Genomic DNA, 243,429 nt, shown 5'->3' with positions numbered 1-243,429 from the left:
CTCGTTCTGTTGTGGAGACACCGCGTCAAGGATCTCAAAAGGAAACGTTTGTGTTTGTGTCTTTGCTATATCGTCTCCACCTTTTTGTCTCTCGAGTTCGTTGACTAGGCAAGCACATACAGTAGTGATTTATATTGTTCTGTAATATCTGATCTGTTTCGTCATGGAGTTGTTGAATTATTTGTTTACTTTCTAGGAGAGTTGTGAAAAATGGAATTTACAAATGGACAAAGCAATGTACAGATATTTTCCCAAATGTTTCCCCTAAAGAGCGGCTGAGCTCGACTGTGTGGAAATCTTAATAATGTGCATTATTCAACAGCCATAATTTAGAAGGGGGGCCTAGGAGCTTGGCACGTATGGATGTCTGTTTTCAAGACTGCGTATTCAATTACAACACTGCATCTTAAAAATCCAGTCCTCTGCTAAATATTAGATCCATTTCAAAGGAGAAAGTGATCCAAGCTTGTGTACGTATAGGGGAACATTTTGATAGTTTTGCCATTTGAAATAATGTTTTACAAATGTATTTTTTTTTTTTTTGATTTGTGTTGTATCTATTCAGAAGTCTAGTACAGCAGTAGCCATCAAATAAACCCCTCATCCTGCATCTTATGTATCGCCGGCTACTGCTGCAGCCGCATTCACTGCAGCTGATTCTCACGTTTTGTAGGGAAAACGTCCAACTTGCCAGAAGAATAGTTTGTACTCTGTGCCTCCTGGAAATGAAAGCCAATTTATATTTCTACAGCAGCAGTGCGGTGAGATGTGGGGCTTCTACGATGGCTATTCCTGTAGACATTCAGAGAAAGCACAGTTTTTATACTCGTGAATCTGTTACACGTCATTCTTGTGAGCCTTTTTTATTTTAAAAGTATGTTTTTTCTTATGATTTCCCATAACAGACAATCTGGATGGATGCTATTTTGTTTTCCATTTTGCCTTTGGGTAAACTGTCAATGTATCAAAAAAGGATATGCGTAAAGTAACGTGACATACTGTATTTATTCAACAGTTAATATGAATGTACTATTTCATTCATGAGCTATTTCCAGATTTTATAAAAGCAATGTACCTGAACAGCTTTATCAGCAGGTAAAACAATACTTTATCAAATATTTAAAAAAATATATATATGCCAGTGTGCACTTTAAACCGAACAAACTATGGCTACTCCACTTTATGTTGCTGTTATTCTAATAAATATTATTATTTCTCATTTTAGCTCAGGGTATGGAGGAGGACATCAATGAATGAAATAGGCCATATTTATTAACTGTGCAGTACCTGGATCAGATAGTGTAACATATGAATGCAGAAATAATTTAGGAATTGTTCTATTATCGTGCACATATACGACAATATACATGGATTTGGGGATATTTGTATTCACTATATCTAAGATCTTAAATGTTAATATATTTCAGAGTATGTGTATGCAAATATATGGGTACCATAAATAAAATAATTGTTTTTCCATTGGTTATTTTTGTGTTGCATTGATACATTTCACTTTAGTGGAAATAGATAAACAATAGGGAGCAAAACTGGAACAGTAGTTTTTCATTGGCTGTTTTTCAGCTCGGGTAACGCTACATCCTATAAATAAAGCCACAACTCCACGATTCATTTTTCAGCTTTTTAGCAATACTTATAAACATGAAACAGCTCCCTAAAGAGTCTCCGCGTCCTGTGGGTTACACAGCAGAGCATGATTACATCATCCACTAGATGTCACCAGTTATTTATTGCTTTTCTGACTCCCAATGACCTTTTGAGCAACTAAGCCTGTCAGGTTGAGTATATTTGTCAGTGAAACTTGATATTTTTCTCCAGGTTGACCTGCGGGAGTCAAAGAGCTCATTTGTTCAGAAGACGAGATCATTAAACAAACGTGGGAAGCTGTTTTCAACACAACGACCAGCTGCGAAGGCCAGCGGGAACCTCGTTACTGAGGCAATAAGTGGATGTTTGTGGATAAAAAGAAACTAAAGTAGACAAATGGCTCCCAAGTACATCCGATATTTGTATGTGTGTTTTTTTACATGATGACAATGTGACAAAACCAGCTGTGCTGCAGTCCCACACACACACACACACACACACACACACACACTCCCATGTCATGTGTCTTTCCAGCTGACTGAAGATGAGGTATGTGGTAATACAGGGGGTTGGTGGTGTGGAGGAGGAGGGAGGTTGTGTGTGGGAGAGAAGGTGGTGGTGGTGGGGGGGGGGAGGGGTTGTCATTGGGGAAAACCCGCTCTGGGTTGAGGCTTCTGTGGGCCTCCACCTGACACAGCACTCAGCAAGAGCGCAAAAAGTAGGAAATTCCCCTCATCTTGTCTGATCCAACAAAGGAAGTATTTGCTGGCTGTGGAGGAAATTCATAGCGACCATTGCCAAATAATAGACCAAGCCTGCTCCAGTGTGTGTGAGCTGCAGTCCTTTCTGGCTACTGTCTGCCAACTCGACTTTCTATTTGGTGTCTCAGCTATGAAATGAGTTCATCCATATAGTGACACAGACTTGTGACTTTTTTTTGTTCGTTTTTTTTTCATTTTAATTAAATACATGTGCACATAAAGCATATAAATATGATATTTAACACCTAATCCCATCAATTTAAATATAAATAAATACAAATAAATACATACAGTTTGTGATAATGGTTTTGTACATAGTCCTTGAACCTAAACGCTCCAGTAAAGAGCTGTGTCTGTATCTGATACAGCAAAGAAAGTCCGGCCTACTACAATCTCAGGTCAACATAAATAATGTACAAAAAGTGCCTAAAATATAAAAACAAATGTTGCAAACTGTTACAGTTTATAGGATTTAAAGAAATCTGCACCGCCTGTTTGGCTACAAGCTTCATCTCCATTGAGATTTAAATATTTCTACATCACCATGAGATGAATAATAATATTAAATAATGTAAAAAAAATATATACTTAATGTTAAAAAACGAAGCCAAAACATATGGCACTGTGCAGAGCTTTGTATCATGTTTGTTACTACCACAGCAAAGAGTCATTTCAAAGTGCAAAAATGCCAAAGAAAGTGTTGCCATCCTCGGTCTCCAGCTCTGAAAGCTGGTTGGTTTCTGTCCACAGTTTGTCTCCTTTGTTCAGCTGAAACACTGCGCCCAGATAAATGGCGTTGTACCAGCCCTGTCCGTCTCTGAAGCCATCCTCCTGGGCAGTGTTTTGACACGCCGACCTCACCGCGTTCATCAGAGAGGCTTTCCTGCCTAGGGAGTCTGAGTAGCGCCAGATCCTGTGGCTGAGAGGTCTGTGGCGTTTTCCCGCTCCCTCCTCGCCGCCATCGCTGCAGGAGACTCTGAACGACGCCTGGCTGTAGACGAAGTAGAGGCCAGTTTGTGGGATAACGATCTGGTTGTCCACCAGCCGGAAGCCGCCCTGAGCGAACGCCTGGCCTTGACCGCTTCTCCACTCGAGCTGGCCTTGCAAACTCTCACCGTCTTCTTCGCAGATACCTGGAAACAAAGCAAGAAGAAGCGCTGTTACAGCCTTGAAACACTTTGGTTCTTCTCTCCACAGGGTGTTTTAATAATCGACAGGTATGCTATTAGGAGAGCGGGATGAAAGATTGACTGAAGCTAATGAATAACTTGTGCAACAACTTCCTTAATAAGTGCTCCTATCTAGCAGACTGTTAAAAAGGAAGCTGCAAATATCACACAAGTGGAAGAAAGAGCCTCTTTATGAACGCCAAGATTATGAGCGCATTGTTTGCTGAGGACCAAATGCATTATGACTCACCTTCTAAATGGATGGCTGCCTTGGCTTTGCTGCTGATTTTCCTCAGTGTGGAGTGGGGATCTGAGGAGAGGAAGACAAATGTGAGCATGTCTCAAATAATCCACAAAGACTCAAGCACATCTCACAAAAAACAAAACCTGAAACCTATTTTTTCTTTACATGAGCACCCATGCATATAATCACCTGTTTTCTCAGCAGTGTCCTTCTTGATTAGCGCTTCCGTGTGGCCTGATTGCGTCTGTATAGAGAGAAAAAAACACATTGATTAGAGATATTAACTCGGAAATGTTCTTTTTTTGACAGAAAATACAAGGTTGTAAAAGATTAAATAAAGAAAGACAGTCCCTACCATTAATTCTGGCCTTCCACTCCAGTACCAAGCAAGCAGCAGGACGCCCCCCAGGCAAAGGGCCACAACGAGAAGGGCCAAGGACACCTTCCATATCTGCCCTGCGGAGGACTTCTTTTCCACCAAAACCACCATCCTCTCCTCAAGACCCATCTCCATGTCACCTGGTGCTGATGTGTAGGCCACCATACTGTGTACGACACTGACCTCACGAGTCTTCACTGAGTGCAGTTTAGAAAAAACACTGGACTGTGTCTGTGTCTTCAGGTGCTTCCAGTGCTCTGCGTTGACACTTCTCTCTTTGTGTTGCTATTGTGTTAAGAGTGAACTTCTGCCAGAGAGCTTGTAGTATTTATGCTGTGGCTGCTGCTTCTGCAGAGGGGAAACTCCAGTGATGTCACTCTGAAAGCGGAGACAGGAGGCAGCAGCAGCAGCAGCGCTGAGCGACCTGGGCCATGGAGAGAAAAGAGCCGCGGCCGGGAGGGAAAGTAAAGTCACAGAATCTTTGGTGGAGTTTTACCAGAGCGTGGAACCCAACGGGAGTTGGGGTTTCAGGAGGGAAAGTGGTTGGTCTCTACTTTTGGGTTTTTGAAAAAATGTCAAAAGTGTTGTAACACAACCACAGACACACACACACACACACACACACACAACACACAGACATTCATGCGCAAACAAAGACTGCACACACACTGGGACAGACACAAAGTCACAAACACATATTGAGCTCGTTACCGACTTGAGCCACCACAGAATGTAATCTCTGTCTGTAACTGCTGAGGTTTACACATGAATCCACAGCTGCACCCATAATTAGAGGTCAGACGAGATGTTTTGAAACGCCACAAAAATGTGTGGATTCTGTAAACAATTCACCTGTTCATCACCTATTTTAGTAACAGTTTACTTTAACCCCCCCCCCTATTTAGCAATCAAAAGCACATTATGAACATTTTAATAGACACTTTGTACAACTCCAGAGAGTTGTTGTAAGGACAGTTTTATGTTTATTAATGTACAGCATGTGTCAACTATGACTCGTCCTATGAAGACATGTCTTGTGTTATTAGATCCATTTGTGTTCATAGACCAGCCCCCACTTTTCGGTGCCCACGAGAAGTTTTAGTTGTTAATAAACAAACAAAAAGACGTATATCTGCTATATTTTAGTGTGTTAAATGCTAAATCCTTATGTTTGCAGCACGAGCAGAGGTTTAGTGGCCTGCGCCAAATACCTAGGCTGTAAACTCAATGTTAGGTATCTGCTTTACACAGATGATTTACAACGTATTACCATAAATCATGTAAACTGAGGTTAAGATCTAATCAGAAGAGATCTGACTGCATTAGAATATCCATGACAAGACAAAGTCCAGATTTACAATAAAAGACACTTAAAAACAAAAGATAAACATTTAAAGATAAGCTCAAATAGATGTATAGATGTATGTCACTTTTTCCTTCTGACATCGTCAGATAACAACACAAGTTTATTTTTGGAATCTACGTATCTCAGTCTCAAAAGAGAAAACTGTTTTGAAGCAAAACTTGGCAACGCTCGTCTTTCTGTTTCAGAACTGAAAGACGATGCAACTCAACAATCAACTTACACTTCTCCTTATTGGCTAAACTGTCTCTGCCTCTGTTTCCCCATTTCACTTTCTCATCAGACTTTTTATTCTCGAGACTGAACTTTAAAGTGTTTGGGCTTTTCTTCACAAATGAAATGTCAGTTCAGTTAGTTCTGTTTTTATCCACCGGTGTTTTTTTGTTTTTTTTAGCAACACACTTATCTCTTTCTCAATCATTCCATTGCATTTCAATGACTGTTTTGTTTGTTTGCTCAGGCCGAAGAGTGGCTTTGAGTGAATTGTGTGTTTGTGTATCTTGGAAACCTGTCAGCACTCGAATGCTTCGACGAATAAATATTAACGCTGTATTTGTATGTGTGTGTATGTGTTTCCTCGTGTGTGAAATCAGCGGTGACATCTCACCTCCGTGTCGGATTGTTTCATTCCAACATGCAAACACAAACCGCAAAATGTGATGACATCATCATCATATGCACACTCACTCACACACACTTACTCACGCACACACACACACACACACACGCACACACACACACACACACACACACACACACACACACACACACACACACACACACACACACATAAATAGATACATTGCTTCTTTGCAGTTCCTCCTGCTAATTCACCCACCACCTCTTGATTATTCATAAGAAGATTCCCCAAATGAAGTTCATGGTTATGATATCCGGTGACCTCTGACTGTACAGTAAGTTCATATACGAGTCCCAATTTTATTCTTTCAAAAATAAACATGATAGGGTTTACAGAGCCATGAAGACATTCGTTCTCTATATGTCCAAGTACAATGGGAATCAAAATTAAATGCAGTACAAACTGTAATTTAGTTGGAAGAATTCAATTAGCTTTTTCATCACCCCTCACATTATGAATAAAGAATTCAACAGCAGTGTTGAAGATTATGTGGACGCGTGAATGCTCATCCTTCAAGCATTTTCTGGTCATGTGAAAAGATTTACATATTTAAGGAGAGTCTATCTTTAACCCTTGTAGGTTATGAAATTCCTGGACGGGAGGATTTTGTATCTTGGATCTATATCAGTAGAAGTTCTGCTAAAAAGTGATCTGTATCTTTGTAAAATTCTACTGGTGCCTGCAAAAACCTCACAGTCTCAACATATTCAAGGATATATATGCAAGATTTTCCATGAAGAATAGAGGGAAGACCGCACCCAGGAAATGGGAGAAATGGATCATCATCATCATAAATCAAAAGGACATAATGGACACAAGTCAGCAGGACAAGAAAATTACACCGCACTTGGTTCCCATTCTTTGTTGATGCTTCTCTCTCTTGTAAAATATACTAAATTTGTTTTAAATAAAAACAAATTGACCATGACTGTCTGCCATTCATTCAGTGTCATTTCTATCATGCTGTACAATCTGTTGAACCTCTCCAACCGGACAAAAACACACACTTTCCCAGTCAGAGGTCATCTGTAATATGTAACTCACAAACTCCCACTGGATTCCTCCAAGAGACAATTAGCCCTTTTCATAGAGCCGGGGAATATAAAACTGGTAACTAAACCTGCCCAGTTTGAGCCCTCATATCTAGGTGCCCTTTTCCTTTCCCTGTGTGCCTGTATCATTATCAGTTCTTTCCTAATCGTATGGTGACATATTCCCACATGTAACTCTCCCTGCGATATCTGGAACACTTTGAAAAAAAACCTTTTGTTCTTTGCAGATTTTGCTCTTTGATTGCATCACGAAATTCCAGGATTGTGCGGTCATCACACAGTGGAGCTCAACCACAATTCAGACAAAGATTACATCAGAACGGGAAGGAAAGGAAAGGAAAGGATGGAGGAAAGAAGGGGGTGGGGTCAAGGAGGCAGGAAGTGGAGAAAGGAAGCTGTTGTAGGCGAACAAGATGCTGTGTTTATGCCACATAGTTTCATTTTCAGATTTGTTTGGTGACACAATCACAGGTGCCACATCAAGGAGGTATTGGTTTCCCTCTCATCATTCCTTCTTCAGTGTTGCCATGTGTGGGCTCAGAGAGAGCTGTTGATGTGTAAGGGAATAAACTGGGCCAAAATGAGGTTTCACCGCAGATGCAAGGTGGCTTCCGCTGCATCTAGACTGTATAGTCTGGTGGCCTACAAACCTCCGCCAGGCCACCAAGAAGTTACGCTTCACCCATTAGGTGTTTTACCTCGTCTGCATCTGTCGGGAGCTTTTAGAAAACCAATAGATAAGATTCTTATCTGAATCTGGGATTTTACAATATCTGTTTACCATAACCATAAAATGATCTGTTTTTAAACTCAGGGAGTTTACCTGGTCAAAAACATAAATAAATAAACTAAGTGATAAGAAATACATTTGTTGGGTTCAGTGGGAGAGATGGCCTTCGAGATAAGCACAGAATAACAGAGGAAGAAGAGATTAGAAAGTTGCTGTGTGTGTGATGTAATACAAAATATAGCTTAAATGTTATGTGTGTGTGAAGATAGTAGGCTGATGACTTTATGTAGTGTTTTATTATTTATACTTTTTCTATTATCATTTATTTATCATTATATCTATTTTAATCTGCTTTGTGGTATCAACATTTTATTGTTGATCGATATGATTTTGAAGTTTTGTCAATCGCTTGAAAAGCGCTTTGAAGTGCAGTTCATTTGTTTGAAAGGTGCTATATACATAAAGTTGAATGAATTGATTGATTGACTGTTTTCAGTCAATCAAGTAGTTGATTAAAAACTGATCTTCTATATCAGTTATGTTTCAGTGACAAAAGTCAACTAATTTATGTTTAAATGTACCCTAATTAAAATGCAAAAACACATTTGAAATTTGTCTCGGTGGAATTAATGCTTGTCACAGCATTTGTGATACATCAAACCAGACAAAGATCCATTGTATCTACACACACAAAGTTTTTCTGTATATTAATACATTATTGTGGGTGCTCTCACTTTTAGTTTAACCTCCACATAAAGTGGTTAAAATAATCTGATCAGTCTGGTTTGTTTATAACTCATCATTTGACCCTGTTGGCTTTGTTTTGTCTTTTCACCTATAGAGCCCAACTTTGGTGATCATAATATTCCCAAAACAAAGGTAAAAATAGATAAAATGCTGTTTTCAGCCACTTTAATATGGAGATGTCTTGCTCTTCTCTGTTTTATAGCATATTAAACGCAATAACTTTGGGGTTTATTTTGACTGACAAAACTATTTTTGGACTTTGAGAAACTGGGATGGACATTTTTGCACTGTTGTCTGACATTTTATAGACATTTTATCGTGAAAATGATAAATAATCATTAGTTGCAGCCCCAGTCAAGAGCCAAACAGAAATGGTTACATTTCGTCCATAAAGCGTAGATAGATTGACTTATTTTGGCCACTTGGGGTGGTGCACCGAGCTGTAAACACAGCTGTTACATATCATCCTTAATGAAGTTGATGCGGGGAACTTATTAGCAAACAGCTGCCTCTTTAACGTTAACATTACACATCCTACAGGCCCGGAGCAACATTAACTTTGCATTCATTTGGAGTCATGTTTCTGTCTGAAGCAGGTCAGTCCGACACTCACTCTCTTTTTAGCTCCAATTTGATCTCCGCCAAATCCTGAAGTAAATGTCTGACTGTTCAGCTGCTAAATGCTCCGCTGTGTTCACCCACTGGCCGCTATGCAGTTTGAGAACATGATAAAGCACAGATAGTCATTATTGTAAAGCGTGGGTAAGTTTATTTATAGCACCATCAGACACAAGGCAAGTCAAAGTGCTTTACGAGGGCATAGGAATACATTAAGCAAAAGATGTTAAGAACACATTAAAAAATGTGTTTAAAAGACAATAAAAACAAAAAGCCAGAACAAGCATAATGTAAAAAAACAAAACAAAAACCGAGCAAAGAAATACATACTGATTTAAAAACAAGTTATGTACATCATTTTTTGGAAAGGCACAGTAAACAATATATTTTTTAAGCACTGATTAAATTAGCAGAACTCAAGTATTCAGGAAGTTTCTGCTCCTGTGGCAGAAACTCCTGTGGCGGAAACTGCTGTAGAAACTAAAAAGCTGCTTCGCCTTGCTTGGTTTTGATGCTGGGAGCTTTGGATAACAGGATTTTAATAAACAGTGTCGACAATCATGGATTTCAACCACCAATGAAATCTGTCTTGGCTCTGTGAGACAGTTTAAGTTTGAATTTGTACAGATGCAGTCAGTGTGACTCAGACATGCAGCCCTGTTACAGGAGAGATACTATCTTTGACCTTTGAGGTACTTTCTTTTACGTTCACATCTGTTGTTGGTCTTTTAGCAGAAGTTGGAGGTGAAGTGCCTTGCTAAAGGGGATCCCAACAGTGTTTTTGGAGAGAAGCAGAAAGCATTGTCTTTTAGATTTACCCAGTTCTCTGGGATTCAAATGTTACATTCCAGTCCGAGGTCCACTTCTCTAATCTTGAGGGCATAGAGTCCTGAATTTCATAAACTTCATGTTTTTCAGTCGATTCTTCCTACGCTTGTTGCCTTGTTGATCTTTTTGGCCAGATGGTTTGTTGATGCTGTTTTTGCAAATGATGATGCAGCAGCCCAAATTAGTGTAATTTCATCCGCAATTATTCCTCCTTCCTCAGACTGGAAACTCTAAAATTACAGCTTGATTCTGAATGAAAAACCCTTCATTTGTAAACACTTTCCCCCAGTAGTCTGCTATCACATGATGAACAGATGGTTCAACAACACGCACATGAGTCTAAAGCTACGATTAAATTAGCCCAAAAATATACAGAAAAACCACACTGGAATACAGGATGCACATCCTGTCATCATGACTTAAAGTCTGATGATTGACGAATAGCGTCAATGATAAGATATAGGAAATTATCATAGATGTGTTCCCCTTTCTTTTGTAGTAATGCATGCAATACACATACTTTAAAAACAGCTAATATTATCTTATGGAGCTGGATATGAGGCAGGAAGTGCGAGGGACATATGAGGAAGTGACATTTTTACGTGTCTACACGCACACACGATCTGTGTCTTAACTTTTAATATTACCCGTGTACACTGATGAGATGACTTGATGCAGATATTTTAATCATCATGGTAATTTGCATAGCCATTTTCAACAAAAAACTTTAGTCTATTTCAGTTATTTGTGTATAACGTGACTTCATATTTGTTTTTGTTTCTTATGTGAATAAGAATGTTATCTGCTGTAACACTTTAATTTCCCTTTAGGGTTGATAAAATACTCTTTTCTATCAAAAATACTGTTCCAAATCAAACATACTGTAGATTAAAACTAATAAAAACAGGTACAGTAGCTGTACGTAACAAGTACATTTACTCAAGTTTGAGGTACTTATTTTTTGCATTTTTCGCATTTAAAACATGATGATGTCAGTTATATCAGCTGCAATAATAAAATGCTGCTTACACATTAATGTGTTAGTAATAATCCAAAAATATAATAAAGTACAATGACGAGGGCCACTCTGCCACCGAATGAGTACTTTTATCTTTGACCCTTTATTTGTTAATATTTCTGTTTTTCAGAGCATTAATAGAGCAACAAACATCTATCTGTCATGTAAAGATATAGTGGAGTAATGTCTACCTGAGCAGAGAATGAAGTTGCTCTGCACTGTGCTGATATCGCCGTCCCGACCAACGGCGTCCTTGCGGAAGTGTCGTGCGCACCCTCCGGTCCCCCCCCAGGTAAGCGCTGTTAGCTCTGTCAGCACTGTTAGCACCATTAGCTGCATGCTGCCGGCTGAGCCGCATTTATGCAATATTTGCACCTTCTAAAAAGTATATATTGTTTTGCTCTAAGATTTGCATATACAAGTTTAACAGAACATAATTATAATACATTTTAACACTACAACTTGCAAAAGAGACTTTGTGAAAATAAATAAAAGTGAACTCTCTGGCAGTAATTGTAGAAATGTCTGGAAGAATGAAAGAAGAGACTATTAGAGGTAATGTGATTATTTGATACAAACCAGAAATGCCCTGCAAATTGGGCATTATGGCTTACAAACCCTTAAAATGAATAAAAACCCTCTCCTGAGTGCTCAGGACAGCGGAGGAAATGTTTCAATATACAGTACACACCATCACATGCCATTGTTTTATGCTAATCTCCCCCACATTACCGCCAGAAATTCCTCAACTTGTTTTGTTCTCCACGTTGTTTATTGTTTGATTATGTTTTTTGGGCTGAACCAAATACATGTAGACAAGAACATTTCTGTTCCTGTAAAAAACTCAGAATGTCATCAGAGTCCATGGCTTAGAAGCTGATTTTAAATGACAAGCCTGACAAACAATCCCTACAGAACTACAAAGGCACAAGAGAACAAAGGAACAAGTGTTGTGGTGAATGTGTGAGGAAGTCCGCGACCTAAGATACCTGTTGGAGGTGATGTCATGCTGTCCACTTTCTATAAATCTGGCTCTTAAAGTGGCCCACATGTCCACAGGTCGTGTGAACACTGATAAGCTGAAGGGCAAGCGTGGGCCTCACACAAAGGGAATGTTTGCCACGTCACATAGTCAAGTTAATCCTATTTATAAAGTGTTGACAACAAAGTGGGTGAATCACACAGTAATTAAACTTCTGAGATATTAAGTCAGCTTGCCTTTCATGCTGCATGTGAGTTTATGGGTTCTTTGTGAGGATTTATGTAAGTTTCTTACCAGGACAGTGAAGGTATCTTTGAAAGTGAGAAGAGTTTGGACAGACATTAGGTTCAGTGTTCAGGAGAGAGTTAAGGCTAGAATTAAAGCTTCAGGAATGGCCTTTATCGTGGCTCTCGGGATTGCAGGTGAACTATCTCAACAATGACATGATTGATTGCCATACAATTTTATACATATATGCATACATTCATTGTTCCCAGAGGATGAATCCTAAGACTTTGGTGATCCCCTGACTCCTCCTGTAGCACCACTATGAGGTTGATCGGTCATTTTCAGTACAATTTCGCGACAACACTTGGATGTATCGCCATCAGATTTGTTCCAGACATTCATGTTCCCCGTAGGATGAAATAACAACTTTGGCGACCCTTTTTTAACTTTTCATATTATTCCATCTCCCAAAATTTTAATTGGTTCAACTATAGTTTAAGACCCCACACCTAATATTCCCATCATCCCCAGATTGTTCTTTGAATTAAGTGCTCACCAGCAAACGTTAGCATGCTAACACGCTAAGCTAAGATGATGAGCAGGGTAAATGTCATACTTGCTATACATCAGTATGGCTGTGTCCGAAATCACTCCCTCGTTCACTCATTCCCTCTTCGGTATAAAATATAAACACTTAATACTTTACTCAATACTTAGCTGTAAATTGAGATTACAGACACTTACATTACTTTATTTGCTCCTTTGTTGGATTATTTAGGGCAATATAGAGGTTAAATTGCACTACTGGGTTTAAGAAAAGAGCAGCTCGCATGGCTGTAGCCTCTTAGTCTTGATAAATCAGAGTCCTCCTGCATAAAGAGGTATAAACATTTGACCAACTTACTTTAATTGGGGTCAAATGGGTTCTGGGCTTATGAGCTTTTTAAAAGTCTTAATGTTGGCTGTATTGATTAATCCTGTTCAAATTAGCAAATAATTCTCAATCAAGCTGCTTAAAATCCATTAATAAACAGGGAATTGCTGTGTATTTCTGGGCAGAGACATATCAGCAGCTTAATTAGTATATAGTTGAAGGACTGCAGTGCTAAGGTCAGACAGACACACCATTAACGTTATGTGTGACTGGTTTATATGCACTCAGCATTGAGTCTAAGATACATTTGAGCTCTTATTGCATTAGAGGAACCGAGCTGCCGCCAAGGAGTCTGATCAGAGGGCGTTTCCAGTTCAAATATATCTGTGGATGTGCTGTAAGGGAAACACTGTGACTGATGTTGCACCAAATATGTGGCTTCCTGTTCTGCACCTGTTGCTCCTGCCTGCTCAATGCAACTCCTAATTAAAGTTGTAAAGCGTCACGTACTGTGCAGTATGTGTGTACACTGTTAGCACTAGGACAATGAGAGGAGTACTACGCTTTGTGTTGGCAGTGTTTGTCAACAATACTCTTGAGATTTCTCAGCCATCCATTGGTATGTCTTTGTGGTTTTTGTTGAATTTTATTTATTTATTATTGATCGATGATTAGAATGTGTTATCAGGCTGTGTAATGTTATATGTGGAAATAATGGTGAGTGGGTGACTCCCTCTTATTTAGGGGAAGGTGGCACCACCGTGTGGTCAGCTGGCAGCTGAAAATACAAAGTCAGTAAATTGGGTTCCAAAAAAAAAAGAGTTTTTTATTACTTTTTAATTTGCCTTCCCTCCTGGAAATCAAACCACAGCAATATAATATTATATTTCATAAATTACACAAGACCATAGCAGTAAAAAACAAACAGACAGTCACAGTTTATGTTAATTTGCAATGCAGTTAGCTTAACATTTTTATAAGACCACCAAACACCACACAAATTTAAGAATCAGAACCAGGTGACTTACTTAAATATAGAGATTTTGCTAAGGTTGGAATGATACAGTCATTTGTTTTGCCAAGATATTTTTGTCCAAAGGTCAATATGTGAAGATGTGACCTTTTTATTCAAAGGTCAGTAAACGTTGTTTCTCACCCTGCCGAACATTAGCATTTTAGTGTTCCATGATACCCTACAAAAACTTCTATTCAATAATAGTTGATAGTTGATGACTGACTCCCTGTGATTTTGAGTGAATATTTGGCACAACATATTGGAAGAAAATACAGGAGATGAACAGCCTTTCTTGAAACAAATTAGTATAGTCCTACTAATAATACCATACCAGTCCAACCCCTGTATAGTAACAAATCCTGGAGTCCTGCCACACTAATGAAGCTCATAGGCACCCCAGAATGTTGACCAGCAGTGTTTTTTAAACTCACCGTTGATATCTAAGCTGACACTGTCTCCCTCTGTGAGGCTGACAATATTGGCCACCCACACAGAACCCTCTGTTGTGTTCGGGAAGGTCCCCTCAACCAGTACCTTAAGATTTCTACCAAATTTTGGATTTATTTTCAAAATCACAGATTTGGTCTGACTTTTCTTATGGTGTTTGTTGAAGGTGACCTGGGCGTAGAGGAAGTAGTGGCTGCTCCTGGTGCAGTGGATGGAGTTGTTGCGCAGGACAAGGGAGCAGGATTGACATCCGGGGGGAGAGTTTTGCCAATAGGAATTCCCCACAACTGTAAGAGATTTGGCAAACGTTTCTTTAATCCCTCTGCTATACAAACATTTCACCTCGCTCATGAAACTTTAGGCGGTGACATATGAGAGCTCTTTGGCTCTGATTGTAGTTCTATCATCTACCGAGGCCCTTTGAAAAATTCACACTCAACTTGAATAAAGACATCAGCTTAACAAAGTTGATCTTTAAATGAATGGCTAATTTTGGCCGATTAAGCACCCTTTGACAAACTGAATGATGTCTGTTGCTTTGGGCTGTAATTATACCTTAATTTGGTGCAGCCCACATTACAGCTCAGCGTTGGGTTTGTTGAGGTTTCAGGAACCCACTTCACAGAGGAAAAAAGCAGTGTGGTGGGAGGAACACAATGCATGAGATAGGAAACACAACAGAGCTGTGTTTCTATCTCAGTCTGTGTCTGCATGCAGATGCATTGTGTATGAATGTATCTAGTTTACGTCTATTAGATATAATAGTTGTTCAACTGGAGAGTGATAAATACACCGTACACTTTAATTTTCAAGTGGAAATGTAGAAAAGGTTGTAGCACAACTTTTTAATGTGCAAACACTTGGTTCACTGAAGATATGTGACATCACCTGAACCCCATTTTAAAGCAAAGAGAAAAGCCAGGACAAATACATCAATCTTTCATGTTAAATAACAAAAACTGTTGTAACTTTGGCAGAAAAACATTTGTTCATGTAGGATCCCATCGCTCGTAGCAAGAAGCTGATTAAGAAAATGTTTTCAGGGACCCTATTTAGACCCAAAAACCCATCTGTTTCTGTGTCTAAAATGGGACTGTGGGACTGCAGTTGAAATTAAACCAAGGTGGCTAAACTGGCACATTTACAGAAATGTCTAGAAATGTTCATTATCCCTGTAACTTTAAACTGTATAAATAAATCTGAATATCTCACTTAAAATTATAAGAATTCAAATTGGGAGTTATTTTGTTGTTATTTACTCTCTGAAACAGCCATTTCCTCTCAACCTGCTGTGTCATCATCTGCTTCATTTAAATACTTCCTACGTTTCTCAGAATGACTTTCAGCAGCTCCCATAGAGCATGTCTGAACTTGTTGCACCCGGCATCTGTAGGCGTCAAAAGTGGAAGCAGTTTTTTTCTCATGCAGTCGAGGCACAATGACAGCAAGAGAGATCAGTAAAAAGTAAGAGTCAGGGCTTGTACTCGAAACACATCTTGCATTTTGGTCAGTTGAGACTTCTTTGGGCAAGAAAGTGGCATCTCTGTCTCTTTTTTTATGATGTAGTTTTCTCTGTGTGAGGGTAAAATGACAGCTTCGAGAAAGAAGTTCTTGCTGTTTGAAGTTTTAGGCACTGACAACAGAACCTGACACAGACTGTTGATTTTAGAAAGCTGAAAATGTTTCTGTGGGCATTGGAAATATCTTATCTTGACATCTCAATGTTTATGCTTGACCAGTTCTTCAGGGTAAAAAACAACAACACTGAGAAATGCAAGATGGAGCGCTGACATTTGAACATACACCGTAACCAAAGACATTTTTAGATTTGCTCGGAAGCTCATAAAAAATACAATCGAGGACAAGAGTATAGAAGTAACTTTGACACACGCCATCTACAGCTATCTAAAAACGCATACCACACAAGAAGAAGCAATGATAATGAATCTGAATATTAACCAGAAGAGGAAGTGTACTTACTCCTGGTTAGCTGGATGTATGAGCGAGAGGATCCTGAAAAACCACATAGTTTTAGAGTTATTTGACAATGTTCACAGTATATTTTACATTCTCTCATTGATATCTTTCAGTTTGTTGTAATTTCTTCCTAAATGAACAGTGTGTAGCATTTCAGGGACTATCGTCAGAAATCAAATATAATATATTATTAAGGATGTTTTCTTAAGTGTATAATCACCTAAAAATAAGAATCGTTTCGATTGGTTGCAACCTCACCGATGCCACCTGAGATATTGGTAATGAAATCATAATAACTTACCTATTGACTTCGAGGGAGCCACAATACTGTTGACTGTAAAAGAAAAGATTTGAGTTGAAATCCAGTTTGATTCATGCAAATGTGGCGTTTTCTTATTGTTTTTATTAAAACACTCATAAACATCTTAATTTTGCAATAATATGAGGTTATTTTAAAAGGCATTGTTTGAAGTGAACAGTGACATTTGACATCTACTCAACGTACATGTTGGATCTGTTGGAATGACATTAATTGGCTTCAGTGTTGAGACTTCTTCCTAGAAAAGATGCAAAACAACCATCATCTTCTGCACCATCGCCATGATCACCTTCAACATCCTTGTTAGCTTGCTGTCTCACTGGCAACCGGCAATAGAGAACTACAAGTTACATTTTGTGTGAGGGAAAACCATGCGTCTCCAAAATATCATCTTTTCCATAAACTTGGTGGGAAATGTGCCTTTTTTTGTTATCTTTAAATTTTTCTGACAAAAATAAAAATGACGGAAGCCAGTGTCCTACTTTGTGGCAAATACAACTTAGTGTCAAAGAGGTGTTTATTCAAAGTCTTTAGTACTTTTGATGGTTGTAGTTTATGATGATGTCTGTAATGAATTGCGTTATATTGCACAGGTGTTCTATTATTGTATCCACCCCTACTGGGATTCTGGCCTTAACTTGTAGAAACAAATCTTATTGAAACAGAGACAGAGATCAGACAGGAAGTGCTTTGTAACGGCATAAAACACGCTTCTTTTTTGATAAAATAACAACAATATTAATCACACATTACTCATGGTTTTTCAGTGGAATTGTACAACTGAGACATGACTTCACATGTGATGGCATTCATTTACAAAAATACATTCTGCTCATGTATCAGGTACATGAGAAAAACTATGCAGTCTAACAGAGTAGTCTAACCTGCTCTGACTTCATCAGTATTGACTGTCGGGTAACTGCTGACGCCTAAAACAGTCACCTGAGCTGTGAATATCAATCTAAACTAAACTTTCTCTTCTCCTGTGACAGATGTACTGACCTCAGTGGATCTCGGTTTGATTGAAATGAGAAGTGCAGCCATAACCACCATGGCCACAGTGAGCATACCACACCACACCTGCAGCAGCAGGTACTTGTGAGAGGACCTCGATTCACCCTCCATTCTGTCAAATACACACAAACACACATCATTTATTTTTGTTATATTTGAGGAGATTGTAGTGATCTTAATTCCTTCCCTGGAGGCTTAGCGCCATACCAACGTCTGTCCTATTTTTCTTTACATCTTGGCTCTTATTTTGTAGTTTTGACTAATAGTGAAGAAATTTTACTCACCAACTGGTGCAGCTAACAGAGTACATAGGTGGAAAGTAACACTACATTTACTCAAGTACTGTTTTTGAGTACATACATTTTGAAGTACTTTGTACTAAAAACGTACAAATCTTTGTAGGAGATTAAAGAAGAGAAGTTTGCTTTTCTTCTTCTCCCTTTAATTGTCTGATGACCCTTTAGGTTTATCTTGTGACACTTTGGAGGGGCCCGCCCTCTAGGTTGAGACCCACTGGACTAAACAAGCTAAATGTATAAAGTTGTTAAAATTAGCTCCACCATGACCAGCTACAACAGTAAACTGATCAGTATTAACAATCTAATAATGTCAAAGGCCATTTTACTCTGGAGCAAGTACTTTTATTTTGACACTTTGAGTATATTTTGCTGACGAAACTTTGAAGTGCGATATTATATTACTTGAGAATAAAGGTCTGATTATATCTTACATCATTGCTTTTATGCAAAGGCAACAACCACAAGTGGTCAAACAGTTAGAAAGTGGACAGTAAAACTGATGAAACCCTCACTGCTTGTGTAGCTCTTCCAGAGAAGCTTTAGCAATCTTTAACAATAAAGGTCAAAACTCATAAAATACGACACAGGTTGTAAAAAAGAAGATGCATTGTACTTCAACCACTAAGTTTTAAATCAGCTTTTTCTGTAAGACTTTGACCTGACAAGTATAACCAGACTACACACAGCAAAAATGCCACATGTGTCAGATTAACTGCACCCATTGCATTATGGGTAAATGTGTCCTCAGCTCATAGCCACCATGCTGCATGCTTCTCTTGGATTTAACCTCTGGAGAGTATTTCTCTTGATTGTTTTTCTTGGCCCTGCACAGAGTAGCCTGTCAGTGTATAGTTCGTTGTTTGTTTGTTTTATTTGTAATGACAGCGACTGTAACTCATCAGAGGCTGCTGAAATACCAGTGACACAGAATTTGTATCATGTGGGCGTCAAACTCCAAACCTTTAAACAAGAATGTTACAATGGTCTCCGGGTGATTTCCAGTTGCATACTTTACATACTCCAAGCACGTTGCTCCGCTTTACATTCCCCTCCACTATGATCATTTCAGGTACAGCATGTTTGACAGTGAAAAGACCAGTTGCGAGTTAATCTCTCATTGTATGTTAACATTGCGTTATGTTAACTGACAAATGTACTAAAATTATTATTTTTGCATCTTTCTGATGAATACTAAGAGAAAATCTAAACTGGAAAAACATATATCTTCTGTGGTGGAAACAAAAAACTATTGAACCAATCAATGCTCATTTGAAAGGAGTATTTTACATCATAGTGGACAGCAGCATCTTTCATGTAACTGTGGTTACTGAAAACATCAAGTGTGTGATTCTACATCACATCCTCTGTTGTACTGAGTGTCCTATAAAGGTTAACCACTATTAGGTTAATTACTCAGTCAATGAATACAAACAATATTCAAACAAGGCTTGTTAAATTAGTTTTTCTCTCAATATGAATGCTGCATTTGACATCTGACCACTGTGGGAATGGAGAGCATTTGATGCTCAAAATTTCAAATTGTACCAAAACATCTAATTATTTCCCTTGTTATTATGACCCTGCGGAAAATACTGCGGAAATACTAAAACTATGGCTGACCTGGATCGATATATTGGAAAAAAAAAAAAAAACATCCTTGAACACATGTCTTCTCCTGTACACACATGTATAGTTTTTAACAACAGCAATGATCTTACCTGCAGAGCACTGAAAACCATAATCATAAAGACATAAAGACTATTGTACTTACAAACAATATTTTGACACACATTTAAGAGAGGAACTAAATTCACTCACTAAATCTTGACTCACCTAGTGTGTGTTGCACTGTCAGTCTCCAAATTCATCTGCTGCTCCTGTTTGAGAGACATGTCGTGTTGACAGGGTTTTCCCTTTTCAATGGGCAATGCAGTGAACATGAAGAGTTTGGTTAGACAGAGGAGGAGGAGAGAGGCAATGATATGTAGGGGGGGGGGGGGGGGTTTAACAACTGGTGTGAAACTTTTATTGGGTTAATTAAACCAAAGTTTAGTTTCAGATAGTACAACTTTGATGTGGAAACAAATGGACGGCTTCAATTCCCCTTATATGAGAATAAAAAAAAGTAAATGTAAGTAAAATTTCTTTTAAAAATGATAAAGAAGTTTAGGTATGTGGAATAAGATGTGAAGCTATCCAGTGTTTTAGTGACACATAAAGAAATAAGTCTGTGGTCTCGGCCCCCACTGACACATTAATGTTTGTTGTGGGTGTTCTGTGTTTACCCACGTTTATAGGTCACTGACAAGAGTTTCACACCCAAACAACTATGACGGGGACTTTTTCTTCTCAACATGCATTTGATCGAAATTGAGCCGATGTAATGAGGAAATACAGTTGAGTGCTGCACGCCATGACATCCCTTTTGACACGCTGCTGTATGCTGCTTCATTCTGCTTCTCTTCAGAGTCTATTTTCTCAATGAAAGACTCAATAACAATATCAGCTAAACACATGTGTAGTAGATTTAAATAGTGTAAAGGACAAATTGCACAAAGTTGGAGGTTTGATCTTAGTTTGTATAAAGAAAAGTGCACATCAATGGCATGGGTATTTGTGAAAGTCTCTTCTAATCTATGAGGCAATAATATTTGCAGGATTTACCACATATTTTATGAAAGAAGTATGAACATTTGTTGTAGATTTAAAGATCAAGGGGGTAAAAAAGCTGAAACCAGAAGTGAGAGTTGCATTTAGGTTTTGAAAACATTGTGAGGTAGAGAGTGAGAGGGTCAATTTCCATTTCACATTACTGTTTTTGGTTTCATGCTTCATGGGACATCCCCAACTAACCAGTCTATGTTCTTCGGGATTATGTAAATGTCACCAACTTTCTCCCTCCTCATCTCTGTGAAGAACACACACACACACACACACACACAAATGCGCACCTACACACTCAACATGACAGACAGGTGGACTGGATGTGGGCTGTTAGGTTCTGTCCCCACTCAAACCAACAAAGGGAAGAAACTTGTTGTCTCCAGTACATCTCAACTTTAATTGTGAGTTAAATTGTCCGATGGAAAGACAAGTATGAGTTCTGCTTTTCTCGTGTCTCCACATAATTCCCCATCAGCTACGAGAGGTCAGTGTGTAAGAATGGAGGTTGAACTAAGCTCTGATTCTATAAGGATTTGACACAAATTGAAAGTCAATGTGGTTAGAAATAAAGAACTGTTTCCCCCAAGACTCGGCATATAAAAACCCAAGTTCTTCTTTAGTTTTAGGTCATTAGTCATCACGTCAAACTAACCCTAACCCTAACATTATGTCACTTTGCTTAGTGCCACATAACTCACAGTTCTGATTATGTGTCCTCATACATCAAGACATTACAGTGTTTATTTTGTGCAATAACCGCCCCTGAATACCAGGTGTAGTTTTGACCAATCGAATGCCTCGTTGTGGGCGTCTTCGCTTTACTTCTTAGAGTGTCCCTGAGGGGCGGTTACTCTTTAACTTCATGGCTTCATCCACTTCCGCCCTCCAAGGCTTTATTATATGTACTTCTCTTGCTTTCTTTACAACTTTTGGAATACAAAGTCAGTTCATATTTATACCAGCGCAACACCCGTACTTTTTCTTTTAGTGTGATAGCTACACCAGTCTCCTGTCTGTCCAATCTCAAAAATATGTGTTACTAAGGGACTGAGGTTTGTTTACTTATTAATACATGCAGGACGATATGGTATGGCTATGCAGTTGCAGCCTTGATTCAAGTTATGTGAACAGGAATTTCTGTTCAGAGAACAGCATCATGGGAATTCCCTGGGTTTTTGCTGGGCGATTGTGGGTGGATCCTCCCCCACAAAGGTGATTTTCTTTTCTCAACCCAAGCTATATTGCCTGTGGTTTTAAGGACCACAAGTGGCAAGAATAATGAGTGGATGAGCAAACAATCAAAAACAACATCATGGCTTGCTTCCCTTGTCAGCATGGCTTTTCATCATATTTTTGGAACCACTTTAATTATGATGTAATTTGATGTTTGAAGACTATTGTGAAAGGTGAATAAAATAACATGTTTGTATTTTTGCTTTATTTGTTTCAATGTTACACATTGACTACATGCAATCATTGTATCGTCATCGAGGATTTCCATGGTTCCTGCAACATCCTGTAAACATGTGTAGAATCAAGAGACAAGGACAGACCAAGTAAAATATGAAAAACCATGCAAATGGAAGTAAACTGATATTCATGCCTACCTCAATGTTAATATTTAGGTGCAAAACTCTGTAAAGGGAGATACAATTGTTAGATTCAAGAAACACTGAGATTCAAAAGCATCATCTTTTATTTTCTTTGTTTATCTTAACGACAAACCTTTCTCTTGAGGTGGTCTGACACTTGCCGACACGCCATGACAAGCCAGGTTTTTCCGTAATGCTTTCACCAGCTCAGAGTCGACGACACTCTGCCGGCCTACAGTCAAAGGCCAAGACGTTTTCATGTGTTGATGCAGTAGACAATTTGATTTACAACAATCGCAAGTCATAATTGTTTGTTTAAATTAACCTTTCTGGAGGTAGTAGTTATTTAAAGAAATAGTTCATCCAAAGATGAAAAAGGTGGTTTACCATACAGCAGGTATCTGCTGAGGGAGTCCTCCGAGTCTGTCTCATTTAAAGGTGGTTCTACTTCCTGGAAAATGATGCACTCGGGGCAGTTGGCCCACTTGCCGCTCCAGAGCAGGGTCCTCCGCTTCGGTCTTCCTGCATCAAAACAACAAGACATGAGTATTGCAGCAACATGGGGATCAGAGTGAGTGACACAGGTCAACATTCTGCAGTAGACTCCCAAAAGGTTACAAGGTTATCTTAGTTGATCAGTTGATCAATATACTGCGGTGCTCTTGGTCAAGGCTGGATTACCAATGTGGAGCAGACAGTTCCAGGCTTACTGGCTGTTCAGTATATTTAGGAGAATGCACCATAAATGCAAAGCATCAACTGACATTAAGAATTAAAAAGGTGAATCTTGTTTTATTTCCCTGATATTGAGGCTCTGTCTTCAATGAATAAATACACTACACTTTGCTTTCTGGCAGCGAGTTAAATGAGACGATCGTTTATTTGTTAAATTAGGCTGCAGCCAGTGGCCAGTTCACTTTGTTGAGGACAAAGAATGGAAATGGGAAACAACCTTTTGTTGTAATTTGTGTCGCTGAAAGAGGTACTTTCTCTCTTTGTCCTCCTGGTACACACTTGTTGAATTTCCTTTTTTTGTACTGGAAGTGCTGTAGAGATCACAATAACGATAAAAACGGTACATTTTGGAAATAATCTTTGGTTAAGTTGTAGCTTTGTTTTCAGTCAGTGGGACACTACTTGTTTTACATGAGACAATGTGAGCATAGAAGAATTAAACATGACACGTTTTGGAACTCTATTGATGTGAAGTTTTTATGAATTGAATTCATTCAGGTGCCTGAAAATCCGAATAATCCACCCAAAACTAATTTCAGTAAGCTTTACAGATGTTCTAACATAAACCCTCTGGGGTTTTCCCACCCTGCTAAGAATAGAATTTGGGAATATTACTGAATCCCTGTAATGTTTTGGGGTGAAGTTGTTATATTTATTTTAACAATGTCTCAAAATTCCAATCTATTAATCTCTTCTGTGTGCATATGTGAGTTGAGCATGCAGGTGGTTTTGTGAATGCAGGTGGTTTTGTTGTCACCTTCCAGTTCCACATCATCCCTCTCAGGACGTATATTGTAGGTCCAGGTCTGTTTCATGCAGTTATCTCCTCTAAAAAGAGTGTTTGGAAAATAAATACACATTTAGCATGAAGCAGTTTTATATTTCATCATATTATGACACAATAAGATAAACATGGCATCAAGACTATCATTTTTAAAACATTTATTCACACCGTTTACACATTCTCAACATCACTTCCTTCTTTTTTTTTCCACTTCCCACATTTACACTTTACTGTTTCGATTCATTACCAACTGCTATGTAATTCATTTAAAACCTGCATATCGGATCAGTTATTGCCACGATGAATGTCATGTCAAAACCACAATGTTTTTATTAATATTAGGATGTTTGCGTGAGTGGTCCTTTAACCTCATTACATTACACATGATGTGTGTTAAGAAACATCTTCTTGTTTAGACTTTGTCTGTGGGTGTGTGGGTGTGTGTGCGTGCATATTTGCTGCCTCACATGCGCATATGTCCAGTCAGCAGCAGTGTGTCATTGACCGGCTCCTCAATGGTGAACCACATGTTGTCCAGTTCTTTGAACTTCTGAATGTCAGCCTCTCTGCGACTGACTGCTGCTTTAAAGTACCATTTCCCCAGATACTAAAAGAGACGGAGACACAACGGGGTGGTATGACAGTGTGAGGCTGCAGCAACGGTACAGGAACGAAACCTATTTTAAGATATAAGCCCACAACTTGAGAGATAGACCACTTATGGAAAGAACGGAGGAGGTGGAAAGCGTGCCGGTGTGGCCACGTTTTGTTTTTATCTCGATAAATCTCTCCGTATCTGCGGTTACTGAGAAATGCCAGTGCATTACTTGTTCACAAGGCACACTTAACTATTAAGACTACCATTAAAATGAGCTTAAATGCATCACAAATGTGTCATAGAAAGTTATAGAAATGATCAAATGTTTTTCACTCTGTAATAATAAATGATGGTAAACGGGTACCTTTTGCCTTTTGCAAACAGAAAATCTAAACATTTAGTTTCTCACCTGCTGGTGGTCGACAGTGTTGGCAGACAACAGCTCAGGAACTAAACAAGGAGCAAAGACCTGATACAACAAACAATATAAATAGAGAAAATATGACAACGCTTTATCCAACATAACTGAAACCTCAGAGCAAATACTTGAATACAGTGAACCTGATGAGAATGTCTGTTGGTCCTGTGCACATGAATTTGGTTGTTCCAACATGTGACTTTAAAGCACGGGGGTGTAGGGAAATTATTAACATGTACTGCTGCAATACCCCTGATCTCTCAGTGAGGCGAGTAATGGGTTAAATATGGGGTGGCTTTAGGATTAACACAATTATAGTCAAAAGAATCGTTCTTTTACACAGTAAGCTTTACTCATGATCCAAAATCTGCTCAAAGGAGAAACTCACGTAAAAGCCCTCTTCATGAGGCCTTCTGAGTCATCATCATATGTAGGAGGTGGTGGTTTCATTTAAATCCTTTCAGCAAAGCAACAGTTAATTATAGAACAGTTCTTACTATTGGCAAGTAAACTAGTATGCTGCAACCTTAAGTACACTTTTCGAAATACTTAACCAAACAGTGCATTGCTTATTTGTTTGAGTTCGCTCTGTCCTGGCAGAAGAAGTCCCACGCACGATTATAGGACATAGGACAACCTGAAACCTGCAGAAATTAGTATATTTTTGCTTAAAAAATATTTAAATAATTATCAAAATATTTGATTCATTTTGTTTTAATTGACTAACCATTTCAGCTCTAACACGTTATCATGAGGGTGAACTTATAGTCTGAGATCAGGTTATAAATGTATTCGACACATACTTCCACAAGGTGGTGTCACACGACAAGCTTGTCTGCCCACATTAAACCTGTATACAGTTCTCCAGAAAACACATTACAGAGAGTGTTCATATGATGCAATGTAAAATCATAATTAGATACATTTTTCTGTTGCAATCTTTTCCTCCATGTATAAGTCTACTTCTAGGTCCTGCAGACTAAAATGTACATTTACTACTAAAATGAGTTGAGCAGAAAATCCCTTTTCCCTCCTGACATTCACTACAATATGCTGTGCAGAGAATTACTACCTTTGTGAATGAAGCTTGTATTTTTGAGGCTGTTCACTTTATTTGACCCCTGTTGTTGAATACCACTTTGAATTGAATGGCAGTTGAACAGCTAGGAATTGTGGATGTGCTGAATGTACGGCCACAGAAACAATCTTTCCTCTTACATATTAGGTTAAAGGACTTGTTGTACCCTGTTTTTGAATATGGGATTTGTTTGCTTTCCCGTGGATTCTACAAAATGATTTGTCACACGTGAGCTTTGGAAGTAGCACCAAAAACAACATCAAATCTTAAGTGTTTTTATTGTTTAATTACAATGTTGTTGACTGACAATGTATCTCTATCAATAAGTGGCACATAGACTTAGTATTTAAACCAGAGTGATTATTGGATAAAGTTAAACACAGTTTTTCTGTCTTTCAGGTGAAGAAAGTAACTCCAACAAATAAAAACAGATAATATGAACTCAAGTCAGCTGTTCAGATAGGGACTTATAAACTCAGGCCAAGCACAGGGATTGCTTAACTTTCACTTTAAACATTTCTTAAGATGTATTTTCAAGAATTACTGTGAGAAAAACTTCAAAAACCAAAAGGAAAATCTCATTAAATGCAGTTTAATGTTTTGAATTAAAGTAGAATGTGAACTTATCCAAATGCTACAACAGTATGATTCATCCATTGATTATTAAATCTAATATTTATCTCCATAAATTCTTTTATTCACTTCCTCGGCGTGTGTATAATCATCAGTGATACAGGGTTGATCTGGGCATGTGCAGTGGCTTCTTGTTGGCTCTGGTCCACCTACGACTCCCCCTTCAGCACTGACACCAGGTCTCCACTCTCCTTCAGCTCCTTGAGAATGTCCAAACCTCCGATCAGATCTCCTTTCACATAGAGCTGGGGGTAGGTTGGCCAGTTAGAATAGGTCTTGAGCCCCTGACGCACCTCTTCATCCTGCAGAATATCAAATGTGTCATAGTCGACCCCGGTGCTGTTCAAAACCTCCAGTGTCTGCCTGCTGAAGCCACATTTTGCAGCCTCCTTGTTGCCTTTCATGAACACCATGACTGGGCTCTGGTTGATGATGGTCTTCAGCCGGTGCTCCAAGGTGACGGCCTTCGGGCAGGTGTTCTCCAGCTCCCCGGACTCAGCCAGCTCCTTCACTATGTCCAGTCCTCCCACCAGCTCCCCGTTCGCATACAGCTGAGGGTAGGTGGGCCAGTTGGAGTAGGTCTTCAGCTCCCGTCTGACCTCCTCGTCGGACAGGATGTCGAAACTGCTGAACTGGACGCTGTGCTCTTTCAGCAGGGCTACTATCTGCCGGCTGAAGCCGCAGCGGGGCTCCTGCGAGGACCCCTTCATAAAGAGCATACATGGCGCCGCGTTGATCAGCTTCTTCAGCCGCTGGTTGATGTCTGTGGCGCTACTCTCCGCGGCTCCAACCGGACTCCCGGCGACTGCCAAGCGCTGCACCTTCTTGGTAAGCTCCGGAGCATGAGCTCCATCCATGCGGTCCACCTTCTCCCCTGCCTTGAAGAAAAGGAAAGTGGGGACCGAGTTGATTTCATACTTCTCCGACAGCTCTGGCACCGCCTCCGCCTCCAGCTTGACAAACGTGGTGTGCGCGTGTTCCTTGGCCAACTCGGCCATCACGTCGTTCATTTGGCCACACTGAGGAGCCCATGCTGCCTGGAAATGCACCACAGTCAGGCATTTCCCAGCTTTGGCTAAGAAATCTTCAAACTGCTGATTTGTTGTCGCCTCCACTAGATTCGCCATTTTTCTTTTGCTCTGTGCGGTGCATCCGGTGTTGAGCCTACGTCACATCCGTTCAGCCCTATAGCTTCTCGCAAGTACTCGAGCTTGCACTAGGAAGTCATTTGCATGTTATTTGATGAAAAGAAACAGCTTCATACACTGGATAAGTTGAAAAGATAGTGTGACTTTCAAGGTAACCGCTGAACAACACACACGCATACAAACGAACGTGTGAAAAGGAATAGCTTATCGTCTCTGACATATGCGTAATGTAACGTTTAGTGTATGTAGCATTAGCTTAGCCGTAGTTAGCCGGTCAAAGTTAGCTTTGTTGCAAACGTTTCGAATTTAGGCTAAGCTAAATCCTGCTAGCAAGCCGATGCTAACTAACGATAGCTGGCTAACGGTTTCCGTAATTACTCTTAGTGGTTGAATTAGTGCTAATACCCGTGCGTCGACTGGCCTAGCAGGATACAGCTAACTTAACTTATCTAACGTCAATCCTCAGAGCTGATAGTTAGCTACTGTAACATTATGATGCTAATGTTACCTAGCAAGTGAGCTTAGCTAACGTTAGCTGCTCAGCCTCTACTTATATCTTGTGAATTACCTCTGATTTAGATTAATTAGCTAAATTTACACATGACGGGGAACAAGATGTACGTGATCAGCCACTGCTATAGGTTAATGTTATTTGTTATCATTAACTATAGTACGGAAGCGACATTTTAAATATTCAGTCTATTGTGTGTGTGTGTGTGTGTATTTGATTGTATGTTATTTGTGATTCCGACATTTTTATGGGTGCAAGGGGATTAAGGCAACAATTGTTTTTATTGTTGATTAATCTCTCAATTACTTCCTCTATTAATCGAGAAACTTAGTTAAGGCCATAAAAATGTTTTGAGCCCACGGTGTTGTCTTCAAACTGTTTGTTTTGTCAAAGTGTAGTCGAAAGACCCCCAAATCATTTAATTTACAATGATATAAATAATGTAAGAGAGGCAAATCCTCACGGTTAAGTAGCTGGCTAAACAATAATGTTGATGAATATTTTTCTGTTGCTCAACTAATCAAGTAATGGATTAATTCTGAGCACTAGTGGTGCAGGTGTGCAGCAGTACTGAGTTCAAGACACATTAATTGATTGGAATAATGCTGAAACATCTTGTCAATTGAATGGTCCATCCGTCAACTGAAAATAAATTGTCTAAAATGTTGGTAAACAGGTAGTGTTATCACGTTTAATTAATCTATGAATCAAAAATACATCCAAAACATTTCCTAGTCTCAATTTTTCGTATCTGCTGCTTCTCTTTGCTACATACTTTGTAATGGGAATATTTAGGGGTTTGGAACTGATTAGTCGGGTAAAGAAATAAATGAAAGACTAATTGAGAATGGAAATTACTGTCGGTTGTACCGTTGCATCAGACTATTATACAAATTTTTTAGTTTAGCCTATATAATCGATCGATATTGGCTAACTACCGATATATCGTATCAGTGTATATGGCAGCTGATAGTACCAAGAAGTCTACCAGTAAATATATGCCAAAGATATGTTTGAGGTCATTTAGAAACATTGCCTCCCATACGTAGTCTGTCCCCAAGTTACAAGTTTATTTTGCAGATATAAAATGTTCTGCTTAGTCTTGTTCACAATTCAAGGGATCCTAATCAAATATTGATATTGGCCTTGAGAATTTAGTATCAGTCGGGCTTACTGGAACCTCTTATTTTTTGATACAGGAACACCATGGAGGAACAAACTGCAGACATAGAGGTGACAGTGAAAACACTAGACTCCCAAAGTAGAACCTACACAGTTGGTGCTCAGGTAACTCATTCAGTTTCTTCTATAAACTCTAGAGTAAATTCTCATTTTCATTCAGCCTTTGTGGTAGTCTGACTCATGTCTGTTACATCTTATTTGTAGTTGACGGTGAAAGAATTCAAGGAGCACATTGCCCCTTCAGTGGGTATCCCTGTGGACAAACAGAGGCTGATCTATCAGGGCAGAGTCTTACAGGATGAAAGGACTCTGGCAGACTACAGTAAGTAATCACTGGGTTAATTAAAGCAATGCGGAACTCGATTTTTATCTTGTTTCAAGAAATGTTTTTGAGCTCCTTCCAGTTTTGTTTTGTTGAGTATAATACTTGTGCAAGTTCTGTTTTTCTTATTTATATATTATGTGCACATTGATTCTTAACATTTGGGCCACACACATTGAGTGAGTAAGTAGGAATTTACTTTAAGGATTGCTTATATTGTAGGAATTCTTTGTTCATTTTGTGTTGTTTTTTACTGTTGCGGTGAACCACTATTGTGGGAGAAGTTAATGGCTGTGATTGCTCTCAAGTACCAGCTTGAGCTCCAAGAATTAATTTCAAACTAATTAGTGCTTTGAACTCACTTGTGTCCATTAGTATTTATATAGTATTTCTGGCAAAAGTAATTGCTCATCTTCAGGTGTTCAGCAATGTATAATACAGCTAGAATTTCTTTTGTTCCTCAAAACCAAAGTGTGATGTCAACACACCATCATATGTGTACGTATGTAACCGTAGTTCTCTGTTGTTGTTGTCCCAGATGTGGATGGCAAGGTGATACATCTTGTGGAGCGGGCGCCCCCTCCGCCCTCCCAGCCTGGCTCAGGATCAGGAGGCACTTCAGCTGATAGTGGACCCTCCTCGTCCTCCCAGGGAACATCACAAGTGCCTCCACATGATCGCAACGCTAACAGCTACGTAATGCTTGGCACCTTCAACCTCCCTGTCAACATCATGGACCCCCAGCAGATACAAGTAAACAGTTGAAACAGCGCACATAATCGGACTGTTACATTGTAATTCATTCCTATTCATGTGGTTCAGAGTAATCGCTTTGACCGGCTCATCTTCTGATTGCAAAGAGCTAAACAGCTAAAGTTGAGGTTGTGTTGTCTTGCATGGTGCGTTCAAGCTCTACACAGTAAAAAATAAAAAAATAAAAAAAATTTGGTGAAAGGTAAATTATGTTATCATGATGTTTTAAATAAATGCAGTTGTTTGAAGGAGATGTTTTCACGGCAATATAAAATAGATATTAGAAAGTGAATTATGATCTGTCAAACTTCCTAACACCAGCTCTCAGGACCTTATAATACATCATTAAATCTACTAATGCAAAGAATTTTTTAAATCAAAGCAAGTACTTAAATAAAAAGACAATAATATAGAAGTGCATTAGAAGTGCATTGCTAAATAGATTGACTATTCTTTAGCTTTTATTCTAATCAAAATGGTGTATTTTCACAATTTATTGTTCAAATACCAGCATAGTACAAAATGGCTAACTCGGCGATCTCACAATAGTTTCTGACATAACTGAGCAGGCGGTCCAGTGTGATGAACAGCAACTTAAAAAGCTGACCTACTTATTCCTTTCCTGAACACAAATCATAACATATGTGGAAGAAGAATGTCCTCTGGTTTGTTTTTGAATAAAACAAATAATATTTATTGTTTCATCTCATGACCGGAGGAAGGTTTGTCTTGCGTGCAGGCGCATTACTTCTCTGCTGTTATTCTTCTTGTTTAGATGTCAGTGCAGCAGATGGTGTCTGGCATGGGAGAGAATGCCAGGAATGCCAGAGTCACAACCAGCACTGGGGTAAGATGCCTGCTGATTGCACACAATCCCAGTTAATCTTGCCCTGTGTTTTGTTGATTTACCCCCTTTTCTATTTCAGAGCAATGGGTCTGTGAATGTGCACATTGATATGGACCAACCAGTGCAGAGCGAGCCGAGGCTGAGGCTGGTTCTGGCGGAGAACCTGCTGAGGGACATCAATGATGTCATCCACAGGATGGAGGTGAGAGCTCACCGTCAGGGTATTTGCTGGCTCCGAATGGGTCTTTAAGGGGTGACTAAGCACAAAAACACATTTAAATATCTTCAGAAAAGAACAGAGAGAGAATGAGCTTCCATGTCCTGACAACTCACGTCAAATGGATCATGCGTTTTTATTTGTTTATATACTTTGACCGTAGAAAGATGTCTGTATTGTCGCTCCTCCCCAATGCAGGTAGTGATTCCGCTCCGTAGCTGTTTTTGGATGGTGTGTAGCAGTAATCCAGAGTGTTTATTCCCATCGTTGCGTCGACAGTATGTTGATTGAAGTCAGACATAAGCGACTTGCGTGCAGTGTGCTTTGAGCAAGACACACGGCGGGCCTGACTGACTGACTGACTGTACTGACAAACCACAGCTGGCTGGTTATCTCACTAACACAGCAAACGGATGTGATAAGCATGAGTGACATGACGCTTGTCAGGGAGCGTTTATAGTTTCAACCATTAGTGAGCTGTCTGTTACATTTCTTAAACTCATTCGGAGAGGATTAGAATTCTCAGCTGATGAATCTCCTGTGGCACTGGCCACCTTTTTAAGGGGTTACCAAAAATTCACATAATACATTCGTCTGCTGTCTTGTGTCTTCTTTTCAGGGTCGGCCAAGTGACTCATCTGCTCCAACAGAGACCGCCGCTGCTGCTGCTGCTGCTGCTCCCCCCCCTCCTCCCTCATCTTCATCCACCACCTCCACTCCCTCTCCCTCTGCCCAGCCCATGGACACCTCCCCACCTCCAACAACTCCCCCTCCTCCAACCACCTCTTCAGCACAATCTGAGGGACCAACACCCCAACCTGGACCCAAGTGAGACACCCTCTCTTTCTCAGTGACTCAGATTCTTACTTATGCCACATACTTTAGATTTTTTTTATTTCAAACCTTTAAGTCAGGCAAGTTTGAAAAGAACATGACTGTATTTAGCATAGAATCAATGTAGTTAATTCCTCAACTTTGCAAACATAAAGGAGATTATAGGGGCCATGGCACGAGTCATTTCTTCTGATTGAAACTAACTTGTAATTTGATCCATGTATTGTGATGTCAGTTGTATGTCTTTCTCTGTAATATTCTATATTTTTGTCCGTATATATAGTGATGCTGTATGTCTGTGTTGACCAGTTTGGTAAACAGTTGTTGTTTGATTTTAATCAGCTCTGCCCTCCTTTCGTCCCCTAGTCACCCCAGCCCTGCTGAGTTGGCGGAGATGTTGTCTGAGCTGCGGAGGGTGGAGGAGAGACTGCAGCCCTTCATTCAGAGAGCTCACACCATCCTGGAGACGGCCACCACTGCAGAATACAACAATAATACAGTAGGATTCAAACAGCCTAATGATCCTTAGCATATTTCTGAAATATATGCTTTTTATAAGTGGCCTGCATATCCATATTTAAAAATGTATTGTTAGAGTTGCTCGTAGGTGAATTTTGTTATCGTTGGACAGAAACATGAGTGATATCAATCTTTTCATCTGACTTCCAGCAAGAAAGCGATTAATCGTATAAACCAAAATGTTGAACTTTTTCTTTAATTCTCAAAATCTGGTGTATTTAACATAGATTATATAGTCGTCATTTAAGATGTTGCGCAACATGGTTTCTTGTCTGTCTCAGGAGAGAGAGGAGGACCAGCGCACTCTCATCCTGACGTGGGAGTGTCTCCGTCTTCTTGGTAACGCCCTCGTGGCCCTCAGTGACCTGCGATTGAACCTCATGAGCCCTGTGCCCCGCCACCTGCATGTGGTCCGGCCTTTTTCCCACTATGCCACCCCAGTGACCCTGCCCGGAGCTGTGCACCACCACATCCCAGTGCAAGTACGTGAAGGCGAGCGTATTTTAGTTATTAATGTGAACTTTTTTTGTAATCCGACTGACTGTGCTTGCATCTTCACCGACAGATGAACCTAGGTGCCACAGTGACTGTTGCGGCTAACGGCACTGAGGGTCATGCCCCGCCCACACAACCGGCCAGCCAATCGGAGCAGGCAGGTCAGGGACAGACCCCCCCCACACAGACTTCCCCGTCCAATCAGCAGGCTGGACCGGGACAAGGTGGCCCACGTGTCATCAGGATCAGCCACCAGGCAGTCCCGGTGGTTATGATGCAGATGAACACGGACGGTGTGTTGTCTCCTACCCGCCACTGATTGAATGTTCCACTACCTCACAGCTCTTTGTGTGTCATATTGCTGGGCGGCAGTGCATAGGAGTTAAATAATCGCTCGTACTGCACTACTGCATCCTCCGTGCACTGCGGCCACAATCCCAGTGATCTGAAGAATGAAACTTTAAACTTATTTGATTCACTGGCTCACATTTCATAAGTTCCCTTTGTGGAATGATGGCTCTGTTATATCGTCTGTAATAGAGAGTAACACTGGCAGTAAATTAAGTATTGTATTAAGGAGTTCAAACTATTTGTGTGTTTTGTATGTATGTACAGGCTCAGGTGCTAACCCTGCCGCAGCTGGACAGCAAATGCCTGGACAACCAGGTACATTTGGCATAATACGTTTTAAACAACACAGTGTAGTCGTGTAAAACATGGAATACTGTATATTGGTCGTATCGCAAATGAAGCCTTCTTAATATAATTTTCTGCTTTTCTTCTGCAAGTCATGTTGTTCTAATTTATTGGTCTCTGTCTCCCCCTTAAGGTGCCCTCCCCCCTGACTTTATGCGGAATCTCATGCAACAGATAAGCCAATACGCTGCTGCCGTAGCTACCAGTGCTGCCACCGCTACCGCCACTGGCCACCCGGCCGCACCCCAGCCCACCCCTCCTGGCTACAACTCCACAGCCAACTCCTCAACTACCACCACGGGTCCCAACACACCCACCACCACACCTACTGCTCCCCCACCGCCTCCCCATACTGGCCCCCAGCCCCAGGCCAGGGTTGTGTTCACCCGACCACCCTTTGCACCCAACATGCCCCCTCCAGCCTTCGGCACTCGGGGAACCACCATCAATGTGAGAGCTGCCATGCCGGGCCAGCAGCCAGGACAGGTGGGGATAATGACATCTGATTTGGTTCCTTTTTTTTAGGCTGATTGTCAACATTTGAGACTAATTGAAATATCTTTCTGCACAGCCCTTCAACCCTGCTGCTCTGAACCAGATGATTAGTGGACTGGTTGGACAGCTTTTGCTGCCAGGACAAATACGTAAGTTAATAATATAGGAATTTAAATTTGGACTTTATTATCATATGTCTATAATTATAAAAGCTTAAAGTATAGAAAGATTAGTCAAGAATTGCTGCCCATCAGTAATACTTCAATCTGTTTGTTTTTTCACAGCTGGTCAAACAGTCACATCCTCCTCCTCCACATCCACATCCTCCTCTTCCTCCTCTCAAACATCCTCCGCCTCCTCCTCCTTTTCTTTCTCCAACTCGGGTCCAACTCCTCCGCCTACTGCAAACACTACTGATCCACCGAGCCAATCTGAGACCAACACCAGTGAGCCCCAGTCCCAGGAAATGCCCCCAGACCTCAACCAGCTCCTGGGTTCTCTCCTGGGGGTAGCCGGCGGTGCCACTGGGGGCCCTATAGGGGCCCCTTCAATTACTGTCACCACATCTGGTGTCCCAGCCTTCATCCAGGGAGTGAGTGAATTCATGCAGCAGGTCAGTGTTTGAATATTTGACTCTAGTGCACTTAATAGTCATTGCATGTGAATTGTACCTTCATTTGCATATCATTTCTCTGACACCTGTTCAGAGATCATGTGAAAGGAGTGCATCAGATTAAGTTTTTTGATGCACTGTATTTGCACTAGTAAATAAACCTTTCAAAAGATACCCGGCCCTAGTCATCACCATGTCTCCTAATGGCCCACTAGAGGGCAGATAGGCTGACAGTGAGTGAGTTACCAGTGTAATGCATGGAGCACTTTTTTTTTAAATCACTGCATTTAAAGTAAAGTAACGTTAACAAATCCTTACTCCATGTTTCCATTTCATTTCTAGGCCCAACCCATCTTCTCTCCACCCCCACCTCCCTCTGGTACCACTCCTGCGGCAGGGCCCAACCCCAACGCCACGCCCAACGCCCCCGCAGGAGCCGAAGCCCTCAACCCGGAGCTGTTCACAGGCATCGTCCGTGGCGTCCTGAGCACCATGATGGGCTCTCTGGGTCAGGCCCAGAACGACACAGAGAGCATTGCCCAGTTCATGCAGAGGCTGTCCCAGGCAACCAACATCTTCATCAGTCCTGAGGATCCTACCGGTAACAAACAAACAGACGAATAAAATATGTTGTCAATACAGCAGCCGAGGCTAACACATTATGATGTAATTCAGTCCAGGAGCATATCAGAAACTGATTGGTCTGAATATTTCGTGATTTGTGATTCCCAGGGTTTTTTGGAGAGCTGCTGATGTTGGTGTGCCAGACGTTCACCATGTCAGACCTGGTGATGCTGCTTCATGGCCAGCACCAGCCCCTCGGCCGCATCCAGCCTCAACTGTCCCAGTTCTTCACCCAGAACTACCTCAACGGCAGAGAGCCCACCGATGAGAACATTACTGTCAGTAACACTCACCAGTTGGAGGAGAAATGTTTTTCCTTTAAATTACTGTTGATTTCAGATCTATTAGTACTCAAGTGTAGTTAAAAGTAGATAGAGCTAATTTACTTTATTATTGGTCCCACGTTTGACGATTTGTCTTTTTTATTCTTTAGTGTAACTGATGGATTTTTGTCTTCTTCTCCCTCTATGTTCGTCTCTGTTTCCATCCCCCAGGCTGCTGCTGAGAGTCTTGTGAATGAACTGGAGGAGTACATCAGTGAGAGCTTTGTAAGTCCTTGATGTCAATTAAACAGTATATGATTAAATGTAGGCCTGCTCATAGTAAACTCACATCTTGTCAGTTGAATCAGTTCACTTTTAGACGGTGTGGAAATCTGATGTATTCACAGATAATGAACAAAGCCATTAAAACAATGGTCTTATGTGTGCTGATACAGGAGTTTAGTGTGGGGTGGTTAGTTTAACTGACACTAAGTGAGCGGGGGGGGGGGATTAATAGCTTTCTCATATTTCAATCTGAAGGTGAGGTTTATTAAAGAAAAGACTTCATTACTAGAAAGTGCACATGACAAATACCAGACACCCCTAATTCAATGAAATAACAGTAATTCATTATAAAAACATATTTCAGCACTACAGGTGACATTTTAAAACAGTTTAGTTTAAGTATTTAGTTTTTACATCACTGTTGAAACGTCATGCCCCCTGTGTAGTATGCTGTTGTATTGACGACACCTTCATTCAACTCCCACAGAGAGAGTCTTCAGTCACACTGTTGGAGGGCGTTGACGTCACTCAGACCAACATGTCCTTCTTCAGACAGCAGCTGATGCAGATTGCCACGCATATTCTACGTTGCACGGGTAAACTTAAGGACGTTTAAATCAGTTGGTCTTGGTGATGATTTATGTGGATATTTTGGTTCCAGTTTAGCCTCCATGTGTGTTTTAAGTGGAGGTTGCAGCACTAGAACTAATCATATTTGGATTTTTAATCAGGAATATTGCTGTTAAGTAGTAACTTAATGTTTATTGTCAATGTCTCTGTAGGACTTGTAGTATTGTGTATTTTTCTAATTAGTTAATAGCAATATTTTTCTCATCCAGATGACTCATTTGGGCCTCGGCTGTTACAGATGTGCAATCAGGCATTGTTTGAGTGTCTTGCCCTCAACCTGCACTGCCTGAGAGGAGACCAGAGAGCCCTCACCGCCGTCATCAACCACCGCATAGTCAGTATACACTCTCTCACTAATTGTCTGTTCAGTAGGCTCCAGATGAAACTGGCTTTGGCATGTTAGTCAAAGGATATCATGTTTAGTGCTTGAATGCAGAAAACAATGTTTACTTGGAACAGACCTGATGATGGCGCCCTTGAGTGCTTGTGGCAGGAAATGGAAACTAAAAACTAAAAGCCAAACAAAGTCACGACATTATTGACCAGGTGAAGGCCAACAGTTTATTTCTCTCAGTAGGAATAACATGGCATCGTAGATTTTGAAACCGAGTGACTCAAAATCAACACGCCTCAAGTACAGAATGGCAACATCATAAGCCAAACAGACTGCATCAGATAGCTACTGTGTCCATGACATGTTTTTGTGACGTTAGAATGGTCACATAAGGAATAAGCAGACAAAACAAAAGCTACTTAAAAATTGAACAATCCAAAGACAAAATAAAAGCTTTATTTTCTCTTGTCGTTCCAGCGGAGGATGTCCAGCGACATCAGCCCCAGCCTGGTCAACTGGATGACCAGCATGATGACAATGAGGCTGCAGGTGATTCTGGAGCACATCCCCATCTCACAGGAGCAGATCCAGAACTACATAGTTCACACACAGGTAACAAACCAGCCGCATGCCGTCTTTTAAACATTTATTTGATGTTTTAGCTCCGTATCTATGACTTCCTACCATAATACTGATGGACACATGTTGGCAGTTGGAGGAAATCATAACTGCAAGCCTCCTCTACATCATGTAGCCCCTTCAGGCCTGAGGCTGTCAGTTACACTTGAGAACTTAAAATGTGTTTACCACAAATTTCATTTCTGGAACTGTAGATTTCAGTGTTATTTTAAGTATTTTATGTCTGAAAGCTGTGTCTTCAGAACAGAATACAAGAGTCCATCTTATCTGATGGCTGTTACATATCCTGTTACTTAGGACAGCACGTCTGAAACGGCTAATAAATATTAAATGACATTCTTTCACAGACAGAGCAGTCTTCTGCTACTGGCACACAAGAGCCCGAACGAGCACAAAGTGCAACGGTAAGCATGGCCCGTCTTTAATGTCCTTTTCAGATGAACTCGGTTGAAGGTGGTCAGGCATTGCTCCGCCTTTTAGTTCCGTCATTTCGTTGTTCTCCACCTCCAAAGGTCGGGGACACCCTCTCACCAGCGGCAGCCACCACAGCAGAGGAGGCCATGTCGGTGTCACGCGACACGAGGGCATCGTCACGGGAAGCACGGGTGTTGCCTGGAGACCTCGGGGCCTCGGGAGGAGCTGCTCCATTAGGGGGCGACATGGCAGCAGCCGGAGCTGAGGGAGGCAGTGAGGAGTCTGCTCGAGAGTCAGAGACCTGGGCGGCTGCTGTTCCACCTGTAAGAGCCCACACTGTTTGTAAACCGTTTTAACATTTATCTTTTATTTGTTTTCATGACTAAACTATTTGTAGCACCGCCCTGCTTCACATTTACAGTGTTTACTCATAACTCTGGGTAATCCGATGAACAAACGTTTCCTTGTTCTGTGGAATATAATAATATAAAGACGCACTGGATCTTGTTCAGCCTGATTTTTAGGATCTTCTCACTAGTACTTAAAGGATAGATAAACAATGTTGCACACTGAACGTTGAGAACCCACACTTCCATGTTCCAAGGTGTTTGTTAGTACAGTATTCCCTCTGAGCGGCAATGGAGGAACAGTAACAAAGAGGGTTTTGACTTGAAAACATTCCCCATCTTCACTGTTAACTATGTGTTGTAGGAATGGGTGCCCATCATCAGGTGTGATATGATGACCCAGAGGAAGATGAAGGCTCAGCCCCCGCTGTCTGATGCTTATCTGCACGGCATGCCAGCTAAGCGCAGGAAGGTAATCGGATCAGTCGTAACTTCACTTATTACTTATGGATGTCACTTGTCGTTACCTTCTTCAAGGTGTCCGTCTGTGTGTGTGTGTGTGTTCAGACAGGACTGGGTGGTGGAAGCCTCCTCTCCCTCTCTGATGCCGTGAGTCAAGCAGCCAGGACAGCGGGAGTGAAGCCCATCACTTCTGCTGAGCGATTACAAGACGATCTGGAGACCCAGGAGCTGAAGGAAGCTTATGCAGAACAGGTAACGAAGTCATTAGAACAAACCAGGGACACATCATTTGGGGTAGTGATGACCGCTGTCTGGTCCTCTTGTTTTCATAGTGTTGGCCATGATATGTACATTTTCTTACTATCTTAATCACAGAGATGCATGGTTACACTGCTAGATGTATCTAAAGAACACAAGAGGTTATAAATAAGTCTAAATTTAGCAAATTGTTTGAAAATGACAACAATTTGTTGAATAATAATATTGTCAATCAATAGAAAAATAATCTGTAACTATTTTTGCAATCAATTAATTATTGGCATACAATCCACAGAATAATTGATAATTATAATGTTCTTAATAAATGCAGCCTAAGATAATTGTATTTTGTTAAAAGTATACTGACATCATTGTTACTTGTTTTCGTCCATATTCATTCAACTCATCCGCGTGCTAAAGTACATCTTTAGCTGGAATCTCTTTACTGTCAGGTCGAAGCTGTCGCGTTTGTCCCCTGAAGGTCTAGGACTTATGGGAAATGGTGTTTGTTAAAGAAAGCTAAAAACAAATAGTAAATAAAGAATGATTTTCGATTGTTTTCAGAAGATACCATCCTTCTCTGAACGTGTTAGGCGAGCCACACTAAGTCCCCTTCTGGCATTCTGCTTGTACGACACCATGATAATCATATCTTCTTCTTCTTCTTCTTCTTCTTCTTCTTCTTCTTTTATACCTCAGGTCAAAGCGGACATCAAGAAGCGAGTGAGGGAAGACCCGGATTTCACCTCTCAGCAGTCCCCCAACGCACACAGAGCCTTTTCATCAGACTCATAATCAAGTTCAACTGATATGAAACCTGCAAGATTCTCGCTGTTTTTAATCCTTTTTTTTTTTTATTTCTTTGATCTTCATCCAACTACTCCTCGTCGCAGCCTCACACCCCAAAACTGTCTGTATGGCTTTTTAAGCAGTTAGGAGCTCTCTTGACTAATTGCCTCATGCTAATGTGACTACTTCTCCCAGTGCCTATTTATTTCTCTGTTTATTTTGGTCCAACATTTGGCTGAGAGAATTTCCCTGATAAAAAGGTATCAGATCTAAGTGAGACTACATCCGGTCACTTTACTTCTGTTTGAATACTTGTATGTCTATTCTGCCCTCATATCCTCGTGTTGCTTTGTTAATATGGAGCCTAAATTCTCATTATTTAGTGGACTTTAGACTTCCTGTCAATACTCTCCAGTGCAAGAGTATACTTTCATGTGACGAACAAGCGGTTTGTTAAATGAATATATAGTAAGCTTAATAAAAAATAAAAAAACTTGATACAGTATAAACGTATTGTGAGTATTGTCTGCTTTGGGAAAGGTGAAAGAAGACTTAGCTTAGCACAGATATCAGGATTGGTGATTGTGTGATGGTAAGTAACAATAAATTGCAGTACAAAAATGCAGTGGTGTAAAAAGTAAAAAATCCCTGTATGGTCATAAACACCATCTTGCACAGAAAGAAAAGACTTGAAATGTCTGCAGCCCAAAGGATGAAACCAAGTTTGAACTTTGTCGGGGTTGCCAAGTTCTTTCTCAAGCTGCCAACGTCAGACAGCTTGATCTGAGAACGAGACTTGCGTCACAGATCGACTAGACATATTAGAAACTCAAGGGCCTTGTTGAAGTTTACAGCCAAGATTATATGCAGTAATGTCTTCAGACTAAAACCTGAGATATTTCTGTCCGTGCCCCCATTTCAGCAAAGACCCCCTTCAGGCAATATGAGGTGACAATGTGACAAAAGCTCCACAGATAATAACCTCCGAGTGCTGGACATGCTTCAGGCACTATGCCAAACACAGCTTTAGAAGAAAAGCAGATTCATGGCCTTTCAAATGTGGCTTTGAAGCTTTCAGCTGAGGGGTACAGTTTGGAGTGTTCTGACAAGAGATTGCTATATTTTTCTTCACGAGCAAATGTGGCAAAGAAACATGGGTTTGATGCAACACACACTACTTTGATCACTCTGTGAAGGAGATATAAGACACGGTATCATGTCTTATGTTGAGATGTAAGTGACTGAGGGCCTTCCTAGTTGAGAAAACACCCGGTCAACTTCTACATTTTACATGTCAACTTCCAACAGTTAACTTCAATCTTTTCAACCATCTGGGCTAATTTCATTTCAACAGTAATTGCTACATAAAATCACAATTGAACTGCTGTAAAGGTCAGCAGGGGCAAATTAAACTACTTGGTGTTAAACCATATGATTTTGATATCTCTATAATTTACAAACACACATTTAAACAACATAACTCACCATGTGCTTCCTCTCTGCTTCTCCCCAAATTACCTGTGACCCAGGAAGAAGTATCAAGCTTGTTTAGCAAAGAATTATGGTTATTGTAGTATTTTACAAATACTGTAGCTCAATTTTAATTTTTAAACTCATCACACAAAATGCTCCCAAGTTTGGTCTCAAAATGTGCATGTTAAAATAAAGTGGTACTTTTCAAATAACGCTTTTTAAAGATTTTTTCGGTTCCTGTAAATCCCATTGTTTTCTCATTAAAACAGAGTATGCAGTCTTCACTTCCTTACTATTATACAAATCTATTTATCTACGAGGAGAAAAGTGCAGCCTATGCAGAAGACCGTATTTGAAGTGGTGTAGAGTAAGAATAACTTTTAAAATCTTTCCATGTTACTACATGATGACATCCCAGAAAACTTTACATTCTTTAATTTAGCTCAAAGCTTGTTTTTTCTTCAAGACACCAAAGCTTAGATATTTGAATCACTTGTAAATATCCAGTAAGCTACAATACCCTAACTTTGGAAAGCATACAGCATTAAACCACATTTTACACATTTGTAACAGACCCTTTACATACTACAACAAACTGCATTCATTTAAGCTTTGTCCACTACTACCTTACAACTTAAATGTTTGGCAGTGGTGGTGAAGCAAATCACAACTATGTTGCAATACTGCTCCCCAGAGTGATAAGAAAAAAAAAGTATAAACACGTTACAAGGATTCGGTGATCTGTACATTTTGTAATAAGTCTGAACATGTGTGTCAACAAAACAATCTACACGTTTGTCTTTCAACTTATAAACTGAAACATTTAAATACATATAACCGTCTAAATAAGGTCATGTGATTGGTTCCACCCTGCCAATGTATGCTTGTAAATAATTACCTGTTCACAAAATGAATAGATCTAAATATTGAGTGCAGTTAATTACATGCAGTTCACACAGTGACATATTTTACAATGGCATTGTAGCAGTGAAGTTCACAGTCACCTTGCTGAACTGGTTGGACCAACTGAGGAGTCTGTTGAGGCGATCAAATGAATCTAAACCGCGAGTGCAGTTCCTGGTCAGGATCCTGTTTGGGGTGAGGAATGTGAACAAGTCATGTGTCACCAAGTCATCGACTCCTGAGTGAAAGCAACGCTCTCCATTAGCATTAAATCTGACAAGCAAAGCATGAAATACAACATTCTTCTTACATGTGCTAAAACTCAGCATGTTTATTTTTGGATGGAAAATGAGAGTATTGATATAAGAGAATATTTTGTATGAATGCATAAGATGTGTTTTTTAACAGGAAACAAAGAGCAATAAATACACATAAAACAAAAACCTGGTTTCATGACAGAATGTCTATCAAGCTGCAACAGGATTGACTTTAATACAATCAATTGAATATAATCTTTTCCTGCTGTTAAGGACACCCAACACCTAAATCCACTGCAAAACACAACGTGTGGTCACCCATGCATAGTCTGGGAGTGGTGAGCACTCATGGTGCTCACCTAGTTTATTTGCATAACGTGTGTGTGTGTGTGTGTGTGTGTGTGTGCATAGCAAGCATAGACATCTGCTGTTAACATCCATCACTTTGAGACAGATTAGAATTAAAGAGGCAATGCTTACATGCACCAAGTTTCACTTAAAGGAATAGTTTTATTATTATTTGCTTTGCCAAAATTCAAAAGTCATCTAACTCAAAGAACAAGCTTATTTCCCTAATCCTTGAACCACTCCTGAAAAGAAAGACAATTCATATTCACAGCAAAAAAAGTATATTTTAAATTAAAGTAATCAAGGAGCAAATATTAAAGCAAACATATATTCATAAGCAATAAAAAACAAAACATTTCCTCAGTTCAATACACTCAGGGGTTTTGTAGTTACAGCCTTACTTGGTCTGGTATAACCAGAGGCTAATGTTAGCAGTGAGCAATCTTTAGACAGATTCTGTGTAGCCGTCTTTAAGAGTGATTTTTCCCTTTTTGTATTACTGTTACACTTTATCTTACCACCATTATCATATAATATAATTGAATACAGCAAAAAGCTGTATTAAAGCGTACAAATGTCCCGATAAGAGTGATTTACTAAGTTAAGAGATTATTCAGTAGTACATTTTGGGCCTTTTGTGAGTTGTGAGTGGTTATAGAAAGGCTCCGGGATTTGATCGAGGATCTTTGAGATTTCTGTATCTGTGGGCGAGCCAAACTCCAAGGATCTGAAATAAAAGAAAGAGGAGCGTAAAGAAGTGTGCGAAATACAGGAGGAACGAGACCCCCTATTGACACTTGAGACCGCCTGACAAACAAAATGATATTCAAAAGATCTATTTGTCACTTAAAATGTATTTTAAAAGATCACTATGTCCAACTTTATTCTTAACAACCTGGAAAGCAGCAGGGTTTTTTCTGCTTCAACATCAGGTCTATTCTTTTTTAAGGTAACGTACACATTGTCCCTATTTTATGTAGCTGTGACTGAACTGTGAAAGACCTGCTGTGCATAAAGTGAATGTTGTAGACTACAGGGACACACAAGGGTGTGCGCATGTTTGTCAGGTTAGAGAGAGAGATGTGAGTTTGCGGTGACGATTCTATTGTAGGACAGTTGTTGCGTGGTTGTGAGAGTGGCCTTATTGTTAGTGATATTAGCCTTGGTGACGCGCCTGCAAAGCATGTATAGCCTAGTTGGCTTGCATCCATGAAATCTTGTAGGCTATATTGCGTATTGAGTCCAAGTCTTCAGTAACACTGGAGCACTCGGTAGCGGGGAAACCCTTGATTGCCAACGGGTATTTCGCACTCTGGCGTGTCAAGTTTTCTGAATCTTAGGCCGACAATAAACGTCAACACGCCGCAAATGTATCTTAATGTCTACATCAGCACCCACTTCACATTTTACTGACCTCTGTAAAGCTGAAGAAGAGTCCGATACCACCCACAAACCGCAGCACCTCTCCCGCAATCTGCTGGATGGTGTTGGAGCACGTCTCACAGGCTGATGGAGTGACAGGGTTATAGCAACTCTAGAAGAAGCGAGGGTTGCAAATTAAATAACTGCCAGAGATGACATCATGAAAAAAAAGAAAAGAATATAAAAATGAAAAGAATATTCCAGTCTGATTTACTTACAGCAGCACATGAGACATTGATGGGAACAGAAGAGAAGCCGCAACAGTTGAGGGTCTTTTCTACGTCCCTTTGAGTGGCCGCCGACTTGTTCCATCCAACCTCCAGCAGATGGTTCTGTGAATGAATATCACACAGCCTGGTTGTCTTTATGTTTAATTTTCTATTTCAAAAGCATGAGAAAAATCAAGAGCAATGAACAAGAATAAACATTATTTGTGCAATTATAGAATTTTGTGAAATCTACACTGTTAGGATCATTAAACCCATGTGAGAGTATTTCACTTTTACTGAAACGAATGTACACAAAATAAACATACCTGTTGGCCTTTATTCAGGGCCAGACAAGCACAGGACACAGAAAACTGCATGACAAACACTGTGAACAGGATTATCATGTACTGGAGCAAGTTTAGGAAGCCGACATTGGATTTAAAAGTCTGAAATCTCGGCGTTTTGCTGCTTCACTAACCATTTAAAAAGGACAATTAAAACACACGCTGATGAGAGGAATAAAAGCCTCCAGGAGCTGTGGGTTATTTACTTTTCATTCTGCTTTGACAGAAGGTGTGAGGTGAATGACTCGCTGTACTTCTACAAACAAACCAAAGGATACGAAGAAGAGGAGGACCTGGTGGTGCTTCATTGCGCCGCACAGTCCCACAATGGCAACCAGGAACAGGAAGATGCCCACGCTGATGACCCCTGCCACCACCCTGATGCTGGAGACCAGGTCGAACCATTTCCCCCAGGCTGCCACTCCGATCAGCAGCAGACTCACCAACTGAAGAGGAAGTAAACAATGTAACCATGGAGATAAGAAGGAAGTACAATCAATGTCACCAGGATGTCTCCTCATAAACAAGGGACTATCAGCCGCAGTCCAGACTACGACAACATTTTCCTTTTCCGAAAACAGGTCGATGCACAAGTGTTCCCAAGCATTGTGTCCCCACCACTTCTGAAACCAAACCAGTAAGTATGGCCTTGAATAAACTAAAAAAAGTCAGTGTTGAAATTAGTTGGAAATCTTGGGCTACAAATAATTATTATTTAAATGATCAACATTCATCTAAAGATTGTTTTCTTGATAAATTGTTTTGTCTAAAATGTCAGAAAATTGTGAAAAATGCCTTTTAGAATTTCACACAGACGAAAAGTTTACGTCTTCAAATGTGGTGTTTTATCCGACTACCAGTTCAAAACCCAAAGAAGTCAGTTACTATCATATCAAAATCCTCATATTAGAAAAGCTGGAACCCACAAATATTCAGCATTCTTTAACCTAAAGTAATTTTGCATTCATCAAAATACTTGCAGATGAATTTTCTGTCAATCCACTTATTCGATCAATAGACTAACGTTGCAGCTCCAAGTAAATCTATATTATTGGTGTTTGAATAATTAGTGGCCGAGGACTTTTATAGAATAAACGTCGTTTTTCTCTGCACTTTCAAATCAAAAGGCAACTGGATTTACTGCTAAAATAGATACCTTAGATATGCATCTGTTAGATATGTATATGTTTACTTTATTTACTTTTACAACTTTACTAAAGAATAAGAGACACAGTTCTGTATGTAGATAGCAGCTCCAGAGTTATTACACAAGTAAGGTATACAATTAAAAACAGGCTACATTAGCAGCATTGACAAAAAACAACAAAGAGTAAAGCAGTGTTTTGGGTTTTTTGATTACAGAGGTTGTTCAGAGTTACATACAGGTGTTTCGCTTCAGTTGAAAGAGGTAAAACAATGAAGTATTATAGAAGTTTATTTATGATTACGTTTTTATATTCTCTGAGGAAATCCACCAATAATAGGCAGCAGTGTTGGTAACTCACTGGGTCTAATCGTTCACCACCACCACCTGTCCGTTTCCACAACGAGGAGACTGGTCACAAAACAACCGAAACATTTGAATCTCTTCTCGTCTTAAACTAAATATTAGCACGAGTCAGGACAGAAGCGGAGACAGCTGTTGCCGTTTTAAACCAGTTATTTCGGTTTCGGTTATTTCACATCGGTACATTCATACTTACAACATAAAGTACATTAAGAGCGCTGAGTGCGTTCTTGGTGCAAATAAATCCGCCGCATACCATCGCTGCTCGCCGCTACAGTCCTTAAAAACAAATCGATTTCTACTTCTCCAGGCTTTTCAACGAGACTGCGTCAGTCTCGAGGCTCTCTGGTTCCTTCAGGCTTCTTGCCTGCAGGTGAAAACGTTTCCTGAACAAATCCTGCACGCTGATTGGTCAGTTGCCTATATTACACATACGTCATTATAGTTTTTTTCCACAGTCAAGTACTAATTAACCCAGATCATTGAGTCCCTGATGGGTAAAAGGTTACCAATGACCACATCTTCATTTTGATCCTGCATTTTATTCACTCATACATTTTCATGAATATATGTATGATTGTATATTTAATTGTTTCACAACAAAACTGAATAAAAATAGTTCACAATAGTGTTAAAGATGTATTGCAGGTCTGTTGTGTTTGACTGCGTTAGATTTAGCAAGGTGTACCTTATTGACTGCCAACTGAGTGTGAACTGAGTGTAAGACTACATCTGTCTGTAAATGGAGTTTTAGATCGCCATCTGCTGGTGTTTACTTATAGGTTAAAAAGGTCAAATCTGTCTCTTGAGCTATGGAAGTCTCTCACTCAATTCAATTCAATTCAATTCATTTTTGTATAGTCCAAAATCACAAATTACAAATTTGCCTCAGAGGGCTTTACAATCTGTACACATACGACATCCTCTGTCCCGGAACCGTCACATCGGAACAGAGAAAACCCTTAACGGGGAGGAAAGAGTAAGAGACCTGTGGGAGAGCAACAGAGGAGGCATCCCTCTCCCAGGATGGACAGAAGTGCAATAGATGTCATGTGCACAGAATGAACAACATAACAGAATTACAACACATTCAATGCATATGACAGAGCCACGGCGGGAGGCAAGACCAGGGTCCAGGTATCACCAGGATCCACGGAAACCTGCGAGGCGAGAAAACACAAAGACTCCGGTGAACACTCCATCATTTCTTCCAGTGGGATCTTTTGCTCATCTTTGCTTTTGACTTGTGATTGATCTAAGGTATTGCTGGCCTGGTTTGGTAAATTCAGACCTTCAGAATAAACTTCATCTGCTTTTAAATTCAAATCTATTTTAATCACATAAATGTACCAGATGATGTTTGAAGAACTGAGTCTTGGGAAAATCACGAGTCAGCAGAGGGCAGAAGAGCAAGTGATTTGCATGAATATATATAGTAGGCTGTGTTTTCTGTCTGTAAGAAGCTCAAGATGAAGTAAGAAGAGTAGTGTACTTCACAGATAAAGCAAAAAGGGGAGACAAGGTATCGTTTGAGACTTATCAGTACAACTAATGTGCTAACTAATGTCTACTTTGATAAAGAAAATAAGAGAGGCAGTCAAAATAGCAAGCCATCTGGTGTAGTAAAAGATTTCACTGCCAACTCTGTTGAAATTAAAAATCAGACCGGTGATGGCCTGGCCTCTGCTGAAATATGTGCCTGTCTAAAAATATCAAATCCCAAAAAGCACCACTTTGTCAGTCTTACAACATTCCACAAAAGAAGAAGTGCAGGTCGTGATCACTCACAGTTGTTACTACATGTCTGAAACCAAACCAAAGTTCACTCACAACAGCCTGCATTCAAACCTCTGCGGCGGTTTGAGTTTTATGCTGCTGTCTTTGAGATAAAGTGAATACTGTCTCTGATAAACCTGATAAGATAATGGAGGAAGAACTGAATTACGTGACGGTGAAGTTCAAGACCGATGGTATATCTAAACATGGTGAGTCATGTTTTTTGTTGTACTTTAATGATGTACTATAGTTCTGTCTGCTGAGCTGAGCCCAGAGCTGTCTAACTGCAGCTGTTGACAGTAGTGGAAAGTGCATCTACTCCAGTACTTACAAGTACAGATTTGAGGTACTTGCTTTCTGCTGCTACTTCAAACTTACATTTGATTGGATTTGTTTGATGTATACATTTGTAAAGTAACATTTTTACATTGCAGAAATAATATGTTCCACTGAACACACTGAAGTGCTGTTTACACAGTAGCCCGATGCATCAGCAATGTATTTTATTGACAATACTTGTACTTGCCAAACATTTTGAATGCAGAGCTCCTATTTATTTTTATATTGTGGTATTGCTACTTTTACCTAACCACCACTCCGCATGTATCAGGCAGCTCCCAGACATACTTTGTAATAAATGTCTTTGCTTGTGTAAAAGCAATTCCTCTAAATGTCTTTAATTCCCATCTTAAATTTCCACTTAAGTTTCTTTAGATTTAGAGAAATCTTTTTCTCACTTCAACACATATATCTGATCCATGAGACATCTGTCGTTTGCGACTGCAGCATTTCAGCATTGCCACATTTTAAGATCTAAACGTAACTTAACTTAAAGGTGCTAACACTACACTCCCGAAACAGACAGGGAAGTGACTTTTGAAAGTCTCTAATCTCAGAACTTAAAGTTCTCATTTCCTTTAATAAACTCTTTTGTTTTTTTGCAGAGAAACCAAGCGACCTAGAAGTAATCTATGAAGAGGTGAAGACCTACGGGGAGCAGGCATGGGATACAAATCCTGCCATACCAGGTTATTTAGAGTTTACCATGATTAAAAAACATGAAATATGATTGATGATGATGACTATTTGCTACAAATTAGTCAAATAAATTGATTTTTTTTTTTCTCTCGGTAGAAAATACAAAGAGAGCTCCACTGTGCATACTGCTTCATCTGGTGGCAGCAGCTTTGGGGATTATTTGTGTCCTCTTGGTGTCGGTCGTCATCACACTCAGTATCTACTGTAAGTCCGTCTACCTCTTGTCCAGGACTTTCAAGGCAGTTTGATATTAAAAGTAAGCGCAACAGTAACGGTTTCTTCCCCAACTGCAGTCAGCACAGTCATGTCAGAGCAGCACAGAGAAAACATCAACTTAACGGCACAGAATCTGCAGCTGTGGACAGAAAAGACCAACTTAGAGAGACAGACAGAAGAGCTGACCAGAGAGAGAAATGGGCTCAACTGGACCGTCGGAGTCATCCTGGAATATGAGAACTTCCCAGTGAATACACACTGCCCACAGAAAGGTGAAAACAGGGTGTACTTTTTGTCAGTAGTGGAAGTACATTTACTCAAGTACTGTTTACTTTATACAAAGTCAAAGTATTTATACTTCACTTGAGCCTTTATGAGGCGAATATTGTAACTTTACAATATCACTCACTCTCACAGGACAGCGACGCTACAAACATATGATGCATTGCTGTAGATCAAACTGCCCAACAGTATAGGAGTTAGAATTAGCACACATTCAAACATCCACAGCAGTAAAATGCAACACACACATTAGAGGGCCAGTGTGTGGCCTTCAGGGGATCTATTAGCAGAAATGGAATATAACATTCATATGTTTTTATTAGTGTATAATCAACTGAAAATAAGTTTATGTTACCGAGGCCACCTGCAGAATGTATATATATACAATATATATAAAAATGTTATCTGTAATAGAAAACGATTATGATTTAGTTGTCTCGTTCTTGTTGAACAGTGTGTAAACCTTGCCTGGATGGCTGGGTGCTGTTCCAGTCAAACTGTTACATGTTTTCAACATCTGAATATTACTCCCAATGGAGGACTTGGGAGGGAAGCCGTGATAACTGCACACAAATGAAGGCAGATCTGGTGGTGATTGAAAGCCAAGAGAAACAGGCAAGACTGATTTAATTTGATCTATTTTTCTATTTTCATAGAGATAGAAATGAATCATGTCCAAAACGGTCAACACATGAAACAAAGATATTATATATTTATAAATATATATAGTTAGTTAATCCTTTCATTATAATTGTCTAAATAGAATGTTTTGCATTGCACCATAAAGTTGACCACAAAAAAATCACCTAAGCTTCACAGCCACTCAAATTATCCATTTTTAGGTTTATTATTACTATTTCTCACATATGTCTTTTCATGTGTGTATTTCCATCTTTGTGAAGCACAATGTATTGCATCTTTTTGTACGAAATCTACCATCTAGCTATCTAATCTACCTAATATTATATATTGTAAATATGTTTTATTAATCTATTATAATGAGGACAAATAGATAAATCTTTCTCAATCATCACCTGCATTACAAATGTAGGAATTCATCAATAACTACACGAAATACTACCATGATGAAAGCCATGGCTATTGGACCGGCTTGAGCAAAAGGGACGCGTGGACGTGGGTAGATGGAAGCAACTTCACTGTGAAGTAAGTGCAAAAAAACACACTCACTGTCCCTCAAAAGATGCCACATCCGCCATTTTAACCTCAGTGAATTGTGACCACAGTAATTCAGACACATTACTTTATCATTATTCTAAACAAACCAGACCATCGGCAAGAGGATTGGCAGTATCCCCCCCCCCCCCCCCCCCCCGTATGCTGCGTTTTACACTTTGTGCTGCTGGGTTGTAGAGAAATCTGACGGACAGGCCAAATGAAGCAGGAATCGTCCAGTTTCCTAAAGTGGCAGATGGTGAAATTTGTAAAAAGCAGATGGAGAAATCCCGATCAACATCTCCCTCAGTAATGCAAAAGACAAAAACTTGGCCAAAAGAAGCAAAAAGGGAGGAAGCAACAAATTTAAGGAGACAACCGTTAATCATACAGTAGACTTTAGCATTAAAGGAATAGCTTGGGGAACATTTTGGGTAAATATGCTTATCTGCTTTCGATACCACTCTCGTGTAGGAACATATTATCAATCTTCTCATCTAACTCTCTGCAAGAAGCAACTAGGAATATTTCCCAAAACGTTGAGAAACACAGATTGATATCGTGTGTTTTTTTTTCTTCACCAGGTACTGGAAAACACAACAAGAGTACATTTACAGAGAACATTGTGGTCTAATTCAGAAACGAGCAGATCCTCTGGCCAACTGGCGCAAAGCGAGCTGTACCATGAGGAACCGCTGGATCTGTGAAACCAGAGCCTTGATCAAACCAGATTAGGAGTCAGCTGCATTATCAATATGGGTTATAAAACATTAAAGAAATATATCTATCGACTCGGGATGTTAAAACTGATGTATGGCCTGTTTTTTGTTGTAGTTGTTTTTAGTAAAGACGTAAGCATATTGTTGTATCTATTTCTACAAATGTTGCAGAGTACAAACTCACCTTTGAGATATATATGGCAGCTTGAATATATGTATATATTAAAGAGATAAGAAAGCAAACCGAATAAAGACTATCAATCATCTATCTACTTTCTGCTTTTTGAATTTTATATTCTGTTCACATTCCTTGGACATATAAGGCACAACTGTACAGTCCAATGCAATGCAATTAAATGGCTCTGCCATAAATTAAATAAATATATATATATATATATATATATATTATGATGTTACACTGTCATAGAAGTTTTGATTCAATGTTATTCGATAGCATTGTGGGCATAGTTAGTGGTGGTGTTGTACTGGACTGCATTATATTGAGAGGTGTTCCTAATATTCTGCTCTCCTCATATATGTTAATAGTGAGTACAAAGTTGATGTATCAACTGGTTTACATTATATTGTAATATAATGTAAACCAGTACAACATTAACTATGACCTCAATGATTAACATATAATTCACACATTTCCGTCAATGTCGCATTGAACTGCAACATATTGTACATGTAATAAAGTCATCATTGAGTATAAATTACAAACATTAAGAATTAAATACTCTGATTTAATATATAGAAAAGACCTCTGTATCTTTTTTTACCGCACCATACAACCTCCATTAAAACGATTAAACTATTGCAGTGAGTGACATGTTCTCTCATTACTTGGAACATGCTCATTATAGTTTATTTTGAGGCACTTCCACATGTTGCTGCCATAAATACTTTAAAGCAGTGATTCTCAACTGGTGGGTCGCGACCCAAAAGTGGGTCGCGGACCCGTTTTCAGTGCCCTTTGCCTGACAAAAAAAAAAGAAATGTGATTTTATTTTGAAGGGCATTTTTTATGCAGCGGAATTATTCCAGCATTTACGGTACTTGTTCAGCGGTGCATAAAATTGGGGCTGAGTGCTACAGACAGGAGGGGAAAGTCAGAACATATGTTGATATGTGGACGAATATATTGCAGGTTTTAGCCTTTCATGGGATTTGTTGACAATAAAATAATACACCATCCCCAGCATGGTGACAGATACTGATTCAGTACCAAACTTACCAGTGATAATGATGAAGGCAATACACCAATGCTGTCCCTTCACCAGACATAGTGTGTTACAGTTAGACTGATCATCAGTTCAGCATTAGATCTAATGCATAAATGTGTCAACTTCTTCTTTTGCAAAAGTTTGAACATTTGGTCGTTACAGAAGCAGATGTACTTTTTACATCTTGTGTAATCAATAACCGCAAAGTCACATTGGACCTTTTAGTAACACTGTTTGAGGTAGTCCGGGAAAAATGTGTCATAATGCAAACTCGGAAGCTGCAATTTTTGTTCTCTATCAGGTAGTGCTGGGAAATTTTGTTCAGTCACACACCGACACACACACATTCTCTGCACTGAAGCAAGTACGGCGATCTACGACTTTTAAGGATGGAGACAGACATCACCTATTCTACGCTGGTGTTTAATAATAGTGCTGCAGCTCCAAAGGGTAAGTGACTCCTGCTTTATTAAATTGTGCATTTCATAGACTATTTAACATCTTTATCAGGGTTCTGTGTGGAAGAGTCACATACGGTGACCCTTGTAGTAACAAAAATAAGGTCACTTCATTGGTTTGCAAGATTTATCTTGCATGCAATATAGTACATAACACTTTAACAACACTGTTTCAACAGCACAGTTTCCAGTATTATTAATATTTGCTGTTGCTCAAATCAAATACTCCATACAAAGACAGTATTAGCACAAACCACATGTAATCCGTTACTACCCAAACCAGATTATGTCACTTATGTTTCAACGGGAAGTACTTTACATCAGTCACACTTAGACATTTCATTGTGACATTGTGAAGGTTTGTCCCTATTATTAAGTCGCTTGTCTCTTCTCATTTCCTTTTGTTGTTGTTTCTGTCGTTCAGAGAAAAAAGAGGACCCGCCAATTGTTTCTGAAGTGAAACCTAAAGAGGCTGCTACCGAACCGGGTAAGTTAAAAAAATCTGTTGACTGTCCTTTTTAGTTTAGTCAATAAAATAACGCTAAATCTGCTCTTTTTGACCTGCTTTGACATCTAACTTGAATGTTGGGTGGTTTAGGTTCATATCATTTTGCCAAATTTACTCCTAAATGCTCCTAAAAAACATCAATAACTATTATTTAAATGTCCTGTATGAGTATAGAAGTGATGATAGTAGTATAGTTTAGAATGTACATGGATCTAAACGTATAAATCACAGTTGTATAGTGTGTTACAATACAAAATGACAATACATATTCCATAATAATAACAATAATGAGTGGCTTGATTATAACTACAATTGTGATTTGAATATGAGTTTTCTCACTTACAAGCAGATGGCAAAGCAGCTGCATGCTCTCACTTTGGTGTGTTGGCGGCGTGTTTGGGGATACTTTGTGTCCTCCTGGTGGCGAGCATCAGTGTCATCATCCACTGTGAGTTAATAATAAGGCTTTGTTGATGACACCAAATGCATCTACTGATTGATTGACTGACTGACTGATGTGCTGTCTCCTTCCCATTCTAGTCAGTTGTGTGATGAAAGAACAGAGAGCAAACCTCAGCAACCTCACAGCAGAAAATGAGCTGCTGATCGAGGAGAGGAGCATCTTAAGCAGAGTCACAGACAATCTCAACTGGACGCTGGGAATCATCAGGGAATTTAACACCTTTCCAGTGAATGAATACTGCCCAGACAAAAGTAAGTGCGTCTTGCTATGTTGACCATGTCTAGTTCTTAAGCCACATTAGCTGACTGGGAATAGGTAGGGATGATTAAGGGCAGTATCCCTGCACGTATGTTCATACGCTATGCAATGAAAGCTGAGGACAGCAGTTGGCTTTCAAAGTTTCTACTCAGAGTAATTGTGAAACTGTGAAAACAATAGGGTAAAATACAAAAACTCCAAAAGATATGCCATGAACAAGAAGCCAGAGGCATTGTAAAAAATAATTTAGTACAGTAACAAGAAAAGTGAATTGACAACAGAGTAGATTCACTGTCAAAAGAGCCAAATATTGCCCCTCATACAAAGAACAAGTGTCACCAGCGAAAGATAAACATTAAGTCACAGGAACTACAACCGTGTAAACGTACACAGCAAGTAAACAGAGTAAAATACATAAGTTAGCCCCACAGTACATTAACACTTAGTTACTTAGAATGCTGTACTTAATCTAACCAAAAGCTCAAAAAACACCTATTGACTTCAAGATGAGGGTACCAGGAGTGCAAAAATGCTAACTCCTTTCCGGTTATAGGACTCATTCCTGCAGCACTCTGTGAGATATAGCTAAAGAAAGATAGCTGATCTGAAAAAAAAAAAGTTAAACCTTCAGGCAAAAAAAAAAAAAAAGGGTTTAGAGTAAAAATACACACATGACGCATAACCTATTGGTTGAGATTGAGATATTTCTCTGGATAAATGACAACTTTACCTGCTGAAAAGTCAGGAGATCACCAAAATCAGTAGGGTTAATTCTCTGGACACCATTGACATCTGAACCAAACAGCATGGCAATCCACCAAACAGATATTTCACTCTGGACCAAAGTGGTAGACAGACCTATGGACAGACAGACATTACTAGAACCATGCCGTTAACATGGCAAAAAAACTTTTGGAGGTTGTTTCTCTCTCCCTTTTCCTTCCAGCTGTTGTTGGTGTTTTATTGGTGTTTTAATATAACATGCACAGCTTGTAATTGTTATAGTGGATGCATAAAAATCTGTTCTGTCATTGGGACCTAATACTTTTTTATTAAACTTAATTTGTGTTATTCCATTGTGTTTTTTTAAATAAAAGATTCTAGTATTGCTCTATTTCTCTGCTTTTTTTCATGAATGCAGAGTGTCAGCCGTGCCAGAGAGAGTGGATTTTGTTCCAGGAAAAGTGCTACCTGTTTTACAATAAAAATCCTCCTTGGAAGACATGGAAACAAAGCCAAGAGTATTGCCAAAAGGCAGCTGCAGATCTCGTTGTTGTTGATAATCTGCATGAACAGGTGAGCTCTAACAACATAAAGCCATAGTAACTCAAGAGTTTTTAACTGTTTCAATTCAGATTTAGACATTAAATGGCAATTCAGAGTACCCAGGAAAAAGAAAATTCACATTACAACCATAAAGCAATGGAGGAAAAAAAAATCTATATAAACAGTCAGTAATTTAAATGTTCAGAATCTATGCCTGGAAGTGTGAAGAATGTGCATGTTTTTCATGATCTGTCACGGTATGATTTACAGGAATTCATCAGTAATCACACCAACTACTACTACGACATCATTCATGGATATTGGCTCGTATTATATGAAACCAAAGACAACAACTGGGTCTGGGTTGATGGACGTAATGACACTCTAGTGTAAGAAAGTCTTTTTAATTTCATCATTCATTATACATTTGAATTTAGTCATCTCTGGTGAGCTTCCACCAGGTCTCACCTGTCAACAACCTTATGATCAACCCAGTTACGGCTGTTTGTAGAAACTTGCAATATATGAAAGTGCCCTTAAGCAAGGCAGTACATTTCATGCAACTTATGCAACTAAGAACCTGCTGAAAAAAGAGGAAGTGTGTTCATTTCTTGAATTACTTTTTTCTGTGTGAATTTAGTAGCTTGTCATGTGTTTGGAGTGTGATTTTAAAATCAGGAAAAAATGTATGGGCAGCTTTTTGACCAGAACCAGAAGAACTTATTTTGGTGATTGATTTACTTCAGTCTTTATATTTACTGATTCTTTCAATTTCAAGCTTTAAGCCAACATGGACGACAAGTCCTCAAAATGCTCAGAAATATTTATTTATTGTTATTATTTATTTGTTCATGGGCAGCAGAGGTAGAATATCAATACAGGTATTGATATTCATGTTGTGTCTTTGAAGGTACTGGTTAAAGGAAGACTTTGCTACCACTGGTCAATGTGGACTGATGATCCCCGAGAAGAATCTTACAGCCAGCTGGGATCCAGCATCCTGTGAAATGCAAAACAAATTAATCTGTGAGAGTGACGTCCTGATCTGGCCTTATTAGTGAGCGCTATGTTTGTTTTCAGCTTGTTTTCTATGAAGTAGTCTTGCTCTTCACGTTGCATGGAAAACTGTATCATCACCAATATAAAACAATAATATACTAATAATGTTCCTCAAATAGCCTGAGGATGTTTTTGTATGCAGTGCTTTTTTCTACCTGTGCTACTGTTTGATTAAAATGTATTTTATTAGAACAAATGACTAGTTTGACTGAAGGTGTGAACCGTCTCAACCTAAGAAATTATGAAAAACAGATGATATGTTTGACAGTATTACCTCTCACAAGAGCAGCCTAAACCTGCATAATGCTATCAGTGCAATCTTCTTTGAATTATTGCAACTATATCAGTAACCTTTATTGGGAAGATACTGTGCATTATATCCAGATATCAATGTTATTCAATGTAGTATCTTTGACCTAAAAGAACATCAGTCAATGGAACATGTTTCCTACGATGATCCAAAACTCAAAATCCTTTAAGCAAGTGTACTTGTGCAACGTCTACACCAAACATTACATTTGCAAACTGATGCAACAAAAGTTTTGTTCCTGCGGCCGGCTTGCTGCATGTTGTGTACTCAAAGCTTATGACGTTACATAAAAACGTGTCAAAATATGCTGTGCAAAGAACGTGTATTTTATATTGTTGTATATTGTGTATTAGTTTGTCCCTTCTGTTCTACCAGTCGAATTCACAAACTGTCTTCTCATGTTTTTTAATCCCAGGTGTCGCTCTTCTTTTTTTGTTTGTATTGCAATTATTTTTCATTATTACTATTTTATCTTTACTGCCATTACTCTACCTTTCCATATTCGTATTGTTTTGGCTTTTTGTATTCATATATTTTTTTTAATAAATTGTGTTTTTAAATACAACAAAATATTTAAATATATAAAAGAAGATTCTTTTTTTCATGAAGATGGTAGTATCATATGAAATTTCATCAGGCATCAGTGGTGGAAGAAGTACTCAGATATTTTACTTAATGTTACTGTGATGAACTTTTTTACTGGTTATGAAACTGAAGCCTCTATATGAACTATACAAGTCAAAGAGACCATCAGCGAGAGGATTGTCTTTTTCTATTTCGTTCATCTCAATGTCATCGGTGCCACCGGGTCGGATTCTGCGCAAAATTACACAAACTTGCAGGTTCACAAGAAACTACTTCAGCTCAGACTCCAGCAGCAACCAACCCGCTTCTCTGTCCTGCATTCAAAATATTATTGAAGTAAAAGTACAAAATACTATAAATATATATTAAAGTTCCAAAAGTAATATACACATAACTATACACTATAGTAACGACACACATAATTTGATTATATTTTGTATTACTAATCTGTATCTGAAAAGTAACATTAAATAAATGCAGGAGTACAAAACTAATTATTCTTACTCTCACAGTACTAGTAAATGTACTTCATTACTTTCCTACACCGTCCTGCAGCTACAATTCTGCCATTACATGCAACCTGAGTCAGCAGTATAAGTCAGTCTGTTGGTGGCTCTTTGCAGTAAACTCCTCTGGAATATGTACTGAAATTATGTAATTTTACACGCACCAACATTGCATGCACTTCATACGTCAGTCAAGTCAAAACTGTTGTAAGCTATTGAGACAAACTGTTGGCACACGTTTTGTCTTTCCCGTCGCAAACTTAATTTCTCCATTTCTATATCTTATGTAATCCGGTGTACGTTAGAAAGGTCAAAACTGTGAAAAAAGGAAAATTAGAAATAAAAAGCTCAGAAAAGGATCGGAGGGAATCATTTATATATTGAATGTGGAGCTACAACACAGTGATCTGGCATTTTCTGGGTATCAGAATATAAAAAAAGAAATCACATAATTGTAGTTTGATGTATCGCAATATTTAATTAGCATATAAAGCTCAGATGTAATACCAGTAGTTTCATTTGTGTCGTCACAGTTAAACAAGATGCAGAAAACTACTCAATTCCTTACATTTCATATTCTTTTTCTACTAAAATGCACATTTGACATTTAGTGGTCAACACAGGCGACTTGCTATCTATTGGCTCGTGCTAGAATATAATTTGACGTGTCGTTACCTAAAAACGTCAACACAGCACTGACTCATGAAGTCAATGACTTGTCGCTTAAATCTAAAAAGAATCTGATTGATTCAGATGAACACATTTCATGTTGTATTTGATCAATGATCTTAAAAGGTCTGCATCACCAGCTAAACTGCAAAAAGTAACTAAACTGACCTCATTTCTTCAGTCAATTCAGCGGCAGGTTAGAGTCAATTTAACAGCTTGGATATAATTGATTAAGAAATGTATTGACTAGCATACAAGTGAGGTCGGTTAACAGGCACAATGTCTGGAGGCCACAACCTTGTTACTGGTCTGAATTACTAATTAAAGATATTCTAACAATTCATTTACAGAACTGTCCAATCAAAAGAGCACAGCTTCCATAAAGTCTGTTTGGCACAGAACTCAGAGTGATTCAAGAGAATGCTAACTGTCCAACCAGCCAAGACCAATCTGTTTATTAAACAAATATTACTCTTTGGACTTCTTATTTTTCTTCTTCTTTGGAGGAAGTGTCTCCTCGTTTGAATCGTTATCTACATATGATTTGTCCCTTTTACACTTTTTCCTTTTCTGCTTTACTTCCTTTGTAACTTCTGCTTCCTCCAACAGAACTGCAGCTCTTTTCTTTTGGGGTTTTGGTGCGCAGTCCTGGACCGGCTCCGATTGGCTGGCTTCTGTGTCGTTACCCTCCTCTTCCTCAGCAGGTTCACTGTGGGTTTTGGAGGATTTCCTCTTCTTCTTCTTCTTCTTCTCCACCTCTGTGTGCAGCTCAACAGTCTCCTCCTGGCTCCTGCTCTCTGCTGCAGGTGAAGGCGTTCTTTCTTCTTCTTCGTTCTGCTCGGCATTATTATTTTTCTTTTTGTGTTTCCTCTTTGTTTTATGAGTATGGTCTGTTTCACTGTTTCCTACACAGATTACATCATCGTCAGTGGAATCTCCATCAGTTATTACCTCAATGACCTCGCTGGCTTTCTTTTTCTTCTTCTTTCTGGGTTCAACATCCGTTTCAGGACTTACAGACACTTCATCATCATCATCATCATCATCTTCTAGCTCAATAACGCTCCCAGTGGATCGAATCTTTTTCACCTTTTTCCTCTGAGAGTCCTTCACCGTCTCTTCCGGTCTCTCAGCTCTCTGGTCAGCTGACTGTGAGGTCGGAGGAGTCGGTGCAACACAAACCGGTGGAGCACTTGCCGGTTGGCTCTTCTTGCTGTACTTCGCCATGAACTCAGCCTCCTGCTTCTCTAGCCTGGCTAACTTGGCACTCATGGTCAAGCCATGCCTGGCTCCTCTAGAAAACAAAAAGAGAAATGCATCAGAAAATAGATCCATTTTCATTTTTAACTTTACTTATTCAGTATGACAAAATACTTCAAGATCAACTTACTTGTGAGCCGTGCGTCCTCCACAAGCCTTCATCAGATCAGCATCCGAGAGCCTGTTGTGTATTAATGAATAAATTAAACACTTTTAAAAGCAGAGTTAAAATGTGCGTCTGAAGTATCGTAATTAAAAGCTGATTGATCATAAAGAAATGGAAAAAGCTACGCAACTTTTGAGAAAAGAACAATTACAAATCTGAACCATTTCTGCATCAGATGAAGGTCTCACTTTGTGGTGCTGGAGAGATCCAGCTTCTGGTCGTCCTCCTCGTCCGAGCTACTGCTGTCGTCTGAGCCGGAAGGCTTTGGATCTGGCTGCTCCTGACCAGACAGCAGTGTGGCTGACTGAGAGAGAGAAGCATGGAAGTAAAAACAGTGACAGTCATTGTCAGGTCAGTCAAGTAACATTTGAAAGCACCATAAGTAGTAGTTTATTTAAAACTACCAAAGGATAAAAAAATGATGTTTTACTTTTCAGAACAAAACCAACAATAAATTCATCCCACTAAATATCACCTATGTAGCTATTCCTCTGTGCCATTTACCTCCATTAATTGTTTAGCCCATAAATGAGAAACAAATAAATTACCTTGACAAAGCATCCGTAAAGTTTGGCTTTAGCCAGAGCGGCTTTCCGTGGCTTTTTATTGGAGATCATTCCATCCTCTTCATCTTCCTCCACCGTCTTCTTCAACTGAATACCGTTCTGGATCACACAGGAAAATGTTTTTAGTTGAAAGTGACTAAAAAGTGACTTTAAAGGGTAACTTACATTGCTACCTAAATGCAGCTACATTCACCAGTGGAGGAGGTGAATCAGTGAGTGTTGAGTGTTCCCACTCATGAATCAGCTGGGAACCTTTTCAAACGCTTGACTAATACATGAACCGAATAAGTGATACTCAGCCCATTATCACAAAAACAGGTAACACAACTCCCTTAAATTAACATTATTACAAATAGCAAGACAGCATCACTCATTACTTTTAGAATAAAGATGTCCCCTGATCATATTGCGTTGAGTCCAGGTGACTGAGCGCGTTTGACTGTGTGTTGTATCAGAAGGTCGAGGACTCACCTGATCAGACTCCACCTGCAGACTGGCAGAGGCCTTATTGAAGACATGATCCCACCAGTGGAAGGTGAACTGATCCCCTTCCTTATGACCGACCTGGAAGAGAAGAGCAACATGTGAGTTTACACAAAAACACCAGTGATGGACGTGATGAGAGCGAACGCTGCATAAAACCAGTTATCACTCACCCCTCCTTTGTCACATTTCACTTTGACCTGGATAGCCTCTGCTATGCCGTTCTCCCGTCGCCCCAAGCCTTTACCTGAGGAGAGTGGACTGGATAAGAAATATGCGCCTGTATCTGACACAGTGCAGTGGCTGAACAGTTGCACTAAAGACATGAGAGTATCTCACCATGTTCCCAGCCGTGACGCAGGAGTTGCTGCTCTGCAAACTTCAAGGCGCGACTTTTCTCTGGTACAACCTCTGCCATCTGATTAAAAAGGACAGTTTGTAGAATATTAGGCAAACTTGAATTATTTACTTTTAATTGTAACACAAAACATCTTTAAATGCGTGGTACCCAAAACAGTTATTCTATTAGTATGGTACACGCTGACATCTGACTGTGTACAGACGGTTGTTTCAAACATTGCATTTTGAATTTTTCTGATAAACTGAATATGCTGCATAGCTATTAAACTACCCAACATTATAAGAGTTAAAATCAGCACAACCGTAAACATCTACCACAATAAAATACAACATACACTTTAATACAGCAGCAAAAATAATCCCGAAACATTATATGTGATAGTAAAACACTGACAGGATCATTTTACTGCACAATAGCAACTTTTGTACGTTTAACAGATACTATTTTATACTTTTACATTTGACTTATTAATAAACACTCTGCTCTGTGTAAACACTTTCGTCACATTAACATGAATTCAAAGGTTCATTTTAAATATTGTACTGCTATGTTAAGCGCACTTGCATCCGGGAAATAAGCATTTCTGGTGGATAAATCACGTTTTAAGTTGTCTCAGGTTTTTCCTCTCCGACAGGAGGGAGGACGACAACATACCTCTGAACGTCTTGATTCAGTAACACTGCATCACTACAACTGAAACAGGAAAAACACATGCATTGAAACGCGGCAGCAGTCGCTAGCCATGAGGTTTCAGCAGAAAGCTGACATGACACCGGAAACACGTCACTACGGCCCCGGCTTCTTTTTCTTCTTCTCGGCGTCATTTTACAGCAGGGGACGCATTCAGCAGGAGGACCCGGCAGCACACGTTCATCTCTATAGAATAAAAGCCCAAATATGTTTGTAGACATGTATTAAAATTATTAAAATACCGTTTGAAGCCGAAATAATATCTCCACCTTGTACTGTAATAATACCCGCGGTGGAAACAGTATTAAAAACCCTGCATTTAAAAATATTGACATTGAAATATAGCTAAAAGTAAAGAGCGTAAAATGCAGATTGGCCCATTTCATATGTATATAATATATAAGTATATATGTGTGTATATATATATATATATATACATATATATATCACTGGATAATATTTATTAATGGATTTATATATGAGGCTGTGATGTGAAGCTCATTTCAGCTGCTTTATATAGTGCTTTGTGGTTTAATCTAACAACAATTTATCATGATTCATAGTGAATTCATATTTTTCTAATAATAATCTGATTTACAAGTAACTAAAACCGTCAAATAAATGTTGTGGATGTAGTTTTAAGGTTGGAAACATCTGTATCATATATTCTTCAATGGCTTGTTCCAGATGTTCATTTAGCTAAATTATTTCCATCAAATCCATCCCATCAAATGGAAATCTTCTCCGTTGCATTGTACCTCATTTTATACACATTTCCCCAAAATTCACCCTGACATATCTGGTGCCTTTGAAAACATTTGGATCTCAAGAATTTAAAATAATGTTATGCAGGTTTGAAAAATGTTTTGTCTGTATGCGTGCAATTTGAACGTCTGTCCCAGCGGTGGATCAGAGAATATCGTGGTAGCCGTAAAACATCAGGATGGCAGTAGATGGCAGTGTTTCACACCAAAATAATAAAACATATAGTTTTCAAGTTTTAATCTGAAAACTATCCCAAGTGCCAACATGCAATGCTAATTACATTTACATTTTGAATTCCTATAACACATTAAATAAGCCATATGTAATATAATGTGGGGTGTTACTGGTTATGTCTGCATGCAGAAGCAAAACTGATATAATGACTGCTCTTCTCTTTGATCACAGCATATCTGATGGATGCATTATTCAACAAATAGCTTGCAGGATTCATCATCTCCCTTTTATGAGATTCATGGTCAAAGGCCAGCTCAATACCTCAGATGTTATCATACCGGACTGAAAACAGGTTCAGGCTCTCTGCTTCCCAAACAACGAGAGAAATAAGATAATCTAATGATACAGTGAATAATATAACAGCCACAGGGGACATTTTTTTTCTCTTACTTTTACTTCTTTTAGTACATTTTCCTGATTATACTTACATCCTGAAATACATCAATTAAATAACATTTTCAATGTAGAACTTTTACTTATAACAGAGTATTTTACAGTGTAATCCTTACTTAAAGCTACTACAAGAAATTTCATTTTATGTTGATTTTGGTGGTCCATGTGGACGAATGTAGTAGAAAGTTACATCCAGGATTGATCACTGACGTCTTTAAATACCTTTTCTGACCTCACAAAGACAACTAAAAGCAAATCTGAAATGAAGACATCCCCTCTCCGTGTCCCCAGCATGTGGCTGCTGCACAGCCCCTATTAGACCAACAGGAAATAATTTAATTCCCCCTTGTTCTTGGTTTCCGTGCCGTGAGGATGTTTGTCCCAGCAGGCCTCCATCCATGAGTTGTTTATCTGTGTCAGCACCCAGCAGGGGACGGACACCGGTCCTGAACAGGCTGGTTATCATGGCTGGCCTACTGTTTGGGAGGAAGCCCTCCAACTGCTGTCTGCAAAGGCTGAGCGACAGTTATCTGAGAGGAGGTTATTACACAGCTGTCCATACATCATGTGTGTGAGAGGAAGAGCGTGTGACAGACAGAAAGAGTGTGTGGACCCTCCACATACTCTATTTTATGGTATATGGTTTCCAATTAAAGTGCATCTTCATGCTACAGCATGCACATATATTTTATGCAACAGTTTGGAGAAGACCCTCTCCTGTTTCAACATGAAAATGCACCCATACTTAAATCCAGATTTGTTTGATTCTTTGTGCTAAGCTAAGCTAACCAGCTGCTAGCTGTAGCTTCATATTTAAAGACATATAAGGTATCGATTTTCTAAACCATCAGGGGAGAATAAATATCAAGTTCTAATAAACAAATATCCTGTAATCAATCAATCAATCAACCAATTAAGTCTGTCTGTCTGTCTATTTATAGACATCAAGGTCTGCAGGTCGGTTAAAGACAAAAACAACTCTATCTCCTCCCTTGACCTCCCTGAATCTCCTCTCTACCCCATCCCTCTTCTCTCTCCCCTCCTCCTCCTCCTCCGCCTCTTCCTCCTCCTCCTCAGTCCCCTCGCTGTCACAGTTTTTCCAGTTTCTTTGGCTCTACTTCAAGACCCTCCCCCGTTGGATGCGACTGCTCTCTTTCTCTCTCTTTCTTCTAAATGTTTACACCGCTGGACGATTTTTCTAAGTCTATGAGATCCTAGAAAGAAACGCATTTTTTTTTTTTTCATCTCAATTGCGTCCATGGAAGTTGGTTTCTAATTGCGATATTATATATTATAAACCGGGAGTTCTTGGCTGGCAAGGTGAGTAAAATACTGTCAATGACTTCAAACAAAACGGGATTGTCACCGAGGATTTTGACGTTTTGTTTTGAGAGCCAAAGCTTTTTATGACAACTATGATGATAAGCTACTGGTTAATAGACTCGACAGATTTTAAACACGTTTTAAACCGTGTTTGCTTTCGCCTCTACTGTTTGTGAATGTGCTGTTGTGGAAAATATTGCAACATCTATCAGAAATTTGAAGTGTAGCAATCTTCTGTGAGTTTATAGTTACTTTTATAATTGCTGTAGTCATTTACGATGGTATTTATTTGCTGAAATGCGTAAACTTTAGCACATTTGAACAACTGGTATTGATTTCCATCTGGCTCTGGCTCTGTGGGAAGACTACATTTATTACTTTAAAAAAAAAATGAAGATTGCATCTTCTAGATTTTGGATATTTGTGAACAATAATGTAATAAGTAAATAAAATATACTCCATTTGCAGTAAGAGTCACACATTTAAAATGTTGCTTAGAGCAGGTGGAGAGTGACTATAATAATACATTTATTCAAGTACTGTAAATACAACTTTACTTCAGGTACTAGTATAAAGTATAACGTTCTTTATACTTCTACTGTCCTACAGTTTAGAGGAAAATACTTTAACATATGATGAACTTATGAAATGTCAATTATGTACTTTTATTACATGATATTTCCAATCCACCTTTACTAGTAGGCTACTGTGTTTTTATATCGCAGTGCAGCACTGCTTAAAGGAAAGTATTATCAGCAAAATGTACTTCCAACTATTACTCTAACAGTAAAAGTACTCTTTAAGCAGAATGGTCCCTTTGATGCTGTTATGTTACAGTATAATATTGTTTTAATATGTTGATAGCAAATGTTAATACTTTATATTCGTTACAATGTATCATATATTAGAAGGCGAATGTATGTTTTGCATATAAAATCTTAATTTGCAAGGTAAACAGTAACTACAGCTGTTAAATAAATATTATGGAGTAGAAGTATGAAGTGGCATTGAATGAAGATACTCAAGTAAAGTACAACTACATCAAAATGAGGTAAAGTCCTTGAGTAAATACTTACTTTCCTCCACTGGTTGTGAAAGTTGTCACATTTCTTTACCATTTCAGGCAGATGTCTCAAAACAGTTTGATGTTTTGTTGCTTTATTAATCGCCGTGTGAAAAGACACGTTTATCAATAAAACCATCTGTCTGTTCATCAAGTTATATTATAAGTCAGCACACACATCAATTAAAAAATTAAATTAAACCGCTCGCTCAAGTGAACTCCATTGTGTCACCACTTCAAACACTTGGAGTTTTTTGGCATCTCTGGCCCTTTTTTGAAAACTATCGAGAGAGTGTGACTCAGAAAAGCTGAGATCCTCTGGCGTGTCGTCTCTATCGATTCCTTACAGAGGAAGTTACTGGGAGTAGGTCTGTTGTTTCCTCAGTGCCCACCTCCTCCTCCTCCTCCTCCTCCTCCTCCTCCTCTGTTGTGTTTGATTTTCATTAAGTGGTTAATCCGAGTTCTGGATTCACCTCTCGGTCTGTGTTTCGGGTCCCGGAGGAGCTGTGACTCACGGCAATGAAACGTGGCGACGAGGTGGCAGCAGCCCAAACAACTGTGTGACATCCTGTGTGTGATGGCGTGACTCAACTTCCATGTCCTGTCAGTGGAGTTAATCAGGTGAAGCAGATGGTTTTCTTTGTCTCTGCAGATGTGAGTGCATGTGATTATACTGACACTGAAAACAATATGGACTCTGCTGTGTAACGGTCCACTTATAAAAGGGAATACGATTAACTAAAGATGACATTATTTTCTATAGAGCCAATGCAGGAAGCAGTGAAAGATCTGCAGTTATTGATTGGAAGCACTACATTTAACTATATGCATAACACCAGCTTGTTCATATTCCCTTGTTGACAAATTGACCTACGCTTTTACAGCCATGATCCTCTGCAAGTCTATAGTCATAAAATTATGAACTGTTGCACATCCAAGCACATGTTTTGGAAACAAGCTCACTGCGTTTCCTCAGCAGAGCTGTGAAATCACCTCGTAAATTTAGCATTTCTGCACTTAAACACTTATCTGTGGCTTATGAATGAATGCTTTTTGATTAAGGAGACCGTGGCACCATTTAAGGCATAAAAACATCTGTGAAGGAAGGCGAGATATGATTAACTATCAGAGTAAATCTCAGCCACCTGGTTTGGACTCCTGAACTCACATCTGCTCTGGCAACCAAATAGCATCTGACAGCAGACTGAACTTTCCTCTGTCATTCTCCAAGTATTCCTAAAAGTACCGTGCCATTTTTAAATGTGCCATTATTCACATACTTTGGTTTCATTGAATTATGCATTTGAGAAGTAACACAACTGTCCCTCCCTGAAACCATCTTTGTTTTTCTTCAGTGTCTTCATATGAGATCCTCATTAGTGGAAAAATAGCATCTCCCCCTTGAAAATGTGTCTGCCCTCCTCCAGACTGTTTCAGCTATCAGTGGTATAATGGTGACCCACTTCTTTTCTTTCGTCTGGTCGCAGCACAAACCCGTCTCTAGTCTGACAGCTGGAGATCTGGCTCACTTACCGTGTGTTTGTCCAGGAGAGGACTCGGGCTCAGGCGAGCTATCGGATATGTTTTGGTTGGAGATGACACTGGCCAGAGATACAAAGAGATAGAAATAGAAAAAAAGTAGAACTGAGGCAAGAGACATTAGTGTTAATTTGATCCACCAGTGCCTGGACATTTGTTAAATGTATTGTAACACCATACATATTACCCACAGGCCCTGCATGTTGTCTTTTGAAGGCCACACTTTTTCTTGACAAGTTTATGCACGATGGCCACACACCATTTGTGTGTTATTTATGGAGATCACAGTGTTGGGTTATGCTTTGAAGCATAGACTCTGTGCTAATAAATTACTTGTGCAATTTTAAACGGTAATCTGCTAATTTCAATCCACCACTGTTGTCCTGACTGAAATATCTCAACACATCTATTTATTGGATGGCCATGATTGTTCCCAGAGGATGAATCCTTAATGACGTTCATGAATCCAGACTGCTCCTCTACGCCATCATGATGTTGACGTGAGGATTTCAGTGAAGGGTGAAGGAAATTTGGTAAAAACATCCATGTCAGGATGAATTGAAATCATTTTGTTGATCACTTAAAGGAGCAGAGAGTAGGATTTAGTGGTGAGGTTGCAGATTGTATCCAACTGAATACCCCTCCGCTCACCCCTCCCTGTTCAAACGTGTCAGAGAACTACGTTGGCCTTCAGGGATTGTAAAAACGCAAAAGCCGTCTCTCGAGCCAGTGTTTGGTTTGGCCGTTCTGGGCTACTGTAGAAACATGTAGTGCAACATGTTAAGAAGGACCCACTATGTATGTAGATATGGACGGCTCATTGTAAGCTAAGGAAAAGACAATGATTCTTAGTTTCAGCTGGTAATATATACGAATGAAAACAATTATGGATATCTATTTCAGTTTCTTCAGGTTTTAGTACTCAAGATCAGTCTTGGACTCCAGCTCGGTCTCAAGACCACTTTTCTCTGTCTTGTCTCCAACAAAGAGGATTTTATTTCAAGACCAGTCAAGACCACAAATGTGGTCAATAAAATGTCACTAAAATGTCTCAGAATAGATGTATTTGTTAACATTGCTCATACAAAACAATGGGCAAATCCCACACATAAAATTCACATCAGCAATGCCTTTTGATTTTTGTATCAAGACATATCTCATGGTACACCTATACATAGCAGTATAAAAGAGCTGAATGAAGACAAATCTTTATTTGTTTTCATGGGAATGTGGATCTTTCAGATCGATTTGAGGAGTGTAAAGGATTGGCATGTTCCACATTTTATAGTAACTGCGTCATGCAGTGAGAGCTCTGGTCTGGTCTTTGTCTTTACTCTGTCACGCCCTGCCTTGATCTCGGTCTTGACTTGCCCCTCAAAGTCTTCGTCTTGTCTCGGTATCGATACAGTTTGGTCTTGGTCATGACTTAAGTCTTAGGACTTAGGTTTAGGTGGTCTTGACTACAACACTGGTGCGGGGTCTGTGGTGATGTTGGCAAACCCAGCCTGTCTCGTTAACCATGCGTGGTTGGTGTGATCTTTTTGCTGCTTCATCACCATTCATAACTATACAATCAATATATTTATGATTAAATTGTTTACAATGGCACAAAATTGTTAATCCAGCCTCTTAGTTTTGCTATCAAAGTGCACCAGAGTGATTAATTCATCTTTAAATTGTTGCATAACAATTTCAAGGTGAATATTTCTGTATTTTGTTATATATCACAGAAAACAAAATTGCAATGTCACTTATTTTCCAGTATTGTGCAGCACTATTGTTCTGGTATCTGAGTTCTCTGATATAAGCAGCGAACAAACCAAGCGATGTCAACAAAAGGTTTTAGAGCAAAACTAATACTGTTCACTAACCTGTTGCAAACCATTTCCTCTATTTTAAGCTACAACCAGCTCGATAAAGCTGCATGATGAGGTTATGGCAGTCTGTTGTGTATGATATGGGTCTTTAGTAGGATTGGAGGTAGCTGGGAGCTGCAGAGGCGACCAGAAGTTGTCTTGTGGCAGGGACCACTCACTGTCTGAGAGCATCTTTCTTCGTGTTTCTTTAGTTTTTTTTGGCTTTTGGTGCTAAATAGTGTTTCTGCATTCTCGTGTGGGTGGTACTGGGTGGCGCTCTTTTTCCTTATGCTGCGGGTTGATTTCTTTCTCTGGTCCACTGACTTTTATCTATGTGTAAAATGTTACAAGTAACTGGAAATTCTGTTGATTCATCCCACACATTTTATACACCAGCTTACCTTATGACAGTTAGTAACATGAAAAGACCTTTGTCTACTCACCAAGCTTTTTATTTTTGATGCTAAAATAGTTGTGATGAAAAAAAACAAAGAGCACAGGGAATTCAAAAGAAGGTGACATTGGGTTGAATATTCCTACCACAGGCTTATATAAGCCTTTCAACCCCATGTGCTCTGCAGCCGTGCAAGTAATTTGCAGCAGATTCGACTGCAGCCCTCCGGCCCGGGGGAACATGTACAGTTTCATTGGGCTCTGGCTCAAATAACCAATCATAAAAAGCAGAGGTCGGGGGGTTTGGGGCTGGAACAGAAGGAGGAGCCAACAGCGGCTTGATGAAGTGACCACAGACTACTTGTACTGTGGTGAGGGTCTTTCCTGAAGTTGCTTATGTTGGTGGTTGGTGGGTGGTGTTTTGGGGTGGTGGGTGGAGCAGCAGTGGAGACATTGTTCATTAAGATTTCAGGGGTTTTCATTGGTGTCGTCTCGCTGTGAAGTCTATGCAGGATATCTGGAACCAAGTGAAACCTGAGATGTAGAATTAGAGAAAATGCAGCACCAAATATGAGGTTCAGAGGGCTTCTCGCTTTTTTGTTTTCATATGTGATGAAAATGGGGTTATGTTTGTTTGTATTTGTTTTTAATACTTTGCCAAGCAAAAGTGGTTGTGCAAATGGAGCGCTGAATGTGTATTTAATCAGTTATGAGATGAAATATCATGAGTTTACCATACAAGATGTGAGTTTTGCATGTGGAAAACAAATGGCCTTTGTGTCATGCTTGGCACCAGGCGGACATGAACTGCTAGAACACTTGATGTTTTTCTTGAGCTCATACCCAAATCCACTCCACCAGCTGCGTTAAGCTATGACTCTCACAGTCGTCCATCTTGCACTTTATGAGAGGACTTATTTTCTTCTTCTTTTTTTTTCATTCCATTTTCCAGGCCACTTCTGAAAGACAAACCTAGGATCAGGAAAGGCAGGATGACAGATTTTCATTATTTGTCAGCGTCCTCATTTGGAAAGAAAAAAAAATGGACACAGAAGGCAAAAAGAGGTTTGCTGTTGGAAAAAAGTGTGAGCCAGGACAGGTCCGATGGCATGAAGAACTTTTCCTTTTACACGCCTGATTTTATTCCCAACTCTCTTCTGTGTACATGTCAGAGGAAGAGAATGTTGAGATGCAGACCTGGATGTCCATGCAAGATGTTTCCTACCCGGCTTCCTATTGTTTGTCACAGTTTTCATTCCCCTGGTGCCGCCTGGTGCAAAGATGATTGAAGACAGAAGACAGAGCTCGGACCTGAGGGACCGGGTCTGACTTTATCGAAAAACTGTAAGAAACTCAGCTGAAGAATAATTAGTTGGAGACAGACGATAATGAACCAGCGAGTTGTAGTCAATTAAAGAGTAATGAGGAAAGCATGTTAGCTTCAAAGACATTGTCAATAAAGTGCTGACAAGATACTCCGTAGTAACTTGCTTGTTAACAACTAAATTGCTTATTTGCTCATTAACTGGTAAATACTTTGAACTAATCTGCAGCACCGTTTGAAAAGCTGGGAGAATCCTCACTGCAAAAAAAACAAACAAAAAAAAACAAACATCCATGACTCTCAGACGACCTGCTGTGTTAACTGTTTCCCGTTTGCCTTTTGGGCATCCAGAAAAAGAAAAGTGTTAACAATTTCCCCTCCACTTGGTGTCCTTGAGTTGGAACATCATACCCAAACAAGATGACAGGCTCCTGGACATTCTCCCTCCTTCCACCCTCAGTGTTTGCCCTCCCACAGCGTTGCCCAGGATGTCCTGTGTGGTGCCTTGTATCTGGCTCTTGTCTCCTCTTTGCCCCCTGTCTTCCTGTTGCGTTGGACAGACATGCATGTGTCATTCCAAAAAGCCCCAAGAGGCTAACGTGTTGCACAATGCAGATGCCAGGGCTTTTAACTTAAGCACATTTCACAACGCCTAGTCTCATCTTTCTTTAGCCACGAGGCTTTCCAACAAAGTGAATTAATGGGACCCCCTGTGGGGTTTGAAACAGTCTAGTGACACTGCTGGGAAAAGCACGGAGGATAAGACTAAGTAAAGGAACATCTCTGAGGGTTCACCCTTAGGGTAGCACACGTGGCTGAAGTTTTTCAGTGAAGAAAATATGGCTTTAACTTCCAGATGTTTGCAGGATGAGGCCAATCTGGAGAGAGGGAGGGAGAAGGAGCTTTTTGGGTTACAAAAAAGCCCTAAAATGATCACTTAATAAGTTGCAGGTTTCCACCTTGTCCTCCAGAAAGGCAGCACACCATGTGCGTGAGCTTGGCCTGTAAATCAATGGGGTTTAACTTTTAGGAATTTACTGGCCCAGACTGGACTTCCTGCAAATAGAGATAGAGAAGGAAAGCCAATAGAGATAATAACTGATGACTGTTCTGGTGAACTCTACCTGCCTTGATGCTACTCTGCAGCTGCTGCCTGTGTTAATGTTTCGCCAAGCGTTTCCTGGTTATCTAGGTGCTTCAGTTACTAGATGCTTGACCACATGGGAGTAATTGAAAATGCACATTTGTCTCCCAGTGTGCAGCTCCCACTCTCCTTGCATAATGGCTATACAACCCTACAGGCAGAAACACTTCTTTGGTAAAGCACCCATTCATTGTCCATGTAGAAGAAAGGGTACCGTAAATTAACCCTTGACACAAGTGGCAGAAGAAAGTCATCAACAACAACAACAACAGCACTGCAGCAGCTGCAAGAGGAAAAAACAATTCTGCCATCCAGTCACATTAGAAGTGTTGTCTTAATAGAAACCAGATGTGGCGTGGTTAAAGTCTGTTACTGTAAATTGCTCTCTCTCTCTTTCATACAACCGTGACTCAAAAACGTACATTAAAACTGTTGCATGGGAATGTTATACACAACATGAAATATGTCCCTCTAAAACATTGTGTTTGCATAAAGGATGATGCTTACTGTGATGTTATTCAGACGCCGCAGACATTCAGACGGATCAACATAATCTTGTCAGTCACCATAGACCCCAGAGGAAGCCCATATTTTACAAAACATATATCAACAAAACACAGAGATGTTTTTATACAGTAGGCCTCGATCAATACAGAACAGAAAATTCTTCCTAAGCGCAGCATCAATTATTTAAAATAAGTTTATAATTGAGTTTTGTGGACACATTCAGCTTCTGTGCTTGTGGAGGGTTTTTGCCAAAGCAGATGGGGTTCGATTTCACACCTCTCCAACAGAGTTTGGGCAGCAGCTCCCCCACCACGAGGGTCAAAACCACAAGAGTAAGCAATCTGCACGGTCTCCAGCCAAAAACAAAGGTGGTAATGGAAAGAAAAGAGAGCAGTGTGCCTGTGTGTGTGTGTGTGTGTGTGTGTGTGTGTGTGTGTGTGTGTGTGTGTGTGTGTGTGTGTGTGTGTGTGTGTGTGTGTGTGTTGAGGTACATGGAACAGGCAAGGTCTGTGTGTGTTGAGGTACATGGAGCAGGCAAGGTCTGTGTGCACATCTGTGTTTATGTCGATGTTCGATACAGAGTTTTGTGATGACTTGGCAGTTTTGTCTGCCTGCAGTGGGTCAGCGTTTCCCTTTAGTGGCTGCAGTCTGGTCGCCTGTTTCCCCTCGTAAGAAACTACAAGTCAAACAAGCGATCGGAGAAGTGCACTCCGGTTATGGACCAGCATATGAGGGACGGGCTGTAAAGTTTGGCAAAGCTGTGGAATAGATTACGTTTCTTTCTGTTTTTGCATCCGTCACCACCTTGAAGTACATCCAGATGTGCACAATGCATTAATGAAACCATAGAGCCATTAAGAAACAGTAATTGAGTCTTTGAATCAATGACAATACATAATATGACATAATAATCGTATGACTAAATGATTCTCTCATTCTCAGATTTGAAGGATGAGTCTGGTGGTGTCTTTTTTTCAACAAAACAAAACAATGTGTTAGTGCGTTCAATACCGTCTGACTTCCCTTCTCTGTCTGTGTCCCCAAACCCATTGTTTCCTACCGAAGACATAAATCTTTAAAAACAACTCAATAAAAAAAAAAGCCCTGTATGTTTAAAAAACACCTGTGCACTTCAGTGTTGTCACTGAAATAGAGACAAATGTGCAATTTTGGGGACTATTTTCAGCCGCTGATCAGTAGACATTTGATACGCTCGTGAGCATTTACTGCAGCAGGACGGTGTATGTGGGATTGACTCTCAATAAACTACAGATCCCGTGTTCATCATCACTAAGAAACATGTCATCCAGTGCAACAGCGAAGCTCAATGATGTGTTATAAGACTGCAGTTTTACACCCGATTAAATAGTTGCTTGCTTAATATAATTACTGACTTCTTTCTCTTCACAAAGAGTTATTTTGCTCGGAGAGAGTAATGTGATTGTTGCAGGAATTCAGTGGAGATTGTTTCTGTTTTCTTAAGCTCCTCTGAAGATTTCAAAGGCTCTTGACCTCGAGCTGCTCTGTATATGTTAAAGGAACTGTGTGTCCTAATAAATACGGATGAAGAAGTGTTGGCCTTTGCATAGATTTATCATGGGAACATTAAACACAGTGACAGAATCTCCTCATGATAGATATTTTTTAAAGCAATGTTTCCCACAACTTCTTGACCCCAGAAAGGAGGACAGAAATAACTTGTTTTTGAGGCGATATTAAGCAAAGAGAAAGACGTTACTATTGAATAAATCTGCTGGTCATGGTGGGAAAATGAGCATGAGGATGATGCTGTGATGTATAAAAATGGATAAGGACCTAAACCTCACAGGGGTCAATGGGGTAATTAAAAGGACAAATACAGGCTCAGGAACATGTCGCTGTGCAGCTACAGCTCAGAGTTCCTATGTGTGTTTCATACAAACTGTTAAATAAATCTGTATAGATAACATCTCTAACAAGAGCAAACAATTAGTTAATGGTTTTAATTGCAAAGATTCAAAATACATTCACAATGTCCAGATTAGCAAATCATAACACATAACATACAAGATCAAATATAAGTTTAGAATATTGTTTTGTAAATCTTCACCCAAAACAACCGCTTTTTGACAAATGAAGTGAATGAAGTTTTCAGGTTTTGGACTGTTTGTCGGTGTCACTGTGGGCTCTTGGATATTGCCATTTTTCACTGTTAAATTATGTTTCACAGGCCAAACAATTAACTGATTAATCAAGAGAATTAACGTCAGATTAATTGATGGTGAAAATAATCGTCAGTTGCAGCGCTGATTGTTTTTCCAAATTGTTATCCAAATCACTTGCTTTTTGACAAATTAACTAATTCCTATGAGACTGAGGTGAGTTTAATGGGAGTAGATCTGCAATGACTACTCAGTTGTCGATTAGTCGTCTGACAGAAAATTGATCTGCAATTATTTTAATAATCAACTAATCATTTAAGTCATTTTTAAAGCAAAACATTTGGACTGACAAAAAAGAATATTTGATGACGTCAACCAGGTTGTAGTGATTTTCACTGTTTTCTAAAGTTGTATTGGCCGAATGATTAAATGATCAATGAAGAAAGTAATTAGATGAATTGCCAATTAATTGATAATGGCAATAATCACCATAAAAGTGACCCTTTTTCAACTGCCATATGAAAACGCAGACCAATGGCATAACTATTAACCCCTTTTTGAGATTAGGAAGTAATAAAACCATGACTATTTAGTCAAGAGTCATGGCCTTGTTGTAAAGTTATAGAATGATAATTCAAGAGAATAACTTGACTCAAACAAACATCCATAGCCGGAGAACAGAGAGCTTCCTGAATGGCAGCAGAGAACGAGCTCGACAGTGAAGCACAGGAAGAGATGAGGAGGAAGTGTGCGTCTGAATCAACAACTCGTCTGTGATGCATGCAGAAACAATGGCACAAAGGACATTCCCACTAATCAATCAAGCGTCGCAGTCATTAGAAATATCCTGCTTATAGTCGTTATGGCAGAGATCTCTTCAAATAGTTAGAACATGATTCAGCAAAGTTTGACATTCTTGTCCTGTTCATTACAACTTGACTCGCTCTTTTAGCAAATGTTAGTGGAGTCAATGTCCGTAAGTCGACCCACCACTGTGGCGCGGACTGAAATATCTGAAATTTTGTACAGGTTGCTCAGAGGATGGATGTCAATGACTTTGATGATCCAGGAAACATTTCCGAGTGATTCAGTGAAATATCTCAACATCTGCGAGGTGGATTGGCACATTATCCTCAAACATTCTTGGTTCCCAGACGATGCAGCCTACTGATTTTGGTGATCCACTGACTTTTCCTCTGGTGCCACCATGAGGTTTGCATTTGAGGTTTTGACTGAAATGTCTCAACATATGTTATATGGGTGGCCATTGATGTCACCTTGGTGATTCCTCTCATCTGAACATTTTAATTTGTCCAAATCTTTGATTTATGACAAAATACATCCAAACTATAACTTGTGGTTAAGTGCTTATAGGTTGTTCTAATGAAGTTATATGTTTCTTTTAAGGGGCAACAATCTGTGTACCTAAATATATAACAACTAAAATGGCTTTTATATTATATTGAAACATGTTTTTGTCATTAGAGGTACAAGGAGGAATCTGCTACACTTCAACACGAAGCTTAAAATTCTTGTTGTAGGTCTAAATCGGTCTCCGTTTTAGATTCTGGTTTTCATGGTTTGTCGCACCATCCCAAATTCCTTGGTGTCAAAACCTAATTTGCTCACAAGTTTGAACTTTATATCACTATGTGATAAGCCGCACTGTGGACGCAGATGGTTCATGTGACAAAACAACCGACATGAGGCGATTGTGAATTTTGAACCCCTACTTATGTTTCTTTCCAGCTGCAGCCTTCTAATGTTGTGGACTGAGAGGTTTCTCGCACGTGTTCTTACTGTGAGAGGTTACAATGCAAAGCTATGTTTTCTGGTCACGGCTTGTGGAATAAAGCTATGTTTTTCACAAGGACTCTGTGTGTCTCTACACCAGTATGATCCACAGAGCATTACAGCACATATAATTACAGCTCTGTATGGTCAGGTCCCTCTGAAACCTCAGCCAGGGCTTCCATTTTGGGTTTTCCACCATTTCACTCACTGAAGTTTGGATAAAACACTTGTTGTAAAGAGCCCAGACATGATCTCAATCCAAGGTGTGCAAGTCATTGTTTTTGTTTATTTTGCTCCATAGGAGGTGAGCTGGTGTATTCGTTACAGCGTCTCAGTGTTTAAGCTTGTTTTTGTGGACCCTCTCTCTCTGACCATTGAAGCCACAGCCATCCTGCCTGTGGTTTTGGTCTGGAGTGTGGAGGACCAGGCAGCAGTTTGCACTGTGGGTCTGTGTGGGAGAGTGCACGAGCCTCAAACGTGTCAGAGTAATGCAACAGGGAGAGCAAAGAGCTCCAACTGGCAAGAGGCCCAGCTCAAAAAACAAAACAAAAAAAGGATTTCAGTGTAAACCACGTCAGATCACACACATCTGCACAAAGTAAACATTTGAAGAAAGAAGAAAACAAGGATTATTCATTTGATTTTTCATCAACGTCCCCAAAGACTGCAGTTACAACAGATTTGATTTTATTCCCTGTGCAGTGATACGGTTGAATCATGTTAAATATTTGGTCATAGGGTTCAATGCACAACATTGTTCTTGAGTATTATAAGCAGGGTTGGCAATCTTCAGAAACTAGACTAAAAGACTTTAAAAAATGATCCAACTGAAAAAGCCAGCCGAGTGTTTGCCAACCCTTTTCAAATGAAAGCAGCACTAGCTGACAGCCCGTCCCTTTAGGCCTCCATCCAAAGCCACTCCTCCAAAATTATCATTATGGACGTAAACGAAAAACATGGCTATTGTTAGTACTCACTGCTGTCAAAATAGCAGCATGTGGAGACTCTGGTGACCAGCATTGCATGGGAAGAATACGCGCAGGCAGACAGGCAGGTCAGCATATTACAGTCCTACAACAGCCACATATACAAGATTTACTTTTTTTTTTTTTTTTTCTCAGAGTGTTCGTTTCATTTAAAGGATCTTAGAATTTAATTGATAATTGAAAATTGTACAAAATACATAAACGTATAGCTTTAAAACTATAAAATGTGGTTTGTTTGAAAACATAAACGTATTCATAGTATTTTATTTTGAATTTACTCATATTAAAATACATTTCTTAATAATTCTAAGTCTGTTCATTTACATGGATTGTTGCACCGCCTAACATTTTGGTAGACTGAGATTTAACAGAATATGTATTATTTGAATATATTGAAAATGTATTAACTAAACAAAAACTAAACTAAAAAGGTTTTATAGAATAAAGTGATGCATTTCATGAATTGGTATTTTCAGAGGAAATAATGTAGTTGGACACAAAACTATGCATGTCAACCCCCTGTCTACAAAATGACGTGACTGAACACTCCCAGTTTTTAAACTTTCAAACACGGTAACGTACAAAACAGAACAAAAAACGCTATAAAACTACTGCAGTAGGTTTAGTAGAAAAACATCATGGTTTGGCTTAAAATGACAATGTAATTGAAACTAAACTAAAATGAAACACAAGTACTTGGTTTGGTTTAGGCAACAAAACTACGACTTGGTTATTTTTAGACAATAATAGTCTCCGAGCAGTCTCGTTGTGTTTTGTGGCTCATACTTTTTAAAGCCTTATTTTGAGAAAATGAAATGCATGTTTAAGACCCCGCGGGTGCCCCGAGACTGGAGCCAATACAAAATCAACTCTGTCCTCCGCTCGGCTCATGTTGATGTCCTCATGCGCTCCAAAACAACAGCATTACCATGGTGACCTTATCACTCCGACCACTGATATCCACGGGCTCTGTTCTCCATCACCGTGGGGACAGATGCTGTCACATGAGCTCCAGTACCTTCTGACCTCACTCACAAAGGCACTCTCCAACATCAACACACACTCACAAGCTCTAGCTCATCGAAGTACTACTATAGCTATTTACCACGACAGGAAAAGGTGTGGACATCGCACATTGCATCCTCTCAGTTCCCATCATTTTAAATCGGCTTCTGCTTTCATGTTCACGTAGTCAGAGTTAATTTTTAAGCTCCATTTCTTATCTCCTGCGTCGAGGTCTTTAATTTGCCGGGTTTTACAGTATAGGCCTACATTTTATATAGTTATTGCATTACTTAAGTTTTGTTGTCATTGGCCGCTGCAAGGCGATATGAAGGGGAAACAAAGTGAATGTTAAAGACAGCTAAATGACCTCAGACCTGCTGCCTGATGAATCTGTCATTGGTTCCCCCTGGAACTTTAACTAGAATGAATGTAACGTGGGGACCAGGAAGGGACACACACACACACACACACACACACACACACACACACACACACACACACACACACACACACACACACTGCATCCTGTTTTTCTCAGTTAAATAAAAGATCCCAGACCCCAATGACTGAGATTGCCAAAGTAAAGCTGGCCTGTCGTTGACTTAGAGTTGACTTGAGATGATTTTGTTAGTTTTTCCATTGCAGCTCCCCTAATTAACAGAGCTTTAAAATGACTTGAACCCAAGGACAGATTGGCAGGCAGCACAAGGCATCTGTCGTTGTATTTAAGAGCCTGATGGTACAAAGTCTTTTGTTGCAGAGGATCCAGATCATTTATTCCCATGTTATTACTGGAAACTCAAGCAAAGCCGTGGGGCAGATCGGCTGACATCATTATAAGATACAGTCGCAGAATAAGGGGTCAAATTAAGACAATTAAAGAGCTTGAAAACGGAGACACAAAAAACAGACTTTGCAAAGGTGTGCAGTAAGTTCAAAAGGTCAAAAATTCTCACTTATTTTGAGTCAGTCTTGCAGATAGCAAACACAGCAGAGCTCACTCAGCGAAATTCAGACTTCCAAGATCTGTGCAAGGCCTCCCCCTCCTCTCTACTTAGATCATCCTTTTGTCACGCAACTCCCCCGAGAACCGTCAGCTGCATTTGAGCTGCCAAGAGTTTTCCACTGAAAAGCTTTTTTCCAGTGTGGGGGTTCAGCTCTTGTGGCAGAATACCACCTTTTACCGTATATGATGTCTTTACTGTAAACAGAGGGAAACGTGTTGACGTAGGCGTTGTGGATTTACTCTGGACTGAAGCTTCATAATGTGGTCAAATTGATGAACACCGTGAAATATGTTGGTGTGTGTTTTTATGTTAACTTGTATGCGTGTTCTCACGTTACATTTTTGGGTGTGGCATGCAATTGTTTCTCACAGTCTCTGGTGTGTTGTTAAGGGTCTCTGCTCCCCCCCGCCCCCCAAAACCAGCCACCCACCCAACATGAGGCATAGCAGCAACTGGGGAGCGTGTGCCAGCCTCACTGTGGTCGACCAGCCGAACCCGTCCTGCGCGCCAAGATGAGAACCCAGATGCAAAGGATTATGGGTTTTATATTCAGTTTACAGTAACTCTGGTTTAACGTGAGGGTGGGATGGGGAGGAGGGGGAGACGGGGAGAGGGGACTGCGGTCGGTGTGTCACATGGAGGACTCTGGCTAATATATTTCAGTTTCTGCCCTCGAGCAGTTTTATAGATTTGTTTTTCTAAGAGCTAAACTGTAAAATTGCGACGCAAACCTTCGGCTCTTCTCCCCTGTGGAGGGTATTTTTTCGATACCCGTGATCACAATCAGAGGGTGATCATTTAAACCTCCTTAAGGCTGCGATACACACAGCAACTTTACAGGCCAACTTTTAAGTGCAATTGTGCGCAGAAACGCTTTAATCATGTGCAGTGTGACCATCTTGTTGCCAGGAAACATTTGAATTGATTTTTGTCCTTTGGTCTTTCCTTCTTCGTCTGTTGCAAACACTTTTGCAGGCCGCATTGGTTTCCCATCTAGTTTTCATGTCAAGGAGTCCTTAAAGGACCTGCAGTCAGCTACGACTGCGTCTCAGGGAGTTCAATTAGATACAGAGCTCACTTTGGGTGGGCAAAGGCACTTGGGAGTAAAGTCTGAGACAAGAGCAATGATTCTTCGTTGCTGCTGTCTCATTGTTTTAATGGTATTATAATGGAGTTTAACCACTCCTTATCTCTCCCTTTGGGAACCACAGGTCGATTAAATCACTCCTTCAGCCGCATGTTGATGGGTTGGGCACGCTACTTTTATTTTGAAAGTGTCTTCCACAGCGGTGACGGATTACCTCATTAAAACTGTAATCAGTAATCCAAGGCATTAGACACATTTAAAATGTATTTAGATTACTTTCATTTACCTAGAAATGTGTCACTTTTAATTTTGCACTACCATGACAAAAGTTTAGGAAATTTATATCATGTTTAAAATACATTTTTATAAAGAACACCTGTCTTCATTTAAGTGCCCTTCCAAGTTTCTTGATTTTTATTTCTGTAAGTATTCCCAGAAGTAATCCTTGTTTAATGTTTTTCAGAACATATATAATTGAATGCATCTTATTTTACATTACAAAACAATATCCACTTCTGTTTTCTATTATAATTCTCTCAATGGAAAACACACTTTCTCCTCCAACCTCGAATGCATCATTGTCAAGTTAGCCTGTTTTATCAGCGACCTTATTATGAACTGTTTCACATCAAACTGTTGTAAGGATTTGGTGCTGATATTAGAATGACTTATTATAGCACAAGACGTAAATTATCTGCATTTTGATTCACACTTCTAAGCCGCGCAAGAATGCACCTGCAGGATCGTGTGTCATAACCTACAGTATTTCACTCTATGCTGCCTTTCTTTTGTAGCCTTGTTGACTTTGGTTGTAGTTTTAAAATAGCACACATAATAAAGACATTAGAGGCAAAGATTTTATGCCATTGATTCTGGAAGAACATGCTGGAGTCTGCAATGCCAAGGAAAGCTCTGAAAGCTTTGAAAAGAAGAGATAAAAAGAGTCTGGAAGATGGGAGACATGCTCTGTAGTTTCTGTGTTGGACATCAGAGCACCTCGACATGAAAATGAACTCGTATTTGGCAGTGCTGTTTCTATCTCTCTGTCGCTGTCTCTCTTAACACCCCAGCCAATATGTCATTACGTCTATTTATTTTCTTTCATCCATGGCATACCCTTCCAGGGGGTGACTAATATTTTCTACCGCAATTAGCACATAGAGACAGAAATCTGAGCTTAGAAAGAAGGGAAACAGGGAAGCAGTTTGATCAGTGCCTTGTGCTTTGCTGAGACGTCCACCAAAATAAAAAGGCTTTTTTTTAGTGTAACCTGTTATTAGTTGTAATACTACTCAAGAAGATCAAATCTAAATAAAGAGGACGATTACAATGTTCGGTAAATGTGCAGTTTGTTTTGGGTTGGTCCACCACTCTTATGACATGACACAGATTGCCATGCTATTTTGGACAGATATTCGTGGTCCCCAGTGGATGAATCCTTTTGACTTTAGTTATCCACTGACTGTTCCTCTAGCACCACCAGCAGGTCAAAATATTCAGTAATCCAGTGAAATATCTCAACATCTACGCTGGATTTGTACAATTATCGGTGCAGCTATTCATGATTCCCAGTGGATGAATCCTAATGACTCTAGTAATCCCCGGACTTTTCCTCTAATGCCACCATGAGGTTGAAATTTTTGGTTTATAGTGAGATTTCACAACAACTATTGGATGGATTGCCATTGCAATTTGGTACATTCAAGTTCCCCTCAGGATGAATCGTAATAAGTTTGGTCTCTTGATTTTTTATCAGTGTTAATCTGTCAAATACTTTACCCCAATACTCTTTGCAGCTCATACGATTGATAAACAACTTAAGTTAAATGTTTTCAAATTGTCTAAATCGTCAATCATGGCTCATGCAAGAAGAGGCTGCAAGTGGTTTCATTTGGTAATTTTATGTGTTTCTAGATTTACAGCTATCATAGATTGCTGTTGAAATACCCCAAGTGACTGCTGGTTAAACTGTTGTTATAAAAGGCATGGTTTGACATTTTGGGAAATGGGCCTAGGCTTATAGTCTGATGAGAAGATATATATTCATCAATATTCTCATATGTGTCATATTTCAATATGAAACTGGAACCAGCAGCCAGTTAGCTTAGCTTAGCATGAGGCAACCAGAAACCTCGTGGTGACAAGACTTCTGTATATCACTGTAAAAGTCCAAGAAATAGTCCTGCATATAACGCCTTATAAAACCACTTGTTGGTCCGCAGTTTTTGACATTAAACAAACAAGATATAACTTTTAATTTGTGAACTTTATAGATACCGGTCGGCAGATTTCTATCCATAGACAGAACCAGCCTAGCTGTTTCTCCCTGTTTCCAGTCTTTAAGCTAAGCCAAGCTTAGCGCCCTCTGGCTCCAGCTACATAAATAATGGACAGACATAAGAGTGGTATCAAACCTTTCATCTCTTTCCCAAAATGTCAAGCTATTCCTTTAACAAGTTGTTTTTACTTCATGCTATTGAAAGTGATATTAGAGAGGGAAGATTTAAGCAGAATATGGTAACAACATGGGTACGAGTGTCTACTGAGATTAATATAAAACCACTGCATCTGCTTTCATTTGGGCTTTGTTTTCACTGAAGCCCTCTGTGTGGTACTGTTAAGAGCATTGTGGGGCCCCTTGAACATCTCACAGCATTCCTCAGTTGGTACAATGCATGTACGCGTGGGCCGCTGCTTTGGGCCTTGACAGAATGAGTCAGTCAAGAGCAGTGAATTAGCAAAATGCTCTCAGACACTAAAAATAGTTTCTCTCTGAACTCGTTTCAGCGTATGGGACTCATTTGATGTGCGTGTGCGTAATGTCTCCAGAACGTGACAACACATGATCAGTCCTTGAAAACTCTACAAACTGTGTAGTGGGTGTTTGGAGTGTGCACGCGAGTGGACTTTATGTGTTTGGTGTAAGTGTACATGCACGTACGCCTGTGTGTGTGGTGTTTCATACTGGTTTATAGAGCCACATGAAAGTTTCATTGCCACTGGATGAGATTGTCTGTTTTTTTCCCAGTACAAACAACATCAAAACATGTTGGAGTAACCTCCACTATTGTGGTATTTCAGTGTTCTTGTTCCAGACTTCACCTCTTTGACCAGTGGATGTGAAATGTTGACGTGTGCATACAATGCTGTCAGTTAGCTGATAGCTAAATGCATCGAAACTGAATGGAAAAACAGTTGCGATACATCATACTACTTGTGCTTTTCTGCTGCCGAGCCAAGCTTGTCAAAGTCCAAAGGTTCAGAGCTGCAGTTTGGAGAAAGCTCAAAGGAAATAATGATAGCTTAGGGCTGGATGTAATGGAGTAGAAGGCTATTATGTGAAAAGGAGGAAAGGGGGAGAATCAAACAGTCCACAGTTGTGGTGGAGTTTTGTGTAAAACTCAATTTTTAGAGTACCTGCACTCCTTCACTCCACCTAAAGGAAGAGTAGCGTCCTTCAAGAGTCCGGTTTCCAGCTGATGATACTACCACATGGAGCACCAGACTTCTGCCTTCCCCTCCCCACTGTAGGTAACCCAAACATGTGATGCAAACAACATCTGAGCTCGACTTCAAAACAACTCCGTCTGCACTCATTTAGCTCGGTTTCTCAGCATTTAAGAATTCCCATGCGGTTTGAAGCCTCTATACTAATGAAGCACAATTAAAATGAAAAGAAGGTAATGAAAAATATTTACCCGCAGTCCAATGAAGTGGCTGGTGAAGTTGACGAGTCCTCTTAATAAAAGCCATATGCTTGTTCTCGTAAAATTCTGTTTTTGTGGCACAAATTTTTGAGGCGTTAGCGTTGATGCCAGTGAGTGAATTAACTCCTGGTAGTGGGTAGGAGAGTAGTAACAGGCAGTTTATCAGAAGCACAAGATGTCTGCACTCACACTGATTTATGCTGCAACCCTCACCATGCCACATCTCCAGCAGTGATAACCAGCCACTGGACAGAGTTAACATAGAAGTTAATCAAGCTTCCGATTGATTACAGTGGTGTTTATGGTGGACTGCTTTTTCTAAAACATCAAATAATCCATATTCTGATGGAATTTGTTTTCTGCAAAGTATCATAAAGAACTCATTTTGTAAACATACACGAAATGGCCCTGATGGGAACTGAACCGCTGACCTTGGCACCATTAGAGGCATGCATTATTCACCAAGCCACATGAAAATCTTCTCCTCATCTTTGGGAAATTGACCGAGCAGAGTGACTGAAAATGCAAATAAGTGCATGAAAAGTGAGAGAAATATGTTTCTCCACCACAAAGTGATGACATGAAGGAAATAGGGCTTAAAAAGCAGTTTGACAGTGAAATGATGGAGTGGAAGCTAGTGCCAGAAACTAGGGTCAAATCTCTAAATCATACATAGTTTTCTTATAGATTTACGTTTGTGTTGATCTAACTTAACCTTGACAAAAAAATCGTACCCCCTTTCTTACCAAAGTCAGACACTTAAACAGTCGGGTGGAAAAGGTCATGCAAGTCACAGAAATTCACAGAGGAGACACAATCCACATGGGAGAATCCGTTCTCATTTTTAAGAAAGCCAAAAGAAAGTCTTTTTTTGTTGTTGTGTGTGCATCAGCATTTTTCCTTTTTTGCTGAATTGCTGAAAATGCAAATATGTGCTTTTCATGTGAAAGAAAGTGTGTTTTGTAGTAGTTTTGGTCCAGCCTGAAATATATCTAACTATTGGATGGATTGCCATGAAATTTTGGACAGACATTCAAGGTCCCCAGCAGATGAACCTTAATGACTTTGGTGACCCACAGACTGTTCCCTGAGAGCCACAATCAGGTCAACACTTTATTTTGTTCTATATACTTGGTATGACAACATTTCTGCAAGACTAATGACATTCCCATCAGCTGTACTTTGCCAAGTTGATTAGAAAATGTTAGCTTGCTAATATGCTAAACTAAAATGGCAAACATGGTGGACATTACCTAAACATCAGCATGTTAGCATTGTAATTGTGAGCATGTTAGCATGCAGATATTAGTTTATTGATTTAGTTTTAAGTTTACCTTATTTGACGGAAATCTTCCACTACTTCTTAGGGTAACATTTTGGTAAAATTTTAGTTGCCTTAACTGTCATCGGTGATAGTGGCTTAAAACTCTCAAAAATGTGACATTTCATGAAACTTTGTTGAGGATGGACTAAGTTTTACCAGTAAGAGAGACATTTGTTGTTCCTCCCTCTGAGATCTAAGATGTTTCTTCATGAAGAACATAATCTTGATTGGTGTTTACAATGTCACTGTCCCATCAGAAATCTCCTAAAGGCCATGAGTAGATGACATGAGAAGCTCTGGAACAGTAATTCTGTCAGGCGTGACTTGTTGAGAAAACAGAGGGGAACAACAGGCCTGACTGATCCCATGTCAACATGACGTTCCTTTCTCTAGAAATGCCGTTGCATTCCCACGACGCTTTTACCAGAGGGCTCACACCACTGGCCTTGTTGAACTTCTGTTCGTTTCCATGGGACATTTGTGAGGGGGGGAAAAAGGGGAAAACCTTGCCTCCCTTTTGCTCCCTGAGAGCCCAACAGGGTCCCCGTGCCGAGGCGCTCTCTTGGGCCGATGCACTGATCGGATCCAGATGTTGCTGGAGTGTGGAGGGGACAGCCGAGGAGTGTGGAGGCCTCACTGCAGCACTGATTGATAGGGGTCAGGATGAAGTAGGGAGTCACATTTCTTGACTCCGAACCCCTTCTCTCTGCTTTTCTTTCTTACTTCTGCTCTCACTCTACCCCGTCTGCTGTCAGCTTGTCTCCTGATGCCTGTGTTTTATGAACCCTGTTGAGACGGTGTGGAGCTCGGCGGGAGCAGACAGCGTTACGCTTTAAATCTGGCTCTTTGCCTCACCTCTGCTGAGCGTTTAACGAACTCTTTAACAGTCAGTGGCTTAACCGCAATTTATAGATACAGAGAACCAGCTTTCAATGAATCTTTCTATCTGCCACGCTGTGAAATGTTGATTATAGTAAATGGAAAACAAAAACAATGATTGTAAATCTCTAGTTGAGAGAAGGAATGGAACTCCCCCCCCCCACCACATCTGTGTGTGAAAGATTTTCCATTGTACTTTCTCCTCACAGAGAGCCACAAAGTTATTGCTTTGTTTCATGGCTGCTCAGATTTGTCACTCAGTGAAGAAACTTCAAAAACACATTCACTTTTTTTGGGATTTTAGGTTTTAAAATTGGACAATAAGGCAAGTAAATGAGTTGGACTGCTAATAATTTCCAATACAGTAAAGAAATCCAATTAAACAACCTCAGAAAACCTCTTCAATCACCTCTTCAACATGGCCTTCACAAATTGCTTTGCATCGTACAAATGTTTTGTTTATTGTGTCCGTCATCTATTTTGTCAGCAAATAATAAAGTGAATATGTTTTGGCCCGGTGCTGTCCTCGCTGAAATGTTTGGGTTTTTGCATCCCTCAGTAAATGTCTGTACTTTTTTCCCCTCAGGACCATGCTGACTGTGCAGAGCTCCGCCGCCCTGCTGCTTTTGAGCCTCCTGATTGGTCTAAGCTACTCTCTGAACCCAAGAGACCCCAATGTGTGCAGCCTGTGGGAGAGGTGAGGCCTGCTTCACTGTCACAAGCAAATACATGTTGCTGTTATATCATGGGTTGGTCAAGACATTCATTCATCACATCAATTACAAAGTAAACTTTTAAGGGAAAAAAAGCAGCCTCACTGTTTTATACTTGATCTGTAGAGGCAGGAACTAACTTTCCCCGCTTTTATTGCTTTTGCACGGAAAATGGTTTACAGAATAAAAATTGATGGTTGGTTACCTGACAATCAAATTAAACACCATTACGGCTAGTGGTCATTGTTATTTTCTATCCAGAGATGTGTAGCTATTTACATGGATCCATAGCTTTCAAAAACACTTTCTACAATTCACCTAAATCCAAGATAAGTACTTTTTCAAGCACTGATTGGCTTTTTTTCTTCTTCTTCATCTGAGCTAATTCTGTTACACTTTATGAATCCACAGAATTCCCAGTGAGTGGATTAAGGAAGCACAATTCATATAACTTTTGATTTGGCTGTAATGTATTTCTTACAAGACTCTACAGCCACCGGGATCCCCACAGTCATTAGGACTCATCTAGGGCACCAACAAACGGGTTCTTTCATGATTGATGAATCCGCTGATTATTTTCTCAACCAAACGATTAATTGCTTTATGCATGAAATGTCAGAAAACAGTTTAAATGTCTGTAATCATTTCCCACAAGTCGGGGTGATGTATTCAGATTGCTTGTTTTATTTGAACATCAGTCCAAAACCAGAATATATTCAGTTTTGTATAATATAAAAAAGAAAAATCCTCAAATCCTCACATTTTAGTTTAACTAATAGAGCAGGATATGTTTTGTTTGGACTGTGAATGATTGACAGTGCTTGTGATGTTCTGCTTTTCAGCTTCACCACCTCAGTGAAAGAGTCCTACTCTCATCCGTACGACCACGTGACGGAGGAGCCCTGCTCCGACCCTCGGACCTCCTACAGATGCATGCGCCACAGGTAGCAGCAGCGCGATGACTCTTTTCCTGTTGCGGCTGACTTCCTGTTCCTCTCAGCGGAGGGTCAAAGCGTCCTGTTTGACTGCGTTATTGTTTCAGGATCACCTACAAGACGGCCTACAGGCAGGCGGTGAAGACAGACTACCGCAAGAGATACCAGTGCTGTCCAGGCTACTACGAGAGCAGAGACAAATGTGTCCGTAAGTATTTATGGAAACCTTTTTATTGATCAATTCTTCTTTATTTTTTAAATCACTGAGACAAACAGTCGGAAAGCTGAAACAGTCTTTGAGAAGAACATAAGTTTTGGGCAAAATTCAGTTCAGAGAGGTTTTAATACACCATCACCGCAATACATGACAAAGTAAATTGATCCACAGGCCCTCGCCTTCTTTCATGCCCACCTTGTAGAGGAGTTAAAAAGTCAGGTACACAATCTCAATATTTAGATATACTTTATTTATTTCAGTTGCTTTTTAATGGTGTCATTTATAATTTCCGCTTTCCAAGGACTGGATCACTGTTGAGTGTTCAGCTTAAGATTTCTCCTTTATTACATTAGAAAAAGTTTCGAGCCCAATTTTTCTCTCCGTTTGTCAGTCACAGAGTACCAAAGACACTCAGGTGTGTGTCATTGAATATATAGTCTTGTCCCATAGGACCGTACCCAGTATTTCTTTTAAAACATAGGTACTGAGTCCAAGTGAACTCCTCCAAATCCCATCCCTCAGAGCAGTTCAGTGTTATTTAAATGTTTCATATTTACTAACATGAACAGCTTAATCATTTACATTAAGTTACAAATCCCCCTTCATTAAGATAAACGTTGAATACTTACTTTATTGAATTAACAGGGACAGGGCACATTAATGTACATTTGTGTAAATGTAGCAGAAGCTATTTTAAGATAAAATTTCAAAGTTATTGAGATCACTTCTAAGCATCAAAAGCAATCTTAATTTTATCTCTTTTTGTTGACCTTAAAGTTGTCAAATCTAAATATATAGTAAAATAATACTGGAATCAGCTTGGTAAATGTCCACAAAGTGTTTATTTATAGATTGTACACGTCTCTGTAGTTTGCTAAAAAGCCCCAAATCCCAGAGAAAATACTGAGGACATGACCTCAGTGTCCTCAGTGGTAGCTACGCCCCTGGTCCCACCCATGGGTGGGCAACATCAGTACTACATTGCAAGCAAATATTGTGTATAAACAGAATTATGAATAGTTCTCAAAATCAACTCTTAAGAATATATCCAGTCAAAAAACGTCTATGTAATGGAATGTTCTGTCCGATTCCTCGGACAGTTTGGGCTCGATACATTTTTGTAATGTAATAGATTAAGAGTGTTAAACTGATTATGTTCCTTTCATAGTTTCCTGAAAGTACAGCTATTGGTGCACATGTGAAGGAGACCATGTAGTAATCCAGCACAATTCCAAAACGTCTTCTTTTTTTTTCTTTTCCATGCAAGATGCAGAGTCAATATGAGCAGCACATGACACTGGAATTACCACAATTATGGGTTCTGTTCTTCTCATGCTGATACTGGCTGTTCTAACTGGAACTTTAAACTTAACTGCGTGTTGCTGACACTATGAAAACCATCTTCATAATTTGCATATTAGTTCAAGGATTTCACGTCATTTCAGCAACTATTATATCATCAACGAGGCATCTGTTCCTGATGAGTTCAGAGGGGTGGTACTGCTGCCTGCACAGCTCAGCACAGAACAACAGAAACTGAATCATATGAAATACTGATATGAGCAGTGTGCAAACTCACTCCGCTTAACTTTAACACTACGGACAGTTCTAATGAATACAGTAAAGTTGTCCAAAACACGAGACACTACAAAACTATTTGACTTTTTGTTGTATTTTATGTGTTTTGATGAGAATAATTACTTAGATTTGCTTTAGTTTTATTTTACATGTTCTGTGTCTTTCTTCAAACACCTTGGGACCATGATAGAAACAAATACACCAACATGTCATCCTTTAGATTCCGCATGTTTTGTAGATCCAGAAATAAATCAGAAGGAAATCAAATTGGTTTGAATGTGAAAAACATTCCTACATATGGAGTCAGTTAGCATGGAATCACTCGGAGAAACTGAGCTTTTTATGTGATTAATCATAAGCCTATCAGCTCACCCCTAATCTTAACTTTATTAACTACTTTACTGTAAAGTTCATCGTCAATTTAAGGTCATCGTGTTTCACAATAAATGTTTGGGTGCGCTAGTTAAAATAAACGACAGTTGTCGTCTGAAAATACCAAATGATGCAGCTGTCAACAGCTTGCTGACGCAGCGTTATTGCCGACAGTCAGCGGTGACATATATAAATAAAGCGAAACCATACATGGCCCGCAAGGCTTGAGAAAATTCTACCTCAGCTTTACAAACCTTTGCACACATCACTGGATGATCTCGTCAGTGCATGATGGTAATGACAAGGTTTCTGTGCTTTGTGCTTCAAAAACCGACATTTTGGAGATGAATGTTTTCATTCGGCAGAGATAATATGTATTTTTGGTTGCTTATTGTTGCGCCATCTTTCACAGCAGTGTTGCATGTGTGTGTGTGTGTGTGTGTGTGTGTGTGTGTGTGTGTGTGTGTGTGTGTGTGTGTGTGTGTGTGTGTGTATAGAGTTTTTTGTAGCCAAACACAAAAGCCTTTGATTTTACTGACTGACTTCAGAAAAGCAGACTGGAGCCGACTGATTGCCGTTTTAAGCTCTATAATTGAAATATCTCAGCCTTCAACGTGTCGTGTAGGACTCCTCCCACACCCACTTTATATACACTGTTTCTTTATTTCCTAAATACATATAATTAGATATAATTGCACTTACCTCCTTCATTGGATGGTGTGTACGCCTTTTCTTAGATCCCTGAAATCTCCAGCCTCCAGTTTTCAAACACCTTGAACTAGAGAGGAGAAAATAATCAGTTCAATTATTGTTTATTTAAAAGAAAAACACCATGTGCTTTACACAGCATTTGGTTAGAAAACGTCTAGTGTAACCAAAACTGAAGAGATCTCTGGCTGAATTATTAGTCTGCAGTCATGAATGCATGTCTGAATCAACTTAATTACTAGCAGAACCATTGATGATGCCGGCAGGGACCAACAACTCAAAGACTGACTTTCTAAGAGGAGCCTTCTTGACAGTATGAATGGCACTGGTGCTTTCAATTGTACGGTCGAGCCCAGCTGTCGGGCTGACGGCTCACACACTGTTTATGATGGGTGGAACACATTTAGGAGGGAAAGAATGCAATTCAGTTGAATAGATTTTTAATTGAATAAAAAAAGCACACCCTTGAAATAGTGCCCTTCTGAAATAGATTGAACACGTGCTCTTTAGTAATATTAATAATCATTTCCGTAGCACCCTTTCTTTAAACAGTGTTTCACACACAAACAGGACGCACATAATTAGATACTTGAGCATTTTACAAAAAGGAAATATAGTAACATCAAAGTTATTGGAAGAATATATTTAAAGAAGAATTGGCAGATAGCAAGTTGATCAAGTGAGTTCTCAGTGTTCAAAGTGATTTTCTTACTGGTCTGATAGACATCTGTGATAACACCAGTAGTTATATATGCCCTGTATGAGTGATTCCCAACAAGACTATACTTCTACAGGTACCAGTGTGTGCGTGGAAAGATGGAAGAGTAACTCAGCTTCTTCAGTGTATTTAGTGTTCAGATGTAAGCTGGAACTGAACACTACATGCTGCAATTGAGATTGTGTGAAAACTAGTATAGTAGAACAAAGAGAAGCCTCTGAATCTAGCTAAGGATGTAGTTGGAATTAGTTTAGCGCATATCAAAGTTATAAAGAACAATGGGAGAACACCGACTGGTTTAGACCTTCATTGGGTCTTCCTCAGTATCTAAATGGCAGCCAAGAGAAAAGCTGGTCGATATGGTTGAAACGCTAAGGAAAGATGCTTCAATGCTTCCCGTCTTATGTCCCTTAGCATAGGGAACACTGGACCATCCTAAGGAGATAATGCCGTCCCACAGTTCCTTGCGGCAACGACATTTAAAGCGACGCACCAGTCGGCCGCTAATAAAAATCTGCCGTTGAATTGTACACTACGGATACATTTAAAACATCCTCTTAGGAGGTGTGATTCTGTTTCAGCATTGAGTTTGTCGCTGTTGCTTTAAAAAATATCCATAGCCTAGTGTAAGAACAGTGAGATTCTCTTAACACTGCGGTTGTCCTTTTCCTAAATCCTCATGAATTCTCCTTCACATCATGACGTTTTCCATAGAGGTCAAGGAAAAGTAGTTAGGAAAAGACATAAGGATGTCATTTAAAAAAGATTCAACCGTAGCCAAAGTCTAAACGCATACAATTCCAGGATCACATTGTCTTGTGTGAAAAACAATCATTGCAACGATTTCCACTTTGATGTAATCATGAGTGCTAAATCACACCAGTTCCATTCGAATGACCAGAGTTAGTGAAGTGGTTCTTGAGCTCATCTTATTGGGCTCATCACACAAAGAATACAGTTGGGAACCATTGGCTGATCTGATCCGCACCACATGCTGTATGTCTCCACAAAGCCAGCTCTGTTATAAAGTGTGTTTCCCATCAACAGCTCACTGCACCAAGGAGTGCGTCCACGGTCGATGTGCCGCTCCAGACCGGTGCCAGTGTGAGGGAGGCTGGCGAGGAGACGACTGCTCCAGCGGTATGAATCAGTCTTTTCCCCTTCGCTCAGACATTTCCTCACTCTCTCGATTGCTTTTTTTTTTTCTCCCAGCGCTTTCTCTTTTCCCTCACTCTCTTCAGGTGTGCACACACACACACACACACACACACACACACACACACACACACACAACAGGAAAAGACAACTGGCCATTAGTCAAGTGGCTGATCATCACATACACCACTCCATCACACACACAGAAGGCCTTTCCAATGGAAACGGCAAGGGAGCATTACTGCATCAACAGCAATGAGTCATGAATGTCCCCCTCAGTCCAGAAACCACTTTACTAGACCAGAAGGAGCTGCATGTCCACCTCTCACTCAATTACCATTCAAAATTAATAATAATAATAACTCCAACAAACGTAACAAAATAGCATTGCGAGATAAATACTACGTGATGTACTGAAAGTAGCCACAGTCCATTAAAGAAAGAGTTAAGAGAGAGACAATAAACCTGCTTCTTCTAGTTGTTATGTCTTCTTTCACGAAACTAAAGTCAGCAGAAATGATTATATAATAGTTATTCAAGGCACCAACTCAGAACAGCGAGTCGAACCCAGTTTGTCTGAAATCTCCTTGAATGTGATCGTCCAAACAACGTGGCGTGTGAAACCAGAGCCACGCTTCGCGGGGCTGCTGTCCCCCCTCACTGAAATCAAGTTTTCCACCTTCAGCCCATTTCAACGCAGTCAGCTGGGTCAGTGGTACACAGCCCCCCCTCTTATTCCTCTACAGAAAGAGGGAATTAGCTTTAACGGGTAGTGGTTGATGCCTTGACAGGGGGATGATGGGAAGGGGAAATGGAAAAAGTTACCCCTCTCTCTCTTGCAAGGACCAGGTCTCTCTGTCTCTCCTTACACTCTTCCTCCTCCTCCTCCAACTCACTTAAATTGTCTTTCACTCTGCTCTTTTCTCTTCTTCCACTCCTCCTCTTTCCAGCCTTGGCTCCACAGTATCGTCCTATAATGGAGTATTTTTGGCAGAAGGAGCCCTGATACTTCCTGGATGCCTGTGTGTTGAGCTATCCAAGTATGGGAAAGAGGAGAGAGGGGACTGAGGTTTTCATGCCGACCACTTTTAGGACTCTTTGCCCATGAATATGGAGAAAAGAGGGGAGTTCTATACATGGCAGAATGTGAAAAAAAGCATTCAAAGAAGTATTCAGTTCCTTTACTTAAGTAAAAGTACCACACTATACTCCACAAGTAAATGTACTGCCTTCAAAACCTCACTGAACAGGAATGGTATAAAAAAAAAGTCAAATGTAGAAGTAAAAAGTACAATGATTCTATTTAAGATGTAGTGGATTAAAAGAGTACATTGACTTTGTACTCAAGTACAGTACTTGTTTACTCGGTTGCATTCCACCTCCGACAAAAAGCGAGGAAGAGTGGGAGAGAATGAAAAACGGGAACATTTTGGTAATCGCAATGGTTGAGGTAAGAGAAAAGCAGGAATTGCGGCTCAGTGGGAGCTACAAAATGTCATGTCAAAATATTTAATGCTTTAAGTAGGCATCGTTTCAGGGCAGATTTTGATCGAGGGACGCAGAGTGCTGCAATCAAAAAACGAGCAGCGAGGGTTGTTTAAGAGATCCAGGAGATGATGTGGACTTTGTACGCACGCAAAACCCAAACCACTGCTTGGACAATTCTCAGGGGAAAGGCAAGAATTTTCCCACCATACCAATGTGCATTCCTAATAAAAGACAGTGAAGAGTTGCCAGTTCTGAAGTGTGTGTCAGTCAGTGGGTTTACATGCACGCAGTATTACAGATACTGGTATGCATCACTGTAGAGGTCATGTTAATGATGGTCTGTATCGATTACATGTTCATAACTCCATCACAGAAATGAAGTTAAGCTTTTAAGTCTCCTGAGAGGACAAGTTCAGAGAGTCTGTGTGGTCGTAACGCTGTTTTGTTGCATCACTGTGATAAATAATCAAACTCTTACATGGAAAGTTGGCCATGAATTCCCCTTCGGTGTGAAATGTCAACCTTCTGGCAATTTTGGATTGATCTGTGCTTGTTGTTACTGCGATCAAATCACAGTAAGACACACTTAAGCCGAGTTAAGTGCATTTGATGAAGGTAAACTAACTCAGCATCGCTTTGCTCATGTTTACGTGACGATAAGCAAACACACTGGCTGGTTGCTCAAAAACAGCAGGTCTAATCTGACACATTTCAGCCAGTCACTCATCTTGCTGTCTGGATGCATCGGCCCCCTGAGTTCTTGAGCCGACTGAGCTGCAGACCCTTCAGTAAATCTCCCCTGCTGTCCTAGAGAATGTCTGTGTAAACATAATCGCTGCTCCAGCTGAGTTTCTCATTAGTCAACGTGACACAGAGCCCCTCTCCAATGCCCACACAGAGCACGTGAAGGTACGATTCATTTAAACAAAACAAAAAGCAAGGGTCCTGCTCCGCGTCCAGTGCAATAAACACTACAGTCCATGGCAGCGCGCTTTGCTCCAGGCCAAATTTGGCTCTACTCTACCCTCTGTGTAATTATTGTCAAAGCAGTCCTTGTGCTTTTCAAAAGCTGAGGTAGGGCATGAGTGCTGCAGGGGCAACGGTAGGGGGGGGGGGGGGGGGTCTTGTTTTTAGCTCAAGTTCACCGACGGCCATCCATGCGTTACGTCAGTGCTATTGGATATCACATTTTCTCGATGATGTGCAACACAGTCGTAAGGCACCGATGACAAATTTGAAGAATGCACCCTTGACCAATAAGGCGACCCAGTGGACTGAGATCTCTTCATCATGAATTGAAACCCAAACCTTGTGTGAATCTCTGCACTGCACTCTAACCCCCGCCGGAGCTGATCCTCAAGCGTCTGTAAAATTAACCTCGTCGAAACTCGTCCATCTTGTGAGCTCCATGCAAATCTCCCTGCCAAGTCGAAATTATTTGTTGGTAATATAACACCGCAGGACCAAAAGAGGGAGATTTGGATGTGGAAGCACGAGGGACATCGACAGTAATGTCTGGAAGAGTCAGTACTTTATCTCCTTCCCGAGCTCTTCCGCTCTCGTTTTTCATCTGTGTTGTTGAATTTAAATCAGATTTATTTCTGTGTATTTGTTTTTCATGACATCATATGTTACTGTAAGTGTACACCACAGTGTATGGGAGGAAAACAGCATGAGGAGAAACAAACCTGACACTAAATGATCGCACATGCATCAAGTTACAATAATCAGCAGTAATCATATTTTGCGTCGGTGTTTTTATTTCATTTCCAGCATTGCAGAGCAGGTTTGACTCAGTGTTTAGGGAAGAAGGCGAATTACTGGAAGCTGACTGGTTTGAATCCTTGGAAAATGTGCGCAATGAAAGTGAGAATGTGTGTCGCTGTTTAACTACCCGAGTAGTGTTGGTACTGGAAAACAAAAAAATACTTTTCTTGGACAAGAAAAGTCTTACAAAGTGAGGTGCCCAATAAAAACACTACATTTCCCCCCCAGGTAGTATTAATGACAATCTAGTTTAATCTAGAATCCAGTAAACGGTAGCATTAAATATATCAAATTTAGAAAGTGAGATTAAATTAAAAAAAGCTAATCCAATAAACCAAACATCTACAGTCACAATTCATATTTTAAAAACTATTTTGCCTGAATAAACCAGAATACGGTTGCGTTTCAGTATCTTGGCATACTTCTTAATCAATAAACAACTGTTTGTCCCGTTGCCTTTCAGCCTGTGATGACAAACAATGGGGGCCAGGCTGCAGTCAGCAGTGCAAGTGTGAGAACGGAGCTCTCTGCGACCCCGTCAAGGGGACGTGTCAGTGTCCTCCGGGGTTCATAGGACGCCACTGCGAGGAGTCCTGTCCAGCGGGCAAGTTCGGGAAGGGCTGTCAGGAGAGGTGCAAGTGTGGCACCGGAGGATCCTGTGATAAAGCAACCGGAGAGTGTTTATGTCGGGACGGATTCACAGGGACTTTGTAAGTGCACAGAAATAAAAATCAATATTAAACGGGAGCCTTGCATACTAGGAGGTTCATTACTTTTATCCGATTCCTAAATAAATATAGTATTTTTGGAATGGTTCCCCTTTTTCACAGTTGCTGCTAGAGGAAATCAAGGGATCAACAAAGACAATGACTGTCTTTATCAAATTGAATGGCAATCCATCCAAAAGTTGTTGAGATATTCAAGTCTGAACCAAACCCACACTGCCATCCTTTGCTTATGCAGCTAACGTAGCTGAAATTGACACAATGTCAATTTTAGTATAAGCCATTTTTATAGTATGTATAGTTAATTATGTAATTTAGGAGACACTTGATACCTCACTTCATTACACATCACAGTATTACACATTATCTTAATTTTCTCAGGAGGTCTGTCCGTCACAGATCCGAGTTATTTGTTTCCACAACTTTATTATCCATGAAGTTAATGAGTCATCTGTTACGCCTCGTTTTTAGTTGCCCCCGAGGATGAGTAAGCAATGAAAACTCTTCCCCATTAAATATTAGTGGAAACTCTTTTACTGCCAACGTGAACAACACACCACTTCCAGCTGAATAAGAAAGGGGGCTTGGCAACACTGACCATTGGATAAAGCTCCTTGATGAATTGTGTATTTGAAGTACGTCCATATTATTTCACCTCAAGGGTGTATTAGAAAATATAATATCCCAACACTGAATTGGACAAGAGGTAGTTTTAGCCAAGAAATCTTATTGGTTGAAGACACGTTCCAACCGTGCTGATGGTTCCCACTAAGCTGTTGAAATGCCAAGCCTTCCAGTAATCAGAGAGCTACTGTTAGTCTTTATTGACCTCACCTTTTTTTGTTTTACTTTTACTGCTTTCCTTCAGAGTAGTTTAGTAGAATATAATAGGGCTGTATGAACTACTAAAAGCTGTCTCCAAAAGTCATTATGTTTGTATACAACTGCTAGAGAGTTACTTTTCAAATTTTAAAGGTAAAATGAAGTCATACATTCAGATGAATAAAAGTACAAAAATATCAGCATACAAATATACTTGAAGTATGAAAAGTAAAAGCAATCATTTTGCAGAATTACCCATTTTGTATATTATAAATATTGACACATTAATGTGTGCTTCACTTTAATGTTGCAGCTAGTAAAGTTGGGACAAATATTTTATTTCCCACGGGGATCATTAAAGTCTGATCTTCTATAATACATCATGATTTATTGATTATAATTTGCATTATCGCTCTAGTTCTGCAAAGTACCCAGTGACTAACATTATCAAACAGAAAAAGTAATAAAAATAACAAGATTTGCCTTTTAATTGTGGTGGAGTAGAAGTATAAAGTAGCAGAAAAAAGAAATACTGAAGTAGAAGAAGCTCAAAATCTTACTTAATTGAGTAAATGGACTTAGTTCAGGTAAGATAAGTTTCGTCTATATAGAACATTTCAGATAGAATGGCAACTGAAAGTGCTTTACATGAGCATAAACATACAAAACAAAATAAACACCTCTAGGCTGGTGCTTGAATAACCAGTTTCATAGAAATGCTGCAAACATTTATTTTCTTCACTTTTACTGTAGAACAAAACCTTTACTTAAGTCCTCAGGAATGCCCCAGGAGGACACGTAGCGTTTTTCACTAAAGTGGTCCATTAAGCCGTTATTAAGCATCGACACCATCCTCTCTCCTCTCCTCTCCCCCCCCCCCCCCCCCCCCCCCAGCTGTGAGAAGTCGTGTCCCAGGAAATGCCAGGCACGGTGCCCCTGCCAGAATGGAGGCATCTGTAAAGGCAAAGGGATCTGCGATTGCCCGCCTGGATGGACGGTATGTTTTCAAGTTAAAGCGTTGCACCGACACTGACCTTCATGTTATCTGTGGAGGTTGCCAGATTTTGAATTAGCCTGACTTTCAAGCTTTCTCCAAACTTTGGACAAGTCTCTGACTTGTTGTCCAAAGACAGAGACAACCGGTCATCTCTGGAGACATGCAGATGCAAGGTTTTCCCCTAATGTAAAATGTGGAAGACATGCACGAGGGGAGAATAGGTTGTGATCTCATCAGGGAGCAAACTAACCACTTATTTTCTGAGTAACTGCGAAAGTTGCCATGTTGATGTCTCGTTCCAGTTCTTGCAGTGATGCATCTGCGTTCACTTGGCATTTCTTTCTGCCTCAATGTTTTTTTTCCTCGTTACTCTGCAGGGTGCAGTTTGCACGGTGCGATGTTCAGAGGGAAGGTTTGGACAAAACTGTGCTGATGAGTGTGTCTGCCACAACCGGGGCAAATGTGACCCCGAAACTGGACAGTGCCAGTGTGCTAAAGGTTTCACCGGTACTAGGTGTGTATATGTGTGTGTGTATGTTTGACTGTTCTTGTGCCTGTAGCCTTCCTAAAAGTCCATTCATGCCAAGGGACAGCTCCTTTCTCCACTCTAAGAGAAGAACCCAAACATATAACTGTTTTCTCTCTGGAGAAATCTTTACTCGGTATTTTGTTGTCCTCATACATTTGATGTCCTTTGGTATTAAAGCACCACAGCCCAGCTGGGTTGGATAATATCAGCATTCTGTGTGCAGTAAATTGATTCCATGATTTCTAGTCACTGAACTGAAATTTAAACTATTCAACATTTTTTCATTCATGTGCAAATCTCGTCCAGCTCTTCCGTGTGCCTATCCAACCTTCTGTGTTGCTGCCCTCAGGTGTAACGAGGAGTGTGCTGCAGGCACGTATGGTCAGGACTGTAAAGGTGTGTGTGATTGCGCTAACGGCGCACGCTGCTACAACATCGACGGAGGCTGCCTATGCGAGCCGGGCTTCAGCGGCCCACACTGCAGGGACAGAATGTGTGCACTGGGCAAATACGGCATGCACTGTGAACGCAAGTGTCTCTGCCAGGACAAGCAGACGCTCAGGTGAGTTGATGGCTTCAGGAAAAACTGGTTTAAGCAACGCAAACATTTCCCTGTGGCAGAAATTATCCAATTATGGTTGAGCAAAATCTCAGTGAGCAGAGCCTAAGACACACCATTTTAGGTGAGTTAGCCAGCTACTGGTGGCCCCACATGCTAACTTAGCTCATCCACTCCTCAGACGCCAGTCCTTGTTGGTTAACACAGTGAATGGGTTCACATGAAAGTGGGAAGGGTTTACTCAAGGTATTTTACAAAATCAAGACTTATCTCTTATACATACTTCCAATAAAGCAAACATCTTACCTTTGCAAGGCTTGACATAAGTATGGTTTCAAGTCCTCAACACCTCTTGCTGGTAGGTCTGACGAGCTCGACGCTGCCACCTGTGTTCGTAAAACAACCGCGAGTTTGTGTGCACAACCTTCAAAAATACTCCGGCAGCGTCCAGCAACATCTTAATCCTTTCCGACTTCCTCTGTATTTCAACCGCACAATTTATGACCACAGCAATTAGTGCTAAAAACCCCCCTTCTTGTCCAATGCTCTTTCAGGCAACTCCTTTTCAAAAGTCAAACGCACCACAGGTGTCCACGCGATTCGACCTCTTCTGAGGACTGTGTGGGCGTGTGCAGTCTGTGCTCGATGCACATCTCTCTCACTCTCCTGTTGCACCTGTGGTGGAGGTGGGGCAACTAATCGCCTAATCAACCACAATAATTAAAAACACCTGTGTGGGTGAGCACATTTGCTAATTAGTCTAGCTGAACTGGTCCTCAAGTTCATTGGCGCCACCAGCTGAGATGTTTTTCAACCAATGGGATTGTTTCCGATTTCAGAGCGGCTCTGCTTGTCAAAAATGACCGTATCAATTAAAAAAAATATGGACAGAAGTGAATACCCACATCCTAATGATAAAAATGCAATTTAGGAGTGTAGCTCCTCATTGTTTTCTTTTGCAGAGTCAGCACTTTCTCACTGTTCCTGTGTAGTTCTGTAGCGATTTTCATCACATTTACCTCTATTTTCATTGTCCAGCTGCCACCCGATGAAAGGAGAGTGCACATGCCAGCCAGGGTGGGCCGGACTGTTCTGCAACGAGACCTGCGCTCACGGTTTCTACGGTCACGGTTGTCTGACGCCGTGTCTGTGTGTGAACGGAGGGGTGTGCGACAGCGCCACGGGACGATGCCGGTGTGCCCCCGGGTATACGGTGAGTGGTGGAGTTTAGCATTATTTAGTTTGGATTCAATGAAGAAATTTATAAATGAAGATAATGAATAATTTGACATTTTCTGTGCTCAGATCTGATTACCTATTTTATTGTATATTTGTCTCACCTGTTATATGTTGTCTAGGTTTATCATCAAAGTTAATATTTTTAATTATTGCAGGGGGTTCACTGTGAGCATCTTTGTAAAAGTGGCACCTACGGCAAGAACTGCTCCCTGGAGTGCTCCTGTGAAAACTTCGTCGACTGCTCGCCTATTGATGGGACTTGCTTCTGCAAAGAGGGTAAGAAAAATATTCACACAGACGTGATCCCTGTGAAAGAGGAAATGTTTGACTGCCTGACAGGTCAACGCTTGATTTATTGACAGACTGGAGCAAAATTGGTGAAATAATATTCTATCAAACATGGCTGACGGTCCTTTGGTGTGTCTGCAGGCTGGCATGGGCAGGACTGTTCCACCCCCTGCTCTGAGGGAACCTGGGGCCCAGGATGCAACGCCACCTGCCACTGCGCCAACGGGGCAAAATGTAACCCTGCAGATGGATCCTGCGCCTGCACAGCCGGCTGGCAGGGGGCGCGCTGTGACCAGTCGTGCCCGGTAAATGTCTGAATATGAGGCTTTATAGCTTTGCCTATTTGTTTATGAAGTGGTACGGAGGAGAGGATCAGATAATCTCAACTAGACCAAAACATATATATATTTTAAGAAACCTAGAAATTGTACTATTCACATCACTCTGCAGTAGATTATTTCACCAGTTTTTTAAAAATGAAATGGGGGTAAACTCTAACCTCCAGCCAGAGCTAACAGCCACCACTGACAATTATTCGTTTTATTTAATACAATTTAAATTACTTTGATGTTAACTACAGAAAGAATTTTGATAAAAAAATTAATAAACTGCAAATAAAAAGGTAAGATAAGATGGAACTTTGTCAATACCGGAAGACATTTTTGTGCCGAAGATGCTCGTTATATGTAGAAAAATATACATACTTTATATAAAATATACATGCATTCTACAATTAAATAATATAGAATAAAATTAATTGACATAGCATAGTGTGCACCGTTTTAATGAAAAGATCACTTGTTAAACTTATTATCCGTTCATCTCCCAAAGCAACAGAAAATGCCCTGGACTAAAGCCACAGCGTTGCATGAAAACACATGTCACTTTGTAAAATAACGCTAACTGTGGAAGATAAGAAAAATGTGCTGTACGTTTATTGTATGTCGAGCTGAGTGGCCAAATGTACTGCTATCTTTGATAAGCCTATTACACAAATCATAAGGGTGATAATCATACAGAACATGTCGGGTTCTGATTGGACAGTCTTCAGAAATGCTGTCCAGCTTTTCATCCCTTACCTCACCCTCTGTATGTTTTAATCTGTGATTTGGACGTGTGCCCCTCGTGTCTCCGCCATGCCAACCCACCAGGCTGTCTATACAACCAAACATTGCCAGTGTAGTATTTTGTCTGACTCTCACTGAGCTGGCCCAATGTTGAAGAGATTCCCCTGACAATTCTGTGCCCGTTGGCATTTGCTCACATGTGCAGATGGAGACGTTTGGGCCAGGCTGCCTGAAGAGGTGTGATTGTGTTCATGCCGACGGCTGCCAGGCTGCCACCGGGGAGTGCCACTGTCTGCCAGGATGGTGGGGTAAGTGATGACGTCCTCCTGGTGTCGCTGCCAGCTCGGCTTTGGTACCAACAGAACTGACGGAGCCACAGGTTTTAAACCACTTGGTCTCTCTTTGATCCGGATTGTACTGTTCTCTGACTTAAAGGACCACCGTTGACTTCAAATCACCTAAAATTCACATCGTGACAAACGTTTTTTACACTGCACCAGAGGTTTTCTACTTTCTCTGCTGCTATTATTTTTCATTTTTAAAACTGTATAAGATGGGCAATAGATGACAGAGTTTATATTTATGCGTTTTAATTTTAACGCTATTATCACATTCAGTGTTGGAGGGAGTATTCAGATCTTTTACTTAAACAGTAAGTGGAAATACTGCAATATAAAAACACAAATAAAAGTCCATCCAAAATTGTGTGCAGAAGTACAATCAGCAAAAAGTACTTTATTAAAAGTACTCATCCATTAATAAATGACCCCCGAGTGTTGTTTTATTATATATTGAGTAATGTTCCTGATGTATTATGTATAAGTATCATTGTGCTGATGTAGTTTGACATTCTGGATCGAATTTTGACTATTTTAAATACTGCTGGATATTTATTGTAACAATACATCATATTTACAAAAATGTTCTGTACAGTACTTGCAGTTAATATTCTTAGTTACTTCCAACCACTGATCACATTGTAATACAGCTCAGCAAGGATTGTGGATGCTAAAACACTAAAGATGTGATAGTCTGCTCCCAAACAATTAGAGCAAGAAACTACAATTAACATTATCCCTTTCACTCCTTCTCTATTTGCTTATCATTTGACGTTATACATGAATATAGTAGTCTTAGATGTTGGTGGTTCATTAAACACAGCAACAAGGAAATCCTTTAAAACAGTCTTTGCTAGCAACTGCCTTGTGATTATAAATAAACTCAGATCAAAGGGACAACTTGCTCAGTTCTAGATTATTTATCTGAACAAGGTTTCAAGTCTCTGCAAGCTGATTTTCACACGGTTCTAAAATGATTTGAAACGAATGTCTTTGTTCATGGAAGGAAGTCAAATGCGCTACACATCAGTCAGTATAGTATATACTCATTGTGTAGTAAATGGACTAAAACGTGCACGGATTATTGCATCAATACTTTAAACTCTGAGAGGAACCATTCTTCACGTTGACTATTTTTCCATTTGATAGTTGAATACATTGTACTTGTTATATTTGCTTACTTCTACTGAAGTACATTTATGAACGCATGACTTTTACTTGGATGGAGTATATCTCCATTGTGGTATTGCCAATTTTCATCCACCCTCCCATTTCTTCCCTCCAGGTTCTCGCTGTAGCGAGCCATGTTCAGAGGGCCTGTGGGGGCGCCGCTGTAACCAGACCTGTTTCAAGCATTGCCCCAACAGCGACACGTGCTTGAGGGAAAACGGAGCGTGTGTGTGTCGCCCAGGCTACTGGGGAGTCGCCTGTCAGAACAGTGAGTGTTGTCGTCAGCCAGCTGACAAACAGCAGAAAACAGATCAGATCAAAACCAGAAGGGTACCGGACTGACATCTGCTCACCCTTTATCCGCTTGTCTCCCAGAATGCAGAGCTGGTATGTATGGGGACCAGTGCAGTATGTCATGCCCATCCTGTGACCAGTCGTACCGCTGCCACCATGTGACAGGAGAGTGTGATTGCCTCCCTGGACACACTGGACCCAACTGTGATCAAGGTTGGCATTAACATCATAAATCACACACCAATCATCATAGATGTTGCAGAAACGCTCTACGTTCAATCTCGATTCAATCCGCTACGGATAATTCTTCACATGCCATCGTGTGTGTCTTACAGTTTGTCCAGCTGGCTACTACGGCAAACAGTGCTCTCAAGTGTGTGTTAACTGTGCCAACAACTCCACATGCGACCACCGGGACGGTCACTGTGAATGTTTGCCTGGCTGGACCGCTACTGACTGCTCCATACGTGAGTGCAACGTCATACAGAAACTAGAGAAGTGCATTTTCTGGAGGAAACGTCTTAAAGACTAACATGAAAAGTGACTTCTGATGGGGGATATGTTGATATGTTTGAAATAGCTTGCAAAGACATTCGGTTTATTATCCGATATGAAAAAGAAAAACAGCAAACCCTCGCATTGGACAAGGTGACATCAGAGAGTGTAATTTAGCTTGAGAAATGGCTCAAACAATTTATCGATTATTAATTAAGATTGTTGTTGATTAATGTCCTGTTGATTGACTAATAAATACATCAGCTACATCAGTGTAAGTTGTAATGGATGTGATTCGTACCTTGTGTTTTCCAGCCTGTAGTCCGGGACGTTTTGGTCCATTCTGCACTCAGACCTGCTCCTGTCCGACCAACCTCATCTGTGACCGATATACTGGAGACTGTGTGTGTGAAAGTGAAGGAGAAGACTGTAAACAAGGTATAGATCCAAACATGTTTTCAATTTTTTCTCGAGAAGTAGTGGATAAAAGTTGTCACTGGCTTGATATTCCATTTGTAAATTGAGTGGCTTCTATGGCTGTCATTTTAACTGTCAATTTAATACTGATGGTAAATGAGAAATAGACTTGCACTTGTATAGCGCCTTTCTATGGGGCACGAGAGAACCAGAACACCAGAACCAGGACTGCACAGGGCAGACTGTCAGACGCTGCTGCAGTAAAATGAAAGGTTCTCTTGAGGGACTTTGTGCTTGGAAACACTACCACTTTCGTCCACAGGGACCGCCAAAATCAACACAAAATGAAAATCCCTTATAGTAGCTTTAACGAACTGTACTTTATTTCTCTTTCCACCTCCTGTTTGACAGACTCGTTTGTGAAGTCAGGGAGCGTGATGGTCCCCCTTCCTCCTGGTGAGAGGGAGTCGTGGGGAGCCATCGGAGGCATCGTCGTGCTCGTCATCTTGGTGGTCCTGCTGCTGGCTCTGCTGCTGCTCTACCGCCGCCGGCAGAAGGACAAACAGAACAACACGCCGACCGTGTCCTTCTCCACCAGCCGCACAGTCAACTCTGAATACGCCGTTCCAGGTATGTCAATATTCATATGCTGTATATGGTGGTGGATCAAGTACTACTCAGAAGTTTTACTTACCAATACAACAATGTTAAAATACATAATTAAGTAAGATATTTAGCTCTTTTTAAATTAAATAGTCATTATATTTTGATGTTTATATAGCTGCTCTCGGTCAGAATGTGGTTTTAATAGTGTGTATGTGTTTTTGTAATTATTGTTCCACAGAGATGCATTTTATTGCCCTTGAGGTAATTTAATTGCAGCAGACGTGATTACATGTGTTTGTTTTGGCCTACAGATGTTCCTCACAGTTACCACCACTACTACTCCAACCCCAGCTACCACACACTGAGCCAGAACAGGCCTCCGCTGCCACACCTCCCCAACAACCACGACCGCACCATCAAGGTGAATGCCACCTCTGTTACACCACCTCGGTGATCTCATACTTCAGGCGGTTTTTCCGGCACTGATATGTAATTTATCCAGTGGACAACAGCTGGCCGTGTTTTCAGGGTAATGAAATCATGAACTGTAAAGTGTTGACCCAGTAAGTCACAGCTCTTTAGTTCATTATATATAGCTATTTTGTTTTTTGCCTTTCTGATTGGTGTACTATTCTGTCTGTCTTACAGAACACCAATAACCAGCTGTTCTGCAGTGTGAAAAACATGGAGAGGGAGAGGCGGGGCCTGTTCGGGGTTGAGAGCAACGCCACTCTACCTGCAGACTGGAAGCACCACGAGCCTCGCAAAGACGCAGGTCCGTCTGGGTGACTCTCTCCGCTGTGTGATTCACATTCAGGACCAGCATTTAGAGGAGACCCTTGTGCAGATAGACCTACAGCAATAAAAATGAAATGAGTGGATTAACATTTAAAAATAAGGATTTGGTTTCCGGACAGCCACATCAAAAATAATCTGTAAAACCTGCAACTTGCTGCTAATGTCACCTTCTGCTAGAAATAATTTATTATTTCATAAGTTTTATCACACTGAATTTGTTTGTATTTAACAAAGAAGTAATCACTCTTAAAGGCATTGACCACCAGCAGTAATTATCAGCTATCAATGTGACAATACCTGTGTTGATAAAGGCTTTTAAAACCCCAGATGTAACAAAACCACAGGAGTGTCCGTTCAGGGAAGAGACGTGCAGTGACAGCTGAGGAGAAAAGTTCTCTTTTTATACACCAAAGTTTATCGTCCATTTCCTTTTGGACAGAAAATCATTCTTGTCAACAATGCACATTTAATGTGAGACTATAAAAACAATAAGGCCTTCATAAAAAGTGGTAGTTGCATTGCCAGCATGCTCTCACCTGGTATTGATTTTGCAGGTTTCCAAAGGGGATTATCTGCCTTTCATTAGTTTTCCATAAATAAGATCAAGATGCCAGAATTGTCTTTTATTGCTTACAGGAGCTTTTGGAATTGATCGGAGCTACAGCTACAGTGCCAGCCTCGGAAAATATTACAACAAAGGTAGTTTATTACCCTATTTTCACCCTTTTTGCTCTTCTATTACCTACTACAGAGAATTAGCAAAACATACATCTGCAGGACGATGCTACATAAAACAGTATGTGCAATTATGAAAAGATTACACGAATACATATTTGTCTTTATTTGTAAAGTGTACAGATTATAGACTGACCTTGGTCCGGCTGCTGTGCCACATGTTCCTGACTGTCACATGTCTTTGCTTCCTGTGTGGTGGCAGAGCTGAAGGACGCGGTGGCGGTGAGCAGCAGCTCTCTGAACAGCGAGAATCCTTACGCCACCATCAAAGACCTGCCGGGTTTGCCCTTCTGCCCCACAGAGAGCAGCTACATGGAGATGAAGTGCACCGTGCCCAGAGAGCGAGCGTACACCGAGATCAGCCCGCCACCCTTCAACACGGCCACCGTACGCCGAGGTGAGCGACACTTTAGACCTCCTTCAGATATGTACCGATGAGTTCCACCTCTCCACAATAACAGCTGGTTGACTTTCATGTTTTTAGTGTTCTTGAATAGTGTGATGATGTTCCTACATCATTAGTATCACAGGGGGAAAAGATCAGGTTGTTAGGAAGAGTCAGTCGCATATCAGTATATTCCTGTGAGCCAATCACATGTAGGACCTCAATAAGGACTCAACTTATTCAAGTATAAAGAGGAAGAATTTAAAGGAGATGACAGGAAGTGGAATGAGACAAAAGTCAACATATCTTACTGATTTTCTAAAATAAGATACATTCAAAATTATAACTAAATTGATAGCACTACTAATTGATAGTAAGGCTACAACTAACAATTGTTTTTTGAATTATCCACTGATTATTTTTCTCGATTAGTCAGTCGGTTGTCCATAACAATTTGAATCCTGTCTGACCAAGAGTCCAAAACGAACAAAAAGATAATTAATAAATCACATCTTTTTTAAAACAGCAAATCCTTGCAATATTGAAGCTGTCATAAGTGAATGTTTGGCATTTTGCTTGAAAAGTAGTTGCTGACTGTCTTTCTGTTGATGGACTTATCAATCAATAGACTTATTGTTTCAGCTCTGAACCCTGTCGGGTCAATCAGGGCAATCCTTCTGAACAGCGTAACACTCATTCAAAAATGCGTCATCCTTCTATCCTCAAGCAATAATCAAAACCCAGAGCGGAGACTTAAAATAATGTGAAAAACTCATTAAGTTTCTTCGATCAGTCAAACGTTGGAGGAGGATTTGTGCTCTGACAGATGGGGAGGATGGGCTTCCTGAAGGCAGCAGGCTGATAAATGAGCAACTGTTTACAGGGAAGAGGAAGAGCGGGAGAGAGGATGTTATTCCGTTAGTCCAGACACCAGTAATACATCAACATGAGGCCAGACTTTATGGTGGGAAACATGTGAGAAACAAATCCTTAGATTCATGGAAATATTGGCTTGATACGAGTCTTTCTCTGCAGTAGAATGTCTCCATTTTGGATCCTGGTGGCCAATTTGGGGGAGAAGTGGGAGAAAATAGCTCTCCCTCCCCTCCGTCAATAACTGTTATTTACACTCACTCAAGCAGAAGATTGAGGTTAATGATAGAAAAACATATATATTAAGACAGCTTTTCCTGTGTAATTTGTTAAAGGGTAAAACACGTTTCTAATAAACTCTAAACTTTAAAACGTGGTTCTTGAGATCATCATTCGTTCAGTGAACACAGTACAACCTGATTCAACTGCACGTAATGCTGAATCATTTGGTGACACTATTAAGCATTTAGCATTATATAAAAAAATGAATGGTTCATTATACACTATAATGTAGCTGTAAGCAGATATTAGGATGTTTTTAAGTGTTTAATTATGTAAATATGTTCACATTTTATATTACAACTGTGTTTTACCATATTGTCATTTGTTTATCTGACAATTTATTGGTATATATGGATGAACAGATTTATATTTAATTACATTCATGATATCATTTGTGTGTTCAGCAGACAAGTATTACTTGTTTTTATAAGAGGAAGGATGATATTAGTTTTAAGATGCAGAACAAAGGTTAAAACATACTCTGTATAGGTTCATTTTGTCCACACTTTGCACCACTTTTTACTAGATGATACAATTATATTGTAAACTATATTCGACCTTTTGTTAGAAAGCTTTAGTCAGGACTGATTTAGACCACTGAGTAAATCTCAAAACCAACCAGTCCAGTCTGGGTCAATATCGGATTAGAAGCAATAGATTTTTCAGCATGTCACCCTGCAACATTGAACAAACCAGTCTCAGTACTATTAGTATTACTAAAGTACACAGGTGTTGTCTATTGTGATCATTTCAGACAATTAAAGTCAACATTTTCTCTCAGACTAAAACCAAAATATCAAAGAGATGATCAGCAGCAGCAGACATGGTATTTAAAACAATAAATGTAGTGGATTAAGAGGTTATAAAGAGCGCCTCATATAGTGTTTGTTTATCTCAGTGTGTTCTTCATCTTCCTCCCCCTCACAGAGCGTCAGAGTTCCCTCGGTCATGCTCCATACGACGACCCCCAGAGCCACTACGACCTCCCCGTGAACAGCCACATCCCGGGACACTACGACCTGCCGCCCGTCCGCCGCCCCCCCTCCCCCAGGAGAACACCCCAGTGACAGTCACAGCAGCGGAGCAAGTCTCCCCCCTCCTCACTTTGGGGATGATTTCAGGCCTGTGCAAACTTTTTGGCTTTTTGACAATCAGAGCTGCAGACCACCCACAGACCAGCGCCGAGGCGTCTGTCCCACTGAGGAACTATTGTTTACTGTGGATGCCCCCACCCCCACCCCACTTTCAACTCAACACTGCCCCTATGTGGGCTAAAGTGGTACTTGCTTCACCGTGACAGACTTGTCATCCAGACTGGGGAGCCAGCGGGCTGCGGTGAGGAAGGCAGGACTGTGGCGACGCCAGCGGGGCTTCAGCTGCATTCACATCCCGTGGGAAAAAAAACACGCCAGAAGACTTCACGCTTAAAAAGCAGCAACTGGGGAGAAACTCTGCTAAACATGCTGTGATTGAAGTTCTACATTTAGCCTGCAACTTATCAGCTGGTGTGCATGTTAAAAAGGCCCATTTTGTCTTTTTTGTTTTTTTATGTAGATATTTTTAACTTTCTAAATCCTTTTTTTTTTTTACTTTTTAAAACTCAACAAAGGAAAGAGAGACAAAGGTAATGGGACCTTTTTAGAGATGTCCTCCAACACATGCGAGTTTGTTTTGTACAGCAAAAATCCTGCCAGTCTGTTTGAAGACACCATAAAAAGAAAAATGTTTTTTGTTATTTCTGATATTCAGGCTTTACTAATCTGGAGAAACCAGGTTGTTTCACCAAAGTGCGAGAAATGAAAAGTATATTTTATGATTCATATCACTTCATGTCTCCTCCAACAATGATGTCCCCCGTTTGTTTGAACAAATGTGGCTCACTTATTGCTGTCATATGAAAACTTTGTAAATATAGAAATGAATATATTATCTTCACAGTAATGTTAAAGAACAGCCTTATTTCAGAGATGTTTAAGGGGTTTGTGACCAAAGATCGCACCAATAGATATATAATTATGTTGTGAATATTAAACCATCACTTGTGAGATTATAAACCAAATGAAAGCAGCGTTATGAATGTCACAGCAACTTATGTCTGTTTGGTATTTAAAGGGCCGGTTCACCCAAAATACAAAAACAGTCACTTAAGTACTCTGACCGTAATCATTTTAAATTGTTTGTCAACCAAAGTCTTGTGTTGCTTCTAAATAATTTTAGAAAAGCTATAATGCATTTTGTTTTTTTATCAAATGAAGTCAATTAAATAACAGAAACCGTGTACCAGAAAGAATGTACATCGTGCTTTAAATGCGAGAGCTTATAGCGCTTCAGCTTTCTTTTATGTATGAACATGTATTTTTGAATGTAACCATGGGAACATGTGTATAATGTAAATAAAAATGGCTGCACTTTTCATCCGTGGTTTTGAATGACAATGAGAAAATAACTACAACAGTCAGTCACTGGAAAAAAAAAAGAATTTTACTCAGCATTATTTTAGAAAAGCATAAAAAAAAACACATTCATTACATCGACTTAATGGCCTTTTCATAATGTTAACAGCATCAATGTGATAGACACACAATCCTACATCAAGCAAATTACAACTTTGGCATCAAAGGCTCACTACAAGTAATCCCTCTCAGTAACAGTTTTAATCCTCAAGTCCTTCAAAAGATTCCTGAGGCCTCAATCAAGACTTTAAGAGGGAGGGTTCACGGCTTCACAAAGGCCTTTCAATCGCGTCTGTGATTTCAATCTGTCGGTTCTTCTTTAACTTGAACTAGCTTTGCATATAAATGTTAAAGAGCCGTCCGTTTCTTAAGAAAACACTAAAACTAGTCGTTTTGTACAGGAAGAAGTTTCTTTCTGCTTTATAATGTGTCAGACAGGCCTCTGAAAAACGCTGACCACACCCTTTAAATGATCCGTTTCGAGTATTGACGATTCAGTTATTAGTTGCATATATTTCACAATTACATACAGTAATCATGTCTCATATTTACACTCATATGAGAAATACTAAATCTTTTTCAATTATAAATCTTTATCTTTGGAGCTGGTCATTTCTTTAACGAACAATTGTTAGACTTTTTAAGGCACTTTGGGGATCATAGAGTCAAAATCAGACCTCTACTGAAGGCAAAAATAAAAGAATCTAATGTGGCACAAATACCATCATATAAGTACAATACAAAAAACAAACAAAGAACATGAAAAGCTATCAAGTATTTTCTGTAAATGCTTTGCTATGCTTTTCACTAGAGTATAAATGACTTAAGCTGCCAGACTACAGTACAAATATACCTGCTGTGCATACTTGGCGAGGCCCTCAATAAAAGCAGTGCATGAAGCCAAAGTTACAAAAATATAGAAACCCCACAATCCCACTCTGATCCCAAAGCATGCCTGGAGATTTGCAAAGTCAGTGAGCTTAAGAGGAAAGGGAAAAAAAGCCCTTATGACCAGTTTCCAGGAGCAACACAAATCGGACAGCTGACAGTCACAAGACTGAGCTACGAGCTACGAGCCAGAAGAACAGTGATTGTTGTTTTCTGTCTCTAAAGGCACAGTCGTTTGGTTTTTAGTCTGTGAAAAAGCTTGTTAAAATATTTCCAAAAACTGTTGCCCTCTGTAAACAGCAGCAGCTCTCTGTTGAAATAATGTTCATTTGGTTGAATAAGCAGTAAAATCCTACAAATATATATTCTTTATGTATGGAACCAGTAGAGATTGAAAACACACCACCTATTTCTGATAGTTCTCCAGGTAGAGCACACATCCTACCTGTTCCTATCATCATGACAACACTTTGGAGTCACTCAATAAGCAACACGTTTAAATGTCACACTGAGATAAGCATTTATATATTTTATAGCATTCGACTTATCCAGTAAACTATAATTAGTTCCATACACGTTCATAACCAAATACATCTCTCTGGAGCCGAGCTGTGAATTACAGAAAAAAATATATCCATCTATATATTCTGTGTGTGCGCCATAGCAGCCCAAACATATGATCTAAATCCACATAAAAAAAAATGTACGACGACATGTTTGTCTGAGGCTAAAGGTGGAAAGAAACAATCTGCTTAACACCCTGAGCTTCAAGAACTTTGGTTCTCTTTTACAACATAGTTTATCAAAACAAAAACTAACTTTTATGCATTTTCCCTGCAGCTTATAGCTAAATATTATTCCAAAAAACAACGATAATTAGATTGTAAACATCAACAGCATCTTAAATAAAGATTTGATCAATTTGATGGATGATAAACATGATGAACAAACACCACAGGATTCAGTTCCCGGTCTGTATGGCTGTGGAGACGTATCCCTGACAGGGTTCACTAGCTGTGCGTGTTGAGCGTCGACAGCGTGGCCATTAAATGTGAAACCTCGGCTCGGATCGAAGCACAAGTCAATGGAGCTGTGTGTGTGTGTGTGTGTGTGTGTGTGTGTGTGTGAGAGAGAGAGTGCAAGAAGAGCAGGACAAGCATTAGCACAGCACACATGCAATAACATTACTTGAATCTAAAACTGAAAAAAAGCTGAATATGAAAATCCCGTACCCTTTACCCAAAAAACCTCGAAGCAATTCTAACCTGCAGATTAATCTGAATACAAAAAATAACATCATATAAAAAAAAATAAAGACAAACAACCCAAGAGAGGAACATTATTATTCTCCTTTGTAGGCTGCAGGAGGTGTAGGTTCAGGTGAGGCGAGGTCTGGTTTACATGACGGAGCAGTTCTCCGGCTTGGCACGGCCCTGAAGGAGGAAGTGACACATTGCAGCGTTAAATGTGGAGGAAACAGGAAAAAGGAGGAATATTAACAAATAAACTAGGTTAAAGATGAAAAGATTTCTTTTGGAGCAGCTGTTCTATTTAATTTGTAATGGTATAACTTTTACTCAATACAATGGACTGAGCAGTGGTTGTTTCAGAAAAACAGATTTAATTTCAAAACAGTCAAGAGATCTTCTATACGTCCCTTTGCACGGTTTGTTTGTCCTTCTAGTATTTAGAAATCAAGTCAACGCAGAGGATGAAGGACGGAAAATGAAAACATCAGATGGTGACTTCAAAGCCAATCAAAGCAAATGGGGAGGCGCCAAAGTTTACTGCAAGAATGATGGATATCATCCAAGAGTGCAAACAGAATGTCTGTGAGAGAGCCCTTAGACACTTTACGGTTTGACAGCAGGACAGCCTGAAAACCCTCACGGACTTTGCAAGAACGCGTCCAAAGTCTGTGAGTCCATGAGTGTGGAGATTGGGATTGGGCCTATATCTCTGTGGACTCTGATAGCAACGCAGTCACAAAACTTGTCAGGTGTGTAGTGGAGATCAAAATACAAACTTCAAAGATGGGTGTGGTCTGAGCAAGGGCGTAGGAAGTAAGGAGGTAGGAAGCGGTCATTTAAAAACATACTTTACTCTTAAAATAAAGAACAGTGCTGTTGTGCTCCATGCCGTATAATTACCGTTCATGTTGTAACACATAACTGCACAGTACCTGTCTGGGCTCGTTGGTCCCCATGAAAAAGGATTGTCCCACGATGCCCTCAGGTAGACCCCCACCACCACCACCTGAGCGGTCCGACGTCTGCCCGCAGGAGTCGCAGATCACCGTGCGGCTCCGGAGGTTGTACTCGTTGTCTCCGCCACTCGTGCTGTGAGCTCCCTGAGGGGGGGGGGGGGGGGGTTGACACACAACAGGGTACTTGACACCGCTGCTTACCTGGGAAATGCTACAGGAGTTGCCTTAAGAGAAGCGGTGCTTACCATGTCATCGTCTTCGTCATCATGGAACAGCGTGCGCGTCACTTTCCTCATGGCCATTTCCTGGTGGTTCATAAAGGGACACAATGATTCAGTAATTGCGGTTAAATAGGAACAGAAATAAGAGGCAAACTAAACCAAATAGAGGTGAAGCCAGACCTCTCCGTTGGCGCTGATGAGGGAGGTCTGCAGGAGGTCGCCGGTTCCCCAAGAGCTCTGGTTCTTCCACACCAGGTCAGAGGGAGGGTTGTGGGTTCCACCGCCGGAAGAAGCCCAGATCTGCAAAGGAGTTAGCAAACTTTTAATCATTTTAAAACTCCTCATGACATACTGTGAAGTCAAGGCATTTAAATAAACACAAATTCTACCGTTGCTCCACAGCACTTCTAGTGGTCAAAAAAATAACAGTACCTTTATGTGGAGGGAGATAACAGTCAAATTAACAATGAGAAGATCAAGAAATGGACAAATCTAGAAGAGTCGGTGCAACTTACAGTGACAGTTCCTCCGGCCTTCAGAGTGAACTTGTGGGGAAACTTGTAGAGGATGGGAGTGGTGTTTCCTACTTGTCTCTTCACCTGCCAGTTACCCAGAGACTGGTCCTGCATGACAGAAATGGGAAAAGAGAGAGATGGAGGAAGGGAGAAAACATTTAAAAACAAAAGCTACATTTAGTCTGGCTTGTAAATGTTTTTAAAGACTAAAAATGACAGCTATCCTTCTTAGAATATATACTCCAGCATTAAAAGTAATACCAGAAGGTTACTTTTAACCATACAAAGGATATTATATTATTATGAAAACCAGACAGTCGATATTACATCTTTTACAACCTGTGGAATCCCCTTAAACCAGGTTAAAGGGTTGAAAAGCCACCTGACAGATGGACTCACTAACCTCATCAGCTTTGTTGCTGAGACGGATGAACTTGCCCTCTAGGTCGACCTCGTCCACTGTGATGCGGCCGCTGGCTGAGGCTTGCTGACTAATGCGAGTCTTGGTCACAGTGCCCCCCACCATGCTGGAGGTCTCGCTGTCGTTGTCATTGAGGCGGCGCTTCTTGGTGGCGCTGGCTGTGCCGGAGGAGTTGCGGCTGCTGGAGGCGGTGCCGGTGGCGGTGGCAGAGGCGGTGCCTGTGGCAGTGCCTGTGGCAGTGCCGGTGCTGACGTGGAGCAGGCGGCTGGTGTGGCCGTGACCTGAGCCTGAGGAGTGGATGACGCGGCTGGTGTGGCCGTGGCTGTGGCCTGATCCGGAGGTCCTGGTCACTGGAACCTTGGCGGTATGTGGAGGGCTGGGTGACAGACTCAGCCTGAGGAAAGAGAGAAGAAGAGATTCAGATGGTGGATTTAGACCAAAGCGGACACATGTAACAGAGTCTCACGGTCGGTAAAGTGCCTTTTGATATCTCTTCCTGCTCTGGCACTTGAACCCATACAGTAGCTACTGTAAGGCCATTCTTAGTTACTGTTGTCTGCCTGTGATTGCTTTCACTGAGCCTGTTCACGGTCAGTTTACTGGGATATTAAGTGTCTGTTACTTTTATTGTGTCTGTATTTTTGTGCACTTATCTTGTTAAACAAATAGGTTTAATACATAAAAACGAAGCGGGACAAACTTGAGAAATGCTGCTCAGGTGGGGCTGCAGTAGAGAAAAATATGATTATTTATATTTTTTAATTGTTTACTAAGCTGATCTGTGCCTGATTGGCAAAGTCAGTATTGAACAGTGACTTTACAGTTTGTTTTCTGACTTGTTAGTGTTCATCTGTTCCTGTAACAACCTGTAGACCTCCTGTTGCCTCACCTCTCCTCCTCTCCCTCCAGCAGCTTCCTGTAGGCATTGATCTCCATGTCCAGGGCCAGTTTGATGTCCAGCAGCTCCTGGTACTCGTCCAGCTGCTGCAGCAGCCGAGCTCGGATATCGGCCATCTCCCGCTCTTTATCCTCCAGCCGCCGCCGCATCAGGTCCCGCTCCCTGGACATAGCCTCCTCCAGCTCCCGCACCTTGGACTCGCTCGCTGCCAGCTGGTTAAAGAGAACACGCGTACAAAGGTTAGTCAATTAAGACCAGTTCAGCAGTCTGTACACAACTTGTTACAGTATAAACACTGCAAGTATGCTTAATCAATGATGCTCAGCCAAGCAGCGTGACCAGTAACACCAGCAGACTGATAACAAACCACTGACATACTGCGAGTGTGTGTGTGTGTGTGTACCTGTTTCTGCAGCAGGCTGAGCTGGCTTGACATGCCCTCCATTCGCATACGGCTCTGCTGCAGCTCTTCATGTGCGGCTCCCACCAAGTGGCTGTTCCTGTCAGCTGAATGACGAGCGTTCTCCAGCTGACAGACAGAGAGAAGACGCAGTCTTTCAGCCACGGCTCAAACAAATGTAATCCTCACGTATAAATCTACATTTAACCAATCCTACGCATTTAGGGGCAGGGGGCTGCTATGAAGCGCCTGAGGGGGGGACAACTTGGGGTTCAGTGTCTTGCTCAAGGATACTTGCGATCAAACCGCTAACCTTGTGATTAAAGGAAGACGTGCTCTACAGCTTGAGCCACAGCAGCCCCACTTCCTGCACTGAACCACCAGGCAAAGTCTGAGCCGTTTGGTTTACTGTATTTCAGGACACTGTCATCATTTAAGGAATGAAATATTTTTCTCATTTGTAGAAAAAAAACACTACAAAGAAATACCTCTTTAGCCTCTTGCAATACATTCTGTTGAGTTAGCTAATATAGAAACAGTAATTCCTAAAATAGATTTTCTAAAGGGGTCTAGTAAAACAAAGTAAAGTTTAGCTATGGTTTTATTTACAAGTAAATTCCAATGACAAACAACTTATGTTGTGTTTATACACCGATTATGGCTGTTAAATGAATCCCGTCCTGTATGAAGATAAGAGGCAAGAGGCAAAGGGAATAAGGATTTTACACACCGAGTGTAAAAAGGGTTTAATCAATAAGCATTCCCTGAGCTGTGGATGTTGGACTATTCGTAGCTCATTAAAGCCATTTAAAAATGCAAAACATCCACACACAAAGCTGAACTACGACTTAAGACAGCTGCATAACAGCTTCTACTTCGACTCTAGGTGGCGACAGAGCTGCGTCTGCTGCAGAGCATCCGGACGTACCTTAGAGTTGTAGGTCTTCTCCACCTCCTCCTTGTAGAGGCGGACCTGCTCCTCCTGTTGGACTCTCATGTCGACCAAGGCGGCGGCCAGCTTGCTCTCAAAGTCCAGCCGCTGCCCGCCGTCCACCTCCAAGCGACACTCATAGCGGCGCCTGGACTCACGCTGCTCCTACAGACAGACAGGTTGGCGGTGGACATCAGTCTCAAGAGCACTTACTTTTAGTTTCTCGTGACTAATCAATCAGACTAGGAGTTGTCTTGATTAGAAGCTGATCTGACTTTCTCAACTCTTTATTAGACTGGAAAAAAAAGAGTAATTTGCATTGACATTTTGGTTTATTTTCAGGCACTATAAACAAATTAAAAGACCTGCAGAAACCCGTTATGGTCAATGAACTTAATTGCATCGATTAGTCGCTTTGGCGTATTTACTTGTTTACAAGTACAGAGCTCCAGCTGAGAAATCTATCTCCATGGTGACCTTTAAGAAACTCCTAATCATTATGTTTAAATTAGTAAAAGACAACTCTGTTGCCAGTTTTGGTCAGAACATGACGACGACCAGAGCATTGTGGAAAGTGACTTACTTGTGGCAAGAATATAAATCTAAGCATCTAAACACAATTTGTATATTTTTTGTTTTAGAATAAAATAAAGGAGAGGTGAAAGAAGAGACATATCTGAAGGGGAAATGCAAAACTAACAGGCAGGATGTTGGAAGCGAATCAATATCCTGTGGAAGAGATGAAAAGTAGCACAGATGACTTAAGACAGCCGACTAAAAATAGAAGGGTTCAGGTGAAGAGTGGGAACCTCGTTGTAGATGTTCTTCTGGAACTCCAGCTCCTCCTTCATGGTCTGCAGGCGGTTCTCGGCGTCCACTCTCCTCAGCATCTCATCCTGCAGCTGCCTCTTGGCATCGGCTAAGCTTCCTTCCAACTGGGAGGGAGGAGGAAAGCGAAAGGTTCTTTAGTGGAGGCACGCAAGTGAAAAAGAAAAAAAAGAAGTCAAACCCAGCTCAAGGTGCAAGCTGGGTGGACATTGTTTACGTTCCCGAGTGTGGCCAGTAGGTGGAGCAGGGCCACAACTGTATCTCCATCAGTCCTTAAGTAAACTCCATTGATAAAACAAACAGCAGAGAAAGCAACCTTGTCTGCCTCGCCACCTCATTCATAATCAACTGCCTGGATGGTTTACATAAAGTTACTACTTCAGCAGCTTCATTTCAGATGTCGGTCACTGCAGCTTAGCACTCAACTACTGACTGCTTTTTTGGCAGCAAACAAGGATTCAAATTATTATTATTTTGTAACCTCTATTACAATCAATGCAGGAGAAAACAGGTTTTCTGCTTACAGTTCAGAGTGATGTGTAATGGGGAAGACGTCCTCAACAAGCTGAAATCATCCTGATATTATGCTGGCTGTGCCACAGCAGTATAAATAAACATGCGTTTATGTCATTTTTCAAAGCTTTTTGAATAGGTTTGTATTCGCTCTGAGCCATGAAACGTGCATGTCTTGCCAACAACAACCACGTAAGACTCCAGTTCCAATAAAGACGTTTTTACCTTGGCCAGCTGGGCCTTGAGGTCCTTCAACTCAGCCTCCAGGGTCCGCTTCTCCCCCATGGCAGTGGAGAGGGAAGCATCTTTAGAGTTCAGCAGGGCCTCCAGGTCCCTCAGCCTGGCCAGAGCCGCCTCCAGGTCAGACTCCTTCTTACCGTTCCTGTAAAGACACGAGACAGACAAGGTGTGCACGTCAGTCTGTTGTCCCTTCAATACTGTACATCATGGCGTCTTCAGAGATATGCAACTCTTCTCATGTTGCTATAAAAACTCACACACAAGCCTTCCGTTATAGCTGATAAATGCTGCTAAGAGGCATTAAAACCTAAGATTACCCACCTCTCACTCTATGGTGTTTTTAAATGTCATTCTAATCATTTCTTTGCTTTAATGTTAATCGCTTTGAACTGCTTCGGTGTTTGAGAGATGCTGTACAAATAAATCTGGCTGATTCCACATGTGATTAATGCACTAAAAGTAGTTTTCTGTGAAAGGTTTACCTGATATAGTTTATTCTTATCCCCCAGTAAATAGTATCCTGTTAAAAATTGTAAATTGTAAATTGTAAACCGAGTAAATTGTTGGTAACCGAGTCATGACATTAGGTGTCTGGTCTGCTGAGCTAATATTAATACTGATGAGAGCATGTTCCTTTATTTCTACTTAAAGGGAAACTTGATAGGCACTGGACAACTGGGCTGCAGCGACACAAACCACCATTGTACGGCGCAGAGAGCGCAGCAGTTGTCCCCTGCATCACATCAACGTGCTGTTGTTAGCCTTCTGTGCTAAATAGGAGCCCATTAAAGTCTCTCTCGAGGGAACCAGCGTTGAATCAAGAGAATTCACGTTTGTTGCGCATGTGCGTGCGAGCACCGCCTCTCCTCTAACATTTAGACCAATTTAGAGTTCTGGGTTGGAAAGAAAAAAAAAACTTGGAAACAGCCATGGAAAAACAAAACATATACGCAGGAAGAGAGAGCAGAGGGGAGGGAGCGAGGTTGTTAGCAGTATAGGCGGTTCATGCAGAGTCAAGAAGGAAATGAGCTCCCTGTTATTCTATTTGGCCCTGTAGGCTAGTCTTCATTGTCACTAATAATGGCCATCTGCTGGGGGAAATGGCTTCCAGGCTGCTCACACAGACCTCAGAGTCCTCCAGTGTCTGGCAGCCGAGTGTTAGGACAGCCAGGGACGAGCAACACGCACACTTTACAAACACTCACAAAGTTACTCCACATCAGAATAATGAATTACGACGGAGATCGAGTCCCTTCACAAGCCTCAGAAGTGAAAAGGTAGTTTATGGGTTTATGATACTGAAATTAATCTCTATTACTGCATTCAATAAACAATGAGAAGAAGTGCTTTAGAGGAGCTTAAAAATGCAGTTGTGCTTCCTGAAAAGAGGAAGATAAAGTGGCAGGAAAGCAGAACTAGACTGTGGTTGAATAAGTCTTTCATGTCCAACAAAAAAAAGAGAGAACATATCCGTGATGCTTTACAGATGTATGAATGGGTAATTACATAAAAGCCTCTCAGACTGCTCATTGTTCAGATTCAAAAAAGAAGAAGCACAGTGGGTTGAGTGGGTCCGAATCAAATGTACACGTCTACACACACACACACACACACACACAGTACAGTATGTGATATCTACACATTCTCTAAATGTTACACTGGATTACAAACAGTCAGTTGCCAGTTTATTAGATACAACAATACTTTCATGAAGGTTATAATGTTTGCTTTGTTTTTAAACTGTTTTAAGAGGTGTTGGTGATGTTGGAAGCTGTAGTCTGTGGTGCTGTTGACTTGAGTTACACTGAGAAGTGTTTCTTTAAGTGTAAGTATTGAGTTTACCCTCATTGTATTATACTGAAGTTGTTTTGCTAGCTGTACCTAATAAACTAGCAACTTAAGTCTATATATTCTACAGAAACTCAATGATCTTTTCCAGAGCCCTTGACCAAGTTTAAATTAACAGATGTTCATACATTACTTTTTCTCCGCAAGAATACACCAATTCATATTAATAAATGTCTTCTCTAGTAGTTAAAATACAGTCCTCTACCATTTAACAGCTGGTTGTACAAGTTCTTTTGTTGAAACAGACATTTTGTAGAATGCAGTTCATGGTGCTGTTGAGTTGTACTCTTATTTTGTCTACCAGATTCATATCCATGATGGTAGGCTAAATAACACGTTTATTTACTGAACATACAAACTGAAGTAAATCACAGAGCTAGGGAGGTTTTTTTTCTAGTCAACATACTCGTAAAGAGACTCAAGAATGAGACTCCTTTACGACCCAGGTGTACGAGTACTGTCACAACACACAGTATAGCACCTACAGTCGACATGTCAAAACGCCTACCAGACAGGCAGATTAGCAACCGGGGTAAAAGAAACATGGTTACTGCTGTAAAGATGTTTATATGAATGTATTGTCTCATCTGTAAAATACTTTAACAGCCTCCTGTCGGGCCGAGGCTTCTTTAACTCTCTAGGTGTGAGGAAAACTCATTTTCCAAGGCTGCTGCTGTTGTGGAACATTTTTAACTCACAACAATGCTGCTCATTAAATTATCATGGACTGTAATAACAAACCCAAATCAACCAAAACAGCTCTGAGACAAAGAGTCACATTTTGTTTTTACTGAAATGGGCTGTAAAGTGGAAATGCGTTAGTGATGTGTACACACACACACGTTTGTTTACAACTCGAGGTAAACATTACTTGAGACTATGTAGACGAAACATTTTACTAGTGACTGCCGTGTGTGTGGCGGTGGCTGCTGTGCTGCTCATTAGTGCTAATGGGCCCAGTGGATCAGCTCCAGCAGGGAATCAATGCACAGAAGTGGGTTTGGTGTATTGAAAGGCTGCTGGACTGTTTGTATTCTCTTCATCCACAAACATGACGGCAATACAGAGAGGCTTCCAGAAACTTGGCATGAATGGTAACCAGAACATCCGGTTCTGAAAAGTGAAACTAATGTGGAAGGGCCTTAAACTTGTATTCCGTCTACTGGCCACCAGGGGGCGACTCCTCTGGTTGCAAAAAGAAGTCGGATTGTATAGAAGTCTGAGAAAATTACCTTAGTTCTTACTTGATTTATCACCTCAGTGAACATTGTAAACATGAGTTTATGGTCTGAATCACTAGTTTAAAGTCTTCAATACAGCATGATGTTTATTTAGTAAATTATGGCCCATTTAGAGTCAAATAGACGATAAAGGAGGAGATGCTTTAGGGTGGGGCTACCTTATGATTGACAGCTCGCTGCCACGGCGTTGTGCGGTCTGGGAGTTCATGTTTTCGTCTTAGAACTTGAACCCTTTCACGGTGCGCTTTCACTTCATGAAATTGTAACATTTTTGTCGCGCAACAATGTCTCATTCAGCATCCAGTTGCTAACGTTTGCTAATTAGCCCTAAACACAAAGTACAGCAGCGGCAGATGGGAATGCCATTACTTTTGCAGATATTTGGTCATGAACTTAAGTATTAAACAAATTAAAATTGACCTGATGATGGCGCTAAATGAAAACCTTCCTGATGGACATGAATATCTGAACCAAGTTTCATGGCAATCCCTCCAATAGTTTAGAAACATTTCACTCTGGACCTCTTGTGGTGCTCGAGGAAAAGTCACATGATCACCCGAGTCATGAGACTTCTTCCTCAGACTGACCAACATATATTGCCATCCAGCCGCGCTGCTAGCACACTAACAAATGTCAAAGAAAATCCCTTTATGTACAGCAGGAGGTCCAGTAAAATGAGAGGACACTGTGGTTCTGTTGTGTACAGAGGCTAATATATTGTGACCTCTGACCTTTATGTGGAAAATGGATGAAAGATAATTCTCTGGGTACCCGTGTACTTATTAGTATTACTGTTATTAGAGCTTGGGAGCAACTCTTTATACTGCGTCTCTTTATACTGTGTCTCATATGTTCATATTTGGGTAGTGTACTTTTGGTCCGATTCCCAAATCACATTTAAAGTGAGTTCTTTTGTCAGGACGAGTGGTGTGAGGTTCTGCAAAAAAATAGAAACGATCAGCTGGCCAGCCTGTAAACACTGCAGCTATCGAGCCCAAATTTGGTCACAGAGATGGAAGAGGCCAGCATGAGTCAACATATGGACACACAGAACAGTTCAACTCTGTAAATTAATATCACAGGAAGGCCGGCATTTTATTTTTCTCAAAAAGAGTAACCGCAGTTTGGAATCAACTGACCACCAAAGCACAACATAAATGTTCTGACCAAACAAAAAGGGACATTAAGGGATTGTAAAATCTCTGGATTTAATACAGATTAAGGGTGAATATGGGTTATGACAACGCCCACAGGCTTCAGTTTAAAGTATGCAACACAGAGTGTTATGATGGTCTACACTGTATTAAACATGTCTTTGCTTCTTACACCTCCAGGATGCTGCTCCTGCATGTCGGCTTAAAATCCGAATGCAATGGAAGGATGTTGGAAAGCCTCGTCAGTGTGTGTGTTTGTATTTATCTTAAGTGTATATGTGGGCGTATTTGTGCATGTTTGAGTCGGTTCTGTACTGTGTGGGAGTGTTGGCTGCAAAAACAGTGTGTACCACCTTGTGCGTTAAGTGCATCTGTGTACTGTATGTATGCGTGTCCATACAGTACATGTACGTTCCTGTGCACATGTTATTCTCATATACGATTTACATAATCCAGTGCAGGGTGTGTGCGAGAGGCATTTGTTTTGGACTACCTGTTTATATAATCCAGTATGAAGTGTGTAATTAGAGCATACATATCCTCTGACTTCATGTTTATATTGTGTTCCATCAAAGCCTCACAGCCTGCGCTTAGAACACATGTGAGGAGTGTCTGCAGTTATTTCCTTTAATAAAAAAAAAAAAAAAAAAAAAAAAAAAAGAATCACACTTAATATTTACAAAACAATTCACAGTCAGCATGAGACTAACAAGTGTGGTACTGAGAATGGCTGCGAGCTAACAGATGAGCAAACAAATGCAGATTACATTTGGGAAACTAGGAAAATAAAGCCCAAAAAAAAATAAAAATACCAGCCTGTTTCATCAAGATAAGGGAAATGTGTTGCAAGTAAAACAAGGCGGGCGGCAGAGTCGTTTCTAAGCTTGGACACTGAGAAAGACCTTTGAGCCGAAAGGGCACCGCTGTGCGATTTACATTCTGCTCTGAAAGTAGGAATTCAAAACAGAAAAGTGTCATTTTGGCAAGCTTTATTTTCTATTTTTTAAGCGTAGACCACTTGTCTTCTTTCCTCCCACACACGTCTGCACTCGTGAAAACAAATGTATACATTACTGAAAAATAATTACGGTTTCACACATCAGTCCACCCTTTTTACGCAACAACATTAGAGCCTTGAAAGGCATTTTGTTACAGAGCAAATAGATTAAATGACACATTTTGAGGCACAAAGACAAAATGGGAGCCATTGGACGGAGACAGTGTGAGATGGGGGGGGAGAGGAGAGGCTGGTGGGGGGGGGGGGGGGGGGGGGTGAAATGGAAATGCGAGAAAGAAAGAAGCAAAAAGAAAAAGAGGGGGAATAATGGAGACGAGAAATTTGAGGAGGAGGAATGTGTTGGCTCGGCTCCCGGCCTCGAGGATGACTCACAGCTATCTTTGTCCACCCCGGTAAGGAGGAACGAACCCCGCCTCGTGGAGTGAAAGAGAGAAAGAAGCCCACTACACCCCCCCCCCCCCCTCTCCTGTTTTGCTATGCCGTTGCCGCGGTAACCAAGGCCTCGTCGTCAGGCCTGCTAGTGTGCCGTTTGTAGAGTGCTGTGGACGCTAAAGAAGACAAAAAAGGTGTCGACTTCTGTGCGAATTTTCTAAATATCTCCAGACTGAGAAAAACCGAACCCATAATTTGTACAAGATAGCCGAGTTACTGCAGCCACACGGCCCCCAAAAAAGGACTTTGAGACCTTAGCAAGACCGATGCCAAGTAGTTAAACCAGCACACAAACAAAACCTCAATTTGAAATGATATATTTAGCAATTTTAAAGCCATTCAGAATTTTAAATTAAGAAAGAAAGAACAAAACATATCTTCGTGTACAATTCCAAGTATTTAGCAAGAGCAATATTTTAATGGTCTCTAGATTTGTAAAATTACTGCAGCAGAAGTTAAATGTGTGCGCTGAATATTTTTCAGGGCCACTTCAACACACCTCTAAGCTTTGCACTTATCGGAGCAGCCTCCCCCGTTTCTCCAACTTTGCAAACCAAATCCATGTCCTAGGGTACTGAGGGTCACCGTAGTCCACTAGTGTGTCCTGAATGTGGCTGCACAGGACTACGTTTGAATCACCTTCCTCACCTCTAGTATGATCCACCCATACGCACTTCTTTGCAGGCTTTGAGGTAACCGTCTGAGAGATTTCTGCTGCCACCACAATATAATTAAGGTGAATGGCAAATTAGTTTCATTTGTAATTTAATTTAACATCTCTTTCCGGTAATAACGTCCTCATTCATGTGGATAATTCACAGACCTCAGCGTCAACATTTATCAGAGTAACAAGTAAAATAGCATACTTTGTGGTGTAAAAAGAAGCGACGGTCCTGTTGTTTTTAACATTTTCATTGTTTTAAGCACCACAAATGAAATTCAGTTCACCTACATTTTACTGGGGCGGTGGCAGAAATCACAGATATGAATAATTAAAACCATAGGCATATAAAACAAGTTTTATCTGTAGGGCTAGTGAAGAGAGTTTTTTTTTTAATTTTCCTATCTTTTAAGGAAAGTTGACTCACATATTCCCGTTGATGGCAGTTGCATGGGAAAAGCAAAGTAGCTGCCAGGGATTGAGATACCTGCATGCACACACCGACACCTGGGAGCTGCCCAGCTTTGTGCTGTTTACCAGAGAGCAGCTCCCCTGCAGCAGTCAGGGGTTCAGCGCTTTGCACATGGGCACATCTGCTGAAGCTGTGGGTGAACAGGGGGGGGGGGGGGGCATCTCATTCACTTCACCCGTGATGTTTCTCTCTGCGAGAGGCTGCTATAGTTACAAACAATTCATCACCTCGCTCATTTCCTGCAGTACTATTCAAACAATTCCTCTGACATGCAGTGCAAGTGTCCGTTGATCCATACTGCATGTTCCCATGTAAACACACACACACGGGTGGAGTTTCCTGATGACTCACAGCTCAAAACACTGAGGAGAGGAAAAAAGATTGTCGAAAAATGTTCCCTTGTCCAATTATAGCCCCTCTTTCCTTTTTCCAGCCTCACTACGTTTATTTTAGCCATTCACAAAGCAGCTTTAAGTGGAGAGCGCTGGAGGGACGAGGTGACTAAGAGGAAGGTTGTTGAATAAAAGGGGTTTTAGGAAACAAACACGGGGGCCCAGAAACAGAAACCAGTAGTTGTAATACTGTGTTAATGAGCCATTACAATTAAATACCTTCTTTGAAGAAGGCTGCAACTAATTATCATTTTGATGTTGCAATAATTTCTTTTTTATTCATCAGATAATTGTTTGTATAACTGTGTCGATATCACATTTTCCAGAGCCCAAAGTGCAGAACCCTCAGGTATCGAATCTCTTAAGTGGCCCAAATTCATGGTCGGGGGAGGGGTTTGTCTTCTGACTCGGGACATTAATCAGGACCCACAGATACATAATCTGAAGGCACAAGGCCTCACAACTCACTGAACTCATTTTTAAAATCCTGGTTTATTTTTTAATAGGAGACCCGGATCTGGACTCATCAAAAGAGTTCAAGAACCGCAACTATTTTAATGTCATGTTTTAGACAATTATTGTCTGCAGACCACCTCTAAGATGCACTGCTGTACTTCCATGTGTCGTACAGCAGGTAACAGTTTGAGCCACACGCTAAAGATAAACAGATGGGAGGGGCACCGCTACCTCAAGTCAACTGGGCTTTTCCAAGTGTGTTGTTCAACTCCCCCCCCCAAAAAAAATATGCAGTAAAATAAACATTACAGGCTGGCACATGACCGTTTCCTGTGTTTCTTCAGGGACGAGGAACACGATAACAGGGATTGTGCGTTTATCTGCGTGTGATAAATCACCAGAAACCGACAACAGCGCAGCCTTTGCCAGGGGCCACCCGGACTCATCCACATGTGGCGGATGGGAACAGAGTTGCCAGTGTCTTAAGTCTTAAAGCAGAGCAAATGCCGACCGCGTCGGATTTTGGGGGAGCCGACTTCTGACAAGACAACCACAGAGCGAGGGGACAGCCAGAGAGGCGATGTTCTCTCATGTCAAACTCGTGGTTTTGTTTGGGCCGTCTCCAAAGCAACGTTTGGAAAGTGAAAAAGAACCATACGTTATCTCTGTGTGCCATTCACGCCTGCGACAATTTGCATTTGTTAATACAGTTCCTCAAACAGTCAGTCAACAAGGGATGAAAGAGAGAGGTGTCCCTCCTTTTAGAGAGAAAAAAAGCGCGTGTCCTCAGACACCAAAAGACATGTGAACCAGCCTTTGTTCCTCCCCGCATGATTAGTTGATGATTCATCTGACAGTGAGTCAGGCGCCAGCCTTTGAGCTGGTTTATTAGCTGCTTTCTGCTGGTACTGAACCAGATTAGATGCTATGATAAAGAGCAGTGCAAGGACTCGGAGGTTGCCACCCTTTCTCTTTCACTATCAGTGTCGTAAAAAAGAGCAAGCGTTGCTGAGCCTGTAGGCAACATTGCATCCTTTAGGTAACTGGTTGAGCTGCATTGCCTCAACATTGTTGATTTAAGTATACCGAGAGACATCTCCCCGGTGTACCCCCCCCCCCCCCCTCACTTGTGCTCCACGTAGTAAACAGATTGTTATAGCCTCCCCTCCAATGAGGCAGCTGCACTGAGTTACAATGAAAACTCCATGAGCAGAAAGAGTGCTGATAATGTTAGCTTTAAGCTAAACAAAAACCCATGTGGAGTTTATGGGACTGTGACGAACTTTGGCTTTCTTCGAGCACATGAGAAAAAAGAAAAAAGGATTTGATGCCTGGAGTATGACCAAGTTGTGGTTGTGGCCATCGGGTGCTCTCACGCGAATAGCATCGAATACAGACGTACAAGAAATGCGGGGAAGCTCTCTGGTGAGAACTCCACAGAAAAAAAAACGAGTTCTAAGAGCACACATCGAGTGTAAAAGGTGGAGTTTGCGTGAGGATAATTCATGTAGTGTCAGGTGAGCTGTAAAACGCAGACTTTCCTGTGATTGTCTCAACTCTGGCACTGTGTCCTGTTCTCTGTGGCAAACCCCACCCTTCTGGCAACAAGTGACAAGAGTGTGTGCGTGTGAAAACACCAACTGCTTTTAAAAATTCCTTACTCCAGTTGTGTGTAACAAACACATTTACACAACAGTAAAATTGCTGAGCGGTGCAACACTCACTACTCAATACTGGTGATAAAGATTGCAAATTAAACTAATCAGCACCTCCTGTTATTTTACTAAAGTACAGCAAACTGTAAGTGAGGAACAAGATGGAGACGTTGGCTCCTAACAGAGTCGTAATAAACAAAGAGTACAACAGTTAATGCAGAACATCTGAGACGTTTCAAAGTTGAAAGAGCTCCCTCACAAACTCAGTGCCCTGTTTAGATTATACAGCAGAACTGCTCCAAACATCCCATTCAACTTGCATTCCTGTCAGAGTAAATGAGCTTTTTGCAGATCTGGAATCAGAACATTTTGTTAAATAACCAACGAGATGGTAACGAGGGGAGGATTGAGGTTACAGTCCAACCTTGCCCAATCCCCAATGGGCTGTTTTTTGGGCAGAAATAGCGAGCGAGCATGAGAAACAAAAGACAAAGTAAGAAAGAGAGAGAGAGTGTGAGAGAGAGAGATACTGGAGTCCCACCATGTTAAAGTGATTTACTCTGTCCATGTGCGAGTGAGTCATCGAGGGCTTGGCTGGTTCTGAAGGCTCTATGGAAACTAATTATATAAACCACACACACACACACAGAGAGACAGAGAGACAGAGAGAGAGAGAGAGAGAGAGAGAGAGAGAGAGAGAGAGAGAGAGAGACCTGCCAAAACCTCTGCTTGGTACCAGGTTCTGGTCAGCTGAAGTCCAAGAGCGACTCTCTCATTACTCGTACACCAATAATCCCAGCAGAGAGACGGCTCCATACAACCGCCATTCAGCGCGTTTGCAGCCCTGCCACATCTCTTTCCCATTACAAAGTATTCCGCTAGCAGCCGAGAGAAAAGCAGCAGTTCTCTCAGCAGGATGTATAGCCCCTCCTGACATTATCCGTAGGATAAAGAAACATTTACAAAACACAGAAACTCTATAGACCATCAAACAAACGGTGTGTCCTTAAGCTACAATACCTCGGCATAACAAAATCGGCTTTAAGGGGGAAAAGGTCAGTAAATAAGAAGAATTCTAAAAAATAAAATAATATGTAACGGGTAATTAATTATAGGTAACTTTTTAAGCAAAAATCTAATTCTGTCTTGATCTTCTTAAATGAGAGGATTTGCTTAATTTTTTGGTTTTATATCATTAATTGAGTCTATTTGGGTTTTGGACGGTTTGTCTGACAGTGCAAGTAATGTGAAGACAACCTTGGAACCATTTTCAAACGGGTTAAGAACAAAAAAGTACATAAACAATAATCACTCTTTGTAGCCATAATCTGTTGATGACATGAATGTTGTACTCCTTTACTGTACATGTACAGTTCCTGTGTAATGTCATAAAACACTGTAGAGAAACTTGTGTTGGGTTGGAAAAACACTCCCCCAGAAATGATTAATGCATCTCTTAAGGATAATTCAGGTCTAAATTATGTATCGCTCTCACATGCAAAGCACTCTTTTGTACTTTTGAACAAGTTGTTTGACACGAAAGAGTGTCTTCAATGGTGTGACGCTTACAAAGAGGGATCCAATTCACATCGCTGCAGGATGACACCCGAACTCTCGGGCTCCTCTCTGCCCTCGTGTGACTCAATGTGACGGACAGATTGTCTGCCGTCACACAATACAAGCTGAGATCATCGTAGAGGGAACCCCCCCCCCCCCCCCTTCCCTTCCCCCCAGAGGCAGCCAGAAGAACAGAGGAGACGTGCCGTCAAACTGCATGAGGAAAGATGTACAGCAGCGAGATGAAATGTGCCGCTGGTGGTCCGCAGCCCGTTTGGGAGCAGGACTCGTGATGCTGAGCCTTACTTTTAATCCATGAGACGCTAAATGTTCCGGAGTTTGTTTGGTTCAAACCTAAGAGGGTGTCAGCGACAGTGAGACCGATGCATTCGAGGAAGAAGTAGTACATTTTGAGTTTTGATTGACGTCGCTCTGGGCGTAGTTAATAACATTAATGAAGGCCGTTCCAGGCTCCTGGTGTTGTGCGTGCTGCCCCACTTGCATGACTTACCGGGACACTTACTGGGAATTAATACATGGTTAATTTAATTAGTTCTACCTGTGCTTCTGCTGATGGGACGAGTCAAAATGTCTGCAGTGAAAAAGGTCCATTGTTTATTAAAGCTGAAGGACAAAAGACGTTTTCTAACGGCAGCTGGCTTTGTGTTATGGTGACGCAGTCAATTATGAATAAAGTGGTCAGACGATGAGCTTCCACATTTAAAGAGAAATACCTGTCAAGGTGCGTGTTTGACATTTAAACAATGATTTACCAGGATTACAAAGAACCTAGCGAGCCTAATTTTTCATCCCACTAAGTACTCTGACCTAATAACAGCTCGTTACGGTCATTCATTTTTTACCAAGTCTGCATAATTAGTCTTTTAGATGTCGGAGGAAGGTGCAAACAGTATAATGTGCCATAGTTTCAACTGAAGCTCTAACATATTCACGTTTTATCTGCTGCACTATAGAATACTTGTATCATCGTTTATTGCAGAGCTTTCGGCGGAAAATTAATCGGCAACAATCCATCTTTTAAGTCTCATTTCTTTAGGAAGAAAATGTCAAGATGTGCTGCTCTCTTGTCTTGGCGATAGTAAATAGAATCTCTTTTGGTTTTGGACTGTTGGCCGGACAAAAACAAGCAATTTGAAGACATCATCTTGAGGTTTAGAAATTTGTGATTAACATTTTTCACTCTTAGACCAAGCAAATAATTAAAAAGAATATCCTACAGATGAAACAATGATGACAGTTAGCCCTAGTTTCTTGTTCCTGGAACGTATCGTCATTTTTTTCAAATGTAACTACCAATAAATAGAGCATTTAGTGAATATATATACATTTTTATTTTTTTTTTTTAAAGAATAAAGTAATTGGGCTTATATCACTTGTATTACGTTTCCTAAGTTTAAAATATTTTTTGTCCGTTTCTTGCATCAAACTGGTTTCTTATTTGGTATAATGACGGAGACGGATTTGGTCTGAGGTACTTTCCCAATCACAAGAAAACTAAAAACAGTATAAAGCTGTAACTGTTGCCACGAGACCTTTGAAGGAAAGCTTCACTTAGGAAAACAAACAAACAGTCAAGGCATTAGATATGCTGAACAGCACCATTTTAGGAAGAGACTTTGAAGGCAAACATTTTATCTCAACAAACTCGACATGAGCAGCTTGAGTGAGTCCTCCTGTTATCCACAACGTGGCCCCATAATAGCGCGGATGTATAATGCGTCGCCTTAGAGACACATTTGAAGTTCCCCTCGAGTTAAATAGATCGGCTTTACTCACTGAAACTCAAACTATGGCTAATGTTAGACCACTTCTTATGACATCCACCTCTGCCACCGCGCCGTCACGCTTTTACTTCCTTTCTTTCCTCACCAGGAGGAAGGTTGTCTGGATATTAAAAAGCTTGTTTATCACATTGTGCTCGTTGCTTAGTGAGTGTGAGGTCTGTTTCCTTTATATCAGAAATGCCAAGGCCTACCGTGTAGCTCAGAGAGGACAATAAAAATACATATCAAGTCTCCAGATAGAAACAAGGTGAAAGGTCAGAATACAACTACATTAGAAATGGGTCATGGGATGATAATAAAAGAGAATTGTGGGATGGTTATAAGCAACGATAAACACACGAGTCATATTCAATAGAAAGGAAATGGGAATAGTGCTGTAAGATAAGAGCACTTCCTGCTGATAGTTGGCTTCAACATCTCAGAACCAAGTTTCAGTTATTGTTGCGCCTGGACACGTTCTACCACGTCATGTCTACCCCAGCACTTTTTACCAATTTAAAAAAGAAAAAGCATTATTCCAACGGTCTGGCAGCAAAAGAAATGTCTGCGAGCTCCGTCTACCTGCTGCCACACCCTGAACCACACTGTGCCGACAGATGGGGCCGGCGCAGCCGCCCTAAATCCCTGCTCTTATGTATTCAAAGCAGCTCTGATCCAGGAAAGGGTTCGGCTGTTTACTTTTCAACCTTTACAGTCAAATCTCGTCCTATCAGGCAGACTTTGACGAAAAAAAAGGAGCTGTTCAAGGGTTAGGAAAGAGGGGCGTGTGCAGCAGGAATAAAGACACATGCAAGGCACAAATAATACTACATCAACATCGGTTACAAGTAACAAACTAATTAAATAATTAATCTCTTGACACAAATATATTTAGTTTAATATCATAGATCATAAGGAAAACCAGCAAATGTTTATTTGTGAATTTATCACATTTTCGATTAAGAAAATAGTTTAAATTGATTATCGGAAAAGAAGCAGATACGTTTGCTGTTGAATTGTTTCAGGAAATACACATGTGCATATTGTAAACACTCCCTACTCTAGTCTGCCTGGGTGGAGCGTTAAAGAAGGATGTAGAGAACAAGTCCTGCCAGTGACACCGATGAGCCGGTTCCCCCCCCCCCCCCCCCCCCCCAGCACACACACGGGGCTAATGTTTCACAGCCAACGGTGCAGCTGAACATTAGACCGGGCACGAGACACCAGCACACGCACTATTCCAGTCTTAAAGGAGAGACGACTGAACGAGGTCTTGAGTTCTGTAGCTCGGGGGCAAATGTTTAGTGTACCCGGCTCACAGCACCACACTCCACCCACACCTGCCAAGTTATGTACATCTCTTTTACTGTTCTCAATTATTTACCAGTCAAATAGTGCTGCAGGGAGAATGGGTGGTATTGTGGCCCAGCAGCATGTGTTCCCAGTAGTAGTTGTGCATACAAAGACTCGCGTGAAGAGACGCAGTGTCACGCCTTTGGGCTAAACAGGTGTGTCCAGTCAACTGAAGTGCCGTGACGGCCCCACCTGTTGCTGTGTGTTCTGTCTAACACGAGGGGGATAACCAAGGGCACCCAACAAAAAGTCAACACATTGTGAGGCGTATAGACGTCCGCTTCCGCCTGCTGCTGTCGCCACCGTCGGCTCAGCGAGCCCGTCAAAGCGGCCCGTCACCGCGGGTATTAATAAAACCTGACTTCCCGTTACAGGGAGTCAGCAGTCAGCCCATTCCAGAGGCCATGAAAAACCCTCTGAGTCACCACCCCGTCACACGGCCCAGCCAAGAATCTCAGAGCTCCATGGCAACCCAACACCACACACAGACTGGAGTTTGCAGATAAAGCCGGCCCGGGCTGGATCCAGGGATTCTTTTCCACCACACATGCGTCAAGAGATCCGCTTCCTTTAGAAAACAATAATGCTGGGGGAGCCGTTGGTGCTTCTCTTGCCAAGTAGCAAGAAGCACAACACAAAGGCAGGGGGGGTATTGTGGAAGGGAATAGAAAATTCAATAATACTGTTCTCTCATCACATTGAGAGAGCACATACACACACACACACACCTATGCAGGAGCGCACAACAAAGTCAACATCGTCATCTCCACCTACAGTATGTGCAAATTTACAAAGATTGATGAGGTTGGGACAACACACATGTGCCACGTTAAAATAAGGCACATTCCCTGCTGAATGTTTTAATTCATATTCATCTTACCACACGCAGAGCTGAGCCATACCTTCTGACATTATTATTGAATGTGAGCGGTGAAGCACATGGAGCAAACCATGTGCTTCACCGCTCACATTCAATAATAATGTCAACTCTGTAAAGGTAACACAATAGTGCTTAATGGGGGAAAATGACTCCCTGCTGAAAATATGCCTTGTTGCAATGTAGTTTGTTTATTGGTCTTTGAGCCGGGTCGTAACATTATTATAAAAGGCATTTGCTGCATCTCTGTATTCTGTCACTCTCACAAAATGCAGACCGTAAAGGAGCACATGCTGTCTGGCATGTGAGTAAATGTACTGGGTGGAGTACAAATACTTTCCATTTGGTATATTTTCCCCTCCGACCCGAGGTGCACTTTGCCATGACGTTGACACATTCCTCGACAGCCACCACTGGCTGAGGCCTACTGCAGCGGCCTGATCGGCTGAAAGGGAAACACCGACAACCAACTCTGCCAACCCGCTGCTAACACCACACTTCAGGTGAGATACAGTATGTGACTCAAAAGAGAAAGAACAGAAGTTAATCATCTACTACCCTCCACACTAACCTTCAGTGCAGAGTTAGCTTAAAGGCTGCAGGTCACTTTCATATGACTCTTTCCTTGTGCACACAGCATGTTAAAAAGGGACAGTTCACCCCGAAATCAAAAGTACATATTTTTCCTATTAACTGTAGTGCTATTTATGAATCTAGATTGTTTGGGTGCGAGTTTATATCGGCTGTAGAAATGTCTTGTTGGGAGCACTTTCATAGGAACTATTTTCTTAAGACCATAGTTGACATTAAACTTATTTTTTTTGGTGCTTGGAGCACCAAAAGCCGAGTGCCATATAGTTCCATTATATTCGAGAGAAGGAAAACATCTCTACGGCTGATATCTCCAAAACTAGCAATAAAAAAATATGTATTTTTAATTTTGGGGTGAACTTTAACAGAACTTTAAGTGCAACAGATCTGAATTCTAAACTGTGCTTTGTTATCACATGGAGCTTCATGCAGCAGAGTTGTGTCAAACACTGTGATGAAAGACATTTTGTCATCAGGACAGCGATCCTGATGACAAAATGTCTGTGTGTTTAGGGTGTAGCCTGCCTGGCTGGAGGTTTGTCATTTGGAACAACCCCGGGGCTAAATGCGACACGACTGCTTGCCAACTGACGAGTCATACAAACGTAACCACCAGGAATGCAGTCTACAGTTTGGTACGGCTAAACAGTCTGTGCACGGCTGATAGACAATTAAGGTGTTGCACCACCTCAGTCCTTCTAAATAACAGGTGTGAACAAGAGGCAATACATCAGAAAGGAGAAAATTACAACATTCCGATCGACACGTTCAGCTTGAACTTTGAATGCAGCGCTGTCTTAACCACTATGAGGAAATATTTTGGGGGGCCTCAAACTCTGAGGTGAAACAGAGCATGTTAACACAGACGCAAGAGCAAACCTGCACCGGCTGACGTGCCACAAATACAGGGACATGATACATAAATCATGTCACATAGAATGTATTCTCATCCGGCCTTTGTGGCTTAACTCTGTTCTCCAAATGAACAAATTACCTTTTTCGTCTGTGAGACGAAGTAAACATTACTGGCCTACAATGTGAAAAGCCAATGAATCTCATGCATCAGAGCCACAGGAACGTTCCAGAGTCACTGTGGGATCGGTTGCCACAAAGGTAGGGAATTCCCCCAAACAGGAACCAAAAAAACAGCAAATAGATGTTTTCAATCTTGCGACACAACTTGAAAGATCTCTGGATGGCTTCAGGTGGTTCTGCTGAGTTTGAACTTTGATTTATTCTAAAACATTTAACGGTGCATTAAGAGAAACGACGTGTTCAGAGGGATGCACAAAATAGTGCATGTAGTGTGTACCTTTTGCCTATAATATACGATCATATAAACAACTACGATAACTTGTAACATGTGTTGTAACAAAGCCACTCCCTCTCAAGCTCCACCCCCCTCACGAGCTCCTCCTACCTGGCTTTGAGCTCCTTGTAGTCCTCCTTCAGCTTGCTCAGCTCCAGCTGCATGCGCGCTCGCTCCTTGGCCACCTGGTCCAGCGTCTTGCGGGCGTCGGCCAGCTCGGCCTCATAGGCGGCCTTCATGCCCGACACATCGCGGGTGGACTCCGACTCCGACTCGGTGATGCGCATGCGGAGCCCGGCGTTCTCCGACTCCAGGGAGCGCACCTTGTCGATGTAGACAGCCAGCCGGTCATTGAGGTTGCACAGGTCCTCCTTCTCCTGCAGCCTGGTGATGCGGGCCGGGGAGGTGGTGGCACTGCGGCCGGTGCGTTTCTGGCTCGGGGTTTCCATGGTAATAATGGCTCAGCAAGAGGTGCAGAAGGGGGGTGAGTCACTGGCTGTGGGGGGAGGAGGGCGAGATAAGAAGAGTTAATGAAAACTACAGTATCTGAGCTTCCTTCTCTGCAAACGCAGTGCACCAAATCATGGGTAGAATCACACGTTAAACTTTAATGGAGTTTATTCTGAAGAAATGTTCCACTCTTACGCAACCCTTGTCTGGGCAGCCCGCCTGCGGTGCTGGGTCTGCTCACAGATCCGCATGATAATATATTCCAGGATCCTTTTTCCACAGCCAGTGAGCACGTCTGTAAAACTTCATTAAATACCTACCCCTCTACAGCAGTTGAGTTGGTGTTAAAAGCAGTGGGCAGAGGCAGAGCGCCCTCACAGGAATGTGATCTGGTTTCCTTGGTTCTTGTTTTTCAGGAGTTCAGATTACAAACCCCCTCTTGTTTTATAAAAGACGGTGCTACAGTTTGCTCCTGATAACGTCCCTTATTCACACTGGTATTTTCTCCACATAGTGGAACACGCCTCTAAGTCATTTCCTCCAGCTCCCGTAAATTGTTGCAGGAGCATTTAAGCCACTTTATGCAATTCACTCCTGAGCAAATATATTTCCCACGAACATCAACCCGTACCTTCGGCTCACACGCGAGGCAATTAAAACATTAAAACACTAATTACTCCTAAAATATGCAGCCGTAGCAAGGGACACCAAAATAAATGAAAACATTTCCCTCCTTCTCTGCTCTCCACGGACATTTTGGAAAAATGGAGAGAAACCACAAAAAAACAACTTCTAATTGCTTCCACAGAAGGCATGTTCTGCAGTGATCCTCTCGCCCACAACGATGGCAATACCAAAGTGTTGACTCATAACATCAACAAATGCTGCAAGATGCCCCGATAAGGACATGAGTCCGCTATAGATGTGTGCTAACAAAAGAATGAATAAAAGAGAGCAGTGGTATATCTGAAAATGAAAATGAACCTCTTTGAAATCTTCAATGGACTCTGTAAATCCTAAAAATCACTGCATTAAAAAAAAAAACGTACAATAGCGCTACAGTTTCTCCAGCATCAGAGAGCTTTATACAGCGATTATGGACGAGGCCTTCAACAACTTTCATAGATGTATCAGTATTGTTATCAACTGCACCTGTGGCTATACAGGTGTGACTTCAACACGGCATCTTATTTCTCAGCAGCCAACCGCTCACAACCCAAACGGCGGGGAAGCCGACTCCAATTTAATTCAGCAGTGGGTGGACCCTCCACCGCCCATTACCAAAAGTGCACACAAGGACGTGCCCGCCCATGTGGGTGGGTTGCCGCACACATCACATGCGTGCAGATGAAGCGTGCACACGCCCACAGGAGCAAACCCATACACTCACAAGTGCTCTCTGGCCTAATTCTGAATAAATGAAGCATCCACTTAGGCTCCCAAAATGCGGCGAGTGTTAACAGGTGCTGTCTGATGTTCCACTCTCCTATAACAGCAGGCAGGAAAATGAGCTGCAACTTTTAAAGTTACTCCACACCGCTCCCTGACTAACTCAAACCAACTCTGAGCCGACTGAAGTTAAACAAGCACTATATTATGAGCACATTAGTCGCACGATCAGTTGAACAAACAGAAAGTCTCACAGGGAGACAGAAATCTGAGCACACTCTCTGAACCTTACCTCGGCTGTGTGGGAACCTCTCGACTTCAGCCTGCTGAGGGGACTAAAAGTGAGAGTACAGGACCTTTCTAGAAGTTTGTCTGCTGGTTTGAGTGTGTGAGCTGCTGTGTGTGTGTGTGTGTGTGTGTGTGTGTGTGTGAGCTGCCATACCCCAGAGGAGCGTAGAGAAGAGGATCCGTTGAATAATGCAGTCCTGCTCTCCGCTAGTGGGTGTGTGTGCCTTTGGCTCGTGCCCTGAACTGCTCTCTTAGCTGTCGCTCACCACACATGTACCTACTGCTGGAGAGGGAGAGAGGGGGCGGGAGCGCATGAGAGGGGAGGGTGGGGCTGTGAGGAGGAGTCAGCCCAGACAGTCTGTGTACACTACACACACACACACACACACACACACACACACACACACACACAGCTGCTATAGCTTTATCTCTCCCTATCTTTTCCTTTCTCATTTCACTCAGACAGAGCCCCCGCAGACAGACTGACCTCAGCGACTGGTGCAAGTGGTCTGTCAATAAAACGCAGTGACGCGGACGACACTGAACAGCTCCCGGGTGGGTGAAAGAGTGTGAATGTGCAGATCCCACCCTGCTCCTCCCTGCTGCTATGAAGAATGCATTCTTTGCCCACATTTCTGGTTTGGAAAAAAACAACAACAAAAAAAAACAGCTGTGACACCCGACTCTGAAGTCAGATGAAGAGGAAAAGAGACGACCTCGGCACACACAAACAACATCGCAAGGCCATCAAACAAATCCAGAGTACATGGAAATCTTTAATCTCCTCACAGCGGCGTTGTGTTGTCATCCATGGCAGGAAACTAACCCGTCGACAAGCTCGTCCACTGAATCCAAAGAGGATAAAGTCCACAAATCTTTGGTATCATAAACCCAGCGGGTCATAGGATAGTTGCCACACATCATCTTGAAAGTCCAAAAGGTCTGACACTCCAAAACCAACTTGATTCTGGTCTTATATTTATTTCCTCTGGGTGGAGTTAATGGAGTCACAGATCCAATCAATGCAGGGGGAAAAGACGTTTTCTGCGTGCGTGTGTGTGTGTATGCATCTCCTCACCATGGAAATGGAGGTTAGTCTATTCGCTTGTGTGTCCGTGTGTGTGTGTGTGTGTGTCCGTGTGGTTAAACAAGGGGCAAGACAGCATCTCTGTTTTTGGGCATGGGGCCGGCCCAGTGGCAAAGGGAGTATCCTGGCTTCACCGTGGCCTTCCAGTGGAAAGGAACTGTCAGCCTCTGAAGCTGCCTCTCTGAGTCACACATCCCTATACAAACAGCTTACTTGTTCACCTCCTCTCTCTCTCTCTCTCTCTCTCTCTCCCTCCCTCACTCACTTTCTTTTGTCTCTCCATGTTGAAGTTTTTGTGTTTCCATGGAAGCCACACTAAGACATGAATGCCTGACTGGCAGCACAAACAACTCTCTTCAACAACCTTTTCCACTACTCTCCAAACATGTTGGCCTTTTCTTGTGCTGTGTGCGCACCAACAATAATCAAATCGTATCACAAACACTATCACGTTGCAATAGGGATGTTCAGGTAAGAAGCATGTTAGATCCCTGAAGCAGAACGAGGTAATAATTGACTCTCAGATTACAGAGCAAATGTGACGGTTGATCAATAATTAACTCATAGTTTAAAAACTCTGCTCATTGGCATTTGAATACACAATGTATGCCCTTGTTACGCCTAAACACTTCGGGGGTTTGCAAATTTTAACCGCTTCTTCTTTACAAAGGGACTAACCGAGCAAAACATTTTAAGTGATAAAAACATTTGGTTTACCATAAAAGGGAATAATAAGAGGGAAACCTTTCTAGGGCAGCAACGTATGATCAATTTCACTAACTTTTTTTTTGTCCAAAAATTGTAAAAACAACAACGCTGGTGTAGCCAGTGTTTTTCACGTTATTGGGCAGAAATTCCATAATAACCTTTCAGTGTATTGTAATTAAATTGTCTCAGAGAAAACTAGACCTCTGCACCTCCTCTTGGCTCGGTTGTTAGACTTCAGAAGATCTAGCCTGCGACGAGAGACTCGCACGTCATTTCAGAGAGAGGACGTTCCGATTGGCTGTTCTACAAATACAAATGTTCGAGCACGTCCCTTCGGGGAAAGTCTGCAGAAAAAGTTGCTATTCCAACATTGGCAACATCTGCCGACACTACAAAGCAACCCCCAAAAAAAGAAGACAGACTTATCAAAAAGAGAGCGACAGTAAAATAAATAAAATGTGTCTGTGAAGTGTCTCAGAGATGGAGAGAAGATGATGCTAATAGTTTAGCTTTCTGCTAACGGTAGCAAAAGGCTCACGGCAGCGACTAATTCAAGTTCATGAAACCACAGTACGTCATCTCAAAGGGCTTTACAGGCCCACAAGTTTGTAAAGTAAACGGCTAATTCTCATAGAATTGCCGCTAAATAACAACATCAGGATCACAATCACCATCGGGACGATGTTTGAAATGGATGATGTGTACTTGTACAGTACTGTATAAAGCGCGTGCATATTCACGTGTGGTGAGAGGTGCTTAAGTCAGAGAGGAGGGCTGCAGGAGGTGGGCTTTATTTTCAATTATGCTGTGTTTTTTTTCTCAAAAAACTGCCTACCTAAGCTTTAAAGTTACTGTTTGGAATTCTTTACTGGTTATGAAACAGTTTCAAGTTAACACTGATGCCTCGATATGCTCTACATAAATAAGTGAGATCACCAGCGAGAAGATTGGCTCTTTGTATATAGTTATTCTTAAATAACTGAAAATCACCAGCCCGCCGTGGACAGACCCAGATCCGGCTTCTCTGCAGCCTTTGACCTGCAGGAAGAAGCTCTGGTGGGAGGAAGAGAGCTCAGAGCTCAGCACACAGCAGAAGCATCTTCTCCTACGGCCAGGAGCAGAGCTTCGCCTCGCTGCTCCGCTGGGAGCCAACACCGACACCACGCTGCTGGAGGCCCGGGCAGTAGCCTACTGCAGGGCCCGCTGGAGACGGGGGAACCAGAAGCAGTACTAAGCGTAGCAGACTGTCAGATGCCTGCTTCAGTAAAGCTACGAATTTTACTAAAAGAGACTCCAGTGCTCGGAAACTCCACTACTTTCATCCACAGGGGCCAACAAAATCAACAGAAAATAAAAGTTCCGTGTAGTAACTTTAAGAAGTTCAAAGTTCGCTTTATTGTCAATTCCACAATGTACTGGACATACAGGGGAGTTGAAAAGCTGGTACCAACGAACGTTTGACTCAGTTTTCAAGCAAAATGCCAAATGAGGAATCAATTATAATAAATAGTTACTAATCAATTCAGCTCTCAATTGTTCCCAAAATTTGCAGTGACGCACTTCCAACTGTTGGCTCTCTGCTTTTAGATTTTTTTGGGATGCTGCTTTAACTATAAAATGTGACAAATTAACAATAAACTGCTACCGATGCTCTCCGCCTGTCTGACAGTCTGAGTGCCAGATGCACTCATCAAGTGGGAAGACAGGAGCAGGCATGACAGACTGTGATGCAACTCACGATTCAGGACAGGTACTGAACAGCATGTCAGCAGCCTCTTCCTGACGCGTTTCATCCCTCGCCTCTCTCTCCCTCGCCTCTCTCTCCCTCCCTCCCTGTCCTCACAGCATTCCAAGCGGGTAGCAATAAAAACAAGGCAGGGCCATTGTGCAACCTAGATGTTTGATTTCTCCATTATGAGCCACTGACTCGCTGCTCACGTGGGAGAAAAAGAGTAATGGCAAAGATATTTGGAGTGGTTCTAACCTGAGGAACACTTCCTCTTTGTCATCCTTTATAGCCATTTCTCCTTTTCCTGCACAGACAAGCGTATACAGCTCATGTCTGGATTACTTTTCAGATATCGTTGCGAAACCAAGATGACTTATTTGTGCAAAGCAACAGTTCACACAGAGACATTAATCTTTCTTTTGACAAACCAGCGCAGTCAGTTTCTCAGAAACACGTCGACTGTCCTCGAGTGCTCTTTGAACCTCAGCAGCTATAATTGTAAAGCAGTCTCTCACTTTGTTATCTCTGCTGCTCAAGAGTCCATTGTTCACACAAAGTGCATTATTCATTAATAAAAGACTCAGATAAGGCATCATATCTCTGTCCAACGCACAAGAGCCTGTTCTTCACAATTCTGCTCGTTCTTTGTTTTTCATAGTAAAGCTAAATATTTGTTTAATATTCCATTTCTGCATGTATAACGTCAAACCATTGTTGCTTTGCTTACCATGCAAATTATTCTCCACGTGATCATGGCAGCCTTCACTCGTATGTAAATTCATTTTTATATTTGTCATAATGTTTGACTAAATATTGCTGAGACAGGCAACACGATGTGTTGTTGTTGATGAGGGTCTCTTCTTTCTTGAGCGCGTCTAAGCAGATATAAACCATGACGGAGGATCAGAAACTCTTCTCATTACTTCCATCAGCAACATGAGGAAGTGACTGTCCCAGGAGGAGATTAAGGAAACTGTTAACAGAGCATGAGTCCTCATCCAGGCCAAATAATCCTCAACCACCGTGGCTTCAGCATTCACATGTGTGTGCGATGTTACAGTGGTGAACAATAAAATTAAAAAACACAGAGTGTGGATGCGCTCAGTGGCAGAAAGAGTCATATTTACTTCAGCACTGTAGTACAACTCTGAAGTTCTTGTACTTTACATACATATTTGAGTTTACTGCACTCATGCTGTATTCATTTGACAATTACTTTTCAGATTAAAATATATAAAGTGCATATAAATCATTCAACTGTCCAATTTTAATCTCACACTGCGCCTCTCTGGCGCCCCCTGCCGTGTGTTTGGTCACCTCGAGTCATCCACAGATGCTAAGCGCCATCCACCGGCGGACCCACTGAATGGAAACGTATGCCTCCAAGTGGGTAATATCTCTCACTTAGTTCACGAGTTAGTTCAGCACCATGTCAGCTCGTCCCCTTTAAAAAACGGAATAAATAAAAAGCCCCCAAACACACAACGTAAAGCCATCTTCGAGGTATTTACACTGCGGCATATTGTTGACTCGACATTCTTACCGTCGCTCCTTGGAAAAGCTTTTTTCCTGCAGTCGTTTAAAACACGTCTCCCTCCTTTCCACGGTCACCGTTGACCTTTCAAAATGTCCACAGTCGAGTTAATCATGATGTTATCCACTGGGCCGGGTTTTTCTTTGGGACAAATCGGGTGATGGCGAACTCCTTTGAGGCGAGCAGGCAGACGACAGCCACCTGCAAATCCACACGCTTGATTAGTCTGACAATCTATGCTAATTACGATGCAGCCTGCACGCGCGCCACCTCGCGGCCACAATTAACATTTAGGTCCGCGTTGTGTTGAGATTATACCGAGAGTATGGTTAACTGGTGCTGGTGAATGCAAGTTTGTGAACCAAATAATAAATTATTTTTAAAAAAAGATACATATATACACACACATTTGTGTATGTATACATATATATATATATATATATATATATATATATATATGGATACGTACATGGCTCTTGTACTATCAAAGCGTTATTGGTCGTGTAACTGTTCCTGCATTTCCACACTATAGTTGCAAAGAGATGCACTCCAAAAGTGGGGTTGTGTGTATATGTATTAAACAAACGATTCCGATACCTGTTATCACAACATGATCGCTTTACATGGGCCCCACTTTGGCAATGATTGATCTCCTGACCTGAATTGATAATTTAATTAAACCGCCTGCCAGGAAGCGCCATACAACTATTCCTCAAGGCAGCTATACCAGCGTGACTGCCACTAGCAAGCTGTACAGATGGCCCAGTTGAAGGGTGCAGTCAGTTTAATTCCCTGTGACCCCAAAATCAAACTCAAACACAAACAAACAAAAACAAAAATGCAAATTAAAAACAACTCAAGTGTGCTGCTGGAGATATTTTACAGAGCTTTATCATTATGTTACAGCTGAACATGAATTTTACATGACCTATGTTACTGAGCTGTACATTTTGTTTTTACATTCACAATGATCATAAATGATGGAACAGCACAGTGGGTCACATGGAGGCATCAGAGAATGTGCTGTGATTGTGGCCCACTCTGGTACTAGAGGTGCACCTTCAGGACAGCATTAGCTCGTCATCATTATATCCCATCTAACAAAGATGTTCATATGTTGATGCCATGGTACAAAACTGCACCATTCAAAACATACAAACACACAAAACGTAGATTAAGAACAACAGTCGCATTTGTAACTTTCCAACAGTAAACATGTTTCTGACATTTTAGGAATAATAACAGTGTGGTCCAAAACACCGACCTCCAAGAAGTACTCAGACCCTGAAATAAAATCGACACCACGCTTTAAAAATGCTTCAATACAAACAAAAAGCGCCACATTAAAATATAAATTTTACTATCAACAAAATGTACCTAAAGTATCCAGAGTGAGAGCATCTCATTGTGCTAAATTGACCCTTTGAGATCATAAATATAAAATGTTTGATTATCATTATCAGTACTTTGATGTTGTAGCTGGTCAAGATGCTAATTGTATTTATTTAGTGCGCTTGATTTGATTCAATTTACTTTAGTTACATTCATTCAAAGGGGTTATCAGTGGCACGGTGAATGCTGGAGGCAAAAAAACTGTCTGACCATTTTTATATTTTCCGGCCTTTTATCTTTTCATATTGGCAAAAGATTACTAAGGAAATAATGAAGACTTTTGGAATATACATTGATTGCTCTATTGTCACATTCAGTCATGGCTCAAGATGAATATCTCTTTAAAATACTACAAGAAAGCCATCGCACGGAAATGGATTCAGCCAAACTCCCCGACAAAGGACTAATGGAGTGCAATTGTAAAGGAAATAATCTGTATGGAGAAATTGACCTTTGCCTTCAGACTACGATGTGTTCAATAAGTAAAACACTGGAAAAAAAGTACAACATATGTATACTCATAAGCCGTAACCCTTTACACGTCACACTGAAAGACCCTTTTCTTACAAAATTGTCACCACAAAGCATTAAAAACAACACAAGCGAGACTTTTTTTGTTTTACTTCATACAGAGTTGGACAAGATTTTTACATTTTTTCATGTTAATCTGCAAAGCGACTGTTAAATATAGCCTTCAGATAGATGGGCACAAAAAAAAGCACAAAACGTCCCTCTGAAATGTAATGGAGGTGAAGTACTGAGCAGTGATGAAGTACTCAAATCCTTCACTTACAGTAAGTGAAAGTAGCACAATGTAAAACATCGGCTATTCAACATATTACTAAAGTAAATACAACATAAAGCTAAATGTACTTCTGTACTGTCTCAGAAGTACTGAAAGGGCATAATGGCCCTTCCAGCGTGTGCTATTACAGATGTATGTAAGTGGAGATCATTTTAACAAATTTACATATTGTTGGGTAGCAACATGTGTCATATTCTATAAACTAATGAATCATTTTGTGTGTAAAATCTAAATGTACGAGGTAAATGCTGTGGAGTAGAGGTAAAAAGAAGCATTAAATGAAAAATACTCAAGTAAAGTACAAATATCTCAGAATTGTACTGCACACCACTTGAGTAATGTTTTTAGTTACTTTCCTCCACTGCTATTAATGTAAATACTCAAGTAAATCATGTTTGTCTAAAACTGCACAAGAGTACACGTGTAAATTACTTTCCATCACTGATGATACATGTCTGACAATGACATTAATGGCTTTAAAGTGCATCTACTTTGCATTTTGTCTCCTATCCGATGTAAAAAAACAACAACTAAATCTTAAAGCTGCGTCGTGTGCAATCAGGGTGTGAGAGTTTATCTCTAAGAAGCCACCATAATTCATCAACAGCATTAATGTGCAGATTTTTTTTTAAAAGAGAAAAAAGTAGACTTTCACTGCGTCCAATTAAAGCCAGATCTAAATCAAGTGACACGTTGTCTGCAGGATTAGAATGAGGACCAAGCGGGACTCTTCAAAGCTTTGTGTGTCGTGTGTGAGATCACCGCCGTGCGGGAAGCGAGTGGTGAGGTGAGCCTTAGTCATCACTAGGCGTGTCACTGGCTGCACAGCATCAATGTGATTAGAGAGGGGGGGGGGTGTGAGAGAGATGACCTAATACTCTGTAAAAAGCTATGAAGTCATACTACCTGACTCATATTCCCAGCCGACACCAGCTCTCCCAATCACAACATCCCAGTGCATTTATGTGTTTGTTGTTAGCGGGTGAGAGTGTGTGTGTGTGTGTGTGTGTGTGTGTGTGTGTGTGTGTGTGTGTGTGTGTCACACACTGATGTGCACTGAGTTTATGGAAAAAGTACAGACGTTATTGTTGAACCAAAGGATTTGCTGCCACAATGAATTAATAACAAAACTATTATTTTCATAATTTATTATTCATTTATCAAGTACATGTCAAACACTCTCTGGTTCCAGCTTTTCACATGTGAAGATTTGTTGTTTTTTTCTGTTTCATATCATTTTAAATTGAATATCTTCTGGTCATAACAAGCGCTTTCCACGTGTCACCTTGGTCTCTGGGAAACTGTGATTAGCATTTAGCACTATTTTTCCACCATTTAAAAGACGAAACGATTAATTGACTTGTAAAAAAAAACAAGAACATTAATCAATAATGAAAATAATCAGAGGAGTGTAATCATTGTAGCCTTAAAAAAACAGCCAAGGTTGTGAATACCACATCACTTTGAGCTGTCTTTGGTTTGAAAGGTGAAGCTTGGTGTGGAGATTTTTGCTGACTTACTCCAAAGATGGAAGATGGAGTTTTATGCGTTATTCTATATTCTATCTATTCTTTGCTTGTTTTTTGTTTTATTCTATCATCATGATGTGCAGTCTGTCTGTACTTGTGTTGCTGCTGCACTGGCCTGTTCTCTCAACAGCGGGGAAAAAGCTTAGAGCAAATAAAAACAAACACAAATAAGCAAACAAATGAAAAAAATAGAGGGGAAAAACAAACAAACACAACGTGGCCTCCGGATTTACAGTTTCATCTGGTCAGCTGATCGACTTCAGGGCTCTCGTCAGTTTACCAGCACAAAGATGTGGTATCATTTGCATGAGGTCTTACATCATCGCTGAGAGCCCGCTCACTATGGCATCAGCACGTGGTGCTCAGCCAACACGTCCCTTTGTGCTCGCAGAAGCCTCATTCAAGTGACAGCGGGGGCACCAGAAAAGTCTTGAAAGGGACATCTGGCCGTGGAAGTCAAAGGGACGTCCTTTAGGGATTCTTAGACATGTCTTCACAGCCTATTAGGCGTGTACTCTGTGGGAGACAGACACCGTCCATATAGGTGAAAGCCATATTTGCATGGGCTCATGGACAAAGAGGCTGGTAGGCTCTATGTGTCTCTGCGGCACAGTAAACCACATCTCCTCAAAGATGCCAGTCAGCCTTTCATCAGGGGAGGGGGGGGGACAGCACTACTGTGACGACCAGATGGTCAAGATCATTGAGACCTTTTTTTTTTTTTCATGTGCAAGTAACATGACCTCAGCACTCTGGGTTTCACAAGTACCACGCAGCTAACACACACACACACACACACACACACACACACACACACAGACAAATGACAATCGTAGCCCACAGCTAAAGGAACTGAGGTCTGAATGAAAACCAGACCTGCTGCGGTTCATTCAGAGCCCGGAGACGGTTTAGTTCAGGGTCACAGAGGTTATGTGGTACAGCAGCATCACCAGTCAGACCTCCAACAGGCCACACCAAAACTCACACATGCAGGCAGAGAGGGCTGTGTCGGAGAGGAGGAGGGGGGGAACACTATCCCAGATCCATGCTTTTTATTGATCGGGGCTCTGGACTCCCAGCAGACCCCTTTTAATGGAAATCCAGACGACCTCTTGGACGCACTGGCCTCATCGGTGCGACCACACTGCTGGTCCCCCATCACCACCCTCTCGCCCAATCCTCTGGCCTCTCCACTGGGTGGGGTTTGGGGATTGGGGCCAGACCTCCTGAGCCCACCCTCTGGTCCTTCATGCATCACGCAATCCTGTTCTCCTCCTGCTGCTGCTGTTTTTTTTCTTTCATCCCTGTTATTGGGTGGAGTGGGGATGTTTTAATCCTGGACTCATACCAGGAGTCTCCCTGTGAGTTCTCATCTGCAACGCACCCTCAGGGAACCAACCCCGTCCTGATTGGCACCCAGAGCGCGCGGCTAGACTGTTATTATGCATGTGAATACACCTGCTCTATCTGGACCATTTCAATGCAACATTTATGTTGTTTTTTTTACTTTCAGAACTGGTGTTTGAAATGATATTGTTGCACAATTCTATGTGTTATTAAAAGGCAGACGGCGTCCTCACTAGAAATGCTAAAATATTCATCTCTGTAAGAGACGCACGCCACAATCAGTCGGTCATATGAGGCCAAAAAGGAAGAGAGTGTGTGATTTTGTTATATTTCAGTGGTAACCGAGTTACAGTGTGGGAAAACACCACACGTGATGGGGAATAATTAATTGAATGTAATGGATGGGGTTAAAACGCACAAGTTATCCACGGGGTGAATTCAACACCTCCCTTTGGGGACACAAAGCAAGCACAACAAGATAATTCCTCCAACATCAATTTAGATATCAGAGAACATCAAGTGTTCACATGTAAAGAAATCTCTTTTCTGGAGGGGTGGAGAAATAAACAACAACAACAAAACCAACGGGGGAGCAGTGGAGCATTTAATGTTCTCTCAAACATCCCCAGAGTTCTCCTTGTCGTTCAGGTAACAGATACTCCCTGTACATCCCACCATGCATATGCACAGATGGTAATGACAGGCTAAGCTTCAGTCAGACTGACACTTTGAGGAAGCTGAAAACATGGACATCGGTTGTTGTTCAGCACTGTGAGCCAAACCACAGCCCATACCAGCTCCAGTGTTTCCTCAAAGCTTTTATATTTATGGTGTTGACCAAAGTGTACGGCTAATAATAATTTACTACTCAAGTCAGAAAATAATTATATCATAAGAGGAATCTCCCCACTTTATTTTCTGCTCATATCATTGTAAATAGATGTAGCCATAATTTCCACATTTTAATAACAATAAATGGAAGTTGCAGGTACTTTTGAAACAAACAAAAAAACAATCTTCAAAAAGGGAAAATGTCTGACTAAACGTATGAACTGCATTGATAAATATTTTTTTTCCCCCTCAATGTTGTTATTATTATCATCCATTCTGCAGTTTAAGTCTTTGTGTAGTACTACAACCATGCCGTCAGGCGTGGTTTCTGTCGAGGACATCTTGGGGAGTCTATACGCGAAACGAACGGCGCGGTTCTTTGTTCACCGGGGCTGCTGCTGCTGTTTTTTTTTTTTCTTCTTGTTTTTTTTTTAACGGGAAATGTGCGAGGGCTTTTCTGATGTTTCCCCCGCTGCATAGGGTCTGCAACGCCTGTCTGACAACTCCCTTTCTCCTCCTCGTATACAGCCCCCACCGCCCCAGACACCCTCTTTCGCTCCTACATATAACATCCTCATGCGCAACGGCGCCGGAGACAAAAACGCGGTGACCTGCCGCAAAGCACGGCTACATAGAGGTGGGCGGACCCCCCCACCCCCACACACCCAAAAATAATGTCACAAACTCCTTTACCCCAAAAAAATCATTCATGTCAGATGGTCCACGTCCCGTCCCCCCCTAACATAAAAACGCACGAGCCCACTTGTTTTTGATAAAGTTGACATCATCTTTTTAGCAGCACCACCAGATGACCATGTGCGCACTCGTACTTGCACCTTTTTGGTAACGCAACTGTTTACATCCCGGATGGCTGTTCTTACATAAGTCGCCCAAACTGCGGTTTTTTTTGTGTGGTTTTTTTTGTTTTGTTTTTTTTGTTCAGGCTGCACCGCAGCTCGTGTCGCTGGGAACGAGTCTGCGGTAACAGTGCGGCGGCGGCGGGGAGGTAAACGGTGAGGTATTTCTCCCTTTCTATAGGTGGCGACGGGGAGGCAGCTCGATTTGAGATGCAACGGGCTCGGGAACCTGAGACGGAATGGTACAACGGGAGGGCGGCTCGTTTTGTCTCGGCGAGGAGCGGGAGCTGTGTAAACCAGACTGGGTGGAGCAACGCACCGCCCGCCCCATCCATCGCGCAGACGGCCTTGTGTCCCGTCCGCCTGGAGCTCGGAGAGAGACTACTGTACTGAAAAGTCTGGCGGATAGAGAGAGAGAGAGAGAGGGGGCCGGTCTATGGGAGGGACTAGCGCAGAGGGGGGAATCGGAAGGAGGAGGGGGCGAGGAGGAGGAGGCGGCACGGTTTGCTGTTTCTCCAGTCTCTTTCCCCTGTCTTTGTCTCACACACTCTTTTGTTAGCCATGCCTAGCCTGCTGGTTTTAGCAGGGATCATGGAGAAAAACGGGGGCTATGCCGGGGATCTGGCCGGCTCCGGCTTCGGAGGCGACGGTCTCCTCGTGCCGCCCGACGAGGAGGAAGACGACTCCCGTGCCCTCAGGGTCGCGCTGGGCCAGTTGTCTCTGCTGGGGCTCGGGGGGGAAGGCGAGGACGGCGGCGGCGGAGCCCCGACAACGGGAGTGCAGGACCGGAGCAACAATAACAACAACCACCACAACCACACGAACAACGTTGGCGGCGGCGGGGACGCGGCGATCCTGCAAGGGAAGAGCAAGTTGTGCGCCCTGTACGAGAGCTCCTCAAGTGAGACGAAGGGACGAGGCTGCAACATAACAGAATGCGTCCCAGTGCCCAGCTCTGAACATGTGGCCGAAATAGTGGGGAGACAAGGTAAACCGCTGGCTTGCATATTACCCCCCCCCCCCTCCAAACTTGTGCTTTTATCCCACTAACAGTGCTGCAGTGGTTTCCCGTGTGCTTTGTTTGTGTGTGTTTGTTCTCTAACTGTTACCTGGTGTTATTTGACAAAGAAAAGGGAGTGGTGTGTGTGTGTGTGCTCGCGTGTTTTTTTTTTTTTTTAGTACTCCCCCGAGACATCAGCCTCCCACTTTTTTTTTTTTTTTTCCTCCTGCTAGCAAGTTCTCGTGGTCTCATCATTGCACTCCGCACATAGAGACGAGTCGCTTTGTGTTTATTTATTTATTTGTGTGTTTTTTGGAGTGTTTTTTGTGCCCCGTCCCTCCTCTCCTGGGCGAATTATTCTACATCCACGCCATCAATGTCAGCGCACAGACACACACACACACACACACACACAGAGTGTGGAGAGCACTTGCTTCCTTTGTCGTCTGAGACGCGCCAGACTGTTCAAAAAAAGGCAACGTGCGGCTGGAGAGAGAGGGCGAGGGAGAGAGGAATGTCTTTCACTTTGAATCGACGGCTTAGAAAATACACCAAATATACACATTTAAAGTCTCAACGGCGGGGAGATGTTTAGCCTCTCTCTCCAAATGTATTCCGCTCGTTGTTTTTGTGTTGCGCACTGCCCCGGTGACACAATTGGACAATAGCAGCGTGGTCCGCTTGTGTGTTTTTTTGTTGTTTGTTATCAAATGAGGCGAGTTGGGAAGTTCAATTCCAGACACGTTACGGATTCTACCCGTTTTTCTTCCAGTTGGAGGTTGTTTTTTATTATTATTATGGAACAAAGACCCGAAGTTGAATGACAGCAGCTGTCAAACAAAGGTGTGAAAGTCGGGAGGGGGGGGGGGGGGGGGGGGGGGTAAGGGGAGGGGCGCGTTAAGGCAGTGTTGTTGCTCGGATGGCCTTAAAGGGGGTGACTCAGCGAGAAGTTGCACCAGGAGGGGGGGGGGAGTCCTTTTTAAAACAAACAAACACAAATAATAACAACAAAAAATAAATTGTCCTGTTGTTTGTGCTTGTTTGCAGTGACGTTGGTCGGTGATTTTTCACTGTATTTGTCCATATTTATGTGTAGAACCCGAGCTGAACCTATAAGTTGGCTTTTTTTGCAGCCAGGAGGAGATTCTCCTTGTTCAGCGTGGCGGTGGTGTTTGTGTGGCTGCACCCGTTGTTAGTTGTTGTGATGAACACAAGGGGCGAGAGGGGGCAGGACAAAAAAACAAGGACGCAAGGGTAGTATAGCATCTAAAAGCTGAATGGGAGTCACGCCTTGGAGCTGAACACAAGGGGCTCCTCATGAGCCCCACTTCACTGCACACTCTCAATACCACATGGTCGCCTGTCAGGAGAGGGAGAAATAGGGGGGTGGGACCGGGAGAAGTACAAAGACTGCAGGGTGGGTGAGGTACCATCAGCAAATCCTGATTTATCTCGCAGCGAAAACAAGCAGGTCTCGAATAATGTCACAGGGGGTTCAGATGGCTTCTCTCCCTCCCCCCCTTTTTTAACCATTACCTGCTCTTTCTTGCTGTGGGGATGTGGATTTAGTTTGCGCGGCTAAGTGCCCCCTTGTCTCCCATTGCGGCTCCCGTTCTTTACTCTGAAGTGTAAGTTTTGAATTTGAATGGGGTAGCCGAAGAAGAGCCGGAGGGTGGATCCGGTGAGCGGCGGGTGCAGATAGAGGGCCCTTCTGCCTCGACCGAGAGGAGGTGCTGATTTTGGGGGAGATTTGAGACGAGGTGCTTTTGATTCGGGGCCCTCTTCGTTGTTTGGCGCCACGCACACGCCCACCTTCTCCTGGTTGAATCTGGCAAACGGAGCATCCTGCTCCACGGAGAGGAAGGGTTGGATGTGATCGGAGTCACAGGCGTCGATTCCCCGGAGGTGTCCTCGTGCCATCTTATCCTTAGATCGAGGGTGGCTTTGTTTTCAATCACTCCTGCACCCCGGTTCAATAGCTGCAAAATAAATTTATCTCCAGTGACCTTAATATCTGGTAGCGATTAATTAATCCTCTCCTATTTTGTTTGCAGACAATTCTTTAATTGAGGCATTCATTTGGACTAATTAAAAGGTGCAACGTAGTTTGAGAGAAGGAATCTGGCATTGGCTCTTTGATCCCTCGTGGTAGGAACATGCCTAATACGAGGGAATGGCCACCAAGGGGATTTTTAGATTTTGGATATGAGCAATACTGAACCCTGAGAGCATAAATATCCTTCTGTCCGTACCTCTGGTCCCCGAGGAGTAACTGTTCCTGAACAAAGTGGGCCTTTTTAGTAGCATTAGAGCAACATTCGTCTTCAACGTAGGGTGTCTTTGAGCCTTTTGGTACTCGCTGCTGTGATTTTCAGATGGGTAATGTGATGATGTGCCGTGTGATCTGAGGCACCTGGAGTCTGGCAAGGCGAGGTCAGATTCATCCACGGCACAGACGCCTGCCCTCGTTTGTCCAAAGAAAGGCTCCGGCCTCTTTAAGACACGAGTACGGGCTCCGTTTAAGTCGTCAATAAACGTGGACGTCCTAATGAGGGAGCTGCCTGAATTTCTGAATGAAAACTGACCCGAGTAATGCCCGATGCATTCTTCACGGAGTGTAATACAAACGGAGCCTCGCCGTGTTCCCTCTTGACCTCAAAACGTACCCGACAATCCTCCTAAAGTATTTACTGTATGCACCGTTCTGTCCCATTACGATGTCGAGTAATTTGTCATGAAAATAACATTAACCTGCACTCTCTCACATTGAGGCTCTGCCTTAAAAGCACTTAATAGAGTAAACTATTGCACTCTGATCAGAAACAGGGCAGATGTACAGCAGTAAATGTCCCAAAAACGCAAGCACATGTGGGCTGACTGTAGTGGCTCGTGAGTTCAAGGTGAGGTGAAGCAGTGATTGCGTCTGCTGTGGCTCGTACAGCTCATGTCGATGCTGGTTGAAACGTCTGCAACATCCATGTATCGGTTAGCAAGGAGTGTGTCTGATTTAGAACTAATACATAAGTGCATGGAATAGGTAGAAATGCTGGAAACCTCATAAATCACGGCAATTACTCGGTGTATCCTTTGCCAGTAAAAAAACCTGCAACACATTAAGTTAAACTGGTCTTAATTGGTGAATAAATCAGAGTTTTGGGGATTTCTGTCAGCTCGGGTTGATGGGGAAAGTGTGTTCTCACCGTTCGACTTGATTGGTGAGTCACAAAATGCAACTGATGTATCATGTTTACCTATTTTAAAATGTATGTTGTTGACTCTGCAGGTTGCAAGATCAAAGCCCTGCGGGCCAAGACCAACACCTACATCAAAACCCCCGTGAGAGGAGAGGAGCCCGTGTTCCTGATCACTGGCCGGAAGGAGGATGTTGCGCTGGCCCGCCGTGAAATCATCTCCGCCGCAGAGCACTTCTCCATGCTCCGGGCATCCCGCAACAAGCTGGGGGTGTCCTTTAGCGGCTCCCCGCCCACACCGCTGCCGGGTCAGACCACCATTCAGGTGAGAGTGCCATACCGCGTCGTGGGGCTGGTAGTGGGGCCCAAAGGCTCCACCATCAAGCGCATCCAGCAGCAGACCTGCACTTACATCGTCACGCCCAGCCGAGACCGCGACCCCGTCTTCGAGATCACGGGGTCGCCGAGCAACGCCGAGAGGGCCCGCGAGGAGATCGAAGCACACATCGCCTTCCGAACGGGAGGCCTGCACGACCACAACAACGAGAACGACTGTCTGGGGCCGAACGGCGGAAGCAGCCCGGCGGGCAGCAGCGGCGGTCTGGAGAGCCGGCTACAGCAGGTGTGGGGTCTGCAGGGGGGCCAGCGCAAGCCTCTCACCAGCAGCTACCGCCAGAACTTCTCAGATGCCATGGTGGGAGGGGGAGGGGGAGGCGAGGGAGGGGGAATCTACAGCAAGAGCAACTTCTCCAGCTCCGGAGAGAAGCCGTGCTCTTATTTCGGATCGGAGGGCACCCAGAGCTGGGGCGACCCAGACTACCCCAAACAGGTGGCCTTCTACGCCCAGCAGCGGTCCAAGAGCTTCGGAGGCCTCCCGCTCCCCCTGACCAGACTCTCCCCCGGCTTACCCGAGTCCTGCGGAGGCAACAACAACTCGTCAGTCACCAGCATTGTGTCCGTATCCGGCTCGCCTCACGCCCAGGCCCGCCGCGCCCACAGTGAGCCCATCTCGGCCGGCGAGGGTTTCCCGGGCCGCCTGCCAGTGCCGGACTCGCCACCGATCACTGTGCGGGACTGCATGACCTGCTTTGAAAGCAAAGTGACGGCTGCCTTGGTGCCCTGTGGCCATAACCTCTTCTGCATGGAGTGTGCCATCCGAATCTGTGAGCTCAACCACCCGGAGTGCCCAGTGTGCCACACCCAGGTCACACAGGCCATCCGAATATTCTCTTAAGGAACCACATCAGTTTTTATCATTAGTTTTGTCAGTGTTTGTTCAATAATTATTTACTGTTATTATGATTATTATTATAATACACACTTTTGTTTTCCAGAAAATTTACAAACAATCAAGCAGATATTTTAGAAGGCACTGCTTGCTTTACTAAAAAGTATAAGAAATATTTTTAAGTTTTTCTTTTATATATATATATGCATATATATTTTATAAAAGTTTTGTTTATAAGAGAAGTATAGTACCTTGCATTTTCAGTTTTTTGACTGCTGCTGTTTTTCATTCATGAATCACAGCGTAGGCAGAGGTAGACAGTAATGTGAACATTTTATTATTCAAATTTTTTATTTTACCATGAAGTGGGTTTATATGGAAGGAAGAAGATGATTGTTGAGATACCCAATCTGCACCTGACTGACCCGGAGAGTCAATGTTGTTATTAGAAGGAGAGAAGAAGAAAAAAACCGTAGACTTGTCATTGCACCTTACAATCATCTTGGTCTAAAATAGGATTTTCACAATCATACCTTAAAATTTCGGGAGCTGAGGTGAATTCCGCCTCTTCTCAGTTTTACTGTGATTGTGATTTAATTGGTCCAAAACCGATATTGATTTCAGCAAAATGAAAATGTGAATATATTGGTTTGAGTCAAAGCCATGTTACCGTTAAACAAAAGACAGCCCCCTTATTTCATCCTTGCACCTGGGAGGATTGACGCTAAAAAAAGGAATAGGACATTACATCATTTATTTATGGTAATTGGTCACATTTTTATTGGTGTCATCATTCACAGAGATGGGTGAAAGTTGCATGAAGTATCAGTGAATTTTTTTTTTCTTTCCAGTAGCCATTGATTACACTTCGGTCACTGCAGTTTGTTGAAAAGACTCGGTAACGCTCGCTCCTCGTGGCACTTGAAAAGCGTGTGGTTCCTCGGTTGGCTTAAAGCACTGATTTAATTTGTGAGGCCGAAAGCCTTGGAATTCGTCCAGTTGGCTAGTTCTCGATATCTGTCTCCCCCCGATGGACTTGTTTCAAAGCCACCTAAACCGCGCTTTATTGTCTTGTGTGGCCATTTGGCCGCAGTCGCTGAACGATATAGGACGGTCAACAAGCGTCTCGCCGAGGTGTGCGCTGTAAATAAAGAGGAGAATTGGTACGCGGACAGAAGCCGAGTAAAACTGTGCACCGTTTCCTGAATCAGCAGCAGACTCCGATTCAAAATAGTTGACGCTGTAAAAACACAGAGTCCCAAATCAGTAATCCTTCCTCCAACGGCATTGTGCGTGAGCTCCGAGGGGGCCAGCTGTCTCCCCCTGTAATTAGCAAAGCTGTACGAGAGCAGGTGTTTCGTGGCACACTGTAGCTGTGACCCCAAGTCGGAGGTCTCGCCTAGCCCCCTTTTCATTCTCTCTTTTCTTTGGGGAGTGGCTTTTATGTCTTGCCCCTGCTTACAGTTTGATCGTTTGCTTTTTCCGAAGGCCTCTCCGAGCGGGAGCGTATTGTCTGGGCCCGGTAGCGGCGTGGGCTGCGGAGTGCTCGGACACGGCCTGGATCCACTCATTGATAATTAGGCAAATGGGTTGGTCCAGGTGCGGACCGCGTGGGGGGACTCTGGAGCTTGTGTGAGGGGGTAAGACAGGGTCCCGCAGCGAAGCCCCCCTTTTTGTCGACCCGCCCCAACCGTTACAAACTCGGTGGGGGCTGGATGGTCTGGATGCAGCTGGGCGAATGGGACCCCCTCCTTCCACTCCCTCTTGCCCCTTCCCCCCCCCTTTTTCCTCTCCTTTGCTGCGGCTCCGAGCTATCCCTACTGGGGAGAGGGGGCCTCTTTTGTCCTAAAACACACACACACACACACACACTTTGAAAGACACTAGCTGAATTTGGCAGCGCCTGTGCAATGAGTGAATTAGGAGAGAAATAAATTATCTTCAGTTATCAGGGGATTCCCCAGTTACCTGCTTTCAACGTTAAATTGGCTGTGTACCCTTTTCCAAATTATATAACTGTACGCGCTCACCTACAAAGGAAAAGAGATGATCTTGATCGTGATCTTGTCACACCGGGTGCAGCATTAACTCCCCCCCCCCCCCCCCCCCCTCCCCCCTCCCCCTCCACTCCCCCAATAGCACCGCACTGAAATTTCGACGCGGGGGGTTCTGTTTGTGTGACTGCGCCGGTGCAGATCGTGTCAGCCCCGCTACTGTATGGGACATCCTGCAGCTGCCCCCTTCACTATGGACACCCGGGCTTCAGCCAACGGCAGGCCCCCCCCCCCCCCTTAGCTTTGAGCTTCCAGAATGAAATCAAACAATTGTAATTGACAGGAAAGCAGAGGAAACGCCCCATTTAACCAGCACTCATGCTGAATCAAATTACACACCCTCTGCGTCTGCCTTAGCCCCAGCCTGGGGATTTGTGAGGGCTAGAGGAGAGCGGGTGGGGGTAGGGATTAAAGCTGTTGAATGATAGGAGTGGAGAAGGGGGGGGGGCATTTTAGCTGAAGAAAGAGAGAAGTATGTTCCCCCCCCAAAAAAAGAAACCGTGCAGATCTTGCAATTGTATTGATCATTGAAGTCGTGCAGAGCTGCTGGCTGTTGTCACATGTGGGCCAGCGGTGACGACAGGGAGCCTCTCAATGATACTCGGCTTCTGTCTCCAAAATAACATACAACATTTACAGCTCGTGTCTTCCGGGACTCAAAAAGCCCCTCCTTTTTTAAATTTTTACAAAAAAAAAAAAAAGAACAACAAACAAAACGTATAAAGCAGACCACTCGCATTACGTGTGGACTGCGGGGAAAAAGCACCCTGAGATCTATCAGATGTAGGAATAAAGAATAGTTAGCATTTAACGGACGGAGGAGTTGCACAGTGGTTTGGCCTCAGCTTTCAATGTCAAATTCAAGGCAGTGTGACTGCTGCTCTTAGTATTTTTGTTATTTTGTTTTCCGCCTTAATATTTTGTATTCGAATATTGCCATTGCTTTGGCATACAAGGTAGCAACTTTCGCCTTTGATAGCACCGCCCCCCCCCCCCCCCCAAAACAACTTTTAGAAATACTTATTTTTGGAGAAAAGAATGTGAATCAAACTGCGTGGGTGGGGTTTAGAGGGATTCAGGAAATTAGGCTCTTAAAACACCTTATGCCAGAACATTTGATGAATACCAAACCGACCACTGATGGTGAGATACTTTTCATAGAATTTGAAAGACATGCACATAAGGATTCCCTATCATTTTCTTTTGTGTTATGGTGATTCTTGTTATTCTTAATACTAAAGTAGTGCTAGTGGTGATTTGGGGGGGGGGGGGGGGGGGGGGGGACCTCTCGTCCATTTAGTCAATGCTGAGGACTTGCTTGAGTTTTGCACTGGTTTAATGAAGAGAGGGCTTATTGGAGAGTCTCCCTGTTTAGACGCTGTATACGTTAATGAGTATTGTACTTTATGGGAGAGCACTCTGAACATCTATGTAAATACAGTATGTGTATCGGTTACGAACATCCGGACATGGGCCCGCTTGAAGTGAGGTTTTGGTTATTTTTACACGCCGAGGGTGTCATCGTCAATGTTTTCGCATATGGAATTCAAAATGTCTCTGAGTTTTAGGGAGAGTAAATCTTTTATATATATGCGTCCCATCATCCTTTTTGACTATAATAGTATATTAGATAGATCCATACATTGAAGAAATATTATTTAAACTGATTAACTTAGTATTCCATCCAAATATATAGATAAGAAATTAACCAGACATTACTATAAACTGTAATAGTGAATATCCTTTATGAAGCCGCTGATGTATAGATCCAATCTCGAATAAAAAAAAAAAAAACTGGAATGAATAGTATGTGTAATAACCCCAAATGAATAAATCTGTTTCTATGTATATTAGGATAAAAAGCAATAATAGGACTATACTGGGACAATAAACAGAGTCGGTTTAAATAACATTCTATTCAGCAATTGACCTTGATGATTAGGATAATACCGTTGCGTTTCTGTCTCGTATTAAAATTCATTATGGATTCATGCTAGTGTAAAAAAAAAAGCAGAGATATAATGACTTAGTAACAGTTTCAGGATAAATAATTGTTCTTGTTGTGTTCATCAGGGTCTTAAGTCGTTTAATTATTCTTTTCTTTACATTGAATATCAATCAGATCACAGGGTGGGTCGAGACAAACTGAAATGATGAAACTGCAGATTGCTTGTGACTTGAGAGGAACTCTCGCACAGCCTCCGTCAGAAAGAGTAAAGGAACCACTAAGACCAGAGCTCGAGCACCGAGGTCTCTAGGGAGCAGGAGGAGCCGGTGACTTGGCTTATGACGGACTGATGTCTTGAAGGCTTTGGTCCAGAGATACACACACACACACACACACACACAGCGGTGAGAGGAAGAGGGCGGGGCAACACGGGAGCCTCGTGTTGTCCATTTAGAAGAGCGTTGATTCGTTACCCTCAGTGTTCTTTGTCCCGCTACACGCAGGCACACGTGTTACTTACAGCATATCTTTACCAACTAATACGTTTCTCATTTCGTGGCTCTATTTTATACTTGTTTTGCACCTACTTTTTTACCTGTATTGTTTTTAAAAGACAAAAAAGGTCAGACATAGCCAAAGAACAAAACACAAGGAGAGGACTTATCACTTGAGTTAACTTATTTTAGCATAACAAAAAGATCAACTTGGTTTACCCAAAAGTCTTCGAGGCCACCGATCGATATCTGTGAGATGAAGGCATATCATGTTTCAGTGTTGTAAGATTAGTTTAATACCACAGAGGCGCCGGTAACAGACTTACTTCTCCCCAAAGAGATCGGCTTAAAGCACATCCTGGCACTTACACGGCCCTTTTGAGTCGTGTTTTTTTTTTTCTTTTTTCATTGTCATGGGGTTAGGTTGATGGGAGAAAAACTTCATCTTTCTAAAAGAAACTTCTGGAGAAGTTCAGATAAAAAGGGACTGCCCACGTGAATTAAAAAACAAACTAGACTGAGAAGTAATTGTGCTGACAATGACAAGCCAGTGAACATTCCGGCTGGATTCCTCATTTCTAAGACGGTACCGGGTCGGATGTAAACAAGGTGACAGTGTGACGGTGAACTGAGCAACACTGGGTTTAGGTCTGAAGGAGCCGTTGACTGTATGCTTACGTTTAACTGCATGTTAGTGAAATATAGTACAGTAGGTAAGATTTATCAGAAAAAAACAGTTAAGATCGCTTAAAGAACTCATCCGCCTGATACCTGAAGTTTATAAAAAAAAAAGCTTTAAGACCTTAAAGTGAACATCGGTTTAAAAAAATCATATATTTACCGTGTAGTTTAACTAAGTGATACATAAAGTTTAATTATGATTCTTAAGAATATGCTACGGTGTAAGTTTCATTTGTCCAACTCACCCAGAATGAAACGTTTGAGTTGAGCGCAGCAGCGACGGGGCGACTCACAGTGACATTGGATTCATTAAGTTCTTGTTAGTATTATTTACAATATTGTATTAAGCTTACTATTATAGTAATGGTAGAAACTGTTGATGTTTTTCTTCTCTTGATATGAAAAAGGTCTTTATGCATTTATGTAGAATCCCTTTTAAGGAGTGATAGGAAATCCTTATTTTCAATGGATGCACTTAAAGCAATTGTACCAACCTGTCGAAATCCACATCGAGAAAGAAATGCATTTGAATGTAAAGAAAAAACACAAAAACACAAAAACGACCACTCGACTTAATGCACTCCTTATGCTTATTGTTTGTCAATTTACAAGTGAGCTTTAAGTTTTTGTTTGGAAAGAATTATGCGACAGGTTTTCAACGTAGACTATATTTGAGTTCTTCCACATACATTTATAGAAAGTAACTTAAAATGAATAAAAACAAAAACAAAAAAACATATTACAGTTTCTCAGATCTATTTTGCTAACATGGGTTATTATTTCATAGAAAGCAGAGGAAACAAAACTAAAGTCAGTATCTGGATGTTATTTATGAAAAGCAAAAAAAATAAAAAATGAAGCAAGATATTTATGAGTAACCTCGAGACATTTTGTTTTTTAATTAAAAATGACAAGAAGTTAATATATTTCTAAACACAGGGAGGTCAGTTTCTACTAATAAGTCAAATGAGAACAGAAGTTTAGAAGTTTTATTTATGAAAGTTATGGACGCTCGACTCCTCCGTTTGCTACATGGAGTGAACGGAGAGAGAGAGAGTTCCCCATGGCTGAAATTTTAACTTCAGGCGTGCACTCCTTCAACATCAGTGCATTCACAATGGAATAATTACAGAAAATAATATAATATTTTTTAGAATTTGGAGATATTTTAGTCACAGAGCATCAATTTTGTGCCTCGATTATATATTTTTCCAGCATCAGCATTCTTTGTGCAGTGCTGTAACCCCTTCCTCCCCCTCTCCCCTCAACTAACCCCATGTTACTGACTGAAACGCATAACTCATTTCCTCTGTAATCTAAACTCGCTTTCTACTTATCAAAACCTATAAAAACATGTTACGACTGCTTGGAATGAATGAGGCAGCCGCGGCCCCTCTCTCGCCAGCCAGGGGCGGGGGGGGCCCCCGCACACAACTTGTACACACTTTTCATTCATACATTTTCTACATCTACTACTCTGACAGTTTGTGATCAATAGCGACGGAGCCTTCATGAGAGACTTTCCCCTAATGTGCTAATTGGGTGAAGTGTGCAAAACGGAGTGGAGGCATCTAGGAGGGGACAACAGCGCGCCGTGTAGTAGATCTATGTAACTAGATGCACTCGTATACACAAAACAGGTTCATTACCGTACTAGCTTGCATGTGTGTTGTATGGTCACTTAGACGGGAGAAGCGGTGCAGGGCCGGTGTTGCTCCTGGGCCGTTTCTCCTCTGTAGATTTTCATAGTTGGGAGTCTCTTTGGAAAGTTGACATGAGTTTGGAGCCAGACCAAGAGTCCACTTCAGTCCCCACATCAAAGTTGGATTTTGTATTCCAAGTTCCCGGTTTATTGATGAAAGACTGCTCGCACCTCATATGGGTTTTACTTGATGTTTCTCGGGTTTGTTGAGTTGATCAAGGTCAGAAAAAAAAAAAAAACTTAACGGCACTCCCAACGGCACATTTTCTGCTGCGTGTAAAGGACGGAGACTGAAGTGGCGCTCGCTGGTGAAACTCGCAACTTTTATTTCCAAAGGGGTCAATACAGTCTGACGGTTTGTCTTTGGTAGCGTTTCCAGATGTTGCAGCACAGTGTAGAGGTGTTTCATACCGGTCTAATAGCGGTCGTAGTGCATTAGTTTTTGGGCCGGCACCAGCCGGCATTAGTTTCTGGTTTCTCTGTGAACAGTGAAAGAGGGATGCCAGTGTGGCCCTCGGTGGCTGACCCGTCAACTTTGATGGATGGAAATAAAAAATTTAAAAAAAGAAATCTTTGAACTCTGTTACAGTATGCCGTGCCATTACAAGGCGTGCGATATTGCAGGTTTATTTGTTATAGCACATGTTTTTTTTTTGTGAATTACATTTTTTGGGGACATTTTTATTATTATTATTGTATCTGCGCCATGTTAGTTCTGGTTCTTTGTTATTTTTCCAAGATTCAAGATGTATTGTAAATGTTTTTAATAAAACAAAAATGAAATGATCTCCAATTGAAACGGTTGCATTTTTTCCTCCAAAGGGGAGCTTTTATGGCTTAATTGACTTCATATTTTAATCCCAATGATCAGAGGAACAATAATTTTACAGCAAAGATTCAGTTATTAAATAATAGTGGACATTAAGAATTATATAATACATTCATTGTGCCCTCCACCAGATTCATTAATGAAAAGAACAGCTACTTGCAGCCTTTATTGTTTCACAACATCTTAAGAGAGACATGAGAAGAGGCAGGCTATAACAAAGGAGATTTATTTATACATATGCAGTCCAAATATACATATATTAGAATAAATGTTTAAAAGCCTTAACCTACACCACCCAGTTTAAGACCTGTGAAGTCAACAGAAGTTAGTGTTTGTGTGGAAACGCGTAACCAGGATAAACATCTGTGCGTAACCTTTGGATTTAATTAAGCCCCTCCTAACACTACCATCCCTTTCCTCCATCTATTAAACTATTAGATCCTAACAAACCCAAATCCTGGCTCCCGAATACAACCCCCCGCCCCCCCCCCCCCTCCACAGGAAATACAGACAAGTGAGAGTGAGGGCAGACCTCGGGGAGATCCCCGAAGGCAGAGTCCTGTTCCAGTTACATACAGTGTGGAGAGAGACAGAGAGCAGTAGGTAGCAGGCAGTGGAGGATTTCACTTACAGTAAAACAAGCCATCTCGGGTACATCAGAGACCACAGTAGCAGGGCAGGGCTGAGTGCCCTCACTAACTCATCCCCTGAAACATTATCCATCCATCTATTCCAGCAAGCAGGCAGCAGAAGCTGCTGCAGCAGCAACACAGGGTTGCCAATGCATTTAAACCAATTCCCCTGATCTCTCCCACTGCACCCAAAGGTTCAGGGGTAGGGGTGAGACGGGTACCAGGAGAGCCACTGTGAGGCGGGTTAACCCGCTCACTAGTGATGCAAGCTTTGCACAGCGTTAACTCTCAACGAGACGGGATCGCCGCAAGAGCGTGACTCATCTGTAGCGTACAGAGTGCACAGCGCAGGAAAGCCTTCCAAACAAAGATCAAAAGCATTTAAAAAGGAAACTACATGTCACTGGTAGAGAGGGATGTTGTTCCACTGAGTGGAACACAACTTCAATCAACCAACTTTAACCAAATTCCAGCATTTGCATTTCGGCAAAAGAAAAGACTTGAAACCCTTGTTCCTGCATTAGTTGAGATATGATTGTGGGCATCAAAAAGCAAAGCGATCAGTGTGGAAAATCAAAACCAAATAGTGTTAAATTGCAAAATGGTTTGGCCAGAGACGACCTTAATCGAGTGTTCAATAAATATTGTAAGGGACGTTATGTTTTCTAAATATTATACATTTAAGCAAAATGGGAATGACTGCGGCGATAAAAGGGAGGACAGTTTTGAAAGACAGAAGTCGTGATGAGATACAAAAGGGACCTCATAATGCGTTACATTTGTCAGATTGTGAATCAGTTGTGATCAAAGGCTGAATGCACTGGATACGCTGCATCTCACCCGTTTTCCTTCCATCGATACTAACCCCACCCTCACCCCCGTCTAAACTTCTCCTCTACCCCTCCTTTACTGGTCCCCCTCTTCAGAATGTATTAAGTCGTCTTCAGAAGACAATAAGCAAATCAGCCCCAGCACAACTGTCCTCATGTGAAATGGTAATCTCTACCTGTCTCTCCATTCTCCCTGTCCACCTGTCTGTCTCTGTTTGTCTATCTGGTTGTTTCTCCGATTGCCTGGAGGTGAAGGAGGTGGTCAGCGCTGAGGCCTCAGTTGCTCTGGCAGCAGACACCCTTACTGGCTGAGTTTTGGGTGGGCTCCACCGTGATGGGCACTACGTTGGAAGCCGGCGAGAAGTCTGAGTCACTTCGCCCTGACATCTGCCTCTGTGACACGATGTTGTAGATGGCTGTGATGGAGAGAAGGGTGAAAGGGAATGAGTTATGTGTAGATGCCTAGAAATCCAGCCAACAGTGGGACATATTGTGATAAGGACAAACAGCATGGCGGAACTGAACAACAACTGTTCTATCCAGACTCCTGGCAGCAGTGAAGGATTCTTTCCTTCCTAAACTGGCATCGTTATGTCATGTGGCAGTACCGCGTCTCATTTCCGGCACTCCCCAATGCTGCAATATGCAATACAGTTTAAATTAAAAATGTTAATACAAATATTATACATCGAGGGACTTGCTTCTGTGACCCTGCTTTCTTGTGCTGGGAAGAAAACACAATAAAGTCACATATTTAGCAGACAGGAGCTGTTCAAACACACAGGTGACCTTACAAAAAGGGGAAATTCTCCACCTTTTATGTGGACGTCTAATTAGTGTTGGTGGTCAATACAGTCGATTGATGCGATAAATTCCTCAGTGTGCGCTGTATCGACTGAGAAAGCTGCAAAATCTGTTCTTCTTCTTCTTCTTCCTGCGTCCGGCATTTGATGTGGCCGTGATGTCTATATGCCTGAGAGAGGACAGCAGGACTAGTGCAGACCCCCCTCTGACTTACTGCGACAGTAACACTGGGTATCGGTACTTGATACCTTTAGGTGTGGACTGAAAGGACCCAGAACCAGGTGGTATCGAAACAACCATTTGTCTGGTTTTGCAAGCAGCCAATCACCACAAGCGGCCACTACCTACCGCTGCAACCGTACAGGCTCGAGCGCGCTGTCTTTGACGTAGTTGGAAGTTCAGCGTGCCGAGATGCCACCAAAACGTTTGAAAGTCTGGCTTTACTACACGCCTGTTGAAAATAAATGTGTAGTCGTTTCATTTTACGCAACAGAGAGCTTCGATTCACATGATGGGCATCGAATGAAGTAGGAAATAAAGTGATACCCATACTAGTAGAGTACTTCATACCATAACTTTAAGAGTACTGGTAATGTACTTGTGTAAACGATACACAGCCCCACTGTTACATACCGCAGCTTTAACTCTAAACTACAGCCAGATGTGGACCATAACAGTCCTGAAATAAAGACTGCTGATTTAGAAACAGAACTCCAGGCTGGCTGTGACATGACCCGTCAGGTGGAGAAACCATGACTCATTACTACAGATCCTACACAGCACGAGCTGCCACGCCCACACAATCCACGAGGACTCTCTGACCTACGATCTGTCTGCTGCTGATATCTCCACACACGCGACATCTTCTAAAGTTCAGCTCCAACTGGCCCGCTAATGTACGGCTAACTTCCTCTCTTCTCCTCCCTTAACGAGCTAATTAGCTACGTTAGCTGAATGGAGGCTTGTCGGTTTGATGTTTTTATGAATTAGAAATTGCTGATAAAGCCGCGGTGTGGGCAGAACGTCTCAAACGGCTCAAGCTGAGGCGTCTGGGAACTGAACAAGAAGGATATGAACAGTAAGTGGCGCAGACTGACTGGAGCAGTTGAAGTGGAAGCACCACTCGCTGTTGGACTGCTCCTTTATGCTCTCCAGGGGTGGACTCAGTCACATCAACTGCTGGTTTCTCCTCCATTGTACCAAATCTTTAAAATCTAATGCACTTGTTAGTGCGTCTACATTCCTCTAAGGGGACTCTGTTCATAGACATTTGCTTGGTTAAACATATCTGTGAGCGTGAACCAGTATCAGAATGCCTTTCTTGAACAGAAGCATCTGGTACAGTGGGTCAGTGTGGATGTGTGACCACAAACGGAGACCATTAGCGGTTCGTCAGTGATTGTCAAACATCACAGCAGCTCTCACTAGTGCCGGTTGGCTGAGTGCTCTTTCATTGAGCCAAACCATCATATTTCTTCCGTAGAACATAGTCGGGTGGTGTTCTTACCACAGACTGCCCACCAGTGATGGGCATGGAAAACTGATGAGATGGATTTTGCTGCCATCTAGTGGCAGAGGATGAGTGTGGTTATGTAAACCATCACTGGAAATGTAACACTTTCAGCCAAATCAATATACAGTGTGTGTGTGTATGTATATATATATATATATATATATATATATATATATATAGCTTCAGGATCAAATGCACATTCATTCCATCTAATTTGATTTAAACATGAATGAAGAAATGAACACAAATGTGAAACCCACCTGTAAGAATAGTCTGGAAAGCCAGCTCCACATTAGACGAGTCCAACGCTGACGTCTCCAGGAAGGACAAGCCGTGCTTCTCTGTAACACACACACGCACAAAATGTGCTTTATGTTTAACTTTCATAACTCCTCTGAGCTGAGGTGTGTTGTACTGGCATTACCACTGCACTGATCCAGGGATTGATTTCTTCTACATAATGCACTCACTCCAGGGTTCCCCCTAGAAGCGGAGTCATTTCAGCTGCTTCCTGTTTGATCGCTCACAGTGAACTGCTTTGTACTTATAGAGAGATCTAATGGGTTGTGTGACAGCTCACTGGTCTGCTGTTTATTTACAACGTGATCAAATACAATGACGTTACTCACAAAGACAGAATAAAGAATATAATGCAAATGCTTTGTAAGCAAAGTCTGTTGGGATACAACTGCTATTAAAAAAGGTTATGCTGCTGTATTACATAGTGTACATATCGACTAAGGCACGATCAATCGCATTCAAATAAGGAATTAATGGTTTACTCTATTATTGTAACTATTTTCCTCATGTGTCCTAATGAGCCAGGACCTTGAAACCTAAGCAGCTTGATGGAATTCAGCCATCATTCATTTTATCATTCATATCATTATCGTTTCTTAACGTGAAAAATGTCAAAACGTCTTCCATTAAAAAGGTCTATAATAAACAGTGAAGGACAGATTCCTATCAAAAAGTAATAAACTATGTTTTTTTTATGCTTACTTGATCTGATCAACAACCAGAAAACTAAAATATACGTCATGGAACTAAGAAACATGTCTCATTTCTTGGCTATCTGTACATTGTGATATCCAAGTATAAAGGAGAACAGTTATCACCATCCTACATGGAGGGATCATGTCCTCACAGTGGCGTGGGTGAGACATCAGACTGGTCCACTGTCGCTGTTCACTTCACTCGTGGCCTTACGACACACTTTGCATGGACGTGTCCACCACCGCGGTCTTTATGTAAACTAGGCTTCATAAATTACGTTTGTGGAACAGAAAAACAAATCAGTAAATTCAGAACGCACCGAGAGGCACCGACAGTATTTAACCAGCAACGAAAATTATTCTTTTCACTCCAATACGAATCAACAGGGCGTCCTACCGAGAGTGATTTAACAGTCAAAAGAGGTACAACGCCGACTCGGACCCGAGCCAATAAACTCAAGGTCAGGAGAAAACACGTGGTCCAACTAATCTAAAATAACAGTGTGCGAGAGTCAAAAGGGTGACACAATTGTACCGCAAGGCTGACCGTAACAAACAGACCTGCTCTGAAACACAGCCTTGAGATTCTCAGAGGGGCGAGATAAACGGAAGTTGAATTAATCTAAATCTAAAGTACTTTTGACCTCGAGCTGTGCTTGCTTTTATATACTCGCAGTCAAGGACATTCGGGGTAAAATGCCGTACGTTGTGCAAACATTTCTAACATAGGTGTTCCCAGTGGTAATGAGCGCACAACACGTATGTTATAAACACTTAAGAGTAATTAAAGCAGCTAGGGTTCAGCTCAGTCCATCTAGGCTCATTATCATAACTTTAACCTGGTGATTATCTGTCTGTGCTCACACACACACACACACACACACACACACACACAATGCCATCACAGGGACAATACCTGCCAAGGCCTTGGCCTCGTCCGTTGGCACCGCCCTGAGGTGGCGTAGATCACTTTTGTTGCCCACTAGCATGATGACTATGTTGCTGTCTGCGTGGTCCTGCAGCTCCTTCAGCCAGCGCTCAGCATTTTCGTAAGTCAAGTGCTTGGCGATGTCGTAAACCAAGAGGGCTCCGACTGCTCCGCGGTAGTACCTGGACAACACAAGAGGAGGCGGACATGAAATAAATGAAGAGCAGAAAACTCGTTCTTGCCGCAGCCTGTTGATTTCAGGATTCTTGGCGGGTGTGTCACATGGGCTCGGCCAGCTTTGAAGCTGAGAAACACCAGAAATAAAACACCAAAAAAACACACTGCAGACAAAGCTCATAAGACAAGTGAACATTGGCTGACATTACTTATTTTTAATTGAAGACTGGCTCTAAAATCTGCTTCCTCAATGCCTGTGGGGGGGGGGGGGGGGGGGGGGCTTTATACAGCACATGGCAATGCCTCAGGGTTGGTTACGCCATTGAGGCAGACTACTAAAAAAGACAAATGTTGGGACGGGAACTTGATCGAGAGACGAGGAAGAAGCTGTGATTAACGAAACGCTTCCTGCCCTGAGGCAAAAGGCTGCATTTTGTAGTATTAATCACTTCAGAGATCCTTCTAACTATTTTAGGAATGATGATTCTAAACTGAATTCGTGGAGGTAAGATGACTCTTGGTTGGACGTTTACAACCCTTAACCTACAACCCCAGACGTTCATAATGCAGTGAAACGTCATGAGACTGTGAAAAAATTAAAAAAATGTCCCAATGCACATGCATGAGGAAGCAGAAGAGGCCCTTATAGGTTCCTGTGCTTAGTATCTATATCAACATGCTTATTTGAGCCGCTGCATGTGGAGCTGTGTGTCTGCATGTACGCTGGACATAATTAAAAGACCCATTATTTTCTTCAAGAGAGCATGTACTTGCGTGAAGTGGTTTATTATCACTGCCTATGTGTGGAAGTGACCATAACAGCGTAATGGAGCTTGAGCAAAAGGCTTCAATGATTACTGTACTCACGCAGAAGTGATGGCTCGGTATCGCTCCTGACCAGCTGTGTCCCAGATCTGAGCCTTGACGGTCTTGCCCTCTACCTGGATGCTGCGTGTGGCGAACTCCACCCCGATGGTGCTCTTGCTCTCCAGGTTGAACTCATTTCGGGTGAAGCGGGACAGCAGGTTACTTTTCCCGACACCCGAATCTCCAATCAGCACCACTGCAGGGGAAAGAAAAGGGGGATTTGGAACAACCATCATCAGTTATAAGGTTTATTGTAGACTCTAGAAGAAGTTACACAGAACAAGATGGGTTGACTTTTTTCTAAATCAAATTTGACTATCAGTATTATTAGTTGCGCTGCTCCATCAATGACGCATGTGTGTGGCTCCCAGCCGAAGTGGAGCAGAAACTCCGGGCACGCCCACTGAGCATACAAAATACTGGAACCATCTGATCTTTTCAGGAAACACCCGCAGACTGAGAGCAGGTGAAACCAGTGATTCACTGCAGTTTCACCTGCCAAATGTACTTCAGCCATAACAGCATTTGACTGTAAATACATTTAATGTTTTTAAATCATCAAGAGAACTGAGACAGATCATACCACATGGTAACTTAAATAGATTTGTTCTCCTTCTGTTTTAAAGACTTATAATCTAAAATAAATCTAAAATGTTCAGACATCAACGCCTTAAACTGAGCACTCGCTATGGAGCCGAAACTCTGCTGAAGTTTGTGCAAATGCCAAGCACTTCCTCCAAATTACTTTAGCTTTGGGGCCACCATTCACACTTCCCAAACAAAGCACACAAATCTATTAAATCTAACATAAGCTACACTTGTAAAAAAAAAGGCCTCGCCTTGGGTTACAAACATCAGCAGGGTTTTTACTGACATGGCGTGAGAGCGGTAAATGACTATATTTACAATGTGGAGCTATTCCTTTAATGCTTAGTGTGTAATCACGACAATAAAAACAGGAGCTTAGATGCTGTGTTTCCTCCACTGGACGCCCTCTTAAAAAGTACTTAAAAAGGCGTTATTAGGGCGAGTGTTTATCAGAAAACTACTTCCACAATTGTCAGGTGAGTCAGTGTGTCAAAAGGGACCAACCACACCAGCGCACCACCGGCACACCACCCTGCTATTATGAAATAGGAACTTGTTATGGAATGTTGAAACTGCATTAACAAACCGACCGTGCCTACACTTGTGTTTAAGCAATACTGCTCATTCTAAAGGGAAACTGTGTATCAAAATGTGTCTGTGGTACTACAGTATGGTGTAACAGGCACAAGTAGAAACCCGTTCTGACTTATTTAGACTTTGAAATAATACAAATATGGGGCACCTGTGAGGACCTCACATACCAGCAGTGTGGCTCTCCTACATGCCTGATAAAAAGGGTAACATTGTCATTCTCCATATCGCCAAAGACAAAAGATCTTGGGTGGAGGACAAAAACCATCATGCAATCATGTCAAAGTGCTCTGCCACGAGACGACTAATATCATGGCTGCATTACACGCCCATTCACTATTGTTGGGTTTGCATTCTTCAGGTAAAAAGACATATGACACCTCTCTATTACATTACACAACACTGCACCCAGGGATCTGGTCCAGCCTGTGACTGTCCGGAGGTATGGCAGAAAAATAAAGAATGGAACTAAGTAATACTGAGAATCTGAGTCAGTGTCTCGGTCTGTTCAGTCAGATTCATTGATATCTCCTGAATCCCTTTGAATGGAATAACAGATAACCATCACATCCTCTCCATTGATGTGGAATTAAATCCGTGCATAATGCTGGCAATTGTCAAGAGACCCTTTTAGATTTAAAACATTTAAAATATACATATTGTATATCCACTAAAATAAGCAGATGGCCTTAACATAATATAATCAGTTGGGCAGTGAAATGTGCCTTTAAATCCAAAAAGATGCTTTGTGAGAAAAAAACTGAATTGAAGCAGTTTGTATGAATCGTTTTTACAACAAATACCCAATATTAAGGCTCATAGACATCACTGAAATGAACATGAGACAGGTATGCTTCAGCAGGATGACTACCTGCACTGATGTCTCTCCATCAGTCGGGTTTATGTGACTCACTGACGCCTCACCCAACTTGACTCGGGCTTTCTAACAGCAAGGCACAAAAGGAGGTTGTAGGAACAAAAGGAGAGTCATGACAATAAGGTTGAGCTCTTTCCTGGTTCGAGCAGACGACGGAGAAGGCCGCCGATACCTTATCAGTGTCCTTGCACCGGCCGCTGCACATGATTCAGACAAATTTGCCATTTGGTCACCAAGACTCATGTCACTTTATCCGAGAGAGAGTGAGTGAGTAAGTACGTAAATCTCATCTTCTCTATGCTCAGGGACACTGTGGCCACACACACACACGCCACACACACACTTCATGCAGGTATTTCCAGTTTGACAACACATGCTTGTTTGGTGTTCTATAATTGAACAGACCATGAGCACTTCATTTCCGCTTCGCTTGTGACAAGATTCAACTATGAACTACTTTTTTTTGTACCAGGTAGCCATTAAAGGAACAATCACTCTCCGCCCCCAGTATACATTATTAGTATATATTGATGTCTATGAATGAGGCTTATGATGTTTGCTGGACCATATATTGAGAAATGTTAACTATTAAAGTTAAGGTGGTGGAACAATTGGATGTTAGTGACAAAAGAAGAGATGTTTTTTTGCCAAAGTAGATTCAAACTGCAGGTACACCAGAGTCCTCAGGTACAAAACTAAAGAACCCAAACTCCATGTATTCTCCAGGTATGGATGGAGGTTGTTTGGATTTGTTGACCTGCCACATATTATGACCCCCCCCCCCCTATTGATCAACATCGCATCCCCCAAAAACATGATTGCATCATCGGCCTGCAAGATGACGACTCTACTGCAGATGCTGCTTTAAACATAAAGAGTACTTATAAACTGCCTTTATGAGCTGTAGCGCCTATGTCGAAAGAATACGTCTTCAGTAATAGTTGCTGCGAACAGCAGGTGCCTTTGTCTTCAATGTCGCGCGACACCTTGTCGTTAGGCACGCGGCTCAACACCTTTAACAAGTCGGCATCAAATGACTCGCAGGTGAACGGCTTGGTGTCGAAGTTGAGCTAACTAGCTTAGAACACAAACAGCTACTCACCTTTAAAAAGATAGTCATACTCGTCTTCTCGGTTGGTCATAGCTTCTCTTCTTCGGCGTCTCTCTACGTATTTAACTCGAAGTCGGAACACAAAACTTAATGGTGTATTTCAACTACTACTTCGTGTGCGTACGTTAACGTTAGTTAGCCTCACGCGGAAGACGGTAAAGTCTCACTCAAACGACTAGTAACGCTAAAAAATAATAATGTCAAATGTCAAAAGAATGTGACACTGCTGCTCGTTATCAAGCATAAAAACATCCAACGGCAACTGGTAGCTGAAAAAGTTTCGCCTCGTCTGTCTCGCCCTCTGTCACTTGCCATTACCGAGGCTGCGACGTAACGTCAGTTTCTTTTGTCCCGCCCCTGGCTCGCCTCCTACTGGTCAACAGCTGATGGACATCTGTCACTGAGGTCGACTGTGATTGGTCCGCTCCGCCGTCGGTTATTAGTTGTGCCGCTGCGATGACGTATGCGGCCCCCAAGCCTCAAAACAGGTAACGTCGAGCCACAGGTTAATTAATGAGCAAAGCAAAGCCCAGCTGGTAAAACAAGTGGTATGACAAATATCTCACTGCAGCGCGTGTCGCAGCAGCCTAGTACAGTACACAAATACAGTGGTACAACACAGCAAGCAATGGAGCTGATCAGAGAGACAAAAGAAGACACACTGAGTATATAAAGCCTATTGTTCTGTTTGGGGGTCCATGGAGACACTGGGCCCAGTTTAATAACTCAAAAATACATTTAACAGAGTTTCATTAGCTTTGATACTTTATTACTTTTCCTTAAATCTATGAGACTTGCTTATAAACATGATTTTGAACTGACTCATGTTGTTGTATGCTGTGTAAAATTGGTCTATGCATTAGTTCTCTCAAGTAAAACATGGTCAAATACACTGTACCCCGGTAAGTGCTCTATATCTGTTGATTTGTTTTTCACAGCACCAGTCAGCCCAAATCCATACATAAACCCAACAAATATTGAACAGTACGCAATAATGCAGAGCTGCAATGATCCGATGAATCGATGCATCACTGAAAAATGAGTCTGCAACTATTTTGATATTCAAATAATCGTTTTAGTTATGTTTTTAAATAACAGCAAAATGCCATTTCTACATAGTTCCAGAGGTTCCTGAGGATGTGATGGTTCTCTTTGACATACATGAGTAAACTTATTGGGTTTTGGACTTTTGGTCAGACAAAACAAAATATTTTTAAACGTTTTCACATTATTCTGACCTATTATTAATAAAACGGTTTATTGACTAAATAATCCTCGGCCTATAGCCATAATGAAAATGATTGTGAGTTGCAGCCCTAAAAGCATGAAGTATTCCTTTATTTGGTGGAATAACAGTGTGCCATTCACTTATTTAGTGAGCACAATACCAGGGTCCTGGCCCATCTAAATGGAATAGGGCCATAGTTAATGTTATCAATTACACCTGTAAGCCTGCAATGACATGTCAAAATGGCTGCTGTGAAAAGGGCCTATACATTGAGGTCTATGGATGCCAAACAGTGAGGAAGTAAAGACAATGTCAACGCAAAACAGGTTTATCAAATTCCCCTTTCTTCTTCTCTTTCTATGCAAACAGTAACTTTACACTGACGTTCCAAAGACAACATTGTGTGCCAACATAAAATAAAGGTTTTACCATTTCAAGTTGAAATAGTGTTTATTTATTTGACAAGTAAGACTTTATTGAGACAATGGAATTCATGACATTTAAAGCTATAAATGCAGACGTCAGTCATTCAAGGTATCCGGATGGATACTAAAAGTGACATTAAATACACTGGAATTTGGATTTGGTGCTTCCCAAACATTAAAATCAGGTTGACCATGTATAAGATATTACTGTTTTCTCACTACCAACAGCACAAAACACAAGCTTAAAAGAAACTATTGGGCACTAATATAAGAATCTAAGATGATCCTGAAATGTGGGATATAAATGCATATTAAACTAATGTACTGTATCTATTATCAAGATAAACAATTATATGCATACATTGACTATGGAGTAAAAAGGGAATAATAATTCATAGTCACAGTAATTGTATATATTATTGGACAATTGAACTCTTGGCAGAAAGGGAAAGTCCCTGAAACAGCTTGCATTCAGTGTGTAAACTCATCAATAAAATGAAATGTCACACAGGTTTTACACACTGTTTATTTATTGTGCTCAGAGAGGAACTTTTTTTTAATCATATCAGACACGGATAACACTGACCGACTGACACCTTGTGTTTGATAAAAGGCCACATTATATTTGTCAAAGTCTTGTTTTCGCCGTCTCTCTTATCAGGCAAATCCACCAATTCCCCATAAAACTGACGGCTGGTTTGCTTTCGCTGTTATCAAATTTGCAGCAGGAAGGAAAAAACATTTCTACCATATCTCCCAGGCCTAATAAAGAGGTCTGTGCACTCATTCACTATGTGCATCATCATTCTGATAGGGTTTCGCCAGCTTTAATTGGGCCAGTTAATCATCGCAGCACAGTCAGAAGAAAAATGAATTTAACGCTTGAAAGGGTTGCTCACCCCTGACCTATTCTGTCGAACGGAGACGCTGTATGTCTAAAAGATATTTTTTTGTTTCCACATCTTTGCGTCTTCAGCGTTTTTAGACCTCATTATGGAGTTCCTGCAAGGTTAAGAACCTCTGCTGCAGCCAAGCGTTTGATGTGAAACAGTTTGAGAGGATTGGATCAGAAACACAAACACAAACTAATAATGTTTACCAGAGAGTTGAGCTTACCTCAGAAAACTATTTGTCAGTTTAGTGTGTTGCTGTGATTGAAAACTAACATTTCATTTGAACTGAATCGCTGCTGAGGTGGTAAATCTGACTAATCTGGTATTCCTACTTTAATTCTAAAGGTCTTTATCAGAGCAGACGTTTGACTAGTCGTAGTAGGAAAAGCACAGGATGTTAAGAACATTAACGATGGCTGTTGAAGTTTTCCATTAACTCACGACAGTGTGAGAGTGAGCTAGCAGGCTCAATACCAGCACCCTGAGGCTGAAGCGAAATCACTAATTGTCTTATTTACACCTGAGCTTTTCTTACTGTGACGTGTCAAAATGTTCTCTGAAAATAAAATACCTATATCTTTTGTTAGAAGACACAAATAGCACACAGTAGGTCTCCATAAATCCTTTATTTTTCAACAGAATTGCAATCAATCTGATCCCCGATCATCAGCTGTAGCACACGCACAGCAGTGACAGCAAGACTCGCAGTGCCACCAACCAACAAACTATAAAACAGTCACGTGTCATTTACATTTACACACGCCATGATGCATCTGCGGTGCTCCAATTCTGTGCATGGATTATAAATATATCATCTTACAGGTCTCACGGTTAAGTGTTTAACTTTTGACCTATAGTCAGCAGTGACTCTCAGAAGAATGATGTTGGACTCCTGCACATTCATTCACATATATTAATCATCTTTTGAATATGCCATCATGCAGCTTGTACATCAAAGTGACATCACTTAAGCCAAAACCGTTTATATGGGCACCCGTGGTTGCCGTGTCGCGTGCCTCTCGTCAAGCTCGACACAAGGTTGTGGGTGAAGTTCACCTGACGCCCACCCTGAGGCCCCGGGGCTCCTGGAGGACCCTGTGATCAGACGTTCCTGCAGCAGGGTTTCCCCTGCTCTTCGTTTTCTGCGCTGGAGCTGCTCAAGGACACAGCACTGATGGAGCCCCGAACCACTTCCTTACTGTTCGCCTTCCTGTGAATCTCTGCGGCAGAAAATGAATATATATAATGTACATTCGCATTAGGCCAGAATAACAAGAAGGGGAGTAGAACAAGTACTATAAAACAAGCCAGACTTAGAAAAGGACAGCAATACTTGTAAAAAAAATAAACCATTGAAGTTGTTCATGTCCATGAGCTTAGGAGCTGGAGGTCTGGCTAGCTGAGGTTAAATTCAGGGTCATAGGGTGGAGCCTTATCAAAGCATGGTTATGGGAAAATGTGTGTACCCAGTCCACATCATTATTATTTCTCAGGAGGGGAGAGACAGGAAGGGAAAGACATTCAGGCCAGCAAATAGGAAGAAACCCAGGAAATGAGCGGGGGATGCTGTCAGGCAGCGAACCGCGTCACCCTCACAGTTCGGAAACAAAGAAAACAACCTTTCTACATTGGTAAAGAATATTACGCTTTTTCCGGGTAACGGCTTTTAACAAAGGAGAAGTTAAACACATTACAATGAATTACCTGCTAGGACGTTGTTGAATGCTGCCTCCACGTTAGTTGACTCCAAAGCAGACGTCTCCAGGAACAAAAGACCATTCTTTTCTAGATAATACAAATAAGCTATGTTAGTGAATGTGTTTTATTGAATTCGCATAATGTAGTTGTTTTCTCGCTGGTGTCACTTTAAAGCTGCACTCCCCAAATCACGAAATGTCACCGTTGATCTTCTCAGATATAATCCTCAAAGAAATTGGTGATATGGGTAGCAGTCCTCTGCCCTTTAACAACATGATGTATCTTTATTCACATTGACAGGTTTGGTGAGCAGACTAATTTACATTCTCTACAATCATCATAAATTCAGGTTTCCATTAACTAATTACAAACAATGAACATACAAATCCTATGCAGAGATTCTCAGCACGGTGGTAACACTTCTTGACGTTGTACCTGCGTAGTCTTTTGCCTCTTCGGTGGGCACAGACCTCTCTGATTCCAGGTCGGTCTTGTTGCCCACCAGCATGACCACGATGTGGGGGTCAGCGTGGTCGTACAGCTCCTTCAGCCAGCGCTCCACACTCTCATAGGTGAGGTGCTTCGTGATGTCATAGACCAGCAGGGCTCCGACTGCACCTCTGTAATACCTGTTTGGAGGAGATTGACTTTACTCCTTATGTGACATTTAGGTGTCTCTTTTTTTCTGCAATGCTACCTTCAGGGACAGTGTGGCACTGCCTGTATAGTTAAATTAAGGGGATATAATATAACAAAAGTAAAAATAATTGAATAAAGCTAAACATTAATAATCTACACACACACACGGACACACACACACATACACAAAAGCCTGTAATAACTGATTGTTTGGCTTCTTGGAGGTAGCTGTAAACACAACATTTATATATGATCACATTTTAAGTTGATATGGCACACTTGTTAACAACCAGATACACATTCAGAAGTTAAGGAGCAACATAATCATTCATTCGGTTTCATGCTTTTGGCCAACTGATGAATTTAAGTCCAACATTTACCACTTTTTAGCTCTGTTTTTGTTCTCCTCCATCTCCTGAGGGAAGTATCTGTCTCTTTAGATGCTAAATGCTCCACTATGTTCACAGCTGAGTTGCTAACTGTGTCTGCCTGCGGTTTGGTGCTGAGCAGGTCATTTACAGGGGGTTTATAGCTGCTGTAGAAACGAAAAATACGCTATAAGAGCAGTGAACCAAGACAGTGAAGTTGCCATTTAGAGATGCCATAAAGCTCCGCAGAGCTGAGGGAAGTAATTCTCCCAGGCTCATCACTGAGAGTGACCCCTTTCCCAAAACACACATTTACACCATTGTTATTATAAGAATATCGATGATGGTCGCTTTAAGCATTGTCTTATATCTTCATTGAGAATAAGCAGTTGCTCTGGCTGTCAACTGAAAAAAAAGGCAATGTCTAACGATTGCTCTGAATTCATGAACCAATCAATACTTCCTTCACAATTATATCTCTGCTCCACTCTTCCAGCAATATAATTAATTCCGCTTTAATAGGTTTTAGATGCTTGTTACAGCACAAATGGGAAATTCCATGGGAGTGAGAATTTGCATACTGGAATAAGTCGGCAAGTAATTACTCCAAAATCCAAGCTGACAGAATAGAGCTAATCCAGTGGTGTAGCATATCCTCTGATTTTTCCATGTCTTAAAAATAAAATTGACATGGTTCTATTGTTTTAAAACCAATTTCCACACTGTTAATCCTTCTAGTTTAATTAAAAAGAAGAATGAATCAGGAGCGCCCTCAGTTATAACAGAGACCCGCTGAGTGTTCAAACAAAGGTCTCTGCTCTAACCAGTTTGGATTTTAGTGTGCCAGTTGGGAACTGACGAGACCAGAATGTGCTGGTTGTTATTCAGGTAATGTGAGAGGAAACGGGAGGATCAGTGCCTGTCCTTGCGTGTGTTTTGGCTGATAACGACACCACATTGTTGTTGTCGACATACAGGTTGCTCAACTACGGTGGAGCAAGAAAGCAAGCATAAGATGTTGATCTAAATATAATTGTCTTTTATTTCAGAGTACCTGCTTAAAAAGTGAGCATGTTTAAAAATAAGTGCAATTTTTGTTTTTGTCTGAACCTGTTTTTCCATCATCATGGAATACCAAGAGAATTTGAGGTATTTTCTGACCATGAAATATTACAACCACAATACATGCTGCAATTTGAACTAGAAAGGTGCACTCAGTAGAGTGCAGGTGTCCGCCAGGTGTGTCTGCACCAACCTGGCCATCCAAAAACCTTACGCAGTTTGCTGCAGCAGAATGTGAGGTTAGCCATGGACAGACACACAGGTGCACACTCACTCACTGAGCCATGCACGCACACGACCGATTGCCTCATTTTAAGGGGCTCCTTAGATGACCATGTGCCCCAAGTGGACTGAAGGGGACACGTTCACAACATCTCTCTTTGGATTTGTGTAAGTAATCAGCAAGTAATGGGGACAGTTTAACAAAAAGTGAACGGACTAAAAATGTAATATTTCATCATAAAATAACTGCAGGAATGCCTTGAAAATCGGTGTGTGTGAATGAGTACACGTGAATATGCTAATGGCTGTATGAAAGCTGTGATGGGTCTTGACACTCACGCAGAAGTGATGGCCCGGTATCGCTCCAGTCCGGCCGTGTCCCAGATCTGGGCCTTGATGGTGTAGCCGCTGAGCTGCGTTGTCCGTGTGCTGAACTCCACCCCGATGGTTGTGCGGCTGTCATGGTTGAACTCGTTTTTGGTGAAGCGGGACAGCAGATTGCTCTTTCCTACACCAGATTCTCCAATTAGAACCACTGCAGAGGACACAAAGAAAACACAAATGTCTTGATTATAGTTCTGTGTTTGGGTTTGGTCATTGCAAAACTAAACTGACTAACATTTCTTGGATAAAGGAGACAAGCCTCATGTTCACAGAGCCTAATATGAGTCAATCCTGTGCGTCCACTTCATCCTTTACAGATTTTGGTCAAGGCGTGTCTTTCTTGGTTAAATCCTCAATCTTAGCTGTCTCACACTGGGGCTAATTACACCATTGGGGATATGATGTCCTAATTTAAAAATAGCACCACACCTTCATGGTAAATGAGTCTAATGTTGTAACTCAAGCATGCAGAGCAAATAGTGAAGAGAGAAACCATGTTGAGTAAAATACTGGTGAAACACTGATGTTGGCCTGTAACATACTACACCAGATTATTGATCGGTCAGGAGATCACCGAGGATCTTCTGAGGCTGTAGCCTGTCCCAGCATGCACTGGTGGGATGCCAAATCTTTAATCGATTTATCTATTTTTTTATTTAGACTGCAAGGAGTGAAGGTGCCAAGTAAAGGAAGCAAAGCACGGGCAGGATTGAAACTAGTTGAGGCAGAGATGTGGTTGCAGAAGTAGAAGACTTTGCAATCGACAATTCTCTCTTACATTTGTCTGTAATGTTCCAAAAATTGGCTTCCAGCATTATTTTCATTAATCATTGAGGCCTTGCAGCACAACGATCAGTCACGCCTCACTTGAGGTTTGAGTTGTTGATGTTTAAGAAACCTATTTTAGCAAAACAGAAGGACAAATATAATGGAATGTTCCATGTTTGTTAACTTTTCTAGAGCACAGATCCTAAATCAGGTGGAACAAGTCAAGCGGCCACTGCCTTTCTTCTTGGTCAGTTTACTGGGTAAACAGGTCGAGAAATAACACAGACACCCCCTGTTTTTTACATTTGAGTGACTAATGTTTGGCTTTCAGTTGTTAGTGGCTGACTCAGAACAAAAGAAAGGCTTGGCTTAATTGGCGCAGATAGGAAGATATGACCACACTGTGAAAACACAGAGGCACTGGGATCTCTGCACAAGTGAATCAGACACAGTCACAGCTCACTGCTGAGGCGTGTGAGCACTGAGAAAATAATCCAAGTTCTTGTGACATCTCCACAAGATATTAATAATGGAGTTAGGGTGTGATGATGGGAGTTAAAACAATAGTTGGGCGTTTTCGGGAAATATGCTTATTTGCTTTCTTACCAAGAGTTAAATGACAAGATTCATGTTTGCAAGTTAAATATGTAGCTTAGCTTAGCATAAAGACTGGACGCGGTGGGAAACAGGTAGCCGAAGGTTAAAAAAGATTCACCTACCAGCAACAGTCATTAATCAATACGTCATATCTCGTTTGTTAAATCCGTACAAAAACTGAAATGAATGAATGAAAAGGTTTTGGTTTAACTGGAAGTTTTGTGCGACAAGTTTTAAGAGACGGAGGTAGGTGACTTTAAAAAAATATATTTGGACAGAGCCAGGCTAGCTGTTTACTGTCTTAACGCTACTAAAACCACAAATTTTTGCTTTCACATTTTGTATGGATTATAATTACGAGATATTAAGTGTTAATGAGTGAGCTTGATATCAACTTTTTACATTTTGTATAAAGGTAAAAATGTTTAGTTCATATATGAAAAATAAAGAAATCTGAATGGTGCTATTTTTACAATGAGCAATTTTATTTTTTCTTAAGGAATATTATGCTTTGAATACTTTTTTGAATGCAGGGCTTTTACTTATAATGTAGTATTTTTTGAATGTGGTATTTTTACTTCAGTAAAGGACCTAAATACTTGTTCTACCACTGGTGACTAAAAAAGAATATCTCCTAAAGAGCCATCACATGATCTTCTTCAGCAGTTGGAGTTTGTCATAGGAAAGATTTTCATCTACCATCTTTCATTTCCACATGCAACTGCTGATGAAGATCATGTGATGGGATCTAAAATGCCAGAACAGTTACTAAATGAACCTTGTAGTCAGACTGTTTTCTTAATGTTTTTATTTTCCATGGTCGAGAATGAACTTTGAAGCCAGCATGGACGAGAGGTTCTTAAAATGCTCCAAAAAAGAATGCAAATTTGAACAGGAGTTCGCAAATCATTTCTTCACTATTCACCAGTTGCAGAACAACAGATAGAAAATGCTTTTCTCCTGAACACGCGCAGACTCCCATACACACAGTTCTTCACTTACAGGCTCACAGTATGGTTAACCTAAAGCCACGGCAAAGAATGTTTGACAAGTTGTTCTACTTTTGCTTGTTTTGGGTAACTGTTCACTCTGCAGCCAGACCACTGTACTGCTTTTTCTCCCAGTGGGTGAGGTGAGAATGCCCGTCCTCCCCCTCTTCTCCTCCACTACTCAGTAACTTCTTATGCAAACAATTCCCAACCCTGGTTCCTATGGAGATAAAGGACAAGAGGCCTTCGAGCCTGGTCTGTTGATTCTGAGGAAGAACTTTAAGTGATGCAGCGAGGATTAAACTTTCCTTTTTGGAAATCTAAGTACTGTATTCAGTACTGCCCTGAAATCCTGATGGAAACTTTAAATAATTTAGGAGTATATATTGGACAGCAAAGTTTAATTCTTATACACTAAATATTAATTCATGTTTAACGGTCGACATTAAAACAAATATGAGTTTTTTAAATGCGCGTTAAGGTACACGAGCATATGCATATTCATTTGTAAGTTAACTTTAAATATCTGGTCACTTTATATGTGCAGTAGTAAAGAGGTTTTTTGGCAAAATGAAAAATCCTTTGCTAATAAACTCACAACTGCAGCATTCCCATCTTATATGACTCTGACACTGAACCTTTATACTTTTACTTCTAGTTTTACATCTGTTTACATCAATAAAGTGCAGTATACCTGAGTATGTACAACTTCTAATTACGTGTCCCTGTTTACATTCAGTTCATTCATTTTAAAAGTATTGTCTACCATAAATATATATTATTTCATATATTGTATATTTGTTATAGTTATCCCTATATTTGAACTTCTGCTCTATTTTATGTCTTAAAGTCTCGTTTTTTACTCGCGTGATTTTCTTTTTATATATATTTAATGGGCATTGTTGGAGGGAGCCTGAGATCTAAGATTTTTATAGCCAACGACTGCTTCTCCGTAATTGTTGAGCATGTGACAATAAATAACTTGAAACTCAAAACTCCTTCCACAATGTGCTGGTGTACAGTGGTGCGGGCTTACATTCCAAGCAAACTATAAAATCAGATTTTAAAGATTAGTTTCTCTGAGCTATCTGTAAATCGCTGGAGGAATGAAAACCTGCTCGTACCTTTGAGATAGTATATATCCCACACTGCCTAGGAGCACTGCAGGAGTGAGTGTTCCTTCTTTTTACACATTAAAGGAACAGATACATATTTTGTGGAAAAACACTTATTCATTTTCTTGCAGAGAGTTAGATGGGAGGATCAATTCATGTCTATAAACTATGAAGCTATGCATCCAGCAGGCAGTTAGCTTAGCATAAAGGCTGGAGGCAGTGAGGTTGATAGACAACCAGCGGAGAATCGGCCCTGCACCTCATCCTCAGTAAAACCACAACTTGACCGTTTTACAATTTAGTCTCTCTACAGATTAAACAAGTTAGAAATATCAAGTTAAGATGGGCGGATTTTGTTGCATTTGGACAGAGCCATGCTAGCTGCTTCTCCATTTCCGGTCTTTATGCTAAGCTAAGCTAATCAGCTGCTACAAACATAAGAGTATCAATCTTCTCATCTAACTCTCAGCAAGATTGCAAACAGGCATATTTCCCAAAAGGTTGAAATATTTAGTTTTCATAATTATATTTTCTCGTAACCAAATCGAGAGGAGGTGTGTCATAACCTGTACTGACTGTGATGTGATGTATAGAGCTGTCCTCGACTAAAGAAATAAACACTTCTGAGTTTCACAAAGAATCATGCAAAAGCACCACTTTAAATCTCTGGTGTTTGTTTACCAGAGATGTGCTCATTAGTTTCTTGGATCGATAAAATAGTAATTAAGCATGAATAAAGCACAACGAACGACTAATTGACTTAAGAGATCTTAGCCGACTAAGACCAAAACAACAGATTAGTCGGCTAATTGACTAAGAAGCGGTCACACTAATGTAAACTGATAGTTGACAGTGTAGAGATAGACAGGACCTGTCTCATTTTAACTCCTTGATACAGAAGGTGATACTTAGGATTCAATATTCACCTGCAACGCCTTTTATCAACATGGCACTTTGTACCCAAATGTCAAATCGCTGTGCCTGAACCAAATCACCTCTCTGAATGACTTTCACTTCTCTTGTACATCTGCTAAGAGCCATCTGGTATCTTAACCAGCTGCATATAAAAAATGATTACTGTGCCATGTAGGTTGAGTGCAGAATGAATAGAGTTAGTGGCACAAGCTGCTTCTCTTCAAAGAACAGGACATAATTCAAGTCCAATGCTTTTACAGCCTGGAAGTGTTTCATTCGGGGAAACTCCTGTATGAGTGCTGCACTTTGTCTTTTGGCACTGGTACAGGGCTTTAAACCAGACATTCTATGTTACAGCGTTGTTTCTGCTCGGGATGCTACAGATAAACAGGAATTAAAGTACACATCCTGGTTTCAACAATAACCTGTAGCATGCGTACTCCTTACTCACACAGGGACAATGTGCTGACCTGGCGATGTGATTGTAGTATCCTTCACCTTTGTAGGAATGAAACTCACCTGAAGAGTTTTAACATTTGCAAAGTACCAACATATAATATTTACCTAAACAGCTGACTGAACACCCAGACAGCTGGGTATTACCATGTATTGTTCAAAATATATTGCATTCGGTTGCCACACAGCACATGTTCCTGTTCCTAGAAATAGGCAAGTTAATAATGAACAAGGAAGTATAATTTGAAGGGCAAAGGAACATCACAGCATAACTCCTTTTATAGACTTTAAGGATGTACAGGGGGATCAAATCAGGTGCACTCACCCTTAAAGACAAAGTTGTAGGCCTCATCTGACCCCATGTTCTGTCCATTCAGTGTTGCCGCCCCTCAGTTTACTGCCGCGTCTCCAGCACTCACAGACTGATCCGCAGGTCAGGATGTAAGACGACACTGACTCACACCACAACACAGCCTCCTCCTCCGATCCTCAGGCTTCAGGAAAGACAGTGGCTGCAGTTTTGACACATCAATGCCAGTCGCCAGCTTTTCTGCCCTTCGTCACCCTTCCCTATCTGAGTTAGAAAGCTGGCTTGTTTGAACAAGACATGCTGAGTGTATCCAGGTTGTTGTTCAGCTGCAGCAGGCGGGGCTTGTGTCAGGGAGTGGTGGGGCAGCTGCAGAGGTGTGTCTTAATGCGGGTCAGGTTGGACAGGTGGGTCGAGTAAGCAGGTACAGCTGAGAGGGGGTGTCAGGCGCCTCCTGCTGGACCGGTCCAATTACAGGAAGCAGGAAGCAAGTATCACTGATCATCTTCACTACAAGGGAAAGAGTTCACATGGTTTTCTATCAGTCTCTGCTTGAGCTCAACATGTCTGTTGTTTCTATTTGATCCTCTGTGGTCACACAGACGAAGCCATTTATTGCATGTGGTAATTTCAGTAGTATCTGTTTCAAGATGCATTTTCAAAAGAAGAGATCATTTATTTTGTGTGTAGTTTATAACTTTGGGACATGATAGTTAGATTTGTCTTGTCAAACATTTTTACACTTTTATCATCCTTTATCGACGATCTCATCGGCCTCCAAAGAGGTCACGGTCACTCAAACTGTAGGGAGTCCTACATCTTGTGTTCTGGGCCATAAATGCACCAGAACATCATATTAATAAGCCTTGTTGGCCCCGTCATGGTTAACTGACTGTTTGGCTCATATTCTTAAATATTTAGCAGTAAGTCATCAAAATGTTTCATATAATTGTTGATGCTTTTCTCTAAACACTGACATGCAGATAAATCCTGTTTTCATCTGTCGAATTTAGATCTCCAACGGATCTGAAGTGATGTTATAAAAAATAACTTTGTGCAATCCTTGGACTGTGACTGAACAGCACTCAGAATGACCAACAAAGGCTTTTTTTCAGTCAACCAATCATTAGGCTGCTCAAAGGATTTCAGTGATATTCGTTTCAGGTTTTGAAGCAGATGAGCATGCGAACAGTGAGTGAGTCAATGGAACTTCTAGTTTCACTCCTAGTATCTACAGAAAACTATCATGGAAAGATAGCAACATGGAAATAAGAAATAAGAGCAAAATAACAACATGAGGATGTTGTATTGTACGTACCTGATTAATCCATTCATAACAATGCTAAACTTTGTTAAAGGGTAATAATGTAGCCAATCCAAAATGCATCTAAAGTGCTTCCTATTGAATTAAGATATATATTCTCAAGCTTTCCTTCGCAGAGCACAAACACAAAACAAATAAGTGAATATTAATGCAAAAATTGTTTATTTGACAGCTTTGAAACAAAATGAAGCAAATAATCTTCACTGCATTTTATCAGTCAGACATTCTTACGAGCGTTTTCCACAAAACATTTTACTCCTCTGACAGGATTCAAAATGTTACATTTTCTGCTTCACTGGGATCAGCGAGGCTGAACTAAAACTGCAAATGAATGAATCAACCGGGGGAACAGTTGAATAATGGAAACATCTCAGCAGCTGCACACTCAGACTTCTCATTGACAAATTACGTGGACTTTCTGAACAGACCACTAGATGAACACAAGCGTCACAAGAGAAGACAACGTGTTAAAAACCAAGACAAGTTATTCGTTTCAATACCATGATTATAATTACACTGCCCCCCCCCCACTCATATATTAATGCATGTACAGAATGTTACAGTAGTCCAATGACCTGAATCATATGATGCTTTGTTTCCAGGCAGACAGACTCGTCAGGCTGAGCATCAGTCACTTCTCCACTATGACGCTGCCACTTGGGTTAATGGCTCCTCCAGGTACTGCACCAGGGCCTCTGCCTGTCAACACAACAGACACCGAACAATGTTAACTAGAATTACCACCACAGCGACCTTTCAACACCAACAAACTCTAATCTGTTCATCCTCGAGTCCAAGTGCACGTTTGTGCCAAATTTGGTGGCGTTCGCCAAACGGGGACGGACACACAACTCAAAAACATATCGCCTCCGGCCATGGCTGTTGCCATAACAACGGCTGTATTCAGACTTGTTGGAGGTTTGAGAATCGCAAACATCAATATGCACCTGCCAATTTGTCTTTGTATGACTTGTGTGGCTGCATCTTGTTGTTTCCTCTTCCTCTCATATAAAGTATTTAAAACTGAAACACATCTATATGCAGAACAATTTGTCATCGTAAGATAATATGAAATAAAACTTGATTAATCCCATGGAAAATATCTGCAAATACAAGGAGTGCAAAGCATAAAATTCTACGATAACAATAACATAAGGCAAATAAGGTGCAAATCCAAAATATATATAATGTATACAATGTCCAAATCAGGTTAACAGTAACAGGGTTCCCACTCGTTTCTAGATTTAAAAGAAGTGCAGTCTATGACTATAACTTCAATTAAATCCTCTCTCAGCTGTTTTCCAGGACACGTAGGAACCCCGAATATGGATCATAAAAATATAAACAGGTTAACGGATGGGATCAGTCATGGTGGGCTGACTAAGAGTACATTGTTAATACATAACGTTCATGATTATATCCAGGATGTTGCTCTTAATGTCGCACTACGTCCCGTGAGTCAGCTGTAACAGTGCGTCGCCAACTTCGATGACTAAATGATGAGTGAATTCAGAACCATTCCAGTGTTGAGACGTTCTCTTTTGCCACCTACAAAATGCCAATAAATGTCAAATAAATTCACTTCGACATGGTGGAGGTTGGGGACCCTCAAAGGCCCCATTACAAGTGTGTGCTTTAACCCCCAATATACAGATGAGTTTGACAAGTACAGCAAACCACGACGAATGCATGAAACACCATGGCAGCGAATGGTTGTACGAGAAACCGATGACTGACTTCAGCACCGACTGCTAAAGAACTCTCACCTTGGCTTTCAGCATTCCAAAGCCCACCGTCTCTTTGGCGTACATACACAGTAGTAGGTTGGCTACACGAGTGATGGCCACTCTTCCCTCCTGAGAAGAGAGAAAAAACAAAGTGACAAAGTGCCCCAGTTCACACTGATCACATACCTGAGAACAACCGCAAGTGTTTTTTCAGAGGAAATGCACTACTTACCATACAATCCATGAGTATGAACTTGAGTTTGTCTTCGTTAAAGGCCTGGTGGCCGTTCTTGTCGTAGGCCGACCAGATGTTGCTCGCGATAGCGGCTGTCACTCGTGCGTCAGTGTCCCCGTACCCGGAGTAAGCCAGAAGTGAACCTTCATTATTCAGTAGGCTGGTGGAAATGTAAAGTTGCATGTTTCAGTATCCAGCCGATGAACATGTGAAATGATTTCACTATAGACGGTCAGTGTATGGATTCTACTCATAGATATGCATTAGTCCTTTCATAAATCCATCATGTGCCCTACAGCAAACATTATATAAACACAACTACAATTCCGTATACTGTCTCCCTGATGGTCACAGATTGTATGCACACCACTGGGGACTCACAGGTCATTGACATGCAGTTTTTGCAAGCTATCTGTACTATTCCAAGCTCCTTAACATTGTTGGTACAAACCCTAATCATAGTATATACTGTATATCAAGCAATATGAAACTGTCTGCACTATGTAACGTTGTTATGAAGTATGTTGCCCTTTATCTAAGTTTAATTAAACCAGACCTAAAACCTATTTTAATTTAAACTGACAATAAGACTACACTTAACGCTATACAAGAAAATAAGTACAAATGAAAGCATCTGCAGAAATGCAGGAATAGATTAAATTAACAAATGTAATTAAAATATATGCAAATGAGTGAATCTAGACAGATCTACTTTCAGTAGTGCTGAAACGATTACATGACAAAACATGCTGCTTGTAAACAAGGTTGAGCTTTAAAATAATCTTATTGCAAAGAGATCTCGCAGTAAAATATAAAGTTGTGGATTTTTACCAGCTATTTGTCGCATTTACTTGTTATCGCGGGATTATTATTGTTCGTCAAGATATTATTGAACGTTTGCAGACTTTTTGAGTTTCCTTGGTACGTCAAAAACAACAACAAATCGAACAATGGTCAAAAACAACATTACTCCTGCGCCGTGTAGCATCTCGCTAGCATAGCGCTAGCTAGCTAGCTGTACTCACAGTGTGCTTTGGACTCCGTTTGTGTTCGCTTGGCTGAGAACCTGCGTTAACGCCTTTGGTCGTAACATAGCTACTTACTCACTAACGAACGTGTTATTTAATCACTAACGAAAGGCCTTTAAACTGTCAAGAACTACTCAACAAAACACCAAGTCGAGTCAGCTGACGTTTTCTTCCCTTTCCGGTTGCGTTCGCAACGCATTGTGGGAATTGTAGGCATCGAAACTATTTACTGACGTATGTAGTTTAACGTTTGCTAAATGTGGAAAGTATTTAGTCAAGAGTGTATTAGTTTACTTGAGTATTTACATTTGTGGAGACTTATTATATTATGTGTATGTACACTATTTACTGTTTATACCCGTACACTCACCACAGACCGTAATATTTCAGGTGCGCACTTCACTTTTACTGCATTACTTTTTGTAGCTCTCGCTACTAGTCTAGTTTTAAGTTTAATATTTTATGTGCGACATTCATAAAACTATTAGAGTTCCATGTTAATATTTGGAGTATAAAACCATCCAACTTTTCAGAGCACATTCAAATATTTAAGATAAAAAAATAAACATAAAAAAGGAGCAATAACAACAAATGGGTAATTTCACTTTTAATAATTAAAACTGCATTGTTATATTTGATAAAAGGCACAATACAGACTGTTATGGTTAGTGGAATAGTATTTATGGTCAGCTACATTTACTTAATTCAATTCTTCCTCTGCCACTGCATAACTGCACAGATTACCGTTAGTGACTATTACATTATATAAATGTATTTGTATTTCTAAGGAAGAGATATATAGGCCTACTTGTGAAACCTTTCAGATATCACTGGACACGGCAAACAGGTGGTTACAGGCTACAGGCAGAAACACACTGCTAGAACAAAGAGACATTTAAATCAAGGTTTAAATCCAACATACCACAGCAGTCAAACTGCGAGGTCAAAGTAAATCATTCACACATTTAAATCAGACAAGACAAATTGCAAATCATTTATTGGACTGAAAAAAATGTTTTTTGGCTACTTTGTCCATAGAGGGAGACATGCAACAATAGATTTCACAGATTATTTCGCAATATCTTGCAGAACCCAAGATGGCAACAATGGCTTTTAACAATTTCTATTGAGTAATCCATAACCACAATTAATCACAGTATCATTAGGGCATTGACACTTTATAGAGACACCATTTTATACTTCAGGACAAAAAAATCAAAATGGATGTTTGGAAGTTTATTTACTTTTACACTGTTAATCGACAAGAAACCAACTTGAACCAAACCTGTTTGTCAAGAAAGTAAATTCCAATGACACGGTCTTTACTAAGATGTACGGATGTTATTTTTAAGGCGATACTGTGATCCATTGTAGAATAATTTATAGATTAAAACAATCAGATGGAAACTGTTTTGGTGAATTCTGCAAATGAAAAACCTGACAAATGTACCTGAGGAAAATCTCTGCCAGTTTTTCCTTTGTCCAACCCTCGCCACACACACACACACACACACATACACACACATTACACACATTTGGTCCTGGAATCCGAATCCAATCCTAAAACATTGAGGCAGCACTGCCAAGCACCTGTCAGGGTAAACAAAAAAAAAAAGAAACTTTGAATAGATAACTTAGATAAATACCAAGCAAGAGGATGAAAAAACAAAACAAGCTGAGAGCACAGAAGACCATCATCCAACAACAACCAAATTAAAAACTCTTTATCCAACGACATAAATACAATTAGTTAAAATTAAATAATGTCAATCTAAGTAACAATTAAAAGTTAATTCCTTGGTAACCCCGTGCAGACATCCAGTGAATGAGTACTTGTTATGTCAGTAATCATCTCCGGCTGCACTGGATCTTATTGGTCGTTGGCAGTGATAGTCGTGGCGTCATGAAACAACGACCCTCGTCAACCTCCCCCGTTTATACTTCCTATGATTTACAGATCGGCTAGATAATAAGTGATATCTGGGTGTCAGGTCAGACTTGCATTTGATGTAGGGACTGCGTGTCACGTGTTAACTTTAAAACCTCCCATTCCAGTCCACAACTCTACCAGTCTTCCGACCTGAGCGAGTTAGGCCAGGAGTCTCTCGATGGCGGCGTTGACGTCCCCTCCCGTAGCGATGAGCGCCTGCAGGTTGGCTTGGCGGTCGATGAAGCCCATGGTGTTGAGCTGGTCGAGCTGCTGCTGGAAACGGACCTCGGGGGTCTGAAGCTGCGAGGGAGGAGACTATGCACAAGGTCACGATCAGATTGCTGATTCTTAAATTTAATTGGAAAAATTCTTCACTTTTTCCAATTAAACTGATTCTTCATGTTAAATCATATTAACATTCATATTCAAATTTAGTGGCAGGATTATCTATTGGTCTCAATGAAAAACACCAACAATCCTAACAAGTTTTTAAAGGTTGACAAGAGAAAAGGAGAATCAAAACTGGTGGAACTTAACATACGTCTAGCTAACAACGAGTTAGAATTGAAAAAATTGATGCTCTGATTATGGAAAACAGGACAAATTAGATGAGACATACTGGTTGCCTTCCGCCTGCGAACATCTGTAACATCTGCTGGAGGAGCTGTTGGTCAGAGGGACTGGTGGCTGAGGAGGGGCTGGATCCTGTTGCCATAGTAGAGGGCTGAGGGTTCTCTGGGGGGATGCTGACCCCTGAGGCTGGAGGAACCGGGAGACCTCCAGGAGACAATCTAGAGAGGGGAAGGAAATGTCAACAATCCAGGAAAATGTAACGATACCATTGAATTTCACCTAAATATACTGTGACTTCAAATGAACACTACCAATACTTACCAACTACAACCGAAGGGTACAGCTATTATGTTTCTTTCCATTAATTCTGAGTTGACCGCCAAATTAAGACAATTATACAAGGTTTAAGTATTCTTTTTAGAGCCAATAGCCGGTACCTGGACATGAATCCCGGGGCTTCTGTCTGTAAGGTCTGCAGGCCCTGTTGGATCTGCATGAGAGCCTGCATGGCCCTGGGGTTGGTCATCATAGACATTGTTTCGGGACTCTGCATCTGTTCAATGACAAACACGACACAAGTCAACTCCAAACCCACCCAACCGGGTCTCCAAAGACCCGACAGATGATATTTTATCTTGTGTACACAAAATAACAATCGCGATGTCCGCATACATTCTCCACAGAGCGTTTTAAACCCTGAGGATGCTCTCAGGGTTACTAAGCACCTAGTCCTGGTAAAGCGTCACCTGTTGCATCATTGCTAGATCCCTTGCCTACTGTATGGTCCGTCAAGGGACGAGAGGATGGAAGTGACAAAAACAAGCAGTGAGAGCCGAGGAAGAAGAACGTCTCACTCGACTGTTGAGTTCCATCGTTATTCCAGCACATTTTACCTGATTAAGTTGTACCTGGGGTCGTATTTCTTGCAGAAAATAGATAAAAAACAATAGGTCACCCAATTACACTAAAACAACATCATTTTAAAATTGCATCAACATGTGCAAGCAAATGGTCTGGGAAACAGAGGTTGAAAGCACAGCAGGAGAAGAACAGAGGATACGAATATTTCTGTATCCTCGGTGAAAATAGACAACTGCAACATCTGGACACAAACCCAGGCAGAAGTGGTAAAAGATCTGCAGGAGTGTGTGACGGTAAGCAAAATAAATAACCGATGTAAAGAACATAGCCTCAAACTGGGTAGAAAAGGTGACGGTACTAAAGCACACTTCAAGTAACAGCAACCAAAAACAGTTTGCATCACAAATATGTGGTCACGGTCAAACCTACATCAACAGCAGGTGTGTCTGATTTGTGCGGACCACCCAAATATTAAAAACTCCGGTGCCACTGTTTTCATTCAAAGTGTTGAATTAACCGAAAGTCGGCAAGTTTACGGCTGTGAGAGAAAAAGAGTAAAAGCCAGTTTGGGGAACACCTGTTCATCTGGCTCTTTGAGGATGACTTAGTGTTTCAGAGAACTATCATGAGCAACTCTGCACTGACCTGTCTCATGAGCTCAGGGTTGCTGAACATGCTGGAGATGTCCGGGTTCCGTCCCATGAGCTGCTGCATCTGAGGGTTGCCTGCGAGCATCTGTCTCATCAGTTCTGGGTTGGACATCATGTTCTGCACCATCGGGTTGCCCATCACCTGCGACAGCATTTCTGGGTTGGACATCAGCTGACTCTGCACCTGCTGCTGCATCTCCATGAAGCTGGATGAGCGCATGCCCATATTACCCATACCGCCCAGACCTCCCAGACCGGCCATACTGCCCAGACCTCCCAGACCTCCCAGACCGCCCATACCGCCCATACCGCCCATACCGCCCATACCGCCCAGACCCAACAAGCCGGACAGGTCACCGAGTCCACCTGAGGAAGAGGAGGAGCAAAGCCGGAGATAAGGTGGCAGGTAAGTGGACACGTTGACAGGAAAATGTATGTATGTCACCCAAATATGTTTTTAAAGTGCTACATTTATGGTATCTTGTCAAACGTCTGTGTGGAAATGCAGTTGAAAATGTGGATTGATTTCAAATCTTCAAGAATGCTGCATTCATGTTCAGTCATACAAATAATAAGCATAATTTCCCTTATCAAACTTTCATGGTCGACAGATACTGAACACTGCATACGCATATGGCTGAGTGTATGTGGCGTTTTAAGTCATTCATGTTTCGTGACTGGCTTATAATGTGTACAGTGTCTGATTGTTCTGAAGGCAAATTCTCTATCGAGCCTAAATAGTTTCTATTCATGCCGTGACAATAACTTACAGGAAAGTAGGGGAAACAAGGAGAACGAAAAGACAAAGAGGCATATGGACTCAGATTCTTTTCACGATGTGGATTTGTGGTACAACCCTAATTACGAGGGCATATCTGTCACAAGGATTAAACGCGCTGCAGTGCAAAAAGCAAGCAAGTCATTGTAAAAATGTATAAAATTCTAACCCATTGCATTAGCAGGTTGTGTTGGCGTCGTACTCGTGCCACTTCCGGCTCTGTCTGCTGCACTGGCGTTGCTGCTGCTGCTGCTGCTACTTTGAGATGTTGCAGAACGGGAACTTGTCTGAGATGTACCGTTACCTGTCGATCTTCAGAGAGAAAGACAACCATCAAATTAAACGCTTACCAGCTAACTCATAGATGGGGATTTACATAGTCTAACGATAATGATTTACACCATTTCCCTACCACACACGCATTGTACCGGTGCTTACTTTGGGGCAGTCTTGATGACGAGATGAACGGTCAAGCCGTCTTTGATACCGTGCTGTTTTAACGTATCACCGTCCTTCAGAATCTTTCCAGCAAATATCAACACCAGCTGGTCCTGCTGGGCCTCAAACTTTTTGGACACCTCCTGTTTAAACTGGACAAATGAGACAAGAGCATTGGACGATTACTAACAGGGAAAAGTAAAGTAAAATATCAACTAGGTCCGGCATTTACTTGTGATCTCGTGGCCCTCTTTTGAAGAGGTGTCAGAATCTAGTTCTGAAAATGTAGTCAGTCTCTTGTCTTTAGTCGACTCCATCTACAATGAGCACGAAGGAACTAAGGCCAGACAGTTGTATTCATTCCTTAAACAGTACAAACAAATGTAGAGCCAACTCCTCTGGTGGTTAAATTTGTTGATGACACGGTGATTGCTGATTTGATCGCTGATGATGCAACAACGCATCATGAATGAGAGGATTGTTTGTTGATGGAAGTCAGGCCAGTTTAAACCAAGAAATGTCCCGTTTTCTTCAGCTAAATACCAAGAAAACTCAGGAAATACATTTTTATTTCAGAGCAAGAAGACAGACACAGCAGCAAAGAGCTACTTGGTGGTGAATATGAATATCTGGGGACAGTGATTGATGTAAAACTGTCATGGAGGAGAGGATTACAACAATTATGATTCGACAGTTTGCAGTGGACAGAGGACTCAATCCTAGTATAGTTCTGATAAACAAAATCCTTGTGATGTGATAAATGTGTCACTTGCATGTTGTTGTGAATCACACTGCTGTCTGACTTTAACTATAGTGCATTTTGTTGTGGTTGCACGAGTCTGATTGACAAGGAGACAAACATTGGTTTGACAGGTTAACAGCACAGAACTGGAAAATACTCCGTTAATAGTCACACACAGTGTCAAAGAGTGGGTGACCATTGTCAGTAACGGTAATCCGACTTGTTTAATGATGTTACTCAGTTGTATATAAGAAGGTTAACGTTAGCTCTTGTAGCATGACGCTACCTTTCCGGTTACTGTCGTAGCCACAGAAATGTCTGCCGCCTTAATAACGTGTCGGATCTAAACGTGACTTAAAAGGTTGATTTCACAGTAGACATCTATGAGATCACGAATATACCTCTCAAGATGTAACCGGCTGCTGGTTAACAGTTAAAAAAAGTAACGTTTTGACCTTTCCCCAAATGTTTGCGAGGAAACGTTTATGTGATGGTAGCGTGGTATCCGATGAAAAAGGTGAATTAACGCACCTGTGAGACAGATGAATCCTCTGAAATGGAGATTTCCTCTTTTCCATTGGGGGTTTTGACGGTGACCACCATCATAGATGCTCCGGGAGCAACACTATTATCCATGTTGTCATCCTCCGTACGGTCCGTGCTGCTTTTCTCCGCCATCTTTACTGATGTTTCTCTCTCTTCTTCTGCGTCACTTCCGGTATAGTCTTCTTCTTCCTTTTCGGTTTTATGGCAGTGTGGCAAACCAGCGTTGAGGTGAATTACCGCCGACTACTGTGTTGGAGTGTGGACTTGAGCCGTATATAACCCTATACAAAACAAGCACACAACAAATAAAACAAACAAGAACAGAACATAAAAATAAACAATATTTCACAAAACTAATTATTGTTGATTAGCCCAGTTTCAATTCAGTTCTTCCACTACCAGGTTTATGATTTCCCTCTTGATGTTTCTCGTTCTCTAGCAGACTTTTTGAAGTGTAAAGTTACATTCTCCACTAATTCCTCTACTCGACAGTGTTCACAAAATTTGAACATAAACTTGCAAAGCTGGTATAATCAAACCCTGTGTTCCCTGTGTTAGGATCGTTGGACCCATCAGTGTACTGGGACATATGTTTAATATAATGTTTGTGGTCTTTCTCCAACAAAGACTGCAATATTTCTAAAATCTTAATGTACCCGCATTAGTGTAAGCTTCATTGTGTGTGACTACGTGTTTGTGTGCTTCTCTTTTCAGAGCATTCTCTACAAACTTCCCCTGCTGAAGAAGCTCTATTTTATGATATCATGAGTTAAAGTCCTATAAAAGTCAAACAAACAAAACATAATAACGGTTTTGTGTTATGACTTCTTCAATTATGAGATGTTTATGTGCCTTTGTGTTTATCTTATAATAATGTTGCCTTCAAGAGGTACTTGTAAATACAAGTTATGATGCTGTAACTGTAAACTGCTTTGAGTGTATATCATTATCCCTGTTCTTTAAAAAAAACACAATATTTGTTTATGTGTTATTGTACAAATGGAATAGTATTTTCAATCAATCTTTATCAGATTTACATAATAATCAAATATCAAGATGTGTCTCACAAATTCTGTGTAAAATGGACTTCTGATTGTTATTCTGTAGATTTTAACTTCATCTGTAAATATTCATGTATTTATTTGATTGTGTGTTTAATAACTTCAGACACCACTTATGTCCAGAATGACACTTAAAATGTGTCATGTCACATTAGTAGACCTACAGATATCCGTTTAAATAAAAAAATAAAAAAAGATTCCAGATGTTTGATACAAAATCTTCAAATTTTACTGTTTTTAGCCACATAATATAAACCAATTAATTCAAATAAAAGGGATTTCTCCACTTGGATTATTTTTCTGGCAGTACCAGAAACTCTTGGAAACTGCATTTAGAGAAAATGATCAACAAAATATATAGCTGAACAGTTAAATGAACAAATAATAAAAACAATAGGGCAGGGTTGTGTTGGGCTTTTGGACTTCTAAACTTCTGGCTCCGGCTCTGCATGTCACTGCTGTATTCTCTTGTTTTTAGGTTGTAAAAGTAGCTTTTTATCAACAACAAGTACATGTATCTTTCTGTTCAGCTGAATGTTCATTAAAGGGTTAAGCTTGTTTACAGTTCCTAGAGGGAGGTACTTCTGGTAACAGGTTGGCTCTCTTCCGCATCTGTCTAGGCTCCTTCCTCTCCTTCCTTCTTCCAAACAATAACTGCGCAACAACCGTACTTTCAGCCACACTTTGTCAGGTGGAGTGCAATAGTTTTAGGTTTTTCTTCCACGCTAACAGACATAAACAGGTAACAGGTCTTTTTTGTCATGTTTGATTCAGTTTGTAAAGGAACAGAATTCAATTTTAGCCAGTCCTTATTATGGCCCTGTACTGCTACCTAAGTGAATCCATACAATTAAGACATTCAGAAGTCATCAAACGTGTTAATGGGTGAATATTTCAAGTTCGAACTCCCCAGAGAATAGCTCAACTTCTTGGCAACTTATCAGCGGAGAAAACGTGTCAGGCGGGTATTAAGCAATACAAATGACGACTTCATGAAATGGAGTACAGGAGATTTGTGTTTGTCAATGGAACTCGGGCAAAATCCAAGATGGCACGTAACGTCTTCAGGGCTCAGTGCCGCCAATGGAGGCTGGAAGCTATATTACTACAGTACATGTTAAAAATAATAGTCACAATTTAAACAGTAGAGCTTGTTAAATCCTGATTTTCCAGTTCTTAGTAAGGGTCAAGCTCTAAAAATGCTGAATCGTGCAATTTCCTAAAATGCATCTTGATGGCATATTTCATGAGATCCATCTTGTCTGGAATGCCATGTCCCCCAGTTTATAACAAAGTTTTTTTGTTACAGTCTCTAAATCTTTAGTCTAATCTGAGATAACCCTGATGGGTTACATCTCTTCAGACTTTAGACAGCTTCCGATGAGGTTATTAGACGTTATAGGCCTACCACAGGTCCATTACCTTCAATAACAGACACACCTCTTAATATAAGTCTGCAAAGCATAAAGTGTGATGCTGCTGGAAGAGATCGTGGATTAGAACAAAGGCTACTCATCAGATTGCACTACAAAAGCCCATTAAATTACTATAACATTTAGTAATTCATTAATTATAGTAGTTTTTTGTATAAATTCGTACATCCACCCCTAGTCTATCAACACAAATTACGTTTTTGTAAGTTACATGAGGACATGTTTTATACAATATGTTACTATAGTAGTCACATCATTTATAATTTACTGTTTAATGCACTATAGTGGAAAAGGTGTTATATATATATATATATATATAGTTTAATAGCCCCAGTTGCAACAGTTAAGGATTTGGAAATTTGGCAGGGAGCTTACCAGAAAATCACTCCCAGATTCCTGACCAATGCGGCCGTGGAAACAGTGAATAGAGAACACACCAGCACACATACTTTAACCACAAGATTCAGCAAATATTTAGTTTAAATGTTAAGGAATCTGCATAATCAACCATGACCTGATACAGCAAATTCAAAGTGTCTATACTTTCTTGTCTCTTTCGTTCTACAGAAGCCGGCGGGATGTCTGTGATCATGACCAAGGCTGAGGGGGTCACTGTGTTCACTATGAACTCTGACCCACAAAGTGTTCTTCCTCCACTGTGCCAAATCCTCAAAGGCCTTTGCTACAGCCCTGTGTGCTGCTCTCTGTCTCAGAACCTGAGGAGGGTCCAGAGACATTCCCAGTCACTACTGGGGGTGAGTTACGACCTTAACTATGTCTTAAGTTGCTCTGTGGACTTCTTCTTTTTGTTTGCTACATTGCTTTTTTTTAAATGTACTACTTTTTCTTTCCCCACTCAATTCTGATTTCAACTTTAAGTAAACAATTTGTTTTGGTGAAATAATCCAAAAGCTGCACGTTTTTGTCGTGATCACATTTTTAAGAGTTTTTGTCGGTGAGGTTCTGTTTATATACCTGCATTTAGAAAACAACACCATGAAACTATGAGAGAAGGTGGTCCAATAACAGTAACAGTCTGTTCTGCACCTCACGGTTGCTCTCCAATGAACCAAAACAGTGTCACCTGGTAACTGCAGTCATACTGTACAGGTGTTGGTCGTTCATGCTGCGTTTCCTCCTCCGCAGGCTCTGCACATTATGGTTGGGTTGCTCAACATCGGCCTTGGAGTGATCCTTGCTTGCAGTGGCGGTGGCTCTTGGCGGCAGATGGATTCAACCGGGTTTCCTTTCTGGATCGGAGGATTGGTAAGCAACATAATGTTGTACTTGGTCGTTTGTGTCCTAACAAAATTTCTACAGAGTTTTCCTTAAAAAAATGTTCATCTGTACTCCCAAGTCTCTCCCAAAGTTATAGTGGTGACATAGACAACTTTAATTGGGTTGTTCAGTTGATGCCAAGGAGATCCACTGAAGAGCTTTTCCAGATCAGAATCAGAAACAATGTTATGCTAAGTAGGTTTAAACATACAAGGATTTTGTTTTGGTGCATAACAGTATGCACAGTGTAGTAATCAAGAGGGTGTAAATGTGCTGCAGTCTGCATTATATTGACCAGGGTTTGGGCAAAAGTTGACAATAAGTAAAAAGTACCAAAAAAAGTGCATGTAGGGAGATCACCAGAGATTCCCGGGGCCAATCCTAAGGATCGGTATCAGATTCAAACCAAGCATATTTTAATTGTACTATGTTTTGACTATTTTACAGAATTCTGCCTGAACCCAAGTAGGGCTGGGCAACATATAAATATTATATGGATGTCGTGATATGAGACTAGATATCGTAATAAGGCATAAATGTTGTCTTTTCCTGGTTTTACAGGCTACAATACAGTAAAGTGATGCCATTTTCTGAACTTACCAGACTGTTCTTGTTCGTCTAGTTTCTCTCTTGCTGCTCAAAATGCTGTTCACTCAGTCAAAGATAGAAAGGACACATATGGATTTTAGTATTTTTTGTGGAGGAGTGAATGTTTACCGTTTTTTTTGTCTTTTCTCTCTAGATTATGTTGTTCGGCATCGTTGGCATTTTGTCTGAGAAGTGCCCCAGTCCGTGTCTGGTGAGTAGTTCATCCTTAAAAGTACTTTTTCATTTCATTGTCATCAACTAGTCTTATTTTATTTCACGACAAATACAATGGAGGAGAATTCTTGACATGGAATATCTAACGTTTCTCTGCCGGAAGACCTGGAAGTGGAATTTGCCCTCCGGTTTTGGGAGTGGGTCTTTGCCCCAAGCGAGGGAGATCTCGGAGTCTTGTTCACAAATGAGGTTAAAATGAAGCGTGAGATGGACAGCTGGTTCGGTGCAGCGTCAGCAGTGATGCAGGCGTTGTACCGAACCGTTGTGATGAAGAGGGAGCTGAGCTGAACGGCAAAGCTCTTGATTGACCAGTCCATCTACATTCTAACCCTCAACTATGGTCATGAGAATGAGATCACTGTTACAAGCAGCCGAGATGAGCTTCCTTTGTAGGGTGGCTGAGCCTTAGAGGTAGGACGAGGAGCTTTAGACACCCAGAGGGAGCTCGGAGTAGAGACGCGGCTCCTTTGGGTCAAAAAGGGGCCAACTGAATCCATCTGATCCGAATGCCTCCTAGACGCCTCCCTTTAGAGGTTTTCCGGGTACATCCAACTGGTAAGAGGCTCCGGGGTAGACCCAGAACACGCTGGAGGTATTATGTATCTCATCCGGCCTGGGAACACCTCAGGGTCCACCAGGAAGAGCTGGAAAACATTGCTAGGAAGAGGGACATCCAGAATGCTTAGCCTGCTGCCCCCGCGACCCGGCCCCGAATAAGGTGGAAAAGATAATGGATGTCACATAACCCTTAAGAATACACACACCCACATTGCCTCATATGTATACAGTATGTATTTCCATCGGAGAGGGTACAATATAGGTTCAGTGTCTTGCTCCATGGCACTTTAGCCGAGTAGCAGGTGATTCTCAAAATGAATACCAGCCACCCAGCTGTGGAGGATGAGATCATCTGTGGCTTTTTGAATTTCATGAGAATGAATTGCCTGGTGTGTTTTTGTGTCTCGTATTGTAGGTCATCGTCAATGTGATCCTGAATCTAGCAGGAGTGGCCTTCTCCATTACAGCCATCGTACTCTACAGCATCAATATAGGCTACATAAAGCTGTGGTGGATGTGTAGCAAATATAATAACTATTACAATTCAGACTACCGAGACACCACAGCTCAGACTGAATCTCCTGGGGAGAAGTACATGACGGAGAAATGCTTGGAGGGCAAGGAGCTGGCTCTGGTAAGTGTGGATAATGTCTCTTCAGAGTGGAAAATAGAGGGCTTTATTATTTTACGTTGTCATAAAAGTTACCATCAATGACCATTTACACACTTCTACCAAGTGTGAGAATGAGTTTATAACAGGCTTTAGGGAGAATAAACTAATGAATATGAACAAGTGATGAAGTAATTAATCCATCAACTAATCACCAATGATTATTTATTGAAGTAATTTATCAAATGAAAATGCCAAACATCAGCGGGTTTCAGCTTTTCTCTTTTTTTATGCGATTGTAAACTGTAAACATTTGAAGGAACTGGGTCATGTAAGAACAAATGCGTTTGAATATTTTGAAGTTAACTCTGTTTTCTTGTGTCCCACCAGATGCTTTTGAGAAGCGTGAATGCTCTGCTGATTGTCCTGTCGGCCCTGGAGCTCTGCCTCGTCATCAGCTCTGCCGTCTTGGGGATCAAGGCTCTGAGGAGGAGAGAGAAGGGAGAAAAGGAGGTAAAGTTTGCACAATCACATCTTAAACCAGGTTTTTTTTATCCAGGAAAGTTTGACTGAACACAAACACTCTTTTCTTTTCTTTTCTTTTTTTTGCAACATTCCTGTTCTTAGAAATTTAAGTATTTATGCAAATTTCTATTATCGGCTCTACTGATATTATTTTTCTCTTAATAGAAGATGGGTGACCCAGAACTCTACAATCCACTACTGGAGGAAGTCACCAGTTACCCCACAGCCTAGATACCACTCTCTGCTTTGTGCTGTCTGTTATCAGGTACTATAATCCTGTGCATTTATAACATGCTGTAACATTCATGATTTACACGACTTCAGCCTGTACGGTCTCTGCCAAACTTCTGGGTCTATTACTATAAGGGTTGCTTAATTCAAATGTTTTGCACTTCACTTTTAGAGTATTTTTTCTAATAACATGCACTAAATTGTATATGCTGCTTTCCATTTCATGCTCTGTTGATGTTTTAAAAATCTGTTTCCTTTGATTATGATTTCCTATCGAGTAATGTGCCTTACAGTCAGCTTGTTTGTAGGTGAAAGGGAGGTTCATGCACATGTGTGTGACGGACACACATTGATGGACTGATGGGGTTTTTGTTTGCTATTTTACAATATGAAGCCATGAAATAGAAGTGATAATTATAAAGTGTGGGCTGAAGGAGATTATATATTTTTGAAAAGGTAATTATATTCCCCCTTTTTGAAATTCTGTTTCTGTAATGAAAAGTGAAAGTTAAATAAAATGATTACACTCTGCTCAGCGGTGTCGATCCAACTGATGTGAATATCCACCCAAAGCGCTTACACTACATGTCATAATTCACCCATTCACACACTGATGGCAGGGCTACTTTTGAGGGAGCCACCTGCCCATCAGAATTAAACGTATTCACATTCATACACAAAAGCAGTTCAGGAGCAAGTTGGGGTTCTCTTCGATTGGAGGACAACCCGCTCCAGCTCTGAGCCACAGGCGCCTTGAGTAACACACTTCTCCGTTGCTGCTCTGCACCCAGAGATACATCGACGCCACTCGACAGGTGGGAAGACTAGAAAGGCGCTTTACAAATACAAGTCCATTTATTACCATTTACAGTCCAAAACGATAAAAGTGTTCTGGCAGCAACCGAGCAGCAACCACACTACTCAGTAGTGTGTTAGGGTTAGCGGTAGTTACGGCAAACTGTTTCCCCCCCACTGTGTCTGCTGGGGTTCAGCGATGCACTCAGCTGTGTTTTCACTTGCGGCCCCTACCAATGGGGGCCGGTTAAGAGCAGTGAGTGAGGAGTCAGCCGGCACTCAATGGCAGTATAAATAAGAGTAAATAAATAATTACTCTTAACCAGCTACAGTGAGCCAGATGATGCCAAATTAGTTGGTTTTAATTAAAAGTCTGAGAAAGATTCGGGGCCTTTTGGGTGTCAATTACGAGATGGAATTGTGGCATGGGTTAATTATAAAGATGACCTCATACTTAATATTTCAAAAGGGCTTTCTCGATATACAGTATATCTACCATCATATTAAACACACAGACGAAAAGCAAAGAAAAAAGTGTCTTCAATAGCAGCACCTGTGTTATATTTATTAAAGTGCAGCGTTGATTTCATTTAGTTTTTTTACAACTGATGAAGAAGAATCCAACCCTGACCCACCGCACAGCCTTTTGGTTGTTGTAGTCCTATAAGCCACCTAATGTTCACATTTCTGTGAGCATTACCCTCACATATCAGGGTACTTGTGTAATCTGACAGGGAATTTCCAGTTTGTCCTTTGTTAAATTGCACAATCACACCAGACCTGTTTTAACTTACTCATCCTGCTGAAAACATTTTTTAAAAGGCTGTTCTTAATACCGAATCTGTTACTCTGGAGTGCATCTGGATCCATTTTATACTAACTCAGTGAATTTAATTGTAAACCAAAATTTGTTTATTTGGTAATTTGGAGAAAATAAATTAGCAAAAAATATATTATTAAATATATTATTAATTAATATATAATATATATATATATATATATATATATATATATATATATATATATATATATATATATATATATATATATATATATATATGACATCTTTATATATAATATATATGGTAATATATTATATTACCATACAAAGGTATATACTGTATATAATACTGTATATGTGTGTATATATGTATTTATTTGTGTATGTGTGTATATGTATACATATATATATATATGTATATGTACATATAAAGTATACTTACCTTTATATATATATGACATCTTTATAATATATATGGTAATATGTTATATTACCATACAAAGGTAAGTATGCTTTTATTTTGAAGATCAACGAGCGACAGGAAGTACCAGTTTGTTATTCTGCTACGTAAACTACTGTCGCAGTTACTGCAGTCGCGAGCCAGGTGGGTTCTTTCACACAAAAACACATAATTCATAATAATTTGATCTTCATATTAACACAACCTGTTTACTGAGCTCTTAACTGGATTTTTTTTATGCTAATCATGTTTTTCGTTCTGCAAGAGAGAGAATAATTATGGAAAGAAATATGTCATTAACTTGATAGTCTATTTAATTAGATTTATTTAATTTTACCATTTTGAACACTTTTCATGTGTTTGTGTTGTTGGTTGATATTTTAAACCCCGATGCCTTATTTTTGTAAAAACTGTTACTACTCCTTTTTTACTTTTTATTATTCATCCTTTTTGTTTTGCTTTCGGAAAAACTAGGAAGTGCAGCACGAGTCTTATTTTCAACACAATGATCGATGTATAGCCCACTCGCTGTGCACCCTTTAAAACGCGTCAAATTATTTCAAATACGTGTTGGTTGATGTCACTGTAAATTATTTTCAGTGATCAAGTTTCACTGCTTTTCATTTACCGTAATCCCAACTCCTCAGGGGAGGGACTTCTGCATATGACTGAAAAAAACAAAAACGTTTTGCTTTAGCAACTGAAACAGCTTGACCATATCTAGAGTTTATTAATTATGAAGATAATTAGAAATGTTAAAGGAACAATAAAATGTATAATCCAAGGTTATAATTGATGATTCATCTGTTGATTATATTCTTGGTTAATAGATAAATTGTTTAACATTTTTCACTATTTTATAGACCAATAAAATGTTCACAGAACCCAGGCCCCAGGCCTGTACCCATCAGGCCCGTTCAGTAATCCATCCATGTTACTAAAAAGCCAACTACCATTCCCCTACTGACCTTCCCACCTTCTTTGAGGGGGGCACCTGGCCACTGCTTTGGCCCTGTCCCTGTTCATGGGGTACTTTATTGATTTAGTGACTTACTGTTTAATTTTGAGATTTCAAGATGGAAAGTTCTTCTCAGTTTCTAGTTAAAGTTTCCGTGATGTATGTTTTTATTACTTGAATTCTTCGATCTACCTCTTTGAATGTCCCTACGGTGGTTGTTTTGTGATGTATGTGTGAGTGAGCTGCCCTAACTCTGCCAATTCCCCCCAATGGGTTTAATAAGTACTCCATCTATCCAGCCGTCCATCCAAAAATCTCCATGTCATGTTACAGGTGTGAGAGATGTCCGTCACTGTTGTCAGAGACAAGGAAGTGACTGTGTTCACGGTGGTGACTGACAGTAAGAGCATGTTACCACCTCTGTGTCAAATCCTCAAGACTCTTTGCTGCAGTCCGATGTGGTCCTCAGGGTACAAGGTGCTGATGCAGAGCAATGCAATTTCAGCTCTTGGGGTGAGAGAAACTGTTCATTAATTAAAAGTGTATTCATGTGCAGTATTAAGTGGTGGTCTTAAGATGTTCAGGTATAAAACAAAGAGATTTAAATGTTCTGAATCTTTCACAGACTATACAGATCATGGTGGGTCTGTTCAACATCGGACTTGGACCAGGACGAACAAGCCTTCATCCTGAGGATTTTGCCCATTTGGGAGCTGCATACTGGCTGGGCGGCGTGGTGAAATATTATTTTTGCATTGGGAGAATATTTTACTTATTACTATTGAGTGCAAAAGCAGGGGGTTTGTTGATGTTTTTGTAATGCCGTATGAAACAGACACAATTACCAGAACTTTAAAATGCATTTAAATGATCCATCGGATGATTTTCTAAAAGGAAAACGACATTTACTGATTCTAAAGAATGTCTTTGAAGAATAACTCATGGAAATATCACTGGCTTCTTTTTCTTATGTCCTCTCTTCAGTTCATCGTAGCTGGGATCGTGTCTCTTCTTGCCAACCGGTTCCCCTCTCCTTGCTTGGTAAGTAAAGACTAAAGGCCCTTTCAGACATGCACCTCTTGTCCTGGCTCTCTTACTGAAGCGTTTGGTGCTGCTGGTCTGGCTGGGGGGTCGGAAGATGACGAGAGCAGTGATCATCTCAAGGTCAGCTGCAGAAGTTCTCTGCATTAGTTCATCTGCATGTGCAGATGAACTAATGCATTTACTCCTCGCTGTCAGGTTAAAACATTTAAAATAACGTTATAAAACAGCATTATTCTGACTATAAGTCTCTTCTTATATTTTCATTTTTTATTCTGTCGGATATTATGAAACAGGAAGCAGATCTTTGCTCATGAATAACATTTCAATTATGAAATTGAAGAATGTATTTGTTGCAATCATTACATTTTTAACTCCCTCTTGTGCACCCGGCGCCAAATAAATAAATGAATAAATAAATGTCCACTCCTGTCTGTATGAAACTAAGAATTTAAAGAAAAGAAGAAAAGAAAAGTGTAAAAACGGACACTGTGAAGTCAGAATAATGATGTATTCTTTCCTCTCAGGTGGGCTTTGCTGTGTTGGTGAACATAGTTGGATCTATCTTCGCCATTGTTGGCATTGTGCTGTATGTCACAGACATTAAAGATGTCTCTGCCGCCAGGTTTTGTGACGGGTTCAATGCTCATCGTTCTGGTGACAACTGCAAATATGTGCAATACTTTTTCCAGGTAAGCATACTTTTAAAGGATAAAGCTGTTTTTATGCTGTATTTTTGTTATTGTCAACACACCCTATGAAAAGGAAAATAACCAATAATGTTAGTTTAGTCCGTCTCTCAGCACTTTCCAACTTCTTTACTCTGTCTGTGGCTCTCAGCTCCAAGCTCAGTCGTTTCTACTGAAGTCATAAATCATTAAAAACTTCCTACATATACATAGTTTTTCTTTTTTTTTAAAGGCTCCGCAATGTAGTCTTTAGCAATTGTTACTCAGAGGAGTTAATAGAGCCTTTGTTGGGACTATTTTTAGCTGTTTAAAAAAAATATATATAATCTGTGGAAAAGAATGGAACTCAGAGGAATTTGAAGTCAATATTTATTGTTGTCCTTTAATGGGATTTATTGACAATGACAAAAATATTGAATTTTACAGCCTTTAATATCAAACTTGAAAACACAATCATACAGTATCGAGCATTCTGTGGAGTCTTGACCGTGTAATTCCAAACTGCAGGGATCTGTATGCATTGATTGTACCTGGTAAATCATTAACATTCACATTTAAAGTTTAGTTTAAAATATCTGCAAATCAAACTGAATTCCTTCTTTTTCTTTCTTTCTTGGCGTGTATCAGCGTTTGATGACAGCCATGGACATTACTATGATCATCCTGACTGTCCTCCAGCTGTGTGTCTGCGTCAACTTCACTGTTCTGGGCATCAAAGCTCTCTTCAACATGAGGAAGGAAGAGGTACGAACACACCCGAGCACAATCCAAGTCAATTACTGATCAATAGTACTAGTAGTACTATAGTAGCTGCAGGAAATCCAACATCAGCGTTAGTAATGGAAGTAGCAGGTGTACAGTATGTGGTTAGATCAGTGAGTGTAGTATACAACATGAGTAACACTATAAAGTTGACTTTCCTGAACTTTGTCATGTTGTCACTTTATGAAAGTTGACTTTGTTGTGTGTCAGCAGGGAGGCAGAGATGATGACATCTACCAGCCAGTGTTGAAGGAAGTCCTCATGACCAGTCCTGGTGCTTAACATCTATTAATCATGCATCCAAACACAAGATGATGATGTAGGAGTATGATAAGCAACACATCATTGTAATCATTCAATATATCGGCTTAAAAAATCAAAACTGCTTTTTTCTAATCACAAATACACTACAATTATATGCTGAAGAGAAAAGTCCGTCTGTAGTCTGGCACATTGTGAATGGTAATGTTAATGTTGTGGGTAATGTTTTAAAATATATACTGTTTTTAATAACTTCTGGATTAAGTTTTAAAGTAAACTTTCTTGAATAAATGTAAAAATGGTGACAAAGTTTTTGAGTTTTTCAAATTTCAAGAATGACATTCCATTCACTTCATCGGGGAGCCAGACATCTCAAACTAAATCATCAGCATAGATGCCAAAGCATTGGTTATGTGTATCCCCTATAATGTTTTCTGGGAAAGTAGTAACTTCTCCATATTCACCAAGGGTGTTACAGTAAACACAATCTGAAGTATACACAAAATAAAACACTAGATGGCACAGCAGAGACACTGCATTATAGGGACGGGATATGTTTTGGGGCAGACCGAAAAATCAGTCTGGAGGAATTTGTATCCCCCTGTAAATTTTGCTGAAGATGTTACAAATATGCCACAGGAAAATTTTCATATTGAAATGGCAATTAAATTCAGGTCCTTTCAGTCATTTGAATAACTTTTTTTTCAATTTTATACGAATGTAAAAATGGTGAAGACTGTCCAAAGAATTTGAAAGTGGATAAAGTTTGAATTTTCAAATGCGGACTGTAATGACATTGTTTGCCACTAGGTGGTGTCCATTCTCTTAAATACACACACACACTCTTGTACATTACCTGCTGTGGTGTTCCTTCAGTTGTGCATGTACACCTTTTCTTCTTTTGAGAAGGGAGCAAGCTCTACTTTATCCAATACTGATATTAGCTTCATTCATTTTGATGGTATAGGTTTTAATCACTGAAAAGGAATATTGAATGATGGTTCACTAAATGTTAAATATCAATGCAGTATTTGCGACAAATACTTTTTTTCTTAACATATATTCAGCATTCAAACTTTGGTCATAAGCTTGGGGTAAAATGAGAGGAATGTTGGAGGAGACAAAGCATGACACTTAATTAAAGACACATATTTTAATGTCAAAAAGTGTGGGAAAAACGAAAAGAATGCTGGATAATGGTGTCTGTCTTATCCTTACAAAAGAAAACAAAAACGGAATTATTTAAACTATTAGTTTGTTATGTCGGAGATAAGGATAGAGTGTGTCTGCAGATCAAGTGACGGTCTTGCATATGATCTTTCTTCAACCAGTTCTCATTTCTTAATTAAATTAATTCTATTACACTTATTTGTATTTCTCACCATTTTTCTTAGGCCATCAAACAACACTACCGAATCATTGCTTTGGGTTCCAGATTGAGCTTTAATCTGGTTTGAAATGCATTATTTCTGATGGAAAACTGATATTAATAAAGTTTTTCTGAACTCATTCAAAGCTTCACTGACAATGTAAGTCAATATGAGGTTTGATATGGCTTGTATTGCAATAGATAAAATCAGATACATTGATTATCTAACTACTACTATTATCTAATCTACTCTTTAATCGCCCCTAAATACATCCAACTAACAAACCAAGCGAGGTGATTTAATTTGATTTGATATTTAAAGATACAATCCCTGATTTTGTGAAGCGCTCGTACATTAAAAACTATGTGTAGTTTTAAAATATTGCAACTGAGTTGAGAGGAAATTGTGAATTCTGGGAAGCTATTGGGCAAAACCGGAGTTTTCTTGTTATAAACTTTAGACTCTCAAACACGTGGAGATGATGGAGGCACCTGTCCTATTTATGTGCGTCTATAGATTCTGTTCTCATTTAACTTACAGCAGGTGCCTCGAATGTACTTGTTGATTCATGTTGAATTCCTGTTGCACAATACTTACAAACACACAGAGCGGCTTAAGGCAGAGCCACAGGTATGTCTGTGTTTTTCATGTATTATCAATCCTGAATGATGAGGTGTAAGATGTCTGCGTAACCTGTGTTTAAAGGCACAGCTCTCGGGGCCAAAGTCAAAACACAGGATTGGAGGCCAATGCTTTCACAAATTAGCAGTAAAATATATACTGAGCACCCTTATTATTACCACTGAGTTACCCTTGAGCCCTTAAACCCCCACTTCCCTACTTAAAAGTGCATGTGAAGTTCATGTTTTCATACTTGGAATATTATATTTACATGTGAAATATCACACAGTATTTCACATATGAACTGTCCAAATACCTCACATGCATATATGTGAATTCATCGGTAAAGCTGTTTCACATTAGCTCATGCATGTCAAATTATCTTACATTTCACTTGTAAAATATCCGAAAATCACAAGCGCCAATATGATGTGAATTTATCACGTTTAAAATGTATAAAAACCAAATGCCTATGTGACTTTTTAACACGTGAAATGATGTTCAACGTGTGATAAACCTGTCATATGTCCTTCACATGCGATGCATTAATGTGTTTAAAAAATATATTTTTAAAGGTTTTCCTGTAAAAGAAAGCCTTGCTCTTAGTCACACTTATCTAGATACATAAAAAAAGGTTTTTAAATACTGATTAACTGACCAGAGTAACGTTGTTTTACTGTTGGCCACAGATATACTGCTCCGCAATTGGTGACTCTATTCTCGGCTGTAGTCACAGTGTCTTTTTTCTAAACTTTTGGTTTGCTGCGTAGTGGGAGAGAAACCAGTCAAGAGTTATTCTAAATACTGAAGAGGTGGAGATGATGACTGAAGGATTTGCATAGTTTGTGCTGGTGTCATTGTTTGTTATTATATTGCCAAACAGAAATTGGAGTCACTGCTCATACAATGTTTGAAAGAAAAGCGATCTGAACGAAACCTCAGGTTACATTTTGAAGACTAGACCAGACCTAACTGTGATATCCCTGTAAAGCTCCATAGTAGAGGGTTTTCTCTGACACAGTCAGAATGCAGTGCCACATAAGCTTGCTGGGTCATGCCCAGACGTTGGTATGTGAGGAGGGAGGACAGAGGATCACAGTAACAAGGGTGAGGAAGGGGTCCAAAATGTGCCGAGTGAAAACATGGTGTTTGAGGATGGAGATTATACGTCAAGAAGTTATATATATATATATATATATTTTATCCCGCAAATTCTATATGGCTCTCAGTTTACTTAATGCAGAAGTCATAATGTTTTCATTAAACTAGTGACACCAACTTTAAAACTGAATGAATCGATTTTGGCCACATGGGAGCAGCGCAGCGAACTGTAAATACAACTTTGACATATTATCAACCAAAAACCCAAACTGTTGATCAACTGGTAAAATACATTGAGTAGAGCAGCTTTAACAGAGCCAATTTTAAAAAATCAATGGAAAAATAAACTTCCCAAATGACTGCTATTCCTATTGAGACTGAATTAAGGCAAAGTTGAGGATTACGCTGCGGTGACGGTCGGCAGCACAATGTATTCCTGCAGAGCGGCGAATCTTTTCGTTGCCACGTGATGTTTTTCTGCGTTCCTGAGGTCAACTGACGGGCCGGGCTCAATGCAGGGCTGTGTGGCCAAACCATATTCATGGTAGAGTCATTCTGGTCTGATTAAAGGCATCACTTCCCCTATTCCAATGTTTTGTGTCAGCAGCCCCTTTAATAACCCACCTGGGCGTAGACAGAAACCGGCCTGCAGCAGCCTTTCAGAGGGAGAACAGATCAGGACCAAGTCAAAGTCTTGGTGTGTCCGTTATTCTCCTCATGGATCCCATCGACATTAATATTCCGCAAGGTTATGTTTATGGTCAAGGTGTAAAATCATGGAAATTTAAAACTTTACTCTTTTGGTTCGCTCGTTGTTTTTGGCTGCAGCAGACAGCTGTACACTGCCTGCTCATGGAAACAAAAGAACTGTACTGTTGTGTAGTAACTCCAGAATCGGATAACTAAGTATCTAACAAATGGTGACAAAAGGGAAAATAAAGAAAACACACACGACTAGCTGTGTTGTTTAACAAACAGCAGACAGTCACAGTTAGCTGCTAGCGGGTGAACATAGTGGAGCAGGAGGTGGTGGAGACCAAAAATAGAGCTAAAAGAAAGTGAATTCTGGACTTGTGTTCATCAGATGGCCGTAAACGCGACTCCAAAAGAATGATAATGTTGTTCTTCATCTGCTGTAAATAAGCAGCTGTTTGCTAAAACGTTTGTCACATCAACTTAAACGATGATCTCTTGTCCTTTTTCCCTAAATGCCCAAAATATTACTGCAGGTTAGAAATATATCCAGACAATTCTAAAAGGTCTTCCCATATTACAGATGTTTGTCGATGTTGATCATTTTCAGGCTTGTTTTCTGTGGGGGTTTTTTCTCACAGTTGCTGATAAAGCATTTTGTGGGCCTCAGCTTACTGAGCATTGACGTAACTCGGTCACTTGCCAGTGGAAATTTGGAAAGCACTTGTAAGAGATTTGCTTCATTAAGAAGCAAAGGGAAAGTTCTAAATTCTTTCTGTCTTAGTCTTGTTCCATTGGCAAACAGGTATCCAGACAACAAGGCCTGTCTCCTCTGCAAGCCAGATTTGGTAATTTGAGTATTTACATCAAAAGACTGTCTGAGCTCCCCACATTTTGGACAAAGTTCCTGCGGTTATAAAAGAATTCCTTATATATCTTATGCCGAACAAAATCCTATCTCTCATCTGGGTTCATATACATCATTGTCCATGTTATTGAACATTTTATTGTTGTGCACCTATTTCAGGGTTTGCCTGTCCGTCTCTTTACAGTCTGTTGAGACTTTTTTGGGACCTGCTGTATAAATAAATTGAATGGCCTTGTGTAGGATACAGAGAATATGTGGCACTACACCACAGGTTTCCAACCTTTTTGGTTTAACACGTTTGATTCATAAACTAGTCAAAGTCATCTCGCAACCCCTAGTTCCCCGATTCAGGTTACATATTTCTATGAGCTGAGAGCATTTCAAGCAAAGAGTGAGTTTCACCTTCTGAGCTCATTTTAAACTACACAGTAGTTTAAAATGGAACTACACAGTATAACTACACAGTATTTCACAAGAAAAGAGACAAGACCATCCTGTTCTCTTCTCTTCTTTGCTACCTTGTCTTGTGAGCCCTCAGATTGATCTCAGGAGCTGTTGGGTGATGCAGACCACCAGGGTGGGGTTGTTAAAACTGTAATCTAGGAGACAAAACATTTCCCTCAAAACTTAATTGAGAACGCTGTTTAGTCGTATGGGAATGTAATTTCGTAGGAGACAGGGTTGGTTTGACGTGTTGTCTCTCGTGAACACGAGATATCTTTATCCTGAAATACAATACTAGTTTCTGCTTTCGTTGTAAATTTGATTTATTTGGCTTTTTTCAGCCTGTGTTCACTCTGTTGGCCTTTACAGAGGTTTAAATGATCAGATCCCCTTACAGGTAGCAGGTGCTTGTGGTTTTAGAGCGGCAGTATGTCTACTTTGATCAAAAAAGTCAACAAAGTAAAATCTAAATATGACATCTTTGAATCTAGGTTCATCCATGTTGATCCACAGCATTTAGTGACTTGTCTTTACTCTTTTACTCAGAAAATGCTTCAGTTTAAATGTTGAATCCAAGAAAACGCAGTAAATATACATCTAGACGACCATCTTTGACCCATTTGTTTTTCTTTGCACTTGTTCATTTTTGTTCAGGCACTTGAGTCTTTATACGCCAAAGATAGAAAAGCCACAACCACATAATTATAGAACACTATGGGTGTTTCCAAATCAGCTAACCAGAATATCCTTTTTCTCTTCTCTCTCTCTCTCTTTTTTAACCTAAGATGTAAGATTTCTCCACAGAGCAGTTGGGTGTTACATCCTTTCGCTCTACGACACCTCAGTGGAGTGGAATCTGATGTGGTTCAGTACATTTAGCTTTCAACAGTCGACGTATTAAAGGAAAAGCTTTTTAGTGTAATGCATAAAAAGCCCACGCATTTGGGTAAGAAGAGTAACCACAAATATTAGCAACCAGATATGTTGTTATTGTTATAATTTTAAAAAATAAATTCATGATTAACACTATCATTATTATTATTATTATTAATACCACTGCAGTTGAGCAGTTTCATGGGTCTTGTTTTACTTATAGCAGGTATTATTCCCACCACAAAACCATGACCAATCCCCCCCCCCCCCCCCCCCCCCCAAAAGAAAAAGACAAAATCAGATTCATTTTTTCAGTCAGTCCCGTAACCAGATGGAGAGTCAGAGGTTTTGTGTGTCATAACAAACCAGACAAACTGTGAGTCAGTCACAAAAATAAACAAACACATGACTTATGACGGAGTTTATTTGGAAGATTTATTACATTCATTGTTTTGGTGTACCAACAGGATTTTGAATTCGAGACACTGTTAATCCAAATGTACTGTATGAAAATAGAAATAATAAAAAACAGTGCAAGATAAACATTTGATCAATATTTCAGTATCGATAGCTACAGTAAATATGGGGCATGTTTTGGTCAAATAGTAAAATGTTTAAAGACATTATGATACTTATAGGTGATAACATGAAAACAATACACAAAGAACTCACACAGTTTACAGCGGTTTAAAAAAAACAACCCCAAAAGATCTAAAACAATAACAGCTCAGTGGTGTCTTTTTTTCAGTGTCTACATGACATCGTTCTTACAAAGTAGTGTTGATGTTTGATCAAAATAAAAAAAGATCCCAACTCATGATTTACCTTTTCCACAATTCAACAAAGTAAAATCTTCCACCTTTGAGCAGGTACAACTTTCCAGTTTGTGTTGCACAACCACATCGGTAAAGACGTGACACAAGAGTAGCTATGCTCGGTATCTGCCTATAAACAAAGTGTTGCCGTCGCTACGTCTCGGCATGTTCGTGGCAGGGTGTGTAAATAAAGTTTCGTGGGTACCAGCTCACGACAGCAAATGTTATTTTGGGGCCTTGTCTCTTCTGCTTTGTTTGTGCTGTACAGCAGGCAGTGACAAGGTTTACTATACTTCTCAGATGAGTACAAGAAGTGAAATCAAAATGAAGGTTTCTGTTAGTCTGGGAAAATATCTGGGGACGTTTTTCTCTCATAGCTTTGGCGTATGCGTCCTCAGCGAGGCGAGGTCACCGCTTATCACCACCAGCAACACATTATCTCTGTAAGACAGCCGGATTCTAAGTCAACAGCTTTCCCAAAACAAAACAACCACGTCCTCCTGAAATAAACAGCGAAAACACAGTTGTAGATCATATACCACAATTCCTCATCGACTGTGAACTTTACTGAGATTATAACGTTACACGATTGAGCAATCTCATAACAAAAAGAGACACAGGGATATAATACAGCCTAAACAAAAGGGGTCAAAGGTCATTATTCTTAGGTGAAGAATCTAGTTACTTCCTTGTGGAAGTCTGTACACATGACATCTACTGCATGTCTGTCCCTCCTGGGAGAGGGAACCCTCCTTTTCCCCCCAAATTCAAGTTATTTATCCAAATCTAAATCAAGGGTCTAAGGATAGAGGGTGTCGTATGCTGCACCGATTGTAAAACCCCTTAAGACAAATTTGTGATATTGGACTGTATGAATAAAATTGATTTGATGCACCCCCACTGCAAGAAACTAACAGTTAACATCTTTAGAAAAACAGAATAATTTGGTAAAAAGATACTTAGAGAGGGCCTCAATTAAGGCACAAACTGTGTAGCATTTCAAGGCTAAGGCAGCGATGGACTCTGTGATTATCCGTGTAAATATGAAGTAACCTACATACTGAAAGATTGACTTTTGAGAGTTTTTTCAGCGTCTAAATCTTCAGGCCGAGTGAACGCAGACGTAGAAGTTCTTGTGCTCCTCCCAGTAGTGGAGCTCATCTGTGAAGCTCCGGGAGCAGGCCAGGTCTTTGCTGGTTTTGACCGTGTGGACCACGCAGGCGCCGGGCAACTTCTCAAACAGGACCTCGGCTACACCCACCACCGTGAGCTTCTTCTGACTCTGGATCAGCTGCTGGATGTGATTGCTATCCACAGGCTCGGGCGAGGAGCTGTAGGACACCCAGACGTTAAGTTTCTCATCTGATGAAGGGACCTGGAAGCGGCTCTTCCCGGTCGGGCAGTGGTAATGCTTCTTGTTGGCAAACATGCCTGAAGGGGACTTGAAAATGCGCACGGACCAGCCCACCCAGTCATACTTCTTCTTTAGTTTCTCTACTATAGCATCAGCTAGCTGCTGGTTGGTTAAGTTTGACTCGTCTCTCACCAGTCGAAGGGAGTCCATCTCAGCCTGTTTGGGGAAGCTGATGATGCAGTCTTCAATGACTTCATTCATTTTAACCTGGACAGTCTTCATCTTCTCACCCCAGTCTTTCAGAAGCGCGTCCTCCTCGTCGTACCCCTTCAGAGCGGCGTGGCCCAAAAGAGCGATGAGCCCGATGCAGAACAGCTTCTTCAGCCTGGCGCAGAAGTCCTCCACCGGCCGGCGACTTTTCTCCTCGTAGTTCAGCGTGATCTCAAGCACAGATTCCCCAGAGAAGTTATCTCCCGTCACAGAGTTGTAGAGGGTGATAAGGTTTTTGTCACCACCGGTCTTGGCAAAATGATCCAGGAAAAGCTTCTTCTTGACCTCCCGGAACTTGGGTTTGGCGTTGAGGATGTCCATGTACTTCCTGAACTGGTTAGTGATGTTCTCCTCCACTGGGAAATACACAGCATCCAATCCGCTCCTCTTAATCTCCTCGTTGATCCGCTGGATCTCCTCGGAGGCCACCTCCAGACGTTCTCGCACCTTCTGAAACTGCTCCTTCATGAACACCGCCTCTTTGCTTTCCACATTGTCCAGAGCCAGTTTAACGATTGGAGCGGCGATGGCGAAAATGGGGAAAAGGTCGCCGGCGATGCTGGCCACCATTTCAGCTCCATGTTCAAACACTTCCATCACAGTCTCCACCATATCCTTTCTATCCGCTACAAGCTGCTGTAGCTGGTTTGCCATCTTTGCTGATGTCTCTCAGACTGATTTTAATAAGAGAAACATATTGATATGGTTAGAAACAGTCTGTTGTGATATTTAAGCAAGAAAACCTCCTCTAAGAACACACAAACAGGTCAAAAACTGAACACAACTGAGGCAGAAAGTATAAGACAAAACACATGTGTTTTATTGATCTACTTACTGTTCTGTTTCAGTGTAGTTAGACTGCGGCCTGCTTCCTCGCTCCTCTTACAACACAGCAAAAACTGATAAAGAAAGAGAGAAACAGCCAAGTGAGCTTAAAGTGCTGGCTGATGGCCACACCCAGTGAGCAATGACTCAACAACGCAAAGAGAATTCAGCAGTGACGGAGGGCCGGTCTGGGCTGAATTGCTTGTATGTTGTTTGTATGTAAATCGACAGTTTCATTGAGGTGGTGCAATAAAACTTTTAAGTTTACGTTGTGGGAATTAGGGAGGTATCTGTTATTAGTCTTAAACAAGCAGTGCAGTCTATCCTTTCAAGTATAACTTGTGAAGACAACATGGAGAAGGGCTGACTGACTAACTACTGTGGTGGAAAAAAAACTATTTAATAGTACCAAGTGAGTCCTATGATACTGAAATTAAGAAACATTGAGAAAAGAAGCTTGTCTTTAAAGTATTTATTCTCTGCGCAGAGAAGGTTAAATCGTCATACAGATTGCAATGCGGTCTGAGGGAGGAATGAACCCAGAGTGTTGGTTGTGTGCGACTTATAGCACGTGGTGGGGTAGGAGGAGTTCATCGCTACTGTAAGTTAGGACAGTAGTTATTCTGTCCGTAAAAAAGTCACATTTTGTCTTCAGGTAAATCATTGTTTTCAAGGGGCCTAACATAATACAAATATAAAAAGGGTTTAGTGATGCTAGATGGGTCCTTATATCAAGGAAATTACATCCTGTCTTGCACTGGAAAAACAAGAGGATTTGGAAAATCTTATTTAACAAAACAGCTCCTCCCAAAGATCAGGAAATGGAGAAAAAGCTGACTGTGAGAGCAACCCATATCATTTCCTAGGCATGTTCAGACATGTCCTTTTGCAAAACTGGAAATGTGTAATTTGGGTGGAAATCTAAATGATGGTACACTCTTCTACTAGCTTCACACCCTCACATTCAATGTCAACACAGCAGCTCAAGCTAATGAAGCTGTCCTCACGTGTTTTAATTCATGTTTCTGGCCTTCGGAGAGTTTTTTTTTTTTGTTAATTGTGGCTGAAGGAGGAGCAGCAGCAGATCTGTTTCTCCTTCAGCCAGCCCAGTCAATAATGAAGCAGCAGGCGTGGGAAGGGATTAAGTGTAAGAGGTTAAACTTGCTGGGCAAGGGTGCGTTTTCCAGTGAAACTCAGCAAGTTACCACAGCAACAAGACAATGGAAAATAATCTGTCAGCTTGTTTGTCTCTCTGCTGAGGTGTGCTCTGTGGGGGTAATCTAGCTAGACTGCAGACGATTTATGTGACAAGATATCCCCCATTTCTCAGCCTGATGCATCGAACACCTCTGCAGCAGTCAGACAAATCTGCAGGCATCCGCAGACAAGAAGGATGTCAACACTAGTGATTCAATTCCAACATGGCTTTACAGATCTGAACAAAGATTTAGGGGGTAGTTCAACATTTTGGGAAATACGCTTTTTCCCTTTCTTGCTGAGAGTTGATTAGAAGATCGATACCAGTCTCATGTCTGGTTGTCATGAGATTAAGAGATTTGAACAGCTAGCTGTTTCCCCCTGTTTCCTAACCAGCTAACCAGCTGCTACCTGTAGCTTCATATTTAAAGGACAGACATGAGAGTGATATTGATCTTCTCATATACTCTTGGCAAGAAAGACAATAAGGGCTTTTTCCAAATTGGCAAACTATCCCATTAAAGCATCCTTTGAATGTCAACGATGTTCTATATGATATAAAATATGTAATATCTGTATAATCTTTCCTTGTGAGACTTGATAACAAAAAGAACAAAGTACAGGAAATTCCAGCAGGATGTTAAAGCATTTACAGTCACTGTATCTCATTTGATTTGACCGTGCTATAACTGTGATTCCTGTTTTCCACTGATGTTATCTATCTCTTTCTCTCAAGGTCCCGGGGGTGGTGTAACTGCAGACTGAGTGCACGTGAAGCACATTCTCACACTTCAAACATAAAAGTGCTTGAAGAAATCACATTTTCAGAAACAGAGAGCTGGAGGTGCATCTCACCAGAGATATGAATGCCAGCCTATAGACACGAATAACAAGTCTTGTTTTTTACTAATATTTCCACTTATATTCAGTGGTGGAAAGTAACTAAAGTACTGATTTACTTGTATACTTATACTGTACTGTAACTTTGAGGTATTGAGTATTTCCATTTATGCTACTTATACTACATTTCAGAGGGAAACATTGTACTCTTTACTCCTCAGCTACTTTTCAGATTAAGTATACATTAAACCTTATACCAAAAAAAAGCATTGTTTCCAACATTTTTTGTCTTGTGATCCCTCACAAAGAACAGTGTCTACTTTGGGCCCCTTGTTAGGTTCAAGCTGTCTGTGAGTTGTTAGCAAATACACCAAACAAAACAAAACTTGTTGCCAGTTTGTCTCATTTAAGTAAAGTTTGAGGACCAAAGGAATACTATATTTGACAAAAACTGAAAATAGATTTGCGTATAGACGATGTTTTTTCTTGTTTCCTGACCCATTAATCATCTCATGACCCCTCAGATTCTTCTTGTGACCCTTTGGAGGGGCCCAACCACTAGTTTGGGAATCACTGGACAAAAAATGAGGAGTAGTAAGTAGTTAAAAGTAGCTCCACTTCTACTACTTCTACATTGTGCTATTGTACCTGCTACAATAGCACAATGTGAATCTGTATTAACTATCTAATAATGCAATACATAATAAGTCAGTCACGGGGGACATTTTTCTGCAGAACAAGTACTTTTAGCTGATAGTTCTTCTGTATTTTGACGAAAGACTGTAGATGTTGACCTACATTTTGAATGCAAGACTTTTACTTGAATGTTTACAGTGGTGTATTTGCACTTGTCTTTAATTGAAACTAATAATTTTAGGAAATGCACTGATTGAAAACAGGCTACATTAGAAACATGTTCATTTCTTGATATTTTGTAAAGGCAATTCCGTTTAACAACATGTGTGATAATAATAAAAAAAAACATCTTCATACAAATACAAGATGTCTCTATAAGAGCTCAGATAGTTCATGTTTAATTTATGCTGAGTGGCAGAGCTTCCTCTGAACACAAAGATGACCAAACCCTCTGACAGCTGACCACTCAGTCTGGCCACCGAGAGATAGACGCGCAGTTAATGCGCCCTCTTAATGGAACATGTATCGATCAGTCCGTGTACAAGGGCTCTAATTGTATCATTGTACAGCCGATGGACAGAGAGCCAAACAAACATGGCAGGTTAACACCACAGACCGGGTTCTCTGTTACAACACAAGTGGATAACGCCTTTCAAAAGTTAAAACACTTCCTGGAAAAAGTGAAGCGGTGGCACCAGATCTGGCAACCAACGCCCATAAAAATCGACACGTTTTAGTTTAAACTGCATTCTTCTTTTTTCTTTTTTTGCAGATTTGTCTAATCACCCACTTCACTTTATTAAAGAAGCCGCGTTAACAAAATACGCGCATTTGACATTTTTTAAACGGCACGTCGGTGCTGTCAAAGAGGGGAAAAAGAAAAAGCTCTGATTATGTAACGAGAGGCTGGAATGGAGTCGAATAGGTTGAACCGATCGTTTCCTATTTAAGTGTCTTATCGCTACCACCACAGTTTACCTTCATGAGCCTGTCCACTACGAAGCATTTTGAACAGAAATGGACTCACCTTAAAAAGTTTGCGGAACAAATACAGTAACTTCCAGACTGTTTGTCTTCCTATTGGTCATGTGGCTCTCATGTTACAGAGGCACACCCAGTCAGAAAGAGAAAAAAACAAAAGTTGGGTGGTGGAGCATAAAAAAAAAAGTTGTGAGCATAATAGATTGTTGCTGTGGCGATATTATTATCGATCAACCTCCACCCATTTGATAAACAAAGGCCTGTTATTAAAGCATTATGACTGTTGAAGGAGATTTGTTCTGAATTGCAGTCAGCAGAACGTTATGCTTCCAAATGAATCATGATTTTCAATAATTGTAATAGGTGTTAACTCAAAAAGTGCGTTTTGAATTGAGTAATGAAGACCAACGATGCCAAAATCATTCATATATTTTTGTTTATTACAAATTAAAGTAAAATATACATAAGTATATTGACGAAGTTGATTGTGGAATAAGGATTTGGGGCGTTTGCCCTGCAGCAATATATTGCACCAAAAGCAGCAAGAATATTAGAATTGATTTTGTTTTACACACATTTATATCTAGGAGTGGGCGATATCGATATAATCCGTTAACATAGTATGTCATTTTTTCGTTTTGTGGTATTCTGTATACGTTGTGTAGGTGGTAAACATTCTCTTAAATTGAGAAACTGTACAAGGAATGACAAAACAATCCCAACTCAAGGTCCAATTATTTACTTGTTCTACAGTTTTCAAATGTTAATAAATAACTGGGAAGCTTAAAATAACCCAAACGGACAAATCTGGGTACTGCATCCCATCAGTGCAACAAGACAAATCTAATAAACCATAAAGTAGTCCTGCTCATTGATTTACCGCATTGCCCACAATGGTCCGATACACCTAGAGATGTGTAAAGGTATTGAAGGGGAAGGGTGCCTTGGTATAAACTACATGACAAAGTCCTTCACAGTTAACAGATTAATATCGTCACATCGCCCAACCCTAGTCATATCCAATGGGGACAGAATCATTACGAGAGTCATAACGTTACATCAAAGCTGGCATGGAGATGTAAGGCTCTGAAAAAAAAACACCCTGAAGCTGCTGTATCATCATGAAAGATATATGTAAAAGAATAAAAATCATTACAAGCAAGACAAGGAATCACAAATCAGAAACCTGACAGAGCAGGTTATACATCGTCTAAGACAATATTTAAGAATTAATTTTCTATATTCAATGGAAATATGTCCTGGTCTCTGGTAAATATATTCATAAATGTATGTGTTGTTCATTTTCTTATGCGGCTGCACATTCTGTTTTTCTGTGAGCCTACTCAGAGTGGATACACAGGTAGGCTCTTTTGTGTTTTCCATAGTAGTAACAATCCTCATGAAAGTTGTTGGACTCCACCACCTCCTTGTAATGGCTGACTGCATGGACCAGGCAGTTAGGGAAGCTCCTGTTCAGAACCTGAGCCACATCAATCATGTTCCCCTTCATCTTCTGAGCTTCAATCTGATCCTGGATCTGACTCTTGTTAATGGGCTTGGGGTCGACACAGAAAGAGACTACCACTTTGATCTTGCTCTTGGTCAAAATGTCAAACCAGTTGGCTCCTCCACTTCCGTGGCACTTCTTTCCTGCCAGCCAGTTGAAAAAGAAAATGCGCTCCTTGTCGCTGAAGGCCCTGATGGACCAGTTCACCCAGTCGTATTTCTTAATGAGAGTACCCAGAAGGGATTTGGTGAAATCGAGGTTGACGGCGCCGGGATTCTCCTGTAGCAGGTGCTCCATGTCCTGCTTGGCTTGATCGGCAAAGTTCTCTGTACAGTCATCCACGGCCGCTTTCATTCGTTTCTCCACTTCGTCCATCCGTCCCTGCCACCTCTTCACCATCTCCTCCCCCACCACCCCTTCCTTGAGGGCGGAGTGGCCCATGACGGCGATAATGCCCACCACGAAGAGCTTCTTCAGCCGGGCGCAGAAATCCTCAACTGCCCTTCTGCTTCTCTGCTCTGTGTTGACTACTGTTTCAAGCATGGGGTCTCCCGCGGTGCAGTCCCCAATGACAGCATTGTATAGGGCGTCCAAGTTCAAGTCGGCATCGGTGTTCTCGTAATGGCTGAGGAACTTCTCCATTTTCTTCTCTTTAAACTTTGGCTTGGCGTTGACAAAGTCCTGGAACTTTTCGTACTGGCTGAGCATCTGCGCCTCCCGATCGAAGTTCTGCTTGTTCAACGACGTCTTCTGCAGCTCCAGGGCAATTTGATCGATCTCATCTTGGATTCCCTCGAGTTGCTGGTTGACCAGTTCGAACTGCTGAGTCAGGTAGCGAGCCTCTTTGCTGTCCGGGTTGCTGAGTAGCTCGGCTGAAGCCACGAACACGGCCTCCAAGATGGGGTGAAGCTGGCCCACGGTGGCAGCGAGCACCTCCGAGGCTTGTCCCATGATCTCCACACCTTTCTCGATCTTGTCCCTGTTCTGCACGAGCCAATCTGCCACATTATTCATCTTTGTATTATGTGTTTCACACTAACTAATCTAAATTGTTTTCCACTGCCAGAGGCTTTGCTGGTGCCTGAAAGAAGAAGAAACATCAAACCCTTGTAAAGTTCATTATAGTCTTATAGATTTTATGACATTTCAGAAAAAATTTGGTGCTTTTTTTCAACTTAAATTTGGCAAAACAAATGTAATCAGCTGACATAGAGTCGTTTTTCTTCTCACAGGACATGTTCCTGACAAACAAATCCCTACAATAAAGCAAACGGCAGGTCATGTCTGCACATGTAGGCATCCAGTTTCATGCCGCACCCTCAGAGCCTCGGCTAATGACAGGGACTCTGGTTTTTTTTTGTAAGCCTTGGTGGCATTGACACATATCAGAAAAAAGGTCATGAAAGTACACAAACGAGGCACACATGGATGGCAATTCAGAACAAATATCAAACATGGTGTGTGTACTCATGAATTATGACATATTGTGCAACATTGCAGTATTGGCCCTTTGGGATGTCTCTTTTTTTTAACTGCTCCAACAATAGCCAAGACCCAAAGCAAACACAGATGTTCACAACATGGTGAAAGAAGGGGATTTACTTTGGTAACGATAGTCTGGTTTTCGACGTAAAATACACAAGAGAGATGACCTAACTCATTTCTCGCTCCCTGGAGCCCATATCCAGTTCAGAAAAAGGCACACCCAGGTCTGAGAGAAGAAAATCCCCACCACTGCACTTGTTCAATAATGCAATCACACTTTCCTAATCATTACAGCACCAATGTAATTAAAAAGCCAACACATACAAATGTGTTTTTTGAGGTTTTGGTATGAATAAAAGAGACAAATACAGGTTTATATGTGTAACCACAGAAAATAGACTCACCAATATTTGCTGCAGTGATGAGATCAGTGGTGTCATTTTACAGCACTACACTAATTAGATCTACTTTATTCAGCCACATGCCATCAGTGCTTTTATCCACATTCCCATGTGATGAAAATAATAAAAAAGTGCACCATTTAAAATTCAAATTTGTAATTACATAACAGAATTCAATTCCATTCTGATCCGAAGGTAAAAAAAACAATAGAAAACAGTGAAAGAAAATACTTACTGAGTAATTATCTTGGTTTGTGTTTGAAAATATCTTCCCTTGTAAAACCAAAAAAAAAAAGTTTCTCTTCTCTAAAAGTGAAATATATTTTGTGAAAGGAAAAAAGGCGAGTCCAACACAGCACTTGATCAAACACTGATCTCCCCTTTCAATGTGATATGCTTTGCTACAGAGCTACAGAGCTTCAATACATACGTAAGCCTTTAACAAGACTGCATCCCCCAAAGGAATCATCTCTACCTCTGGCACTTACATTTTGTCACTTACATTTTGACTTTTCTTCCTGTAGAAAAACAGTTTACTTTCAAGGAAATAAAAAAAGAAAGCCAGCTTCAGTACGGGTGGGAAAAGCTGAACAAACAAAACTGAATATTAAGTTTTTCCTTCTTTCTTTCTTTTTCATTTACCTTTTATGGAAAACTATAAATGATGGTTAAGTGGTGAAGTAGATGATGGAGATGCTGAATAAAGAACTAGAGCAGAAAAACATGAACTCACCTTTCTAGCTAAATATCCAGTGGGCTACGGTCCAGATATCCAGTAGTCCAGCTGTGCCTGTGAGCACCAGCCTCCTTGGGATGTATATATAGACTCTCTCTCTCTCTCTCTCTCTCTCTCTCTCTCTCTCTCTCTCTCTCTCTCTCTCCGGTGTCTATCTGTCTCACTCTCTCTCGTCACTCCCCCTTTGGAACTCCTCCATCCCGTTCCACCATTCCTCAAAAAACCCACTCAGAGGGATGAGGGGCCGGCACTGACACAGATAACATCCTGTAAACACTCCCCATGCAGGGACACCATGCACCCTGGGAAAAAAAAAAAAAAGGACTGGTTTGTGTGTGTGTGTGTGTGTGTGTGTGTGTGTGTGAGACAGACAAGGAGAGTGAGAGAGAGAATAAAAAGGAGACCAATGGCAGCAGGGTTCAGCAAAGCGACCCATGAGCACAAAACCCCTCTTGTTATGGCTCGAGCAAGGTTGCCATGGCCACTGAACTGGTTCCTTTAACTTCTGTGAGACTGTGCTGTGCTCCGAAAGCCCAATTAAGCTACCTCTGTTTGCAACAAGTTTGGATTCCTAGCAAGTTTGTACCCTAAATGTCAAAATAAATCGTACTTTTTAAGAAAGGCCTTTTGAGATGAATTCGTAAATATTGAGCTACTTCCCTCTGAATCGGATAATTAGTGATGGAAAGCGATTGGCTACTTGTTTCAAGCATTGCAAAGAGGGATGACATTAGCCCTGCGGGGGCAGTGCTCAGGCCGTCACAGTGCTGCTCAGTGAAAGACGGCCTGTGTTTTCCGAGGACACACCATGACAGCCGCAGCTCACTCATGGCCTTTGTGCTTTATAAAGCAGGCCGTGACACAGGAGGCTCGATGTCACCGTCAACTGGGCTATTTAATGTATCATAAGGAGGCGGGAACAGGAAGAGGAGGGAAGGATGTCTGCTGCAAATTGATACTGGTCAGCCGGCCACAGGAGGGTTAGGCGAGCACGTCCGCCACCGCCTTGTTCCTGTGTCGTCCCTCTGTCAGATCTCACACTTGACGTAACCATCAAAAAGTGGAGAGTAGCTTTCGCAGGGACTCAACAGTATGTGGCGTGATGGGTGGCAGAGGCTGACGCTGGTAAACACACGCCGTAGAGGCCTGAACGTGACGTCACTCAGCTGGAGGACCTCACTTGCTTGTATGGGTGTTGTGCTGTGTGTTTGTTCTCCAGACAAGTCGTTCGTAAAAGAGATGACTTTCTTTCATGTTGGCAAAGTAAACGATCTGCAGAACACACGTAGCTCTGAACCAAACAAACAACGCGGCCTATAAAAGAAGCTCCAGCATCAATGGAAAAGTGTTGAATTTGTGGAAAAGTTTTGCCCTTGCTGCTTGTGGTTTCATGCTCCCCAGGTGGAAACATGGGTGAAATATTTGAGATAATGACCGCCAGCTGAGGAAAGAGCTTGTGTGCATCTAGCTGTTTTGTCTGGCTTCACTCAGCATGCATCCACTCGGCATGTTGGACAAGCTGAACTAATCTCTTTCATGATGTTGTGCTTTAAAGTATTATGTCTGCTTTTTAATGCACTCATTTATCAGGATAGATAGCTTTGATTCCGAAATAGTATAAATATCTGCACTAATTATAAGATGTTGTGGATCTAAGCGTAGCTTGAATTCCTTGCTGATGATTGGTATTATCATGAACAACACGTAAAACTGAAAATTCATGCATTATCTTTGAAGTGCAGCTGCATCCTGAATCTACAATCTGTAAAAATAAGGAAAAAAAGAAGCGTTTCAAAGTATTTCTTTGGCATTTATGTCATTTTATGTAAAGTTCATGAGACTGAATCTAATGACAGAACCCAGTAACAGAGGTTGTGCCGTCTTTGTTGTTTGTGTCTGGAAGGCTGAAAAGATAAAGTACTTCCTGGACCGAGGAAGCTATTGGACACATTTTATCTTTTTGACCTTAGCCAATGGCTAGTGTTTCCTCCTCGCCACAAGATGTCTCTTCAGCTCACAGGAAAAGCCCCCAGTGGCTTATCCCACAGTAGAATATACACAGCATTTTCTGGAAAGGTTTGGTGTTTGAAAACATCAATGGCACAAATTGAGACACAAAAGAAAGCGCTTCTGTTTAAGAGGAGATTTGAATAGTTGTCTATCATATAATAAGAACAGAGAGGTGCAGAGACATGTTTCTAATGCAGAAGTTCACAGAGGAAAACAACGAAGATGCTCAGCCTGAAATACAAGACTTCATTTTGGCAGAGCTTTAAACAAAGTCATTAAAAAATGTTGTTCACCTGCTCAGACCAGGATATATTGCCAATTGTTTAACTGTACAAACTGTTCAACATAATTCATTTTGGTTGTAGGTAAACAGGCTGAGTAAGTAATCAAGATAGTCACATAAAGAAAAAGGGGACGTGTGCTTACAGACATTAACTGTCGTTGCATGTATCCACACCTCCGTATTACATCAGTAGGATTACTTCATAGATAGAAAGTTGTTCGTGGGAAAAACTGGATTTAGTACCCGTCATGCTGGATTTGATTCCCATGGGAAAATAAATGTGTGCAGGGTTGACGGGTCTTCTGAATACAGCTGAGCTGGAACAATTATACTTTTTTCTTTATGTAATGGATGCTTGACTGTGGGATATTGCCAGAGGCCCCAAACAGCAGACACAAAGTTGGACGGTGCCCAGATCATCATCTCTGAACTATTCCTCTTAAACTGCATTGATTTGAGTTGCAAGAAAAGCAGGGATGTGTTCACAAGGACTTGATGCAATTAGAACAGATGTATTTGGATGAAGACAAGCTGAGTAAGCAGTGTTTAGTAAAAGAATGAGATACATCAGTGCAGCGTGTAGATATATTTTATATAGCCGGATTTTTAAAGAGATAAATATCTCTCCAACATGTCCACAGAGTGCGTGTCTTTAAGGAGAAAGAGTAAGACTGTGGCCTCTATTTCCTTTTTGAAGTTGTGAATATTTCATGAATGCATTTATGCTCTTGCTGCCACAGCGGGAGATTTGATGAAGGTGAACATTGCAGGCATGTCAAATGCTCCAGTGACTGAGTAGTGATGTTACAACTCTTTCATGCAATATCAGCATCAAAACGATCCCAAACCATTTAAACCGCCACACGAACAATAATCTGTGTTATGACCCATTCACAAATTAAAATTAAAATGCAATCTGTATCTAGATCATTATGTTGAGAGAAGAATCGCATATCAAAGGAAGGTGTAAATTCATGTTGAAGGCATTGTGATCAGATCTCATTCAAGTCTAGATGAAGACCACATTCTTAAGAAACAAAAACCACCCGACAAGATGAAAGGTCAACTAACTCTGCCTCTTCCTGCGAGCTTAAACAATTCCAGTAAAAGCTACAAGTAGTTGCAGTGAGTGGCTGCGGTCAAATAGTTTTCTTTTCTTTGGAAGGTTCCTAACCGAGTGAAATGACCCTGAAGTATCTAAGTTGCAGCCATGATCTGGTCGGATTCTTTAAATGCCAAGCAAAGGTGCTTCAATCCAGATAACAAGAACATATTTTAACATCAGGTTTTAATGCAAAGACCCATCAATACATATCAATATATTTTCTTCTTCTTTCAGCTGATTCCGATATTGAAATCTGATCACAGATTACATGTTAATACCAGGTGTAAATGGGGCCAACATTTGACAATAGGATACCCAAATGTATTACTATTTATCCTGTATGGAACGTGATTGTCTGCACCAGATTTCATGACATCCATTCAAAAGCGACATTTTACTAAAATGTGGTAAAAAGTTAGAGGATCGCCTTAAGTTTTATCTTCTGGGGACTATGACTATCTTTTAAACATTTCTAATATATCCATTAGCTGTTGAGATACTTAAGTCTGGATCATGGTAGTGGACTGACAAACATTGCCACAGAGCTGTAAGTGTGGGCAAAAAGAAATGGCATAGCACAAACTCTTCATACTGAGACTGAAATTTACGCAATGTCAGTTCTTCTTTGCATCAAAATTTTGCCATCAGGGATTTTTTTGTGATGGCATAACACAACCCTGAACGTCAGCATAGACATTACATTTAAGAAGGTCTGTAGTTTTCAGTTTAACGGCGGTGTTTTCACTCTGAGTAATGTCGGCCCTCCCCCTCCTCTCTCCAGATGTTTCCAGGTCACAGAGAACATGGCGTTCGGTGACAGACTACACATCACTTGGTCTAAAGAAGTCAAGGGAGGGCAGGGACAGAGGAAAAGTGATTCCATAGTGCATTTCAAGGCCGGTTTCATGAAAAATAAAAGTGACAGAACTGCTATCAGTTCCTCTTCACTGACTGTTATCGCTATCACTATTTACTATCTTGTGCTGTAACTTGACCAGTGAGTTTAAAGTCCTTTAAATTACAACATTTTCCAGCTGTAAAATAATCAAAGACACATTTTTAGAGGAAAATAAATTAACATTATTAGAAGATAATCCACCTAAAAATAATTTTAGACAGAAACTGGTTTACAAGCAACAGCTGACCTGAGCATGTATCACTTTAACTGTTACCATTGTTCAATTTACAGTATCACTTTGTCACATCTCTTCCTCACACTCCTTTTATTGAGTTGCTGTGAACAGTTTGCTCATGATCCATAACACAACTGAACTTTGATCAGTCTGAGTCACGCACCAACGATCTGTATGCGCTACGGTGACTCCAGCAGCGAAAAGCCAACAGACCGCCATAATACAAGCCCACCTGTCACTCACGCAGATCAATACACACTCGGGTTGGATCTGAGGAAACAGATAAAGGTTCAGGGGCTGAGAGAAGGCAACTTTATTGATTGCAGGCAAATTCACCCCCGAGTCTATCGTTGCCCTTACACTAGTGAGTCAAAGCACCTTCAAGCTCCATGAATATTGGAAATCCAATTACTCTTCCTGGCAGACATTTTGTTTAATCATATTGTTGTACTCCTGATTTACCGAAAGCCTCCAAAAAAGGCCTCTGTGTTCTTCTTTATGCTGCACATATAAGTTAAACTAATTCAAGATGCTCTAATCATATTAACTAACTTGATGATATATTATTTTAGATCAGTTTATTTTCACTAACATGCTCCCCTGTCTGTCCTTTATGTAGAGCAGTCTGTCATATCAGTTATTCACAGAGACAAGACATGTCACCATGTGTAGTGTTGCATGTAAATACTGCTGGGACAAAACAATAGAAACTGATGCTGGGGATATGTTTCACAGAGCAGATCAATACAGCAATTACATCTGTATTTCACTAATGCTTTTGTGGACAGACAAATAAGCCGGGGGGACTATTTATACTCCTGCTTGGGGGGGAAACTCCCAGAACCTGCCTGAATGTTGAGGTCACACATCGTCATCCACCAGGCCTCCTCCTAAAATTACACCGTCGCTTCTTTGGAAAACCACACTGTGTTAGTTACAGAGTGGACTCCTACACAAAAATTCTAATTAAAACAATCTGATGCAGGAGCTCATTGCTTTAACTAATCTCCTTTTCCTATGACAACCACCTCAGATATCAGATATGAAATGAATAAACACTTCACTAAGTTTCATCTTACATTCAGTTGTGTTGCAATGTGTTTTCAACAAAGAGTCCATCTGCTGCTACAACTATTACGATGGCTGCTATAAAATCAAGTTCTACTAAACAAACAGCTCTGTTTGAACTGTTAGTGAGGGCCAAAGGTAAATAATGCAGTAAATACTTTGGTGATAAGACAATATGTAGGAAATATGGAAGATTTTAAATGCCAAAATGGAAACAAATCAAACACAGAATTGTCATAATTTATTTTGCCTTTTGTATTTAATTATTGAATGCAGTGTTTTTTTTTTCTTTATCGTGACATGAAATCAAATCTCACCACAGTAAACAAAGTGAGGAGGTTTATTGTGTTTCTGTGTTGTCCAGCAGAGGGCAAAATAGGCCTGCCGATAATAAATGCAAAGGGCTGTCATTAGTTTTCATCTGGAGGTGTAAGAGAGACGCATCCTCGATGCCAAATGATAAAACAGTAGCAACTGTCCAATCTTTGCTTTGGGCAGAGCAAAGTCACCAGCTGATGGCAGTCATGACAGATTTCACATTAAAACAGTTTCCTCTCAGACGTCAGCTGGAGGGACATTAATAATCGAGTTACATTTGTGATGACTGTCTGTAGCTTTAAGAGATGGATCGTGCTTCAGGAGGCTGGACAAACAGAAACTCGGAGGGCTCTACTTTGCAGTTGTGTTGATGGAAAAGCTAACTAGCGTTAGCTAGCTAGTGTTAGCTTACAGTAAACAGCTGGTTAAATGGAGGAGAAGAAGACATGAAAAATAGACATGATTTCTGATATTACACCTACGGTTACGTTTTAGGTTAGGGTCAGTTTGAGTTTAAACCTGGTTCGGTATCAAAGTCCTGCACTTTGTGCAGCCACCATCCACCCAGACTACACCCTTACTCATTGTGTGTGCTGTAAAAACAGCCCATCCTCCACTAGAAAACTATGTTGCTGAACAATCTGGGCAGCATTTACATTTCCCTCAAAATGTATTTGTCAAAACAAGTGAGCCGTATTAATCATAATTCCTAGGAGACAGTGATCAGTGACGACTGATCAGCTCCAGCAGCAACTTTTGTCTTTGTTTTTGAAAATAGAGTTTAGGCTCTTGGGGGGGCCAATGTAAGTATTTGCCTCGGGCCCTTAAATCATTAAGTCCGCTCTGTTGTCCTTGTTGATGTTCTCATGAGGATTTGATTCAGATGGTGAAGGATTAACCCACTGAAACCCATGACTCTCTGTGACGTGGCATTTCCTGGTTCTCCTCTCTTTCATTTCCTCTTTCTCATGCTTTTACTCATTCGCCTCCCACTCCAATGAGTGGTCTTGAGCCACAACTTCACCTCCCCCATTAAGTGTTGCACAACCAGACTCACCTAGTTTCTGTTTCTGATGAAACCAGAGGAAGTGGGGGTTCTCTCACCCAGTAAAGTTTATTTTAAAATATAAAAAACATTCATGCAAAATAATTTAAAACATTCTCAAAATCAGTAAATCTGGCAACATTTGCTTATTATTCCCAGATCACTAACATATGTGAAGTGCTGTGTTTTTCTTTTTCAGAACAGCTTTTTTGAGGCTGTTACATTATTTGCCAAACTAAGAATGACAAAAGACAGACAGACAGACAGACAGACAGGTAAAGAGCTGCAGGACTACAAATGAGGGGAGACACATGGGTTATCAGCAGAAACAGAGAGAGTGAGGTAGGTGGAGGTCAGGGTGAACAGATTAATATTCTGAGATTCTCCAGTGCTGACGGGGCCGGCGACCTGTAGCAAATGAGGGAGAGAGGAATCTGGGGAGGTTAGACTACAACAGCGCTGGGGGTTTGAGTGAGACAACATGGGGCCTTGAAGAGGGAGTGCAGACAGCGATGGCATCAGAGGAGAAAGAGAAGAGTTGGAAAACATGAGGGAAATTCTGAGGCGCTGCAGATGGCCAAGACACCACCCAGTGGATTTTCACTTAAACAGCTTTACCGACAGATGGATTCCCCAGACATTCCACTCACAATCCACATGAAGGTCCTCCATACACACAGCAGGTAACACTGCTGTTAATACTGATAGCTGCAACATTGTATGGCTTCAATTCCTAGCTTAAAATATATGATAAAAATATATATTTACATTTATGTTACCTCCTCTATTAATGACATGTTTGCTGCATACCAACAATATGGTGACACAACTTTACAAACACAATAGTAATGCTATGTCAGGTTGAAGGTGACAGAGGTGGAAGGAGTACTCAATTCTTACACGTAATATTGGTTTTGCTGTGTGCTTTTATTTTGAAATTTCAGTATTTGGGGGCGCTGCATCCTTTAAAGGCTGACCTTCTGTGTTAAGTTCTCAGTGGATAATTGGCAAAGAGTCAGCCATCTTGTACAACACTCTGAAGAAGGACCTGTTCACATTTCTTTGGTTGCTTGAGCAACTATAGTTGACTGGTGAAGTTGCATCAACTCTCTCTTTACTCCTCTGACCTTGAGGCACATTGGAGACCTGAGGTTTGTTCCTCTGAACACCTGGTTGCATTCCAAAAAGGTAAAACAGTCAATTCACTTTCCAGTGGGCACAACTTTCTGTCCTGTTTTTGGTTGATAAGTAATTCATGCAAAATAAAAGCCCACATCTCAAAAGAATGTCTTGAGATAATGTAAACTAACCATAGTAAACTCATTTTATTGTATTATTTAGCTTTATTATCTCTGATTAAATGCACAGAAGCTAAAAGTGGCAGAAGTATCTCCACATCAAAGTACTGTTGTACATTTCAATTGTATGCAACTGCTATTCCACTACATTTTAGATGGAAATATTGTACTTTTTACTCCAATACATTTATTTAAAAGCTGGAGCTACTTTACAAAGTAAGAGTTTACAATCAAAACATGATCAATTTAGATAGTGTGCTAGGTTAAACTATCCAACAGTATATAAAGTAGTGAAGAATTTGTTCCACCTCCACCAGCTGTCTCATCAAATTGCTGCTTGTATTTTAAAGCATCAGTAATATTATTCCAATAATATGATGATAATACAACTCTCTGAAAGACCAGTCTGCCCAACAAGTATTGCTACTTTAATACTTTAAGTATGCAGTTGTACTTTTACTGAAGTAAAATGTGAGTACTTCCTCCACCACTGCTGGTCCCTATATTAAGTAATTAATACCACATGTAAGTTTGTCATCGGAGATATTAAATGCCTCTCGTCAGCTTGGAGAGTGTAACTTAAGATGTCACATATGTGGTTGTGACACCTTGGGAGGGGTGTACAGTGAGAAGATGCTATTCCTGCTTACTGTTGACTTGTCTGCCCTGCATTCATGAGGATTTGTTATGTGGATTTCAATTTGTTGTCACTTATATTATCAGTTGTTGAATAAATTATATACCAAAAAGAACTCCTTGTTTAGGTTAATTGAGCTGACCAAACACTAACTTATATCCTGACTTTTTAAACTAATCTCCCATCCAGCCATTAAATTATTAAAGCATTTATTAAATCACCCACGCCAACTCACACTTTATCAGATCCAGCTTGTTTGTTGTTGTATCTAGACAACCCTCAAACACTCAGTCATGTGTTGGACTTCATGACTTCCATGTTGGTGCCAGATGTGGTCTCCAGGACATTTGTAGCATAAAATAATTCTGAAACTAAAGTCAACAAAATCACATGTCCTTTACGTCTGAAACAGTCAGCCAGGTTCTGGGCTCAGACCTGCAGCCAGTGTGTCACTGAACAAATGTTTTAATGCTTTTTATCGGATTAGTCCACTCAAAGAGCAGCAGGCCGGTCGATGGTCCACTCGGACTGATGGGTAATAGCATTATCCTGTGTGGGCCTGTGGATTGGCAGACAGCAGCGGACAGAGCTATCCTACCATTGATCGACTCTCTCCTCCAGGGCCACTCTGATGCTAGCTTCCATCCAGTCTTTCATTTGTTTATGAAATATTGATATTGGCTTTCTATCTCCTCCTTGGAGATGAGGAGATTCAGCTTGATGGAAAGGACAGCATTTAGAGATGCTGGAAAAAGGTTTTGTGAACTGAAAGTAGTTTTTGTTTTTTTTGTTTTTTTTCTTGGCGGGATGTAAGTTTATCATTTCCAGAATTACATCATGGAGGCTTTTGCTTTTTGTGCAAACACAAACATTTTTACCCGCTTCCAATACATTTTCTGGTAAATGTTAAAAAGTCAGTGATCAACAGTATGACACTGTGACCTTTTGCACTTTAATTGCATAGAAGCTCCAAAGTAAAAGTCAATCTTAACGCTAAATGAATGAAGAAAAACATGAAATAGCCCAAAAAGCAATGCAGACTTGCATGTTTCTAATTCATCTTCTTGCTTTAAAATGATTAAACATGTAGGGTAATTCTACAAATGTCAATCAATAAGGCCCATCGCAACAGGCTGACAGATCATTTCTTAAATTGGTTTTGTTAAAAACTTGATTGCCTTGAGATCTGAATGTTGATAGCGCCCTCTGTCTGCAAACCACCTCTGGTACCGCTCCCTCACCAGATCTCACTCTGTCATCCAGAAAACCTCACCGTAACCTTCCTTTAACCACAAAACAAGCTAACTCTGGCTCCCGCGCCACAGGATGGATGCAGTCGATCTTGTCAGTAAACGGATGCTTTAGTCTTCACATATTGACAGTCAGGATTGACGTGCTCCCACAGCCAAAGCCTGTTATGCAGGGGAAGAGCCTCTTGGATCGATAGTGTAGGCAAAGCCCACACAACCACTAATGAATCCTGTGGCTTACAGAACAGGCCGCCGCTGCTCTTTATGTCCACACAGGAGAAAAACCTCAGAAATACTTCAAGCTCCTGGTAATAATGTAGAAATTAGCATCCAAATGCATCCACCACATTGGATTAAAAGATGCAAATTAAGAGATTAGGATGAATTTCATTTAAATAAACCGTGCATGTAGGCTATCATAGCAGGTGAACAGGCCTATTGTTTTGACAACAGCAAGTTTCCAGTTTTGTTTGTCGTGTTGCAACATTTCAGTGGTCTGTTCTCTCGGACTGGTTCAGTGGTGTGTTTGAAAACTGAGCTTGTTGTCTGGCACACCCATCTCGCTGTCTGCTCCATATTATCTGTTTTTTCAGCGTAGGATTTAGGAACTGATAAATCAAAGCGTGTTAGTCACCTGTCTGGGATTTCTAATTATGAAAAGGCTTTGTGCCAACGAGGTAGCAGGTGCAGTGTTGTGTGTTGCTGTCCAGACAGTGGACAGCATTTAGACAGTGACGCATTTTCCTTTGTTTGGGTTTTGTACTCATATTTAATTTAGAATGAAATAACGATGAGAGTCAAAAGCTGAGTTTTAGAATTTAACTTTTTTATGATGTTCCATACCACTATGTATGCAGAGCTGGAGTCAGGAAATGATTAGTTTAGCTTAGCATAAAGACAGCAAGCAGTGGACAACAGCTAGCCTGGCTCCATGCAGAGCTAAAAAACACACCCACCAACACTGCTGAAGCTCACTAATTAAAGGAATAGTTTGACATGTTTGGCAATACGCTTCTTTGCTTCCATATTGAGAGTTAGAGAGCTGATGAGAAGGTTGATAACACGCTCATGTCAACATCAGGGTTAGCTTAGCTTAGCATAAGACTGTAAATCCGTTGAAAGGTGATACAATGTTTCAACCAACATTTCTTATTATTTAACACCTCGTTGTTGTTTTTTTAGATTTAGTTGTTTTCCACTTCGTTGTTTTTGTACAAAATAAACAAACTAGATGCATCATGTAAATACAGTGAGCTTTAGATGTGCTCGTAGGCATTATTTTGAACCAGAGCCAGTCTTTCATTCAAAATCAAATGAATTATTTTGGCCTAAAATTGGTTATATGCCTAAATTGTATCCACATAACAACCTCATGCTCCCACCAGGAGCTATTTTCTACTGCTGACACAGAAACCTCCGATGGTTCAACACAGTGCACTTCCTCCTGCACTGCGCTGTTTAGAACAGGCAGCACTTGATGGATTCTGACAGGCTGGATTCACGGGCAGCTAAAGACCCTCCAGATCCACTGAGATATGAAATGATGGCCGTCCCTACCCGCTCTGCACCTACACCAGGCAGGCATTATGACTGATATCATCCTGCTAAGCCGAGCACTTTGCAGCTCGTCTGCAGGATATTAGCTCAGCCAAAGGTTATTCATAGACTATCAAACCAGAGCTGCGGTCAGGAAATGCTGACTTATGTGTAAAATATCAATTGAATTAGTCGGCGTGCCTGTTGCTGAGGGTGCACTGCCTTGTTTTAATGGACACAGACACTAACAGTGATGCGTAAATCACATTTGTACAAGAAAAGCGAGGCATATATTAGATTATACTTGTTTACACATCCATTAACTATTTGTATTTGGTCAATAATTGTCACAAAGCATAACAAGTCTGCTGAACGTTGATCATGCACTGACTTTATTCAGAGTATTTAGTTTGAACATAGAAGTTGATGTGGTTTAAGTAATAATACATGACATTTTGATATGATTAAACGCCCATTTATGTCATTGATCGGTATAACACAGTGGATTTCAACCTACACAGTTCATAACAGTAGTATGTGTTGTAATAGGTTTCTATAATCTATGGATGCACAGGGAGCGAAGTTATTTTACACTTCTGCAAAAAAAAATCAGTGGTTTGTTTTTAAATACGCAAAACAAACAAGTGTTTAGTATGAGCGGAATATCATAAAAGGCAAGGAAAAATCATATATAATCGGTAAAAAAAATCTTCACATAAGGCTGGGAAGTGCAAAACAAAACAGCAAAAAAATAAAACGCTCCGATGAAGAATCTTGCAGATGAAATCCCTTCTCATCCATTCTATAAACATAGGCACAGCACTGGTGAGCAGTGAGGTTTGGTTGTTTTGGTTCGAGGGGTTTAAATGCGTTTAAAACACAAGGCACATCGTTGCCTCTCCAGTGCCAAACTCCAAGCCTCTTGTCTTTTCACGTCTGAAAAAGTAACCTCTGCCCCTCTGTCAGAGTTATGTAGGCCAGCCTGCTGAGCAAAGACAAAATGAGAGCACAGCTCAGTAGATGCAGCCTCAGCAAAACCATCTCTTTAGAGCTGTAGGTGCAGAAGCTATTTCTCATGGGAGACTGGATTATTACTGTATGCAGCCGCGGTAAAAGCATAGACACTTCACATTATTATAGACAGTACAGTGTTAGTGTAAAATGGCCTGGTTAGTTTCTCATAAATTACAAACAAATGCAAAGCCCCACAGTTAGTTGATATTTAAAAAGCTACAACATAAAATAAATTTGCATCACAATTTAAATATCTTCACTTTAGAGAAAATTGACAACCCGGAAAGCTAATAAAAGTGCATTTGTGATTTAGTTATTTTAACAAACAATCTGAAATACTTTGTTTGTGATAGGGTTTGAGATTTTTCTCTCCTGAGACAATTTAAAGTCTTTAGACCTCACATGGATCTGATGCAGTCATTGTTGTGTTGTAACATGCAGATAACTACACACAGTGATGGAAGTAATGAAGTAGATTTTATCAAGCACTGTAATGTACTACTTGTACTTTACTTGAGTATTTCCATTTTAAGCTATTTTATATTTCTACAACATTTCAGAGGATAATATTGTACTTTTCACTCCACTACATTGATCTGACAGTTATATATATCTTCAGATAAAGATTTTAAATTAAGAAACATATGATATGTCTGTAAAATACAATGAATTGTTTAAGATTAAACCCGTGGTTATCCACCTTTTTGGCTTGTGACCCGATGCAGGAAAACAGTGTCTAGTTTGGTCCCTTTGTCTTGTTTTAGATGTGTGTCAGTTGTTCAACCAGTTCAACCAAAGAGACTTCTCAGATGGTTTCATTAAAATAAATCGTTGCACTGGTAGTTTCACTAAAGTAAAGGATCGGGATACTTCTTCCACCACTGTACATTACTTTTTAACTATCTATGAAAAATCTATGACTTACAATGTAGGAAGTTGCATAATCTCACCTCAAAAAATGGAGTAGCTCATAAATAGGTGGGCGCCCTGCTGTGAGAATGGCATTTGAGTGACTGAAGTAAATAATAGCTGTCAAATATTGATGAATATGAAAATATTTTGCACATTGAAATGTGAAAATGGTTTTGACACCCATCAGACGGATCAGTGCATCTTTAGTTTCTGAGATTCATTATTCTAATTTAAGGTAAACTTACATGCCGATATTATCAGCTCACTCTTGGACAAACAACAAAAATCTACAGTGTCTCAATTTAAATACACCCCTCTGCTGTAAAATCCTAAAACTTTAAGCAGGCGTCAGCTTTACTCTGAGTGCACACACACTGCCACTTTCTTGTGTCTCTCCCAGTAGTGGCAGTCTTCAGGAAAGCTCCACGCAGCTGCAGACTCCTTGTGGCGACTGACGGCGTGAACGACAAACCCGCACAGCTGCTTCTCCAACACCTCCACCACCGCCGGGGCGTTTCCCTTCTTCCCCTGGCCCTCCATCACCTGCCGGATGCAGTCACGAGGCACCGGCTTGGGTTTGGTACTGTACGACACCACCAGGTTGATGTTGTCCACCTGAAGCACCTCGAACCAGTTCTGTCCCGCCACGTGGTGAAAGTGCTCACCTGCTCGCCAGTTCCTGTAGGTGCTCCCTGAATGGTTGATCAGCCGCACTGACCAGCTGACCCAATCGTACTTCTTCATCAGGAATTCAAGCAGCTGCTGAGTCGTATCTTGCAGGTTCTCTTCCTCCTTTTCTTGCAGGAGGCGCTGAGCGTCTAGTTTTGCTTGCTCTGGGAAGGCGGCGATACAGGACTCGATGGTTGTCTTCATCTTGGACTCTACTTCTTCAATTTTGCTGCTCCACTCTTGGATTTTGTCGTCTTCTTCCTCTTGGCTTCGGGTTAAGGCACAGTGGCCCAAAAGAGCAATCAGACCCAAACAGAGGAGCTCCTTCATCCGGACACAGAAATCTTCCAGGAGACGACGGTTCCTCGCTACGTACCTGCAAAACACAGGAATCATTTACATTTATATTAAAGTTTATTTGCTCCAATCCAGAGAAACCTGCAGTGATGATTGTGTCAGAAGCATGCAAAGGAGTAGAACCGTCACGACCTCTGCAATGAATCCAGAAACATAAATATGATGAAATATAACAATTTACCTTTCAACCAACTCTAAAACCGACTCCCCAAAGCTGTTTGTCCCCATCAGAGCATCATGCAGCACAGACAGGTTCTTCTCCCCTCCAGTTTTGGCAAAGTGCTCCACAAAAAGTCTGGTCTTCACCTCTTTGAACTGCTGTTTTGCCTCCAAGATGTCCATATACTTCCGAAACTGGTTCCTAATGTTCTCCTCCACCGAGAAGTACTGGGAATCCAGTCTCCCCTTCTTGATCTCGCAGTCGATGTCCTCCAGTTGGGTGGAGAGCACGTCGAGCTTGTTCCTCACCGTGAGGAACTGCTCTTTGACGTAGAAGACCTCTTTGCTGTGGACATTGTCTAAGGCCAAGCGGAGAACCGGCGCGGCGGCCTCACAGAGGGGGAAGAGCTCGCCCACGGCGCTGGCCAACACCTCGGCCCCCTTCTGAAACATATCCATCACTGCCTCGATGGCCTCCTTCTTCTGGGCCACGACCCTCTCCAATGAAGTGGCCATGTTCTGAGACACAGAGGGACAGAAACTGGTGTCGGGTACAAATAAACATCGGGGAAAATGATATGAAGCATGTGACAAAATGGGTCAAAGTCATTGTACTGTTACATTTTCATCAATAATGAGGAAGGACTGGCTGTTATCTAATACAGTGGTTTTCGGATTGTGAAGCACTAATATTAAGCAGTGACCGTCTCACAGCACGTGTAGGTCTAGTGAGCAGATCCACCAAAGTGATTTTTCCCTGTAAATTTCTGATTGTTATATTCAAATTATTGATAATCTATTTAGTGTTTCAAACAAAAAATAGATAAAAAATAACTATCTGTGCAGCAGAGCAACTTAACATTGCATATGGAATATAAACTAAATGCTTTTCAAATAATCTGGGTCTCTTTTTCCTCATGAATGAGGTTTCTCAAAAAGCACACACTAGTGTTAACACGAAGACGCTTTCTCCTTGAAGGTTATAAAATACATTAGTGAGTAGTTATCTAAATATCACAGAGCTGAAACAAATCATTCATCAACACTCGCTTGCTTCTCCGATGGGAGGATTTGCTGCTTTTCTTTGTCGTTTGTGATAAACTAAATATATTTCAATTTATGAGTGTTGGTCAGACAAAATAAGACATTTGAAACTGACAAACTACGGACATATGAGCATTTTCACTGTTTTTTACATTTTGATTGAAGAAACAATTAAACAAATAATCCATAATGAGTTGCAGCCCTTGAAGACAAATGACAATCTTTTTGTCATTTCAGGAGATAACTATGAAGGTTAATATAGACATCAGAATTAAATGCAGGATATACAAAAGAAAAATGTACCTTGACCCTGCTTTGACATGGTGAAGAAGGTAATGATGTCATATAAACAAAATGAGGGCCTGAGATTACGTGGATGAGACATGCCCTTGGGTCTGCCTATGACTCATTTCAGAACAGAACAGACCAGACCAAGGCCAAACCAGGTTTAAAAATATCATCCTCGCATACAACAAGATAAATGACTTCTTCTCTGTTCAGATGTTTGTCAGTGGATGGACCCCAGATGATGAGTCACCCAACTCCACAAATTAACATCGACATTAATTTGGTTAATCTGAAAATGCTATTTCTATATTTAGATGTGGCAAATAAGCAAACAACTGAAAATCAATTCATCAAATAAATACATAGTGTATATGCCAGAAATATCCATTAACTAAAAAAAGGTTTGTCATGTGAACAAGCTGCACCATGTTCAACTGTCAGTCGCACCCAAAAGAAATGCGCAACGACAGTCTTTTTACGCACAATTCCCCTGAGCATCGGACACACCTTGCAGCGTATTTACCCGCTCTGATGGGAGATAAGGACATTCATCACATTCCTATAATAACAATGCTGTTTTTTCTGTACCTGAATGAAATAAATCTGCTGGTCCTTCTCGCTTGATGAGCTCCAACAGCTGCAAACAAGTTTGTTTTTTTCCCTGCAAGTTTGAGGATTTTCCCACGGTTCTCTCTAGTGTGGAGCTGAGGAGGGGTCCAAAAGTAGGATCCAGAGAGGAAGAAGAAATGCGCACTCAATATCTGCAAAGGAGAGAGGGGGAGGAAGAGAGAGAGGGAGAGGGAGAGAGACACAGACACAGACAGACAAACTGCAAGAGGTGACATATGTGGTCGGTTCATTTTCTTCTCGGTCTTCGTGGCACCATGAAAGGACGATTCAGTCTCTTCTCAAATAAACTGAGCTGAATTTAATTTTCTGTTTTACTGTTTATCATTTTCAACATATCTTCGATGGATTTTTTTATCTGAGAGGTTTCTTGCGCTCTTGGTGCAAATGTCTCTTCTTCATCACCATCATGCGGTTCAGCTGTTGTTGAATGTGAAAGGATCCAAACTTGAGGTAAGACGATTGG

At 41.0% G+C, this 243,429-nt stretch overlaps 20 protein-coding genes, 1 long non-coding RNA gene and 1 pseudogene across 35 annotated transcripts; 8 read left to right on the top strand and 14 right to left on the bottom strand.

Annotated features, from left to right (window-relative positions):
- Nucleotides 1-2,544: 2,544 nt before the first annotated feature.
- tnfb (tumor necrosis factor b (TNF superfamily, member 2)) lies at nt 2,545-4,434 on the bottom strand. The gene is made up of 4 exons (XM_076106757.1): nt 4,135-4,434; nt 3,969-4,023; nt 3,786-3,845; nt 2,545-3,499 (listed from the first exon to the last, which is right to left on the bottom strand). The coding sequence occupies exons 1-4, from the start codon at nt 4,321-4,323 to the stop codon at nt 3,039-3,041; spliced, it is 765 nt and encodes a 254-aa protein (XP_075962872.1). The 5' UTR covers nt 4,324-4,434; the 3' UTR covers nt 2,545-3,038.
- A 10,194-nt stretch (nt 4,435-14,628) lies between these two features.
- lta (lymphotoxin alpha (TNF superfamily, member 1)) lies at nt 14,629-18,121 on the bottom strand. The gene is made up of 3 exons (XM_076106682.1): nt 17,999-18,121; nt 17,183-17,234; nt 14,629-14,987 (listed from the first exon to the last, which is right to left on the bottom strand). Exons 1-3 carry the CDS (start codon nt 18,119-18,121, stop codon nt 14,629-14,631), a joined length of 534 nt encoding a protein of 177 aa, XP_075962797.1.
- Nucleotides 18,122-22,594: 4,473 nt separating this feature from the next.
- Nucleotides 22,595-25,205, bottom strand: LOC142965641 (apolipoprotein M-like). The gene is made up of 6 exons (XM_076106681.1): nt 25,092-25,205; nt 24,552-24,691; nt 24,058-24,128; nt 22,953-23,087; nt 22,699-22,797; nt 22,595-22,608 (listed from the first exon to the last, which is right to left on the bottom strand). Exons 1-6 carry the CDS (start codon nt 25,203-25,205, stop codon nt 22,595-22,597), a joined length of 573 nt encoding a protein of 190 aa, XP_075962796.1.
- Nucleotides 25,206-26,439: 1,234 nt separating this feature from the next.
- On the bottom strand, nt 26,440-27,972 carry glrx3 (glutaredoxin 3). The gene has a single exon (XM_076106660.1). It carries the CDS (start codon nt 27,936-27,938, stop codon nt 26,961-26,963), a length of 978 nt encoding a protein of 325 aa, XP_075962775.1. The 5' UTR covers nt 27,939-27,972; the 3' UTR covers nt 26,440-26,960.
- bag6 (BCL2 associated athanogene 6) lies at nt 27,957-40,997 on the top strand. Its single transcript, XM_076106659.1, has 25 exons — nt 27,957-28,110; nt 29,670-29,757; nt 29,857-29,974; nt 30,513-30,727; nt 31,503-31,574; nt 31,654-31,776; nt 32,411-32,619; nt 32,992-33,124; nt 33,426-33,626; nt 33,710-33,932; nt 34,255-34,305; nt 34,469-34,821; nt 34,907-34,979; nt 35,115-35,443; nt 35,786-36,044; nt 36,176-36,345; nt 36,562-36,615; nt 37,103-37,211; nt 37,455-37,579; nt 38,057-38,191; nt 38,566-38,622; nt 38,731-38,955; nt 39,344-39,451; nt 39,547-39,693; nt 40,399-40,997. The coding sequence occupies exons 2-25, from the start codon at nt 29,677-29,679 to the stop codon at nt 40,492-40,494; spliced, it is 3,666 nt and encodes a 1,221-aa protein (XP_075962774.1). The 5' UTR covers nt 27,957-28,110; nt 29,670-29,676; the 3' UTR covers nt 40,495-40,997.
- Nucleotides 40,998-43,611: 2,614 nt separating this feature from the next.
- tspan13a (tetraspanin 13a) lies at nt 43,612-47,324 on the bottom strand. Of its 3 annotated transcripts, none has more exons than XM_076106849.1 (6): nt 47,148-47,324; nt 45,723-45,890; nt 45,427-45,507; nt 45,110-45,223; nt 44,884-45,003; nt 43,612-44,196 (listed from the first exon to the last, which is right to left on the bottom strand). In XM_076106849.1, the coding sequence occupies exons 1-6, from the start codon at nt 47,208-47,210 to the stop codon at nt 44,122-44,124; spliced, it is 621 nt and encodes a 206-aa protein (XP_075962964.1). In that variant the 5' UTR covers nt 47,211-47,324; the 3' UTR covers nt 43,612-44,121. The 3 variants fall into 3 exon arrangements, with proteins under 3 accessions (XP_075962964.1, XP_075962965.1, XP_075962966.1); XM_076106850.1 differs by having other exon boundaries at nt 47,208-47,311; XM_076106851.1 differs by lacking the exon at nt 45,427-45,507 and having other exon boundaries at nt 45,738-45,890.
- Nucleotides 47,325-48,770: 1,446 nt separating this feature from the next.
- LOC142965769 (uncharacterized) lies at nt 48,771-52,421 on the top strand (annotated as a pseudogene).
- Nucleotides 52,422-53,770: 1,349 nt separating this feature from the next.
- On the top strand, nt 53,771-58,434 carry LOC142965744 (natural killer cells antigen CD94-like). Its single transcript, XM_076106821.1, has 7 exons — nt 53,771-53,831; nt 54,264-54,326; nt 54,697-54,795; nt 54,888-55,061; nt 56,210-56,364; nt 56,605-56,723; nt 57,245-58,434. Exons 1-7 carry the CDS (start codon nt 53,771-53,773, stop codon nt 57,390-57,392), a joined length of 819 nt encoding a protein of 272 aa, XP_075962936.1. The 3' UTR covers nt 57,393-58,434.
- Nucleotides 58,435-59,153: 719 nt separating this feature from the next.
- gpatch4 (G patch domain containing 4) lies at nt 59,154-63,089 on the bottom strand. Its single transcript, XM_076106797.1, has 8 exons — nt 62,954-63,089; nt 62,278-62,356; nt 62,112-62,185; nt 61,927-62,019; nt 61,438-61,554; nt 61,078-61,193; nt 60,854-60,904; nt 59,154-60,757 (listed from the first exon to the last, which is right to left on the bottom strand). The coding sequence occupies exons 2-8, from the start codon at nt 62,354-62,356 to the stop codon at nt 59,932-59,934; spliced, it is 1,356 nt and encodes a 451-aa protein (XP_075962912.1). The 5' UTR covers nt 62,954-63,089; the 3' UTR covers nt 59,154-59,931.
- A 2,281-nt stretch (nt 63,090-65,370) lies between these two features.
- Nucleotides 65,371-112,143, top strand: pear1 (platelet endothelial aggregation receptor 1). 2 transcript variants are annotated; one of them, XM_076106741.1, is made up of 23 exons: nt 65,371-65,701; nt 88,047-88,157; nt 89,016-89,117; nt 89,216-89,316; nt 93,749-93,841; nt 97,575-97,821; nt 99,553-99,655; nt 100,033-100,169; nt 100,534-100,746; nt 101,782-101,956; nt 102,138-102,258; nt 102,412-102,575; nt 103,543-103,645; nt 104,961-105,113; nt 105,221-105,352; nt 105,475-105,606; nt 105,950-106,072; nt 106,463-106,681; nt 106,969-107,078; nt 107,306-107,432; nt 108,092-108,154; nt 108,393-108,587; nt 110,658-112,143. In XM_076106741.1, exons 2-23 carry the CDS (start codon nt 88,051-88,053, stop codon nt 110,795-110,797), a joined length of 3,060 nt encoding a protein of 1,019 aa, XP_075962856.1. In that variant the 5' UTR covers nt 65,371-65,701; nt 88,047-88,050; the 3' UTR covers nt 110,798-112,143. The 2 variants fall into 2 exon arrangements, with proteins under 2 accessions (XP_075962856.1, XP_075962858.1); XM_076106743.1 differs by lacking the exon at nt 65,371-65,701 and adding an exon at nt 66,765-67,388.
- Nucleotides 112,144-112,189: 46 nt separating this feature from the next.
- LOC142965692 (lamin-A-like) lies at nt 112,190-143,639 on the bottom strand. Of its 5 annotated transcripts, none has more exons than XM_076106744.1 (14): nt 143,423-143,639; nt 139,326-139,454; nt 137,156-137,540; nt 120,230-120,386; nt 119,473-119,598; nt 118,661-118,828; nt 117,736-117,861; nt 117,324-117,544; nt 116,417-116,828; nt 116,014-116,121; nt 115,679-115,798; nt 115,523-115,582; nt 115,254-115,421; nt 112,190-114,504 (listed from the first exon to the last, which is right to left on the bottom strand). In XM_076106744.1, the coding sequence occupies exons 3-14, from the start codon at nt 137,491-137,493 to the stop codon at nt 114,469-114,471; spliced, it is 2,040 nt and encodes a 679-aa protein (XP_075962859.1). In that variant the 5' UTR covers nt 137,494-137,540; nt 139,326-139,454; nt 143,423-143,639; the 3' UTR covers nt 112,190-114,468. The 5 variants fall into 5 exon arrangements, with proteins under 5 accessions (XP_075962859.1, XP_075962860.1, XP_075962863.1 ...); XM_076106745.1 differs by having other exon boundaries at nt 139,326-139,451; XM_076106748.1 differs by lacking the exon at nt 139,326-139,454.
- Nucleotides 143,640-150,370: 6,731 nt separating this feature from the next.
- mex3a (mex-3 RNA binding family member A) lies at nt 150,371-159,448 on the top strand. Its single transcript, XM_076106696.1, has 2 exons — nt 150,371-151,978; nt 155,274-159,448. Exons 1-2 carry the CDS (start codon nt 151,552-151,554, stop codon nt 156,413-156,415), a joined length of 1,569 nt encoding a protein of 522 aa, XP_075962811.1. The 5' UTR covers nt 150,371-151,551; the 3' UTR covers nt 156,416-159,448.
- Nucleotides 159,449-164,268: 4,820 nt separating this feature from the next.
- Nucleotides 164,269-174,357, bottom strand: rab11al (RAB11a, member RAS oncogene family, like). The gene is made up of 5 exons (XM_076106698.1): nt 174,022-174,357; nt 170,864-171,059; nt 169,808-170,001; nt 168,157-168,237; nt 164,269-165,995 (listed from the first exon to the last, which is right to left on the bottom strand). The coding sequence occupies exons 1-5, from the start codon at nt 174,059-174,061 to the stop codon at nt 165,856-165,858; spliced, it is 651 nt and encodes a 216-aa protein (XP_075962813.1). The 5' UTR covers nt 174,062-174,357; the 3' UTR covers nt 164,269-165,855.
- A 2,830-nt stretch (nt 174,358-177,187) lies between these two features.
- Nucleotides 177,188-187,412, bottom strand: rab25b (RAB25, member RAS oncogene family b). The gene is made up of 5 exons (XM_076106643.1): nt 186,115-187,412; nt 180,905-181,100; nt 178,710-178,903; nt 178,281-178,361; nt 177,188-177,796 (listed from the first exon to the last, which is right to left on the bottom strand). The coding sequence occupies exons 1-5, from the start codon at nt 186,149-186,151 to the stop codon at nt 177,678-177,680; spliced, it is 627 nt and encodes a 208-aa protein (XP_075962758.1). The 5' UTR covers nt 186,152-187,412; the 3' UTR covers nt 177,188-177,677.
- Nucleotides 187,413-187,559: 147 nt separating this feature from the next.
- On the bottom strand, nt 187,560-190,602 carry lamtor2 (late endosomal/lysosomal adaptor, MAPK and MTOR activator 2). Its single transcript, XM_076106644.1, has 4 exons — nt 190,408-190,602; nt 189,380-189,542; nt 189,187-189,276; nt 187,560-188,119 (listed from the first exon to the last, which is right to left on the bottom strand). The coding sequence occupies exons 1-4, from the start codon at nt 190,473-190,475 to the stop codon at nt 188,063-188,065; spliced, it is 378 nt and encodes a 125-aa protein (XP_075962759.1). The 5' UTR covers nt 190,476-190,602; the 3' UTR covers nt 187,560-188,062.
- A 400-nt stretch (nt 190,603-191,002) lies between these two features.
- On the bottom strand, nt 191,003-197,092 carry LOC142965616 (ubiquilin-4-like). 3 transcript variants are annotated; one of them, XR_012957715.1, is made up of 8 exons: nt 196,914-197,092; nt 195,641-195,792; nt 195,372-195,514; nt 194,420-194,790; nt 193,351-193,466; nt 192,960-193,131; nt 192,413-192,655; nt 191,003-192,000 (listed from the first exon to the last, which is right to left on the bottom strand). XR_012957715.1 is itself a non-coding variant. In XM_076106642.1 (8 exons), exons 1-7 carry the CDS (start codon nt 197,058-197,060, stop codon nt 192,500-192,502), a joined length of 1,257 nt encoding a protein of 418 aa, XP_075962757.1. In that variant the 5' UTR covers nt 197,061-197,092; the 3' UTR covers nt 191,003-192,000; nt 192,491-192,499. The 3 variants fall into 3 exon arrangements, 2 of the variants coding, with proteins under 2 accessions (XP_075962757.1, XP_075962756.1); XM_076106642.1 differs by having other exon boundaries at nt 192,491-192,655; XM_076106641.1 differs by having other exon boundaries at nt 191,003-192,655.
- Nucleotides 197,093-198,589: 1,497 nt separating this feature from the next.
- On the top strand, nt 198,590-203,977 carry LOC142965749 (uncharacterized). 2 transcript variants are annotated; one of them, XM_076106828.1, is made up of 7 exons: nt 198,590-198,731; nt 199,990-200,177; nt 200,569-200,688; nt 201,443-201,499; nt 202,496-202,714; nt 203,081-203,203; nt 203,384-203,977. In XM_076106828.1, exons 2-7 carry the CDS (start codon nt 200,001-200,003, stop codon nt 203,444-203,446), a joined length of 759 nt encoding a protein of 252 aa, XP_075962943.1. In that variant the 5' UTR covers nt 198,590-198,731; nt 199,990-200,000; the 3' UTR covers nt 203,447-203,977. The 2 variants fall into 2 exon arrangements, with proteins under 2 accessions (XP_075962943.1, XP_075962942.1); XM_076106827.1 differs by having other exon boundaries at nt 203,381-203,977.
- Nucleotides 203,978-205,561: 1,584 nt separating this feature from the next.
- On the top strand, nt 205,562-209,502 carry LOC142965718 (high affinity immunoglobulin epsilon receptor subunit beta-like). 3 transcript variants are annotated; one of them, XM_076106787.1, is made up of 7 exons: nt 205,562-205,626; nt 206,774-206,953; nt 207,066-207,176; nt 207,425-207,481; nt 208,009-208,173; nt 208,798-208,914; nt 209,146-209,502. In XM_076106787.1, the coding sequence occupies exons 2-7, from the start codon at nt 206,783-206,785 to the stop codon at nt 209,212-209,214; spliced, it is 690 nt and encodes a 229-aa protein (XP_075962902.1). In that variant the 5' UTR covers nt 205,562-205,626; nt 206,774-206,782; the 3' UTR covers nt 209,215-209,502. The 3 variants fall into 3 exon arrangements, with proteins under 3 accessions (XP_075962902.1, XP_075962900.1, XP_075962901.1); XM_076106785.1 differs by having other exon boundaries at nt 209,143-209,502; XM_076106786.1 differs by lacking the exon at nt 205,562-205,626 and having other exon boundaries at nt 205,659-206,953; nt 209,143-209,502.
- Nucleotides 209,503-215,539: 6,037 nt separating this feature from the next.
- LOC142965613 (uncharacterized) lies at nt 215,540-223,181 on the top strand. Its single transcript, XR_012957714.1, has 2 exons — nt 215,540-218,839; nt 220,361-223,181. It is a non-coding gene; the product is annotated as an uncharacterized LOC142965613 (long non-coding RNA).
- rpz4 (rapunzel 4) lies at nt 215,570-222,187 on the bottom strand. 2 transcript variants are annotated; one of them, XM_076106633.1, is made up of 3 exons: nt 222,128-222,187; nt 218,438-218,501; nt 215,570-218,276 (listed from the first exon to the last, which is right to left on the bottom strand). In XM_076106633.1, exon 3 carries the CDS (start codon nt 218,254-218,256, stop codon nt 217,081-217,083), a length of 1,176 nt encoding a protein of 391 aa, XP_075962748.1. In that variant the 5' UTR covers nt 218,257-218,276; nt 218,438-218,501; nt 222,128-222,187; the 3' UTR covers nt 215,570-217,080. The 2 variants fall into 2 exon arrangements, with proteins under 2 accessions (XP_075962748.1, XP_075962749.1); XM_076106634.1 differs by lacking the exon at nt 222,128-222,187 and having other exon boundaries at nt 218,438-218,567.
- Nucleotides 222,501-226,327, bottom strand: rpz5 (rapunzel 5). Of its 2 annotated transcripts, none has more exons than XM_076106631.1 (2): nt 226,208-226,327; nt 222,501-224,669 (listed from the first exon to the last, which is right to left on the bottom strand). In XM_076106631.1, exon 2 carries the CDS (start codon nt 224,600-224,602, stop codon nt 223,421-223,423), a length of 1,182 nt encoding a protein of 393 aa, XP_075962746.1. In that variant the 5' UTR covers nt 224,603-224,669; nt 226,208-226,327; the 3' UTR covers nt 222,501-223,420. The 2 variants fall into 2 exon arrangements, with proteins under 2 accessions (XP_075962746.1, XP_075962747.1); XM_076106632.1 differs by lacking the exon at nt 226,208-226,327 and adding an exon at nt 225,478-225,684.
- A 13,846-nt stretch (nt 226,328-240,173) lies between these two features.
- rpz6 (rapunzel 6) lies at nt 240,174-241,520 on the bottom strand. Its single transcript, XM_076106833.1, has 2 exons — nt 241,027-241,520; nt 240,174-240,864 (listed from the first exon to the last, which is right to left on the bottom strand). The coding sequence occupies exons 1-2, from the start codon at nt 241,518-241,520 to the stop codon at nt 240,174-240,176; spliced, it is 1,185 nt and encodes a 394-aa protein (XP_075962948.1).
- Between the last annotated feature and the right edge of the window lie 1,909 nt (nt 241,521-243,429).

The sequence above is a fragment of the Anarhichas minor genome, unplaced genomic scaffold (assembly GCF_050575085.1).
Source record: "Anarhichas minor isolate MPS153535 unplaced genomic scaffold, ASM5057508v1 ptg000035l, whole genome shotgun sequence".
NCBI classification, from domain to species: Eukaryota; Metazoa; Chordata; class Actinopteri; order Perciformes; family Anarhichadidae; genus Anarhichas; species Anarhichas minor.
Note: the sequence above shows the minus strand (reverse complement) of the source record. Positions and strands in the feature narration are given on the sequence as shown.

What these genes read in the sequence shown, in the direction of transcription:
- tnfb (XM_076106757.1), bottom strand. Translation starts at nt 4,323, where the DNA reads ATGGTGGCCTACACATCAGCACCAGGTGACATGGAGATGGGTCTTGAG. An exon ending in GGACACTGCTGAGAAAACAG is followed by an intron (nt 3,846 to 3,968) that starts GTGATTATATGC and finishes TCCTCTCCTCAG; the next exon opens with ATCCCCACTCCACACTGAGG. An exon ending in GGCAGCCATCCATTTAGAAG is followed by an intron (nt 3,500 to 3,785) that starts GTGAGTCATAAT and finishes CTTTGTTTCCAG; the next exon opens with GTATCTGCGAAGAAGACGGT.
- lta (XM_076106682.1), bottom strand. Translation starts at nt 18,121, where the DNA reads ATGGAGGGTGAATCGAGGTCCTCTCACAAGTACCTGCTGCTGCAGGTG. An exon ending in TCAAACCGAGATCCACTGAG is followed by an intron (nt 17,235 to 17,998) that starts GTCAGTACATCT and finishes CATCTTTTCTAG; the next exon opens with GAAGAAGTCTCAACACTGAA. An exon ending in CATTCCAACAGATCCAACAT is followed by an intron (nt 14,988 to 17,182) that starts GTACGTTGAGTA and finishes AATCTCTTACAG; the next exon opens with TTGTGGGGAATTCCTATTGG.
- LOC142965641 (XM_076106681.1), bottom strand. Translation starts at nt 25,205, where the DNA reads ATGTTGGATAAAGCGTTGTCATATTTTCTCTATTTATATTGTTTGTTG. An exon ending in ACACTGTCGACCACCAGCAG is followed by an intron (nt 24,692 to 25,091) that starts GTGAGAAACTAA and finishes CGTCTCTTTTAG; the next exon opens with TATCTGGGGAAATGGTACTT. An exon ending in CAGCAGATACCTGCTGTATG is followed by an intron (nt 22,798 to 22,952) that starts GTAAACCACCTT and finishes CTTTGACTGTAG; the next exon opens with GCCGGCAGAGTGTCGTCGAC.
- glrx3 (XM_076106660.1), bottom strand. Translation starts at nt 27,938, where the DNA reads ATGGCGAATCTAGTGGAGGCGACAACAAATCAGCAGTTTGAAGATTTC.
- bag6 (XM_076106659.1), top strand. Translation starts at nt 29,677, where the DNA reads ATGGAGGAACAAACTGCAGACATAGAGGTGACAGTGAAAACACTAGAC. An exon ending in TGAGTGAATTCATGCAGCAG is followed by an intron (nt 35,444 to 35,785) that starts GTCAGTGTTTGA and finishes TTTCATTTCTAG; the next exon opens with GCCCAACCCATCTTCTCTCC. An exon ending in CCACCGATGAGAACATTACT is followed by an intron (nt 36,346 to 36,561) that starts GTCAGTAACACT and finishes TCCATCCCCCAG; the next exon opens with GCTGCTGCTGAGAGTCTTGT.
- tspan13a (XM_076106849.1), bottom strand. Translation starts at nt 47,210, where the DNA reads ATGGTATGCGGCGGATTTATTTGCACCAAGAACGCACTCAGCGCTCTT. An exon ending in ACCAGGTCCTCCTCTTCTTC is followed by an intron (nt 45,508 to 45,722) that starts GTATCCTTTGGT and finishes AACTTGCTCCAG; the next exon opens with TACATGATAATCCTGTTCAC. An exon ending in TCAATGTCTCATGTGCTGCT is followed by an intron (nt 45,004 to 45,109) that starts GTAAGTAAATCA and finishes CGCTTCTTCTAG; the next exon opens with AGTTGCTATAACCCTGTCAC.
- LOC142965744 (XM_076106821.1), top strand. Translation starts at nt 53,771, where the DNA reads ATGGAGACAGACATCACCTATTCTACGCTGGTGTTTAATAATAGTGCT. An exon ending in AGAGGCTGCTACCGAACCGG is followed by an intron (nt 54,327 to 54,696) that starts GTAAGTTAAAAA and finishes ACTTACAAGCAG; the next exon opens with ATGGCAAAGCAGCTGCATGC. An exon ending in TTGATAATCTGCATGAACAG is followed by an intron (nt 56,365 to 56,604) that starts GTGAGCTCTAAC and finishes TATGATTTACAG; the next exon opens with GAATTCATCAGTAATCACAC.
- gpatch4 (XM_076106797.1), bottom strand. Translation starts at nt 62,356, where the DNA reads ATGGCAGAGGTTGTACCAGAGAAAAGTCGCGCCTTGAAGTTTGCAGAG. An exon ending in GCGTCACGGCTGGGAACATG is followed by an intron (nt 62,186 to 62,277) that starts GTGAGATACTCT and finishes CACTCTCCTCAG; the next exon opens with GTAAAGGCTTGGGGCGACGG. An exon ending in TGCAGGTGGAGTCTGATCAG is followed by an intron (nt 61,555 to 61,926) that starts GTGAGTCCTCGA and finishes TGTGTGATCCAG; the next exon opens with AACGGTATTCAGTTGAAGAA.
- pear1 (XM_076106741.1), top strand. Translation starts at nt 88,051, where the DNA reads ATGCTGACTGTGCAGAGCTCCGCCGCCCTGCTGCTTTTGAGCCTCCTG. An exon ending in CTCTGAATACGCCGTTCCAG is followed by an intron (nt 106,682 to 106,968) that starts GTATGTCAATAT and finishes TTTGGCCTACAG; the next exon opens with ATGTTCCTCACAGTTACCAC. An exon ending in CGGAAAATATTACAACAAAG is followed by an intron (nt 108,155 to 108,392) that starts GTAGTTTATTAC and finishes GTGTGGTGGCAG; the next exon opens with AGCTGAAGGACGCGGTGGCG.
- LOC142965692 (XM_076106744.1), bottom strand. Translation starts at nt 137,493, where the DNA reads ATGGAAACCCCGAGCCAGAAACGCACCGGCCGCAGTGCCACCACCTCC. An exon ending in CTGGAGGGAGAGGAGGAGAG is followed by an intron (nt 116,829 to 117,323) that starts GTGAGGCAACAG and finishes CTCTTTCCTCAG; the next exon opens with GCTGAGTCTGTCACCCAGCC. An exon ending in TCAGCAACAAAGCTGATGAG is followed by an intron (nt 116,122 to 116,416) that starts GTTAGTGAGTCC and finishes TCTGTCATGCAG; the next exon opens with GACCAGTCTCTGGGTAACTG.
- mex3a (XM_076106696.1), top strand. Translation starts at nt 151,552, where the DNA reads ATGCCTAGCCTGCTGGTTTTAGCAGGGATCATGGAGAAAAACGGGGGC. An exon ending in CGAAATAGTGGGGAGACAAG is followed by an intron (nt 151,979 to 155,273) that starts GTAAACCGCTGG and finishes TTGACTCTGCAG; the next exon opens with GTTGCAAGATCAAAGCCCTG.
- rab11al (XM_076106698.1), bottom strand. Translation starts at nt 174,061, where the DNA reads ATGACCAACCGAGAAGACGAGTATGACTATCTTTTTAAAG. An exon ending in GTATGACTATCTTTTTAAAG is followed by an intron (nt 171,060 to 174,021) that starts GTGAGTAGCTGT and finishes TTTCCCCTGCAG; the next exon opens with TGGTGCTGATTGGAGATTCG. An exon ending in TTTCCAGACTATTCTTACAG is followed by an intron (nt 165,996 to 168,156) that starts GTGGGTTTCACA and finishes TCTCCATCACAG; the next exon opens with CCATCTACAACATCGTGTCA.
- rab25b (XM_076106643.1), bottom strand. Translation starts at nt 186,151, where the DNA reads ATGGGGTCAGATGAGGCCTACAACTTTGTCTTTAAGG. An exon ending in AGAGGCAAAAGACTACGCAG is followed by an intron (nt 178,362 to 178,709) that starts GTACAACGTCAA and finishes TGTATTATCTAG; the next exon opens with AAAAGAATGGTCTTTTGTTC. An exon ending in ATTCAACAACGTCCTAGCAG is followed by an intron (nt 177,797 to 178,280) that starts GTAATTCATTGT and finishes TTTCTGCCGCAG; the next exon opens with AGATTCACAGGAAGGCGAAC.
- lamtor2 (XM_076106644.1), bottom strand. Translation starts at nt 190,475, where the DNA reads ATGTTACGACCAAAGGCGTTAACGCAGGTTCTCAGCCAAGCGAACACA. An exon ending in AACGGAGTCCAAAGCACACT is followed by an intron (nt 189,543 to 190,407) that starts GTGAGTACAGCT and finishes CATTTCCACCAG; the next exon opens with CCTACTGAATAATGAAGGTT. An exon ending in TCATACTCATGGATTGTATG is followed by an intron (nt 189,277 to 189,379) that starts GTAAGTAGTGCA and finishes CTCTCTTCTCAG; the next exon opens with GAGGGAAGAGTGGCCATCAC.
- LOC142965616 (XM_076106641.1), bottom strand. Translation starts at nt 197,060, where the DNA reads ATGGCGGAGAAAAGCAGCACGGACCGTACGGAGGATGACAACATGGAT. An exon ending in AGGATTCATCTGTCTCACAG is followed by an intron (nt 195,793 to 196,913) that starts GTGCGTTAATTC and finishes TCATTTGTCCAG; the next exon opens with TTTAAACAGGAGGTGTCCAA. An exon ending in GTCATCAAGACTGCCCCAAA is followed by an intron (nt 195,515 to 195,640) that starts GTAAGCACCGGT and finishes TTCTCTCTGAAG; the next exon opens with ATCGACAGGTAACGGTACAT.
- LOC142965749 (XM_076106827.1), top strand. Translation starts at nt 200,001, where the DNA reads ATGTCTGTGATCATGACCAAGGCTGAGGGGGTCACTGTGTTCACTATG. An exon ending in CTTTCTGGATCGGAGGATTG is followed by an intron (nt 200,689 to 201,442) that starts GTAAGCAACATA and finishes TTTTCTCTCTAG; the next exon opens with ATTATGTTGTTCGGCATCGT. An exon ending in GAGAGAAGGGAGAAAAGGAG is followed by an intron (nt 203,204 to 203,380) that starts GTAAAGTTTGCA and finishes TTCTCTTAATAG; the next exon opens with AAGATGGGTGACCCAGAACT.
- LOC142965718 (XM_076106785.1), top strand. Translation starts at nt 206,783, where the DNA reads ATGTCCGTCACTGTTGTCAGAGACAAGGAAGTGACTGTGTTCACGGTG. An exon ending in GGTTCCCCTCTCCTTGCTTG is followed by an intron (nt 207,482 to 208,008) that starts GTAAGTAAAGAC and finishes CTTTCCTCTCAG; the next exon opens with GTGGGCTTTGCTGTGTTGGT. An exon ending in TCAACATGAGGAAGGAAGAG is followed by an intron (nt 208,915 to 209,142) that starts GTACGAACACAC and finishes GTTGTGTGTCAG; the next exon opens with CAGGGAGGCAGAGATGATGA.
- rpz4 (XM_076106633.1), bottom strand. Translation starts at nt 218,256, where the DNA reads ATGGCAAACCAGCTACAGCAGCTTGTAGCGGATAGAAAGGATATGGTG.
- rpz5 (XM_076106631.1), bottom strand. Translation starts at nt 224,602, where the DNA reads ATGAATAATGTGGCAGATTGGCTCGTGCAGAACAGGGACAAGATCGAG.
- rpz6 (XM_076106833.1), bottom strand. Translation starts at nt 241,520, where the DNA reads ATGGCCACTTCATTGGAGAGGGTCGTGGCCCAGAAGAAGGAGGCCATC. An exon ending in GTTTTAGAGTTGGTTGAAAG is followed by an intron (nt 240,865 to 241,026) that starts GTAAATTGTTAT and finishes TGTGTTTTGCAG; the next exon opens with GTACGTAGCGAGGAACCGTC.